A 231,054-nucleotide genomic window follows, 5' to 3' on the forward strand; every position below is an offset into this window, starting at 1 on the left:
AGTATGCCAGGAGTGATTGACCTCTGTGTGTCAGTTTGCAATAGACTAATGTCCTTAGGAGGTTATTCTAAATGAACAGCTAAGAAAGGCAGTTTCAGTTTTCTAGTTTCCTAGATAATGGTTGGAGATAGTTTTCAACCGAAACATCATAGTAAATTTAGAATGAAGGCATTGGAAGTTTAAAAATTAGAATTTATACTTTATAAAAACAATCAATAGAATCCATTACTATTTTCTACCAAAATGTTAGAGGCCTAAAAACAAAACTGAAAGACCTTTTCATGCCTGGTCAAGTTGAGTGGTATATTCTCATAATACGAACTGACACCTGGCTGGACCTCCCTATAAGTGATGCTTAGCTTCTAGGCTGTCATTATGCTATATATAGAATAGACAGGAATTCTACTACAAGTACTAAAAACCATGGAGGGGGAGTACTAATTTCTGTAAATAGCTCTTTTAAATCAACCCCTTTGGGACATAGTTCATCATCATAAATTCCACCAGTGATTTTCCAAGGAACTTAAGAATTTAATTTATCAAACCAACAGTGAGGCAGACTATACCCACTTTAGGAACCTGAGAAAACAATGTCATCAGTTATCAAAACATTGCTTAGAACATTTTACACATAAAGCTAAAAATCAGTAATCATTAATCATGTAATCAGTATTCCTAAAAACTTTTGGAATTTTGTACCCTCTAAATCTAATACTGGTACATGTTATGGATTTTGAAGATGATACAGCTGAACAGGGTTTTGATATAGCCAACTTGTTTGCAAAATTCGTTTCTTTAGTATATACTCCAAATAGGCATCCTAATCTCTATCCAATCCAGATTCTTATGTGAATGATTAATTAAGTATGCATGACAGCCTTAATGTAATAAACATAAGTGTCCAGAAAAGGCATTAAACTCTGTACATGGGAATAAGGTAAAAGGCCCTGATGGAGTCCCTAACAGAGTTACAGTTCTGCTCCCATACCCTTTATATATAATATTTAACAAGTCCTTACAATCTGGCTATGTTCCTGATATCTGGAAACTCTCATAGATCACACCCCATTCATAAAAATAGAGAGAGATACAATATCAGAAACTATAGGCTTATAAGTACTCAATCAGCAACTCCAACAGAATTTTGAGCAGTTTGTCATATTGGTTTTGCCAGCCTATTTTTAAGAAAAAATATTGCCTAAGTAACATAGTTTTACGCTTGGACATTCTCTTAATAGAACTTGTATCTTTTTACTAACTCTATCTTTGAAAAGGGTCATGAAAATCATGCAATATACACCATTTTGCCTTGCCAGATTGCCTTGTTGCTGGAAATCTTTCTTATTATGGTCTGCCTGATGTCCTACTGAGCTGGACAGCCTCCTATCTGACAGATGGCAACAAGTTAACACTGGCAATCATTTGTATAAGTCTTTCAATGTAACATCCAGGGTTTTCAATGTTTCAGTATATTGTAAAATTATCTAGATTAACAAATTAGGTGTGCTAATATCTTTTTCACCCTATAAATCAAAAAACTGTATTTTGATGACCAACTTTTGGTATTTAAACAAAAATGTTTTTTTTGTTACTTAATGGGAATTTTATTGTAGAAATTTATAGCAGAGGTTTGTCCCTCACTTAAAGTAGTACCATAATATGAGCAAGTGTAAGTTCCTTGAAGTAATTATTAATCTGAAATATAAATGGAAATTATTATCTGAATAAGTTAACAGATATATATAATATACAGATAATCATTATCAAATTCTAAGGATGTATTATGGACTCCTAAGCAAAATTTTTCAAATACTAAAAAAGGAGTGGAAAATGTCATGGTAACAATTGTGCATATGTTCTGTTTTACCTTTCTTTTAAGCAAAATAAGTATCTTCTTATCTTCTATAGAAATATACTCTTACTTACATGAGAGGTAAAAAAATATAATTTTTTAAAAATGTATATTATCAATACAAAATTATTATTTTGCATTCTTGTAATAAATTCGTATTATAATACACCAAGTATTATTTAACTTAAAAAAAATTGTTACATCACAAACCAAATATGTTTTTGACGAATTTTCTCTTAATAATCGCCAATAATCTTCTGTATGTAGTGACTAAAATCTGATTATTACTAATATTGTAATAAATAGAACCAAGTTTTACCCTCATTTTTTACCTTGAACTTAAATGATAAACATATATTTATGTCTAGTAAAAACACTTTGGGATAATTATTGTGATAAAGTTTTATTGTAAAAGTACTTATTATATTATTTGAATTACGATTATTGACCTATTTTCAGGCCAGTTTTTCAGTGGGATGGTGACTCAAAGGCTCCTGAAACCATAAGTAAGCTAATTTTTGCTGATTCACCCAAAGTCCTTCAGATTTGCCAAAATATCACGAAATCTGGTAAAACAATAGCAGAAATAAAAGATGAAGGAATTTTAATATGCAAATCTGGAGATAACTACTTAGTTTTATATAAGGGTGTTTCCAAAAATGCAGTTATTGGTGAAGTAAACATTGGAATAATGAGGTTACTTTTAAAAATTAATAAAATGTATGTTTCTTTTTAGATCGTTGATGTTTTAACACCTTGGATAAAAGCAGCTAAGGAAGTGCACTGTATAACCACTGCCCTCACATCAAGCTTTCAACCATCGGAATGTATAGACACCTCAACAGTTACATTTACAAAGTGTTTGACTAACTTAGAAAGTGTCCCATTTAATTTTTGCGACCGTTTACAAGCTCCAAACCTAGTAAATGGTTTTGGTGCCAACGTCTTATCTTACTGCGTACACAACGCTCTCAAAGCAAGTTTGTGGATAATATATTCAGATAACTTACCATTGGACTCTCTTAATGGAGCAGAACTTGTTCGATTGTTTAAAAGCTTAGGGTTTTTTGTTAATGCTGATTTTAAAGTTGATAGTTCATCTAGTAATTTGTACATGTAAACAAATATACGTATTTACGTTATTTTGTTTTTTATTTATTTAAAATTTTCAATTGAAAAAGTTTCCCTTAAGTAATTGATAAAATACTTTAAGAGATGCTTTAAGACATAATGGGAGGAAATCTAACTAGGTGTGAGCCACAATAGACCAGAGAATCACAGTCGAGGGCCATGAATCGATCATTCACCTTGTGTGCTCTAATTTCTAAAGTTCCATTGATTTGCATATAGGAATCTTTACGTCGAAAATAGAATTGCTTTTACAATATATTTTGCACATCAGGCTGGTGCTGTTTTCGAAATAGTACTCATTCAGCCATAGCACTAGATCATTTAGGAATGTAAAAAAGGGAGGACATAAGCGGATTTCTGCCGGGTTTTCCAAACTTTTCACTTCCAAAAAACCTACTAATAGAAAATTATATGAATTAATCAGTAAGTTTTTAAAAAAGAACGTTGCGAAAACAATATACAAATTTATAAAAAGAGCTTTTATAGTTATAAAATTTATTTAGATCCTCAATGACATTCATTTATTTTGCATTAATAGTAGGAACATACCTTACGGCCAGTCAGCAAGGTTATTTCGTATTCTCTGCCAATGTCAATTAAAAATTCAAGGCTCAAGTAGCTTTAAGAAAATTTCAAGATTTAATGATACCTATAAGCCATGCAGCGAAGAAACCTGTCAAATATCCCTAAAGCCCTAACAAGAATCGATTATGAAATCCCCGAACGGTATCGAAACGCATTTTATTTAGCAAACGCTGCTTTTTTCGACAGCAGTAATTGGTTCCTTCATAGAGCCTACGAAGTTTATTTTCCCGCTATTAAAAATTTGTTTAGGTAAGTAATAAGAAAATACCGTTATTTTCAAAGAGATTTAAAGGCAAAAACTTGAAAATTGTATCTAAATGTGTAAATGTTAATATTTTGGTGAGATCTTCCCTAGAAATTTGAATCTATTTCTAGACAAAACATTGACGAAAAGGGCATAAGTGATGCAAAACTGCACAGCAAAGTGGAAAATATTGTCGAAAGTCTGGACCAATGTAATTCCATTATCGACGTAAGGTTTCCAATAAGGCGAGAAAATGGAATGTTAAAAATAATCAGAGGATTTAGAGCTCATTATGGCGAATCTGTCCAACATGCGCCATGTATAGGAGGTAGACCCGAACCATCTATTTTTTGAAACCAATTGTTTTTTATCTAAACTAATAAAAGGCCTTAGGATACACGAAAACATTACCAGGGACCATATGAAAGCATTATCTTTACTTTTTGCAATGAAAAACTCCTGTTTGGGGATTGGTTTATCAGGAGCAATGGGTGGCATCAAAATAAATCCTAAAAATTATTCAGAGAATGAACTGAAAAACATTATTAGCCTTTATATAAATGAAATGCTTAAGAAAGGGTATTGTAAGTATTGCGTATATTCGAGAGTACATAGGTAAGATAACAATATAACGAATTAATTTTTTTAGGTAATCATGGAGATATTATACAACCAGACATTAATACTGGAGAAAAGGAAATGAAATGGATAAGTGACGCTTTCACTAAATATTCAGGTTTGTAGTTTTTTTACTTACATTATTACATATATGAATCATAACCCCAAAAAAGTATAAAATTATGGAGATAAATATCCTCTAATTTTAGGACAACATCATCTTAATTCCGCTTCCACAGGAAAACCTCTAGAATCGGGAGGAATCGATAATTATTATGACGCCGCTGCTATAGGAGCACTTAAAGCCCTGGAAACTTTTATTAATAATTCAGATATTACTACAAAGATCAATTGTACAAACACTGGTTTAGATGATAAACGTTTCATATTACAGGTTTAATATCACTATTTTAAATATACATAGACAGTGACAACGAATTTACCAACAAAGCGGTATCTTTTTAAAACTTCATATTTTTACAAACAAAATTCAGTTTTTAATATTATATAGCTTTACTGTTGAAGTTCTTAATTTAACAAAGTTATATGCAGGATAAGATAATAATGTGGGCCAAAAATTTGTGGCAATTCAATAAATGAAAAACCGTGTATACTTCAGCAATAGGGGTAGAGCAAATGGACCAAAAATTAAAATTTTCAAGAAAAACTTATTCTTCATAAAAATTTTTGTTTGAACCTTTATAACGTTCTCTGTTGCAGGTTATCAGTTTCACTATTGCCAAATAACTTTTTATAGTTCTTGATTTAATTTTTAATTTTCGTTTATGCAGTTAGGTTGGACACTTTTGTTCTACTTTTAAAATTATTTCATAAATCACTTTAACCCTTAAGATGCCGGAATAAATTGCGAAATTTAACTGCTTTCTGACATTTACCCATATAATAACACACAAAATAACAAACTACTTATTTTAGGGTATAGGAAAAGTAGGCAAATGCTTAGGTCTCTTACTTGAAAAGAGCGGCGCTATTTGCGTTGGTGTCAAAGATGTGGATGCATACCTCTATGATTCCAAAGGAATAGATTTTAAAGTAAGAATCATCTTAGCTTCTTTCAAATAAATAAATTATTATGTTTTATTTAATATTATTTTAGGATCTTCTTAAACATAAAGAGCAGCACGGTTCTATCAAAAATTTTGGACTCTCAAAATATGAATTTCCAGATTCAATTTTTACAGAAGATTGCGACATCCTCGTTCTGGCCGCTTGTCAAAAAAGTTTAGCCTGTTATGTTGCTAGGGATGTTAAAGCTAAAATAGTTTTGGAAGCTTCAGGTATACTATTTTGTTGGTTATATGTATTTTAAACAAATTTATAGCCGTAAATTAATAACAGATAATATATGTATGTATTCTTTCTACTGTTTTAACAAAGTATAAAGTATATTTGATAAAATGAAATAAATGCCTCGATCCTAAAGATTATGTATTTGTTCTCTTTACTATTTGCCTGAAATATCTGGGGATCTTAATTTGCTGTTTGTCTATTGATTATGGAAAAGCCAATCATCAATAAACTTACGATAAAATATAAGATGAAATATATAAAATTCCTTATGGTATCAGGACGTTTCATACAGTATCAATAAATTTTCTATATAAGTGACATTTTTAACTGGAATAAATTCAGTCTTAGATATATTTTAAATTTTTTTTCGTTGGAATTAGGCAGAGCACCATCCTGCTAAAGCTAGACTCAATCATAAAGATCTGCTTCTAAATTATTAATTTTCCAGTAGCTTTTGTGGCAATAGCATTTTATTAGGACGCATTTTACATAAATTCGCTAACTTTAGTATGGAGGTACTAACTGACGCACATCGCTTTTATTCTCTCTTGTAAGTTGCCCAAGTGAAGTAATTAAATTTCAATGATGCCTTTACCTTTTTCCCAAATTAACTTTACTCTACACTCAAGAGCGAAGGATACATTTCATAAAGATTTACTTTTCTACAGAAAAAATATATTTTTGAAATGTAATTACTCTTTTATTTAAATACGATTGATTTATTTTGTTAATAATTATGACCATGTATATATCCAATTAATCAACATTTAATTTTCTGTAGATGGCCCAGTAACTCCTACCGCTCACAGAATCCTAATATCAAAATCAAAATTAGTGGTACCAGATATTTATGCATCAGGTGGCTCCATGGTAGCTTCATACTTTGAATATCTAAGAAATTTACAACAAATTGGCCTTTCAGCAGATAATATTTTAAGGTAAGATCAAAATTTACTGATAACACAAACCTGACAAAAACGCAATTTCTATTCAAATTTGAGAAAGTCGTCTTAAATAAACCGCATGGATGACGAATATTCTAGTCCGGGAAAAGTGGCTGCAGGCAAACTGCATGGATGTTGAGCAACGCTTTTATTTAAATTGAATAAGTATATAGCGGGTTGGGAAGGGCGAGAAGATTTCTCTCCACAAATGAAAGTACCAATCTTTTTGTTAAGATTTATGCATTTCGATGAGTTTCATCAGGCTCTTACGCTATATAGCTACATGATGTTTGCATAACTCTTAGCAAAAAAAATGGTATTTTCATTTGTGGAGAAAAATCTTCCCGCCTTTCCCAACCCGCTATATTATAGCCACTCCACTTCAAGAGTGGACTTCTACTTACAAAAAAAATAAGTATAGCCTACATTAATGCAATTCGTGTGATGATACAAAACAACCTAATTCACACTTAAACGGAATCAATAAAAACTAAATAATTAATAAAAATGGTAATAGCGGGCATTGCGAACATAGACTAATACAAAATTAATAAAACATAAATTGAAACTTGTACTCAAAATTAAAATATATTTTTCTATTAGATATAGCAACGAACTTTACAAGACCATGTTTGCTAATATGAACCAAAATCAACAACAAAGACAAATGATGGGAGGAATATCTGGCGGCACACAGACTTCCAATATGTCACTTATTAGCAGTAATTTTATTGAAAACTCTTTGGATTGTGTCTATAGCGAAGTTGGACAGGTATAATTGCTTAATAAAAATTATTATCATTATTCTATATTTGATTATTCTTTTTAGGAAATACTAAAACACCTCGATTTGTACAAACTGGGAGTTGATGCTAAAACAGCTGCTTACACAGTGGCAATTCAAAATGTTTTCAAGTCAATTCTCAAGCAAAAAAGACTAATTTGACTGCATAAAATGAAGAACTTTTTTCATGAAATGTAATTCTAAATTACATAAATCATTTTTTTGTACTTTCTTAATAAAATTATGACTGGCACTGTTGAACGTAGAATTTTTGTAACAGTTGAAATTAAAGTTTTGGCAAAATGTTCTATAATTACTGATTACCAAATTTATTTAAAATACAATGCTTCTAACGAAGATAAAAATGTACCAAAAAATAGATCTAAGTCACAATAATGTTTTAAATTTGAATCAATAAATTGAATTGTAAGGCAGTGGACTGGCATAGGTCTCCTATTAAACACGTTGTGCCTCATCCAGAGACCAATAGCCTTGGAAGAACGAAGGAGGTACTCTGGATTGAAAGACTTAATGTTGCTGGGTAAATTAAGGCTGTTAAGAGCACATAAGTGCTTAGTACTCCCCGATAACGTAGTCTGCACATTCTACAACTTCCCAATACTACCGGCATTTCGAGTTGTCCGCAATACATGTTACTAGCCGGATTTCGCGTCAGTAGTTGAAGGACAGTAGTTGTTTGGTGAGGCAGGCAGAAGGCTCATTTATATGTTTCGAAGCAAGTTGTCAGTTACTTCCGTCTATCTTTGGAAGGCCCATTTCTCCAGCAGACTCTTCATTGATGCACCAGTTATACATTTTAGCTATACCAATTATATGTTTGGTTTACAGCAGAGGGTGAGTGGCCAAGCACCCAGGCAAGCTAAACTCTGCTACCCTACCTTCACCAGTTTTTCCAGGGTCTTTATGCGCTCCAGTACAAGCTTAGAACTCACCTTAATAGCATTAATGGCAGACCTGATGTCCTAGTTTATTGCTACGAACGCATTGGGATGTCCATTATTTAGAATTTTCTGACCGCATTTCAATGCAGCGAAGACTTCAGCCTGAAAGAAAGTAGCAAGTGTAAAACAATGTAGGTCGATTGGAGTCCTCCCTGCGATATTGACCACAAAAACTTTAACTATTACTAAAACTTATTATCACAGTGACCTATAGCACTTCTTTTACTTTTCAAGTGCCTTTAAAGAAAGTAATCTAAAGGACTTAAGTCAAAAGCCCTCGGCGGTGATTCAATAGGGACGCGTCTGCCGAACCACTCATTCGGGAAATCGGTGTTTAAAAGCGACAGGAACTTACATAATGCAGTGGTACCACATCTTGATGGAAATGAATGTAATTCATTATAATTTACGTCGTTTTCTATTATTTCGGTAATTAGTATATTTTCGGTAATTCCGGAAAATGCTAGTCTGCGCATTTATTTTGTCACGATATTGCGTGGATTCAAGTCACTCTAATATCGACAGTCATGTTTATTTACCGCACCTTATAAATAGAACGTGCACTCATCTGAGAAGCAAATATTAAATTTTCTCTATGAAATTCTTTCTGCGATTTTCTCGATGACTATTACGAAAAATATTAGACACAGATCCAGTTTCTTCAAATTTCCTTATTAACTTAGCCACATACTTATCGTTAATATTTTGGTCTGGATTATATGCATAAAAAACCGGGCATTAGCTTTTTGCAATGTTCCTATTTTGATAATACAATCTTAGTATTTCTACCCTTCCCTCAATTGAATAAATTAAATATCACAACTAGGTAGGTAACTTTGAAACAATTTGAAATCAAATACAAATTTTTTCAATGACGTTCAATTCAATTAATCAGTAATTGATGCTAAATGTTCTTCCTGGAATGTTCTTGCATCGTTATTATTTTTGCAATCGTTAGTCGAATTTGATTAAACCAAATATCTTTACAACGATCACAGATCAAAACAGAAGTTTCTAAAAACTTCACGGGGAATAAAAAAATTAAAAATGATTTGGCATTTTCTTTTAAAAATCTAAAGTGTATTGCAAAATTTTATTCTTGGACCACCCTGTATTATACGGCTATAGATGAAGTTAAGTTATGCGTGAATTTTTTTAGAAGTTTATCCGGAACTTCGTTTTCAATCCAAATCCGATCTTTTAAAAGTCAAACTTTAAAAGATCGGATTAACATCATTTTAATCTTAACAAACCTCATTTTTAAAACTTAAAAAAAACAACAACTTTTCTAAGCATTACAAAAGTATTTATTTCGTAATTTTTATGGTACAAATGGGTAACTATTGTAATTTAAATATACATTTTAAACTTTAAAGAATTAATTTTATTACTATTTAAGCGATATATTTAAGGTAGCAATGAAGTTATATTCTTAACCTATGATAAAACTATATTTAATTTGATATTTACAGCGCTACATTAATACCTTTAAGAACATATAGATTCAGAGTTAGAAATTAAGGAACAGTAATAGTATATGTTATAATTAAAAAAACACTTACTAAAGATATACCATTAGCTAATCTATACCATTAAAATTTTGTGATTTACCATTACAGCACTGGCACCTTTATCTATTTTAAAATATTCCTAAGCTGTGACTTGATATCAATATTTTCATATAATAAAAGTATTTTCTCAAACCATACCAGATCCAAAGCCAACAGTGAATTACCTTCTCAGCGGAGGTAGATATTCTCTTGTAGGTTGCCCAACACCTCCCTGTGTTCTCCCGGACGGCTTTTGACCGGCAGGATATCCTCCATCAGATTGTTCACTTCCAGAAAATCCATTAGTTGACCCACCAGGATATCCATTGGGTTGTGGACTTGCTGGAAAACCTGAACCGAGCTGCTTAGCACCTGAAGGTGTTTGAGATCCAGGATACCCTTGTCTTACTCCTGAGGAAGGATATCCACCTCCCGTTTGCGGACTTCCTGGGTAACTACCATCAGAAGGTTGTGATCCTCCCGAACGAGGTGGTAAATATCCAGGTCCTTGAGTCGGTTGCCCAGCGGGAGCACCTCCTAATGGTCTAAATGAACTTCCTGGACCACCAGTCGGTCCTTGGGGTCCACTACCCGAAAAAGAAGGACCTTGTGGTCGACCAGAGGATGGGTAGCCAGGCTGTCCAAAGGTTGGAGCTTGTGAAGTAGCAGATGGTCCTTGTGGCCCTTGAGGTCTTGAGGATGGTCTTCCTGAGGGGTATCCTTGGTTAAAAGTTGAACCTCCTAAAAATCATCAAAATATTTATATGGGTTAATTAGGTTTATTGTTTCGAACTTATATTAACCTTGCTCTGATGTTGTACTGCCAGATGGATAACCAGCTCCAGGACCACTTGATTGATAACCTGTTGCTGCTGTTCCGTCAGGCCTTTGTGGCTGTCCTGTAAATTGATTGGGCTGTGAAACGCCTGCACTTGGCCTGCCTGATGGATATCCTGTTGTTTTTATGATAAGTTATTAATATTACCTGATAACTATTTAATAAAAACTGTAATAATACCTGTTGCACCACCTTCGGAACCTATTCCACCAGATATTTGCGGTCCGTTACCTTGATATCCTCCTTGTTGATTTTCAGTGCCGAATTGTCCTTGTCCTTCAAATCCAGGGCCTGCAGGTATAGCTCCTGTCTGTTGCTGAGCTCCAGTTATTGAATAGTCATATATATTGGCGTTTATTCCAAAGAAAGACGGCGCCGAATTGCAGTCAAATTGATTCCACCAGACGCAAACCAGATATTCTTGATGGAAAATAGTGCCGTTTGGGCATAGAAAGTCGTAAGTTTTATTATTGGAGCAGATGTGGAATACTTGACATCTTAAAAAAAGTATCATTACTGTGAATATATATACAATATTGTTAGTGTTATTTTAAATTTGGTTATATTGTTAATAAATTATAGAGACTAACCTAGTTTCTACATCAGCATAATATCCAGGATATTGTTGCTGGTCACAGCTAAAAGACGTCTCTGGCACAGAAGATAAAATTGGATAATCAACATCTGGTTCACCGGGAATTGCAGAATAATCTCCTTCATCTTCTTGTGGTTGCCCAAAACCTCCTTCTCCCCCCTGCTGCTGATCTCCTAAACAAGAACGATAAATGATAAATGATATTATGATATTAAAAGAAATCATTACTTGACTTACCAGAAAATTGCTCAGGTGTAAGTCCGCCTTGTCCATTAAGTTGCTGTCCTTGAGGTAAACGTTGCCCATCGGAAAATCCTCCTGAACCTGTTTGTTGACCAGGGAAGCTTCCTTGGCTAGGATAACCTTGACTGCCTGGCCTTTGCGTACCAGGGTATCCTAAAAATTCTTCATGTAAAAAAACCTATTGATAAAATTAAGTGCTAGATATTAAATAAAAGCTACTCTGAAAGGAAGAATTATTAACTAGAAAACAGCAAACCTTTTTGTGGCCTTGAGCTAGGACCTGAAGGAAAACCACTTGATGGCTGTCCAGCTCCAAATCCTGGTCCAGTGGGCCTTCCTCTCTGTGGATATCCTTCTTGACCTGCTGTAGTTGATGAAAAACCTGGAGAGGAAGAAGGCTGACTTGCCTGGCCGGGCCTTGATGACTGAGGGAAACCTCCTTGATTCCCGGGAGTAGATGCAAATCCAGGCGCTTGTCCTGGCTGAAATCCGGAACCACTGGGTCGTCCTGCTTGAGGATACCCGCCAGTAGTACCTAAAAAAAAATTTTAGTAATATATTTTTTTTTAATATTTAAGCTTATTTTACTAACCTCCCTGTGGTCTCTGCTGTCCTTGAGATGAAAATCCACCTTGCTGCGATCCTGTGGAGGAAAACTGTGGTCCTGATGGCCTGCCAGCAGATGGATATCCAGTAGGTCCTTGAGCTGCAGATTGAGTATTGGATACACCTATATATTTAAGAATTTGAGTAATATCATAGTTTTATATCTTTTAAATAAAATACCTTGTCCAGGTTGTGATTCAGTTGTAAAGGGTGTTGAAGGAGGTCTTTGAAAACCTTCCAGTCTAGTAGCGGTAGGTCTTTGAGGGAATGCCGGACCACTTGGTCTACCAGCAGCAGGATACCCTGATAATTATAAAGTTTCCTTATAGATTAATTGCTGAATATTTATTTTAAAATATTTACCTGTAGATTCGACACTAGGAAAAGCTCCTTGCTGTCCGCCTCCTGTTGGTCGTTGGGAAAATCCGCCAGGACTTTGTTCGGGATATCCTCCACCGATTGGAGACGATGTAGTAGAAAAGCCTCCAGGCTTGGGAAAAGTTGGAGTTGTACCTACGTAGCCTCCTGGTGCTTGAAATCCGTCTGTGCTTGGTGAGGTACCTGTAGGGAAGTTTCCTTGGCCTGGTTGCTGTTGACCTCCACCGAAGGGTGTTTGGGGGGTGGGGTAGTTATATCCTTGTTGTGCCTAAGAGTTATTGGTAATGCTAGTTGGTATTACTTTTATATGGGTATAAAATAAAATATAGCTTTTTGTTTATAAATTTTGGAATATCTTGAAAATGGAAGAGATTTTGATACTAAGCCAAATTTTACTTACCAAACAGTTTCTAGCAATCAGCAAACAAACTGAAATAGAAAATACATAATATGTAATAATTATAAATAAATTTAAACTATGACTCTATCAAATATCAATGCATATTTTATGGCCTAATTTATTTATAATATACATTTATTTTACTTCTTGTATTAAGAAAAGAGTTTGCCTAACAAAAATTCTAAAAAAATAATATAATACTCCTGGGAGAAACCATTAAAGATCACGCTACAAAAATCCAAATGCCAAAATACGATTGCGATAATTGTATTGTTTGAAAATACTGAAAAGAAAAAATGTGGGTTGATGTTTGAATATAATTAAGTAATTCATTAATTACTATTTTAGTTAAGTGTATTCGTATTTTTACTTTCAGAAGATTTATGCACTTATCATGCAACATGACATGTACCAATTCGCACAATATACTATTATAGGTACGAGCAGATAGATATTAAACTATTAAGAATGGATTATTTGCAGAAAATGCAGTTAAGAATTTTTTGCAATATTTGCTTATTATATAGCTTAAGGGTGTTTCAAATTAAGAAATGATGATGAATGATGAATTTTCTATTTGATGTCATAAAGGTGGCCTAATAAGAAAATATGATTTTTTAATATAATTATGATGGCAGATAAACGTTTTTTTGACTAGCCGAAAAGTGTAAAAAGGATAACTAATTTTCTTAGAAAAAGCGGTAGAAGAAAAAATGAGCTGATGAACAAAGAAAAATGATATATAGAGAAAAAAAACTGAAAATGAGTCAACAACAATAAAAATCAATTAAATTTCTGGTACAGTACTATCACTGATTATCAATAAAAGTTTGGATATCCTGGTAGGGCTGTTTAACGCGATATGAAAATTATCTAAATTATACGAGATAAATTATTGATGTTGGCAATTATAATTGCCCGGGGTCATATTCATTAAAAATTAATACAATGCAAAATACAATTTACATTGATGTTAAATATTATTAACATCCTTAAAAGTTGCATACCTCACCCAGATTTTAATAGAGAAAATGAGGAAGTAATAGTAGAAATTGAAAAGTTGGTTTAAACATTTGGATAATCTATAAATCTATGTGTGGCCAGTAATGGATTGACCAATAAAATATTCTGTAAATTTATTGAAAGATATGAATAAAAATGATATTTGTTAGAGAAAAGAAAGTATACTGAAATGCAAGAGCTAATATTATAGCTGCTAATAGTGTTTGTACCTAAACCTTTCTTTTAACAGTTTTTCTATTTTATCCGAATGTTGTGGGTAGTTCTTGCAGTTGCACTGAATGATATGCAGTTCTAACTGAAAAACAGTGAAAAATAATAGTTAAGTCTACGCTCCTAAAAGTGAAACTCAGTTAGCCTGACGTACTGATGCAGCAAAAGCTAGAGTTTATCATAAAACAAGCCCTGACCGAAATATTACAGAGTCAAGCATATAGAAAGATCACTTGCATTATGTTTAGCATTTTCGGATTACATTTCAAAACGATTTAATTCAATAAATCTCAAACTGATTCGTAGTGGAAGTGCTACAACTAATAATTTAGTATTCAAAAAGTGACAAAAATTACGAATATGAAGAAGTTGCGAGAATATTATCAGATACTGGCGAACACCTTGAAACCAGCTGTAGCAAAAGTGACGCTGAAGCCCTTGCATCAGCAGAAGTTGAGCTATTGCTAAAAGAAATATTTGATATAACAATAAGTTTTATTGCAGAAATTAATTAGCATTTAGAATGTCTTATTGTTAGGATTCGCGTCTATGATATCGTTTGTAATCGATTTGGGTCTTTGAATTTATTAGTAATATTTAATAAGTGCATCTGAGTCCCAAATAAATATTGAAAGGTGAGTTAATATTGAGACGATTATTTCGAAATCAGCCTTGAGGTGAGACGATTCAGTGCATAATTCTGATTCTAGATGTTTTAGAAAAAAACCAAAAGATGTTTAAGTTTAAATGAAAATTGATGTTAACCAGATTCATCCTTGATTTCATCATTGTACTTTGAATTCACGTTGTAAGATTATTTTTCATTCGTTTAGTACGGCGGCAGTTTAATGAAAAATTAATTTAATTTCCTACGAATTTGCACTGTTAATTGAAATTGTCGTAGTTTTGTCTTCATATGAATATATTATCTGAAAATAAAGCTAAATGAACTATGCATTCAAACGGTCGTATATTATTTTTTGCTCCTCAGATAGAAAGACGAGTGGAACTTTTTAAAATGTATACTTCTACGGTTCTTGCTTTGACGGATACAAAGAAATGACGGAAAAGAAGAAAAATAATTGCTTTAAACTTATAATGAAAGGCAAAGTAGAGGATAAAAATCAAAACCTTCTTTATCGTGTAAGAAAATTAACGCAGATGATTATTTCTGTTCAATTACCACATATGGAGAAGATTATCAATTTTTTTAGTTCTTTAGAATAATTATGGAATCCCTTATATAAAATTTTTTAACCTCTCTAAGATTTATGAATTGATTACCTGGTTTGGGAGAAATTGTACTTGCTTTCTTTTAAATTTTAGGAAAAAAATAAACCAATTATTTATTATTTAGGCAAATGCTCTCTGGGACATAAATATTTTAACTCTAATAACTTTGATGGTATCTCTTGTAGTTATAATACATAGTTTATAAGAGTTTGCTCACACATAAAGGCTTAATCTTGATTATCGCAGGTTGTTTGCTTGGTTTCTGGAATATTACATATTTACCTTCCTTACTATATCCTAGGTCAAGTTTTCGTCATCTCATAACTAAAGAAATTTCATTATCAAACCTGTATCACAGATGTAAATAGCTGTGCTAAAAATGCTGCTGTAAATAACTCCGCAGTGCGGAGCTATTTACATCTGTGCCTGTACCTCTAGCCAATATGACTGCACATATTAAGGTAATTGGAATTCTAGGTGATGATTAATTGACGCTTTCCATCCGTTTGCAAAATATCCAAAAAAGCGTAATTAAAAAAAACTGGATACCTACATAATAAGAAATATATGGCATCATTATAAAAACGAAGAAAAATACAAAGCAAAAAGAGTCCAACTTAGATGCGAATAAAAAACATAAAAAATAAGAAAATAAGAAATAGATTGGATGGGTGTAAAAAACATTGCTGAGAAAATTAAGAATGCTATTATAAGTGCCAATCATCGCAAAATACTAAAAATTATTTTAATGTTTCTTTTTAAACAAGCGCGGCGTCTTAAATTAAAATAAATTTTACTTGGAAAAGAAATGAGGGAATCTCCTGTTAAATCTATACTGAAATAATCAAGCCACAAAATTATAAACTTTTGCAATTTCCTTGGAAGTCTCGATATTTAAAAGATTTTGAAATAATTAACAATTTAAATTTTGGAAATTTCAGTAAGTCACTCTATGTCTCAGATATTAAGAGAAATAATAATTGTCAATTTAGAACCGAAGTTTAGTTATGTTAAAATTAAATTATAAGGCTGATTTTTTATAAATATTTTCAAAAATTGCGATCAAGAGTTTTTAGCTCTAATAAGATCAAAGAGATATTTTTTTAAAGTTGTGATCTTAGACGTAACAAATTGGACGAAATTAAAAAATTCAACATTGAACACACAAATAATAAAATAATAACTTCTTAAATGAACAAAAAGCCACATAGCTTGCAGTTTTTATAAGTATTTTTAAAAAATAATTATTTTTCTTATAATGTTTATTATTATTTCTTAATAACAATTTTTAAGTAAATAAATAATTCCGCTTACCTAACCCTAGATTTAGCCAGTTCATGTTGGGTCCTACAAATAAAAAATTAGAACATTACTTTTAATTTCTTGTTATTTTAAAATAAAAAAATATTGTTAATAATTTTTATCTATCCAAGTATTATATTTATTACTTTAATTTAAAATAAAGGCTTTATTATGAATTATATAAATATTTTCGTTATGCAAGACCAAAAAAAATATTTGGTTAAATTTCACCTATAAGCAATTTCCTTTAATTTGTAATATATGCACTAAAAAGACACTTTCCTTTAATAATATACAGCACTAAAATCCAAACCTTTTGTCACTACTCTACAAATAGACCAGACTTTCAAAAGTCTTAAATTTCAAGTTTGATTCTAGACTAAACTCACTCCACCATGATGTATGTTTATATATCTGTTTATATATCGACTTACCCCATTTTCTGCCAACCATTTTTGTGCACCCACTATACGAAGATGCGACAGATTAGGTAATTTGGTAACATGGAAGGGGCGATCATCTTCTAAGATGTTACGCTATTATTCTTCTAGGGTACCATGTGAAGAAGATCTGTTTTACCTTAGGCGATGTGGTCGTACGATACTTACTAGGTCTCAAATCGTGGGTGTTTGTCATGATTATAAATTTTTTTAGTACATGATTTTGTTCTAGTAAAATCTTAAACTCTGGTTATCTGGCGTGACGTTTGAACAAATAATAATTTAAAAAATCCCAAAGTGAAAGAATTTAATAGACTGTTGAATGTTTAGGTGCATTATTCGGCATATATAACCTAAAAATATATTTTAAAAATAAGTTTTTTTCAAGTTTAGAAATACAATAACAAGTATACAGGGTGAGCCAATCAAAACGAGACAAGGCTGATATTTATAATATACAGCTGGGACCCATCGATTTTTATTTCGAGACAAAAAGATTTTGTGCATCAGCACTAAAATTTCAACCCGCTCGTTGAAAGCTCCTATCATAAAATTTTAACTAAGATAAGAGGTCAAATAATACCTTATTTTAAAGGTAATTGAATTCTCTTTCCATTGCTCCTTTTTTTTAATTATATTTATAAGAAAATACAGAAAAAAGGATAATTAAAAATAATTTCTCTTTAGTAAACAATTTATTGCTTTTTGAAAAAATGTTAAGATCCGTAAATTTTTTTTATCGAAGAAGTCTTTTGAGCTAACTTTACGCAGGTGTGAGTGAGTTGATCCCTTAAATGAAAATGGTGTTAAACTTCATGTGGTACTTCAATTTAATGGTCACCAAAGATAAGGAAAAAAAAGAAAAAAAAACACAAAATAAAATGGAAATTTTGTTTATAATTCATTGTAAATGACAAGAAGTGCTGAAAGTGTTGCCTCCTGCATCCATAAAATAAAAAAGATTTTGGTCAAAACTGCCCCGGACATAAATGCCCCACATTCATCAATGATGCGCTGGCGTAATTAATTTTTTGACTCTGCTGGCTAAGTTTTATATTTTTAAGTGACCTTATAAAAAAATCTAAGGGAGTCAAATCAGGTGATCTTGCGGGCCGCTCGATCCATTTACCAGGATTCGTCTGATTTAAGCATTCTCTAACAGCAAGGCTATAATGAGGAGGTGCACATCTGAAAAAATGTTTACGCTTCGGCAATATAATTATTATTATTTTCTAACGTTTCTGGCAATGCAGGATCGATCACGTCTGCTAATAATTGTAGATACAGTTCGCCATTAAGATTTTCTGGGGAAAAAAAAATAATAAAAACCGTCACCATTAATTTCAACCCAGACATTCAATTTCTCAGGATGTTGAGTGTGAACATAGAGCAGATGTGGATTTTCGTCAGAGCAGTATAGACAATTGTGACCAGTTCTGTTTAGAAAAAACAAACATTCATTGGAAGAAATAAATCTTAAATACTCAACTTGGATTATTTATTATTTGTTCGGTCATAATCTTGCAAAAATCCAAAAGTCTGTCAAAATCATCTTCGTTCAATTGTTGTACAAGATGAATTTTGTAGGGGTGACATTAATGTATTTTTAAAATTATGCGAATGCTCGTACGAGATATGCCACATACTAAAGTTAATTTCCTGGTGCTTAATGTAGGATGCCATATTGACGTGGCACAAAACAGAAATTTCTATAAGTTCGCTTCCAACTATCCATCGATTTGGAGCGATTGGTTTTCGGTTTGCAACAGATTCTGTCTTCCTAAACTTTGCCACCAGCTCAATTATGTATTTTCGTTAAATATGTTTATCTGGACTCGTTTGATTAAATATCTGAGCTGCATATTACATCTATCAATTTCGTAATCAGTGATACTCTTTCTGCAGTTGAATTTTAGAATTAAATTAAATTTAGTCACAAACGCTCCGAGATACTAAATAAACTAAATATAAATACTCAAAATTTCCAAGGAAGAAAAAAATAATACCAGTTTTGAGCGACAAATCTAGGAAAAAATCATTTCTATGTTAAGTGATGTTGGATATGTTGAAAAGAGAATTAAAACCATTAAATTGAGATATCAGATAAAGTTTAACCCCATTTTCATTTAAGGGATAAAGTCACCCCTGCGTGAGGTTAGTGACGAAGTTGGAAATAAAAATTGCTAAATCTATTAATTCAAGATATAATAACTTCTTCTGAACATTTTGAGATCATTTTTACATCTATTAGTTATTTCAAACTTATATTAACACATTTAATTTATGTTGTCACATCCCATCTTACAAGAACAAGATGTTAATTCCATTTCACTATTCCAGGATGCTTGGACCACCATTTATTCTTATATTTCTTGTTTTTAATAGTTTTGGAATATTTTTTAAATTTTATTTAATTTTCTAGGTATTTGAAAATATTTTGCATATTTAAAAAAAGAAAATTACTTATAGGCCTTTCGAATAACTTTTTTTGCCTTCCAAGTATTTTAAATAACTGTTCATGTCTTTCAACAGTTAGGAGTAATATTTCGTCTTTCCAGGCATTTGACAACTCTTTTATATACTCTGCAATTTGAAATACTTTTTGATGTTTTTCAGACTTTTGGAGCAATGTCAGGCAACTTTTCATTTTGTTTCAACAAATTGCAGTATTGCTTTTCTATCTCTTAGGAAGTGGAAATAATTTTTAAGGTTTTTCAGTTATTTGGAGTAATCTTTAATTTTGTTCCAGATATATGATGTAATTTGTCTTATTTTTCGAGGATTTTAATTTTTTTTCATGTTTTTCAGGTTTCCAAAGTAAATTTTAGCCCCTCTAGATATAACTTTTCTTTTAATAATTTGTTATAATATTTCAATTTGTTACAGACATTTGACGTAATTTTTTATATTCTGAAAAATAAGTTATTTATAATAATTTTAGATGATTATTAGACTTTTGGAGGAATTTCTGAATGTCTTCTAGAGATTTTAAATAGTTTCTCATGATTAACTTTTTATTTCATTCTAACTAATTTTTTCAGGATATTTTAAATAATGTTTTATCTTTATCAAGCCTTTGGAGTAATTTTGTATGTCTCCTATAAGAATTAAAAACAACTTTTCACACGTTTCAAGTATTTTGAGAAATTTTAGATTTTTTTTCCTGGATTTTAAAAATGCTTATGCTTTTCAAACATTCAGAGTAATTTTTTATGTATAAGCATTCAAAGTAGTAGTTTTGTATTTTATTCCAGGCATTTTGCATCTTCAAGGGATTTTTTGGAACAAGGGAAGCAATAACTTTTCATATCTTTTAAGCATTTTGAAGTAAATTTTAATTTTGTTCCAGGCAGTTTTTCGAGTTTCTGTGTAATTTTATTTATTTTGTGTATTTCCAGATTTCAAGGAATTTCATAAATTTTACAGATTTTTGCGCTAATTTTTGATTTTCTCTAACTATAAAAATCCATTTTAAAATTCTCCAAATGTCATTTTTGTTTAGGACTGTTAGATGATTTTCTATTATATCTTAGATACTAGAAATAAACATGTAGTTATTTTAAATGATTTTTTTTTTAATTTAATTTTATTCTAGGCATTTTATGTGGGTTTTGTGTTCAGGGATTTGATACAAGTAGATAAGTAATTTTTTATGGCTTTTAGATGTGTTTTTTGTAGTGTGTTTTAAGTAATTTTTTTATACCTAGAAGACACAATCTCTATTTTCCTTTACCTAAAGTTCTATTAATTTTCTATATCTTTCATGCATTTGGAGTATTTATTATTAATTTCATTTCGTGGAGCAAATTTGATGTCTTCAGGAAAACTTTTCAGGTTTTTCAGTCTAATTCAATTGATTCATTTTTTTTCAGGCATTTTTGTCGTAGTTTGTATCTCTTTAAGCGAATATAAGTTATTTATCATCTTTTTAAACTATTGAAAGAATTTTTGTGTCTTCTTAAAAGGATTTTAAATAATAGTTTTTATTTCTTGAAATTATCATTCGTGTTTTTAAGCTTATAAAGTAAACTTGTATGTCATCTAGCCATTGGAAATTTTTTAGGTCTTCGGTCATTTTCGAATTATTGCAGCAATTTGTCGACTTTTATATTATTTTTTATGTTTTTAAAACTTTTTTCTTCTTTACTTCGTATATGTAAACCGGTTTTTCTTCTTTACTTGGTACATATCGCGTTTTTCTAGAAAATTTAACAATCTAAGATCCTCTTCTCTCTAATCTTCCTCAAGAAATTTCCTCAACACGTTGCAATGAACCCAGAGAACCTACAGGTAATACAGAACCTATACGAATCCAAATACTATTAAGCAAAATTGAAATTTTTAAGTGAATAAACGTTTTTTCTAAGGGTCATAGTGTATAACTCTTAGGACTATTTCATTGGTAATAAACTCTTCGGGAGGTCCCAAATATTAAACAAACTTTAAAGATCAAGAGCTTTAAATTTACGTATTAAATTGTTATTAAAAACTTCTTCATATAGACTGACCTCTAGATAAAGTTTGTTCCTGCTCTTTCCTATGGTATCACCTAATATTTTCACCATTTGCTCTGAATGAAGATTAAATACCCTTTAAATCGATGAATTATTTGACTTACTATCTAATTTTTCATATTTTCATTCTAGAGGGTGAAAAGCGTCTCCATTAAAAATAAAATTCAAATTTTTGATAGTGAAAGGATTGGAAGTTTTTAAATGGTGTATAATATAATATCTCTTTTTCCTTCTGTAACCTCTCCAAAAAGAGTCTATACCCGCGGTTACACCAGTCACCACTTATCTCGCATACCAGGAAAATGATCATTATCTTATTTGACACACTATCCCTAATGTTTTCTGAAACTTAATCGCAGACATTATGTATTAAAATAATTATATTGTTGGTATACTGGCTCGTATTGGTACAAATTTGCTCTTGGTGTTTTACTGAAACGTCCTTGATTTTATTCACAAGGACTTACATAACTCTAGTGTACCAAAAAAATAAATCAAATACTTCGGAGGTAATGCAGTGGCAAAACAATGGGTTATATACTTTTAATTGCCACCGTAAAGTTCTTTACTTTTTTGGTTAGTTTAAGTAGCTATTTAAGTCAACAACAATTAAATGGGAATTTAAACGAAATGAGCATTTTGCAGTTTTAAACTTTTTTCCGACATTAATTATTCTGAGGCAATTAAACAATAACATTTCATTAGACATTTTATATTTCTTGTTGGAACACTTGTTTTTTAGTTACTAATTTGTTTTTCTTTTTATATATGGCAAATCTAAATATGTCAACATAAAAAGTTTAGAAAGGAAGACATTTAATTAACCAATCAATATTTTGAAAAAGTCACCTGACTTCAAAAAATTATCGAAAACATAGGAATTATTTATGAATCTATCAAGTCAATTTCTAACATTTATAATTAAAGCTACATGAAAACCATTTTTCATATGAACCCTAAATTAATAAGAGAAGGTAATAAATGAAGTACGGTGTAAAATATTTCAAATTAAAAGATGATTCGCAACTCCTATCGAAATGTATCATTTACATGTATTCTCACATACAATTCGACAGCAGTTGCAAATCATGTTTTAAATTTACATAATTTTTATGCTGCTGGATGCTGTTTACGTCTTTAATAAAATTCTTAAATATATTCTAAAATTATATTCTAAATTACTTTAATAAAACAAACCACTCTTAAAATAGTATCATCCACGATGACCAATTTACAATTAAAGATTGGAATCTGTTAAATAATCCTGTTATTTGTGATATATCTAAGGTACGGTTTAAAAAGAAGCCAGAAAGAGAAACATATTTTAGAAGTTGAGGAATTATAAGGAAAAGAATATTTAATGAATATTTAAGACCTCCAAATATCATACAACATTAGCTTTGGGGAGGTTATTACCAGGAGTTTTGGTAAAAGTTTGTAAATGGAGTAGTTCTACTGTAACTTCTATTCCTATTTGTCTTAGGTCTAGTCTGCTTTTTGTGTATATTCTACACAGAGTAGTACTAACACTATACAGAGTGTCCGAACTAAAACTAGCCAACTCAAATAACTGCCCCGTTCCAAAAAATGCTTGGACTATGTTTTGAGAGGGACAGATTTTGCGCCTATTTTCAGCCACTTCACCTCCTAAGTGGAGGTGAGATTCATTCACTAAATGAAAAGGGGTGTCGGCTAATATCCTTTGAAGATCTGTTAACCTTTAGTACAACTGCCAACTTTGAGGCCTCTATTGTCATTCCTGTTGAAATGACAGATTGTTAAATAGATTATCATTTTTTTAAATTTAATTAAACAACTACAAAAATTTGCCGCTTTAAATTTTGGAAATAATGGTGAGCGGTAGAAGATGTTTAAAATAGGCTGGTAGTGGAGTTAAAAAAAATCGCAAAATAAGTACGATTACAAGGTATCATTTTAAAAATTTGTTTTAATTTGAAAAGGGGAAATTGCGATAAATACAAGAATTTTTTTTGTAATTTTTTATTAATACTAAATCTGATTAATCATATTTTGTATTAAGAATAATTTATTTTATAAATTGTTTGAAACGTTTTAGTTAATAAGTATAAACTTATAGTATAAAGCGATATTTAGCAATAACCTGAACCTAAAATAAAAATCTTAAAACCAAAATAAATATATATACATACAAAACTTTAAATCCGGACTTGTACAGCTGAATAGCTGAAAATAAGTATCAAAAGGCTGTAATTCCGGTAAGGATTTTTACAAATCCATTATTATATTTGTTTAATGCCCTAGTTTTTTAAAATAAAGATTTTTGCTGTTAAACTATATATTTTAATAAATATAATGTATATTGATATTATAGTTAGATTTTTTCATCATAATTGTGTTTCATATGCTGTTACAGCCGCCTATCATGTCCATACATATAGGGATATTGCAGTAATTGCCTTATGCTTACGTGTATGCCATTATTTATAGTTAGACAAAAACAAGTGATATCACAACACTTAACAACTGACAATTTGACAGGTATGTAGGTGGTTTTTTAATACTAAGTACTCACATACCTGTTAAGTAATAACCTTCATGCACCCACGAAAAATATATTTTTTGAAGTTGGATTACATTATATGGACTTTTAATATTAAAAGTCATATAAGGGGTTGAATTGGGTAGAGTGAACTCTTTTGGGGTCCAAAAATGAAAAAAAGATTACTTTACCCTTATGACCCTTAGATATTCTAGTTCTATTAAAGAAAAATGTTATTGACCGGTTTTCTAGATAAGATATAAAGACATATATCTAAGGCACTCGCGTGACAACTTAATTTGTGTAAACTAAGACCAGTATTTAGCATTTAGATTGTGACGACACTAAGTAGAAACATATTTTAGAAGTTGAGAAATTATAAGGAAAAGAATATTTAATGAATATCTAAGACCTCCAAATATCATACAACATTAGCTTTGAGGAGGTTATTACCAGGAGTTTTGGTAAAAGTTTGTAAATGGAGTAGTTCTACTGTAACTTCTATTCCTATTTGTCTTAGGTCTAGTCTGCTTTTTGTGTATATTCTACACAGAGTAGTACTAACACTATACAGAGTGTCCGAACTAAAACTAGCCAACTCAAATAACTGCCCCGTTCCAAAAAATGCTTGGACTATGTTTTGAGAGGGACAGATTTTGCGCCTATTTTCAGCCACTTCACCTCCTAAGTGGAGGTGAGATTCATTCACTAAATGAAAAGGGGTGTCGGCTAATATCCTTTGAAGATCTGTTGACCTGTAGTACAACAGCCAACTTTGAGGCCTCTATTGTCATTCCTGTTGAAATGACAGATTGTTAAATAGATTAGCATTTTTTTTAATTTAATTAAACAACTACAAAAATTTGCCGCTTTAAATTTTGGAAATAATGGTGAGCGGTAGAAGATGTTTAAAATAGGCTGGTAGTGGAGTTAAAAAAAATCGCAAAATAAGTACGATTACAAGGTATCATTTTAAAAATTTGTTTTAATTTGAAAAGGGGAAATTGCGATAAATACAAGAATTTTTTTTGTAATTTTTTATTAATACTAAATCTGATTAATCATATTTTGTATTAGGAATAATTTATTTTATAAATTGTTTAAAACGTTTTAGTTAATAAGTATAAACTTATAGTATAAAGCGATATTTAGCAATAACCTGAACCTAAAATAAAAATCTTAAAACCAAAATAAATATATATACATACAAAACTTTAAATCCGGACTTGTACAGCTGAATAGCTGAAAATAAGTATCAAAAGGCTGTAATTTCGGTAAGGATTTTTACAAATCCATTATTATATTTGTTAAATGCCCTAGTTTTTTAAAATAAAGATTTTTGCTGTTAAACTATATATTTTAATAAATATAATGTATATTGATATTATAGTTGGATTTTTTCATCATAATTGTGTTTCATATGCTGTTACAGCCGCCTATCATGTCCATACATATAGGGATATTGCAGTAATTGCCTTATGCTTACGTGTATGCCATTATTTATAGTTAGACAAAAACAAGTGATATCACAACACTTAACAACTGACAATTTGACAGGTATGTAGGTGGTTTTTTAATACTAAGTACTCACATACCTGTTAAGTAATAACCTTCATGCACCCACGAAAAATATATTTTTTGAAGTTGGATTACATTATATGGACTTTTAATATTAAAAGTCATATAAGGGGTTGAATTGGGTAGAGTGAACTCTTTTGGGGTCCAAAAATGAAAAAAAGATTACTTTACCCTTATGACCCTTAGATATTCTAGTTCTATTAAAGAAAAATGTTATTGACCGGTTTTCTAGATAAGATATAAAGACATATATCTAAGGCACTCGCGTGACAACTTAATTTGTGTAAACTAAGACCAGTATTTAGCATTTAGATTGTGACGACACTAAGTACGTTTTGATTGAAACGTTTCTTCTGAAACCGATTAAGTGCATCAAATGCCGAAAAATCGGCGTCTCGCCTGAAGTTCAAAAAGGTGATGAGGTTCGTTCGGATCATTGCGTCATTGGTAACTTGTGAATTTAAATAAATCTAAGTATTTTCTAGTTTGTTAATTATATGCTTTAAATATGTTTTGAGAGATTAAATCTAATCAATCAAAAAAATAATATTGAGGTCTCATTATGTTTTATGTAATTACCGGGAGTGAGCACTTATATAAAATTAGGTTGCAACATTTAATCTGATGGTGTGAGAGAATGCTCGAGAGGTAATCAATAACTTAAGTTGTTTTTAAATTAATATGATTTTGTTAAAGTTAATACTTAGGCTGTAACTAATTGAAAGGTTCTTGGGCACCATGAGATATACGAAAAATTTAAATTGAAGTAAGTTATGAATTTTAACAAATTCCTAATACTCCCGAAAAAAGTCCCTTACTTCGCCTTTTCCCCTCGGTACAATAATCTTATTAAAATTTCAAATTGACGTTTTGTCCCCGAATTGATGATAATGCATCATCAATTTCAATTTTTTAAATGACCAAAAATTTTTATTAAACTCAAATAAGGTCCATCGATGATAGTCAATAATTAGTTTTTTTTTCGATCTATTAAATTTACGATTCAACATTATAATAAAAGTAATTTTTGTACTATTGTACTTAAACTATGAAGAAATACACTAGTACTCTGATCTTATTGTAAATATAATTCATTTTACTGCACTATTGCGTCTAAGCAGACTCTCAGCACTTCCAGCAAATGTAAACCTAAATTTTACATTAATACTTATAATGGTAGCGAGATTTGCTTGTTGAGTTTAACAGATATTTTTCCAGACTCGAGGCAAAATTTTCTGATTTTCTAATGTATCATTGACTAATTTCGACTTATGAAGGGAAAAATGTAATCGTTTCCAAATAAGTTTAATTCTGGTTCTGAACATTTTAGCTTCCAGCAAACTGTTTTGAAAAAAAGACAGTGCAAGTCTGACAATTAGTCGGTATTTATACTTTTCCATTACCTACAACTTTCGAAAATTCAATGATACAATTTAAATTTTTTTTTGAGTTGCTCTATAGCAGAGTTTATTCTAATGACATTGCTGCAGCAGGTTATCATAACACACCTATAATTTGACAGTTTGGATCATGGAGTACTGTTATAGAAATTAGAAAGATCTGACGTTACATATTCTGTCGTATATTGCTTTATAAATTCTACTTGGCAGATAGATTGTGTTCAGAGGGACAATTTTGAAGAATGAACTAGACATTTCCATATACGGGTTCCATTCCAGAAGCTGTTGGTGTTTCATTTGTATATTAATGCTTTGTCTCTAGTAATTATTAAAGAAAAGGTAGTTCTTAAAGATGAACTAAAAAACAATAAAAGAAATTTATAGACGTAAATCTATTTCGAATTAAGAATCATTGGGAGGTAAACTGTCTAACATTTATAATAATCTAAATATCTAAAATTCTAAATAATAAATCTCAAGTTATTAATTGAATACATTTTTGGACTTTAAGCTGGATTTTTCTTCTGGCTGTTTAGTAAAATCTATTTTTCGAACTCCCAATATCCATATTTTTAAAATTCATTTTGGTTGAAATTTAAAATTCATTTTTGACGTTATCTCTAATAGTAGCCAACATACAGGAGTATGCTATAACGTCAGCTCAATCCAAACCCAAGTTATTTCTTCGATATGTCGATGATTTATAATTTGGAGCAAAAGCGATACAGACCTAGAAAACTTTCTTGAGTACATTCATAACATTATGCCAAGCATCAAGGACACGATGGAGTTGGAAGCTGAGTCAGCAATCCGGAGAATTGTCATCTCAAAAAATTCAACATAAACAAAAAAATTCAACAAATGCCTTCACTCTGAAGATAACCATACGAGGTTTAGTATCGAAGAGCAAGTAAGAAGGCCTACTGGACATCCAGAACTGCGTATACCAAATCTGCTGTGAATGTGGAGAGTTCTACATAGCTAAGACAAAGCGATTACTGGTTCAAGTCAGGACAAGAGAACATTGAAAGAGGATCCGAACAGGAAAATTTTCAGATCAGGAACAGCAAAACACGTTTGATTCAATGGCCATTTTGGAATACAAGAAGTCTTTAGCCAGGCCAGTATTGATACTGCCAAATTCTAAGGACCCTAACTGTCAGGAAACTGCATCACTGTGTTTGTGTGTGTGTGTGTGTGATGTGTGTGTATTTTTAAAGTTGAATAATAGTAGAATAGTTGTTGTTCGTTTACACTTGATAACAGTTGGAGATACTTTGACAAGTGCGAGATTTGTTGTTAGGGCTCAATACTTCTTCAACTACATATTTAATTACAAAAACAATTTGAGCCCTTTGATGGTGGATGATGAACCTTATGTGGATGAACCATCTTCGAGTATAGTACTTAGTTATAGAAGAAATTTTTCAGTCAGAAAAAAATAATTATAAATTTTTTTAGTGGCATCCAGAATTCCTTGAAATTCTCAAAAGCATTCTAATGTGAACCAAAATAGCATTTCTCATCATTTTAGTGCGATTTAAAAAAATATTTATTAATTTAGTCTTAAATCAATTTTGGGACGAAATGGAATCAGTCAGAATAAAATGATATATTACGGTTCCATTATGTGATATACAATTAGGTTACATAATGTGGTTTGATGGTGTGAAAGAAGATGCTCGAGGTAATAATTATTTTATGTTGTACTTCTTTCTTACATCTCTATGATGTTATCAAAGCTTATATATAATTAGAGCCAATCGGTTTTACGGGGATTTAAAGTATAAACGTTTTAACGACTGGCCCCTAAGAAACACATTTTGTATATGTATAATATTAATTTGTTATTTATAATATTATTAGTGTGATTTTAAAACCACGTATTCTTAAAAGAAATATTTTTAGTCATAGATTCCTATATTATCTGATTTATATACCAACCATGTGATTTCATCTAAATTTACGGGTAACGTAAAAAGGTAAGTATTGCGGTGGAAGCCTATAGGAACATAAATCGTTGTAGTATGGAGAGCTTTGGGAAATGTTCGGGCTATGGAGTTTAATTGATGAGATTTAAATATAACTTAGTATTTCATCATAATATATCAACAATTTTCTACAAGAAACATTTTGGAAAACATAGTCAAAGTGTCAATGTATGTATGGTTTGAGCATTTAATTATTCCGTTCAATAAGATTCTTCTGGTAGCTACGGATGAATCTAGCTTGACTAACATTTTCTAACATGCTATATATAACTTATTAGGGAACTATATTATTTAGTTTTTCATCTTGGTAAAATCAGGCCGTATGTACAGGAATTTTCTAAGGGAATTACGTTATACAAATAGTCTTCAAAATCCGATCATAAAACCTGGTAATAAGAATTTCCGTTAAGAGTTACATTAATAAAATAAAGACCCAAAATTCGATTTTTTTAATAAATCCAACCTAACCCAAATATTTAGGCTGAAACTCACTTATGCCCGAATATACCAAAATTCTCGGAGATTATTGTGGCTCCAAATGCTTTAATTATTTCTGTTAAGAATGCCACAGTTTGTAGATAAGAAAAAGACTTTCATCGGTCGAATGTTGATGGTTTTGCATTTATTTTTTATAAATTTACAGATTTCATAGCTAATGTCAACGTCAATTTTCACTTATATTTTCCCATATATTTGTTAAGGCACCAAACATTTTGGGATGTATATTTGGATGATTTAGAACCAAATTCAATAAATTTTTTAAACTTTTAAGTTAAAATTGTTTAAAAGTATTTTTTAATACAAATTTTAAAGTTTAATTACTCTAGTCAAATTATGTAAATAAATTCCATCTTAATTTATGTATTAAATCTTAATAGTCATGCATTTATTCTTTTATAAAATTATTACATAAAGTTTTGAAAAAAAATCTTGTTCTCATGAAATGAAATAAACGTAAAGTTTCATTGACATATGAAATCACATATACACAATAAAACTATCAGCACAAATGGATAATCTATGAATGCATATTGCATCTTGAGAATTAAATCTATTGGCAGATCTTAGTGCACGAATTGCACCTATATTCATCAATTTATAACATTTCTGTACTGTATTGGGAACTTTCTTTTTATACTGTGGTTTTGGTATTTGCAGTCTGTGTACACATAACTAAATAATAGTGTTCCCAGGGTGGAACAAATATGACCTGATATACAGCACAAATTTATAGCACAAGATCGCTCACTAAAGAATCCGTGCTGATCACCGGAGATGACACCTTTAACATGGTTAAACAGAGATTGATACTAAATATTTTCAAATGTTTAAAAGAAAAATTATTTTGCCTGTAACCAGTATACCCGATCAGAATCCTGAACTTAAGTTTAGATAATATTCTAGCAATCTTCCAATTGTCCGAAACTATAAAAAATATGGAAAATTAAGTATTATCCTTAAAATTTAATTTCGTCGATTTGCTATTTTGACCCCCTTTCAAACAAATTACGATTAATATTCTGCGGATTTTATAATATCTGATCTTATAATTATATTGCCAAATAAATAATATTTTATGTAGCCCATGTGAAGTTTATACCAAAACAAGCAAATATACATAAATTCCTTGTTTCCTCACATTACAATTTTTAATCGCTTTATTTCAACTTTTCAGATAAAACAATAAATAATGGGCAAAAGGAAAAGTAACTTGTTGCAACCCAACCAATGTATATGGAAATTTGCGCAAAACAAGCTGAAGACAAATTATTGTAACCACACGTGATTCCGAGTTAAGATAGCATAACTCTTATTCCGTTTGAGATTTTTTACAAAAATTAATTGGAGATTACAGCTACCTAAGCAAATTATAGTTCGGTGTTTTTCGATTTAAGAAGGAAGGACCTCGCTTGTTTTTAAGGTAGGAAAGGTGTAAACTCACCTAAATCCTTGTGACCTGTTGTAGATGCGCATTCACTTGCACTCGCACGCAAAAATAGTAAAATACGATTATCCACTTGGGTTATTATGGTAACCTGTTGTTGCAAGAACATTACTCTGCAATAGGGACACAATGAGATATTAGCATTTACAAGAGATTCATGATCAGGGATACTTACATTTACTGTTAGTTTTTTAATATTAATAATGATTATTATCATCATTCATTTAGATCTTAGTATTCTACCTGTTTGAGGTCAAGGTGTAAGAGACATGCTTGACATTTTGGACAAATTGAATGGTAAGTGTACCAAATTTAAATTGTGTTTGCGGTAAGATTATCAATTTTTTACGGTGTTGTTCAAGTTACCTTTAAAGGTTTTCAGCGTAACATTTACAGAAATTCAAATATATAATTGCAGGCCAAAAAAGCACGAAAAAAAGCAATTTTACAATAACATGTCTACTTATACTTTTTTTCGGTCAAACAATTGTGAAATAAAAGGTTTAGATGAGTTCAGATAAATTGGCCCTGGCTTTGTTTGACATGACAAATAGTAATTTGGTAGATACAACTAACCCGCCCAAAATAAATTAAATATACACATGTAAAATTAGCTCTGAATGATTTCAGCTACTTCAATTGTACTGTATTTGGATGCACATTGTGCACTTTCATTAAAGACATCCTGTATGTTGCATCGGAAATCATTGTTTTCTTTGTGACGTGAAGGTACTAAGTTGCGACCTAAAATAAAAGATAAGAATTTATGTATGAGTACTACCATGTCAATAGAAAACTACAGTCTTAACTTATCTATGCAGACAGTAAAGTATGGATGCATAAAACGAAAGCTTTGAGGCAGTTTCTCTTGAATACTTATTGCAGATATTTGGCTGTACTAATTTTTGTATCCTATACCTTGTGTTCTATACCCAAAACAATCTTGGATCTACAAGTCAACCAAAGTATCTTGGCCTCTGAGATGCGCAGTTAAACGAGTAAAAGACTATAAAAATCTTCATATCAAAACGTGGTTCATGTAGTGCGTTTACATCCGGCTATTCTAACGGCCATCCCATCTAAAAATATGCCTAATAAACAAATTTAAACAGATGTAGTGTAAATGATTTTTGTTACATTGGGTCTTCCCAATTTTTTTTCTAGATCTACTACGCAGTAAATACTCACATCCGACTGTTCTAACAGCCATCCCGTCGACAAACATGCCTAAGGCTTCTAAATAGATGTAGTGTAAGTGATTAATATTACTTAATTATACTTCGCCCTCGCCAAATATTTCTCTGGAACTACTTAAACATACATTCATGCAAATAGGCTTTTTACAGAGGCCATTTCATTCCTTCCTAACGGAATCTCAAAGAAATGGGTGTCATTCGAGTCTTATCCTACGTACATATTTATTTACTCTTTATTAAAAACATCAATGATTCTCTCTCCTTCCAGTTCATACTCAGCTCGACAGAATTACTTAATTAACTGCTCAACTCATCTTCGTTCAGCGATTTTTCTTTTTTTATGTTTCTTATTACGATATTACTGTCTCTCCAACATAGCCAGCATCTTTTTCTATCAGTAGTATGTTTAAGAAAGCCTTTAGTGCTATGCCGTAGTCCTCATTCGTTTAGTAATCTAGAAAACCAAGTGAGGTATTATTTTTAATTAATATTAAATAAAACTCGACGATCTTTCGAAATGTCTTTTCGAGTCACCAGATAATTATTATTACTCTTAATGTTCGAAATTTTCCTGGTGGCCAATTATCTTTCCAGTTCACATGGAATCGATATATTGGATTTTGTCCATCTGAATATTGATTCTATCGATTTTATCTGAAGTGCTTCTTTTATCAATTTGCATAGCGCCTTCAGTTACATCAGCTTTATGACTTTCAGATATTATCCTATCCACTGACCTATTAACAGAGGCTTTACTTGCTTTTTTTAGCTTCTTTCAACCTTATTTTCCATTACCTCTATGTATTGTCGATGAAAAAGTATAACCATTTTATATATGATATACTAATTAGATATATGATATACTAACTAGGCTAAGAGCTACCTGACTTACTTTAGGAGATTGTTACTTCTTCTTGGTAATAAATGTATTTATTATTAGTACTTGCTATAAGAAATGTAAAGACAATAAGACCCTGATTTAACTCTTTAAGCGAAGGATGAGAAGCTATCAATAAAACTGATAAACCCTAAACACAACAACAAATATGACATTTAGTATACGAAAACATCCTAGCTGAGCTGTAGCCTATTGTATCAATCATAGATGTGGTTCAGATATTACATTTGTCTTTATGGATTGGGAAATGGTAATTATTGGCATTTCCTTTATGTAGCACTGCTTAGTTTCCAATGCTGATCAAAATATTCGCAGCATGCGTCTATGCAATTATGCAAGCCGTACCATTCTTCAGACCAGAATTAACCGATTTTAGTAAACTTATCTTAAAACAAAGTTGGTTAGTTGGGGGACTAGAGGCATTAAAATGATAATTTTAAAATAGTTTTTCTTAGTCCAAAAAGTGCTTGTGGCGTAACTTTATGGAGCAATAAAACTCATGTCATAATTATGGTTAATATCAGTCTATGGGCGTAAAACCTTGCCTTTTTAATAATTGCGTGTTACATTTCTTCACCAATAGAACAAATAGGGTTTTGGTACCAAATTCAGATCAATCAACTCTTTTTCTAAACTCAAACGAGTGTTATAGTTGGTAAGTAAGAGTTTTATCACAATACATAAGAATATTGTCAAATTCGTAAGGTTTAATATTCTTGCTAACGTTTAATCGTTTTATGTGCTTTTATTAAGTATTAGAAAACTTTAATTTGCGTAAATATACCGACATTGGTATTTGGGTATTACTCAGCAAATGGTCAAGAATGTGTCAGACTTCATACTCCGAAAGGTTTCCAAATCATATCGTATACCAAGCCAACGATGTTGCTGCTGTGGAAAGACGCTTGTGGAAACTCGACTAATTGACTCCTAAAGCCATTGATAATAGGAAACAACTTTTTGTAAGGGTTCCTAAAGTCAAAGTAGAGTTGCAGAAAAATTATCCATTTACAGAAATCAATAAGCAAGTAGCACATTTTTCTCTATTAATGGATCTAGGTTTATGAATAATATTATCGAAGTTAAAAACCACGTAATTGCCTACAATATTTCACTAAAACCTGTCTTTTCGCTGTGTGCTATAAAAGTGACGCATTGTCTATTAGTTTCAATGAAAATATATAAAAAAATTACTCCAAGATTACATTTTATAACGGTATAAACCTACTCGGTCATCAAGATACTATAGTAAATCTTATCGTAGGCGTCCCGAACCTATTTCCCAATTTAACGAAAACAAATTTTCCCATCGCATTGATGACTGAACACGATCTCGGCGCTCTACTCGTCGCGATTACGGTTTCCCGATAAACTATTGTTTAATGGTTTATTTTTTACATGCATCAGGTAGATTAAGCGACGAATCCACGTAATACGTGTAATAAACCATAATGGCAAGGTAATGAAGAGTATCCTCTTAAGATTTAGAGGTTACGTGACTTACATAATATGAATTGTTTTTGCTGCTGCAACTTTTATTCCGACTTACTTTAAGAGATACCTGATGCAGATAGATAAGTATATACCTTGGTAATATATAACCAACACGGAGCGAGAAAATGTTATTGGTTTTCAATCATTTTCTCACCCTTTTATGTTGGAAAGAGCTATCATATTGGATGTTTAGATTTTTCCCTTTCCACCAAAATAAACTCAACAAAAAATAAAAATATAAAATATATACATTTAGTCTCATTGTAATATGATATATTATATCCAAATCTACATTTACTCTAATTTCAATTTACTTGCTTAAATCGTATAGTAAAGAGAACTCTATAATACCGATTACCCAATCTGGCCTTAGATCACTACATAGCAATACAACCGCTCTAGCTAAAGTGACTGATGAAATTATGACCTCTTGTGACGAGATACTGTTACTATTTGATACTGTCAATCATGAATTAAAGCTTAAGTATTTTGGTTTTAGCGAGTTCTTTTACCCTTAACTTAGCCAATTTTCAGATTTTCAGGGCGTTGCTCAAGGAAGCATTGTTGGCTTTTTTCTGTTTTTCATACCAGAACGTTCATTAAGCTGAATGCCCTCATGTTACTCCTTAGTATACTCCTTAATCCTGTGAAAATACTTCTGATTTTTGAAAAATTTACTGCTGAGCTGGAACATTCTTGATCTAACGTTATTTATTGTTGGTAGTAGCAAAATTATGGCCAGTTAACAGCTTTAAAAAAATTAAATGATACTGCTAGATATCTTATTAATTTCGTTAATGAAATTTTAAAATTGTTTTAATATTTATTATGTATTGCTTTTCTAAACTATATAATTTTCTACGCTTTATAATTTCGCATTCTGAATGAGCTCTTACACTGCTTGCTCATACTACCAGCCAGATTCAAGTGAGAGATGCTATAAATATAAAAAAAAACGAAGCAGTTATGATGTCTATGGCATTAACATTCCATTAATCAAAAAAATTGAAAACCAGCTTATTTAACTCCTAACAAAATTATTAACTAGCAGAACTAGAAATAGTATCTTTCCATGGATATTAAAAAATTCTAAAGTTGTACCTATTTTAAAGAAAGGTTTTCTCAGTGACTCCTGCTATTATGGGCATATTCCAACGATATCTGCTATTGTAATGATTTGTGAATTCATTTTAAAAGACCAAATTTCTGAATATTTTGAAAAAATAATCTTTGGTTTTAAATTAAAGAGATCTTCTACTAGCACAGTCATGAGTGTGCTCGAGTACCTTGCGGAGGTGTTTGCGTGACCTCTCCAAAGCGTTCGATTGCGTATCTCATGACATTTTTATGCACAAGTTAAAGTACTATGGGATTGATCATCATGGCTTGCATCTATTATCCAGCTACTCGAAATATCGAACACAAAGAACCTTCTTCAATGGTCACCTGTCTGACGTTAAGGTTAAGTATGGCGTTTCTCAGGGTTCCAATCTGGCACTCTTACTATTCCCTTATCTATGTCAATGATCTTCATATAGTGGCTCAAGGTGCTAAAACTTGGCAATTTGCACACAACCATACCCAGAAAGGGGAGGAGTCATGAGAGTGTCGTTGTCTAACCTACATGGTGAAGGTTTGCTTCAAGAGTGGCTTATTTGAAATAGATTATCATTGAATGCACATAAGACTGTCAAGATTTTCTTTGGCCTCAGAGAGACTCCTGAGGAAAACCCAGAAGAGATCAAATTTTTGGGAGTGTATCTAGATTCAAAGCTGACTTTTGGGGGGCGTGTTCATAGACTGGCTTTAAGACCGTCTAGAAATTAAGAAACTTGTACTTCTTACGAAACTTCCTTCTTATGTATTAATATAATCCTATCATGCCATATTTCTATCAGAAGGCTGTTCGGATTATTGCTAGCAAAGTCTATAGGGAGGATGTTAGACTTATTTTCCAACACCTAAACCTCAGAACAGTTTCTCGAGGTATATTTATGAGTGTCTTATGTATGTAAATATTATATAAAAACCAGCAAGAATACATTATCAATAATGCTTATCATAATTAAGATACAAGGGACGGTGATGATATAAGAATTAATTTCTTAAGACTTCTGTAAGAAAAACACCCTAGCTCATCGCCTGCCCGAATTGTTGTTTGACGCCGTAAATTAATCAGTTCTTCTATAATTGCATCAAATTTTCGTTTCGATACATATCGTGAGTCCCTCGACTTAGATAAGATCGATCCATTCGAACTAGAGGAACTATCACTGCTCGTAGAAACATTACGTTTTCGTTTCCACACTTTTCCAGCACGACACGGCGAAACCAGGTAATCGGTTTTCTTTTTACTTTTTTTGCTTCCAACTTTTGCACTTAACTCACTAGACTTAGATTTCCTCATTTTGCTATCAAAATGGCCCGGCGCGCAAGAGTTTTAAATATCCCACCGCTGCTTTGTAAGAAAAACACCCAGTAGATTGATTAAAATTATATTTATTTAAATTGGTACAAAACAGAATCTTGGCTTTAAGTTACTTTCACGGTCTTTTCTTAACTGCCTAAAAAACTACCTGCCATGCCTATTTAAAGAGGCTCAACGGGATATCACTGTTATATGATATCTACAAACAAACAGACTCTTATTTATTGGGTCTTAGAATTAACCGGTCCACTTGTGAAGAGTGTTTTGCTTAGGCATGAACATATAAATTCAATAATTATAACACTTCAAAGAACCCGTTTTTCATTAAATTATTATGCCCTTTTATTTTATAACAAGTTTCCGCCCGAAGTTAAGACTTAAGATAAGCTAAAGTGGCTGAGTGCTTGCATATAAACCATTCTCTATATCCACCAAACAAAGAAATTATTCTCCTCTTCCTTTTTTTTTTAAACGAATATCGTCAAAATCACTATTTTAATTCACCTTTCCCAAACCATTTTAGGCTCATTAATGCATACAAACAAAAATAATATGTAATCATGATATGGCACCTCAATACCACCAAAGCAGTGAGCACTATCAATCGTGACATGTTCCACTTAAGCTTATAATTATCTGTACCATCGGGTCAAATTACGTTCCAATTTGTCGGTAATCATAGCAAGGACGCAAAGCCCATGATCGATCAAGTTATGATGACAACCTATTTTTTACTAATAAAAGATTAAGATATTCTTTCCCATCTTCAAAAACTTTTCGCAATATAGTCGTGAGAGACTCATATATGCAAAACGATGCACTTTATGTCTGTTTCGACACAGCGCTTTTTGTAATTATATAGTGTAAACAGTCCCTAATGACCGTTAGAGGACCGAATTGATGAACGTTTATGAGCAAAAGCTTTAATGGGCTTTAAACTTTAATTCATGTCAATTAGTAGAATTGTACTACAATGAAGATAAGAGAACATAATTTGGTAATAACATAAGTTGCTTATGTTACAAGATTTACAATTTCTGGAAAGGTATGGGTGGATTAAACAGCCTATAAAAAAGTTTCTAATTTTTTAACTGATCTAAATTCATTCATATACTGAGTTTTCACTTTAGTTCCGAGTTGTATATCTCATCAAATTAAACATTTAACAAATCTTTAACCAATTTGATTTCCAACATCCAATATATTAATTACTCATATGATACATGTTATCCTGATTGACCTGAAGAAGCTTGGTGACAGAGAAAGAATGTGAGTGTATCTGTATGTGTCTTGCTCTATGATAACTGGTAGCAAAAATAAATAGTGACAGAATAGGAATTGCTCTTGAAAACTTTTTGGACTGAGAGGATTTTCTTTTTGACTATCGATCGAAACTCATTTGAATCTATGAATACTACAACGCTTAACGTACATGATAGGGAAGCTGTATGTTTCTTGTAGATCATCCTGTATGTATCCTGAAGATCTTGTCAAGATAGTAGCAGCATAGAGAAATCGTCTGACTCAAAAGAATGTTGTATGAAAGTATACCATGTTACTGAATTTAAGACCAGTGCGATAATTATCTGATAGTAAATCTTCAATTAGATAAAAACATCAACTAGCTAATGTTATGAAAAAAGTATAGAATTATTAACATACCCTAACTTTAAAGGCCGATACTGCCGATTTATTAAAAAACATCGAGAAAGATTCTATTTAGGATTTTAAAGGTAGAATAAGAATCGTCAGCAAAGTATAGACTTTACTTTAGGCACTACTAATAATCTATGACTTCTTCTATTAGATATTTTATTTAACCAAGAAAACTTATCTTATATTCCCTATATCTTGGCCAAGAGTACCATTTCTGCATTCCAATCCCTGCTGCAATGAACGACTGCTTGCATTCGTTTGTGGGGCATGTTCTTTGATTTTTCGGTTTGATAATAGTATATGCAGACGACAGTTATCTTTATACGTTTTCGTATAATGGCTGACATCATTTAGGTGGACAATGAGACTCTTGTAAATTTGCCTTAAATCTTGACAACATGCCAAATCCACTATTTTATTGGGATGATTCTATTGGAAAGTATATTAAATATCTACTGATATTATGAACTCGTAGTTTTTTAAAAGTTATAGTTCAGTAATAAATTCGTAATCGGTGAGAGAAAATTTATTTCTTTACTTCATTTGGAATGAGTACCTATGGCGCCATCTAACAGTTTTGGTGTAAAACCGAAATTGGTAAGGTAACTGAAGCGGAAAAGGTAAACCATTCAAAAAAATCTGAATTTAAAAAAATTAAATAAAGCAAAACTGATTATTTTACACTTGCTATAAAATATACTATGTTATTGTCAACTTTAGTGCCATTTGTGTTGATCTTTCAAAAGGCTGTGCAATTTGCCCTATTACATACCAAATTTTCCCCTTTTTTAATTATATTTTAAATAGTTTTTATTTAAATGCCCTTTACCGTTTTTGCATGTGAACTTTCGACTTTTTTAACCTTACTTAAGTAAAAAAGCTTTTATAAAAAATCCCATTAAAAAAAACAATTTTGTTATTATCGTCATGAATATTACGCATAAAATAAGAAGAAATGTCCTTCACTGTAATATCCAAACATCATTAACGCACTATATGATGTTCGTTTTTAACCTATTATTATCCTAATTTTTTTTAAATCGCTTATATGCATGAAGCAACTTAAAAATTATAAACAATTTACTTACACGTTCGGTGAGATCATACGGCTAATCGATTTAAATGTTAATATTAATTATGGATTTAAAAATTACTGGGTCTTTGTGAAATTGAATTGCTCTTTGTGATTAATTAACCAATAGAGTAAGACAATTATAGTATTTATATAATGGATTTGTTTATTTGTCCTATTCTTTTATGAAAAAATTGGGTCATTGGAGTAAGTAGGGGAACACGGGGTACAATGAAACACAAATTTAATTTTAATTGTTTCTCTTTTTCGATATAAGTCTATTAGGTTTAAAGGTGTTTTAAAAAATGTCCTTTGGTACTAGGAGTACATGTATAGAAGTATCAAGAGCCTTATAACTACCTATTTTGTCCAACAAACTATTGAAATTTAGGAAAAAATGTTTCATTGTGCCCCACCACTGGGGCACAATGGAACAAATATAGGGGCACAATGCAACATACCTAGAGTACTATATAACAATGAAATCGCTTTAGAAGTATTCCCAATAAAAGACCTAAATATTTTTAGAATCTTATTTCAGTAAAAAAAAATGGAATATAAGTACAGCCAAAGAGCGAAATAATTAAAATATTGAATATAATCATTAGCCAATATTTATATTGGTAAAGTCGATTCCGAAAGAAATATATTGTTTTTGGCGTTGGGTTGATCCTGCAAAAACTGGGTTCCCTAAAACCATCTTAATGCTATTTTCAGCGACTAGTGATACGTCTGGAACTGATGGCTCTACAAATTTGTTATATCCTTTTTTTTCTAAAAAAAATTATTTCGTAATCTCCATTTGTATCTTTTCCTTTTGTAACAATTCCAACGTAGAACTTATTATTGTGTCGGTTTAATTTAAATTCCACCAGTACATAATCATTTGGCAGAGGTGACCTATCCAGATTTACGAAATGATCTTCAGTCACGATGAAAAGGCCTTCATCGTCGTCTAAGTCGTCATCAGTCTCAGTGTAGACTACATCTTCTTCTTCAGATGATGAGTGCTCCTCTTCGATTTTTTTAAATTTCTTTCTAGCATCTTTGTCAAAATCCGTTATTTTTCTTTTGGCAGTTTCTTTCTTTGATGCTGATACCGCAATTTTATTGCCAAGTGCGGTCATTTCCGGGGTACTGGTTGCAATCATACTTTTTCCTTTTGCTCGAGCCTTTCTGTTGTTTTTTCTATTGCCTGCCTTGGGAAATCCCCTAAAATCTTCAGGTCCACATAAAGTATCTCCGTTATTACTGTTGAAAGTAGAAGTACTGGGGTTTTCAAAGTCGTTATTGAAGCTTGAGGTATTATTGGCAGATGCTTCGATTTCCATTGCTGAGTTGTTTGTTTTTTTAGCAGGAGTATTACTTGGCGAAGAATAATGCTCTTTTTCTTGACTAGAAGTAGTTGGTAATTCGACCATTGGTCGGTCGGTAACATAATTACATAAATAATCGGCATCGGTAAAAACATGTCTATCGTATGGGTAAATTCCTGTTTTCTTAAAGGCCGCGGTGATATTTGATGCAGTCATTCCTCTCTCGTGAGCAATTTTTACAAAGCCAGCAACATTGTAGATAGTTGCTGTTTGGCCAGGATGCTGCATCATCCAAGTATCTATTGCAGCATTGTAATACGTTTTAAATGGCTTAAACACACCCACGTCTAACGGTTGCAATTTATTGGTGGAATGTGGGGGAAAAGTTAACATAGTCACTCCATTTTGTTTGCACAAATTAAGTGCCTCTAACGACAAATGACTCTCGTGATTGTCGCATAAAATTAGAGTGGGCGATTGCATGCTACTTTTTGTATGGTGTATAAAATGTTTTATAACTTCAGCAAATAATACTGAAGTCATCCAGCCGGACGGATTTGCCAAACCAAGAGTACCAGTAGGGGCTTCCTGCACCATGTGAGGCTTAAAGTATACGCGAGGAAATATCATAACGGGAGGAATAAAGTTTCCACTTGCTGAGATGAGACAACAGGTTGTGACGTTAGTATCCTTTTCAGCACTAGTGCACTTACTAACTTGCTTGTTTCATCCAGATTAAATACTCGTGTTCCATTTGCAAAGTGAGGATTTGCGTAAACCTTTAGCAAATTATCAAAAAATGCATCTACATTTGCTTTTGTGAAAGATGTAGCCCGGGACAAGCTACATCCCTCAGGCGTTCGTTGACTAAGCGATGGATTTCTTTTTAAAAACCCATAAAACCAATCTTGTCCTGCTGATTTGTTAACGTCCCATGATTTTGGATGTTTTATTTTATTTATCACAGCCATTTCATAAGCCACCTTCGTCCATATTGTTTATTTTATGCCAAAATAAAAAAATACAAAAGGATTAGAAAAAGGAAAATACATAAAAGTAAATAAAAAATATAAACGTTTCGAATTAAGCTACCCAACTAAGTAAAAAATTGCAATTACTTACCTTAAAATCAAAATATGCTTCTACGTAAAAATTTAGTTTTAGCACCAAGAAATACACTTCTCTCGACAGCGTCCGAACTACTACTGCGGTTTTAAGGAAATAAAGATGACGAGAGCTGGTAGCGATCGAAGCGCCACTGACAGTAACAGACTCTCTTTTAGCCGCGAAAATTTAAAATGAGAACAATGTTTCAAGGTGCCCCGTGTTTCAACGTGCCCCGTGTTCCCCTATTTTTTATCAATTTTTACTGCAATTTTATCATATAGAGAAAAACGATATTTGGTTAAATTAAATTCTTTTTAAATAGTTTTCTAAATAGTTTTTTTATTAAGTGAAAAACTTCTAATTATGTTAGCGGTCATTGAACTGCTTCAACAACATATAACAGCTGCTAGTTATTCTCTATATGTATATTTTTAGTTATCGACCGTATTATTTTGAGAAATACAAGGTTATCAGGTAGCGGCGGCCTGTGAGGAATAAAATTCATTTGTTTGTTCTTAATATTTCATCCTTTATTTTAGTGGTTTCTTCAGCAGAAACTACAAGAGATTAAAAAGCATGTTCATATATAAAAGATTTGATAATAATAAATCTATACATTGACAAATAAAGAATTAATAAATGCCAGTCAAATTGCAAATATAAGGACAATAGTACGTTAAATTTTTTGTCCTTAAAAAGAAGAAGAGCAAGAAAAATAACCTCACTTTTATATCACATATCACTAAAAAACATATTGTTGTGGAGTTAAATTCCCATAGGGCCCCGCCTGTTGTTTATAGTATTCACAAGCTTCAAATCGGTCAGAAATATGGCTTGCGACTTCAGAATTTCAGGATTACTTCAAACATTCTATTCTATTAAACTGAGATACAGTTTTATCTAAATAGTTTTGATTTTTGAGCCTTCTCAATGTGTATTTTTAGACTATTCCAACAATTTAAAATATAATTTCAAAACAAATATCAGGGATTATACAAAACGACAAAAAACAAACAACAATTTAGGATAATGAACATCTAATTCAGAAGCGGAATGGAAATAAAAAAAATGCGTCGTTAGTAAAAAACAGTTAGTATTAAATAAAACTCCAACAAATATAAACTTAACCTCTATATTTTGATATTATGTATGAAATTTAAACCAGAAATTAGGTACAAGAAAAATTTTTTAACACAAAAGTCATTATTCAAATGAAATATTCTTCATCATCCTTCTTATATATTATATTTGATATCATAGACTTTGTCATTTTTTGAGTAACATCAAAATTATAGCATTCACCATTCTAGCGCGCGGTGATGTTAAAAGTAGTGGATTTATAGTTTAAGTGCACAAACTATTACGCGTATCAGTTTTAATGAGATTTACCTTAGAAAAAATCCGTTCACAATCTGCATTGGAATGGGGTAAAATAAGGATATCCAAAACAAATACGCCTAAATCTGCATATAGTTTGGAGTCTAAAAGGTCTTTCTTTATAGATATTTTATACCAATTTTTGTCAATGTAATTTTCATTTTTAATATCCTCATCAAACTCGTTTAGGCACTGACAATATAGCCTCCACTGGTCATCAATTTTTTGTTTTTTGTCGGTATCTTGAGGATCTATAATTCTAGGTAGTAAGTTTATTACCCCTATAAGAGACTGAGGTCTTGGCTTACAATAAATCTTATCAAATATAGCTAAGTTAGATAAGATACTATCATTGAAATTAAACCTTTTTTTTTATCTCCATAGCAGATACTATTAAAAATTTACGACATCGGATGAGGAAGTCATCTTGTTGTTGCTGATAGTTTATTAATGTTTCGCACATTTTAGTATAAACTGGTGTTATAACTACTTATACGTTCGTTTTGAAAATAAGTGTTTAATTCGATAAATTTTGGAAGAATCCATTGAAGAAAATAAAAATAAAAGTTTAGTTTCACTGTCACCTAACCTATTGGCTATGGTTTCGGATGCTAGTAATCTATGTCCAATCCACTGCGGGGTAAAATATAGCTGTAATGGATCCCACTGCTCAATAATTCTGTTAACTACCATGAGCAGTAAAAGCCACCTAGTCTGCGAAGGCCGCAAAATTTTGTGAGGCTCAACTTGACAGAATTCTTGGAATTCTAAAAGCTGAGCTTGCCTTTTGCTACTGTGTTTAAAAAAACTAAAAATATTCCTAGCTAAGTCTTCACAGTGCCGTGAAAGAACTTTACATGCTTCACTGGCGCATAAATGGAGGGAATGGCATATACATTTTTAAATAACTATTCCAGGGAAGTTAAGTTCTAATCGAGTAACAACAGAATTTTTTGACCCAAACATTGTGTTGCAGCCGTCCGAACCAAAGCCTATGATATTTTCTAAGGGTAACCCGGATGATGTAAATACAGCAATAAGCTTGTTGTATATTACCTCAGCCGTAGCACCAGTATTTGCTTCATCAGCATTTTTGCCAGAAAAACATTCCACTAAACTAAAAAATCTAGTTACAACTTTTTGACATTTTGAAGAAAAGTACCGCACGCAAACACACATATTTTTTACGCTGCTTATATCTGTAGATTCGTCTATTAAGAAACTAAACCTTTTATGCCTTAGCTCTTCTACAAGCTCCTCAAAACAACATTTCCCCAAAACGTTCTTAATAATGCCGGTACATTTGGTTCTTCCCATTTGCATGTCTTTGGCAATTCTGGAGTCATATTTATATATATAAGGAAACATATTTTTCATAAGGGACACTAAATCATCTGACAGTTTCATAGATAAGTTATGCTCAGAAATAAAAGCGGCTACTTTGATCTCTGCTTGGAAAACTTGATCTTGAGCCTCATTCTTTTTAAAAAATGAAGAATCGATTTTAGGTTGATTTGATGACCAAAAAATTAGGGGTAATTTTTTGATTTATTTGGTGAACGTATATGTTTTTTGTAATGTTTTGTATCTGATGATGGCTGTTTACACAGCCGAAATGCATAATACATTTACCTAAGTGTCCTACATGCATTTTTCTTGGAGATAAAGACTTCCCCTATTTGTAATCTTTATATACGCATTCTCCTACAAAATATGGACTTCTATTCAACTAATGAGTAGATGCCTAGATGATATACATATACATTTTGCCAATAATATTTTAATATTTTAACATTTTGAATTATTTTCTAGTGAAATTATGTTACAATTCAATAATTATGTTACATCTGGCAGCACTGTTCAGAAGATCGACGTTGACTGGCTACACGAATTATCTGACATTTTGCTTGAAATAAATCCCAAAACAAATTTTTGTAAGAACATCAAACTTTTGATTTAAAGCCGGTCAGAAGTTATGTGCGAATGCATTTTACTCTATTGCGCATGTTTATTTGTCGAAAACTTCGTTCTTACTGCTGTGAGAATAAACCTGATATGGCCTTATTCCGCGATCTCAGCAAAGCCTTCAACTGTATCGACCACCAGGTCTTTCTAGAGGAGCTTCAGTTTTATAACTTTGGTAACAATAGTGTTAAATTTGTCATACTTAGCAAACAGGTACCAAAGGGTTCGGTACAAAGGTGTAGTGCCCACAGGGTAGGAAATAAGATTTGATATTCCCCAGGGTTGTTGGTCCAATATTATTTTTAATTTATAATAATGATTTGCCACTTGTGGACCCTAATGTAAATTATTACACACTTTTTGCTGATGACCCTCCGGTCTCGGTTACACCGGTTACAACACCTAAGGCTTCTCTATTGGTTTCGCTAGAAGTGGCATAAAGATGGTTTATTTCTAATAAGCTGATGTTGAGCAGAAGTAAGACTAGGAGAATGATTTATGCTGTGGAAGGTGATGATGATTTTGTATCCAAAATTAAATTTCTTGGTGTAAGGAAAACAAAAGACTTTTTGATGAAAAATGTATGGTAATCAAATGAGGAATAGTTTAAAGCATGTAAATATTTTAACTTGTTATCTAAATCGTATAATGCAGCATGCTTATAAATATTTATACAGGTTGGAGAATCTATTATTACGCATAGAGAGCTGTTTAAAGGCGAAATATGGCAGGCACGCGCACGAATGAATTTTGTGCGCTCTGCAACCCGCCTGCTATGTCATTGTTTGCGAGTAAGCCCCTGACTTTGATAGGAGTACCTATATATTACTTGCAATAATATTTCGCAAAATATTACGCAAAAGTTTAGGAATTTTTAAAATATTTTTACGTAACAGTTTATATAGCAGGACAGCCGTCTTATTGAAGATAGACCAATTCCAGTTGTAAATCAGGGAAAATTTGAATGGCAGATAGACCTTGGTTTTGCAGTTTTGATGTCGAAAATCTCAGTCAAGCAAGGGAGTCCTTTGTTTCTTGTTTCCAGCATTCTGAGTGACCAGGCACCCAGACAAGCCAAATCCTGCAGTCCAGAATCAATTCCTTCACGACCTTTATGCATTCCAGTACGAGCTTGAAGCTTATGCGTTTTCGGCCGTAATAGCCTTAATAACAGTCCTGCTTCCTAAGCATATTGATACGAGAGTATGGCAGTATCTGCAATTTAGGATTTCCTGTCCGCATTTCAATACAACGAAGACTTCCGCCTGGAAGACGGTAGCGTGATCCGGCAGTGAGTATGCCCTGCTGGTATATGGAGCTTCACCACATAGTTCTGCACCAGCTCTGTTGTTAATTCTGGAACCGTCTGGATACTAGATGGCTCTCTGTTTAGCAATGTAGCCTAAAAATATTTACAGAGAAGGGAATATAGTTTTTTTAATTAATATTGTACCTAATTCATTCAATCCGCCTATTAAAAAATCAATTCAATCTGTGAATTATATATAACTTAAAGTTGATCTATATTTTATTATATTTTTTATTTAAATAGTAAATAGCCATTTATATTAAATTACTTAACATAAAAAGTTACACCACGCAGGTAATTTGTACTTTTAAATATTAAATATTTATTTTTTCAGATTATCATGGAGTCTATCTTTTTGATGTACAAGGTATAAGTGAATGTTCTCATTTGATAAAATTCAAATGAAGCCAAAGAAATAATTAAATTATATCTGTGAATATATTACCCAAAAATGTACATTAATTAAATTGTGAGAATTAAAAAAAAAAGATAATGATAGGAAAAGCTGACAGAATGAAAATTTGATACTTTTTGGAAAAATGATCATATTTTTTCTTACAATCTGGTACAAAAAAAGGTTTTCTGTATAAAATAAAATAGTTATATGTATTTCACTTAAAACGTAAATTATTTTTATTTTTTTTAAGGTCAGGTAACTAACCACGAAAAATTATTTATATTTAAAAAATGATAAACTCAGTTGGATTATACAAATCCTCAGTTCCAAATAGAATCATTACATCCCAACAAGCGGCTTTTCTTATGAAGCTAAATTGGAAAGATGTACTACTTAGAGATCGAGCAATTTAAACCTGTAAGTCTAATGCGTGAAAAGAATGATAGAATTCTAAAAAACTACTTCAGGTATAACAGAGGAAGCACTTCACAAAAGCTAATAATATAGATTAATCTTTAGATGAGAAGATTGCTGGCTGCCGTCCTTGAAATTGACGATACCTTTAACAACATTTATAATATGAATAGTCAAAAGCCACGAGGATATTTAGATTGGAAAAAACGAAATTTAAGTGAGTTGACTGTATGTGGTCTAAAACCGCTATGTAATTTTTTGTAAAATGGCGACACTCGGTTTTGTTAAATACCTGAAAATAGCATCGGCATTAAAATGTTAACGCCATGCCATAGCGGCTATATTATTGTCCCCAAAAATTTCTTCTGTTTTTACTTTTTAAATAAATAATGAAAATTCAATTTTAATTAATATTTACGGTCTGGGGGCGATGAGGAAACACGTAATGGTAAACTAGAATTAAAGGTTTATAACCTGGCTTTCAACCCCATGAACCTAACTCACATTTCTATTAAACATGTTAAAGAAGATTCAATTATATGGTTAATGGAAATAGTAGTCGACCAAAGACAGCTACGAAAGATAGCTATATCAAAAAAATTTGCACTTTCAGTTCATTTTGTATTGTTGTTGTATTATAAATTTTTGAAATTCATGTTCCTTTGCTTAATGCCCTTAAGCTGCCATATATTCATTGTCATCATTTGATACTAACTTTTACCCTTCTTTTACAAAACCAGTACTTGCGCCTAGTTTTTCATAACTCAAGCTATCAAATCAAATAAAAACATCAAATAGCATTAGTTTCAGTCCTCACTTTTCAATCTCGATAGTATCACACCAAGTCTTTAAATATTCTTAAAATATTATAAATTTGGAGAGGTGCATTTTTGTTTGTTCCAAATAACATTTTCACATTCTTTACTATTTAATTAAGGGCATTGGCAGGAATTTGAATCGATTAGGAGGAGTGAACTTATTTTACCTATAATTTTTTTAATCATTTGTGTACACTCAATAAGAATAATCCTGTAAAAAGAAGTATGATACATATATGAATATAGTCGATTAATATTATTCATAATTCTTTTACCATATAGACGATAGTATACTATCGTTGATCGAAGCCAAGTCTTTATTCCTCTCAATGTACTGAATGTCCCTTCGATCGAACTTGTACAAGATAATGGGATGGCAATTCTGAAGATCTTTAGTTTTAGAAATGTTGTCTTTTCAACAATAATACCACAATTTAGCCTCTCTTGCGAAGCTTTTAAGACCGAAGAACATCATAAAATTTAAAAAAATTCTATGTAGTAGTCTTAATCTATAAAGTTTCAAATCTTTGTTTTCAACATGTTAACTGGAAGTAAGTGAAATAAATAATAGGCTGGCAAGTTCTCTTCAGAAAATCTTCTTTCTAGTGCTATAAATGAATCTAAATAAGGGTTCAGAATCAACCTTTTCTAAAATTGGACGTCATCAGATGAAGGATAATTCGCGCGATGTTTTTAACGATTGATAGTTGTGAGTCTTTTCAGATCCAATCATAACTTTTCTGCAATTAACTTGAAATTGGTCAAAAGTTCTTCAATTCCCATTTTTTCGACGATCTTTTGCCGATTTGTTTTATACAACCAAGAAGATCTAGGCTTAGAATATTGACAACCGGCTCAAGAAAGAAAAAATAATTCCGATATTAGAGAAAGATAGAAGATAAATGTTGTGTCAGTTAGGGCTAATTGCAGTAATTTTTATTGCACTTTCCCTTCTTTAGATAGTACTTTCAAATCCATCGACAATACTGACAATTACAGTACTCTTGTACTTTTCCGACCATCTTATTTGACAGAAAGCAGAAATGTAGGAGCATATTTCCTTCTTTCGAGATAGGTACTATAAAACTATGTATTGGAATATCATATTTATAGAAGGAACCAGAACTGAAGTGAATGTAAAAAAAGAACAACGTCTTAATAAAAATCAATTTTTTTCTTTCATATAATTAATTAATGTTATGTGACAATACAATACTAAACAAGATTTTAACGTCATGATACTAAAATATAATCCTGACACAAATGGTGGAACAATTACTACTGTCAGAGTCATCTGTAAAACAATTATTAAAGTAATCACCAAGCGAGTTGCCTATTTAAATTTCTCTGATGGGCGCCTAAGATTTGCTCGCTTATTCACGATCTTTAGCCGAAAGTTTGAAGGTAACTTGAAATAAGAATGAAAATAATAATACATTTAATGGTGCGTTAACTCTGTTCTTATTGGGTAGATGTCGCTGGCGATTTTGTTGTAAATAATTTAATGATAAATATATAGTTTTAATAGTATTTTGGCCTAAAGATAAATAAAAGTTTAAGCAAATTATAAGGTTTTTCCCATCCCCTGTCCTACTTTTACGTGTTCCAATAAATTTAAACCTAAAATGTAAAATGATAAAGAAATTACTACCAGTGTAATATTTATTGATTAACATGGGTTACCAACTCAAATGTTTTGCTCAGGTCCATGTCTAAGAGTACTAAACATTTATTATTTTGATGTAAATGGTTATAGAGTTCGCCCAAAACTTGCAACATAACCGACTCTTTTCCCGAAGAGTTTTATAAAATAAAGAGTTTTGTTTAGTAGTAAAACTGTTTTTTGATTTGATTATTACGCCAAAGGTTCCAACCATACGAATTTTGATAATTATGGCTGAAGAGTTTAGGTATGGGTAAGATCTTATCTTTCTTCTATGTCTCACGTTATTGAAATGAATGGTGTCCAATCTAATACAATGATTTTAGATCCTAGGTGCTTAGGGTTCCATAAAGATTCATCCTTGTACCTCTGTTATGTCTAATATTCGCCAATGATCTGTCATCTACCGTGAATCACATAGAAGATCTTACCATGTTTGCTAACGACACTTTTTGATTGTGTTATGAATCTTCAACTGCTGGTCTTTATGAGGAAACTGCAACATATATTAGATGCATTTCGTTCTTGAGTTAATCAGAATACGCTTTGTTTAAATAAGACCAAAACCGTTCAGTTTGTCTTTAAGAATTCCTATATGAATGAAAGCTTATTAAATTTCAGATAGTCGGATCATTGCACAGGTGAAGCGCACTAGGTTTCTGGGCTTAAACTTGGATAACACACTTAATTGGAGAGGTCGTGTTTACGAAATATGTGGCTGATTATCCTTTATATGCTATGCAATTTGTAGATTTCCTTGCATATCAAGTAAAAGCACGATACTGACTTATTATCATGCTCAGTTTTGCTCAAGAATTAGATATGGAATATTGTGTGAGCATCAACAGAATTTCCAAAGGGTAATCTAGGTCAAAATAGGGGTGAATTAAAGACAATCAAATCAAAAAAATCAACAAATCATTTATTAAAGTAAAGTTTTTATTGCTTGTTTCTGTAAAACCGAATTGGCAGATATTTGTTCCAAGAAAACAGTTTGTACAACAGTGGTGTCAGCACGACCGCATCCTTTTTTATGTATTGGAGGTATATTTGTTAGTGTCTAAGCCTTTGAGAACTTTTTTAAGATCTCTATGATAAAAGACTATCTCTGGCATTAAAAAAACTCTGTAGAATTTGATAAGAATATCTCACTCAGCAAGTCTGCCTTTTCCATTACGGTCATTGCAATGGTACCATCTTCCCTAGTCGATTTTTGATCTACATAAATTGACCAACTGCTGTTGCTACAGACCAGAACGATCTTGATCCATTTGGGTAATAAACAGTTTGTTACTCACTGTCTTATTAAATTTTCATTGCAGGTATCTATTATCAGTTTGTACGCATTTCTCAAGGCAACCAAGTTCACACGATTTGCAAAGCTGGGATCTTTGCACCATTCGCCATAAGCAGCATTTTTGTTGTGATATGCTGTGGTGCAACTTTTATCGAACCACGGTTTGCTGTCTAAAAAGCATTTTAAGATGTTCCGAATATTAGCTCCTATATACCTGCCAAAATCACGTCTGCAATCCTCCCTTCATCGTCATTCGTCCTCCGAAGTGGTACCTCAATCGAGTGTGGAGGGTGAATGTCCAGGATCCAGGACATAATATATGAACCCTGGTTGCTTCCGATTTTACTTTCATCTCTGTTAGAGCTAAAATGTGAGGTCTTTTTATTTGCAGATGTTGGTGCACGGCGTTTGTGTTCGTGTTCAGACCTCTTACACATATAACTGATGGATCCCCTAGATCAACCTCCACTCGGAGATTGATCGCGGAACGCAAGGCTATTTTAAAGCCGGAATATCTTGTTCTAGGAGGGCTATCATGCAATTTTTTTTTCTTTCTTACCCTGAAACCGGATACAATCGATGTACTACATCGTAGTATCTTGGCATGGCTTCATGCAAAGTTTACTGTTTTGTCTTCTTTTTCTCCTCATTCTTCGTTTTATTTTTCAATTTCTTTCCTCTTTCTCTTTGGAATGTAGTACGGTATTCTACTAATCTTATTCGTCTCTTATTCCAAGTTCTTTTTCATTTAAAGTTAACACCATAATTTTTGTTTATAGGTCAAATATTTGCCAATTATATTAATTCAGTGGTGAAACTGGCTTAACACTAGATTTTCTCATTTATAACCTTTTTAGTATAACTAGAACTTTTAAATATTTCCGCTTTATCTCCTTCTTCTTTTGTTTGTTTCTAACACTTATTAATTTTCGCAGTTAGATTAAGTTTTATTAATATACTAATAATTATCTGTTATTCATATTTATTAAACCAGTTCACATTGAATTTGGTTATAAAAACACCTAAAGCAATCACTGATACTAGTTTAATCTAAATCGATAATCGAATAGAATAACCCCATCGTATCTTAAAAAATAACAGACAAAAAGTAACATTATTGTCGTTTTATTATATAGTGCCCCGTGGCACTAAGGCAACTTTTCTCCCTAATAACTATTAATTTTGTATAAATCTTAAAGGAAAAGTTGCATTAATAAAAAAAAGTAGAAAACACATTTGATCAATTAATTTATTAGTTTTCTTTCAGGTATTTCATAATGATAATACTAAAGTATGGTCGAATTTTTTTATAAATAATATTTAACTTGTCACAAGGTAGTGAATTATAAGAAGTGACCCTGCATGTTGCAATAAAATTGGTTTTTTAATTTCGTCAAGGTCCGGTGCGTTTATTGTCTTTTAAATAGATATACAGGTATATTATAGCTGCCAGCGGGTGTGACATATTAAAAAAATATTCTACTTATTCATTCATTAATAAATTTTATTTAAGCCTTGCTCTAATTTTAGGTATATTTACAACTTAAAATATAAAGTCGTTATTTCATATTTTTAATGCCTTGCATAATATTCATGGGATATCCTTCTAAGATCCCATAAAGTTTGAATATCCTTATTTCTTATAACTTGTTCAACTTCAACATCAAACTTCAGATTACTTAATTTTGAGAATTTTTAAGTATTAACATATTTGAATAAAATATTAAGTGATGTTTAGTTAAATGTGTTAAAGAGGTCAGATGTTACAAAAACAAAATATCTCTTTATGCTCTAAGATTTTTTTTATGTTTTTTTTTTAAATTTGAATTCTAAATTAAGCTTTTAGAGTTTTTAAAATTTGGCAAAGATTGAAAGAGATGGATAAGGAAAAAACAAAATTCATTCATATGAAAAAATAACTTAATTTTAAAAATTATATAAAATAAAAATTACGGAATAACACTCATTGCGTGCCAGTTCTAATGATTTAAGTATATTAGACATTAATTGCTAATAATTGTTTTGATCTAACCATATTTTTTATTTATTAAAAAAAAGTTTGATAGTTACTGGTTTGTCTTCTTTTCTTATTATTTTTCCATCTTATTCTCCTTTCTTTTTGTAATCTGACAAAGCATCTTACCACTCTTCTTTGTGTCTTATTCCAAACTCATTTTCATTGTTAAAATGATAGTGTTTGTTAACAGGCTAATTTCTTGCCAATAATATTAATTTAGTTGTCCTGCGAGCTTGACATTAGATTTCTACATCCATGACCGTTTCAGCATAACTAAAAGCTTTGAATATTGTCGCTTTATCTACAACTTATTGTTGTTTTAAAGTTTGAAAACTATATTCTGACAATGCATTATTTAAAAATATTAAACAAAATATTCATTTATTTTGAATTTATTAATGTTTAGTTAAATGTGATAGTATTTTCGGTGATAAGCGTTCCTAAAATTTCACTTTTTTGGTTAAAAGCTTTAGATTATATTTTTAGTATGGTAAAATATCTAGTTTTAACTTCATGGACACCAACGTATTTTTTTAGTAAGCATTAATTGATGCATGACTACCTTAAATTAAATTTTCTTTCATATATTTACTACATCGTCAGATATACTTTAAAATGTCATTTCTAAAAATATTTAGATAGAGACTCTCTAAAATTTTTATCAGAATATTCCTGAAAAACTAAATATTCTAAGCATTATGTTTTGCACATGAGATATAAATTCATGAATAAGAGCTCAACAACCTTCTTTCCAGTACCATTTTCATTCCATTTAAATATGAAATTACCATACAGAATATATTTTAATTTATTAACAGCTGTACAAAAAAAGTAATAAACTTGGTGTTCAGAGTCGCATACTCGGTGAGATAAGATAGTTAATTAAGGCTGCAATATTGTATTAATAAATTTAATTATCAACTACTTTATACTTAAATGGATTGAAATTACTTTTTTTAGTTAAAGTTAATGGAATATGAAAAAAAATGATGTTGAAATTAAAAATCTTTCTGCTCAGAAATGTGTAGAATTAATCGCCAGTGCTCGTGGTTTGATTCTTAATTTACCTAAATAAAGATAAATCTTAAAACTTTAAAAAAAAATTGAAAAACTTAATTTTTTAGAGATAAAATGCTCATCTTAAGAATTCAAGAAACCGAGATATGTGAATATTATAACAACATTTCTCCTAACAAAATAATTGGACACCTAGGTGTGGGTTTTTTAAAATAATTTTGAAATAATAAGAAATCAGTTTTAGCAGAAAATTTTAAGGAACAAAGGGCTTTAATTCTTCATTTATAACTTTCACAAAAATGAACAGAACGCACGATCTTATCAATAAAACTATTAAATAGTGGGTTAATCTTACGTTTAATATAAAAAAATTTTACTGGTTTTGGTGGACTTCCTGTACATATCTAGCTGATACATATCTAGCTTATGTCAAAAAATTTTCAGGATGATAAAAATTCAAAGAAATATGAAGAACCATTGAAATCAGTGGATTGGAAGGAAGAAAACTTGGTTGAATAGACATCAAGATCCCCAGATGTTACTCCACCATACTTCTTTGTGTGTTGCTATTTAATCAATTAAACGTTGAACATAATGAGTCTTAATAAAGATTAAACTTAGAGGCGTAGTGCGTCAAGTAATAATCCTTGACCAGTAAGGAATGTGTTAAGTTTAATTGTGGAAAAGGAACTTATGATACTATTATCTCGAGACAACTTAGACCAAAGGTTTCCAAACGTTTTTTTTCTAGCATATCACTTTCAAAATTTCTTTGGTTTGCTGGAATTCCTGCTAATATATTTCTAGCATATTTCAAAAAAGTTTTAACATCAAATTTAAAAATAAAACGAAAAATAAAGAGCTATTAAAATGAGTGGATTAAACGGAGAGAAACCAGTTGAATGAAGACTAAAATTCCCAGATTTTACCCCACCAGACTTTTTTATATGTTGCTATTTAATCAATTGAATATGTAACCAATAATTGAGAATATTAGGAAGTGTTAAAAAAAACATACTTCTTTATGCTCTTTTAGGAAATGACAGATTAACTTTTTTCGGCATTGTATGATGAAAAAAAGCACAAAATTGGTTAAAAAATTCATATGTGACGTTATCTGTTAACACTGCATGAAAACGGTAGCTCTGTAACAAAAATACAGTTATTTAGATATCTAATAGTCTCTGTATTATATTTTAACTATATTTTGTAAATACCTAAGTTTGTATATCTCATTGGCTTAAAATTATTTCTAGCACCAATGAACTAATAAGCAACGAATCAATATTTATCTTTCGATTAATGGATTTTTTGACATAGAGCTATTCTAAATTGGGATTTTTTAAATTATTAAAATTTTTAAATAAGAAGCCCAGCAAAAATACAAATTCAATTCCTAGATGATTATGCCATATTATTTATTCTAAGAAAAATATAGAGTAATACCTGACTTAAAATTGACTTAAAAACCTTGAAAAGTAAATTAAGTGATTGAAAAACAGTTTAAGCATTTATAAATACAAAAAAGGAGAACCTTGGACATTCACAATGACTATGACCTACCTAACTAATGAAACTAATAACCCATTGGACTTACCTTGGAGTTTTAATCCACATTCTGCTTCAGTTTAGTATCAGGAGCATGGCAAATGCAGTAACAGGACTACTCACTGAGTACTATAAACTGAGAAAACACAATAGGAATATTCCATGAAGATCCTTTGTGTAGGCTTTATGAAAAGTACGATGAATAAATTAAATAATCTTCGAGTGGCCTGTACTTGATCGCTGGAGGAAACAAATTCTATTGGAGGACAACTTTATTCAGGAGGAAAACTCACAGAAAAACTAATAAAGAGTTTACTGCGCTTAGCAAAAATGAGTGACCTCTAATTAGGAAAACTGCAACGGAGGATACAATAAGCATTTGGCTGCACTGTTAGGGATTAAGACCTTGCGCTAGTGCAAATAATTAATCAATCAACCAATTATTGTATGTATATGTATATATATAGCCATCCGTCCCTAGACGTTGTGGTGCAATTCGAGGCAATGAGACCATACACAGACTATACAGGAATGTCGACTTCTTCTGATAAACGATGACTAATTTGCATTTGAGAGACTGGATTGCAAGGGTTTTGTGTTCTATATCGGAGGCAGACAGGAGTGGCAGGACTCCAATGGTCCTACATTGCTAAGCAGAGAGACAGACCATCTGCTATTCATTCATTATATCAGGTAGATGGCTCGAGAATGAACAATAGAGCTGGAGTAGGATTCTGTGGTGAGACCACCAGCAGGATATATTCCAGGAGAGCTATTAGCGGGGGAGCATTCTAATGTCTTTCAGGCTGAAGTCTTGAAGACGCTGTATTGAAATTACTCGGATAGCAGGGCTGCCATTAAGACTTTAATGGCTAAAAATGTGAGCTCCAAGCTCGTACTGGAGTTTATAAAAGTCCTGCAGAAACTGGTGAAAGTGGGCTGCAGGTGTCAGCTTGTCAAGGAGTCTGGCCACTCAGGCTATGCTAGAAGTGAGAAAGCGGACTTCCTTGCTAGACTAGGATCTGCGAAACGGCCGGTAGGCCCCGAATCTATAATAGGTATAGTAAAATGTACAGATGTTGCATGAAAGAGTCTGATGGACAAGTGGACCCTCCAGAACTAGACGGAAGCACCTAGCATGAGAGATGCTAAAATAGAAAAAGCTGTCTCACCAGACAACTACTGCACTTACAAAGAGTGAAATCCGACTAATGACAGCTCTTCGGACACCGATATTTAAGACGTCATCTCCACACCATAGGATGGTGTTGGAAGGAGGATAAAACTGCAGACTGCGTTATCGAAGTGCCCAGCCCTCTACGTGATAAGTTTAAATATATGGGTAACACCTACAGTTTACCCAGCGACATTCAGTCTTTCATACCAGATTGCCTCATTTATTTTTCCAAGGCTATTGCCCTCTGCTGACCCTCCGTGGGGGATGACAGGCCCGTTAGGATATCCATGTGTATAACAGATCACTGCCAAATATAATCTTTTAATATTTATCATACACAATGATGAATATAAAAAGAATCTTTCTCAGTTTTATCATTTAAAGAATCATTTGAGCATTTATTATGGATACTAAGTAGAATGATTAAGGCAAAACCTGATTCACCTTTTTCACATTTCAAATTTTGAGAAATATATATTTCTTTTGTATATATTACTCCAGCCCAATGATAATAATAAAACTGATATTAAAGAAGTCTTTAATCTCTGAAACCTTTATGTAACTCTATGTCACGATGAAACGTTACGAGTGCTGCTTGTCATCAACATACCTTATTGGAAGTCTTGGAAATTAGAATTATTGATGCAGTTTAAAGCAATTTTTTTCATTTGTGTTTGTACATAAAAGAAATATTCGTTTTTAGCAATTTATTATTATAGTGCCAATCTTTTAGTTATATGATTCCATAGAATCGTAAATAAGCAATTAAAATGCAAATTCTAAAGAATACTACTAGTTAATGAAGAACTTGAATAAAGTACATGATAACTACGTTTGAAAAATTAGGATCAGTAATTAACAACAAAAGTTTCAATAACAAATAACTAAAGAAGCGGTTGCATATTGCACATATTTTTTAGGTACTTAAGCTTAAGCATAATTTAAATCTTTCAGGAGTTGCGAGAGAACGAGTTAAAAAATTCAATGTTGCTAGAAAATCACAGAAATATTTCGTCACTTGTGTGTTTTAGTGCTAAATGCATAATTTTTTTAATACTCATCAAAAACCACTGGATACAATTCTGGCCTAACAAGGATTCTTATTATTTGAAAGAACATACACAATATCAAAAATTGTAGACAGTTTTGGATTACCCTTAATTATTATGCTTACTTGGAAATTGTGGACAACACCTTCTTATTAAAAAGAACTGGAGACTCGAAATCAAAACATAGTAATTGTTTAGGAATATAGAGAAGTCCTTTATATATTTTTGATATCGGGCAATTTCTTAATGGCATTTTCAAAGTCAGTTGAGAACATATAAACACAATGGCCGGCTAGGTTTTCTATTTTTTTCCTTTTGACTTGGGTCATATTTCAGCCAAACGCAATGGAGAGCAAGGGTGACACAAGGAGCCCCACTCACAACAAACCTAACCTAATTGAATTGTAGATCTTTGACATCAACTATTTTGTTTGTGTAAGTGATTGTAAGTGATTGTGTCTAAAGTTATAAAATTTAATCTTCACATTAAATTCCTATTCGGGGTTACTCTAAAAAATAAATATTGCATTCAATAGGTTTTGTTATTAGAACATTGGGAAAATTATTTTTTTTAATGTTAAAAGTAGTTTATTGATTTGCACAAAATACCTTCTTTTATTACGTTTTTGATTTGCATTTATAATGTGATTCAGATTTGGCATTATTATTATATATGTCTTAAATTAAGTATTAAATATGATTTATTGTAAATGCGGTAAAAGAGGGATTTTTTTCTGCAAAAAGGGTAAATATACTTATCCAAACGATATTCAATTCAGTTAGATCTTCTGCAAATTTCACTATGTATATTGCTTTTTAATTTTTAGGTAGGGATATTGATTGGTGAAAATAATGTAATATTGTTTCGTTTTTGTCCAAAAGAAGTGACACAGTATTTTTTTATAAATGACAACATGCAATCCTGTACTCGACCGATACAAAAGAGGTGGGGACCAAATAAGCTTAAACAATAAAATTGAAACCAAACCAAAGTAGTTTTGTACTGAGAACGGGCGCCCGTACGACAGGGGACTTAATTGTGATTATTATAACGTGATATTCCATGGTCGGAACACTTAGGAATTATTTTTATTGATTTTTTTTTGCAGGTAAGCTTGTACTTTATGTGATTTTTAGATAATGCTTTTTAAGTGATTTACAAAGTGCATTTTGAATATATTAATTTCGTAGGTGTTTGCTTGTAATTCAATATTTAAAATAGCAGATTTCTGTTATATGTGTAAAGCATCTGCATATTACTAGCCATTTTCTTATTATATTAATAAACTGTCATTTATAGACACAAATTACCAATTCATGCAGCTTGTTTTTATTCATATCTCAGAAGTATTTTTTTGATTGAAAAACATCAATGCTAACAATTTTTCAAAAATATTTAGCGAAATTTTGAAACGAAAGGAGTCAACAAAGAAAAAGTCAACAGTAATACAAAGCAAAGATTTAAACCTCATTAATATACTATAAATTTAAATTTAAATTTGTAGTATATATATTTATCATTTTAACGTAAAACAAAAATTGCTGCAATATTGATGGATTTAACTAGAACATTTAATAGATTTTCATAAAACACTATTCTTCATAAGATCTATATATATATTATTCTTAATTGAGTCTTCGATGCTCTTAAAAATTAGTAATCTCTCAAAAGTCTAAAAATTATGAATAAAAAGAATATTGAAGATCCATTTACTTGTATACGTATCTAGTGCAATAAGAGATCATAATCTTCAACATTATAACTGATTATGTGTCAAAGAAGTCCTGATTTTTAATTAAAGAATATCAGTTGATTACAAAGCTGTTCAATAGGATTAATATCTGGAGAATTTGCTGATCATTCCAATACCTCACTATTTTGCACATAAAGGAATGCAGTGACTATCCTCACAGCTTGGTATCGCGTAAGAAAATTGCAAAAACAACTATAGGCCTTACTCCTTCGTAACTAATATACCGGCCTGACCATCCAAGGTCTTGGGTGCGGTAATCAAAGTATTAACATAAAATAACAAATCAAAAGTTAAAAAGAACCGATCGCGTTTCTTTTACTCCCTGCTATTAAATGTAGAGATTTAATATCAGGGAGTTATTTAATAGAGATGAGTGGGCCGAGACGTACAGCATATTGCATTTTCCCTCTCAGCACAAGTTGCAAATCAGAGAAATGATGAAGCATTGTTATTCTCTCCTTAAATTAACACTTTGCCTATGAATTTCTGTTGCATGTTAATATATGGGTATTTTGGCACTCAAGAAAGAAATTTGCTTGAGGGTCGGGAATTGTGTATTTCCAATGCATGAATATTCATCATAATTTGCCAATTAAAATAAAACCAAATCGTACTAGGAGGCAAAAATGCTCATTAGTTTTCGATTAAATGACAAATACTTGGCACAACAACGAAAAGTATATAAAAAAAATTGGCAAAATTGTCTTTATTTTTTTCTATATTTATTTAACATTTTCTTTTTATTTATTTTCTATATTTATATAACACATTTTAAAATAGGCTTATTAAAGATACAGCTCTATACTTCTGATAATTTTTTTACCTTTCAGACCTCTAAAACCAACGATATTGTACACCGAGGTTCAATTCGAGTTTTAATATACAATTTACATATATATTTTTTCAATTTTTAGCAAAGAATAAGTAAATCGAAAACCTACTCCATTTTTTGCTATTCCTTTATAGCCGAAAATATAATTTAGAAAAAACTACAAAGCTACATAGAAAAAACTGGTAGTTTCACAATTTAAGTAATTTTTAATAAAATAATGTGTTACAGAGAAAGAGATATAAGTATATCAATACCAATGTGTAAAGCAGCCAAAAATATTTATGTAGTTTTGCTTCGCTAATAATAGTTATTCTTTTAGTTAATTTATTTAAAATTTCCTTATTTAATCTACCACGTACCTCTCTCTTAAGATATCGATGTTTTGCAAGACTCTGTATATTGCCATTGAAGACGTTGTGTATTCATCATCAGTATTTAAATAAAAATTTTGTGTACCATTGCAATATAATGTTTGTATAATTATGAATATGCCAACTACAAAATGTTATTTTTAGCTTAAAACAACTTTTTGCTTAAATAAAAAATATTGTGTGTAATACTTACGTGTTAATTCTCAAGTTATACGTTAAAAAAAATGTTTTTTGCACTTGTTGCACAAATATGATAAGAGAACATTTATTTCAATAATGAAAAATTTTAAGAAGTAATAGTATTATAATTTCTTTAAAATAAAAATAGATTTACAGGTTAATAAATTCTTGCTAAGGTTTATTCATAGAATAATTTGTGTACTGCAGTTCTATCTAAAACAACTGAAAATCTACTTGGAGCATGAAAATGGAAATTTTCTACTAAATTCAGAGATTATACGTATTTATTAATTTATATATAAACGCAACATTAAGCAGACGCTTTTTTTGCTTCAGAGTTGGTGAACTAGCCACAATTAATAGTTGTCATCTTTAACCTAAATGTAATAAGCCCTGAAGACTCTTTTAAATCACCTCTAGGTGGTCTTTCTGATATTTATAGTAAGTATTATTTATTAATAATACTCAGTTTAGTCATAACTTATTCAATATTGAGTATTTATTCAAGTTTAAAGTCAAGCCAAATTTCTTCAAAAAGTGTGCTCAAATTGTGCAACAATATTGAACTTTTAGTCATATGTGGAGAAATTTATCTTACTATTCACAAAACAATATATAACATCATAGGTCTACGTTAAATTTTCTATAAATCAAAACCTTATTTATTATTTGCCTTGTCAAATGCTTTGGAGGTTTATATTAATCTGATAATGACTCCCTACAGCATTCAAGGTTATTATATAAGAAACCATACATACACGATATTTCAAATGAACTTAGCATAATGGCTTATATTTTTGCTAGTATTGCTATGAATTAAACCTAAAAAATAAACTATTTAACTAACTTTATAGGTATAACAGCAAAAAGAATAATGAAAAGTATGCAATGATTTTTTCTTCAAATGGATTATAATAATTCTGCGATTTCAAGACATGGTATCAATATTCAGATTTAATAAATATCAATATTATATTAAAATATGTTTATTACCAAAATATAAAGAGCTTAATTGTATAAAAAAATACATTTTGGAGGAGAGGAATAGAGAATTTTGTACTTGGGCATTTTTCAAATACTTTCAGCCCTCTTGACTTTTCTATTCTACTGAGTGGAAAAACATTAAAAAGGAAAAACTGTTACCTTCTTTTTCTCTTAAGCGAATTCTACATTTGTCAAACCTAAAAATGAGAAATAAACTTGACCTACAATAACGAGGAATAAATGCTTTAAAGGCTATGACCTTGTATAAAAATTTATAAAATCAATTTGGGTGCTGCTAGCAACCTTTATTAATGAAGGTAAAACGGTAGTAATTGAAACCTTTTTTTTAACGTTTCTTTGTTACAATACATTAAGCCCTCATTAATTAAGGCAAAAAATTTCTTCGATTTTAGTATAATGGGAAGCAAACTCAGAAATATTTTTTTTTGCATTGTTAACATTTACCAACCATATCATCAAGCTGCTTCGACAAAATCAACTAAACTTTTGCACAAACTTGAAATCGTTATATTTGACGCAGGTACCTTGAATTCTTGGAAAATCTTTAAAATTAGTTTCTGCAGAATTTTTTTCATTTCTTCTTGGTCTGACTTAATGTCATATTTCTCCTTTCGTTCCTTTCTCATCAGCCATTCTACTCTAACATCCGTGTTTCTTCTCAGGTTGATCTCTCTTCTTATTTTATTTCTTCTAACTTTTGATAAAACTATCTATAAGACCTTTATGTTTGAATAGTTCTACTTAATAATCATACTCACTATATTCATTTTCTCCATCTTTCTATGTACCTTCACAAGTACTAACCATTCCTGGGAGATCTCCATAGTCTCTGCAAAAACTTCTTCTTCCATTCTTTGTCTCAATTTTTATTAATTTTTTCGAAGGGGAGGCACAAATGATGTGATCATGAACTGCAAGAACTTAAGATGTATAAGGAGTACTAAGATCCAATTTCATTGGATTCTTATATAGTATCTGAATCTGGTTAAACGATATACTGTTGATAACATAGATTAAATCTGTAGCTGCTATAATAATGCCATTTCCTAAATGGTTTCCCCATTACTGAAACATGTGACTCGTAAAAGAAAACTCCAAGCTTACACAATCTACTACTATAGAAAGTTTTGTAACCTTATTAGGTTATTAAACATTCGATACTTGTAACTTATAATCAAGCATAGAGCTGTGAATATTGGTATTTAATCATAGTCATTATTATTCAAAAAAGCATATGTACATATTCTCAAACTGTAAATATTAGCATTAAATATAGGGTCACCATATCAGAATGCCCAACAAAGACTTTTTTTGTTATCGAGGTTAACATAACTACAAAAAATTGTGTGTAGTATAAAGTATCGTTTTTAGAAAACTCAGAAAGAGTTTAATGGCTTTGTACAAAATAATTTAGATTGATCACGTCAATGATGACCTATCCAAAGCTTTCGATAGAGTCAAGTTTACTGTTGCGAGAGAATAATGTTTACAAATCTTATATTAAAAAGACAACAAGTTTGAAATTTTTGTGACAAGATATTAGGGTATAAATCTAATTGAAACGAAGAAATACAGACTGATATAAAAGTCCATTTAAGCAGTGAGTTCTATTGAGAAAGGGTTTCCTTGGAGCCAAACTGAGTGTACAAGTAGCTGAATATACAAACTACTTTATAATTTTTTAAATGATATTGCTTTTATAATTTACTAATACAAGAAGTTGGTAATTGGCATATAGATTCATCAATGATGATATTAAAAGACTAAGACCAATAAAGATTTTACTATGAGATGCTATAACATATTGCAGTGATATCTTTACAAATAAAATCACATAGTCACAGTGTAGAACATATTCCTATACATGGAGATCTAAAACAGCTAAGTAAGAAAGGATTCAGAATTTGTTAAACAGTATAATTTTGTATTTTAAATTTTGCTTGTGAATTAGCTATTCTTCAAATATCTATGCTCTCAAAATTCTTGAAAGTTGATAGGTCTTTTGGATATCTTAGTAAGTAATATAAATAAAACTTGTCTTATAAGTAGGACTCAAAATCAGTGTATAGTATAATTTAACTTCTACGCATGGCATGCATATAAGTAGAATGCTCAATCAACCTCTAAATAATTTCGTTTTATATTTAAATGTGTAAAATTATATTTACATTTAAATATATTTAACTACATAAGCCCAACTCTTCTCACAGTTTACATCAAATAACTGTATATTTTAAATAAAGCAAATTTATATACTTAAGAAACATATGTCAGCAACTTTCCTATAACTTAAATATAATTTCATAATGTTTATTATTCCATGCAGCCAATTAGTTTTTTTGTCTTAATATGAATAGATAAATATTTTCAGAATTCGCTCAAGCATGAAAACATCAAAAGTGCATTTCGTAATAAAATCATTAAAAGATTAAAGTGAAAGTATACAGTGCATTTATATCTATTATAATAGACAACAGTTGCATACAGTGCATACAATAAAATATTAATTAGATTCTGGCAAATTGATCATTAAGATTTAAGGAGTGGCTAGTACATGAACCACCATCGTGTGGGTATTATTAGTACCTCCTTAATGTTACGAAAATTCGTTATGTGATCATACAAAAAGCACAGTTTGTTTTATGGTTTTAAGGTGAATGAACTGAATAAATTTTGGCTTTTTTTATTTAAGAAATAAAGAAGAATGGGTTTATTAAACCGCTCTCGAGAACCAGATTTGGTAAACAGACGAATCGAAAACCGGTGAAGGCATGAGAGGTAGAATATTTAGAGAAAAACTATAGCAGGAGCTTTTGCAATTAAGATAAATAATGTTGCATTTATTGAGTCCGCAAGGGTCAGGAGAAAACAAATAATTTAATTATCATTATGTTGCAAAGGACATTTGCAAACCTAAAGCTGGTATGTTTAAATCATGTAACTAATAAACTGAGCTTGAATATCAACTGAGCCAAGATTCTATTTATATTTAGCAGGGATAAATTTATAATAATCAAAATAGGACAAATGACTATTAAAGAATATTAGAAGTTCAATGACGTACTCGATAATGGATTTCCTCATACTTTGACAATTAATCTCTTACTGCTAAACCGGAATTTTAGTATCTATTTATATATTAAACTGTTGGATAAAATAAATTAGTATAGCGGTATTAATGGTTTTTATAAACAATAATAATATGGTGTGAAATAACGATTAGTATAACACATAAGTTTTGCATAGGTCAACATTTATTTCGATTTAATTTATGAAAATTGGCGACATTATAAGCTGCTGTATATAATTTTCAATTGAATTTTTTTAAATTACTTTCAGCATGGCCGTGTAAAAATATGGGTCAGTAACTATATAAATTGCTTTATTTATTTTTTAATATTTTATTAATGAAAGTCCTCATTTAAAGATACTATACCAAAATGCCGTAATAAAAAAAGATAAGCATATCTTATCCTCTATATGTTTCAGTAATATATACTAAAGTAACTTTCTAGTAATATCCTGGCAAATCACACCTGACAAATCCCAAAAATAACTTGCTTTATTAATTTTTTTAATTTAATTGCCAGAACATTATCCAATCTTCTGGAAGGAGACGTGGTATATAGACCTTATACTAAATTTAATGCATCTACTTTTGCATTTTTTTGCCACAATCATTAAATAAATATGATCATATGATCGCACATAATCCTTAGCATTTTTAGCACGATTTATTCAAAATAGATTAAATATTTTCTTTAATTCACATTTCATCTTCACTTTTCAGTTGATTCCATGAATTTTCAATCGAATTACCTCAATGACTAAAGCAGAGCAGTCAGTTAAAAAATGTTATAAAAAGCTACTTTTTTAATAATTTTGTCTACTATGCATAGCTTCTTCACACATTAATCCTACGCTAATTAAAACATATAACATATGAATAGATGAGAAAGTCATAATACCCATTGATCTGTATGCTCGCCTAAAGTTCTTCCTGAGCCCAAAAAAGCATAGGCATAGGCCAAGTAGGAGTGAAAAACTGCAAAAAATCTGCACAAAGCACCTCTATAGATACACAAATTTTAAGATTTTTAAAACAAAAAAAATTATTGCACACATGGTCAATATGTATATCCCATTGAAGTTTTATGTCTAAGAAAACACCCAAAAACTTTATACCATCTCTCGGCTGGGTCAGTTTGCTTATATCACTTAGGGAAAATACAACGCGTCTAGTCCTGGTTTAGAACTAACCGATTTGCAAAAAATTGTAAGGACCCCATTCTTGATTGCCATTCTGGGCAATGGCAAAAGTCTACCTATAATGACTTGGTGAAGGCCTCTCCAAGGCTGCTCGCTGAGCAGGAGATTGTGGTGTCGTCAGCAACAAGTGTTTACTTTTCGTTGTCTTTATTGATGACAAAACGTTAATATATATTAAAAATAATATCGGCCTATTACTAATCTTTGGAGATTAGAAATAAAATATTGCTTAAATTCTATTTTATGAGTTCCTGCAGGAGGTTCTTATGGTCTACAAAATCGAAGACCTTACAAAGGCCATAAAATAGTAATGCGTCAAATTGGAAATCTAGGAAGCAGTTCTCGATCACCCTTTTAAAGATAGTAGATAAGTAACTGGCTAAAGAATTGAAATGTCAAATTTAGGTCAGCAGTTAAAATTATAAATGTGTGTTCATAAAAGGGAATGAGTTCATGACGCACAATTAATCGAGTTATTTGTATTGTCCTCTAATTTTTATTTCTAATTTGTATTGGCTAGGGCAATTTCTACTTACGAGGTGAATTTGAGTGTGTAGCTTAGTTGTATTTTAATTTGAAGAAGGCGATAAAGGAGGTATTTTTTTGATAACATAAAGTTTAATTTTTTTTAATATTTCTGAATTAGAAAAAATATTCTAGTTGATGCTCTGATTTATCCATCAATAGTGAGAGAAATTGTAATCAATTTTTTGTTGATTTTATCATTCCAATTGTAATTCCAAATACATCCCTGTTATTGTTGTTCTCAGCCATTCCAATTTTACGAAGTTTTTTTCAGGATAAATTTAATCTTGTTATGAATATATTGTAAATATTTACTGGAATATTCCTTGCTATACTAAATTTGACTTTTTCTAACCTCTCTTTCCAGGCATTCCCATAAATTCTAAATGAGATTGAGATATGGTTACTCACTATGGTGTAGGTTTAGGTTCACTTTCCTTAAAATATTAACAAATGTTTAGATTATTTTGCGAAAAATAGCAATCTTGAGCCAATCGAATTTTATTAACGCATTTTCAGAAAAAAATTATTTTGATGAAAAAATACTAAATAGGATTAATGGCATCAATAGTTGCTTATGGGTGACGATGCTTGGCATTTTTTTATTGCCAGAATTTTTCTTGGAAAAATGGTTTAAATAACTTTTTTACTCTAAATTTTACTTTTCAGGGGTGCCCATAAACACATCTCAATGAGATTGAGATGTGAAATGGTGGTTTTAGTCAATATGAAACATTATGCAATAGTTATTCTCTAAACCATAACTTCTACAGGAATTTTTAACTACTGTTAATTTTTATCTCCTCTAACCACGTTTTTTAAGTGTTCGCCAACGGTACTGAGTATATTTAATAATGTATTCCTAAAAACACTCAAAGAGACAGAGATCTGCTGACTGAGGAAGATATTTTACTTCACGAGAAAAATTAAGCAATATTAATTAAAGTATAGTAAACTACGTTTTATTATCTTCCTGAAAATATTAATCGTCATTCCAAATATAATTCCAATCCAAGAGCAAAAATTCTTTAGCCATACTATTCCAGACTAAGCTACTTCCACCTCCGTGTTTCACCAACGTTTCATATTTTCTTGTGATATCTCTTTAAAATTGGATTTATCATTTCCTACAAGGTGCATGTACAGAGAATATCACCATAAATCAAAACGCATTATAAAGTCTACTCTTAGGTTTTCTTTTTCCTTGAAAATTTTTTTTTATAACTTTCCTGGATTAATTCTTTGTCTAGTTCTAAATTCGAGTTCTGTTTGCATAGCTAAATAAAGAGAATTTTTAAGCTAAATCTCTAAATCTTAAATTCGCTCCTATTTAAACAACATATATCAACAGTGTACGTACACTTACTAAAAACAATCTGGTTTGTGTACTTTCATCCACTCCCTACTATCAACACAATGGATGACAAATTGTTTATTATTTACTAATGTCCTATAAACGTCAAAAAGACTAATATTATTCATAAATATCATATTTTTTGTTTGTTTTTAGTGTTATCATATTTTATTTGTTTTCCAGAATAAGGATGAGGTACCTTTTAATAGTTTTCCTTTTTACTGCATCCCTTGTCAGCGGATATAGGTTGCCGAAGAATGTGCTGCCTGAAAGTTACCGACTGGAAATCATAACACCTTTCGGCGAAGAGGGGAACTTTGAATACGAAGGAACGGTACTAATCGAGGTAAGTTTTTAAAAATGTAATACTAATTATTAACACCGTGAAAGAATTTCCTAAAATTTAAAGAATTTTCAAGTTGTAGCGAGAGTCAAATCTTAGAATAACTTCGACTGCTATATTATGATGCAATACTTAAGTTGCCATGAATTCACTTTAAGTAATTCTGGATTAAAGTATGGGTTCTGTAATTCTTTAACTTTGATTTAAACAACATGGTAATGATGATAGACTTGGACTTACTCAACATCGGCTAGACGCTCAGCACGATAATATTTTTTTGGTTAGGTTTGGTGATAAGAGCTCGATCGAAGACAACTCTTACTGACAATAATATAACTTCTTGTTTTTGTTCTTATAACAAATAAATTTTGAGTTAGATTGGGTTGACATCAGTCTTGATTGCATTGGTTCGGTTTAGTTAGGCTAGTAATTCATTCACTTGTGATACAAAACTCGTCTGTGATAAGTGTGATTAATCTAAGTAATTGGTTATATCCTTGCACATATCTAGAAGGTATAAAGCAACTAATTAATGCAATAGCAGAAACTAAGGCTTCTTTTAGGTTTTTTTTAAGGATGGCTAAGTTAACAGTTGCTTTAGAGTTTAGTTAAGTTGAGTTGGCAACTGGAGGGATAATAGGAAAAACTGTTTTTTACTCTGTATTTCTAATAAGTGTTACATATAAAAGTTAAATTATAATGATGCGGTTTAGTTGTTGTGTGTTTATTCCCCCTAATTTTTAAAAGACTGAAACTTGGATGAGATTTTAGAGAATTCGTGATTAAGTTAATTTCTGATATTTCCATAATTTGAGCATTTCATGTTGTAGGGTTTAGTTGTGTTAGGGTCGAAGCGATGTTCTTTCTCCTTATCGTGTAGATATTTTTAATAAAAGCAAAAAAAAAATTGAAAATAAACAATTGTGATCAGTAGTAAGGTTCAATAGAGGGCTTACTCTGTATTTTGCGAAGGTTCAAAAATAAAACAAAGACCAATAGATGTTAACTATGTCATAACTTTATAGTAACTGTGAGAAAACCTTTATTACTTATTACTGAGTATATATGAAAGCATCTTATTAATATCGTAAATATTTAATTAATGTATACATTGTTGATATAAAATAATTAAAGCACTTCCTCAAGTATCAGATAAATTATTTATATTATTCCAAAAGTAATAAAATTTACTTAAGTTTATCGGTTACAGTAAATTCAATTTGAATACTAAATTGAAATTAAAAAAAATTTATAGTGTCATTAGCCTGGAGACCTTAAAACAAGGCCGTGTAACATTGACCCATTTAAAGCATTTCCAATACCAAATAATTTTATTTCTGTTTTATATGATTTTATGGACATAAGGCGCCTTACGCAATTAGTTAAGCGTTCGCAGATTACTTATCCAATTTCCATTATTGTTGAATTAAATGTCGCACACTTGTTTGAACATATTGTAAAGTAGGCACTTTATCCGAACAAAATAATTAAGTAGGTTTATAAAAGTATTTTAGTACATAAAATCAGTGAGAGATGCAGAGTGGGTTTTTATTAATAATTAAAATATTTTTTGTAATAAAATTGAGTTTAAATTGGTTTTTGCATACACTTTATTTAATTAATTATTTTAGTCATAGCAGATATACATGTTTAAATAGAAATTATTGGTTAGAAATTCATTTTAATAGAGATCAACTACTTGTTATTAAAATATCAGTATAGTTAATGATCTCATTGATATGGACAATTACGATGCATTTAGTTCAGTCTTTTATCTCTGTATATATAATGATAATTAAATTTTATATTCATTTTACCTGCGTTTCATAATTACCTTTGAAGTAAAAACTAGAACCTGGGACTTGATAAGAGCAGCTGTTAAAAACGTCTTTACTTCTACTATTCGTACTTAAGATCAAGAATATTCCCTATTTCGTAGATTACCAGCTATTAAATACATCGCCAAAATAAGAATAGTAAAATGAGCTTTTAGAGGTTGAAACCTACTTACTGTCCTGTGTATAGATTTAGAATCTATACACAGGACAAAAAGATTACTTCCATTTTTAAGAGATTTTTTTTATATCTGAAAAATATACAGATTGGCAAATGGATCACTAAACATATAAGTTTCCAACATCGCCGCCGCGAGAGAACACTGGTGTTCGAGGTTCGAGCTCGATCATTTTAAATTTTATTTTATTAAGCGTCTTCTGTCAGTCATTTTCTTGCGGCAAAATTAAAAAAAAAATATTACGTGGCATTTTTATAATATTTTTCTAATGCATTTGTAATTTCGATTTTTTATGCTGTGCATTGCATATTGAAAATTAAAGCGTTATTCCTATTAAATTAAAATAAAAATAGAATGTAAGCATTATAAAAAAAAACAGAAAATAAAACTCTAAATAATAAACCAACCTAACAAATACTTTTTTGTGTTGTTAAACAAAAGGTTAGCATATCGTAAAAGCTGTTTCTTACTTCCAAAAGAGTTTGAGGTAAAATGGAACTGGCAATAAAATGGAATTGGATGCAACAATCTTGTTTTTCAACTCCTCTAAATTCGTTTGATTACTATTATTATGTTTATAAATCGTCTCCTTAAAATAAACCCTCAAATAAAAGTCATTTGGTAACAAATCGGGAGATCTTGGAGGCCATTTAATATTGCGAGTCCCACTAATAAGGCGATTAGGAGAAGTATTAGTAAAAAAAATTTTTTACTCTAACCACATTATGAGTAGGACAGCCATCTTGTTAAAAATAGACCAAGGTCTATATCAGGGACAAGTTGAACGGCAGGAAGAATTTGGTTTTGTAGCAACTCAAGGTATTTTTCGGCGTTCAAGATACCATCAATGACAAATGGCCCAATAATATGGTCGCCCAGAATACTAGCCCAAACATTCAACTTTTGAGGGTACGGAACTGCAAACTTCTGTGCTCGTTTTCCTCAAACCAGTAAGGAACAATGGACGGATTGTGTTTACCATGCAATAGAAAAGAGGACTCATCTGAAAACAAAATATTCTCTAAGAAATGTTCATTTTCATTTGCTTTTTCCATCATGGTTTCACAAAATGCTATTCTTCGCCACTGGTCTTCAGGAAACACCTCCTGAGCTTTGGAATATTTAAAACATTTGTATCCATGTTTTTTCCAAATACTCGTCACAGTTTTAGGGTGCATACCCACTTCCTTTCCAACACTTCTGCTCGATCGTGTTGAATCCAAAACTAGAGCACTACAAACCAGTTTTTTTCGGCGTTCTATCTCCTTGAGCTTTGATCTAGAACAATTTCTACATTCTTGGAGGCAAAAAGATGTCTCAAAATTTGACATGATATTTTAAATAGTTTTAGCACAAGGAATCGGCCTATTTTTAAAATCTACTGAGAATAAATCCCTGCATTGTACTGCCGCATTGCTTCCATACAACCATTTAATTAATTGAACTTTTTCGGAAAGTCTGGTGATTGTGCCGTGCCGCAAAAATAGCAAATCAGACGATCGGAATCCGCTGCGCCACTTGCCAACCAGAAAGTAAGCGAGAAGCGGTGTTGCCATTTATAATGCCTATGTGTAGTCTTCTATTCGCTAACCTGTATACATATGAGTATGCTTTAATATCGAACCAGATAACTGTAACGCAGAGTATTCTAGCAAAATAAATATTAAAGATTCGAAATATTTTTTCATCTCTATATTCTGTATTTTATTCTTTACAATGTAATATAGATTTGTCCAGTTTATGTACAATCAATTCGTGGGAGATTTCTACTTTTCAATCAACGATTCTAGTTTTTTTTCTTAGGCAGGATTTTTGACCCACAACCATGTTAAGATTTCTAATAATGCGATGTGACTTAACCTTTACTACATGAGTCTATAAGTCCGATGTGATAACCTTTACTACATGAGTCTATTCATTATCCTTGAAACGGATCTAATTATAGTAGAGGGTGAGCTTGCTATGGATGAGAAAAAAGTGCTGGACGAGTAGAAGATCCCTTAAGTGGTCGCTTTTTTTGGGAAGAGTACCTCCCACTGACTTCTTAATTTTTTCATCCAGGGCTCGTTTTAGTTTGGATTAACGTGGGCATTTATCATAAGTTTTCAAGAAAATGAATCGTGTAATGCGAATGTAAATGAAGAAAATCTATTATGTAATTCATAAGTATTTGTCAGTAAAGGTTTTAAGTTAATTAACGAGTCCTAGGTTTTGTAAATGTTTGTCTTAAAAATTCTGTACTACTAAGCTACTGTGGGAGCACCAAAAGGCACATTCTTGAAAACAATGTGCAATTTTTGGAGAAAAGCTCTTTTTTAAGAATTATGTTGGTGAGGTCGTACGCACTACCAATTTCTTGTATTTATAGTATTTTATAATATATTTTAAACCGACGGTGAATGATGTTTGACTTCTGAATCTGGAGTACTGGAGTATCGTAGTGAGGATCCATATCGCTGCAGTTCTAACATAAAAATTTATTTTTTTCATTTAAGTACGTTTATTTCCACAAAAAATGACTGTAAAGTAAAGAACTAGTTTTCAAAAAAGCGGATCCTAATGCGAGTTTAATGTAAAATAAATATTGGGGTATATTACTAATTTACTCTTATGAGAATAATAACCATAAAGAGCCCATTTACAGGCCATTAAAAAGACAATTCTACAATATGGTAGTATACTTGATAAATAAATGAGTCAAAATTAATATATTTACCAAATTTGCATTATGGACTGATATGTAATATTTCATAATTTTAATAATAAAAAATATATTGGATAGCGTTTATGTTAATTGAATATGTCGCAATAAACTGATGGGGGAGACGTATCACAGTATAAAATGAGGTGCTCTAGCTTTAATTAATTTATTTAATTTTGTTATTCAATATGAAACGTATCAGATAATTTATTTGCATTTGGTATTTACAGTAAATACAGAATACAGTGCAATAAACTGGTGGTATATTCGTATATTTTCGAATGTATGAGTAATCCCGATAACTCCTAAAGAGAACTTTTTATTCCGATTATGATATGGATCATTTAACACTAAAAAAATATAATAATAAATATTGTAAATTATTTTATTACTTTTTTTTCTCAATTGTAACTTCGCGAAACACAATAATTCGTCAAAGACCTATTTCAAATTGTAAAGTTTGAGAAGAAACAAAGCATGAAAAATCTACATTTTATCATGACTTTAGATTTCACTCTTGATTACTTTTATATACAATATTTACTCATTTTTAAAAATATCTATCAAAACTTTATTCCGTAGTAGCGTGCAAAAAACATACCGTCAACCAGACATACAACGACAAGTTGTGCAGATGTTCAAGTATTCTAGATCTTGAAGTAGATTCCTTCAAGGTTTAGATGGGATGTTCCTTTAAAATTTTTCTTAAATAGTTGATATTGATAATCCCTAGCTGCACTAGGAATGTTTTAGTTTTTTAAATAGATATTTATAATTATAATATACATTCAAAAAAAAACTTGTTTATTTATTGACTCCAGAAAGCACTACTGTACTTTTCTATATTTTTTAATCGATTTGCATATACTAATGATGGGTCTATAGCTGCAGCAGTACTTCGCGATCTGATAAAAGCTTTTGACTATATGTGACCATGGAAATACTGATACGAAAGCTTCACCCCTAATATGAATTTAGGGTTACGTAGTTCCATATCCAGGTCGCATTTTGATATTTCAATATAAGATTCGGCAATCCGATATATGTACCAATACTAAGATTTTGTTGACGAAGACCTCATGGTTTATCCTATCAAAGCCCTTAAAAAGAATTCGGTGAAGATGGTCAGTTTATGTGGATGAGTATATTCAATGTTCAGTTCTGCTTGAACCTAAACATCTCTTGAATAATTTCAGAACCCAAAATAGAAGTATTAATGAACTTTGTAACTAGATTCGAAAACAGTTTAGGGATGGTGTTCAAAAATTTTAACTTCTGAGATATTACCAAAATAAAATTGCACAATATTTGATTGATAACTTTATTACTTGAATTATATTTTCATTTTAGACTTCCTGTGTTCAAACGACTTCAAACATAACATTGCACTCTAAAGATCTAACAATAGACGAAAATGCAGTGTCGATCAGAGATGCAACAAGCAAAGTTAGTAAGGCTGTTAAAGGTCTTAAAATCACTTATGAAAAAGACCACGACTTTCTTATAATTCACTTAAACGAGCCTTTAATAGAAGATCATCGCTATGAAATTTATATACCGTTTAAAGGAATCCTTAATGATGGATTGGCAGGTATATTATCATAACTTTGTCAAGTTACCAAGGACAAAAAAGCACAAATCTTATAATTAATTTTTGAAGGATTCTATAGAAGTAGTTACATAGACTCAGTAACAAAAAAAGTCAAATGGTTAGGCGTAACTCAGTTTGAAGCTATAAGCGCCAGAAGAGCTTTCCCTTGTTTTGACGAGCCAGCTATGAAAGCTACTTTTGACATAAATATTGCTAGAAAAGATGGCTATACAAGCGTTAGTAACATGCCCTTAATACTAACAGAACCAATGTGAGTTTTTAAAATAATTTCAAAGTTTATTGTATTAAATATATTTTTTAGGGAAAATAAGCCAGGTTGGTCGTGGGATAGATTTGACATTTCAGTTCCAATGTCTACATATCTAGTAGCATGGCTAGTCTCTGATTTCGAAGCCAAAGAATCGAAACACGAATTCAATAATGTAACTTTCAAAATATGGAGTAGAAAAGATGCTCTTGATCAGGTATTTAATAATGGTTATGGACTAAATATTGTTAGGAATTGAAGATATAATCGGAATTAACCAATTGTCCTTTAGGTTGTTTTTGCGGGAGAAGTGGGTCCCAAAGCGCTTCATTTCTTCGAAAACTTCTTTAATATTGACTATCCATTGCCAAAGCAAGACATGGTTGCTATTCCAGACTTTGCGTCAGGAGCTATGGAAAACTGGGGTTTGATCACTTATAGAGAAGCATATTTACTCTATGATCCCAAAATATCTACAAAAACTAATCAGCATAGCGTGGCTTCAGTAATATCTCATGAATTAGCCCATCAATGGTTTGGTAAGTACTAAATAGACCGAAAAAGGCTTCTTTTCAAATTATAATGTTTTCAATGTTTTACAGGCAACTTGGTAACTATGGACTGGTGGACCGATTTATGGCTTAACGAAGGTTTTGCTACCTACATGGCCTCATTAGCGGTTCACAATTTGTTCCCCGAATGGAATTCTTTGGAAGAAGAAGGTGCCAACGCTATGTTAGCAGTGTTTTCCTTTGATTCACTCAAGTCATCACATCCGGTAAGTCTAAAATGCAGTAATAAAAATTAAATGGGGTATTTGACCTTAATTGTAATTTCTTCAATAAAAGGTTTCTGTCCCTATTGGAGACCCAAAAGAAATAGACGAAATATTCGATACGATTTCATACAAAAAAGGCAGTTCTATTCTCAGAATGATGAGTCTGTTTTTGGGAGAAGATACTTTAAGAACCGGAGTAAGCAACTATTTGAGGGAACACAGGTGAACTAGTTTTTTATTACCTCAAAACACTAATTCATTAAAATATCTTTATCTAAAATTTCCAGATACCATAATGCCGAGCAGGATGATCTCTGGAGCTCTTTAACAGAAGCTGCACATAAAAATCAAGTGCTACCAGAAAATTTAACTGTAAAACAGATAATGGACACTTGGACGCTTCAAACTGGTTTTCCGGTCATTCATGTAAAAAGGAACTATGATGATGGATCAGCAGAAATATCCCAGGTATGGATAGTATTGAAAATATGGATCATATAGGTTAACGATAATAATAGTGTTATCTAAATATTATTACATAAAAACGACTTTTGTTTTTAAATACTGTACCTTTAGAACCTGGTAAGGATTTTCCTAACTTTGATAACTGACATCTTTTCCCTTTGGAGGTGCGAGTTCATCGTTTGATCCCCTGTTCAAATGTTGTAAAATTAGGTGTAAAATCGTATCTTTTTTCCATTCAGAAATATAAGAAATGCGTACTTATTCTTTGGTTTATTTAAAAGCATTCTTATAATTAACATCTATAATGCTTGTAACATTGTATTGTAGCAACTTCGGTATCACAAACACTTTTCACAAGTCACGAGGCAAGCAAACGCTTTCCCCGTAATCCATAATCCAGTGTGCACATCTTAAGTTTGCTGTCTTTATGAATGTAAATTCTAGAAACTATTGATCAGTTCTAATGATGCCCTAAGAGGCGAAACACTTGCTACAAAGTACTCATTAATAGTAATATAAGTTCAACAATTCGACCTAACTTGTGGTTTTTTTGTATGATAGGTGGCAACCCCCTGCATTATTAATTGCGGATCTGTACAAATAATGGTTCAAATTCTTTTTATGCTAATCCAAAGTGTTCATTACTAGCTCGCTGTATTAAATTACTCTTGATCCAAAATGTATACCTGATCGGTAAACAAATTTAAATGATAAACTCTACTATTAATATTTTCTATCATCACGGTTTCCTGATTTGAAAAAGCAAATACTCTCTTAGTCACAAAATTCGATTATGTCGAACTCTAGAAAGTAACAAAAAGGCTATCTGACTTAGACTTGTTGCAAGTAAATAAATTGAGTTTTGCACCCAAGGTCTCAGTCTGCCAGACGTGTATACCGTTACTTATACTGCAGGAAGGTTTTGGTCTATGAAGTAAGAGCCCGAGTTTTTTCTTGCCAGGATATTGGCTTCTGCACTATCTTACACGCATGTGTGCGCGTACCGATATAAACGCAATGTTCTATGTAACGCGTCATTGTGTTTCCATAAGCAGTGGTGTATCTTTTACCTGAAGATAGTTTTTCTCGAGGATTAGTTAGCTATATCTTTTAATTGCGTTTTAATCCAACTACTTTGAGCATTTGGCGTTGGAATTTCTGCTCCACACATACAATAAGGTGGACACAGATATACCATCCATCATGTTTTCTACCCAACACCACCACTTAACAGTGTTGATGAGTGGCTGGATAGCGTTTCTCAAACTAATATTCCTTCGTTTTGTGGGGAGATATATCGGACAGGTCATTCTATCAACGAATGCCGAGGTATAAGATCAAATATGACTTCTAGTGCTGTTGTTGTATATATTGTCAAAGCTTTTGTGACAGACCCGCTCGCTAATCTTTGCAGTTTATCAAATGTTTGTCTTGTAGTGCTCAGCTTTGTAAGATCATTCCACACCACTACCCCATAAGTAATGATGGGTTTGCAACGGTTGTATATCATCATCGTATACATTAATCACAGTATTTTGGCGGTGCAGTTTTAGTTTTTAACTGTTAAGTGTCTGCAACCCATGATGGCAGTTATGGTTTTGTTGATTAGCTTCTAAATGACTTTTGCAGCTCTAAGTTTGCTGTCTAGTATTACCACCAGATATATCAGTTCATTTCAATGGTCCATGACCTGTTATTCTGTGAAGTGGTTCCTTAATTACTATACTCCACAACCATGATTGTGGTATGCTCGTCTCAGAAGTCTCAGTTGTTCGCGTGATACGCATTTTATAAATCCACACCATCAATGATGAGAAATGGGGTCATTTCTGACGCCAGTTGTTAGTTAATGATTTTAAGTAAAATCAGTGTTCAATGTCATTTTTAGGTTCACTTTTTAAATACATCAGATTCCTTTTTTGGATGCGGGTAATAAAGCAACATTCTGAAATCGTAATGTATGCATGGAAAGTATTCAAAATGTCATCTGAAAATGCCATTTTGAAAGTAGAATTTAGGCTCCCAAATATGCAATTTTGTTTTTGTTTCAGGAAAGATTCTTGAGAGACACGATTAAATTAAAAGATATACCTAATCCTTGCTGGTGGGTCCCTCTGACATATTCCACAAAGTCAGCGCAAAATTTTAATGTAACCACACCCAAATATTGGCTCAGTTGTACTACCAAGAGCAAAGTTATTGATAATATTGCTGATAAACACGATTGGGTGATTTTTAATAACAAAATGTCGGGTAAGTTTCAGTAATATGTTTCTTTTGTGATTTTTGTACTAAATCATATAAATTTTAGGTATCTACAAGGTCAATTACGATGAAGATAACTGGCATATGCTAGGCGGGGCCTTAAAAGAGGATTTTAAGCAAATCCCAACTATAAATAGAGCCCAACTGTTAACCGATGCTGCAGATCTTGCTTATATTGGTGATCTTCCATATGATGTAGTTTTCAACTTGTGGGGCTATTTGGAAAATGAAACCGAGTACCTGCCTATAAAAACCGCTCTGGAAAATTCTGATACTCTTAACACCCACTTGCAGTTTAATAGTGAATATGGATTGTTTGTGGTAAGATATGATTTTTATTAGACCACTATATAATATAAAGGTGATATAGCAATTCTTGTAAAAACCCAACCTTATCTTCCAAGGTCCAAGATTTTTATAGAGAAGTTCATAATAAAGGATTTGAGTAAAACCAGGTAGTCTGAGCTGAGAATTTGGACTGGCTTGGAAGTGAACACTTCTAGTAGTAGGAATCTGAGAATATTTTCATGAAATAACAATATCTCTAAATAGGTTTAGTGAAAAAAGAATCCTTACAGTTTCATGAGTTAGTCAATTTTGTCGCCAAATGAAGAGTATTGATTGAATTTGACCTTCATCAGAAATTTTATAAAACCGATATAGAATGCAGATGCAATTTGAGATGTCTGGATACATCTTTACAGACAATCCTAACAGCCTCTGTCAATAAATTGTTCCAGAAATATTCAAATTGCTGATACAGATCATTTCATCGAGATAATTTTTTCCGAGATTTCATAATATTAGTATGTCCATTTTTTTCTATGTAGGAGCAATGGCTTGTCGTGTGTGGTCGTTTGTTGCATTACTCGATTTTTCACTACATTCTTTCTATGGAAAGTTATCAAACCAAGCTTGTATCTAAAATTTCAGAATGATATAATATGGCACACATATAGTGAGGTATTGTAAATATGCATGATATATCTAACTTACCTACTAAAGTCATCAGAGGACTTTTTCTTGACTTTTTTTACCTAAAAATTCACAAGACTTTGTACCATGTAAGTTTGGTAGGTGTATAATATAATTTAGAGACATGGATGCTAAGTTATTGTTAAGCCAACTATTTTTCTAATGCTACTCATATCTTGTTTAATATATTAATATAATAATAGTTATAATAATATATTTATGTTAATATTAATGTAATACTGTTACAAGATCCGTATCAAACAAACCAGGAAAAAATTAAACATCAGAAGAAAATACCTCATTAATAAGGACAACATAGAGTCCACAGTTTTTACTCATTTGATTTTGACAAGTTTAGTTAAAAATTAGCAAATTTATTACCAAAAAAAATTAAGAGGGCAAATTAAAAATAGTTTAAGGTGAGTTTCAATTCACATAAGATAAAAGGAAGCTTTCGAAGTTATTAATGTAAAAATTGAAAATCTATTCTACCAAACTGATGCAACCCTAAAATTATTACAAACGAGTCTCCTTTATAAAATTATAATTTACCTCAGAGCTGCATGTACCTTTAGCAAGATTTTCTTGTTCTTTAGGGGTATATGAAAGCACTGTTGGCACCAATGTACAAAAGAATTGGTGGTCTAGAAATGAATCCCGATCAGGCAGAAAAACTGGATAAAGTTAAAATGCAGACCAGAATTGCCGGTAAAAGCTGTAGATATGGAGTTCAAGAATGTGTAGATGATGCCTTAACATTATTCAAAAAACTACAGGCGAATCCGGATGGACCGAATCCGTGAGTGGAGATTCCAGTTTTTAACTAAAAACATACAATAAGTTTATTGCAGTATTCAAAAGGATTTAACCAGTATCGTTTACTGTACCGCCCTAAGACATGGAGGTGAAAAAGAGTGGAACTTCTTATGGGAAAAATATTTGAAGTCCAACGTCGCTAGTGAAAAAAATCGAATTTTAGGAGTTCTTGGGTGTACTAAAGAAGCTTGGCTACTAAATAGGTAATTTTAGTTTTGTCGTTACATATAAAACCATTAAGAATCATTTTTTTGCAGATATTTAGAGTGGTCCTTGGAAGATTCAAAAATTCGAAGACAAGATTGTAGCACAGTGTTCACTTCAGTAGTAAGCAGTGATATAGGGTACTACGTTGGAAAAAAGTTCTTCTACAAAAATATTAATAAGCTGGATAAGTAGTAAGTTAAAATGCGGTAGATTCTGGATTATGTCTACCTTTATCAGGTATTTTAAAATTAACTTTAAACCCTAATCTATTTTTATAGCTTATCAGGAACTAAGAGACGTTTGGGTAGGTACCTGACTACATTGGCAAGCCGCATGCAGGACAATCAGGACTTGGAAGAGGTAATATCAATCTTTATATGTATCATAAGTTAGGTAACTATTTACATAATTGCAGCTAGAGAACTTTATTAAAGAACACGACAAGATCTTCTCTGAGGTAAAGAAGAGTGTAGAACAAACTCTGGAAACTGTAAAAATCCATACTCAGTGGCAGGCAAAACATGGACAAGAAATCCATAAAGTTTTAAATAAGTATCAAAAGAAATCCACGTAGTTAAATTACATTATTATATCAACATATATTTTGGGGTGTTCCGATGGTTAAAAGGGTAACATGCCTAAATTATGATTTCTCCAAAATTTTAATTGTACCATTGGATTTGTGATAATTATTGTAACCTTAAAATAAAATTGCTGCAAACGTATTCTAAAAATCCATTTATTTTTTAAAATCTTTAATATACACTTTACAGATTTATGTTTTACAGTATGTATAAATTAATACTAAGCGATTTAGCATGTTAGTTAAATATACAAATATGTACTTAACTTAAATGATCTTAGAAAACACGCAACTGTTCTTCTCTCATGATGAGATTCTTTTTTATTATCCTTAGTTTTTGTAACTGACTATGTGCAAAAAAGTATTATACTTTATAATAAATATACAAATAAGAAATGTCTACAAGTTGATTTATTCAGATCAGAATATTCGTAGTAAGGTGTAGAAAAATCCGTTAAAGGAAATCATTAATATTAGAGATTTTAATTTTGCGTTATACATAATGGTGGCTTACTTCTTGCATTATCCAATAAAATATAAGTAATACATTTTATGTTAATATCGTAATAAATATCAAGGGTATCCTTATGACAGAAAACAAAAGCTAATCAAGTTTTCAGACTCCTATTTATTCAATTTCTATGAAATTTACGGCAAGTTGAAAGTGAGTATCGCTAACTTGATTTTAGCAAGGGCGCATGATTTTAATGTTTTCTGTTAGAAAAATTTCGAAAACTGGCCGGGGAAAATGCCCAGAAGCCAAGATGCTGCAAATGTTGTCAAGAAAGAAACTAAAGAGCTAAAGATACATGAATTTCCATTGAACCACAAAACACCAAAATGACCTAAGTTTAATGGCATTCAGAGATTGCTACTCTATCATCAGATCAATGCTTTACAATTGTTGGGATTTTCATTACCGACCATACTAAAAAATGTCTTATATTGGTTTATACTAAAAAAACCAAAATATATAATCTATTTAAGGTTTAATGTAATATACTTTAGTAGAAAATCTCTAATTAGTTCATAAATTAGAGACAAATAACCTTAAATCCAAGTTCTTTGTCGAAACTCTGATTCTGTAGTTAGAGCGTAGGCTGATTTATTTATTAGTCAGCTAATAGATTCATCTCCTCTAGTATTGTATTTTCTTGAATCAGTAGAACTACTTCTGAATTTAACTAGAGCCATATTTAAGCGAGTAAGATGTTGCAAGATAAATGAAAGTATGATCAAATCATGACTGCAGGCTTTAAGCGTTCAAAAGCTCTTCAGAGGTCTGCAACATAAGTGAAAAGCGGTTAAAAAAACATTATGTATTTTGAATTTTCGTGCGTCTATGGTATTATATTTTAGTAGTATATTAAAGCATATGCTCTGAACCCGAAACGGAAGATGCTAGAGCAATTACAACTAGGATTATTTTCCCACATTTTTCACTCACTTTTGTGTACTTAAAACGTAAATAACGATACGTATAAATAATAATTTAGCAGGCACAAATGACAGAAGAAAAAGAACTACTGAACTTAAAACGTAAGACAATCGGATAATGCACTAGATCATTAGATTAAATTATTGACGAAATTGTCCGATGTACAAATATTTATCTATCTAGTATCCCTGAGAATTTTTCCCGTCCGAGGGATGCTGTGGATACAGATGCTGAAGAAATTAAAGCTGTTTTTGGTATCTCGTACATGGCAGGCATTTTAAAATCGAGACATACGAATCTGAATGACCTCTGGGCTACTGATGCAACAGCTCCTGAATTCCTTAAGCTGGTAATGTCCAAAAATCGCTTTTATTTATTACTTCGCTCGTTACGTTTTGATATTTCCACTAGAGCTGAAAGAAGAAAAATCGACAAACTTCCACCAATAAGAGATATATTTGAAAAGTTTTAAGAAAGATGCCAGGCTTGTTACACTCCAGGGGAAAACTGCACGATTGACGAAATGTTGGAGGGGTTCCGTGGACGTTGTAGCTTATATACCAAGCAAGCCCAACAAGTACGGAATTAAAATTTTTGCATTGGCAGATTATTTTACACAATAAAAATGGAAATTTATGCTGGCAAACAACCAGAGGGTCCATTTATGATTGACAACAGCCCAGCCAATGTAGTAAATCGTTTGTGTGAGCCCATAGCAAACTCGGGGCGCAATATAACATGTGATAACTGATTTACGTCAGTTCCTTTAGCTCTAGACCTCCTAAAAAATAAAAGATTAACTTTGGTTGGAACGATACGCAAAAACAAGCGTGAAATTCCGCAAATCTTTGTTGCAACTAAAGAGAGAAAGATATGTAGCAGTATGTTTGTTTTTGGAAGAGATTGTTTATTAGTGTCCGAAGGTAAATAAAAATGTTATTGGATGGTTAATGTGCCGAAGGTAAATAAAAATGTCTTGCTGTTATCTACATTTCATGAAAATGATACAATTGATCCTGAATCAGGTGATGCATTTAAACCAGAAGTTATAACTGAATATAACAGAAATAAATCAGGAGTTGATACAGTAGATCAGCTAAAAAGCATTTATTCTGTATCCAGAATCACTTGCAGGTGGCCTATGACAGTATTTTTTTCAGTCCTCAATATTGCAGGTATAAACGGGTTTGTCATATTTAGATCCAACAGTCTGGATACAAAAGACCCAAGGCGATTATATCTGAAATGTTTGGCAGAACAGCTTGTAAAACCTCACATGATGCGACGTATAACACAAACATTGCCATATCTTCTAAGCTTGCAAATTAAACAATATTTAAACCTACCATTGACAGAAAAACTAGATATAACAGAACCGGAGGTACCTCAATCCAGACCGAAATGTTCTTACTGTCCAAGAAAGAAAAACCGCAAGACCAGTTCGAAATGTGCTAAGTGCCTAAGAGCAATTTGTAAAGAACATACTATTACTTATTGTACGGAATGTGTAAAATTTGACTCTGACTAAAAATAAGTTTGCAGTATGTAAGATTTCCATTTATATTTTGTTTTTTTTTGTGTCAGTTTTTAAATTAGGTTAGTTCAGGTTAAATTAGCCTAAACACTTTCGCCCGAGCATTTCGACTTTGTGTTAATTTTTTGTTGCATTTTATGTACCAAAATTCTTTTAATTTTGAAAATAAAATATTTTGTTAGTAACCAAATTTTATTTATTTTGCCCAATGATATATTTTTTAGGCAAATATGGCGTGAAAAGTTTAAGTGAGCATAGTGCTCACCTGCGAGTAATGGTGCTATTTTGGGGACCCGCGGGTAATGCAGGGTTAAGACGAAGACGACATAGCAAGCAGATTTTTCTAAATCTTACTAAATAACTATTGGGATAATGCAAGAAATAATCATCCATAATCACAACTATGTATACTGTTTCCAATTTCAACTACGGTATAATAAACAAAATCATTACAATAGAAAAAGACTTGCTTAGAACTTAGGAAATCTTGTTCAAATTAAGTCTTAAATAACTTTTGAGCGTTTACAATTTCGATTTTTTGTTTGAAGTTGTAGAATATTTTATTGCTTTGTAATCTTTTATTGTTTATACATAAAAACCTGAAAATGAACAAATACTGAGGGGTCCAGATACGGTTTCCAAAATTTTTTATTCTTCGAAATATAATAGATGAATTAGTTTGAACTGAAAAGGCTGCAGTTTCTTTGTTTCGTATGAATATTACTCTACACCGAAGGTTGAGTTTTTTGTTTAATGGGAATTTTGTGGTGAAAGAATAATGAAATAGGGCGGAATTGTCTGAATAAATCTGGTTTCGCTACCAGGAGGCAACCTTATTGACAACAAGGTCTCAAAGAGATAAAGTTTGGAGTTACATGGATTCTTATGGGAGAAACATTTGCTCCAATACAAGACTTCGCAGAATAGTCAGAACGAGTTCATCTAAAAAACTAGTTTTTTTATATCTGATACAAGCAGCTATTGGTATAAGAAAATAACTGTTAAAAACCTTATGTTTAAAGACCTCGAACAAAAAAATACAAATTATTTTATCAGAAACTTTGTGAAAAAAAAACTGTTCAAAGGGATAATAATAAAGCTTTCAAAAGTTTACAAAAAAAAATATCGAAATTTATTAAAAATTTAAAAAGTAAATTAAGACTAGTTAAGAGGACTCTTATTAAACTGAACAAGAATTGGTAAGTTCAAGTACATTTTTCAAAATTATTATATTTTCTGCGTAATTAGTTTCATATTTTTAACATACAAAATGAAATAAATTATTCTTAACTACATGTCAAGCCGTCCATGCGAATAACGAATCCTAGTTAAACTATTCGAGACTTCAGCCCCTTATTAAGAATTCATCACTAAGAGTTTCTAGGATTGGGCGAAAGCATTGAAACAGCCTGACATAATGCTTTCATAGGCAACATATATGTTTCAATTTTTTTTTTACATAGCGCTCACAGGTAGTAGGCACATGCAATACAAAAAATGACAACACTAATGAAAAATACAACAAACTATTATAATTTCGGATCAGTACCCGACATCAACAACTCATTTAACGGACGAGACTTATAAACTATATTTTGTAGAACTAAAACTTTACATCTAATATCACGAATTTTAACAAGCCTAACCTACGTTTTTTATATATAATACTGGTCTGATTTTTTGTTAAATCACAAGATGGGGCAAAATTTAAAAGCCCTAGGCCTTAGGCGCTTGGAGTTTATAAATTCGGCCCGTTTTTTAGCGTATTAACTTTCTATTATAAAGAAAACATTTTGAAAAAAATAAACAATATGAAGTATTTTAGAGCATCGTAATGATTATGTACTTTAATGATAAAAGCAGTCTTTTTAACTAGACACGTTCGAAATTTAATATTAATAATATTGTTTGTGCTTAACATTCTTGAAAATAAGAATATATAAAATGTAAACGTTATGTAACTTCCCACACCAGTAATATCTTTATTGGCAAAGAAAAAAAACTACAAAATGCCATTTCCAAATGAATGAATGTCATAGTAAAGGAGAATAATGGTTTTAACATGTGTTGCTTTTGATATAATTAATGTTGTCAAGATTAAACAATATTTGATAGCAAGTTATATATTGTGCCTAGTTAATTAGAAGGCGACGATAAATCGATGATTTGTGGTTTACATTTAATAATATTTTTAAGATGCTCTACTATCATATCAATTTTCGTACAAAACTCTAGCAACCAAATATTTTTTTATGAAACTAGATTTTTGAAAGCTAAGGGCAAATATGGAAAAAATCCTTGTTAATAGTTTAAAGTAAAATTATCTGATTTATGCCCTTATAGTATTTAAATTATCATTTTTATAATAAATAAGGCTTTTTAAAATATTTACCCCCTATTTTGAAAAACCAAATATTTTTTGATTATAAATAGACTATTTAGTAAATGATTAAAGATTAACTAAATGGTATGACCAACAAAATATATATATTCTTAATATTTTTAATTTTGAAAAATATCAAAGCATTACGTATATATATATATATATATATATATTTTATAATATACATTTTTATAATAAATAAGGCTTTTTAAAATATTTACCCCCTACCTATATATATATATATATATATATATATATATATATATATATATATATATATATATATATATATATATATATATATACAATATATATATATATATATATCAAAGATTTTTTAATAACCATATGATTAATTTTTAATTCATTTATAATTTGTTTAAAAGCACATACATTCCTAAATGTATATACATTTACTTAGACAAAACGTTGGAACACTTTTAGTATTTTCGATATTTTGCGTACTTTTATTATCAAATCTTAGTGCTTAAATTTAAGTACTATCAGATCGTTAACAACTCTTCCTTCAAAAAACTGACCGATATAAAAATAGTTGTGTCTTCGATAAATCAATTTTTTAAATCTTCCTGAATTATTGGAAATAGCTGTTAATAAATCTATCGGAAAAGTTTAGATTTGATAATAAAGTATAGTTCAATCCTTACTTGATAACATTATAACAGTTTTAAACAAAACTTTTTTTTAACTTATTGGAAGAAGTATTTTCGAGGATCTAAGTGTAAAAATCCTTAATAAAACCGATATTTTAACAAAAACCAGCCAATGAGAGTTTCTATATTAAAACCATATTATACAAAATATACAACACTCCTCGGCTGAAAACGTTTACCAAATATTTGTTTGGTATGTAATAAATATTACAACAAATCAAAAAAATTCTTATTCAGATAGAATTAACAACAGTACAAAAATAAAAATTTATTAACATAAATATGAAAACTAATAAATAAATTATGGGCCACATTTAAAAGTAGGAGACAAATTTTTTCCAAAAATTTTTTTGTCTCGTGTACTCTGATTTTTTATACAAGTTTATAACAAAATCCAAATATACTTGTATAAAAAATGTCTTAACTGGAAAAGATTGTACATATTGAGGAAAAAAACCTAAATAGATGTATATCTTAATATAATTTAATTACTCAGCTCATGATCTCGGTAATTTTTTTGATTGTCTCAAAAAAAAAGTTAAGCAATAAGATTCCATTATTCCATTATTCAAATTATTCATAGTTATAGCTTTTCTGAGTTTAAAGACTTGTGATATCAATTAGGTTGCGTGGAGTATAAAAAATAAACTTTTACTGTTGCAAAATATTGTATTCTGCAATTTAATAGAAGGAAAAAGCCTTCCTAATTTTAACTACCATATTTGTACCAACAAAAATAATAACAGAAAAACCTATTTCAACCTTTTTTTTAATGGTGAGCTACTCTTAAACATAAGATACCCTTTACTTTAAATGAATTATAAATTGAAAATATATTTTAATATTTTACAAGTTGCTCTTTTACTTTTTGCCACTACTGTATATAGACGACAGCCGAATTGTACTGTAGATATTTTTAAATTTCAAACAGAGGTTGCCAATATCTATTTGAAAAAGTATGCACAACCCTGTGTTGGTGGAGGAAGACCGAAGTCATCTAAATCTTTAATTAAAAGGCTAAATGAAAAAATGCGAAAGATGCGATCATCCAATTAATAGTAAATTCTGGTATAATTTAATATTAAATCACTTTTTATTATGTACTCTCATGTGCTATTAAAAAAGTCCTGAGTTCTCAACCTTTTGAATAAATTACTATTATTTTACAAAAACATTTCAAATTGCACAAAATGGGTTGAACTGGTTGTGCGAAGCAGCGCCAAGTTTAAAAGAAATAAATCTTAGTACACTAAGTATACATAACTGATTTTCACTCGATTTGTCATCAAGGAAAAAATATTATTATATTAGAATCGACACGACGGTTTAGATAACCCTATTGAGGATATAAATGTTGAACTTGATGGTGTACAGACTCGAGAAGCAGAAGAATTAGATGACTATGCCCATATTTCAGAAATTTGGAAGAGTTTTACACCAAATGACTGCCAAACATTAATTGACCCTATTTCAAGACGTATCACTGCAGTAATCAGTAGAAAACGCGATATAAAGCAGTGGTAATTTGCTGCTATTTGGTTTGTAGATTTTTTTTAATTAGCAGTTTTTGATTTTTGTAAGATATTTTTTCTCTGTTACAAAACATGTCGTATTTTAGGCTATTATTAAATAAAAATATCGTATGTTATCACAAATACATTTTAGTTTTTAATACTTTTCGCCTATGACAAATTTCATAAAAAATCGTAGTTTTGATAGTTGAGCCAATTCACCGAGACAGGGCTCGTATTAAAAGCATTAACCCATTAGTGCGTAGAGTCCCTTAAAAGGGACGCCACTGGTTTCAAACACATGCGCACTTCTAATGTTTTCATAACCTCGGGCATTTGTCTAGACGTTCGCTATTTGTTGTAAAATCAGTTCATGTGCAGAAATCGGATATAGCGTTTTGATTTTGTATTTTTATGTGACCATGGATCCGGAGTTACTCGAAATGGAGGGTAAGTTTTAATTTTTTATATCAATAGGTTTCGAAACCAGGGTAAATAAATTCAGTAAATATGTTGTGTTTGAGGTTAAAATCATCATACAATTTTGTCTGCAAAACAAAAATGTGTTATTGTTTTCTTAGACATAAATATTTGTTCTATCCCTTATAAGGGACTCTATGCAAAATAGACAATCCTTAGTATAATTCGTAATTCGTATTTTGCAGATTATCTCTGCATGAATTGCAGACATTATTTGAAGAAAATGACGGTGAAGTTCAAAATCTTGATGTTTACATGTTTACCTGATGACCTAGGCGAAGACACAGAAGAAGACGGCGACAGCTCTGATGATGAGCATATCGGAGATGTAAAGCGCTTATGCCGTGGAATACTTCAGCAGAATTGTGAAGTAAGAGCCAGAAAACAAAATGATTTTGACGAAGAAGATCTAGTTCCTCTAGCCCAACTATTTCCAAAATCTAAGGGTTTATCTCGTCAAACCTATGAAGCCCCACCTAATGAACAGGATGATTTTGATGAAGAAGATCTAATACCTTTAGCAGATCTGCTTTATAAACCTGGATCAAGTATAAGTCAAGGCAATTTTTCAATCCCCAAACGTAGAAAGGTATACGAATGGAGCGCAGATCCCCTCATTTTTTCTATGAATACAAGCTGTGTGTCACGAGAGCCATCTCAAGAAGCAAAAGAAGGCCAAAATCCGTTAGATTTTTTAAAACTGTTTTTCGATGAAGATCTCACATCGAAAATTGTTGAGGAAACCAATAAATATGGCCAACAAAAAAATAAAGAGGTAAATTTCACAAAAGAAGAGTTATATGTACTACTTGGAGGAATGCTTCTTTCAGGTTATGCAAAATATCCGAACAAGAGGATGTTTTGGAATCCAACAGAAGATATACCAAACATTTAAAAAAATAGCATGCGACTAAATAGATCTGAAGTGTTACTTCGCTACATCCATTTCAACGATAATGCTAATATTGATCGCAGTGACCGGCTTTACAAAATTCGCTCTCTACTGAACTCACTGAATAAGAATTTCAAAAAACACGGAGGTTTGGATGAACATCTTTCAATTGATGAAAGCATGATACCCTACTATGGCAAACACTATGCCAAACAGTACATCAAGGGCAGGCCGATAAGATTCGGCTTCAAAAACTGGGCTCTATACAGTAGTAATGGGTACATGATTTCTTTTCAGATTTACACTGGCAAATCAGATGCAGAAAAAGTTTTTGGTCTTGGTGGAGACGTGGTTATGTCCTTACTACATAAATCGGAAGTGCCTTCTAACCAGGAATATAAATTTTTTTTTGATAATTATTTTACAAGCCTGAGTTTACTGAACAATCTCTCGGAAAATAAAATTTGTGCAACAGCAACAGTAAGAGAGATTCGAACGAAAAAGTGTCCATTTCCTGAAAGTACTTCATGGAAATCAAAACCAAGGGGAAGCCACAGTTTTGTTTCTTGTGATAACGTTACTTTTGTATAATGGAAGGACAATAAGGTTGTGACATTGGGGACCAACTTCAAAAGTAATGACATTGTTACCACATCTAGATGGTGTAAGGAAACTAAAACTAAAAAACAAATTCCACAACCCATAAACACATGGGAGGAGTTGATAAAATGCATGGGCTGATTGCTTTGTATAGGACAAGAATGCGACAGCGAAAATGCTATTGGCCAATAGTTTCATATTTATTAGATGCAAGCATCTCAAAGGGCTGGGTACTTATGAAAAAGCTAAGACCAAATGATGCAAATTGTGCCTCCTTACTAGAATTTCGGAGGTATATCGCCCTAATTTTTCGCCCTACAGTCGTATGGTAAAAAACCAAGTACAGGAAAAACTACGGTTCCAGTTCATAAAGCCTCTAGATTTGATAATATAGGACATTTAATTCGGTACAATGAATCTGATCGAAGTGCCAAGTATGCAAGAAGACAAGTAGCTTTATATGTGTAAAATGTGACTGTGGACTTCATCCAAAAAATTGTTTCGAAAATTACCATATAAACTAAATAATATTAATTTTATGTAATTTATGCATGGAGTCCGTTTTGAGGGACGGATCATAACACACTAATAAAAACTAATATTTGATTTTTGTATTTTGTTTTTATATCTTATTTAAGTCATTTATCTAATTCATAAAGAAAAAATACATAAAAAACAATTTTTATAAGTTCATGCACTAATGGGTTAAAAGGGGATATCCAATTTGAAAAGACAGTTTACGGACACAGATGTTTAGGAAGTTTTTGTTAATTAAGAAAAAGAGTTATTGTTAAATGGCAAAGGTAAAGATTCAGCATATAAGAAATTGAATTAAATTCCATTCAAGTATTTGAATATCCCTTATAATATTTATAAGACTGAATATAATAAGGAGTTTTTGTAAAATTTTGTACAACTTTATAAAATATCTTTATAACTATAGATATGAAGATTGCTTAAGTATACTGCTTGCATGATGTAAGTGAAATAATACAATATAATTATGACGATTACTTAGGCATAATCTGAAGAATAATATATTTTAATTGTTACCATAAAAATATTGACTTTCATTACTATAAGTATGTTTTGGTTGATTTTTATTACGTTAAATCATTTTGCTCTTTTCCCTGAGACTTTATTTCAGTTCCATTTCTTAAATAGTATCACTTTTAAGCTCCCTTATTATTCTAAAACCAATGTAGCACGCTTCTAAAAATATTTTAGACTTTATTATGACAATCTGGCCTCGAATGTGAATTCCCATTCACAAAATTTAATCTGATTTATTTCTTATCGAGATCACAACGCTGAGCAATAAAATTTACACATTAAATAAGCAATGAAAATAACACCCTGCATCGAAGCACCTCTAAGGCACAACTAAAAATATAATTCGTCGTATTTCCAAAAAATACAATTTTAATACAAGATATCCCATAAGTGAGAAGTGTTAAAAATGAGTAACTCACTGAACATAATTATAATTTAGATATGTTAGAATGATTAAGATTAAATGAGTTCAAAAGTTAAGATGATATGTGGAGAAGGCGAAATGTCTCATATAGCGTTGCGAGAAATCAGTTTTAAATAGGTAACAGATATGGAATATCTTGTAGTTCTTAGCTTATGGTCACATGCCAGACTGGTATTTTGAAAAATTATACATGTATCCTATGGTACTAAAAGAAAACAACTTCCATATTTCGCACCTCCTCAATAATTATTGTACCTGAAAATTTTTAAACTGAAGAAATTGAGAAACATTTTAAAAACTGTTTGCTTTGGCACGTCTTTCCCGAGATAATGTACAAGAAAATAGTTAGTAACTTTTATCAGTCATAATTGAAAGTAGTGCGAAACTAGAATTATTCTCGAAATAACCAATATACTACAAAAAAAAACGAAATTAAATAAAAACGGTATATGTGGGCTTACATTAATATTAATCTTATATTAATAGTTATACTTATCGAATATTATAACAACTTTGCGGGGAGGATTATTTGCTATATATATCAACAAGTAAAAAACTCTCATAAAAAAAATCTAACCAGACGAGGGTCGATTTTTTACTCTCCGTCAAACATGTTAATAAACAAACAAAAACAACATATTTATATACAAAACAACGCATAAGAAATGGAAAAATACCTTAAAGTTAAACTTACATTAGATTTTTGAGTAGAAAAGCAAATAGGGTGTGTTCGTATTGTCGTGCCTTCTGTTCAGCATATCGGTAAATTCTTTATTTGATAGATGTTTTACTTTCTCGTCGTCAAACTCAAGCCAATCCTCACAAGAGTTTAGTTCCAAGTTTAACTTGCATCGAATCCCGCAACACGACATACTTTGGCATAACTGCAAATACAAAAACCTTAAATTAAAAAATCTTTAATAACTGAGAATCTTTTTTCAGTCAACCCATATTCTCAATTTAGTCAAGAACTTTCTAAATTAAAATTCTTTTTTCGTTCGGAGTCCTCTCAAGTAATTATAAATATTTGTTTAAATTTTAGAAAAAGTAGCGACAGATCGCTGTAAAAAAATTAATTCTTTGGATCCTTCCTGAAGTCTCAGGCATCAAGCAATATACACCGTCGTGTCATAGTAATTAAAATAAAATAGTATAAGGACGCAGTGCAGAAGCGTTTTTAAGTTTTCATCTAAAAATCTTTTGAATTAAAAGCTATTTTAAAGGATTTTTAATGTAAAATATGATTTTCATAATGAAGTGAATTATCGAGGATGACACCTTTCATTAATCACTTTATTAAAAAACTGTCTGATGTGTTTTGTTTATTTCTAATTGGATTTGGTCAAATAAATTCACCTCAACTGATGGGCCAACACCAGTTTTTGTTGTTAAATATAAACGGATGCTGTTTAGAGACCACTGAAAAATATGCAAGCAACACTACGGTTGTTGGCATGAAAAGTAAATAGAAATTGAGTTTCATCGGAATATAATGCGAAAATAAATTAAAAACTAAAAATGTTTATTATTTATTCTTCACTTTGTTTTTGGTTCCTTTTCTGCCAAATCAAACCTTTTTTGAGTTTTTTCATTACACGACAGGTACATTGCAACAGAAGGTACGTGAAACTCAAGAAATAGAAGAAAACTTACGTACTACACTAGATAGACTACGTACTGCTCTATAACATCACCAAAAATGGATGGCTTTTTAAGTTTTTAACTTTTTTTTAACTTTAATTAACTAGGTGGTGAGTTAGGTCTCTTTTTCAAGAAAGGTGTGAAACAGGTGCCTTTACAATTTATTTATTATTATTTACAATTACATATTTCAGCACATGAAAACACAGGACCATAGAAGTTTTTTTGAATATATGAGAATATATCCTGCACAGTTTGACAATATTTGTCTAAGTTAAACCAAAATTGTTAAAACGCAGTCGAAGAGAATATCTCAGAATTACGTTTGTCAGTGACTATATATTTGACCCATGGACCAGCATATTTCCTGGAAGTTTGGAGTAGGACTCCACTGTTTCTAAAATCATTTTAGAAAAATGTGAAGCCATATGGGAAAAATTTCAGCTCATATATTTAAAAACACCAACTCAAAATTACTAGACTGCCATTGGTACTCATTTCTAGAACAGATGGAATACTCTGGGACCTATTGATGGACCATGTTAATATCCAATGTCCTATAAAAAGTGCTTCCCAATATTTAAATTACAAATATAATTTCAGTAAAGCATGGTTTATTGGCGTGTTGTGATGTAGATTATAAATTTACATGAACATCCATTATGTCATAAATTGTTCATTCGAAATGCAGCGTTTTTATTGGGTCTGGGAAGGCAACGAAAACGAGAAAGTTGAAATTTGATCAACTTTCCCGTTCCAGGGATTCTTCTGGAGATATCCACCTGGACAGACAAGGAACTTTTTCGTTATTTTCGTTTATTAATTTACTACGTTTTCATGAATAATTCAAATCGATTTGAATCCCGATTCCCCGATTTTCAAAACGGATGTTTAAATCCAGTTTCAAAGTAAATTGGGCTCGTTTAAGAATTGCCATAAAAACAGTTGCAAGACAAATTTGTTTAAGTTTCTTTATTTATTTTCAATTACTTTCTTGTCATATTCATCATTTGCATGAAGGATAATTATTGCTAAATTTGCAAATAATAAATATATAGATATATAATTGTTCAATATTATATACTGACTCAAAAACGTTGAACAAATGACATAGACAAATGTAACAAGATTCAAATAACAATAACCAGTTCAGGATATAAAAAATTAAACAAATATCGACTGACATTTGGCAACTTTGACATTCGCAGATACAATCTCCAGTTTAAAAATGATTTTTAAGTTGAGTTGGATCCCCATAATGAAAAAAAAAAGGATTTGGCTCAATCAATTTGAATTGATTGATTAAATTTATCCTGAAAACGTACTAATTATCAAAGATGGTACTAACGGCATTTTCCGTTTTATTATCTAAATATCTCCGGAAGTAACACTTTTATTTGGCGTCAAATTGCGGAAATTTGCAATTGTATGCTATGTAAGTAACATGTAATACTATGTAAGTAACCTCGGTAACAGTTAAGTTAGGCATAGATTCATACCAATCGTTATTGAAAGAATCTCACCTAAGTCTTTTTTAAAATGAATTAAAAAAATTTATTAGATGGCTGAAAGCAAGCACTGATCTCCTAAATTAATTTATAGTAAATAAGCACTTACTTCTAATGAAAAATTTAGTTAAACTATAACACTAATAGTCAAATAGCACCCCTTTCTTAATTAAGCCTATACACATACTTTTTTACTCTATTTATTATTACTATTATTTTAAATTAATATATACTTTTGTACGAACCTAATATTTCACCCAAAAAAAGAAATAAAATTAAAATCAATTGAAAATGATAAACTTATTCAGTGAGGCAGAACGTCCCACGTATTAACCATAAGCAAAAATCGGCCGTTCTGATTGAACCGCGGCGAAATGCGTTACGTTTTGTTCAACTAGAATGGTAACGTGGTACATCTTGTAGTCACTCTAGCGGCAGCAGAAACGTGGTCAAGATGGGGTCAAAATCATGTACGGATTGTCAGCAGATGAGTTTTTTTTTGCGCTACTGTAAGACTTTTATCGGATTTGATTAAAAAAACAGACAGATTACACATTAGCAATTCGTTGGACGTAATATTAAATTACTTTTTTCCGCATGTAACGGTGCCATAAAAGTTATATAAATTCAAATTATGGATATCAATAGATATTAATCATTTTAATAATAATAAGCACGCGTTAGTAATTATTTATTTTTATATTAAATCCCAAGAACCAAGCCCTTTGGAGTGGGGCATTCGTTGTTATTTACGTCACTGTTACTTGTTACTCCCGATTTTAAATTTTAATTGTAATAACAAATATAAACTTTTCTAAGAATCAAAAAAAATTATACTTGATGAACATTTTCTTAATAGGCAAAAATAAGCAAAAACATTTCCTTTTAAACCTTTGTACTCTTGGCATTTTCTAAAATAGGTCCTTTAACCTGAAATTTTCGGATGAGAATGAATACATAGTTTGAAAAACTAAGAAAAAAAAGAAATAAAGTACAAAATAATTTAAAATTATTACTCTAGCATAAACTAATCACATTTGCGAGAAAATTAAAAAAAAAAAAAAACACTAATAGTTCTCTAAGTTATTTTACTTTTTAATTACACAAATATTTTTATACCTTATTTTTCAATGATGTCTTTGTACGCCATTCAATCCAAACTAAAACATAATATCCATGTTGATATTATCTTCTAGTTTGTAGATAAATTCTTGCAACAATATATTTATACATATTTCTCCATATTAATATTCTCACAGTCCATAAAAACGCAAAAATTGTAACAATATCCTCAAAATCGTATGACCCCAAAATATCTACTAAAACGTCAAAAAGGGCTACAAACCGTACCACGTTAGGGCCCTAGTTGGACAAAACGTACCACGTTTCGCCACAGTCCAATCAGAACGGCCGATTTTTGCCGTGTGGCTAATTCGTAGTACGTTTTACCTAAATTCTGCCGAGATCCCAATGATTAGCCTCAAATTTGGGACAACCTGTATATTCACTTTCTCATATAAGACACACAATTATTTTTAGATTTGCCATAACTAATTAAAAACTAATGCAAACTAATTAAAATCACCAGTTTTAAATTAATATGTAAATACAAAACAACTTACCTGGGCATCATTTTTTTTAGAGTTAGTTCCAATACCATTTTGCGTTTCACTGAGGCTATTACCCAAAGCTTTGGTCTTAAAAAACTTTAAAAGAGTTACTTCTTTGTTGCTTGAACTAAGATAATTTTTGGGAATGTCTCTTGTGCACTCTACGTAGTCGTATGTTTCAACCTGTTAATAAATAATTTCATGTATATTTTGTTTAAAAAAACATCTTAAATAGAAAATATTAAATATTACTTACAGAAGCTCTAGAATAGGCAATATAATGCCCAGATGCCATGCTAGCACCCAAATGCATTATAACGCAACTAAGCCGATATCTGTGAGGGGTAATTTTTGTACTGTCCATTTTGCTGCATCCCTCGCAGAAACATCGAATCTCTAGAGGGGTAGGCACAAAAGTGTTGACTTTTTGAACGCCCGATAAGGACGTGGTAAACCTTTTCAGATGAAGGACCATAATATTTGGTAATTTTTCGTAAAGAACCTAAAAAAAATAAGTTGTTTATTTGTTATTTAATAACTGTTAAAAAGCCTTACTGTTCGTTGTGCTTCGTTATACCGATTACAATTTTCACAGAAATATTTATTTTGATCGGAAAGTTTCTCAGAAGTGCAACATATTGCTCCAAAAATGGAGCTATCCTTGATATATGTATCAAAATCTTCATCTCTATAGTTTACGGCCACCTAAAAGTAAGAAGTAAAAAATTGTACTATGCATTGAATCATATGGCATGTGTGACAACTTTCGCGTGAAAAATTCAGAGGCATGTTTCCATAAGCAAATTCGTAAATAAATCCGTTCCTAGCCGATGGCTACATATTCTCTAATTATTAAGGGTCGAATCACCTGAATAGATTCAATTTGAGAGGCTCTTCAAGTCTGAAACCTTATGAAAAAAATCCAGTGGCGGGCAAAACGTTGACGTATAACAGCACTTCAAAAAAAAAGTTTTTCAAATCTTTTATAAGAAATTTCTAGTTTATAGTGAAAACTTTTGAAATGTTAGTGAATCATCAAAAAGTATACCCAAATTTCTCTGAAATTGATGTGTATTATCTATTTGTGGAACAAATAGTTGCTTAATCCTATCAATCCGATATTTGGCATTAAAAATAGCATACAAGACTTAGACGGGTTGAGTTTTAAATTATGATCATCAGAGATTTTTTTAAAGTTATTCAAGTCTGTCAAATTTCTCAATGTTTTTATTCCTACTGTCAAATTTTACAGAATTATCAGAAAGTCCATAGTAATGAAGTTTGGCTAATAGCATATTATGACTGTTCTTTAGGATTCGTGTGTTTAGTTAACACTTAGTGTTTAGTTATTAGTTTAGCGCTTTTACGATTGCCTTTTTCCACGAAGATGTAAAATAACTTTCTAGAATACAAGAACTTATTACATTTATTAAGGGAGGAAGGCAGTATGGCAAGCAAAGTATATCCCCATACTGTTCATAATCTTTAACAGGGAATTCTCATCTATAAGGGTAAAATTTAGTTCGACATTAACATTAGGATAGATATATTTAGATAGGAAGATTTTGTCATCTGACACAAAGAAAAACAGTTATGATGTTCACCTTCTGGATCACATTGGAAATTTCAACTGTCTTATCTTTTCCTGTTTTAGAAAAAAATTGTTTCCCGTTCTTTTGTAGGGATACTTAAAGTTTATACGCGGCAAATAGAAACTGAAGAACTACTTCTTCTCATACAAAAATGTGATATTAATCAAAATATATTGAGATAAGTATACACTGATTTAATATTTATTTGCTGTAAAAAAAAAAGAAAAATACATTCTTAATCCCAAACTAAAAGCAAATAACTTAAAATGTAACAACAAAGCAAATATCTTAAAATGCTCAAAACGTATCCAAATTTCGAAAATGTAACCAGAACTGTATATTTCAAAATATATAACAATAATAATAATAACATACTTACTTGAATATCTAGGAAAGGCTCTTTCCGTTCACTAACCTCCTCGCACTCTAAACATTTGGTTCTATGCAACGATACTCCTTCAAAATCCTCTGTAATAAAGTTGTAGCCACACTTTTTTCTTAAATTCTCATCGTTGGCATCCCCAGTATTTTTGTCGCAGTCATTCGGAAGAATATCTAAATACAATGATTATTGTAAACAAACATTTCTTGTTTTCTGTTTTATTTGTTTTAATTAACCTACCATTTTCAATATCGCCGTTTTTCTTCGAAGACTTTTCCTTCTTCTTTAACGGTTTTTTCCACGACCGTCTCATTGACCATTTGCTATTATTATTTGGCACAGTAGGTGCTGACGTGGCTTCTGGAGATTTTATTAGCTCGGGATACTGTTCAATCTAAAGAAGTTAATGAAAAATTTAAATAAGGAAGATATTAAAAAGAAATACTAAAAATAAAGGTTTATTGGTATTTCAGTTATCAATTTAGGACAGTTGTATTGGAGCAAAAAGACAAGCTAGGAAAAAATATGTTAATGTCTTATTATACAGATATTATGATTTTACTAACCTGTTCATTTAATTTATCACAAGTAACTCTTAAACATCTTGATAATTCAACCAAAAACTCATGAGCGTCTTGTTGATGGTTCCCTATAAACATAGAATTGGCATCTCTAACGGCCTGCAACAATTCCTCCGGTTGGTAGGGTTCACTGGATGACTTTGTTTCTATATTATTCATAGTAACAAATACTGCATGTAATTTCTCTGTAACTATTTGTTCTTTGGATTTTGGAATTAGGTCATTGTTACCTAATAGATAAAAAAAATTGGGGTAAAAGTTAATTTAGCAAAACAATCGTAGTTATTAGAGATTGAACTTACCTATGGAAAGCAAATCTTTACTACTGGCACTCCTCCAGCTACTACCACTAACAGCACTACCATTTCTTCCTAAACTACTAGTTTTAGTTCTGCTTTCTTTTAACTTGCTATTCACCATGCTCAAATCTACTAGTAAATGGTGCAAATTATGCAAAACCGTTGGGGCGAATCTAAGTGTATACAGAACACTATTTAGGAAACACGTATTTCCCATATTACTCAGGGTTGCCACATTGCAGTCAGGTAGTGAATCACCATTAGTGACGTGGTGGTAGCCTTGCTCGTCTTGGTAGTCTGCCATATCTGTCTCTGAAGAAATAGATAAGATTATAAGTAAAATAAATCAAAGTAAAAAAAACATGTTTTTCTTTCTTTACCTTCAAATCCGTACCAGTACTCAAAGTCAGGTTTTTGTGTATATCCAAGAGCGCCAAACGGCTGTCTCTCGCTCGTTAAACTTTTCTGATTAAAGGTGTTTGAAGCAGGGCTTAAGGTGATTGGTTCTAAAATATAACATCCATGTAGAAAAAGCTTACACTACATTTACACCACATTCAAAGAGATGTAATTTAAATTTTAAAGCACAATTAGTCAATGTCACTGATGGTGTCTAAATTGATCCAAGATTAATTTTAAGAGGTTAAGTTATGAAGTTTTATCCTATCAATAAATTTTATTTAAGGAAAGAAAAAAAATTATTTGGATAGAAGGTTTTAACCTGGAACTACATCATAGCAAGTTCAGCTCCTAACCACTCTAACGATAGGTATTTGTTTGAAATTTTATTTTACTACTAATTGTCATTGTTAAGTGACTCTTGGGGGACCCAAGTAAATAAATATTAACAGCGGTTTGTTGCCTTTGGGACATTCGAGTAGTAATATAATGACAGCACAAATTCAAGTAGTGTAGCCTACAGGCAACAGATGGCTCACAAAAGTATGTACAATACACATTAAAGTATTCCTGTACAAAAGTCAAATTTTGATTTTTGCATCATGAATAGCTAGATTACATATTTATGGTTTGTACACCTCAAAAAACAAATACCCAATTTTGTTAGTTTGCCTCTGTGGTTCCTAATGCTAACTGACTGGTTATATAATAAAGTATTTGTTTTAAATAAAGTTGAAAGATTATTGCTTTTAATAAATTTTGAAAGTAATGTATAAACTTTATACAACCTATTATCATTATGTATTGTATGAGATTTGTGCCTTTGTTTTTTTAATTCAAAATAAAGAGTTTCTTTAGTAATTTGAAATCTATAGAAAAGCTTTATCTATAGCAATAACATAGCATATAACACGATTCAATTTTCTTTATGGTCACCACATACACATACTTTTTCTACAGGCTTTTTAAAATTCACTTTCAAAAAAAATTAACATAATATATAGTAACAGTTTTCCAACAGATTCTATAAATATCAATATATAAAATAAAAAAAGGAAGTAGAATGTCATTGAATATGCTCTACAAATAATATATTCTTTTATTTTGAACATACAATTTTGAAATGGCATGGCTTTAACATGAAATGTTTCATGTTAAAAGTATTTTAAGCATAGTAGTAATCCAGATAGAATCCATTTATAAAGCTCTTTTACACTTTCCTAACAATTTGTGATCAATCAAACGCAATCTTGCACTAATAAACACCTTAGAGAAGAAAATAATATAAAACTTAACAAACATGAAGTTACCTTTTGGCTGTATATTTTCCTTCAGTGTACTTCTCAAATTAACCTCTTCAACTTCTTCAAAATCTATTTCAAATTCTAAAGATCCACGACTTTGATTATCTTCTCGGGTTTGCTCAGATATGCTTTCTAAAATTATTAATATGTGTAGTAATATGAAATTCTAAACCATCAATATACTACCTTGTAGCAAGTTCTCTTTAAAAGAAATATATTCAGGATGCTCTAAAAGTGTGGATGAAAACACCTTGGATTTTTCTATAAAAAAAATGTTTATCTGGTTAAAATAAAAACTAACTAAAAATTAATTTGAAATACTTACTATTAGGATTTATTTCATCATCAAAAGGTATTCCATATAATAAGTTATCAAACTTTTGATCATCATATGATCTTTTCTTGGGTTTATGGGGGTAATATTTCTTGAAACATCTCATGATTTTTATCCGACAAATACCTGTTAATAAATTGGAGAGAAAAGATTTAGTAAAACAAGTTTTTATCACATTATCCAAAAAACAGTACAACAGAATAAACTGAGCAAAAATTTTATTAATATTCAAAATACAACAGATTAATTTTAACTAAATAAGTATGTTGTTCTGTTAATAATACTTTCTTGTAAAAATACATTCCTAAATATATATACTGAGTATTATAATATATACAGTGCTTTTATTTTAAAACAAACCACTCATAATAACTTTCTTTAAAAAAAAACATATGAATTTAGATTTACAGGAGGAATTTTAATTTTGCATTTAATAAAGTTCTGTCAATCACCACCAGCTAACATCACTTTGATGTGTCAAATGGGATCCTCCATCATTGTATGCAGTATACAATTGTTTATTCAACTAGACCAATAAAAATTAAATTGGTTGATTTATAAGTGGATAGTAAGATATGTAATAATAATTGATATTTTATCAACCTCCAACTTTATAATACATACATAAATCATTTTACAATCCATAACCAATTGCTGCTTGATAGTTGTATAAGTAATTAGGGTGTAAAAAGACATATTAATAACTAATAGTTCATTCAATTAAAAAAATTTATTCTACTAAATGCTCAAAATGTGCAATATTATGACAAAACAGGGTGGTTTATTTTGAAGTCAAAGCAGTGTATACAATGTCTAGCTAGAGTAGGTGATTCATACTTTCATTCACTGCTTTAATACCGGCAAAACCTTTAAACTCTACTGGCAATAGGGCTTCCGCTTGTTGTTTTAGTATTTTTCAATTAATTTTTAAGGCATTTCCTATTAAATTTTGGACATTTAATTTTTGAATATTGAATTTACAGTGCAAGGATAATTTTAGAGGAAAACACTAATAAAGGTTTTGTTGCATGTTGCATAATTAAAAAAAAACAATTTGATTGTTTTTTTTTTAAATTCACAGCATTTGTGTTTACAGCTAAAATAACTTTTGAGCCTATATAACAAAAGTGAAATTTTTTTTAATTTTTTTAAAATTAAATTAAACTTTTATTTGCATTTTGTTTAAATTATAATTGCTTGTAGTATGCTCTCAGATTTAAAATAATTAAAAAAAAAAATGTATTTTTTGTTACCTTAGATTCTCAAAATTGGGTGTTCTGTTAAAAACAATGTGTATATTGTATGGTAACAGCACCAATGTTTTACAGTGCACCAGAAATCATCATTTTAAGGTAGGTATTTGTACATTTAAAAATAGACAATTTATATTGTGTCACACAATGCAGGTTCCCATTTAAATTTATATCAACCAGAGGTATATAATACAAAAAGTCTTGAAACTACTGTGACTCATATGTCTATCAATACCAAGAACAGACAGAGACATTTTAGCACAAAAACTAAAAACATTCTTTAAAATCAGTGAAAAATTGGCTGCAGAACAATCAGTGTTGTGACCCTAAAAAAATAATAATTATTTTTTTATAAAAATCACTGGAACATTTTCGAAGAGTATTGATGACTGGTGTATCCAAAATTGCATTACTTCAGATATTCTAATAGTCAATTACTGGTGTTACCATACAAATTTTCGGTAGTGCTTTTCTTTTTGGAATTATCCAATAACAGCATAACAAATATAAGTAAATCATGTCTATTCCAGTTAAACATACAATAATAAGAAAATATATTCAGTAAGTGTTTTAATTGCGAGAACAGCTTCATTATATAATGGTAAGAAGATGCTACACTAAACAGTGTTGACCTATACTGTTGAATGAAGCATCTTAGTATATATAACTATCATTATATTAAGTTATAATGATAGTTAAACATTTTCGACACCTGCTAAAGAATAAATAGACTTATAAACCCTAATACAAAAAAATAAAGGAGGTAGACATGGGATGATGGGTGTAGGTCAAGTTAAATTACACATTAGCATAACTGCCAACACTGAAGTTGTTAACTGAGGCAGACAGCAGTTGGGATTTATTAATGAACTTATAGTATAATAAATAATATAGGATTAAAAAGCCTTACATACATGTGTAAACCTATTTATGTAACAATTTGTTGTTTTTGTATACACATATATACACTAACACCCAGGTAAGCCAAACTCCTGTTACTGACTGTTTTAAATTAAATATAGGAATATTATTATAACACCAATTTCCAAAGGGTATGTTTTTAAAATTCGTCCATTCTACGATTTTTATAGGCGCATACACTTCTCTTTCTAATTTTATTCACAATTCACAACCGAAAATTAAAAAAGTAAAAAATTAAACAGTTAAATACCAACAGACATGACAATAATGACATTTGACAATTAATGACAAGTAACTTACGCTTGGGAGCTACCCGGCATAAATGATCCCGGAGGTTAAAGAGAGCCGAGCGAATTTTTCTTAGACGAGGAAGAAGAGGTAACGCTGGATTATAGACGGTAAAAGAATTTGCGTAATAGAATTTTTCTTTCCATGTTATAGCTGTAAATGCCGCACTAACTTGTAATTTACGTTTATAACGCTTGCTGAGAACCATAGTGGCGAAAGTAAAAAAATGCACATTTTGAGATAATGGACTGCAAAATATTGATTATTATTTAAAAGAAAATTTTAAGCTCATAAAATGGGAATTTTTGAAAACTAAAATTTACTTTTACCTTGTTTTGTTGTGGTCTGATTATGGATATTAAATTGAAAAAATTTAAGTGTATAGGTCAAATTTTGATTTTGTTTTTTCGCCACTATGGCAAAAAAAATATATTTTTTTATTTTAAATTTTAGTTAAATAATGACTTATGAAAAGAAAAAAAGAAACTATTATAATTGTTAAATAAGAAAATTCAAAAAAACCTTTATACAACAATGATAGTTTATAAATAAAATACAATAACAAAATGAAAAAACTTTATTGTTCAAAAAACATCACTTTTTTTGTCACTTTCAACATTTTTTTCTTAATAATAGTAGGTACAACAGTAGTAGCTTAAGTGGTAAAAAAAGCAAGTAAACACATTTAAATTTTAAAATACCTAAAATAAACGCGTATTGACTAACAACTTTACAACTAAATTTAATAAGCAGTCTTATAGTTGCAGAGATCAATAACACATTTTGTTTTGTTTAACAAAAAAAGTACACTTCTGTTTCAGTACAGATTTAAATTTTCGTGGTGAAGGTTTTCAAAAAAGGGTGCATGTACTCGAGGAATGGATTTAATAAGAGACTGGAGATCGTCCATACAATATTAATGCTCACAAAGTGGTAATTAATCGGGTTCAAATGGATAATGTATTAATTGCATTGGGAGACATAAAAGATGGTAGAGCAGTTGGATTGAACTCTATAACCTTTTTTTTAAGGCTTTTCCAATTTTCTTTATTTTCCTTTGTTAACTTTGTTTAATTTAAGCCTTAAAACTAACATTTTTCCATCTTACTGGAAACGAGTCTCAATATGTCCAGTTTTAAAAAAAAGGGAAAAAATCGAATATACAAAATTATTGGCCAATTAAGATACTCTCTACCCCTGTCAAAGTGTTTGAGCTAATTTTATCAGAAATAATATATTATGAAGTGAAAAATAGCATTTCCGTTTTTCATTTAGCTTTCTTAAATCTAAGTCCAGTTTAAGTAGTTCAACGAATGCTATCCAAGAGATCTCTGATGCTTTGAGTCTTCGAGAACCAATAGATTTTACATACACGGACTTTGAAAAAGCTTTCAACAGGGTTTCTTCTGGAATACTATTAGATAAATTAAATTGGATTTATAAAAATTTAATGGATTTTTTTAGGGACATCTTTGTGAGGAGCATTCAGTAAATATCAAAGGATATAAATCTTAGCCATTTATTCCAATATTTTGTATACCTTAGGGTTCCAATTTGTTTTTTTAATTATTTGTAAATAGTATTATAAAAGTTAAAAAAAAATCAACAGGTTTATTGTTTGCGGATGACTTAAACATTTACAAGACAATAAAAAACTTTTCTGACTGTTCACAATTACAAAAAGATTTGGATAGAGTCATTCAATGGTCAATCGAGAATACAATTTAGTTTAATATAGATAAATGTGATTTCCTTCCATATCATAGGTAAGAAAACAGTAAGTATCATGTCCCCGTACAAATTAAATAATTTGTTGCCTTAATGCGTCAGTGAGGTTACTGACTTTTGATCAAAAATTAACATCTATACCTTATTATAAATATATTACAAATAAAACCTATCAAATGTATGGGTTCATACGAGTTAGATATACTAAAAAGTTCTATAATCCAGCATGTTTAAGGCAGCTGAACTATATAACTGCACATAAGAAGATTAGTAGCATACATACGCCTGCATAATTTGGAACCCTTACTACAAATGTTACAAATATAACTTACAGCGTACTCAAAACAAAATAGTGCGTTACATGTTTTATATAGTAAACAAATATTACAATAATAATGCCTCTTCAATTGAGTTATGTAATATTTACAATATGGAGTCAGACGTAGATTCAACATACTCTAGTGCATCTTCTTAAATTGCTAAATGGCCTTATTGATGATCCTCTATTCTTATGTATACTTTCTCTTAATGTGCTAGCTACCATACTATACCGAAATGCTCTTAGTTATTACCTCCCATACGTAACTAATAACAATAGACATCTAAATTCTCCTCTTTTCAGTATGTGTAACCTCTATAATAAAATACTATAATTAAAAAGAATTTTAATAAAAATTTAATTAGTTTATAGTTGAGCAAAATAATTTAGATTTAAGATTTTATTTGTAATATGATTAGTTACCCAGTGTAATACAATCTGTGAAATGCAAATAAATAAAATAAATAAAAGATTCAGTAATTAGTGTAACCTTATTCTGCTATAGTTAAGAATTAGGACATACTTTGAAACATTGCAACCAAAGGAAACAGACACATGCTACAAGTGAGAACGAGCCGAACACGGCCGCAGGGACAGTAGAAATCTATTTGATTGCAAAATATCAGGGATACATACTCCATAGATAGAGATAGATACAGACTCACGGCGATTCCCGAAAAGGGACAAATGTTGTCCAGCCTACAAACATCAAATGGAAATAATTTGACAAAACATAGATTACCGACAAACAGATAAAAAAACTACCCTTATCCATATATGATGAACCCGGAGGTAGAGAGAACAAAACACTAGACGAATGAATATTGAACTTTTCTGTGTATTCATTACAAAGTATCTCTTTGGGGAAATAAAAAAATGAAATATATATAATAAAATACCCGAGAAAACTCACTAGAAAAACCCTTATTTCAATAATAATACACTTAATTATTATTTAGAATATAATTTGGTATAAAATTAAAAAAAAATATATTTTCAAAAATAAACATGCTTATTTGGATAAGTGACCCATGATATATTGACAACTGTCATTATCAAAATCAACAAAAATCGTTTCCACGTTTTCGAGTCATTTTTCACGGAGATTTCAGGAAGGTTTTTCTATTTCTCAATGGAAACCAAAAGGGCAATAATCGAACAAGAATTAACTATTAATTTTCAACAATATAATCAACGTGAAGAGGTAAGTTTTTTAAATATTTTGTATTTGTTGTTTAGAAAGGTACCAATGTCATAATTTAACTTCTTAAATAAATTTTAATACATTCATATAAAAGGTTAACAACTTCTTGTAATAATAGCTGCTCATCCTTCTCTTAACACCAACGGCATTCCGGTATCCATTCACATATATCCATTCGCATATATATAGGCTATAACCGTGACTAGCTGGATTTCACGTATTTTAGGCCCAGTAATTGTCTGGGGAGAGAAGAGAGCCCAGTTAGGTATGTCCTTGTCGGAACCCTGCAGCCGTTCTTCACCAGTTCCTCTTTGGCCGTAATATTCTTACTGGCGGCTCTGCTGTATGAGCAGATTGCAATTATTATGATGCAGTAATGCTGGCCCAATTTAAAATTTCCTCTCCGCATTTTAATAGAGCAAATACTTCAGTTTGGAAGACCCTCAGCGAGTAAGCACGGGCTCTGCCGTTCATTCTGGAGCTGCTTGTATACCAGATTATTCGGTTGTTTCTAATGCTGGCCTATTAATTAGAGCCCTGCCACTCCTCTCTCCTCCTGTACGGTCTGCAACCAGATTTTAGTATGGCCGGTTTCACCGGCTCGTAGTACACCAAGGGCGCATATAGCCTGTACGCAGTCCTTATGTCCTCGAATTGTATCTCAAGATCCAGGGGCGGAAAGTTCAAAAGAATCTTTAACGATCTAGTTGGGACCGTTCGCATAGATTCTTTGATGTTTAAGCATGCGAGGCGAAATATATATTACCGAAACATCGATGAAAACGTAAAAGAAATTTATGTGTTTTAATGCTCCTTAGTTAGACACACACCGAAGTAGCAACAAAAGAGATGTTAATTTTCTAATTAAATTACATCACAAATCATTGTATATTTACTTTTAGGTTATAGAAGTCCCTGATTCACCCTCACCACCAAGTGCAGTTCAGTATGAAAAGAGCATTGATCTTGGTGACTCTGAGCAACCGATAGACTTATCCATTGCCAAATGTTTTGCCACAACTGTGCCCCTTTCTAATACGCCTAATAACTCTCAGGTAAGGGAACACGTCAGGCAAACTCAGATGTTGGGTGCGAAGCTCAATGTATTAACTCGGACTAACAAATGTCAGCCTAAGGTTAAAAAAAGAACGAATAGCGTTTCTCCTCTATTCGCTAAGAGGAATCGGTAAAGTTTTTTAATAACTGACTTTATTTTCTAAAATCATTTACAATATAACAGAGAAAAAAAAATCCTTACATTTGCAGAAAACTCCAAGGAGTAGTTTACCTGTGATGGTGCTCTTCCACTAAATCCTTGTCTTATGAAAAAATGATAAGGATATTTATATTTTTAACTACAACTAACTTACAAATTACTTTACTTAGTTAAATACAAATCTAAAATTACAATTTTATTTATTTTGTTTTTTTTTCTATTTTTATTTTACACTTAAGTCACACTAACATACCGTCCATAATAACAAATATCTAATTTCTTTCTTAAATCGAAAATACTTGAAGGCCTTGATATAATTTGGTAAAGGATTATACTTGTTACATAATTATATTATATTAAAAGTTTCTTAAAAAAAAACAGTTTTATGCATAGGAGGTGTTAAGATGTTAATAATACTGAGATGACAGCCATTTTCGTCATCTGCATCCTATTTACAAGTATTATAGCAAAAATAGAAAAAATTTGAACAATATTGCTCCAAGAAAAAAGAAGAACGGCAAGTCTGGCAGAGAACTTAAATGTATTAAGAATTAATCATTTTCCAGAATGTGGTCTCTACAATATTACAATTTGGTATATTTTAGGGAAGGATTTCAGGTCACGCCATCAAGATTACTGGCTTATTTTTTTTTAAATGATGACTTACAGTCAATACTAAATGATAATAATTTTTGTATCCATTGTTAGAAGTGCTTAATTATGATGACGTGCTTTTCTACCCTGTTTATTTTTTGAAAGAAACGTTTCTGGAATCAACGATTTTTCTTGATGCGAGAAATACAAGAAGAATTAAGTCTTTTTGACCAGGTGCTGAACCAAAAAGTTAATTTAACATTGTTAGTTAGGTTAAGTCAATATAGTATGTGAGAATATTTAAACCATTGATGTCAGAAAGTCTGAAAAGTGGCATAGAGCATTCCATTTGTAGCCGCAGGGTGCATATTTAAAATGATGTATTGTTTAAAACACAAATGTCTGAAATGAATATTTGAATCATTTTTATTGAGAAATCTTATATTTATTAATAGTTTAATATATTTTATAGCAGACCTTCAATAAGCTTAGAATGCATTCCATCTTATTAAGATTATTGTTAACCATTTTATCAATATTTATTTACAGGTTACACAGACGATTAAACAGAGTCAGCCCTTACGGATTTTAATACATCCAAAAAATGATACTAATAATCCGTCATTTACTAACAACTCGATATCCAAAGGGATGTTATACCAAGAACAACACTTATTGGTAAATGTATTTTTATCTTTTATTATTAAAAATTAATATTTATTTGTAAAATTAATAATAAAATCATCACAATTTTGCCAATAGTCCAAATTGAATTGGTAAAAAAAGATAATAAATTGTTAATTAGATCATAATATACAGTATATAATAGGGATAAAACTGCTAAATAAACTCGAGCTACCAATATTGAAAATACTGAAGATTTAGTTTTTCATAAGACAGATCCTTCAATTTGTAACATATACATTTATAAGAATACTTGCGAAAGTCTTTGGGATTGGGATGATATTATGAGTAAAAATCAAGCGTTTTATTAACTGATCAAGGTTGATTTGATTGACACCTAGCGAATATCAAGGTATTCGCCGCAACTTTTCAACTCCTTAATTTTTTCTTCCCCAATAATATCAATCAAAACTAATATCATCATTAGAGTTATCATTTTCTAGATTATTTTGAAGCTAAGTTAGACACTAATATTCTAATTTTTCTTTAAATATTTTTTAGCCATCGTCAACTCACACAGACCAAGCAAAATCTTGCAATTTGCCCGTCCAACATTGTATCCTGCCAGTTCAACATAAAATTGGCATACCTGCAAAGCGTCGTGGTATTAACAAACCGACAAACTTTAAGTTTGTCTCAAATGGGGACATTTTAAGTATGGCTAAATCCATATTTTTTAAACGTACATGCACACTGTATCAGTGGATGTATCCTAATGCATCTAGAGAGCAAGTTAGAATGTTTGTCGCAACTACTTGGGACAATATGACCGATCAAGAAAAGAATATTTATATTGCCCAGGTAAGTTCAGTCATTTATAATTCACACCCAATCACCAACTGAAATAATTCAAATTTTTTTAATCGACATAAAATTGCAAAACTAACTTTTACTTAAACCTATTTTTCTATTTAGGGAACAAACTAACTGATAATAAAGATTTTACATCTTTATTCTTCATATGAATTTTGAAGGACAATAATTTTTTAATTGTTTAACAAAAGGAAGCACGTTTATTTATGTTCCTTCCAGGTGATGGACAGATGTAATAAAATGAACACCAGTGGGAGCTTAATGGTAAATCCCCAACTTAGTCAAATAAAATACTTCCCAACTGCAATGCAAGCTCCTCGTTGTAATAGAAAGACTAACGAGTTGCAAAATGCAATTTCTAGTATATCTAATGAAACCTGTGATGATGCTCTTCAAATCACGGTAAGTTATTAAAACCTTTTATTGGATGGCTTTAGCTGTAATTGCATTTTATTTTATTTACGTACTGTGGACTTACTCTAACAGATTTTTGAATATATAGACGAGTAAAATAAATTGTATTTGCAGAAAAAAGCTTTGTGGAAAGAGCTTAGCAACTTCTTCAATTTTTAGTTCTGCGTTCGGTGCACTGCGTGCGTGTGTTTAATTTGTGTATTCTGATTTTCCAGTAAAAAACTTGTTCTGAAAAAGAAACTGGTTAGTGTGTCTAGCTACCATTTTTAGACACTGCTTTAGAGTACCTCTGTATTTTAACACCAACCTGATAAGCATTTTAGGTTGTTAAAAATATTTACAGCCATTTCACTTAGTATAGAGGCACGTTTCTTTCTTTAATATAGAAGATAAAGATAGATTCTAGTATCTTGATTAAGGCTGCTATAGTATTAAACTTCTTTGATCGAGGCGCCAATTCTTCATCAAAATTTGGTTTCATATTTCTTAGCACTTTTTTCATTATTTATTCCTTTGCTGTTCTACTTTTATCTCCTTTGCTCGATTTTTTTAATTTCCTTGGTATTTTTCATCAGTCTAGTCTGGCTACCGTTTAAAGACTTTCTGCAGAGAATTACGTTAGGATTACTCTGACACGCATGCTACTTAAAAGAAGGCACATACATACTTTCACAATATATTTTATAAAAACACTTCCTTGATGTTAGACATACTACTGAGTTTAGATTGTTCATGTTGGCGGCTTCTTTAGAAGATCGTCTAAATGATCCTAAAGGTCAGAAGCTGTTTGTTACTCAATTACTCAGTAGAGCTGTCTTCTATGGAAAGCTAAGGCGATCGAAGCATTAGTATGTGAGGTTAATTCTTGGTGTGAATTGCCCAATAGGATAGATATATAGAGTGTTATATCTCGATTAAGGTTGTAATAATGTAAAGTTTCTTTAATTTACTGTCTTCCATAGGTTCCATCTTTTCATCATTTGACTTCTCGCTACCCCTCTATTGGTCTAAGTAGATTGTTTTAATTTTTCTTAGTGTGATTAGAATGACGGATTCTTGAAGTTCTAAGTAGGTATTTATTTGTAGTCCTATTTTGTTGAAGCTCTACTTTAGGCTTTCGGGAATTAGGCCAGTCAATTTTGTCAATCAGCCACATCTGTTTAATTTTCAGCGCCAGGTGTGCATATAGCCATCTTCTCTTGGTACTTGCCTAACACGTTGTTATTGTTTGGCACTGCTACATCTTCCAGAAGGACTGAATTGACTTCCTTGTCGACAACAATCTGTCTATTGGTGACAATAAAACCGATCGTAGTATAATCTGAAGTTGTCATTCTCTCGTACTTTCTGGGATTGATATTTGTAGTACGGTATGTTGGTATTAACAGGTATATATTTGTGGGCTAACTTTTGGTGAATGATATTGCGGCCCTGATTGTGTCATAGCAGAAAAGCCGTATTAGCTAATACACTGCACGCGGATGTTATATGCTTCTGATCTTTAATGGTAGTTATTAGTGCCTTATCCTATATAGCCATCACAAGTAAAGCTCTTACTTTGATACTAAACTGACCAGTATTTTATGGTTAAAAATTTATACAGTTACTTCGCAGTCTTCTGACTTTCTTGCTTCTCTGTGGTAAAAAAAATATTTTCAACATTATTGGTTAAAGGGCTCAATATAATCTTGACGGAAAAGAGCTGTGTCATCTTAATGGTTTCCTTAGCGTATCATTTGAAACTGATTAGGATCTTTTTAGTATAGCGCTTTTATATGAAAACTTAAGATATGGTAGATTTGCGTATATTGGTTCTGGCCTATGTGCTGATGATTACAGATATATAGGCCTGGATAAAGTTAGTTTAAAAATTAGTTTAATTCACATATTTTACTTTTAGTTTAAAATATATTTTACCGTCGACTTGGTCAAGAAAAGTTTTGACGGTGTTTCGTAAGTTTTCTACTAACCATGTGTTCTTTGATAGGGAAATTTTATCTTCAAAAACCTTTTTTTGTATTAAACAAGTAAGTTTGAGATTACACTGGTATCTATCCAGGGCAAAAAATATTAGTCAAAAGTATCTGTCGGGTCTTGGAAACTATGGGGGCAGCTTTAGAAGAAGATTTAAACTCGATTTTCATGCCAATTGTAAATTTAACCCTAGTTAAAACCTAGTTTCTCATTTGCTAAAGATGGTTAATTTTTTTTTCATCTTATTTAGATACAGTTTTTATATAAACTATAAATAGAGTTGAAAAAATTAGCCACTTATTTAAATGCCCTATTTTAGTCCTCCCTACCTGATGAGAGCCTAACAGGACAACCTCCTCAAAAAAAACGCAGGCTGACCAAAAAAAAATTGGCTCAAAATTTATCCTCCGCCTCTCAAGAATTTCGCGATGACCCCGAACTCAGCGAAGAATTAGCACAATTTTCATTTATGTTTAAGCACCAGTTTTAGGATTGTACTCGATTAGCCTTTCTAGTTTATTTTTAATAGAGAAATAAAATATATTATGTTGTAAATTTATTTTTTAACAGAAACATATATACAGGTCTAGCCAAGTCAGGTGTTGGGTGCGTCAAGCAGTGTATTAAGTCACAATAATAAATGAACACAAATAGCACATGATATAATTTGCCGGAAACCAGTCAAACCATTTTTTAAAAAAAATTAATGTGTTTCACGACATATTTTGCTTATTACCTCGTTCACCAACATTAATATAATTATTTATTATAAAGAGCCATTTGACTATATTGATTATGTAATATTTATTTTCTAATGTACATGAGTAACATTAATTTACACCACATCTATCCTTAATATATGTCCATCGGCCCCACCAACAAAAACTTGTCCATTATCACCGCTCTGTATGGAAGTAATCACTAAGTCTACATTACACGTTGCCTCTTGGGTAGGCCCATTATTCTTTATACTCCACCATTTTAACATTTTATCCCAACCTCCACTAAACAAGTGCTGCTGATCATTCCAAACCGTTCCTGATAAGGCATTTATTATCATTTCTGATCCCTGCTACAAAACAAAAGTATTGATAAAAAATTAAATAAAAACAATTCTTTAAAGATGCTAAGAGTATTAAAGAGATCAAAAAGCTAATAATAGTTTGTTTTTGCACATTTTCATTCCAATTTCACGCAGATAGGCATATTATTGTTATATACTTACAGTCATTCTAGCAACTGGTTTAAAACCTGATTCAACACATATTTCATGTAACTGTATCTCTTTGCCTTCTCGAGTTATAAAAGCAAATAGCTTATCACCAATCAATGTTACTGGTGCTCGACCCATAAATGAGATTTTAGTTCCATATTTGATGTTCTTTCCTAAAATATGCACGTTAATGTTTTTTTGCATATGCTAATTAAAAATATTTTCTATACCTTCTAATTTTATTTCTGTAATGACTAAATCCAGGTCCTTAACGGTAAAGACAAGCGTGTCATGGATTACCATGTCTTTTATAGGTTCAGCAATATTCACCTGTCCGTATAATTGATTATCTTTATACACACTAATCTAAATAATAAAATTGATTGAAGAGTCAGCAATATGATTCTAAATTAGTTTGTGACTTACATTCCCTTTATCGTCTCCAGCAAATAGACAACCAGCTGAATAGCCAACTCGCCAGTATTCAACATCACTGCTTTGAACCAAAATGCCTTTTTCTTTCAAAGTATTTAAGTCCCACATCTTTATGGTACCATCATTGGAACACGAATAAAGAGTATCATCATTGGCTGCTAAGCAAAATACTGAACAAGGATGAGCTTCTGCTTCTGCTTCTTTTATGAGGTCTTTACTCCACAACTGAAATGAAATTATGAGTACATTTTTTAAACATGGCCGGAAGTATATAAGGAAACTGATCCACAGATTTACATCTAAGTTATTTATATTCGTGCTACTGAATACAGAGATAAGGAATTTTTTAAGTCGTAGAAAAGAACACTTTCTTATTCTCTGTTTTACAACAAATTATTCGGACATAACCCTTAAAACCCGTATTCCAGATAAGATATCTGAATAGTATGAAGAAATTAGGTTCCCAGAATCTCGTAGTAAAATTCGCATTCCAAATAAGATAATGAATACATTTATAAACATCAGGGGTTCCTAGATCTTGTAACACTCATACGAGTAATACTGTCGTTTCTTTTAACCAACCAGAGAAGTTACCTTACCACTCTCAGGAAAAACAGAAATTTCAATGTGAACAAATTTAAGAATTTATATGAGTTTATGCTAAAATACAACCAATACTTGGAAAGGATAAATATCCTCTTATCCACGATATCAGCTGACTTTCTGATCCTGATATCTCAACTATACACACCAGGATCCTCGAGGGGAGGTTAAGAGTTGTATACTCAACAAAGAAATATACCTAATAATACATCTGATCATGACAAATGATCTCAAAGCAATCTGATCTGAAAGAACGTCAACAGGTACCATTTGCTATCAAGCAGTTTGGTATAATTAAGATACATTAAATATTAAATGAACTTACAAACTATAAATATGCACTCTATGATGGTTCAGATTCTTCATTAAAGAGTCCAAAAGCACAACTCATAGATAACTCGAAATATTTAAATTGGAAGATTTGATTGCCTCACCTGATAGTAGTAGAAATAAATATTAAATATTAGTAAGAAAGTAGTTGGAAAACTCAGGGAAAAGCTGGACAGCATAATGTTAGCCTAGGTGCAATAATACGAGGCTAGACATGCTTTGCATGAGTTACATCTTTTGCTTTGAACTTAGTGCTTTTCCAAAGGTAATTTTCTTTTTTTTTAGAATTGGTGAGAGGTATTATGAGCACAATTAACAACAATATTATCTACTTAAGAAGTTTCTAAAAATCCTAATTAGACAAATATTATGAAAATTTGAATATTACAGAATACTATATTCAGATTTTCACAGTGCATTTAAATGTTCACTCACCTTGATTTTACCATCATCTGCTGCACTGTATAGTTTTCCTTTATGAAATAATAAGTGTGTAATATCCCATTCGTGTTTATCACTATCACTAGCCCTGCAAGACACCTTTAGTGACATTTTGCTCGCACAAGAAATTTTATTTATTAAATAATCTTAGTTAGTCCAAAATAACTGTATTTCGCTTTGACCGAGTTTTATATTTAAGATGATGCCCACAAATTTCCGGAAAATTCTGGAATCTTTTCAGGTCAATATGCTATCAATGTTCTAGAATTTTAAAAAATATAAAAATAATGCATTAAAAGCATTATAGTATAAGCTTAAACTCTTTTTTTAAAGAGTCTATATGTTGATATTAAAGTAATTTAACCTAATGTAACAATAGAATTAATGTTATGTGTATACACCAAGACCAACAACATAGACAGTTCAGTTAAAAATAAAAGTGGATGTTCGTAACTATTTTTAAACCCAACCGAGGATCAAAATATTTTTCATAACAGGTGCATCGAAAGTCTGGCTTTTATTATTTGCAATTAAAATATAGTTTATTTTTACGGAATTGAACAGAAATACAGATGGTAGGGCTAAATGTTACTTTCGCTAGGATAGAATAAAATGTCCAAAGGGTCACTTTTATTCTTTCTTTTATTTATGTTAAAGTATCGTTGGCGTCGTAAGGCGTTTATTGTTGAAGAGTGTATATAAAATACACTCAGTACGTTATAACATATAGGCTTGGTCGTGTATCAGAGCTACTTTATCTGTTCAAATTGGGTTTTAAAATTTGTTGTTCCTTAAAGGTATTATTCATCCTTGGAAAGGATTGATATTATAAATGTCCTATCGTCCTTACCGACTAATCTCAATAATACCAAACCATGCCCATTTTGGAAAATTTACAGAAGAAACTATTGGTATTAACTGTCTACAAGCCTTCAATATGAAATTAAATGTTAATAATTTAATCCCACTGTTATTCTCTAAGAAGTACTCTTCTGATATGTATTCATGGACACGATGGACAATATCGACAGGGAAATATTTTATTATATATTCACTCATCTTAATAATGTAAACCCGTCTATGGAGAATTTTGAGAGAGAAACATTAGCCTATAGAGTTTTCAATATGATATTGATTTGTTAAAGATACATTTGCAGCCTAGAAATCTGGAAGATATAACACTTAGTTAAATCTTGCTTTATTTGGATGTCTAACATCTTAGTAAATATGCCCTAATCAAGATGGAAGACAAAACTTTTTTGTGAGTAATATTTTGCATATAAATTATGATGACACCACTAAGATACTTTTCTTGAAACAGACGAATAATAAACAAGTTTTAAGAGCTAATAGATAATATTTCTAGGAAAAATAAATAGGCCAGATCGCACTCAAAACTTAGAAAGCAATTAATTAGTTAAAAAAAAAGTAATAAAATAACAAATGCACTAAAAGGAATGTTGTCTGGCAATCAGGACTCATAAAAAAAACCAAAACCAAAATACTCCTCTCTATACTCCAAAGATCTCCTAAATAAAAGAAGACAGCTGACCGAAAAATACAACTCCAGTTACGCAACACTAAAGGAATTAAATAAATACATCCACCTATCGATCCTAAGAGACATAAAAAAAACCAACTAAAGAGCAGTTCTGAGACGAAATATGAATAACACAGGCAGCAAAAACATGTACAGGGTAAAAAACAAAAAAAAAAACATTACTACAGATAGAATTCAAATCCTCGAGGTTGCTGAGTTCTTGAGGGATGATAAAAGCCAAGACCAATCTATATCCAAGATCATAAACCAAGGATCAGAGGAAATGCCAGAAATAATGACATTCGAAGTAAAACGGCTTTTCGGATTTGAAAAATAACAAATCCCCCGGTGAGGATAGAGTAGTTATTGACGCAATCAAGCTAGGTGGTAATAAAATTATCCATACTTTGGCGAAACTTTTTACTGAGTATATTTTAGTCAAGAAAATATTACTATCGCATTAGAACAATGCAATAATTGTTTTTTATTACACACGAAGGTCATAACTCCACTTCTAGTGTTCAGATCTGGTTGATTTTTATTTTAAAAGATTCTTGTGTGTTTTTTAAAGATTTTTATTTTAAAGTGTTCTTCAGCTTCCGTTGAAGAAATTATGAAAATCTATTTATCAGAAGCATTTTTATCCAAGTTTTAGAAAACCATGTCCCAGAGGCAAGACAGTCTCAGGTAACTTGGGTCATAACTTCATTTCTAGTGTTCAGATTGGGTTTATTTTTGTTTTAAAAGATTCCTTTAAGTTCTCTAGTTTTTATTAAGATAATTATGAAAATCCATTTATCAAAAGCATTTTTATCTTAATTTTAGAAAATCATGTCCTAGAGGGAAGACAGTCTCAGGTAACTTGGGTCATAACTCCACTTCTAGTGTTCAGATCTAGTTGATTTTTGCTTTAAAAGATTCTTCGAAGTGTTCTTTAACTTCCGATGAAAGAATCATTAAATTTTTCTCTTAGGCAATTATTTTCTGCAAAAAAAACCTTGCCGTGAAACCTGCGTGACAAAACACTCAGATTGACTTTATTGTTAATAATAATACCAGTAGTGAAAAAAACATAAAATAAATAATAACCTAAATGAATACTTCACAATGGATGTGTGTATGTCGTCCGCATAATATGCTTATATTTTACATTAGGTGCAATAATTACATCAATGGTATATATATGAAAACTTTATTTAACCGTTTTTGCCCAATATACAAACAAATGCATTAAAAGCTGAAAATATAAAGACACACTAGTCATCACAATCCTCATCTGACATCTCTTCCTCGCTTGTCACATCGGGATCATCTATCTCTCTCAAACATCTCAAACAATTACAAGTAATAAATAATTCTCTATTAAAGCTGTTTGACGTGAATGTCTTGATCTATTTAAAGAGCATTCGTTCAGGTAACTAAGTAGCACCTCCTCATTCGGCTCTATATCTCTTATAGCAAAAAGAGATAATCTTAAAAATAACATGACAATGTTAATAAAAAAAAGAGAAAACTGCAATTATTTAATTAATATACCGAAAATTATTGTGCAGAAATTTAATTTCAGCATTTGGTTCGCAACTGTGGTTGGCGCAATTTTGCTGAAGGTATAATAAACCGACCCCTTCGCTGTTTAAAAAGTCATCGGTATGGTCAAACATTTTGTTCGTACGTTTTATCTATGAAAGAATTAATTTTCTCTTTTTCTTCATGGTATAAGTTCGCTTTTTCAATGTTACTCGTCATTACGCTGAAAGGGCTAGAGCCCACCCCTTGGCTGTTTGTACCTGAGTAAAAAACTCTTCTGACGGTGGTCTGAAAATGCTAAGAAGTTTTTTTTAAAAAGCATTTTTGTCTCACCCAATTGTTTTCTGCAAAAAAAATCGTTTTTCAATAACCCTACCCTTATGCAGAGACATAACAGATCTGACAAACTGTCGCCATATCAGTTTAATGTCACACATATACAAGCTCGTCATAAAAATTGACTGGAGGCTAAGCTTGATCTTGCCCAGAAAACAAGCTGGATTCAGATCGGGGTATGGCACCAAAGACCATCTACTAATGTTAAAGAATTTAATAAAGAAAACTGAAAAGTATAACAAACTCTTGGCACTGATATTCGTGGTTTATGAAAAAGCCGTCGATGCCATTAATCAACAGAAAATTCTAACAGCATTGACTGAGTGTCCAATAAGCTTTCCCTACATCAACTTAATTAAACACATCTATCAAAACGCTGCGGCTAGCGTAAGACTATCCGAGCAACAAAACAATTTCTTTATAGAGCCACGAATACGGCAACGAGACACATGTTTCCAAACTATTTAGGACTCTTTTGCAAGAACATACTTGTAAGAGAGCAGACCTAAACGAACATGGTATCAACATAAATAGAGAGAGGCTCAGTTATGACGATGATGAATGGCAATGTTGGAAAAGCTCGAACGGAAAATCAACATGACTAAGACTAACCTGCCTCACAAGGAAAACATTTAATCAATGTATCTGCCTGTTCTTACTTATGGCGCGGAAATATTGATAATTACAAGAAAAGTTGTTGCAAAGCTCCGCGAGTAATTCAGAGGGTTATGGAATACCGGATGTTGGATATCTCTTACACCGGTAGAGAGAGATTTAACCGGTAGAGACCGAATCACAAATGAAGAACAGAACAGGGATAATGATGCTATGGAAAGAATTGTTACATTAAAATAGAATTGAGCAAGACGTATTGTCGAGTGGAGGCCAAAGCAAGAAGCTTTTGGTAATAGAGATCGCCCATCTACCAAGTGGACTGAAGCGTATTAGTAGTAATTGAACCCCTCTCCCTCTTTCTTTCTTAATTCACCCTTTTCTTTACTAATCCCCTTTGCAAGTAATCAATTTCCACCAAATGGATTCCCCGCTATACAATAGTACTCTATAGGCATTCAATAATAATTGTTTCGTCTTTATCGTTGTAGATTTGTGATTCAATATTCGAAACCTTAGTTTTAACTGTATTCACTGGATGTCGTAACTTTTTACAAATTTGTTAATGTTATGATCCTTGTCAACATTTGTTATATAAACATTGCAGCTATATACTGTGTGGTAGGGTTTTTAAAAAATAAATATATAATTTTGACTTTTTATTATACTTTTGTTAATTTTTGTTGTACTTTTTAATTTTGATGTATGCACTTTTTGTTATTTTACTTTAATGTATTTCTCTCATGAAAAAATAAATTTAGAGTCTTGAAAATTAGAGTCTGATGAAGAATGAGTGAACTTATCGAAATGCATTACTCTTAATTAAAAGATTCGAATTTTCATTTGTAGAGAAAAGTCTTGCCGCCCTTTCTAACCCGCTAGAATCGACTTCTACTTACAAAAAAAATAGGAACAGATGAAAATGGCTGCGGGAGACCTATGTCCAGCAGTAAACACTTATGATAATATGTATCTAATAAGAAATCAAAGTTATTTAAAAACATTTTTATTGCACACCACTGGTACAAAAAGACACAAGCATATATATACAAACTAAGAAAAAATTAACAAATATACTTAGTACATTTAAATTTTTATAAAATTTTATTTTGACCCTCAATAAGTAAAAATGTTACACTTAAGCAAGAATAAGCAACAATAACTTAGTAATACAATAGAGGGACTAACCTATGAACACACAAGAGAACTTTTCGAATCGTATGAAATACTCAAACTTTTTAAGAAGCTTGTACTCTAACAATATGACCGTCTGAACCAGCTGCGTAGACCTGGTTGTCATCACCAGCAGCGATCGAATTGATAACTAGATCTACTTCAACGCTTCCTTCATCAGAAAGTCCTTGATCGTTGATCACTTTCCATTTTTTGAGTACTTTGTCCCAACCGCCGCTGAAGAGGAATTTCTGCTCACCCCACTGTATACCGCACAGAGCGTTGATTATTCTGTCATCCGCGGAACCATGCTAAAAAAATTATAATAAGATATAGTCTCCTTCTTCAGTGATAAAAATGTGTTTGAATTTAAAAAGTAAGTATATATTTAACTACATAGGACTTATGGATCTAATGCTATGAAAACCGATCTAAAATCTTCAGCACAAATTATGACGTTGCCAGGATCGTTTAATGATGTAATAATACACAAAGAGACGTTAGTTTAATATGGTTTCAGATGATGTTGGGTCTCTTTTAGTTTATCTTTATTTTTTAGGTGTTATCGTCAACTACGTGACACTTAAAAGGGGGAAGACCCTCGTCTCGACATATGGCGTCACAATGGGGCAGATACGTGATACTCAAAATCAGAGAGAGGGTTTAATTCAATGTCTCACGATGTCGTAAGGAAGAGGCATAATAGAGGAGAGGTTCTGCTAAGTTGAAAGAAGTAATTTATATTATTTAGAGCCCTTACTAACAGTATAATTGAAGGAGAAACGAAAATGCCTCTCGCGGTCTCACAAGACTTGTTTGATAAGTCAGTGTTTTGTTTTCTTCTAATTTATCCAAAAAAAAAAACAATTATCAAACAAAATCACTACGACGGTTCTGCCATTTCGTTTTAAGGACAGTGGATCAGTACTGTAGTCGGTATTATACACAGCTGCGCGCGCTATTATTCGAAATATTATGTCTCATATGACAGGACCGTACATAAAACTACAAAGGGCTCTATTTCCATTCTATCAGGCTAAACAAAATAATAGTCATTTTTAGAAAAAAAAGTGAAAACCGAGTGTAGGAAGGAAACATATTGAAGATACAAGAAAATATGTACTTACAACAATCTTAGCAAGTTGTTTAAACTCAGCATGCTTGTTGGTGCTATGCAAAAGAATCTCTTTTCCATCCCTATCAATCAAAGCAAACAGTTTTGAACCGATTAAAGCTATCGGTCCTCTTCCAGGAATATTCGAGTCGGTGGCCCACTGAATACTTTCACCTAAAATAAATAAAATTTTTAAATATTTAGCGTTTGGAAAGGAAATGTAGTGCTTACCACCAAGTTTAAATTCTGTGATAACCAAATCTGAATCCTGTACTGTTAAGACATAAGGTTCCAGAACTTGCATGTCCTTTATTGGTTCAGCAACATTTACAAAACCATAAAACTGGTTGTTTTTGTATACAGAAACCTAAAAATTTATGGGAAAAATTAGTGCAAATATTAACAACGTTAAAAGCTTTTTTACATTTCCTTCGTTATCTCCTACATAAAGGTTTCCGTTTGTATATCGCACTCTCCAATATTCAACTTTTTCATTTTCTTTCAAAGCGGTTTTTTCCTTTAAAGTGTTTAAGTCGAAACATTTGACAGAGCCATCACTAGAACAACTGTACAAGGTATCTTCGCTAGCGGCCAAACTAAACACTGGTAAAATATGAGCTTGAATTTCTGCTTCTTTTACTAAATCCGCAGACCACACCTAAAAGTTTTTTTTTAAATTTAACATTTATATTTGTATTGGTAGAAATTTTTGGTATAATAACCAAAAAAAATACATGTTTTAAATTAGATCACAAAGAGTCCCAGCAGACATTACTTATTTTAGGACTACTTCTATATTAATAAAAACTATTTAGACGCTGTAACTTATATGATTTTATATTCCCTTTAGTATATTTTCTGCGTAATTACAATAGCCACATTCATCTAGCAAAATTGGGCTTATTGTAAACTTTTTTTTATAGATTCTGTAAGGCGTTGACATAGAATAGCTAGGTTTACAAATAAATATAACTTTTAATAAAATGTAACCAGGACCAAATTATTCAAATTTATATTGTGTTAATTTACTCAGTGATTAAATATAAATTAATGATTATCTGGACAGAAAAGTGATTCTGTCAATAAGTGAAGTAGAAGTGCTGAACCACGGTACTTGTTGACATGTATTTCTGATGATATGGCTTTAGGTGGAGACAACCAGGAAAAAATATAAAATATATATACAAGAATAGCGAATTTGCGTGATAATCTATAGTATCTATACAAGTAATTACCAAATCAATTTTTTCTCCTAATTCTCGTTTCTTTTGCTCTAAATAATAAACAAAAAATATTAAGGCATTTCTATTTTTTGTAATTTTACTAAGAAATAATTGGAAAATAAAATATCAAAACCAGAGGAGTTTCTGGGAAAGTCAAAAACTTCTTTTGACTTAAATAAGTAACTTCGAGTTTATATTAAGAACGTCACCTATCATTTACAAATACTTGTTTTGTCGTATTTAAGGTCAAGTAAAAATAACCAAAATTAGTTCATCTAATATTTTTGTTACCTTAATTTTACCATCATCTCCACCACTATATAATTTGCCCTTGTGGTACAAAAGTTCAGAAACATCTTTGTCATGCTTGTCAGCATCAGTAGCTCTGCAGGAAATGGTCAGAGTCATTTTTCTAAAACAAACAATACAAATTTATCTGAAATTGTATATTTTTATATTGAAAAACTTAAATCGATAGTTCATTTTGTAATAAGCTGTAGCTTTTAGTCGTCATTAAACATTATGAGTATTAAAAATGAGTGTGTATATAATAAGCGAAATAAAAACAATCATGAAAAGCTAGAAATTAAAATAGAGAGTGATTCACGACTCATTGTACATATTTATGTGATATATAGGGCATTTTTGGATTAAGATGAAATGGTACTTGAATAATTTTGCTATTAGCAAGATACCGGGAATTTTTGTAAAACCTTGTTAACTCTGTATATGCTTTTTTCTCATTGTGCAATTTTTTTTAAGACAAAAATACTCAATTTTGATGTACAAAGATCTAATTAAAAACCCAGACAGAAATCTTTTAATTCAATTCAAAATAAAAGGACCGTCATTTTTGTTTTGGCTGAATCCGGGCCTGAAATGAAATTTGTTACTTTTTGTACGTTAACGTGTCTACGACATAGGTATGTTATACAGGTGGTGTTTTTTGGTATATTATATTGAATAGGTATGTACACTTTGGTGTTACAAATTCGGGGGTAATCATTCAGTCATCTCGGAAATCGTAAAGGTTACAAGGTTGATGGAAAGTTACCTTTTTTTCCAATGTTTCTGGTGATATTAAAAAAAAACACGAGAACTCAAAAACTTTTTTAATATTTTTTTAAGTTGTACAACAAAATAAGTTACACTTTTTATTTGCCCTTTTTTTCATGCTACATGATGGTGATTTAAGATGGTTGACACGACTTTTCGTCTTTTACCGACCATCATCAACTTTTTCTTTCACAAGGAAACCATATCTTATTATGCAAGATTTTAGTAGTCTTTAGTAGCTTGATACATACGTATCAAGACATTTTAAAAACAAAATCTCATAAAACACTAATTATTGTTATATTTACTTTATTTTTATATATTATCTATTTATCTGCATACCACAAAATAATCTTTTTTAATGTATGTTTGCATTTTATTGCAGTTAATGTAATTTTTCATAATATATCTGTATTATATAGTATTTTTGTTTTTCATTTTAAGCCTATATGTTTTATATGCTTAAAAAATTAAATGCCTTTTAGATATTTATTTATTTAAGTAACTTATTTTTTGTTCACAAATTGGAAAAAAAACCTTGAAGTTATGAACGTTAAAATCCTAACGTGATAGAGCAATTTTGCAGCCAGATTTAGATATAGATAGCACCAAAAACCTTCGAAGAAATTACTCTAGTCTAAGATAGCTTACACAGGAAGTCACCACGGAACATAAATCACATATTTTAAGTGTGTTTTTCTGGCATGTATTAAAAAGTAAAAGTAAACAATACAAATTGAATATTGCATATTATTTGTTGTTAATAAATATACGCTTCGAATTATATAAGTTAAGAATAGGTCTCTGAATACCCATATAAATGTCAACTCAACAACTTCAGTTGGTTCTTTCATCGTTAAAAAGAAAAACTTAAATAGTTTATTTTCTCTTGAAATAACATTTACTTAAGCTGATTGAGAAAAATACTCGTCTGCTTAACAGATTCGAAAATATGTTTAAAAGCTTAATTTTTTTATGTTTACATTACCAATTTCAATTTAAGGCAAAATCGTTTTATATTGGATAATTAATGGGAAGTTTATTTTTAACTACAGTGGTTTGCTTTAGTAACAGGCTTTTATATTTTAGGTTTGTATACTTTTGTAAGAAACATAATTTTCTATTCACACTTTTTCTCGAAGTTTAAAAAAACGTTTTTTTTAAGATTCTTACATAATTTAAAGGATATTTTTTTAAATCAACTATATGCTTCAGATTTGTTCTTCTTAATGGTTTCCGCCATATGACTCTTACCTTCATTCGGTTTTATTACAGTTTATTAGTTACTAAAACTTTTATCGACATACTTTGCGTTTCTTTAAGTACAAATAATATAAATTCATCATAGAGGGTGATTTTGAAAATACTGAACGAAGACTGTCAAACAGTCATTAAAAATGTAATGCTTTTGAAATCTCTCTTTACATTTTCAAAAAAATGTTAATAAAGCACCCTGCACGAGGTTGCTTTATTAACATTTATAAAGCATTACATTTAAATTCCAAAAGTTTCGTAGAACATTAAACATTCCCCTTTTTAATTATGCATTAATTAACTATTAATCAATTCATTTTACTGTTTAATTAGGTTTTAGTTTTTTAAGGGCGTTCTAATTATTATTTTATTTTATGAAAAACTTCGACTACAAGAAAATTCTAATATTTTTATAAAAAAAACAAAACTATATTTTCGTGCCTGACATATGGTACTTACACACCAATATTGGGAATACGACAAAATAGGATTGCAAAAGCGTGAAGATTGGATTAGCGTATAATGACTAATAGGCAAGAAGGATTATTTCTTACAGCAAAAAAACGTGTACGTATTGCATTTTCTTACAACAGCAGTACTTATTTTATTAGAATTTCTTCTTTAGTTTTTTAGTGTATATTAATAATTAAAAAATAAAATATTTATATTACTACATTTTTAATTTACAATACCTATTTATACCCTAGTAAGTTCCAATCCTAAATGGATCCAATCCATTTAGCAGGTTATTCGTATGGTCTTATTCGTACGTTATCTATCATAATTAACATGCTAGCATCTAATATTTCTTATTTTTGAGCATCAAATAAGGCTATGAAAGTTTGTGTATCAGAATCTAAAATATTCTTGTAATATGACATATATTTGTATATTAAAAATCTTTAAATAATATTTATCAAATAATCATATTTTATTTAAATTGCATGGCCTAAATTATTTTAATTTATACTTTAAATTCTGTACCTATTATATCATCATTGTCACTGCTTTTTGGATTGGGATAGGTTAGGGTTTCGCCTGAAATATCCCGACTATACGAGTGCTTCATGGACTTGGCAATAGAACTTTTATTATTATTATTATTTTTATATTTTAAATATATAGACGAAAAAGTATACATTTATAGTTTTCAAAAGTTTTAGAAAAATAGAAATTTTTTTTTTTGGATTTATAAAAAAATATTTACTTTAAGTCTTGGAATTAATGGCTTAAAGCTTTCCAGGAAATTAAGTGTAAAAAAAGTAAATTAAAGTCACCAATATACAGCAACCGCTAAAAAGCAGTGTATTAAAAAATATTTAAAAGGAGAATGATGCTAAGATACTTTTTATTTCTACTTTATTTCTATCAAACCAGCAAGGTTTAGTAAAAGTTCAGGCAGTCTTATTTTAGGTCTTTTGTTCTATCAATGAATATTAAAGTAACATTAGGAAATACGAATAAATTTTAAGCTTTTTGTATTCACACTTTCAAATATATTAAATTATTTTAATATATATACAAACTATTTCGAAATTACGTCGCAAATAAAATTGTACTATCCACATCTGTACCTAGGAATACCACAAAAACAGTAATGCGGGTCGTTTTTCATTTACAGGGTGTTTTAAGGTACACAGGGATTTTTATTATACGTAATATATTATCAACTGATTTTATTGCAATTTATGTTAAAATTTATACTACTAAAATTTATAGGGTTGATTAAAATTAGTGATGAGCAAAAATAAAAATAATGAAATTTATTCCTGGACTGTTCATATTTTTGTTCTAACATTTTGAATTTTATTTATAATTTATAAGTAAAAGAAGAAGGTAAGTATAAACAAATAAGCATGATTTATATTTTTAAAGATTTACTTCTAAAATAGTTTTTGTTATCTAATTTGCCATAGCAATTATAAAATATATTTTTAATCTTTTAAAAACTATATTATCTGGATGTTTTAAGTTATAACCTGTATAGTATGCTTTTAAGTTATTTTTTATTATTTAAAAGGTCAATAATGTTACACTGAGAATATTAAGGTAGAACATTTCATTCAGTAGCGTCTTAAAATGTTTGCAGAATATTCAGTTTTCCGTTATCCTTTAATATTCATATATTTTAAAAAATCGATTTAGTCTTGAAAGACTTGAAATAAAATGGAAAAGCATTACAGAAAAATATATTTTTGCCATGTCGTTCAATTTTATATAAAAAAACTTAAAAATATTAAATAAAGTTACCTACCTGTATGAAGAAAAACTGTCTTCTCACAACTATAACAATTAACAATTTAAAGTAGTACTGCTCACTGTTCAGATCTCTGGAAATGAACTAGTCTCTTAGGCAAACACGTATATACTCACTTAAAAAACCCCCCTTCTAACTATTTATAGCTTCCTCTAAGATTGTTTCTTGGGTCAATATATGTGAGAAAAAAAAATAGGAATTTGCACGTAGGCAATGTTTGTTGCCAAGGAACAAAAAATACATGCTGCGGTAAATAAACTTTAGAAAAGCACTAAAAATATATATTATCACAATAAATAACATATATTTGATCCATTTTACATGGTTTTAAAAATCGCTCATATTCCTACGGAAGTATGCTTATACGTAATTAACCTTTTAAATTTGTTTATCCTTTTAATAGGGAATATAATAAACTTTTTCTGATTTAATGCTTATAAGGCATAAATGCACCTCACAATTAAAATAATCAGTATAGACACTTTTGCCATATGGTCACACAAAACGATTCATACACGCTATAAATACTAAGCAAAAAACTTATTAACCCCACCTATATTTTTACATTAAAAGATTATAGTATCTAGTGTATTGATTTTTTTCTTTAATTATCTTTTGTAAGTTTCTTCGTTTTGTATGTGCAAGATGTGAATTTGTTGTTAAACAACAGACAATTGTAACACAGATCTGTTAAAGAGAATTATTTGCATTATTTCCTTATGAAGATCTGATGCAGTATATAGAACAAAATGTTTTCACAAGCAAATACTAAAGTAACCTTAAAGTTGGTATCAAAATATCATGTAGAATATCGCACTAAAGACGGTAACTCAATAAAACTTATATCCGTTATGGGATACAGTTGAGTGCCAGAAAATCGGAAAAAAAATATGAACTTGGAAGAAGAGTATCGGTTACGTCCTGTTTTAAGAGTGTCAAAAAGGACTAAATTGAGAGGAATATATTCTTATTATTAGACTTAGATGTAATAGCTGGACTCGAAAAGAAAAGAAAACTGTGCCAAGCAAATGCCCTCTACAGACTGAATATTGAACAAATCCTCAAAAATTTAAAAAAAATCGTGACAATGCAGTATAAACATACTTGATCTACTTTTTTCATAATATATTCTTTTTATCGTTAAGTTAGGTAGTAACATCGATAAAATAAGGCAACAGTCAAGTTTTAAAAAAATTATTAGCACTGACGGAATATTTCATTAGGCGTAGTCAATTATCATTCATCTGGATTACAAATTGATCATGTGTATCATCTTATATAAAAATTCCACCTGATGTTTGCTCAAGATATTTACCTCATGAAATTCAGACAAGCAACCTAATTTTTACATGATGCAGAATTTTATTTTTAACAGCAAGTCGTAAAATGCACATCTAATAAATATTAGATTTAGATGTATTTGTCCACGAGAAATTTTTGACTTCAATACTAAGGTAATAAAAAACCCTAGAATTATAAAATTCCGCATGAAAAAATACAATGAAATCGAAGTAAGACCTTAAATCAGCAAAAATTATATCAAATTTGGACATAGTAGAGTGCCGGAAAATAAGAAAAATGGTAAACTTGCATTAACAGGATACCAAAAGACAATGTATATAGTGGAATTAAATCCTGATCATGAATATTTAGGACCAAAAAAACTGGATCCAGAAAAACTACAAATACTACAGATAAGCAAATAATTTGTGAACCAAAGTACTAATTTAGGTAGAGTAATTGATATATTAAAGTCGAAATACGTTTTTTCAGACTGACACTTATTTAGGATTATTAACACTCATTCAAAAAACTTCAGGATGATGCTTCAGGATAATTAATTATTGCTCAACAAAACTGTTATTCTTAAATGAATTTTCTTTTCCTTTGGAGTCCACTATATAAAAAGATTTTTATTCAAATTCTGAAATAACAAGAGGTCTGTTGTTATTTCAGAATTTGAATAAAAATCTATTAGTATGTTTAACCTCTTTAACAAGCAAATTTATAATGCCGAAAACATCATAATTATTAACTATTTTCATTTATATTTTATTCATCTGAGATGAAAATATTATACTTATTGCCCTAATTATTAATGTGAATTAAGATTATAATTTTTGAGTAAAGCCTTTAAAATTTTCCAGATGAACTTTCTCACAATCGTTAAGATGAACTACTGGTTGATTAAGTGGTTTGAAAATATGTTATTGCAAGGTAACTAAATCGTCCCCTGGTATTAGATTATTCTCTTTTAAGATATTTACAAGACGCCTAATATTAAATATGATATAATTCTAGCAGGAGCTGAAGCAGTAATTTGCTTAACATATTTTCCATGGCGTACGAGGCTCAGTTTAGTACATCATACTATGTAATAAACAATTTGACGTGTGACTTTGACAAGATAACCACTTGTATAAAATGCACATGCAATAAACAATACATTTAAATGTACTTGTCCCGGAGAATGGCAAGGGTTCTACTGGAGAAAAACAAAAATTTATCTTTTAATTAAGTAGAGGAGTGGATTGTGATTTTGTTTTTAGTCAACTATTTAGATACTCCGCTAGTAAATGGCAAGATTCATAATTTAATCATGTTTTTCTTCTTCTTTGTATTATTACCCAATGCTAAAACTTCAGGATTGCTATCATTAAAAGTTAAGTTATACCTATTACATAAATTTTATTAATGTTGATTTTCTTCACGAGAGCAATCTGATATGCCAGTGATTGATTATAAATTCCTATCTGTACCTTAGGATTTGTTTGTTTTTTTTCAGTGACCACTTTCCGTTTGTATTACACGATTTATTAGGCATTTCGATTACCTTGCCAAGTGTCTCCACAAACATTAAAAAAAACATATTGTGCTTATTTTTAGACGCTTATTTTGAAAGAGAAAAAAAATTACTTTTTTATAAAATTTAAATGAAAATTGTAGTAGTAGCATATAGTATATGTGTGTATATAATAAATAAAGATTTGTTTTTATATAATACACATTTTGAGGAGGATCATTAGTTTATATTCCGAAAAAAAAGGTTTTAAATTGACTAAATTATTGGATAAACATAACTTATTGGTAAATAGAGGTTGTAAATAAAAAAAATTAAAAAGAGTAATTCGTTTCTACTTCTTCTTTTTCATTCCGTAATTGTTTAATAAAAAAAATCAAAGTTTTTTTTTATATCTTGAGTTTTTTCTTCTTGTGGATATCTAATTATTTCGTCCAAAATAAATAAGCACATAAAATGGTTGATCGCTGATGTTCGTATGTTAAGTGCTTTTTTTTATCTTGTACTCACATGATCGAAAAGGTAATAAACAAAAACAATAAACTATATCTATTATTCTTACTTTATTCTGCTTAATATTCTAAAATCTTCTTTAGTCGCTTTGTATTCTTTTAAGGTCATTAGTATAAGGGGTACACCATTCTATATAAGAATTTTTGTATTGATAAATATCTCAGTAAGATAAGATTCTCACTCTCATAAACTAGTATACTGGCTAATATATCTATTATTTGTTTATGCTTTTATAAATAGGCGACTGGATGATGAAACTACCAAACGACTAAAACAGATTTAAAAATGAAGATTTATGTGTTTACTGTAGAAAATTCAGCAACCAGTAATTTTGCTTAACGAAAACAAAAATTTATAGGTTTCGCTAGTCATATGCGATGCTGGGGTATAATAATTGAGTTATAATAATCTAATCGATATTTGTATTCTGATGAAATTGACCAGTACACACTTCAATCAATAGTTTTAGCTTCCTTTTTGCTTTTTAGGTATTTAAACTAAATTTACAAAAATAAATTGAAAATGTGATCTTTTTAACTTTAAATTCCAAAAGCTGAACAACATTATCAAATAACTGGTATTCTGCTTAAGGTGCAACTTATCATTGTTTACTGTATTGATATACAATTAATAAATGGTGATTTCGAGAAATTCTTTAACACGGCTATTGCCTTGAAAGAAATTAATATTTATAAATCTACAATCATTAATGGAGATTTTAATGTTCACTTCTATAAGGGTGACGTCAAAACCCTAAAAATTTGGATGATTTCAGATAATATAATTTAAAAGAAACTGTCAAATGGACTATACATCTTAGAAAATACATAGATAAGATTTTTACAAAAATTGATCATTTTATCGCCAAAACTGACCATATAGGCATTTCATTTGCAAGTTAAGAAGTGTACTCGTTTAAGAATTCATCAAGTAGAATTAGGTTTGGAAATAATAACAGAAGACGGCCTCTCCAGATTACGATAATATGCTTGAATGTAACATTAGCTTTGTTCTCGAATAAAGCTATGGCAGCATAGTGCATTTAGCATTGTTGATGTTAGACACTGACCGAATATTAAAAGTGCCTATTGATACCATAATAAATGCCATAAATTTATCTTTTCCTGAATTAAATAAATTAAGAAATCAATAAAGTAAATTGATTTCACAATGTTCTATGAGAGACGCGTGACAAATTTCAATTCTTAATATCTTTAAATAACAGAAATTTTATTGCCAAGCCATAAAATATTATCACTGAATATAATAAAAGTTATTAGGGCAAACTTTAAAGCAAATTATGACTTTTTAAAATAATTATCTAATTCTCAATAAGCCATGGCTCTTGCCAATGATAATAAGGACAATAAAACTATAAACAATCAGGCTTTTAAACTACCACCTAACTATAGACTCTAGTCATCACTAGAAAATATTCCTATTTCTTAATTCAAATGTATTTTATAAAAAAATTTCTCAAAAATCAAAACTAGCAATAGCAAAGGTCTGGATAGTGTAAGCTTCAGGATTACTTATTTAAAGAATAAAAAACATAATAGTTCAGTCTCTAGCCATATTAATTAACCAATCTCTTCTATGCAACATATTTCCTTAAGTCTTTAAATTTAAGAAGGTGATACTTCTTTCTAAGAATAAAAGGTCTAATTAAGACTGCAATAATTATTGCCGTATATATTTATAGTTCATCCTATCTAAAGTTTTTGAAGGCATAATAAAAATCTACTTGATATTAGAGATCATTTTGACATTTTTGCTGAAAATCAGTTCGGATTTCGTAAAAACAAAACTGCTATCTTAGCCCTTGATCACTATACTAGCAACCTTTTAGAAGAGTTATCTTGACACAATTGCATTCTTTATAGACCTCACAGCATTCTGCAAATTGCAATAATAACATTTTCATAACAGTGCTGACGACATTTTCTACGGATATGGATGTCAAAACTGTCTTATTTGCTGATGACACAACATATTACATTAATTACCATACTTTATAAATCCAAAACCTTGATTACACGAGCTCCCAAAAAAAAAATGTTGTTATGTCAATGGTTTTCGCCAAATAGTTTTCTTTTAAATAATTAAAAATTTCAAAGCATAAGTTTTACTCTACGTAAAAGCATAGATGCTGTACAGCCATTGCTGCTCCAATTTAGTTTGGAAGCCAAGTTTCTTGGTATATAGTTAGTTGCGGGATTAAATGGTAGGCAACTCTTATTGACCTATCAAAAAACTATCCAAACACCTTTTTCTTTTTAGAAATCTTGCTCAGGTGAATTTTTCGGAAACACTTCCTACAGCATATCATTGCAACTTCCATTCCCACTTAACAACTTACGCCATTATTTCCTGGGGCCATTCTTGCTACATTGATAAGGCGTTGATTCTCTTTAAGTTGAGTGATATAAAAGACTGTAGGGGTTTCTACAGGACGCGAAAAATTCATCCGTTATCCCAAAGATGCTGGTCATACACTTCTATTCACTGCTTATTCACTTATATTTCTACTCACAAAATCTACAGCATCACAGAAACTGTTTCTGTGATGCGGTAGATTTTGTGTTTTTACCTTTTATAAAAGATCCTACAGGAGTTGAGTTATAGGGGTTAAAAAACTAAAAATTGTAAATTTACCCTTTAATGTAATTTTACATCCTGCAGTGTTTCTTGTACGTTAAGCAGTATCTTAATCTACAGATCGTGTTTTCGTTCGTTACTTATAGGAAACCGCATAGAGGTAAAATTTTGCAACGTCGCGCGTGTACGAGTGCCTGCGACAGAGCACCGCCCCGGCCGGCCCGAGGACGGGATTAGTAAACATCTCACTTTCGTGGGAGTTGCGTCGTTTGGCGACAAAATGTCGCGAAAATTCAGGCATTTTTAAAATATTTATACTAATGCGGGTTTTACAGACATGACAATGTGTAAAACCCGCATAGAATTGTAATCTTAAGATGTTTAATATGCTGTGTTCTGCATAATGAAAATTAAAGCGTTATTCTAATAAAAAATAAAATATCAACTCTGATAAAAACATAATAAAAAATCAGAAATAAAACTCTAATAAACAAACTTAACAACATATCATTTTTTAAATAAAAGACTCAAATAAACCGCCTTCTTTCGCTAAACAGGAACTAAACCTATCGTAAAAGCTATTTCGCACCTCCAAAAGAGTTTCAGGTAAAATGGAATTGGCACCTTCGACAATTTTATTTCGCAACTCCTCTAAATTTGTTGGACTACTAAATTCATGCTTGTAAATGGTCTGCTTAAGGTAACCCCACAGATAAAAGTCATTTGGAGACAAATCTGGAGATCTAGGAGGCCATTTAATATCGACAGTCCCACTAATAAGGCGGTTAGGAAAAGTATTTGTTAATAATTCTTTTACCCTAGCCGCGTTATGAGCAGGACAGTCATCTTGCTGAAATAATCCCAGATCTACATCGGGTAGGATTTGAATGGCAGGAAGAACTTGGTTTTGCAGTAACTCAAGGTAGTTTTGGGTGTTTAAAGTGCCATCAATAAAAAATGGCCCTATAACATTGTCGCCCAAAATACCTGCCCAAACATTCATATTCTGAGGATACTGGGTACGAAACTGAAAACTTCTGTGCTCGTTTTCCTGAGACCAATAACGAACAATGGAAGTATTGTGTTTGCCATGTAATGGAAAAGAAGATTTATCAGAAAACAAAATATTTTTTTAAAAATATTCGTTTTCATTTGCCTTTTCCATCATGGTTTCACAAAATTCCATTCTTCGCCACTAGTCTTCAGGAGATATTGAGTTTTTTTACTTAAAACATTTGTACCCATATTTTTTCCAGATAGGAGCAACAGTTTTATTGCTCATTCCCAGTTCCTCTCCAACACTTCTAGTGGACCATGTCGAATCAAGTTCTAGGGTACTGCAAACCATTTTTCCCGCCGTTCTATATCCTGGACCACTTCAACAGGTGGTTCTTGATGTTTTGTGTGGCATTTTTTACAATCTTGAAAACAAAAAGATGTCTCAAAATTTGTAACCACATTTAAAACCGTTTTTGCACAAGGAATCGGTCTATTCTCAAATGTTACTGAAAACAAATCTCTACATTGTACTGCCGAATTGCCTCCATAATTTAATTAGTTGAACTCTTTCGGAAGGGGTATAAACAGCCATAGTGAAAAAAACACGAAAATAACGCTCAAAAATTATTAATGCAACGTGCAGTAACACAATAGTGTTATAAGTGGGGTCTGCTGACTCCCGGTTCAAAAAATAAAAACTTTCCGCTGCCTGCAAGCCGCAACCAAGCGGTGTTGCCATTATTTTGGATAATACGTAGCTCACGATAACACGATCTGTATACAACTCCATAACGACTTTCAAAACTATCCTACTAGGATTATAATAATCTTGTACCTGAATTCTGTCGGCTTGAGAAATTTGAAAAGGATACAAATATTTGGGAGTGAAGTTCTAGACCCTAGCCAGAATAAGGGCTCTTAACTCGATAATTTTCTTTAAAAAAATTAAAGACTACCGCATCAAATATGCTTTTTTCATTTGAGGAGTAATTAATTATAGCCTTTCGTAGTCGAATAGTCTTTTCAAGATTATTTGTGAAATAGCATTATTGGTAAATCAGATATTTACCTCTTACGATTATTGAAAATACCATCTCAAAATAAAAAAAATCATGTGAAGTATGAAGATTAGTCTTTTTCTTCTTATCACCCAAGCAAACCCAATGAATAGAAATATCTGCTAAGGAGTATATTAAATAAAAATCAGTCTTTATTAAAAGATGCTTTTATTAATATATTTTGCTATAAGCAATAGAAATATTCCAATAGCTTCTTACATTTTAATATAAACCACTTATTATTTATTTTTTGCCCTTTTTCTTTTTCTTTTGAGCATCTGGCCACGGGAATCCTCTCCATCTTAGTAAATCTTGCACATTATGACATGTCACATAAGCATTTTCCATGGCGGCTTCTGTGAAAATATCCACGTTACATCTAGAAGAAAAAAATGCAGTTTTACATCCAAAATTTATTGAAAAATCGTGGTACATGAATGGTAATTTTTCCTAAAAATATTAGATATTTTTTCTTTAGTCCCACCCTGTGATAAAAACTTGTTGGACAAAACATAAAAAATATATCGTGTAAAACAGTGTCTTATAGCTCTTCTAATTACTTAGTTTATAAAGGAAGATAATGCAGAGAAAAACAGGATTATATGAACAAATTTATACAGTGCTTTCATTTCAAAACGATTCACCCTTAATAACTTTCGTAAAAAAAAATATTTGCTTACTAACTATTTGCTTACACATTTACCGATTTAATTTTTTTTGTACCGTTAAATAGAGAATTTTACGCTGCTTACTATGATGTATTACACGATGGGGGTTCCCATTTGACATATTAAAGTGAGGTTAGCTGGAGGTGAGGAGGTGATTGACAGAACTTCAGTAAATGCATAATTAAACATCCCCCTGTATATCTAATTTGACGTGTTTTCCTTTTTATTTTTTTTTTCTTTTTAAGAAAGTTATTAAGGGTGGATCGTTTTGAAATGAAAGCTCTGTATAGTGTAATCAACTTTAAATAATGTTCTTATTTAAGTATTAAAATGTGCAAACTAGCAAAAATGTAAACTTACCATTTGAAGTTGTAATGATAGTTAAAAGACAGAAAGTCATATTATAATTAAAAGTACTATGATACTGTTTGTAGATATAATCAATAAATACAGATTTTTGTGAAACCTTTTTTTAGTTTAATGGCATTAGTTTAATTACCAACTATAAAAATGGCATTTACATTTACCGAGATTCCAGTAGCAAATCAAATTTGTTAGATCCTGTACATGTTTTGTTTTTTATTGGTTCATATTTAACTTTTTCTAGTAACAAAAAGGAAAAAGATATGAAAAATGAATGTCCATTTTTACAAATTATAGATTATAAATTATTTTGCATAAAAGAGTGTCAACAGCCCAAATAACCAAGTTTATGAAGGAAAATAATAACAAATTAAATAGTTTTAAGATCCTTCCAAAAGGTTCAGTCTCAATATACCTTTTAAAATTTGGAACGTTTGTTTATTGATGTTCCAAATTTTACTAAAAATATATTTTTTTAACTTGTAACTAGAAAAAAGCTAACAATATCTTAAAAGACCTATACATTACCCAAACCTGCTATTAAAAAATATTTTTAAAATCAATACTCATTTTTTAAATATAATTATGACTTTAAGTTTTAGAAATTCTTTTATTTTTAGTAGAGGATCTGCTTATAAAGCTTTAATCTTGTTAATGTTATCTTTTATTTAAAAATTTCAGCATTTTTAGCATTTAACTTTGTAGGGTAAAGTAAGGATAACCATGGGCATAATGACATTATTCAACTCTTGTATATTTCTAAAAAAACATTGTGAAGAGTAAAAAAAATTAATTCCCTCTTTTTTTCCACATTTAATTTTAAGGAAAGTTTTAAAATTTCACCAAAAAAAAACTGAATAAATGTAAGCAAAATTGCTTTTTTTTTATATTATTTTTTTAAGAATTTTAAAAGATTTATCAATATAATGAATACGTGAAATTTTTAAAACTAAATGTTTTTTTTTAAAAAGAAGAACGTTAATAAAACATTAGTATGTAACATTATATAGATGCTTATATGTAGGTATGTATATGAATATATAGATCGGTTAACTATAAATCTGCAAAGAAAGAGAAAAATAAATGTCTTTTTAACCTTTTGTTTGTGATTTTGCCTATATATCTATATGTATTGTCATTAATTTCTAGTATATATTCGTATATGAGTAAACACAGGGATATAGAAAACATATCTTAAATGTGTACAGTAAATCTATATCTAACGAATATTACAAATATTAAACTAACCTTGCGCTTTTAGACCTGGATTTTTTACCAGTTCCCTTTTTCGGTTTTGATGCACCCTTTTTCTTGTTTTTGTCACCATTTTTACTATTTTTTCCTTTTTTCTTTTTGCCTTTTGGCATTGTCAACCAAAGCCTTATTCCACGACTAGGTTTTAAAATTCGCTCTGAAAAATTATTAGTATTTGGTCGATAATAGGTCCACCACTTATTTATAGTTTTGTTTAATCAATATTTACATTCGGCTATTATTTCTAGCCTGTTTAGTGAGCCCTGAGTCATAAAATCCCAAAACTTTTTTGTAGGAAAAACAATGTTTTGAAATAATTTTTTAAAAATAACTTGGTACGTCGGGCAAACGAATACGAATACGAAAGTAAATACAAGCTTTTGCCAAGTTAACACTGCGTGGAAAGTGTATATAGGCTTTGATGAAAATCAGTATAAACATGTCACATTATAATCTTATATCATCATTTTAAAATATTCAGCCGTAACTATGAATGTGATCCCATGTCAAAACTGTGAATTAAAAGAATTAAACATTTGAATTTCTTGCAGTGAAATTTATTGGGTTGGTAAAGCGATTTCAGCCTTCATTTAACAATTAGATATCATAACATCAAATAAATAAATCTTATTTGATGTATCTAAACAGTTTTATAAATCTGGGAAGCATGATCATATAATAATTCTGTATGTTGTTCTGCTTCTGTAATCATTTTGGTAATAGTTAATTGAAATCGTGTGTTTTTTTCTGTAACAAACATGAGTATTTTTTTTTTGATAATGTATCTTGGCTATCTTAGATGTAAACTGCAGTCATCTTCACTATAATGTTGTTAATGGCTTTTCTTAAAATTTCAATGAAAGAACCGTCAATATATACTGCCCGCAGTAATATTCCATAAGTCATCAGAGGTATAACCGCACCAAAACCAAATATCAATATGCATGCTTTATTTGCTGCTACACGGAATAGTTCATTGGACTTTGTTCTTCTTGTACTCTGACAACGCCTTCCCTGAAATTTTCTCTCCGTAATATCTTGCAGCAATTGGTATCTTAAATCTCTAATAATGTGTGCAAAATATTCGAGTTTCTTTTTCAAACTCTACCAGTTTATTTAGTTCAACTATTTTAAGTGTCCGTACATCATATATTAGAATGGAAAATACATTAACATCGAAGTCCATATATTCTTGTCCATAATTTTTAGCTTATGCCTTTGCAGCAAAGAAATTTTTTCAGTTTGATAAAAGATTTTTTAGCTATCTCAATTTTGGATTTTAGTACTTCTAACTGTTCAGTAGTTTTGTTTATTATTGTGCCTAAATATTTATAATAATTGGACTCTTTGAATTGGAATGTTATCAATTGTTAAGTTTACATCTATATTTTGTTGTTATGTGATAACCATATACCTTGTTTTCTTTAGATTCATATTGAGTCCATATCGCTTACAAGAGTCATTTATTCGTTGCAGCAGATTCTGTAGATGTTCAAATGGACATATCTACAATTGTTAAATTTTTAACCATTAATTTTTATTCTATTTTATAAACGTTGAATTCCATCCTGTATTTCTATATTTTTAGATAAACAGTCATTTAATCTAATCTTAACTTATTGCCCCAATACAGGTCTGCTATTAGTCTTATATCCCCATTATTAATATTTTTTATTTTTAATATTTCTATTAATTTTTCTCCGTTGAATGCTTTCTTAAAGTCTAAACAAATATATATATTTTAAGTCACATTCAGATATCTCTACAAAAGAACACTTAATCCAAACAGTGCTTTTCTAATTCTTGCTCGATACCATATTCTGTGATCTAATAAATTAAATTAGATTAAAAAAAAGTAATATATTGAACCTCTAATTAATACTGAATCAATAGGTTCAAATCATAATATCTCATACAGTTATAAGACGTTGATAAAGGCTGGTGGCTGCTCCAGGGCTAGTATATATATATCTAGAGCCTTATATTTGCCAAGATGTATGAAGCGATGTTCAGTGACATCTTCGCATACAGATAGATATTTGGGAGTTTCATCATCCTCTATGCAGACTCTGCATGTTCCTGATTGTTCTAATTTTGATTAGTGTAACAGAGCACTATCAAGAATCTTTCATTCATTCTTCATAGTTCCAAGGAAATCTTAAACTGTCTTATTTTTCGACTATTCGGGCTTAACCCACATTGCTTTTATCTTGCACTTCTTGCATGAGGAACGACCTTGCACTCCCGTGTGTCCAGGACCAGGAATTAAAGTCATATGGTTTTTCTTTCATATCTCATAAAGCTTCCATAAGTAGTCCCATACCATCTTGAAATATAATGACCTATGAGCTCACTGCTAATATGGCCACTTGACTGTCGGTGAAAATGGTTATGTTCTACCTGAGATAGTTTCTTTTGAGAAACGATCAGCTAAGCACATCATTAATTTGCATGTATTTCCCCTTGAAAGATACTGGGGAGTTTACCCAGCGACTCTGAGTATTTGGTGGGAGGCCCAAAAATCTTTGCCCCACTTCTTTTCCTGTCTTCGAACCATTTCATGCTACGTCCTTTGAATTCAATGCTTTTCGAGTCCTTCTTGTTATTTATTTTTGTTAAGAAAGATTTTCTCAAACTGATATTCATTTGTTATTTCATCTTTACCCAGATCAAGTAATGGGATACATCGCATCTGGGATATCCACCTCCTCTTATTCCTTATTCGTGATCCAAAGGGGAATACCTAGTCGCTGATATCATCAGAAATTAAATTAAAAACATGTTTTTTTCATTAAAAAATTCCATGCCAAGAAGTACCCAAATAGTTTAGCAACCTAAACCTTGACAATCGATTGTGAAGAATCCTTATTTATAATTTGAACGGTCTCTTCATATAATCGTTTTTCTGGATCCAACTAGATCGTTCGCCATAGATCGTTGTACTTATAGTTTCTGAGATATTGAAAATGTTGAGGCCTATTTTGGACTCGAAATAGTCGTTAAAAAGAGCCAATTAAAAAAAAAATTATCTGATGAGTTAAATCGGTGAAGTATAATCTAGCTGTAAGGGTCATTATTTTTTTTTGTGAAATATGCTGTTGTTTCCAAAATTCTACCCAGATCTGATAGTAACTTGGTAGTTTTGTAATTTATAGGGTGAGATCTACCCGAAAAATAAAAAAATCCAAAATTTGCTGGGAATTGCCGGAAAATTTCCTCTTTTTCTTTATAATTCCGATGTTTTTTTATATTATCGCCCTCCTAAAATCAATAAGACTATTCAAATAATTGTTGGCGTAATAGTTCTCCTGATCTCAAAAATTGCTCATAACAACCAGGTATTGTCCTCAAAATCTTAAGAACAAATATTTTTAAAATTTCGTTTTCAAATATGAATTTCTTTAAATCAACTAAACATTTAAAACTGTCATTACAACTAAACGTTTCTTAAATGTTTTTACTCAAAAATAAAATGTGGTACAACTCTATAATTAACTGACATGTACAAGTACAAAATTAAGAAGCAATCTAGGTGATCTGGAACATTACAGAATTTTAACTGCTAGGCGACTATTTTTGATCGTTATAAAAATAGCTTTAGTATAAGTAAAGATAGCATTGAATACGTTGACCCCTGTGTTGTGTCAAACATTAAAGTACTAAGTGTGTTGATTATTTTGTAGTAGGCAACAGAATATTTTAAAATAATGTCATGTCCATAAGACAGATTTCTATATAGATTTCTGACAAGTAAATGCATTTAATGTTACTTGATAGAAGTAAGGATTAGCCTATTCATTATGTATTTATTATTATATAATAGTATTATAGGTGTTTATGTTGTACAAACAAAAAAGTTTTTTATAAGTAACTCTAAACGTAACTCTCTTTTGTTGATTCTAATAAAACTTGTATGGCTTATTTAAATCATTAAAAAAATCTATAGAAGCAAGACATTAAAAACATCTTGTGGTAAAAAATGCTGTATTTTAGTTAGTTAATCTCAACATTAGTAAATATATACTCCAAAAATACTACAGGGTAATAGTTTTCTATAATAAACAACCTATTTTTATTCTGGATATTGGTTTAGTAGGTAGATAGTCAATATGATAAAAAATAAGTTTTTAGTGGAAAATTTCGGACTTAAAATAAATCGAAAATTAAAAAGTTTGACCTGGTTACATAGTGCATAAATGGTTATGCATCTAAGCTACTGATACGTATTGAATTCCCGCCTAAAATTATATGTTTAATTTTTCAGTTTATTATAATTCCAATTCTCTTCTAAAAATATAATGTGAGGGTTTTAAAGTGTTTCATAGTCATATTTCAATGTAAGATATTTTAATAATAGTATAGGAACATCATAATGATATAGAACGGCCAATTTAGTACATTAAGATAATAATATCCCACGTTAAATGGTATATGTTAAATAGTATATATGCGCAAATAATGCGTAAAAAAGAAACTAAATACACCGAACAATAACAAGACTTGTTATTGTTCGGTGCTAAATATTAGGAAACTACGCATCATCTATGTTGAATTTTATTTGTTATACTTGGCTTTAGCCAATAAAGGAATGCAATGATTTTTGGTGTATACATTCAGTTTTTATTATAAAGTTAATCGATTGTACTATATTTGCTACACTAGGTACTTTTAGGAAAATGTCACCTTTCCAATTAACATTTTCCGGTTCACATCTGTCTGTCTTATTTAAACCAAATATTACGCTTCTCGAAAATGTGTAAAAGTGCTTAAAAACTTTCACAATCATATTCATTATTATACTTTATTACGATGTTGCCAAGATTCCATTAAAATGTTTTAGGTCATTGTTATACTTTAAAAACCTCATCGAGAAAAATAAAGAGAAAGTGACATCAAACAAGGCAACACTTAAAAGTCAATTGTTCTTAATCGATATTTTTTATAAAAGAATTACATTTTAATCTTACAACGTAAATCATCCTTAGTTACCTATATAATTTGAACAAGAGCTTTTACCTTAAATCAGAAAGTTTAAAGTAAAAGCACTAGATCTTTGAATGGCATCACTGATAGAGTGAAACAAGGAATCTTATCTTGAAATCAGCAGATCTACTGTCAAAACAGTCGCGACGTATCAGATTCGTGGATGGGCCCATTTAACATGGGTAAATCCAGGGTTGTCATAAAACTCCCTAATGCTGATATAGTTATACATTCGCTTGGAATATTGACTCCTTACCTTTTAAGGGAAGAGCCGTTAAACGACCCTAGATTATCAGTAAAAACCTTTTCGGTCATATTTGCTCAAACGTTTATGTGACTCTGAACAAAAGTTCTCACAGGCGATCCCGAGCTATAGTTAGTATAAACCAAAGTTATTTGAGGATGAAGCGGCTTAGTTTCTAACTACATGAAGCAATAGAAATAGAATACTGGTAATACCACAATGGAAACCGTGCTAGTCATGTACTACAAGATACGTATCAAAACACATTCAGATAAGTAAATACTATAATAATATGAGTACCTATAGGTAGAGGCCACACATAAAAGGCGTCAAAACACACGCACACTATATACCCACATTTACAACAATCACACTTACACACTTGTATTTATATTAACTTTATACAAAATCTTTTGGAAATTAGTGTTTATGTAAGTGTTTCTTTCTCGATCTAATTTTTATGTTTACCTTACTCTCGAAAACACACATTTTCGCTGATAGGAGGGGGATACTTTTTGATGTCTAGGTAAGTATTAGTAATGATTTTGTGTAGAGAAGTTATGTGGGTGCATGCCAGCACACCATCGTACTCTATACATAAATAGCATGTTTTCCATTGCATTATTAGCAGCGTTCTATTGGTTCCTGCAGTTAGCTACTCACTTAAGTAAATAAATGTTTTCCCACCTTTGGATGCCTATTATAGCTCGCAAATTAACTCAAAAGGTCCTGCTCTTGAGAATTTTTGTTCAAAATCACCTAGATATACCTTTTTCCGAAGTTTTAGCGAATTTGATCGAAGAGATTCTTAAACTTAAAATGTGTGGGGTTCTTTCTGTTGATTCGTTTTCCCTGTTTCATCTTTAAAATTACTCTTTATATAGTTTTCCAACTTTTTCAACAAATGTTATTTTGAATGCGTCATGAAATCTTTAGAGCTCCTTTGAGTAGCTGCCACAATTCCCGTTAAGTGGATCTGTTGATGAACAAAAGTTAAAGAGTGAAGTTTTGACCGCAGTTGATGCGGAACCTAATGGTTCTGTGCAAAATAAATATTAAAACATTTACTTTACGAGTATATTAGGTTTTTAGCACTGAAAAATATAATTTTGCACTTTATTGTCGAGTTTCAAAGAGAATGCTAGCAATGCAAAATACTGGTTTTACCTGCATATCCTGGTGAAGGACCCGAAAATATTTCAGTAAGGTATTTTTTTAAAATTTGTTAATATTAAATATTTTTTGAGATTTGTTAATAATTTTGCACCCAAAATAAATAATCTGATTCCCCTTGAAATTAAAAATTGCCAAAACATGTGTTGTCGATCGTATATTTTTGAAAACAGAAAGTTTAAAAAAACTCTTTTAGATGTGAGTTTAAGTTTGCAAGTGTTAATTAAGTAGGTATACAAATTTAAAGCCTGGTGGTTTTAAAAATTATTTTTATATATCTTGGGTATATTATTAGAATTTGATTGAATTTTTATTGGAAATTGTGATATTTCTAATTATTTTATTTTATTTTTTGTTTATTGGATAACAGACACCGCACATGCAGGTGTTAAGTCATCTAGGTGAGTCGTTATTATTTATTAGTTTGGAATATTGTAAATTTGTCTGGGTATTAAATGTTTCATAGTAAATGTTTTGATTGGAATAAACACTTTTGGATATATTAGTTTAGTTAAGCTTTATTTTTTTTCTTTTGTGTGTATATTAGATACTTAGATAATAAATGGGGTAGATACAGGGTTTCTATACCTACCAAAATTATTATTATTATTATTTGTAAATAACAGGAAAGAATCATTCATTTCCTACAAGGTAAAAATAAAAATATTAGTGGACAATTTATTTACTGGCAGTATCTATATCTATAAAATATATAATACTATTACTAAGTTAAAAAATACTTTTTTTGTATAACTATTATGATATATATATTTGTTTTCGGATATAGTTTTTCGTTTTGCGCATCATTCAATACTCCGTGCGAGAATGAATATTTTCGCCTGAATTTTAGGATAAATACCTGTTGCGCCATCTAAAAGTCATGTTTCAAAATATGAATTAAGGTTAGTATATCTAGAAATGTTAACAATTCAAATGAATGATGTGTCCAGTTTTTTCTATTATGCTATCTAACGGTAATGATTTAAAGCAGGAAACAACAAGGTATTTGGAGCCTAGAAAGTAAACTATTCAAATAAATATGAATTAGAGAAAAGAAGCCAAACTAAGTAAATAGACATACAAGAAGTATAGTGTATATATAACATGTGCGTGCTTTAAAGTTTAATTCATATATGGCAAATTTAAATGAAAATTATGGTTGTATTTATCACATAAAGCCAGTGTAAGTTCGTTTATTTGCAGAAAAAAGTACAAACTTTTTATTGGCTTGGAGATTGCTAATAGATTATTAAATTATTATAATAAATTATAATTACTCTAAAAGGAGTAAAGTTATCATAATGATTTGTTAAAATAACTTATTTAGTAAATTTCAATTACATTTTACTAATAGTATTTTCTATTGTTAATTACGTGAAAGTAAGCTGTCCGACCGAAGGAAAATGGATATTTGCAAAGTGGAATGGATCTAGGAAAAGCAACCTGATAGGCTTAAAAAACTTACTGCTAACTAAAGAAAAAAATAAATAAAATAAAAGTTGCATTGGGAAGTTAATCAACTTCCTCTACTTTTGGGCCAGCCGTTCCCTGCTGCGCTCCGTTCTGATGCAGTTTCATCATGATGGGTTGACAATCTTTTTGCAACTCCTTCAGTTTATCCTCGTATTCATCTTTTTCAGCCAGTTGATTGCTATCGAGCCATTGAAGGGCAGTGGAACATTTATCTTCGACCAGTTTTTTATCATCTTCTGTTAGTTTGTCAGAAGATTCGACAGCCTATAAATGAAGAAAGCAATTTATTGTATTTTGTTATAGATAAATAAATATTTATTTCTTAATTTTAAGAAATTTCTTGTCCTAAGAAGCGAGGGTTTTGCTACGGGATTCAAATACATTTGGTTTAATAATTGAGCTTTTAATCAAATTTACTCATTTTCGCTGATGATCTCTCCGAAGAAATAACCGAGACATCAACTCTCTTCTTATAGCCTATCTTTTGTTTGAAATTAAAGATGTCAAATATAAATTAAGATGCAACGCTAGAAATTTTTTGAATTTATTAAAATGAATTTAGACATTGTGAATTTAATAAAAATTTCCTAAATTATCTTGAGTCTCTAGAAAACTAAGACACCAGAAAAGGAATTCAAGAGTATAAAAAAATGACCTAAGAGGATCTTACTTGCCCTTGAGAAGATGAATAAGGTAGTTACAAAGAAATTGAACATAACAAAAGAGAATAAGTTTCAGATCACATTTTATAGAAAACAAGATATGGAGAAGGTATGAGCAAGAAAAATAAAAAGATGTGCAAAGAACGTTTCTTTCCTTATTAAATAAAAACTAAAACTATAAGATGGTGATGAATCAGATTAGCTTTTATTTACTCTAAAGTAGAAAACCAAGTGATGCTCTCTACCTTCTGGGAAATTAAAAGTGTACATTTAATACTAAAATGAAAGAAACCTTTAAAATATCCAAGTGCTAAGAATCGATTAAGCGTAATTTTACCTGTTTAGCACTGAAAATATATCCCTCTAACTGGTTTCTTGCAGCAATCCTCTCTTTCTGCTTAGCATCCTCGGCAGCATATTTTTCTGCATCAGCCAGCATCTTGTCGATTTCAGCTTTAGAGAGGCGCCCTTTGTCATTGGTTATTGTAATTTTTTCCGATTTACCAGTACTAGCGTCTTTGGCAGAGACATTTAAAATACCTAAAGCAAAAAAAAATTAAATCAATGTTGATTTTGTTATTCGTTTACAAACCGTTGGCATCTAAGTCAAAAGTAACTTCAATTTTTGGTACCCCTCTAGGGGCAGGTGGTATTCCTGTAAGGTTGAATATTCCTAACAGATTGTTATCTTTGGTCATGGCCCTCTCACCCTCATAGACCTAAAATAAAGACAATGGAAAAGCAAATATAACAATAATAACATTTGGGCTTCACCAGACCAAAACCTACCTGTATCGTCACAGCATTCTGGTTATCAGCATATGTAGTGAAAGTCTGCGTTTGCTTGCAAGGTATTCTAGAGTTCCTTTCAACTAATTTAGTCATTACACCTCCAGCAGTTTCAATACCTAATGAAAGAGGAGTAACGTCTACCAAAAGAACATCTTGAATTTGAGAAGACGTATCGCCGCTTAAAATCGCTGCTTGGACAGCCGCACCATAAGCGACAGCTTCGTCAGGATTGATGCTCAGGTTAAGTGACTTTCCTCCGAAGAAGTCTTGCAACATCTTTTGAATTTTTGGAATCCTGATGGATCCACCTATTGATAAATTAAAAAGCGTTTTATTTCACTTGTTCATCAATCATATTTACATTTTTATAAATTAAAAATTATTCTACTATAAAAGAATTTTTTCGTTAGGCCTGACTACATACTGACCTACAAGAACTACATCATGAATTGCTGACTTATCCAGTTTAGCATCATTTAAAGCTTTTTCAACAGGTTGCAATGTAGATCTAAAAAGATCCATGCAAAGTTCTTCAAATCGAGCCCTGGTGATCTTAGAGTAGAAGTCAACTCCTTCATGAAGAGCGTCAATTTCAAGACTAGCTTCAGTAGAGGATGAAAGGGTTCTCTTTGCTCTGCCGAAAATTACATACGCCTGATAATTATGCCTATTTTTAAAAAAATATCAACAAACCTTTCACAAGCAGTTCTTAGTCGTCTAAGAGCTCTAGTGTTATTACTAAGGTCTTTCTTAAACTTTCTCTTAAATTCTTCAACAAAATGGTTTACCAAACGGTTGTCGAAATCTTCACCACCAAGATGGGTGTCGCCTGCAGTTGATTTTACTTGGAAAAGTGAACCTGAATTGTCAAGTAAATATTATTGGTGTAATAAATATAATTTATATAATTTTTTATACCTTCATCAATTGCTAAAATAGATACATCAAAAGTTCCACCACCAAGATCAAAAATTAGTACATTTTTATCCCCTTTAAGGTTCTTATCAAGCCCGTATGCCAAAGCAGCTGCAGTAGGCTCATTGATGATTCTCAGCACGTTAAGGCCAGCAATAACACCAGCATCTTTAGTCGCTTGTCTTTGAGAGTCGTTAAAATAGGCTGGAACGGTGATGACTGCATCAGAAACCTATAGAAAATAATATAGGAGTTAAGATTTTATAAATAGATAACATTTCTATGTACTTCATACCTTTCCTCCTAAGTAAGTTTCGGCAATTTCCTTCATTTTAGTTAAAACCATTGAACTTATTTCTTCTGGAGTAAATTTCTTGATTTCTCCTTTATACTCCACTTGAATTTTTGGTTTTCCTCCATCGTTAATTACGGTAAACGGCCAATGCTTCATATCATCTTGAATCTTTTCGTCATCAAATTTTCTACCAATAAGACGCTTGGCATCGAATACCGTGTTTTTAGGATTCATGGCAACCTAAAATTATTTGATCACACTCGGACATATATTAAAATAAAAATGAAACACAAAGCAGGAACAATAAGATTATCTTTAAAATATAATAATAAAGGAAGAGGAGAACAATTGTAGTCTCCTAAATAAATTGATATGAATAATATGTTCTTTGTAGAAAACTCTCCTTATGCCAGGATGGAAATTATGTCTAACCACATCTAGCAGCCTGTCTTTTTCTAGAAAGAAATTAGGAAAATGCTAGATATCTTTGAATACAAGTGATTGACATGGCGATTATATTCCTAGATCTTGATGTTATTTACAATAAACTTGCCCGTGTTGAAAGCAAATATCCAATTAGTCTCGGTCAATTATAGGATGTACCGCTCGGTTTCCAACTTAAATTTTACTTGCAATGAAAAACAAAGCCTATCACCATAAACCAGGGTCAGAATTGGCGAATGGAACATAAAGACCCAATCAACTGGAATTGGACCAAGATTATCTGCTACAATTAGATCACGAACACCCTTTCTTTACGTTCTCACCAATCACCCACCTGATTTTTCTTTATCAAAAGGTACCAAAACTAGACTGCACTGATAAAAATTAAAGTCTTGAGAGTTGTATTAACGGATCTAATATAGTCAGCAACAAAGCTAGAGTTAAGCTCCTATAGTTGAAACATAAGTGGGGATCGATAGAGATGTTTTATCGTATTATCCCAGTACTTTCTTGCCGTTTTTTAATTTATGACTAAGATTTGATTTCTGCACATAGGACCTGAATTGGCCAGACCTGTATAGTCAATTTTGAAGACGCTTACTAGTTTCTAAAGAATTTGATATTTAAGATATCTCAAAATAGGATGAACTTTATCATAATTACAAGTCACTTCTCCGGAAAACAAAAAAAGCAAAGTGAAAAAATATAAAAAAGAAACTAAAAGAAGAAAGATAAAACATATTATAACAAAAGAAGTTTTAAAATGAATAATAAAATTTAATAATAAAAAAGAAAATGAATAATATGGTCTTCTTAAATGACTTTTAGAGATTTTCATGTCTCCAAAATAGGTAATATTTTTCAACACACCCAGCAGTTGCAAAACCTAGAAGGGCATCACAAAAATGAAGACACTACTAGATTACTCCTCTAGATTCCACCTTTTATGTTACTCAGCTAGAAAAGCTACTTCTCTATATTCATTTCGCTCATAAAGCGTCATGCACCTGATGCAAAAATGGCTAATGGAACATAAAGAACCAATCAACTGAAATTGAACCAGGGTTAAGCAAATGCTGCAATCAGTTATCTGATCTCCATAATTTTGCTCTCCACGATTTTGCGATATGACTATTGACACTTGTTTAGACATTCAAGAGTCATATAAGCTTTTCGATTCCGAATGCTTTTAGTAGCTACAAAAGTTGCAACAATCTCTTGAAAATTAAATCTTTAAAAAATTGTATTGCCGGATTTCACATAGCCAGTGACAGACCTATGATTAAGCCCGGTTGATTATCTCCGATTATTCTTCGATTGTTATGTCACCACATAAATTTCACCTTTGAGTAAGTTACTTCTTCCAATGTCCTAGTTAAATCCCATTTAAGAGTCATATGGTTCACAAGTTTTTATTAGTAACTTAATTCTCTTGATGACAATATAATAATACTTAAAACGCCATAGTCATTCTCACTGCGTATTACAAGATTCCTTATTTAGTATCGTCTGGTATATTCACCATTTATTTTGCCTTTTTAGGATTCACATTTTGGTTTCTTGCTATTATAAGAAATAAAGAACACATGTTAAAAGTTACGTCTGTGATTATACTTGGATTTTATAGAACTAAAAAGGTTTTTTTGCATGTTTTTGAACCAGAATTCAAATTATTCATTAGTTGCGTAATAGGCAGGCAAATTAATTGTTTACTAAATAATCAATTTAATTGAGTGAATCAAATTGTTATATCTTATTAACTTACTTGGCTTTTTGCTGCATCCCCAATTAGTCTTTCAGTATCCGTAAATGCTACGTAACTGGGCGTGGTTCTGTTTCCTTGGTCATTAGCAATGATTTCCACTTTTCCATGCTGCCAGACTCCTACACAGGAGTAAGTTGTACCAAGGTCAATGCCAATTGCTGGTGTTTTCCCCATTGTAATTTATCCTAAAAAAAGTTAATTATATAACTTTAATAAAACCTAATACCATTTAGATGTTATTTTACCAAGAAATAATGCCTTAATGATGGCGAAATAAAGGCAAAGGCAACATTCTTGACTTCTTTAAAATGCTATTTACGTATGTTTCTTTCTGGTATATAGAGAAAGAACAGAAATTTCTCTTCCTTACTCATTTTCATCGGTTTGATAAGTTAAGTAGGTATATAAGTTACATTTAATAATTACTTGAAATTAAAACTTATTGATAAATTCATTTTCTTTTTAATCCAGTTGATCTAATATTAAGTAATTGAAATCTAGCTTGATTTAAATTAAAATATCCTAAACTTAAGGCGTTTTTTTAAGACTCTAGTGAATAGTATCCTGCCCAGAGAGATCAAATAGCTACCACAACTTTTAGCGTCCAAGAATACTATTTGCTGGTCACCATACTGATTTTAATACTGAAATTGCCAATTTAGATGTTCCAAGAGTTGATCTTCATTTCTTCCAGATTATCAAACATCGATATATCTGATTCATATCCAGGTTTTTAAGTACATTATGCTATAAGTCCTCCAGGAAATAATTTGCTATTATTAAGTTGGTACCTTCGTAGTGGATGAGAATTTTTGAGATAGATTAGCGCAAAGGTTCGAGAAATAGAAATCTACAAACATATGGATGATTTTAATATAAAATTTACCCCAATTATTTGCAAAAGGAATTCTAATATTATCCCAAAAGCGCTATCTGCCCCCAAAAAAATGTCATTCCAGGTTGCAAGACTAACTTCATCTACCCCATAAGCATTAGCTTAATCTGTGAGAGAGTCAAAAACAAGCCTTTCTTGCTAGTTAATCAATAGCTACTATTAGTTAGCGGGTAAGAAATGTAAGCTGACTTCTTCCTTAGATATAGGAGGATACAATTATCCAATTGTATCGATGGAGAGATTTTTTAATATTGACCAAAGGATCTAAATCATAAATATTCCCATTTACAAGCTCTAAAAAAAGGAATAGGGAACAGTTTGTCAGGTATAAATATGGGCTGTCTTTGCTCTATCTATGAATATTGTCCTTTTATACTCATTTTTCTTTTTAACATGTAACTTCAGTCATTTCTTAAAACTAATAATAAAGATTTTCATATTAATTTACTAAATTTAACCTATTATAGCAAAACAGGACTGAAGACATTTGATGAGAAGATAATTAAACTAAATGCCTAAGAACTTCTTATTATGAATTGAATTATAAATTTAATAATGTTTAGGAATAATTTTTTTGAAAAATGAGAGATAGAGAAAATTCTATGGCAAATTTCAACTATTCTCTATGACAACTACTATAGAGATCTAAAGAGCAAAAGTCGTCATTCCTATTTTCTATAGTAAATAATTTGCTTCAAGCCCACATCAAATATCAAAGATAATTTAACAAATTAATACCAATATATAACTGATTCATCTGGTATCTATTTATATATCAACGAATGTTATTATAACTGAGTATACGCAAAATTATAATTTATTACAGGCAAATCTTCTAGGTGTTGTAAATATATTATTTTATAAATTATGATATTATTCGCGTAAAATACAAACTAGATTCAATACATTCTTTATTGATTTTTTATTTTTTAATGACCTTAATATTTATTTATGTAATAAGTGTGTGATCCTTTTCTTATGAATGCGACAATTCTAATGAATAAAAAAAAACAAAATACGCAAATGCGTAAAAAAAATTTTATGATAAATTATCAGTTAAATAAAATAAACACCAAATTACTTTACATATAAAGTGAAAGTTTATAAATCCTGGAAAGTGTGTAAAGTGAAAAAATAATTTTTATAATGCTTAATATGAACCAGCTTATAAAATAGGACACATAATATCAAATTTGTCCAGGAGTAAATGATCAATAATAAAATAATGTGAATACAGCACAAACATATAAAAATTATTATATTTTATTTTATTTGTTTATATCTTATTTTTATTTATCGAAATTAAGTAGTTATTCAATAGCAAAAAAAATAAGTTAATTTTTCCGAATGAATAAATTTAATATATTTATTATAGTTAGATCTTTTTTCAATATTTAAATTTCCTCAATCTTGGCAGAATTTCAAAAGATTTTTGAAGAATTGCAATATTATTACTAAATGATATATTTCATGGTTTATTTTAAAACATTATTTAATCATAATGCTTTTTGTTAAATTTTTATATTATATCAATAATCTAAAATAAATTATATTATTTTTTATATGCAATATTCATTTCAATCTTTTGGAATTTACTGAACATCAAATTAAATTAACATTTTTAAATTATCCAGATAATAAATTAAAAAATTAAAATAAACTTAAACAGTTTAAACATTTAAAGTGCACATACCTTTAAGAACTAGAAAATATATTTTCACCGCCCAAATTAACTATTTGCACCAAAAATTTCGTTCAGTTTAAAGCACGATATAAGTTCAGAAGAAACAGAAATAGAATGGACGAGAAACGATACTCGCGTAAGTCGGTCTCGACTCCCACTTGCTTTTTTTCCATAATATTTTGCTTAAAAATCTATCTGGTATCTGTATCGTTACCTTTTTGGATAAAATATGCTGTATGATTAGTTTTGTTATTTTTAATTGGTGACGTTATGAGTTTATTGATCTTTTCTATTTATGGAAATACGCATTTTTCGTAATTTTACGATTTAAACCTACGGAATTATTGTTAGTTGGAAAAGTAGGTTTATTATTAATATATTGGATTTTTATCATTTTTTTCGTTAAAAACAACGACAGCTTTTTTTTTTTGTTTTAATTGATCCAATTATCTTTTAATTAGTGGGAAGCTTTCTAACAGTGATTTAAAACTGGCTTAATAACAGACTTACATAGAGACTTAGTATTTCAGAGGAGACATTTGTGCAAAACACATAAGTATTTTACTCACTACATGAATGCTTCCATGAAAAATGGAAAAATGGTAAAAGTAATTCTGTTACTGGAAAGACCAACTCTGGATTTGAGCCCCATTTATGCTAATTTATATTTACTTCACTAAATATTACAAAAGAGAAATAAACTAACGCATTTGCCGGATAATTTAAACTTACTTTTTACTCTCAACTTGGTAAGAATCCTACTACACTGCTCTCACATAATTTGGCTTTATACCAATAGGTTAGCTTTTCTCTATAAAGAAATATTTATTTATTTCAGTTACTTGCTTTCAGTTACTAAAGTAAAATAAATATTGATTAAGCTGAGGTGGTGTGGAGGGTTTGGTTGGGTTGGGCTCGTAAAGACATTGAATATACTGGGTTTCTAACAGTTTAAGCTATGAGTAGTAAAACTGTGTTTTACTACGGTTACTGTTCTCACTGAATGAGTTGAGTTGGTTGCATTAAATAGTAAAGTAAGCAGCACAACTGTTTAAAATATCATTACACACAATTAATAGAATTTGTAAATGCTTAGAAGCTTCTAAATAATTTTTGGTGCTGAATACCAATAATTTCAAGAAAACACTTGTTGACAGTCGAAACAACTAAAACTACTTAAATTACAAAATAAGAGCAAAGCAGCATATTAGAATAATTAACGTTTTATATCTTCATAAAACTACTCCCTTCTCAAGTTGATTGATTAAAGATGGAAACACCTGAGTCATGATAAAGTGATAGCCGGACAATGTGTACATTTTTTACTTGGACGTCTATGGATCCCGTAGACCACGTCATTGATTCTGGTGATCACATGAAATTGACTTTCCTTCTGACCTTCCAGTCTTTTCTTCAAGCTCCTCCTTTCAGTGCAATCCATCAAAGGGCAAGTCCACTGATGACTTGCCCTTTGGCCTCTGTAGATTCTGTAACCAGAATTAATGCCGGTAGAATTCGCCTTTATGTCATTACGTGATTTCATTTTACTACTTTCTGTGAAGTTTATCCCGTCAGTCTTGTCAGGTCCCCCAAAGATCACTTTTCCGGGGTTTTTCTAGTAGACTCGTGGATAGCAGAATGTTATGCCAATAGCAATGATTTTATACACTCTGTATCCCATTTGGTTTGCTTAGATTTTACCACAATTCTCAAATAGGTTCCAAAAGTGTGAATAAATCTTTAAACCAGTCCATCAGGTAGAGGGTGTAAGAGGGGTTGAGACAGGGATCTAATTGATTCCCGGCAACTGGTGTACTAGTTGGAATACTCGTAACTAAAAATTTCTTTCTTGGTCTGAATGTATCTCTATGAGGACACCCAGTTAGAATATCTTAACTAGGGAAACCCAATTAGAATCACTTTATTAATCAATAGCAACAAGAGCATAGCCAGGGCAAATTCGATTTCCAGAGCTGCTAGTAGGAAAAGGTCCTCTTACGCCTATGGCAATCCATTTAAAGGCATGGACAGAACAGACTACCGTAGAAACAAATTGAGATATTTTACTTTAGTCTATTTGCTATACCAGTTTGGCAAATTCTTTCTTGGGTACCAAAATATAACAGAATACAACATGTGTTAAAAACTACAGAAATTAATAAGTAAAATCTTAATAAAGGATAGAACCACAATACCTCGACTCGTCTTCTACATCGTTTTCCCTATTCGCACTTTCGCCACTTTGCACTGTTTACCATATAATAAACAGAAGTTTTTAATTGTAAATAAAGTAGACTCAAATAGATCGATTTGCAAAAAAACACAATTTTAAATACGGTTTCGAATTTTTAGATATTCTTTTGTCTTCAAAATTGTCATAAATCCTACACTAAAGGGCAAGTGTGTTAACAAAAAGGTCTAGAAGATATAAGCAAGAACGACTAGAAGATATAGTTCGTAGTGCCTTAGAAAAGGATTCAATACGGAAAAAACATGGGTACAAATGTTTCAAATCAACAGTTTATTTTTCTATAGAGCTTAAATTTTATCAGAGTTTACATTTTATTTTAATAGAATAACGCTTTAATTTTCATTGTGCAATACAGAGCATAATAAATAATTTGAAATTAGGATTCTATGTAACTTTTACACTGATGTAAGTAAAATCTGCATCAGACAAATCTTTTAGAAGTGCGTGAACTTTCGCGTGATTTTTGTGAAATTTGATTAAAGTAATACAATAATTACCCTCATCGAAGTCAGATGCTTAGTAAGGTCGTACTGAAAAATAACGACCTAACATGTGACTAGTAGAGTGCACAAAATGCATATGTGTGCATTGCTATTTTGCCTTTAAGAACCTTTCCATGCGTAATAATCGATTCCCCAACCTGTATATTATCATACATGGCGAAAAGTCAGTTGTAAGGTATGCGAATCTAAATTAGCAAACTCAGAGAAAAGTCGTTAGGTTGTGGTAGACTGGTTCACAGAAAACAGACCAAGGACAACAATTCCCTCTTTGGTTTCTGTGGACTGGTTAGAGATGTTGGTGAGAATAAGGTGGACGTAGATGTCAAACAAACAGAGTTTGGTTTTGTTTTGACTGAAAGCAACGGGGATGAAGTAAGGAATAAATGTTCGAAAGTTCGTGTGACCAGGGAAGGTTGGAATTTTCTATCTTTAAAGAGTCGGAGTTGTGCGTTTCTTCTTAGAGAAGAAGACAACTTGTGTTTTCCTAGAACTGGCTGATAACGTCAACTGGTCCATTGTTGTAGTACTGGATATGAGGTAATCCAGTTTTTCCTTGGGCGGTAGATTTAATGGCGGTGTTATTGTTATAATAAATCAGTGCTGAGAAATTTATATAGCCAGGTAGTTTTGCCGAAAATTTATAAGATTGGTAACTAAATTATGTCACACGTGAGGCATGTCGAAGTTTATTATGATAGATGATTTTTTCATATGAAGTTGATCGTTACGCCAATATGTAACATATCAAGTATTAAGTATATGGTAAATAAGGATGACGAGTTAAAAGTTGAGTTTTTAAAACTACAGTCGTATGTACCATCGTGCCCAAAAAAAAGTGGGACAATAAAATTTAGGTAGGGAATTGTCTCCTAGTCTATTATAGTAAATCGCATTCCTTGGGTATGGTATGCATATTTACGCATTATGAATTTTTGGAGTCTTAATAATTACATATTTAAATAATAATATTAATAGAAAACATTTTTATTTTTCGATATTTATTTTTATTTGGAACACATTTTATAAATAAAGCAAAACTAACTAATATCTTTTTTGATAATATGGAATAACAAAAAATTATTAATACTTAGTAAGCGCACCGTCGTTATCAATTATCGTTATCAATTAATAATAAAGCTTGCAAACGTCGTGGCATACTTAAAATTAAGTTTCTGGTATATTCTTCTGTTATTTGGTCCCATGCGTCATCTATCTTTAGGCGTAATTCATTCTGATTTCTAGGCCTAAAGTTATCCTAATACATACATTTTGCCATTTTACCCCAAACGTTTTCAATTGGGTTGATATCAGGGCTTTTTGAGGGCCACGGTAAAACTTAAATTCGTCTTTCGAACGACAAAATTTACACACGAATTAAAAAGTGCATTTTTGAACAGCATTCGAAATTTCATTCGAATACGAACCTCAAATGTAGTGGCAACGTAGCAAACTCGAGTGCTATAGTGCTATTGGAGGCCATGTCAGACGGGATGAAGACGATAAGGATTTTTAAATCTAACCTGAAATTTAAGTTTAAAAACATCAGGGAATTTTTAGGATTTTTTCATGGCGTTTCTTGGGTGTTGAATTGACTTTTTTTTTTAAGTTGGATTCAAAAAAATAAAAAAATATTGCGGTTTTGTGTATGGTAATGGTATATACCCATTCGAGACACCGCATGCGAAAAAGTTCGCATACGATGCGGACGAAAATACAAATATCGATTTTTCGTGCGAAATCCTCAAATTTCGTACCTATGCGAATCAAATTCGAATGGTTTCAAAGATACGGCTCCTGGTCCTCTAAAACTAATCCAGGCCCAAGCGTTTATACTAAAACGTCCACTTTGTGTATATCTTTCATCAAATCTGGTATTAGAAGGCCTCTAAACGCGGATTTTGCCATTATTACACGATTGAAAGGTTTTTTTATCCGAAAATAGTACCGTTTCCCATATGCTGTTTTGGTGTGCATATTGATGGGCAAATTGGGCAAAAAAATCTTCTCTGTTTGTTTGCTTCAGTCAATAATAGTTTATTTGTTGCACAGCAACTTTTAATTTCCGAATTTCTCATCCTACTACGAGCTGTATTAGCAGAACCAGGAAAATGCGTGTCTTCTTTCGCCTTTATTGCTGTTTCAAACGAATTGTTTCTTAAAAAGCCAACTAAATCTCTATTTTAAATATCGTTTGAAATTTTTGGTCCACCAGAACCTGAATTTCTTACAATAGCTCTATATTCTGCAATTTTTGCTTTAGCCAAGGAAATGGTCTTTTTACTAATGCCCAATTCTTCTGCGATTCTTCTTATAGGAACTCCACCCATCAGACGAGTGTATATTATCGCTTTTGGCTGAGGAGATAATGCGGGCATTTTGAAAGAACGATTTTGTTGACGCAGCTGTCACAAAATTAAATTACCTTTGACAACATCAAAATATATTATTCTAATAGACCAAGAGATTTGGGAGATTTTGCTGTCCCAGTTTTTTTTCGGCACGATAGTACGTTGTGAAGATGGACTTGGATTTGTGGGATGTATAATTTTAGTATTGTTGGCAATAATATGTAAGAATTCGCTGTTTATTGTAAATTCGCTTATTATTTTCTTAATAAGTTGAATAAATTGGAAATTATGTCATCTCCAGAATTTTGGGGAATAAAACATTGTTGTTATAATGTTTTGATATAATATAAGTTAAATTAAAAAATACAGTTTTATATACAGAGAATACTCAGTGTAAAGATAATACGGAAATATGGATCTAAATGTAGCAAAAAAGTAAAATTAATTAATAAAATTCTTTGTTTGACAGATGATACCTTAACATATATATTACAGTAATAACTGCTAATGATAATTATAAAGATGAGCAATTAACTATAATTTAAAATTGATAACCATTCTCCCTTATTACCTCACTTTAGTTGAACACTTATAGCTAATTATTAGGATATACACAGTATGACAATAATAAGTAAAAAAAGAAAATTGGCAAGCAACGTCAATGTAGATTTAGAAAGATTTGAATTTCTTTAATCCAAGTTGTATAATGAGTAATTCTTAGTTTTCTCAGATGGTGCTGCGAGGTAGTCTCAAGTTTTTTTTGCCGATATATGTAGTATATCGGCATAATATAATTTTCCACAAATAGATTACTATGTTGGTTTAAAAAAATATATTTTTTATGAGCATTTTCAATATGATTATAAAATAGTTATAAAACAATAATATTAAAATAAACATTATCGATATATTTTCTTAAATCTTAGTATCTCATCTCATTATCTGTCCTTTTATAAGACCTAAGACCTCTAAAAGTTTCTTTAGTCATTTGTGTTCACATTTTAAAGGCCTTTGACTAGGAATTTCTGTTTCATGTTAATGCGTGGACCTTGGCATTCGAGGAAAAAATATGTATGTATATAAATTCAATAACTAAAACATAAACGAGGTATTAAAAAATGTACAAATAAACTCACCAAAAGGTAGTGAACAATAAAAATTAAATACTTGGAAAAAAATGTTATCTTATTACAGCTTCACGAACAAGTAGGTACGTGATACAATTTTACATTGGAATAAAGCTTTACATTGGGAAGTTTATCGCTTTCTATTTCAGAATGAAGTCGAGCCCTAGCAAAGAAATAAAAAAACAGACTTTGACAAGAAAAATGTGATTTATTTTTCATTTAATTAAAAAAATATATTTATTTTTAGGATATGTATATCTATTTTATCAAGATCGCATTACTTACTATTATAATATTTATCGACAAATTAGGCAAGTTCAATATCTTTTTTATTAAAAAATAATTAAAACAATAGGTTAATCGGGATACTCGGCTAAAATTAAAAATGTATTTTCGCTTCCTTATAAAAAAGGATGTAACTTTTAAATTGTTTACTATCAATACCAGTTTTATACGCAATTAATGAACCGTTTTATGTCTGATAAATGATTCTGAATAATTAAAAATAATCTTTAACCCTATATAAAATATGTTAAACAAAAAGCATTACAATACTGATGACCTCATTAAAAAATTAAATGCTTTATGCGGAATCTAGCATACGTTAACCATCCTTAACGTTAAATTTTCTGATAAAAAACTTATATAATATTTTTATTTCTTTTTTATCAATGGAGTAAATTAGTGATTTAAAAAAAACTTATATATCTATATACATATATTATAATTTAATATGACCGTAATTAGTAAAGAACTTTTTGACTCAAAAATCGGCCCTGAATTTCATTGCGGACATCTTCATTTTTGGAATGAAAATTGTGTAAAAAGCAATTATTTATTATCCTTGAAAGTGTTCAAAGGCAGTTTAAAATTTTTCATCCCGATTTATTTGGTAAGTTGTTTTATAATTATTAGTATTTCTTTTTTAATTTTTTGTTCTTCTTTGTTACTCAAATAAGGCTTGTAATTCGATATGTTTAATTAGTATGTCTTTTTGGTTTACTACTTTTATCTCGTCATCAAATATTAATGAATTTATATTTGTTATTTAGCACCATATAAAAAAAGTTAAAAATAATTGGAAAATAAAAGTTAGAACGTTCCTTATTATATACACATTTCCACTTATTCTGATTAAGGATTAAGTATAATTTTCCAATGCATTAGCCTTATTATATATTCTTTTATGCATTTCTATCTACACCAATCTTACTTCTTTAGTTAGGTAGAGATATGAGATATTGTAAGTGGTGCCATTTCAACCTTGAGATATTGGGCATATTGGTAGATTTTATTAATGTTTGATGTTATTTCTTCTTTTTTTCTCTCAAGCAGATTTAACATCTAATTTGAAGAGCCTTATTTCTAGATTCCTATTTGTATGTCAAGATAAGCATGCTAAACATCTTCTTAGTATGCTTTTGATTGCGTCAATAGCTTAAAAATAGTTAATAATAAAAAATAAATATTTAAACTTAGTTCAGAACAGAAACTTAGTTTGGTCAAGCTGTAGCGGCGTTGTTTTTTGACTTGTTAAAGGCTTGCCATGATATTTATGAAGTTCTTATAAATATAGTCGCCGCCAGACATAATTTATTTTAGTTACCTGTTAAAAAACTTGCTTGAACTTATTGTAACGATATTGTAACACCAAGAAACCAACTGATTCTTCGTCATACCGCAACGACACAAGTCGCACATCGCACGACGTCTTCAAGGTCAGCGCATCTTCCGGAATAGTCAGCCGAATATATAAGGACCATAGAGAAATAAATATTAAACTTAACATACTTTTAATTACTCTATGATAAGGACCGCCTCGTCGCTAGGAGTCACCTGACAGTTCAGTGAAGTAAAGTTCGGAATATTGGCGCGAGATTTAAATCAGACATAAAAAGTTGTAAATATTTATACAGTGAAAATAAATATTTCTAGTAGTCGTGTGTGATCGTCTTCAGTAGTGTAAGTGTGCAAAGAAATTAGTTAATTATATTTGGCCTCGTCTTCAGTAAATAAGATCACTGGTAGTACTCCCTGTTCCTGCTCCGAACCACACATTTCCAAGCTAAGCAAAAAAAAAAATAAAAAATTTTGTTGCTCTCCGCTCCCGTCCCCGAATATCCCATAACCAAGTCTCATTCTTTGTTTGTGTGCCGAACCGTATAAACGTTAATCGTTGGTGATGAAAATTGCTTATTCTACGTTTTTTATTTTTGTTATTTTTAACTTCTAAGTATCTAATATGCCTAAGCATCATGAAGTGCATACGAGAGATTCGAGAACCTCTTTACGAGAGGAAGTGCGCGTAATGCGAAAACAATTACGAAAATTAGAAAAGTTAGCGGAATCCACCCAAGGTGTCAGTGATACCAGGAGCTTGGATTATCGCCGTGCGCGGGAATCACCGCGGTCATCGCGTTCTCGCAGGAGATCAAGAAGTCGAATTGTGCCGCGTCATCGGTATCGTAAGATAAGGCGGCTTTCGAGTTCCAGTGAGAGTGTTAGTGTTAGTTCAAATGAGGTCAAAAAATCCACAAGTGACCTCGAATCAAATGAGGAAAATGATACTACAGTTGGGAGCAGTAAGTAATAAACATTTATTTGGGCCGAATTTTATAGCGACTAGGACTTTATCTTGCTTCACATGGGTGACATTGAAATATTATTTTTTGATGATGTTTGCATTTGTTTATTTTAATTTCCTGACCGACTCGACTGTGAATAAGATTGTATTATGTCTTATGCAGCAATTAGTTCTTTTGTTTTTAAATACATTTGGCTGCTTAATAAAAACATGTTAAGTACATCATTGATGTTAGATATATACATACCGGAAACTAGAAAGGAAAGTTTGTTTATTTATTTTTGAGGTTTGGTGAAGACCTCTGGATTAAATAAATTGTTTGGTGAACACAGTAATAATAGGATTAAATAATAATGTATAGTTGGCAATATGACCTGTGGGTTGACGTCATTTTTTTTATGCACATGGGTATAATCAATTCTGCATGTTGGGTGAACACAGCGGATAAAATTATCAAACTGTTTGGTGAACACAGTTTCAATACACCCAAAATTGCAAAACGATTTAATTTAGGCAACTGGGTTAGCCCAGCACATGGTTAATCTGTTTGGTGAACACAGTTTTAACAAATCACACTGTTTGGTGAATACAGTATCTAACTGAAAGTTAGATGTACATGCTACGAGCTACATTTAATTTAGGCAACTGGGTTAGCACAGCACATGGTTAATCTGTTTGGTGAACACAGTTTTAACAAATCACACTGTTTGGTGAATACAGTGATCTAACTGAAAGTTAGATGTACATGCTACGAGCTACATTTAATTTAGGCAACTGGGTTAGCACAGCACATGGTTTATCTGTTTGGTGAACACAGTTTTAACAAAACACACTGTTTGGTGAATACAGTGATCTAACTGAAAGTTAGATGTACATGCTACGAGCTACATTTAATTTAGGCAACTGGGTTAGCACAGCACATGGTTAATCTGTTTGGTAAACACAGTTTTAACAAATCACACTGTTTGGTGAATACAGTGATCTAACTGAAAGTTAGATGTACATGCTACGAGCTACATTTAATTTAGGCAACTGGGTTAGCACAGCACATGGTTTATCTGTTTGGTGAATACAGTTTTAACAAATCACACTGTTTGGTGAATACAGTGATCTAACTGAAAGTTAGATGTACATGCTACGAGCTACATTTGTGCCTCAATCTTTTTTAATTTATATATTTATATAAATATAGAAAGTACACTTTTTTGGGCCTGTTTGTTTATAGGTAATATCTTTGCTGCAGTTGAACCGGAACAAATCACAGAATCAGTTTCTAGCAAGGTTTCGGGTCAATCCCTTTTTGGTTCTAATGTGCCGAATAATACAAACAAATTTTGGCCTCCATTACATAGGGAGATGGTAGAGACATGGTCAAGTATAATTGATAATGGAATTGAACAGGAAGAACGAAAAAGTTTAATTTCTAAATACCGGCTTCCGGAAAATATACCTCGTTTATTGGTACCCAAGTTAAATGAAGTTGTTTTAAAAGCATCTTCAGAGTCAGTCTTATGCCGAGACTCTCGATTAGTCGATCTGCAAACTCAGATAGCTGCGAGTATTTCAGCTGTTGGAGAAGTCATAACAAAGATGTTAGTTGAAAAGGAAGGGGAGGGAAGTAAGGAATATTTACAACCCTTTTGTGATGCAGATCGCTTATTAACGGATGTTTTGAATATGGAAACCAATTCTCGAAAACAACTAGTTTCTTACCAGTTTGACAAAAATATAAAGGATACGTTGATTTCCTCTCCATCAGATGAATGGTTTTTTGGTACGGAACTAGATAAACGAGTAGAGACATCCAGATAATTGGAAAAGTCAGCTAGAACTATCAAGATTACAGAAATTAACATTATCAAAAAGTGTGGAGCAAACACAAAATATTTAAACTCCAGGAGTCTGCCTCGAGAAGTGCGAGTACAAGGGAGAGGTCAAGGCAGACGACAGCAAAATCAAAGTCGGATTCCCAGTTTCTCGAGGAATGCACCTTTCAGGAATCAAATGAATCAGGACCGCAGTACAGAAGATCGGGCCCGTCACCAAGGTAGGACAGGGCGGTATACCATCGTTAGTGACAGAGGTTAGTAAGACGGCAGGCAGACTAAAACAATTTTATAGTAAATGGACTGAAATTACTGGTGACTGAATTTATTTTAGAATGTATTAAAGGGTTTAAGATACCATTTATGAAAATACCTAATCAAGTTATAGCTCCCCGAGCCCCCAAGTGGTCGAAAAGTGAAATTAAAGATCAGTTGATCAATTTCTGGAGATGGGTGCATTAAGCAGGGTAAATCCCTGCAAAGGCCAAAATTTTTATCAAATATCTTTTTAACCCAAAAATCAAACGGCTTTTTTAGGTTAATTTTAAATCTAAAATCTCTAAATAGATACGTTGGGGCCGAGCATTTTAAAATTGAAGACCATAATATACCGTAATAAGGCTTATCAGTGGAAATGATTTTTTGGTAACTTTAGATTCAAAGGATGCCTATACTCTTATACCTATCCATAATTCACATAAAAAATTTTTAAGATTTGAATTTGAGAATCAAGTCTATGAATATAACTGTTTTCCTTTTGGTTTAAACTGCGCTCCTTTTCCTTTTACAAAATTTATAAAACCTTAAAAAACCTTAGTTGGTAGGTACCTTAAGATATAGGGGTTGGTTATCAATAATATTTCTTGACGACATATTGCTGATAGAAAAAACACGCGCAGAATACCATGAAAATTTGCGAAAAACAGTTATATTTTTAGAATCGTTAAGTTTTATAATAAGACTAAAGTATTATGATTCCATCACAGACATGTAAATATTTGGGGTTTGTGTATGATTCTGTAAAAATGTCTGTCTCTCTTCCGGCAGAAAAGAGGGAAAAAATTATTGGACTTAAAAATTTGTCTTACGTAAATCGTGTAAAATAGGGGATTTTGCTCGATTTATAGGCACCTTAACATCTGCGTGTCCTGCAGTTTCTTATGGTTGGCTTTACACCAAATCCTTCGAACGTGAAAAATTTTTTAGCCCTTGAAAATTCAATGGGAAATTTTGGTGCAAAGATGTTACTTTCACCAAGATTAACTATAGATTTTCAATAGTGGCTCTCTAAGGTTAAAAAAGCAGAAAAGTCAATAAAACCTCTTAAGTATTGTATCGAAATTTTTTCAGATGCATTCCTGACCGGGTGGGGAATATCTTGTGGGGGTAAAAGATCCCATGGACTTTGGAACTTGCAAGAAAGAAAATTTCATATTAACTTCCTAGAACTTTTATCAGCTTTTTTCGGACTTAAATGCTTTGCAACCAACCTTAAGAACTGCAATATTTTATGCCGTATTGTTAATACTACCGCCATAGGATATATTAATCCAATGGGTAGTGTAAAGCATCCAAAGCTCAATGCCCGGGAAATTTGGCGTTGGTGCGAGGCCCGTAATATAATTGTTTTTGCTTCTTACATTAAATCTAAGGAGAATTATGAGGCGGACGAGGAGTCTAGAAAACTTGACATAGAAACTGAATGGGAAATAAATTATTTCGCCTTTGAAAAAACAAAAATGTTTTCCTAATTCTCGAGGTCGACTTATTTGCGTCAAGAAATAATAAGCAATGTAATAAATTTGTCTGGTGGAGAAGAGATCCAGGAGCGTGGGAAGTTGATGCCTTTACTTTGAACTGGGCAGATTTTTATTTTTATGCATTTCCGTCCTTTCCGTTAATTTTACGAGTTCTTCAAAAAATTATTGCCTGCAATCGTTCTAAATTTTATTAGAACTCTCTCAAACGACAGTATTGACTTAGAAGTTTTAACACAAAAGCTTGCCCTAGCGATGGGCCAGAGGGTTTGCACCCTTGGCGAATATTGAGATCGAAAATATTATTGAATCAAGTAATATGATTAATATTAAAATTCCTAAGCGGGTGAAAACTTCGGGTCCAAACAGAACCCAACCCCGTTTGAGTATTACAATTTTTTCCAGAGGATCCCAGAGTATGCGTAGCCTCAACTATTAAGTTTTATTTAGAACAAACTCATAACTTACGAAACTCTTCAATCAGAAATCTTTTTATGGCATTTAAAAAACCCTATCGAAATGCCACTACACAATTCATAAGTAGATGGATCAAGAGTATGCTCGACAAGAGTGGCTTAGATATCGGCAAGGTGGACAGAGAGGTCTAAAACGTTTGCTAATTTTTATAATTGACCATTAAGAGTAGAAAATAATTTCGCAACAACTATTTTAAGCAGTCAGTAGTTATTGTATTATCCATTTAAAATGGGTTAAGGTTCTATTTTACGTGGTTATTTTATGAGGTTAAGGTGTTATTTTGTATTATTAGGTACATCATATTATACGTATAATTTTATCTGCACCCGACAACGGTTAATTTCTTTTTTATTATTTTTTGTTAGAAATAAAAGGTTATAATTCTTTTAGTATTGTGGTGTATCAATTTATTGTTGCCGATTTCTTTAAACATCTACCAGTGATCTTATTTACTGAAGACGAGGCCAAATATAATTAAAAGATCAAACGAACTTACCTGGAAGTGAAGTTCGATCTTAATTATATGTAGGCCTCGTCGAAGTAAATAAGTCCCCCCCAGCCCAAGTATTCCCGAGTGCAACAATAAAGCTTTGAAGAAATGAGACTTGGTTATGGGATATTCGGGGACGGGAGCGGAGAGCAACAAAATTTTTTATTTTTTTTTTTGCTTAGCTTGGAAATGTGTGGTTCGGAGCAGGAACAGGGAGTACTACCAGTGATCTTATTTACTTCGACGAGGCCTACATATAATTAAGATCGAACTTCACTTCCAGGTAAGTTCGTTTGATCTTTTAATTATATTCGATTGTTTTAACTCACACCTAACGAACGGGTAAAAAACGCTGCATTGGTATCAGATGTAGGGCGTGAATTGGACGTCAGTTAACTAAACATTGGTGAAAAATAAATAGTAGTGAATTGAAATAAATCGACCTATAGTGTGCATAAATGCCAAACTTAGATTTTTTGTTGATGGGCTGAAAAGAGAGCTAGAGGAAAGGAACATGGAAACTAAATTTTTGAAAAATACTGCAAGACTGGAAGAAAGCTATGAAACACTAAGAGAGTGAAAATATGCAAGGTTCAAAGAAGAGATTTTTGGAAACAATGCCAATATGAAATAGGAATTAAAAGAAAAAATTCTAAAAAAATCATCTAAAAAATGTTTACTTAAAGAGATTCTTTTATTAACGGAGGGCAGAATCCAGGAAGTATTGCAATATTGGACGTCAACGCTTCCGATGAGTCGCCTTGTAGACCTTTGGCAATAGACCACAAGAACAAAGTTTGTGCCAATAATGAATCTGTTGGAATAATGCGTCCAAACCGCCTCAATTTGATGGTACTACATCCTAGAAAACTTATCAGCGTCAGTTTAAAGCGACCGTAAAAGCAAATGGTTAGTCATCCAGGGAGGAAGCCACTGCCCTTACATTGGCCTTGACGAGATGCTGCTGCTATCCTTGAAAAAATTTTCCCCAAAGAACAAGAAGTCTACGACCACTTAATGAGGCATTTCGAAATGCGGTATGGCCATAATCATACCTGAAACATGTCTACCATATGCAGTTGAAAAATCTATGCCAAAAGTCAGAGAAGTCCTTGCAAGGATCTGAAGCCGATATAGCACGTTTGGTTCGACTGGCATATTCAGATATGGCATGATAGGATCATAGAACGTTTGTTTGTCCAAGCATTCCTGGTTGGACTTTGCGATAGTGAAATGAGGCAAATCTTACTACTAGCATAACCACTCAAGCTAGTAGAGATACACACACAACACAGGCACTTAAAGCCGCCAAGCACACGAACCCTGCTCGTGTTCGGAAAATGATTCCAAAAGAACACGACTTCGCAGAGTCGGTTAAGCAAATCTTAAGGGATGTTTATGGAGGACATAGCCGCCAGGACCTGAAATGTTGGAAACATGACAAAAAGACCCTCCAGAACGCGCTAGTTCCACTCCCGACAAACTAAGAAAGGTGGATGCGAAGAAGCGATCGTCGACCTGTCTTCAGCAAGCCGTAGCAAGAAGATTCTGTCCGGAGGACTGTCAACAGGCAGAGGAGAAAGATGCTAAGTTATTAAGAACTACCATCGTCGATCAAACTTGGCCAAATGGGGATCTTATAAAAGACCAAGAGGAGAATCCCAATATCCAGAAAGTCCTAACCTGGTTAAAGGAAGGGAGGAAGTCAACTTAGGAGGAAGTTACTAACTAGTCTTTCGATGTGAAGTTATATTGGGCACAATGGAACTCCCTAATAATGTGAGGCAAGTAACGAACCGCAGAGAAAGCAGAAGGCTATGATGCATCAGTACAATATGGGAAGTCTCTTTAAAAGGATTACTATTGACATTACTGGTCCGTTTCACCTATCAGAGTATCGTGGTTGTGATGGACTACTTCAGCAAATGGATCGAGGCATATCCTCTACCAAACCAGGAAGCCTCCACTATCGCCGACGTCTTTATTAAAAAAATGTATCTGCCGATTTAGTGTACTTTTGGAGCTACATTCAGACTATAGACAAGGACGATATTTTGAATACAGGTTGTTCCAAAACTGTCTCCTTAATTTGGAAACTACGAAAATGCTGAGCTGCTGCAAATCCAACCAGAATAGCATTTGACATTCGATAAATTCATGGCCCATCATTCTAATGGCTGAAAGAGTTTGTACGGCGTGACCTGTGAAGTGCAGCAAGACTTGTTTACTGCTTCATATTATGTATGTTTTGGCACATTGTGTAGCTAAAGATTTACAATTGTCTGGAGGAATAGCTGAGGTTTTCTGTATAAAGTTCCGAAAAACTCAGGAGCTGCGTCGGTTTAACCTCAGAGTCGGGCAAGCACTCAAAATAACCGATGAAAGGACTAGTAGAGAGATCTTCTACCTGGTTACCAAAAAGGCGTCATACCAGAAGCCAATCTATTAAAGACTACTAAGTCAACGTTTGGGGCGCTTTATGTTCTCTAAAGGAGGAGTGGCTTGCCGAGGATCTGAGAAGAGTAGCAATTCACTCGCATGCGGACTTGATAACCTGGGCTGGAGGAGAAGCATAGGGAGAGGGCAGTGTAACGATATAGTAAACACCGAAGAACCAGCTGATTCTCCGTCATTCTGAAATGCCACAAGTCGCACACCGAATGACGTCGCGAAGGTCAGTGAATCTTCCGGAATCGTCAGCCGAGTATACAAGGAGCCGCGGCGCTACTAGAAATCCATTGGCATTGCAGTGTAGTAATGTTCGGGATACTGGTACAAGATTTAAACCAAACATAAGTAGTTGTAAATAATTAGAATGAAAATAAATATTTGTAGGAGTCATCGATCTATACGACGATCGTATGAACGAAATCGTAAGGATTTTCTTTAATAAGGGTGATTTAGCTCGTCATATTTTATCGCTGATTTTAAAGATAAAGGGTAAATTAATATTAACGAATAAAATTAGGCATGAAAGGTTAACTGACACATTTTAAATCTTCTGGTATTTTCATTTTCAGATATTAACTTAATTTATAGTAATTGACAAAGTTGATCAATCACATTCAGAAAAAGGGTATAGTCCGGGAATGTCTAAATTGCTAAATATAAATAAGAAAAATGTATAATTATTCTATAATTCTTTATATTAGATCTTTTGATTAACTAAACATGATTTAATCATTGATGAATATGAATGGAACATGAATAACAAAAAAAGCTTTGTTGTTGTTTCGGATATTGTTATCCTTAATTAAGGCAATCAGGTCGTTTAAATTAAACAAAAGTGAATAAACTCTTTCTTAGTCTATATTTTTTTTACCTAACTTAAAAAAGCCAAAAAACTAATTCAAAAAACGAAAAAAGATAATGACAAAGTAGTCAATGAATACAGAAATTAACGTTTGAAAATAAAATATACAACTAAATTTTGGAATAAATAGACAAATTGTTCATCAAAGTGTTTTAACTTTGATTACACAACAGTCATAATCGCAAGACGGGTATTTATAAAATCCGATTTTATAGTCTAAAAATAAAAAGTTTAGTTAAAAGTTATTTTTAGTAATATTTTTATTTTAGTTAGAAGTTTTTAAAAATAAAATAGGTATACTGTGTTTATTGTAATTTTATTTATTAAATTATTTTCTTGTTAAGTTGAAAATAAATGCTTTATATATTTTTATTTTTAGTTAAAAGCAATCGTAAATCATAAAAAACTAAAACATAAGGCATTTTTAAAGCAATTAGTAATTGAAGAGCTACGATCAGCATGTTATGGAGTTTTACTCGCAAATATATTTTTAGCAGCTAATTGCATTCTTTGGTAAGAAAATTATGTGATAACGAAAATTATATGATGTACTATATTTTTTATATGATTTAAAAATATTTTTTTTTCCAAATTTTCTTGCCATTTTAGTAAATTAACTGGAGGACTACATTATTACAACATTGGACTTATCTCAGGTTTCATATCGGGGTTATCAGTTTTGATTGAAACAAACGAAAATCATAGGTTGGATACTTTGATATTTTCTAATTGTGTAAGTAATATTTTCATTTTTTATTAAGCTCTTTTTACATTTTTCCTTATATTTAAGTTTAATATATTTTATAAATATGATATTCTTTTAATAGACGTTAAAAGGTATCATAGACATTTAAAAGGTATCAATACATATTCCAATAAAGTTTGTTATATTCTTGATTAACTTTAGTTTTAATATCTTCAAAATACTTTTACCTTTACCAAAATTTGCGCTTTATCAAGTAATAATGATTTTATTCTCTTACCAAGCCTTAATCACTATTAGTAATATTTTTTAAACTATAAAACTGGTTTTATTTTTAGTTAGTGGAAGCTATGTTTAAAAATATCGATGCTTATAATATACTAAAACTAACTAAAGCAAGAGAAACTTTACTGTTTATGGGAGTAAGCAGCTTGCTAATGCATTTGCTTCAAAATAAAATAAAAAGTAAAAACTACGGAACACTTTGGTAATTTCATAATATTACGTATTTTTTATAGAATTTTAATTGTACTTTTTAGGTTTTATTCTCCAAAACCTTTTACATATGAATCAGATGCAGAAAATACAAATGAAAAATGCGTGAAAGTTAAGTGTGATCACCAAGGTCAATGCTTGAACTTTGCTGTAATGGTAAGAGTTGCTTTAAATTGACCCTAAGCCTGCCATTATTAACAGCTTAGAATTTTCTTTAAAATTATTTGACTAAAACAATATTTTAGGGTGGCCGCAAGTATTTTGTATTAGGACTGCTTTTCAGTATTGTTAGAAAGTTTATACCAAAAATGTTAATTATTTTTAAGAAGCCAAGTGAGCTCTACAAAATTTTAGTAAACAAGGAGCATCTTAAGTTTGGAGCTTTTATTGGAAGCTATGTTGCAATATATCGAGTAAGTTAAGCTGCTAGATTTAAGAATATCTTTTTCCACATTTTTTATCTTATCTTCATTTACGATTTATCTGTTTAAATAAATAGCAGCTTAGAAGACCTCTTTTGGTATCTCGGGTATCATTATTGCTAATAGGCTAATAAAAGTGATGATTTTTGACAAATAATTAAAACATATATATGAGAGACCAGATTTTTTTCCTTTCTGGGGCTCCACCCGCTTTCAATCTAGAAAGTACCTCAGCCTGCGGTAGACTTCTTGTGCTCACCTTATCATATATCTATTCGGCACACCTCAATACTTTGTTTTCCTGTAAAGATGTTTTGCTCCTATGGTATTTAGATTTTCTGGGTCTAATGTATCCTTCCTAAATATCTATTGTTTTCTGCGGCATAGTGCCAAGCGCAGGCTATGTGCCAGACAGTTTTGGTTTCTTTTGTAGAGACGTTTCACCAGATCTCCGGCCTGGTGAAACATCAATTCTCTTAAGGTGTCGCTTAATGCTATTTATCTTATTTCAAGCCCTATAATTGCTTTCAGATTCAATGTAACTCTGAGGCTCGTAAGTACCTCCAGAGTTGTCCGACTGTCAGATATTATTAGGATAAGCTTACTATTGTAGGCTCTCCTATTATTTTGTCTTACACATTCGAGTATTTAAAGGATTTCTATTTGATAAGCCGATACAAAATTCCCTAATGAATGGAATTTCTCTCGTCATGGTTTTTCTCCAAAATTTCCAGCTCCCGCACCTTTGTAAGTAATTAATCCGTTTGTGTATAAAATTAGATCCCTGCATCGCACTCGTACCACTTTTTTGCTTCGATACGTAACTTCGATCTGTCATCACTTCAAAGTTTTAACATCTCAGATTATCCGGATTTTTTGATGTGTTTACTATTGTGAGGTCCTACCCTCTGTAGTACTAGTCTGGCTTCGCCTTGAACAATTAAAAGAACTATCGGTAGCTCCAGTAGAACCATGGATATTGTGGGCATAGATTTCATGGCACCTGTATCTTGACAAGCTAGTCTTTATTATATGTTTTCCAGCTTTTCTAATTTGCAATGTCATTAACCACCACTGCAGAGCTAGATACGTAATGTTTTCAGGGCACTACGATGGTTTAAATCTTGAAATCTTGAATTGTAAGCCCGATATCTGTCGATGCATTCATCTAACTATTATAGGAATTGTTTCTAAACGCTTGATTACCTTATATATATATATATATATATATATATATATATATTAATTCCAGCTTAATTTAGATTCGAGAGTTACCTCCAACTATTTATTTTTTCCAATAGCAGAATTTCTCTACCTTACTCTCTAAATAGCACTATTGGGGATTTAATTTAAGGCTAATGTATAACCATTACTTCTCTGTCCATTTTTACATTATAAGAGGTAAAATCACCTAGTCATAACTATATGTTCTACAGAAGAGAGAACAATACCCCTCTCTGAGGACATCTACTTCAAATGAGTGATGATGAAAAATATGTCTGAAATGATGTGTTGTCAAATGCGCCCTTTACCAGAGTCTATCTTGGACACAGGAATAGGTAGCGCTTTATCTTTAAAACTTTCTGTAGTATAAGCACATTACTCTTAAAGAGGAGGACCATTAATAACGTCGCCATCTCCATAATATCTTGGGTTCTTTCTGAAGAATGTTGTCAAGAGCGATAGTATTGTATATCTAATGATTGATGATGATACCACTAGATTCTATAAACAGGCTTTTTTTAGGTTTGTAAACTTAGAGATAAGAATCCAGCGCTCGCAGATAGCACCCCGGGGGGGAAGGACGATTATGGTAACATGTGATACTTTTTTCGGAGGAAGTATCCTGAGCATGTGGTGTTTTACAGAATATCTTCGTCGAAATGGAAAATGAATAAAATCGACTTTATAGTTATTATGATCATTCATATTCCTTATTATAAATACAGTCTTCCTCAAACTTGTATAGTTGTGACAAGCTTCTTGAGATATGGTATCGGCAGAAACTTCTCTATATAAAGGCGCAGCCTTCTTCGGTGATGAGATGGCTTTAGTGACCTTATTATTTTCTTTTTTAGCAAATATTTTTTCTTATGCTGAGCATACCTCTGTATTTCTTTTAGTTGATGAACTATATATGAGTGGAATATCTCTTCATAGGGTGCCCAGTATGATCTTGAGGTCTGAATGATTTATTTATTATTAACTTCGATGGTAAATATATGTATGAAGTAGTTTGAAAAATATGTCATTACTATCATGAAGATAGACTCTGTTTATATCAATTCGATTGTCTGGGATAAGATATATAATTAGATACAGACATTTTTACAACAAGTCAAATCAATAATTCGGGATGAAAACGGAAAAATTATGTCTTGTCTCTTTAGACATTAGCAGCATCTAGAAATCTGGAAAGTACAATATTTGCATCTCGAATCCAACTATTTTACCGCTATAAAAAAGGGGACTATTAGGATATCTATGAGTATTTACAATAACGACCAGGAGCTGATTCTAAAACTCAAAATATGGGTAAAAATTTACCACAAATTGGCTGTCATAGAAGATCTATAAGCAAGACCATCACAATGACAGATTAGTGCATACCACAGCTTGATGAGTCAATAAGTTTTTTCATGATTACATTCGATTTATTGTAAATATAAGACCAGCTGCTAGTTGATTGGCAAAATTAACATACAATCTAGCAATACAGTAATATTCATGAACACCACAAAAAGTGTTATTTAGTGGTATTGATATGCTTGAATTAATAAAAGACATTACATTTACCACATGTCCTATAAGTATGGTATCACAAATTGGCCGAACTGCGACCTTTAGCAGCAATAAGAGCAATGGAACATCAAAGGTAGGCCAGATAAGGAGAGGTAGCCATACTGAGTAGAAACATGGTTGGTCAAGTAGCCACACCAATCATTCAATTAGTCTGTTGGTATTCAGGGAAGAATACTAAAAAAAAGAATTTGTGAAAGCTAATACTAAGTGAGTATTGCTAAATATCTGAAGACCTCTTGTATCTTCTCTTCTTCACAGATGAAAATTTTTTCCTTGAAGTCATCCTTTGTGCTCATACCATAAACAAGTCATTGTTTTAAGAAAATATATATTTTTGTAAACTCATATTAATATTCTTAAGGTATATAATTTTTAGTATGTTACATGTTTCCTAATAAAGAAACACAATCATGTAAACCAAAAATACTTCGGTGCAGTTGCTGGATTATTTTCAGGACTCACATATGCTATTTCTCCTAATATCCAAGTAATGTCAGTGGGTGTAACTACAATTTTACAAGTAAGTACTATTGCTAATGAAATTTAAAAAAATTTGTTGGGTACAAAACACTCTAAGTCGTCCTCCATTTAAATTATTACCCTACTAGTTTTGCGCATATATACATATGTCCATCCTCAGATATCGATGGCATGTGTCTTGCCTATCGATTACAACCAACATGTAAAAATAATTAACAAGATATCGATTGATCCCATTAATTTTATTTAATTTTTGTTGTTTTAATATGTTTTGTCCCAAATAGTTTTTACTAACTCCAAGGATTATATATCTATTTCCGAAAGTAATAGACTAATTATTTTAGGAATTATTGGCACGTGAAAGACGATTTAGAGTATTTATACTTACTACTCCACTGCAAGATGTACTACAGTTAGAAATTTTTATTCATAAATTTGGTTATATGTATTTGCTAATTTTTTTCCAGATATTTTACAATAATATCTTATCCAAACTTAACATAAAAAATAAACTGGTACCTCAGCAAATAGTATATATGATGTCTCATGGATTACTGGCACATAACGCAATCATGTCCAAAGAAACTTGCCCAAGTTACTATGTAAACATGTTGGATACTTGTACTAGTAATGTGTAAGTTGTTTCTTAAATTGTTATTTATATTAAAATTTTAATAATTCTATTAATTAATTTATTAAGGCTAAATCCTCAGCAATTAGTTTCAACAGTAAAATATTTGTTCAGGCAGAAAGTTAAGTTAATAAGTACGTTCCCCTTAGGCATCCTTTTCTGTACAATATTAAATGCCGCTCTTCATCTCCAACACAGTAACACGTTATCCATCAAACGTTATCTCCTTTGGAAAAGGAAGGATTGAGGTCATAGTTTATTCACAATTCCTCTTTAAAGTTTGGGATTTTTACATTTATTAAATTTCGAATGTTTTCATGTTTCATGAAAAATATTTCGAATGTTTTCGTATTTATTGGGATATTGGTAGAATAGTCCTTGTCTAGGTAATAAATAATATTTATGTTTGGTTTTTCTCAAAAATATGCCAGGTTTTGGGAATATTCCTTACGATTTAATACTAATATGAAAAGAGAATATTCTAATGAAATTCCTAATATAAGTAAATTCTAATTAAAGAATAAATATAAATATTCTTTCTTGCCTAGAAAAGTTTTACTTTTATCAAAATACATATATTCCTTTTATAGAAATTATCATTCATATTTACAAGAAATCATATATCTTAAAAGAAAGCAAACATTGACAACATTCTAGGAACATGAATGTTTATGAAAAAAACCATTGATTACTCTTTCATCAAATTTTGTAGAAGTCGAATAATTGTCCTGTGGGAAAAATAAATTTTAGTTTTACAGTTTTTATGTTTTATCTTGTAAAATATTAAAAAAAAATTAAATTTGAAATCTTAGGAATATTTTTCAAATTATTCGATGATTTTTTTTAGATATAGAATATTATAAATAATTTTCTGTACCAAGACATGATATAGATTGAATATTTTAGAAGGCATGAAATATTCTATGAATAAAAGCATAGATATCCAAAACGTTTCCTAAAGCAACAGGTAAAGATAATGATTTGCAGACTGTCAAAGTGATAATTATTGCCCAGATAGGGAATATTCCGAGAATATCCGAATAAATACGAAAATATTCAACAAATTACAGAAACAACACAGATATTCGATCGAGTATGTTTAAAGAAATATTCCTGGACATAATATTTCACTTATTAGGAACCTATTTTAAATTTATATTGAATATTTTTTTGGGATAAAACATGGAATTTATAATTGTTTTACATAAAATTGTTCCTGAAATATTTCTTATTTATGATCCTTATTATTCTGTTTATGGAATATTACAAATAATTAATCATTTATTGCAATACCATAGGTCTTGAATTAATGAGATATCTTAAGTACAAACGTTAATCTTTACAATTTTGTGACTTTTACCGTATATGCACCACAACTCCTTGGCTAGAGAAAAAAAGTTTATCATTATTGTTTAAACTTTAGTAATTATCAGCCGTATATCCTATACATGTGATTTTTTTCTCTCATCTGAATTAACGTGCTACGAAGCAAACTGTCACCACATTAACAGTCACCAATTTATGTATTGTTTTAGGTATTAGGTTTTCATCTTATTTATGTTTTCTTGATACCCTTTCATAAACAATTCTTTCGACTTTGATTTAATTTCACCAAATCCTTGATATAATCTTGCTTATCTTAAAAGAAATAGTGCTAACCAAAGTCAGATTATTAATATTCACTAGACTATAAGTAGCTTCAAATGTTGCACCCTTCGAATGCAAATCCAAAAGACAAGTTGTTGCAATATCTAATTAAGTCTTTAATTTTTTATTGAGTTTTTATTAATATTATCAATGGTAATAGAAAATTCACTTTTAAATAATAGTTAATTAATATAACTTATAAACTTAATAAACACTTTTAATTAATATAAAGAAATTCACTTTTAGAGTACTCTATCATTTTTTAGAGGTTGTGTGCTTTTAACCATGCTGATTATATGGTTCTAGTCTGACAAGAAATAACCTGATTATACATATATTAAAATACAATATAATAATTGTATAATTTAGCATTAGTTAAGGCATACTGAAATATTGACAAGAAATAATTGTTTTGGTTAATCTTCTGATCAAAATACCTACAACATCTTCCACAAAACAACCACAATATATGCATAACTTAAATGGTTATTATACTCACTTTTTTCCTTTAAGTACAAAAAGCAAAAAAAGACTGATTTAATTATTTTAAATGCAGCTTATTGGTTTTAGGTCAAATGAATATAAATTATTTCAGCTAAAATGTATTCGTATTATTTCTGTTACAATAGGAATGCCATATACCAAAAATAATATTTTATTGACGAAGTTTATTTTGAAAGTGAAGTGAATGGTTAGTTAAATGTTATGTTTTTGATAGTTTTTAATGATCAAAACTACGTGTTAAGTCCGATAATAATGAATTATCTCATTATCTCATCAAAATGTATCAACTTTTCAGACAAGATCGGCATTTATTTTGTGGAGAAAAGACTTACCGTAAGAAAATATCATCTAAATTAATGTAATAATATTTATATCTTTTATACTTTTCTTTTGTGCTTACTTCTCTTACATCTATCGTACTTATTGATTTATGTATATATTTATACCATTTAAGTTCCAATTTTTAATCTAGAACCTCATATTTATATTAAAGAAATAAATTTTTTTGTTGTTCTATAACAACTTTACTAACTCTGTTAATAAAGCAATTTTCTATTTTAGGTTTTTGAAGATCTACCAAGAACTCGTTATAAAATATATTTTGTAAAAACGTGTTCTGGAACAGATGTCAGTGGAACAGACAACCAATTTTTATCAAAAAGACTTTTATTTTTAACAGGTTTTTTAAATAGGCACCTATTTAACTATACACATGTACTTAAAACTAAAACAAACTACGATTAATACTTTGTAAAAATAACTAAGAACTAACGATAAACATCAACAGTTAAGTGAAAAAAGAAATGGAAATGATAAAACTGTCTCAATCTAGATGAAAGTTACTTATATGTAATTTGATACTGGCACAATAATGAATTTAGGTTAAACAAATATTTTATTATCTAGAGAAGTTGTATAATTAATATTCTCGATTAACCAATTTTTGTTTTGTTTTCTTTTGGGAATAAATAAAAAAGATATTAAATTTAGTTCAATCCTTGTATGTGAAAGGAGAAAGTGCCACACATATATAGTAGTACGAGGAAAAAGATTTTAATAAAAATCCGCAATAAGCTACATAACATACTTTAGCCGATTATGTAACTTAAAGATCAGGCGTCTCCATTGGAATTACATCGTGTGTTGTGATTTATTTAACGATCGTCTTCAGATAGTAATGTACAGTAATTTGTTATAGGAAAATTACAATTATTATAGAGGCAGCTGCTTCTTTTTTTTAAAATAAAATCATTAATTTATGATGTAAATGATCGGTTTAAAATGAATGAATAAGTTAATTTGGTTTTTAATTTTTTGGTTTGCCTTTAAGTGGAATAGGAATTGCTCCTTGAGGTAGATTAGGGAAGTTCTGTTCTTCTCGTTGTCCTCTATTTTTTGGATTATTTTGTGGAATGTTCTGATCCTCATCCTCTTGTATTGGTGGAGGAAGTGTGCTAGGTATGTCACAGTCTTCAGTAGGAGGAACCACGCACCTACAATAGCACTTTTATTAATTTTGGCAATAAAACGTAAGTATACTGCATATTGCTTAAGCTAGTGATAAGTTTAATGAATATTTTAAGTCAATAAATATTGAACTTAAAATCAATATGACGAAAGGCACCAATTTTGTTTTCTTGTCAGAGATTTTGTCACGAATTAGCCGGCTTTCAAATTAACTCTGAGTTTAAAGACTTCCTCGAGGGGGTACGCCAAAACGTTGTAACCCATTAAATTTAAGCAGGGTAAATCAATATTGCAACAACAATTTTTAAGTCCTTGCCAGGAACGCACATACCAAGCATGTATCCTACAAAGGAAAACTAGCTGAAAGCCTCATGACTAGCAAGAGAGTAAAGGCATTCAGTAAAAATACCAACTATCTCTAGAAAAATCTTCTAGGCCACTGGATGGGATCTCTAACAATCTTACTTGCCGTTCCCATGAAAGACTATACATCTCTTTCCGTGAGGAAGAATCTACCACTAAAGAAATAATTTAGAAGGTCCCACGATCTAGTTAACAATTAGTGTTCATTAATTAATTAAAATAATAGATATTAAACTTTAATTTATTTTATTGAATTTGCGACTAACCTCAGTGACCTCCTATCAAACACCAACATGGCGGGACACCTCTGCAATCTCGGATATCCACCTTGACACTGCCAATATCTATTACAAGATTTTCCTAAAGGCACATTACCATTGGGGTCATCGTTACATAAAGCTGAAAAATTATTCATTTATTATAATTTTGAAAATATTAGAGGAATTTAAATAACTTACGATGTTTTTGACATCCATCTACATTCTCAGGCCAATCGCAAGAGTGGGTTCTCTCATTGTACAAGAGTCCACCAATGCACAGTTGTTCTGTTGCTGTACCATTCCAGCAAGTCCAATATCTGGTACAAGATGTTTCATGTCCAAAGATGCCGTACAACCAATCGCAATGGTCGGTACCAATTGGAGGATCTTTAAGTAAAATTATATAATTGACATATAAAGTTATTTTAGAATTAAGTGTTTAATTCGCAATAATCTTCATATAAAATGTGATTACAAAATGACTACTATAGGATAATTCTGACTATTTTTTTTAGCGTACTAGCTCTTTTTCATATTAAGTTTATAACATCTGAAAACCATGTGACAGAAACCAGGCATCATTGCTTTGTTCTAGGGTAAAAAGACTAGAGGTCTAGTTTTTCACTGACTATCGTTATTACAGACTACAGTCAGTACAGAATACAGAAGGACCACGTGGTTCAATCTCTTGCTGCTCAGAGACCCCCAGAGATCTTAGAGCCCAAACACTTTTCCAGTGCTTAGGAAGAAGTTCTTTACATTTGCTGATAATATTAAGATCTGCTGGAGGCATCACACATCCCCATATGACTTGGACAGTACCTCAATCAATCAAAATTTTTATATATGATCTTTACAACATCAGACTTTACGTAATACTATAGTTTTCCTGGTGCTAGAATCCACTGTACTGTATACATAAATATTTCAGCAAATTTTTATTAAATATCCTCAATTTTAAACATTACACTAGAACACAGAAAACTTTTTTTGAGATCTATCCCAGAATAAGAAAAACCTCCAAACAAAACTTAATATTACCTTATACTCAACTTCTTAGGCCCCTATACTAAACTTTTGATAAATAATCGTAGATATAATTAAGGGACTTAGTAGAGCAACACCTAAAAGACCTAAGATCGTAAAGGTGTGAGGTCTTTATTGTCTTCTAGACTGCGTCAATACAACAAGAGATTGTTTTAAAGGAAGATTGTGAGTTTTGATGGAAGATAAAGTAATGATGACATTTATTATACAAGGGTGAATCTCCAATATTAAAAAGTATAAGGCTTGCTATCATTTCTACTCTCGCACCTAGTGGAAGGGGTCCAGATAGGTGTGAGTCTTAGTAACAGTAGAGGTATAAACGACCAAAACACCTGGTATTAGAGGCAAGAAAATTGAGAAGGGATAGACGAACTATCAGTATAACTGGCATCATTCCTACTAATTCACCTAGTAGGGAAGGTGTGAGCTTTAGTAACGGTAGAGGTATAAACAACCGAAAGCCCTGGTATCAGAGATAAGAAAGTTGGGAGGGAACAGAAGGACTAATTCCTAGTACAATGCCTTATCATAAGTCAGAAAATGGTATAAATCTAAATGTGCCTGTGACCATTGAGTATATGGAGATCATTGCGAGTGAGATCAAATCTGTAAATATTTTATCCTTGGTAGCATATTATGTGGCTTTATGATAAACCTGAAATTATTTATTTAAAAGCTTAAATAAGATTTAAAAAATATGTTGAGATATTAACTGGTTAAAAATTAAAACGTATAAATATACTTACTTGCTTGTTGTTTTCCATCGCAGTAGTTTGATCTCCATGGATAATCACATCCTTCCGTGACTCCTCGGTTCTTTCCTGCATAAACTAAGCCATTTGGACAGTCGTAAAGCTCTGGTTGTCCATTTACGCATTCCCAATACCTAAAAATATTATATCCTACATAACTATCACTTTTCTCAAGAAATTCTCATATTTTTATTTATAAATTATGATACATATTGATTTAATTATTTAAAGAAATATTTACCTGTCACAATATGTTTCATCACCTACCACCCTAGCTTTAACCTGGCAAGGATCTTCCTGGTTACCTTTTAGTTGTTGGGAACTAACTAAACCTGTAAAAATAAAAAAAAATAATATCAAAACAATCATCCAAAATATTTGGAAAACATTGCATTAACACGGCCTTGGAAAAAGTTCAATCATATCTTTCAGCATTATGACCGGGAATAAAATAGTTTTTTAAGGCTTATTTGTATATTAATTATATATTACAATTATAGGAGTGTATTAAAAATGTTGCTACAAAATTCATATTAATAATATAATTTATTTATTTAAAATTTTTATAAAACTAAAACTTTCAAATAAAACCGCGCCTGAACACTATAAAGGCATAATACCGACCCAATATAGTTATACAGATTATACGTTCAGCACCTGATATAGTAGAAAGTAAACTGCAGGCTGCAGAGAAAGTAAATTTATTTTTTAAATGTCATTTTGTTTCTCGAGAATATCAGCATCGTAATGTAGTTAGTAATATCATACGTAATCCTTTGACAAATTTATGCTAATGTTTACATACTTGTAATAGTTTTACTACTCGTATATACGAATATGACACATTTATGAAAGTGATACGAGGGTAAATAAATTGATTACATGAGTTAGTTCTTTATTGATATAGAATAATGGCACGACCCTTAGTAAGTATTTACTTATAGGGTATCCTAGTCACTGTTTTAGAATTTACTAAATATAGTGGCAATATATGCAGTACAATAGTGTAACAAATCAAAAATGTATGCTGCTTGAATTGAATTTGGGGGACAATAGGAAGCCGACGGAGGTGTTGTGCATAAACCATTCTGATAGATCCGTCAGAATACAAGAGTTTTTGGCTAATGGTTCTTCCTGGTATTTATTTGACCATTGGACTGCCAAATTAAAACTAAGGATGAACTCGAGAGGGTCCAAATATTCGTCCTTCAACTTTAGACATCTTTAAATGTTTGCTAGAAGATCCGCTCTATGGTTTCCCAGAATACCTGGGGGACTTAAAATCCATGCAAATTTCAATTCTTGGTGGTTCTTTGTCAGGTTCCAGCAAATTTTCTTTATTTGGAGAGTAATATCCTTTTTTTATACTTTTGTATTAGCTAATCTATGTAAAGTAGTAAGAGAATCTGTTAGAATTACTGAAATTCCTATATTCAAGAAGCATTCCAGACTTTATATCTGATTACTTGACTAATGTCTGAGATAAACCTTTATTATTATGGTAAAAATCAACAGCTTCCAGCTGTAATTAGTAACAATACGATGCATAAAAGTCTAATTTGTTATATAAGCTTGGTAATAGATAAAGCAGAAATATTGACTCATGCATATCAGTTTGATGCGTATTGAACAAAAATGATAAAATAAACTGCATTTAATTGAAAACTAGATCCAGCAGCACGATTTGTAATTATGTATGTTTTTCTAACATAACTCGTGGAACATCAGATATATTCTTTTCTTGTAATAGAATTTAGCTTATTTAGCTTGGCATTTTAGGATTTCAGCTTATTTCCTTTATCATTAAAGCATGAGTTGATTGATTTTGAAAGCCAGTGCACTAAAAGCTTAGAAAATATATCTAGCCAGTTGATGAACATTTGTTATTGTGGGCTTCTGAACAACTTATTTAACAACTTCTCACTTTTATTATGGTCATCTAGATGAAAATCTATTTAATGGAAAAATTAGATATGTTATATCTAATCTGTCAATAATAGAATACATAAGGTAAAAATGTGTCTTTACATCTCGATTTGCTAATATGTTTCGTTATATACATAAACTACTGTGTTGCAATTTACATATTTAAACTTGTGTAAAATAAAGACAAGATTTCATTTTTCTAATAAGCAATTGTTTCGGTAAATACTTAAAGCAATAAAAAGGAAAGTGTGTGAAAATAAAAAGTTTTAGCACCTTCTTACACCCACCGTGTACCGAGAATTCAAGATGACGATTGTATAAGAGCCAATTTACATTTAAGAAAGAATGCGCGTTTACGCTCAGAAGGATGGGCAACTGATTATACAATGCATAAGGATGATTTATTATTTAAAATGCTAATTTGTCAATTGTTGAGACACTAAAATTAATTTAGCAATAGTATGATATGTTATAACTTCAGATGTTAAATATTAAAAGCTTTAGATAGCACCAAGTAAAAGAGTAACAAACGTAATTAATTGGTCCAATATCAATAAGAAATATTGGCCAACAGATATTAATTTAAAACGATTAAATTTCACCAATTAGCTTCGATTAATGTCTAGGTAACGATAGGGTGTAGCAAGATGTTTTAATAAGAATTAAATGACCTTAACCTTTCAATGTGGTCAGTTTATTAAAAAGGATCGAACACGGATCTTCGCTTAAGTCTTAACATACCAATGGGTCATTTATATAACCTTATACCTGCGGTATTATACCACAAATTAACTAAGCAGACAGGTGTTTACAAAAAAAAATAATTTCTTGAAAATGTTAACGGTCAAAAATTTTTTCATAATGAAAGAGGATTGTCAAATTGCGGATAAAGCTATTCAATTCTAATAAAAGCTGTTTTGTAAACGAGTCACAATTTTTTTTGTCGGAATATTATATGTATTTAAAATTCATGTCACAATTAGATATAACTGCACTGCTAACAGTTGATAATTAATGAAGCATGACTTAAAATGTTATGAAGAGCTTACTGTTGATTTTTTTGGTATGACTAAAATGATTGTAGGTACTGCCGAAAAGCTTTTTTCGAATATTACATACTAATAGTAGATCTGCAGTCATAACAGCAACTCATGATAAACAGGCTTTACTTCATGTGAGTCAAAAAATCATTTTAATACTTAATTAGCTTTTTTTCTTACTAAAGAGCGTATACATACACTAAAAACGATTTTCCTGGATAATTAAATGACAAAAAAAAAACATAATAAGTAAACTTGGTAAGAATTTAGGAAATTAAATGGCAGATACAAAGGTCAAGAAACCACCCAAGTAGATGCTAGATGCTGACAAGGATTCTCCTGGTCTTACTAAACGGGTCAGAAGGATAAAACTAAAAATACTATGAAATATCAAGAACAAACCACTGGAGACTTAACGATCACCTAAACGAAATATAGTGAAGATACTATATATTTTATATGATAAACATCACAAAAAACAAATTCAAAACTACAATTCTTGTATTTATCAAGGAGGTAGGACTACTGAACCACCTTTATTTTATCCTCATGCATAGCTCTTTCTTTGTTTAATTGATTAAATATTGGTTTAAGGTCCCTAATGCTCTTGGTACTGCAGCTAATATATTGAATCTAATTGAAGAAATTATGTTTTTGTATTAATTAGCATTCTATGTGTCATCTTCTTTTAGTAGCTATCGAGGTTCTTAGTTAAGTGCAAATCTGTGGTTCTGCAGATCCACATCTCGCTAGGAGACTTATATTTTACTGACTGACTATTATGGTTAGGTTAGGAAGATATATTAGGTAATACCTAGCATTTTCTTTACTAGTAAAAAGCAACATGGCTAGATATTCTGAAGAGATGTACTAAATACCATATTAGAGGATGGAACAGGAATATCAGCTAATTTGTGGTTCATGCATGGTGCTGCGCAATTTATAATATTGGTGACAATAATGACAATAACTACTTTAAACATAATGGTCAGTATTGGACCATCTATTCAGTATTTTCCTAAATAATCACAACGAAATTTAAGAGAAAAAATTAAAACATAACTCGTCAAGAATATTATTCTCTTTTGTCATTAATATTGTCAGTATCTTCTATAGTAAACAAGAGTTTGGTTGTAATACGTTAACGTTTTTAAAGATTATTACTAAATATTATTACTTATAAGCATTATATATAAATGGTCAATGCAATTCTTTTAAATCTTCTTTTAGGAGTAAACCTTAACAAAGCGCTTAAAGATATTTTAGGTTTATAATGAATAGATGAATACGCTTCGGCGAAATAAAAAAAAATACAAATCAATAGAATTATTAAAAACAAATATCTCATTTTCAAATCTTCATTGAATCAATAATTAGGTGCAATCTGTCCATGTTCTTTTGCACTTAAACAGTTTTTTTGCAGTAAGACATATAATATGTAAGCTGAATTCTGGATCTAGGGTATTGAAAACACGGCATTTTTTTTTAAAGATTTTAATAATAACAACATGAATCAGACGGTGCCATCTAATTAAAAAATAGATTTTCTAAATTCACTGACAAACAAATTCAATAAGTACTTTTATAAATCATATAATTCTTCAGCAAGTAAAGAACTAGCTAGTTTCAAAAATAGAGAAATGGAACGATAATAATTAAATTTATCATTTGTTCAGCTTAAAATGTAATAAGCAAGACAAAAATTAAGAAACATCCACCTTTTTAGACACTGTGCTCATATGTGATGAAAATGATTTTGGTATTGGTACAAAAACGCCAATAAGCCCAGAAAATTATAACTTTCTGTAGATTATATGGATAATGAAAAATATATGTCTCTTGGATTTTCCAAGATCTAGCTGTTTTGAAAGCCATTTTAAGAAAAAAGGTAATTTTGTGGATGTAAAATGCTCTAATTCCAACAGGTCGTTTCAAATCCAAACATGGTATCTCTATATATCGGGTAAAACTTTCATGCTAGTATGGTTAGGTGGAAAAACTATGGGATCTTTTTTTTATCAATTTAAAATAGTACTTATTTTATCTTCTCGTTTTTCTGAATGCAATGGGACCATCTTATAGGTTGTACTCTTGTTTCCGGCAATATTTGGAGGCTAATTTTGGAAGTAAAAAATAAGTAAAAAGTGCCAATTTTAGAATTTTAAAAAGTCCTAGATATCCTACAGAGCTTTTTGAATACAAATTTAAAACAAACTGAAGCAACAATAAATTTGTATTAAACTTTCAGAATAAGTATGTAATAATTTTTCTTATTATGTCTTTTAGAATTAAAAATATTGTCAATAGTTGATGTACCTACTAAAATTATTTTCTTCTCTTTAATATAATATTCTAATAATTTTATCAAAATAGATTATATCATAAATCAGTAATTGGAAGATGTTGGACAAAAAAAAGTGACAAATCAATATAAATAGTAAATGACGGCTAATGAGCTTCTTGATTAACTTTCCATCTTCCAGCATTTGTCAAAATTGTATTGCCAATCTAAGTCATAAAAAGAGGTTTGAGGTTTGAAGTTGAATCTCACCAAAACGAAATTTAACAATATTAATTAATAATAAAAATTAACTAAATAATAATTCTTTGAAATTAAATGAATACGGAAAACATGAATTTAAGGATATCTTACTATTTCCTTTTTTTATATATTTCAAATCAATTTTCCTTGAATCTATTTTTCAATAAAATTGTGGGTTTTAGAAAGTAACTGGTGCAGTAGCGTGATCGCTTGTAACCCTGAACTTTCTTAAGCTTGGATAAGTAACGTCCATAACAGTTTTTCACTCATTGATGTAGACCATTCATCCGTGATTCTAAGTCATGTTTCATGTTCTCACGTTTTTCTCATTGGCCACATAAAAAATAGATTATACGTCTTAAACCCTAAAGTAATTACTTTTAAAACTCACTTTTAAAATCTATTCTTTCTTAAATATGTTACGCTATATAAAATAACGAGTTTTAGTGGTTTCCGCTTTTTAATGAAAGTGAATTCGTGGTTCTATATTAAAGGAGAACGACAATAACGTCTGCGAGAGGCCAAAGTTGAAAAGGAAAGTACACGTAGTAAGAGTTGCGTAATTTAACTTTGGGTGAGACACAATCAGTTGCCTCTTAGAATAAATTCTTTTTAAGAATCACACCGTTAAAAATATTATTGTGTAATTTCATAATGTTTTGAGAAGTTGTAGAATTTACGGTAAATGCAGACCAGAAGCGAAGCAACTATCTTTAATAGGAAACTATTCAGTTAATAGTTACAGCGGTTAATGACAATCTTTTTTCTTTGATTTCAAGCCGCAGTAATCCGGACGTATATAATATTTTAATGTTATGTGTTGAATTGAATAAAGTGCAAATTTGAATACCAATATTTACCCTTAAATATAGGCGAACACACCTGTAGAATCAATTTTAAAAAAGATTTTTTTTTAAATCAAATTCAGCAAATCTATAGAATCGAGACATAGAAATCCATACATTGGCTTCGGACTATATAGTAATGAAATGAGACACTAATAAGTAATGAGACATTTCGAACAACTGTATTAATCATAGACCGCAATTTGTTTTACATCCTTTTTTAGCAGAATTACAGGATAGAAAGAAGAAATTTACGCGTGACAGTTCCCATCACATACTTAAAGTTTTCTCTTATTTATCTCTGTAGCATTGAAAGTCGTATTATTAGTCCGGGAGGAATTTTACAAGTGAACTAATATTTAATTATTAAAAGATTGGAAAGTTTCTTATTTTTTAATATAAAGATAATTGTTGTTTTTTAAAATTGGTTCTAAAGATTCGTTGATTCATACAAATTCTTAAACGTCTGCATTATGCCGGCAACAATAAAAGCTTCTGTATTTAGTTATAATTACATAAGTAGTTGAGGTATAAATTAAATAGAAATGTTATTACTTCGTGAATAATTTTTAATTCAACATATAAAGATTATTTAGGAATTAGCAGAGAAATTAGTAAATTTGGCATATTTGCGCTCTCTCTCCATCGTAAAAGTCCTCGAACACATATTAATAATTTAACCATTAAATTGTATCAGCACAGATGTAATATAAAATAGCTATGGATTCAGAGTAAGACAGAGATACGATTTGTATCACTCAAAGTGAAGTTAACGTTCTCATAAATAAACCGCTGTATAAGATTAAACAGAAATAAAATGGTGAACAAAAGATATTCTGCTTAAGTGACTTTTTTTGAAAAAGTGGCTTTATACGTTAATATTTATACTGGTATAAGTCATACTGACATCTTGCAAATCGTTTGTTATCGTTTCATTCTTAATGTAAGTTACCTCATTGCCAATAAATTAATTTAAAGAAATTATTCCTGGGTGTAACACTTCTTATATCAGTGAGTAGATAATTCAATAAAATAAGCATTTACCTTTAAAGAGTAGAGTTTTAAAAGAATATACGAGTACATAGAATTTTGAAAGAATGAACTGCTGTTATGGCATAAATAATTGAAAGTATATAAGATGCAAAATACAAAGAATGCATAACGAGCGTAAAATAGCCAATAGCCATTTGGCCAAATTAGCAATACTTTGCAAAAGGTCAAATAATATTTCTGTAAGTAAATTTATTCTCAATTTTCTTGATCATTTTATTGCGTGAATGTAGGAAAAAGTAGTAGTAGGTTTATTCAGCAATAGACCTTAACCTTTTGAACTAATTTCTATTGGAAGTTTTTTACAATTCACAGACTCAAAAAAACGAACATTTTTAAAAATATATCGGATACCAGTATAACGCGATTGCTTAAATAAGAATTACTGCGATAGAAATCTCAACTTAACACGTTCGCCGACATTCATTTCTTTCGCAAAAATCTCTCAAAACTTTATTTCTTGTCAGTTTCTCATCACTTCCTATCTTGGCATAACCGGTACCAAACAAATCGACACGGCACGGGTTTATGTAATCTGCTTTTCTATATCTCTCGCCATGGTACCCATATAAGCAACATATAGCAGTACCACTTTATCTGTAAAAGTCGCTAGTAATTGGGTTAATGCTACTTTTGTTTTTTTTTTGCATTGCCGGTACCGACAGGTTAAAAAAATCCTAGTCGTGCGAGATTATAAACATTGCACTTTATATAATTTTAATAGTCGTTAATTATTTAGCTGTTATATGATATTCAAATAACGATTAATGACAGGTAATAATAAGATTCAATTCTAAGCAACTTCAGTAGCGATGGTAAAGAAAAACCTTGGCAACGGAATTTATGAACGCTTCTAAGTTCGTTCATAGTAGATTCATTTTAAATATAAATTAAACGTTCTTGCTTTATACTATATTGCATGATTTGGAGCAAATTTTATATCTTGTTATTTATTGTAGGAATGGATAAATAGAAGGTTATTTTACCGTCGATCATTAGGAACCTTTAGTTAAATTACATAATTGATTTAAGATTTGTAGAAATCTCGTCCGGTTGCTCTTTAGCAGTCTGCTTACTGAATTAAAATTATTGCTGCTGTGCAACTGTAATAGAAAAGCTGGTTTTCTCTATTGAGAAGAACTAGATTTTCTCTCTAGGGAGGCCGAAGTAGGTTGCCTTCTAGGCTACAATCTAGAATTAGAATAATGTAATCACTTTTTGTTAATGTTTATTTCAGGATTAGGTGAATACTAGGTGTATACTACCAATATATACTAGCTTATTAATTGAATAAAATATCAAAATGACCATAATGATGACATTGGTTTATAAATTCCATTTACTGAACGTTCTGGAAGCAAAGATGCATTGCTGTTCAATGTGAAAAAGCGGATGCAGTGTTTGAAGCTTTTTTTCTTATGTGATCACCTAAATATTGTTTGGATTAGCTTTATTTAGCTTCATATTAATTCTAGGGTTAAAAACGTAATTTTTTTTTACTTTCTCTTTTTTGTTTCGGTCTTAATGACCCAATACTGTGTGAGGAAATTAGGGAATCCAGCAGATTAGATATTTCAAATAATCTTAAACTATCATATTAGAAATATATCTCGTCATATATTTTATATTCAGCACTTAGTGAAGTAAGATAAGAATAACAATAATTCGATTTTCAGAAAGTGGTAATTTTAATTTTTTAACTCTTCTTCTCAGAAAATTTAGATACACTCGGAATTTTTATGTATAATATATCAAATTTATGACTATTTGGAGCTCAAAGTAAAAATAATAGTTTTACTCATGTAAACTTTTGATGAATGGTGTATAACTATAATAGAAGATGAAAAGTTATTTTCTGTTCTAACATACTATGTCACATTCTACAAAATATTAAAGAGAGAGGGATTAAAAATAAGAGTTTACGAGTTATTTTAGGCAATATTTTCATACTTTCACTGCCTTTAGGGTCATAAATAGGTTCTTCAGTTAAAACTTTAAAAATCTTAGTAAGACGATACACTTTGTTTACCAAACTATCTCATCATATATTTGCGGTTGTATTATAGATTTCTTCAATTTCGAGGTCAGGCTCATTACGAACGTTCTCTCAATATAGACTCTTTTGCAATCAAATATCGTGATCTTTGTGAATTCCGAGATGAATTTATATGAACTAGGTGTGTGGCAAGTATTTCTACCAAAAAAATTGCCCTGAACTTGATTGTGAGTATCGCTCTGATTTTCAGAAATTTTCGCAAAAAGCTTCAGATTGAATTTATATAAATTATCAGCTGAAGTATTTATATAATATTTTAATTTATGCTTCATATAATTATTTGTGTAAGTCACAGAAGAGTTTTGTAGTATTGTTCTCTTTTTGTACAAAGTTTGACTAGAAAAAATAACGAATGTAATAAAACAGGAGGGAGAGAGTCTACCAAATGTCGTCGAGTATGATAAGGGCGAGCGATAAGCGACAATCTTTATAACGTCTCGTATAGAAAAACAACTAACTTACTAATAATTAATTTAAGATTTTTGTTAACTTAATGATTTCTCTAGGCACATTACCAAATTAAAATTATATCAAATTAATATTAATTTCTTATTATTGTTAATATTCTACGAACTTCTTATATGATATATCATTAAATTAGTAAGCAAACATGGTTTTATCATGGAATATAAAGTTTACAAGGTTATAAAATATATATAAAACTGCGTATTAAAAAACAAATTTTTAATAAACTGAAGACCTTTTGTTCAATATACCTATTCCTATCAGATCTAGGGCCAGAGAAATCCATTAAATATGGTTATCCATTGCCTGTATAATATATTCTATACCTATTTATTTTAAAAATTAAATAATTGTAACATATATAAAATTAAGGACATTGAGGATATATCTTTTAAAAACCATCAAAAATAACAATATTTTTTTTAATAATTCATTACAACAAATAAATTATCTATAAAAAGTGAAAAAAAAAAACTTACCGAAAATCGCAAGAAAAGCGACCCCACAAACTGAACTCTTCATTTTTTTTTAATCACCACCTATTGGTATACACTATCCGTTAATAAGCGCGACTAGTTTCAAACTGAAACAATATGAGATAAGATTCTTCTTTTTCTGAAACCACTATCCTCGATAGTTCCTTGCCTTCTTGGTATGAAAGTGCGAAGAGCTTCGTATGGTCTTCCACCACTACCATGATACCGGGTACATGTAAAAAGTTCGATTTATATTGTTTTGATGTTGGTCTTTTGTTAATGAGTGAATTTGCAATATATTGTAAAATTGTCAAAGAGTTTTTTTTTCTTCAATTTGTAGCTGATATTGAAAAATACGATTAAACTCGTACATTTTTAGTGTAAATTCAACGGGTTTATTGACATATTCATACATATAATTTTTTCGACTCTAAATACTAGATACAGTATACTTTTTAAAAACCTTAAATATCTTCAAATATTGAGGTACAGTGTTAGGATCCACGGCTCAATAATATTTTATTTAAAGTTAATGTAATTAAATTAATAATTTTTCAGAAAAAATATACAGATTGTTCCAAATACAATAATATGTGAGTTCATATTTTAATTTATATATATCATAGAATAGGTCTATATCTTATCAAAAAGTTAATAATATGGACGGTGAATAAATAACTCGCTATTCAATATACCTTTGCGATATATAATAAAAATGCCAAATAGTTATTATTGCAATCCGACGTTTATATTCAAAAATATAGTAGAGTTACCTGAACAAAAGAAGATTGAAATACATAATCGTAAATAGCGTTAGAACTCGTGCCCTCTTTACCCTTCGATTTCGCAGACTGTAGAAAGTAAATTAAAAGAACTTTTTTTGGAGTTTGCCAAAGTCAGACCGTACCAACGTTAGTAAAGTTGAACCACTTAATGTTCTATTGATACAAAACTCAAGGGAAATTTGTGCAAAAAAGGTGAAAATGTTGTGAATAAAATTATCTTTTCAAAGGTATACATTCACCCTTAACGGTCACACTTAACCGACAAAATTGCAGGTAGTAGACATATACAAGATGTCCCATATCGTTATGTTCAAATTTTGGGAGCATAAAGTACGTACATTTCTTTTCAAATAAAAAAAACTCAAAACTTGTATAACCTTTTTCATTTATTTTAAGTCTTGTGGATTTTATTTAAAGTTAATTCTAAAAATATAATTAATATAATTCCTAAAGTAAATATCAGCTGCTAATTTTGTTTTTGGGAGATCACAAATGCAAACGAAACTGTTTTATGATAAAGAAGACAGTTCTTCTCGGAATATATCTTGCGTGCGCGTCATTAGTAATAGTACATATTTATACAAATCAATAAGCCGTGAAAACAGCAACTAGGAATTATTGACATACGAGCAAGCAATTTGCAGTCCCAGCTGCTTAGTGAGTGACGTTTTCTTTATCAAAATGTCCAACTGCTTTTTTTCTCAAGAGTACGCAGACATGCATTTTGTGTACGGACTGTAACGGCCTGTAACGGCAGTGCTCATCAAGCAGATATCGAATATCGACATCGGTTTGCAAACAGACGACTTCATTAAATATTCCTACTTATATTTACCTATATTTCTACCTATACTTCTGGATAGACAGCAATACCGGTAATTTCGGGAATGCGGTCTGCGTGATTATCTTTTCGGTCGGGGAGTGAACTTGCCAGCAGACTTGGATCAACAAATACTAGATACTATTGTAAGGGATCTAACTATCAGTGTACGTCGAGTTTGTAAAGAAGTCGGAGTACCGCGAATGACTGCTTGGTGAATTTTAAAAAGTAAAGGCTTACATCCGTATCATCATCGTAAGGTACCAGATTTGCTTGAGGTAGATCACTATGCTCGTCTAGTTTATTTTACTTCAACATTAAGACAGTCCCGTCTTAATACTGATTTCTACATAACAGTCCTCTGGGCAGATGAAGCGATATTCACAAGGCGTGGTATTACAAATGCATAGGTGGGAATCAAAAAATCCAAAAGCTATACGTCCATGTAGTTTTTAACATAAATTTTCTGTTAACGTTTGGACTGCCCTAATGACGGCTTGATGATTGGTTCCGTTGTTCTTCCTGCAAGGTTGGATGCGAACAGTTACCTTCAATTTATTTTGGATAAACTGCAAAGACTTTTGACTAAATATTTGCCTACATATGTGGTTCCAAATGGATGGGGCTCCACCGCATTTCGGAATTGCTGTCCGAAATTAGGTTACCGACAACTATCCGAGATGGAAGGTGTTGCTGTTGTCTGGCTACCTAGATCATCCGATTACAATCCCCTTAAATTTTATTTGTAAGGGTACATAAGGATACATAAAGAATCTTTGGGCAAGTTTCAAATACAAGAAAAGGATTATTGGACTATTGGATTCAGCAGGCTGCTAAACAAATACGGATAACTATGTCATTGGTTGGCTTACGAGCACCAGCATGCATTCAACAAGGAGGTTTTTTGGAGGTTGTCTCATGGAGGAATTTTGAAAGTATTGTTCAGTTTGTCAAAAGTTTGTCAGTTGACCTTTTCCTTAAATAAAATAATTCTTTTTTAACTTAACGATTTTTTTAGCATTACGTTTAAATACCATACATGGAAGTGTACCTTGGAAATAATTAAAAACTGATATGCATTGCATAGTTTTGCATTTTTTTGAACTTGAAAAGAAGTGTACTTACTTTACGCTGCCAAAACTTGAACATAATGATACGGGATACATTATATTCCCGATATATATATGCTACTAGCTTTATTTCTAAATAATCAAGAACCAGTTTTCGTTAAGAAGGATATGGCGCCCTTTTACTATATAGCTCTAGTTTGTGCATTTTTGGATGCAAAACTCCATAATCAATGATTAGAACGGCGGGATATATAAAATGAATAAACCTTAATAATTACCTGTGGGTAAGGCATACATGGACAGCTCTACTAATTTGAAAATTCTGGAAAAAAAAAGAAGAAAAGAGCACTTTATACCACTAGAATTAGTTAGAAATGTTCATAAATCATTTGTTCGCTTTGGATATTGCCCTACTGTAATTGGAGTAAATTTTAAATTGAATATAATTTAGATGCTGTCAGATAATATCGTAAATAGACTTAAATAAGAACTTTGTAAAAAACGATCATAGAAAAATGCTGAAATGTGATCTGAAAAATTTTGACTTACCAAAAGAACGTTAACGTCTAACTAAGAAAATCCTAAGTTATTGGCCACTGAAAATGAAAAAAAAAAAAAAAATTATGGTTATTGATATAACCAATCAAATAGGCGACCACAGCTTAAAAGATTGTGATACAGTTTATCTAGCTGGGATGCATCATTATTAATAAGGGAAGTGGCGTACAAAAATCAAATTAAACGTCGACTAGCAATTGCTAGATTAATTTTTAACCAAAACTCATCCCGAGCCTCATATTTCCCGCTGTATCCTATGCCTCCGAAATTTGAACGGTAGCAATGCCCGTCAGACGAAAGATTGACTCGAAGCATTGAAAATTCGAACTCGCTTTTCATCTAAAATCATCGACTCATCTATGAAATACTTGGGCAATCTGTCATGAAGAAGCAAAAGCGCGTAGAAAACGATCAAAAAGAAGATCACCAAGATGGATAGACCAGATGAAACCCTTAGGTAAATTTAAAATACAAAGAGTTCTTGTAGGACGTTCAAGGTAGAGAAGCTTGGAAAGAAACAGTGTATGCCGCTACATCATAGTGCTACCATACCCTTTTGAAGGTTAAAGGACTAAAAGAGAGAAATGAAATAAGCATCTATTGAATACTGTCTTACTAAAAACTAACTGAAACATCTAATAATATTTTGTGTAAAGCTTTATATTAAAAATACTAGACAATAAAATATAACCTCAGCAATTGTCCTTTTCTTGTTTGTTATGAAAAGATTGGATGCTTTCAATGCTTCAAATGTGATACCAAACTTAAAAAATACAAAAAATTTTCCCCTTATTTTGATAAAGGTCAAGCGTTGTAACCTTTTTTTTATTTTTTTTTATTTTTTTCCCTATGTAATAAATATTAATTTTACGTCCATCTTATTGATAAAATCGTTTTTCGAGCAATATGGCCCATACATATTTTTTTCAAAAGCATGATAGGGTTTAATTTAACTTTTTTCTCAATGCATAACTTAAGTGGACGTTTTTTAATTAATTATTAATTGTCTTGGTATCGACTTCTGCAATGGCTCTTAATTATCATTTTGTTATATTTTTGGAATCTTTATTTACATAAAATGTGTTATATTTTTGTTTAAAAAATTGTTATGTGGTTTTAGCTTAATAGCTTTAAATATCTTATTTTACAAATTGAAAAACCTGGTGCTTGTTCCTGTCTCTTATAATTATTTTATGGATTTTAATAATTTTCTATAGAGATTTTCTGAATAGGTCAATTCACCAGCAATCTGCAGAGCCCTAATATTGATTTCATTAAAATAATCAAACTTCTTTGAATGCTTGATTGAAACTTTTTTTGTGTAACCCTAAACCAAGAAGCAAAAAACCAGGAGACTCAGAATAAAATAATAAAATAGGAGAACCAGGCAAGCCAGCTTCGGCAATGCCTTTCCTCAGATGGAAGACATTAAGAATCCTTCTTCCAATCAAATTACCGAACTCCTAAAAAGGGGTAGACCTGATTGGGGCAGCATAAACACTTAGGAGTGAGCCACAGTAGATCTAGCGTTGCAAAGGAGGTACACAAAGTGCTCCACTCATAATAAACCTAACCAAACACTATTAACCACATACAATTACTATAAATCTATTAAGTTAAAATCAATGAAACTTGGGTTTGAATAAATAGATTTAAAAAAATTTAGTAGCAATTTAAGTACCAATTTAAAAAAATAGATTAATTTAAATATATAAGCTATTTCAAACTATAAGCTACTTTTGGATCGTCTCCATATAAAACAATCACTTATACTTTAAACCAATGCATAATATTATTTGTTTACAATGTTCATTAAGAAAGATATTGCACAATAATTTAATTAACCTTTGTTTTTATGTGAAACTGGAGAGGAGCTTAGCAAAATGTTCTAGGAAAAGTTCTTTGCTTTTGATGTTAAGTAATAACGGAATGGGATGTCCAAAGTTATAAAATTCATGGCAATTAAAACATTACGCAATAAAATTTATGTCGCTTCTAATAATTAAAGTTGTTTAAAGTATGTCTAAAGAGGTAAAATGTATGATCTTTTATAGCTTTGTTCTAAGAGTGCTGCACTAGTAAAAATCAAGAATCTTTAATTATCATTTTAGAATTTAGTTTGCCTAATTTTTATCTTTTTTCGTGTCTATGGTTATATATATTTTTTTTTGGTTATATATTATATTTTCTTTCAAGTTCTATATTTTTCGTTATATAATTTTTTTATTAAATACAAAAACTAAACTAAAAAAATGCCAGAACAAAGTACATACATTATTCTATCAATTAATATTAATGTACAAAAAGTTTCTAACAATATCAATTATATAAAATCGACAACTCAAGTAATAGCTATTAACAATTAGGTTTATTGTTTGAAACCGGTCCAGCGAAGCATAAAGCACGAATAATAAAAAGAGAAAAAAAAGCAACCATTATGTATAATGAACCTCCTTGTACTTTCACATGAAAACGTTCATAAAATTATGATGCTTTAGCTACAATTAATTTTAATATTATTTAATTAATTAAAAAAGTGATTAAGTATTAGAAATAAATGGGTTTTCAATAGTCGCTAACTAATAAATCGAGTTTTTTTTTAATAAATATAGCCCTTATTAAATATTCAACATATACAATTTAATTTAAGATTAAGCGGGGTATGTCATATGCTAGTACAGACATGAACAAGCATGACGAAAAATATTGAAATCACTATTGACTCCAAAAACATTAAAGCAATACTCACATAAATATTACAAGCATGTAGGACATAGAAACTAACGTAGTTATACATTTTAACTAAAAATTTACGTTTTATTAGAAAAGTTTTAAATTGGGCTGCGTTGAAAAGAATCTCCATAATAGAGTAATAAATTTTTATAGCATTATAGATAAATAATCTTAGAACTTTTGCAGGAGTTTAATTTTTTTTTGTTACTGGGTCATATGGTTTTGTTAAAATGTTTACAACTGCAGAAAAATGCATCTTCAACCACTGAAGGAATTGTAAGTATATTACTTATATAAGTAGAAGACGTGGTCAAAATCTGAAGTATACATTAAGAAAAACAATGGCCCGAGAATAGACCTCTGCGGAAGGCCTGATTTAATATTTTAAAATTATAATGTATGAATTAAACTAGGTTTATCGATTTCTGTTCAAATCTGTTCAAATCAAACGCCTTGCAATAGTCCAGGAAAATTAGCATACTGTTATCTGTCCGATAATAGGCAGAAATTATATTACCCATGATATTAATTATAGCGACAGAGGTACTGTCGTACCCTTACGACTCCCTTACCCCTTTTTATATTTTTATTTAAATACATTTGATTTTTTCAATTAGTAATCTTCTCTGTAAGTGCACTGAGAATTGTTATTTCTAGCTGCTATAGACTAAAAGAAAATTTAATTGAATAAAGTTGAAAATTAAATAGAAACTGTTATTTTTCCAAATAATAAGCTGAGATTCTTGAATAGTAAATTCAAATTTCTTGGTAAAAAATAAAAAAAATTGTGAAAATATCTGTCGTAGAAAGCAGAAGTCCTCATGTATTAATTTCTTGGCAAACTTTTACCAATACATTTGCATTATACTAATTATTCGCATTGGATTTGGACAAGTCACTCAATATACTTATTATATGAAATTACATACACTTAGTTCAATGTAATTTAATTTAAGTTTAATTTAATTTAATTTAATTAAGTAATTTAATTTAAGTTGATATTTGTTATTTGGAACTATTGCTTTATTATCTAATAATATCCACTATCTGACAATAAAAATTAAAAAAAAATGCAAGGCCTCTTCAGAACCAGGCGACGAAAAAAAGGCTTAAAATAAATAACATTATTTTTATTCATTTATGTAAAAATACATTTAATTCAAATCAAAATCTAAATTCGAATCGTGAGAATGCGCCTTTACATCGCAACACTCCTCGTCCAACGTCTTCGAAAAGTTGCTTTAATAAGAGAGTGGGCTGCGGTTGCTACAGTTGATCCCATAGAACACCGAAAGACCTTTCAATGTTCTAAGGTTGATCCACTAAATTCGAATCGTGAGAATGCGCCTTTACGTCGCAACACTCCTCGTCGAACGTCTTCGAAAAGTTGCTTTAATAAGAGAGTGGGCTGCGGTTGCTACAGTCCCAGCGAATAAATAAATGCTCATTTGCGGCATTACGATGCGACGTTTCGCGCTTTTAACGAGTAATTGTATTTTTTATATGTTTTTTATTATTAACTATTGTCATTTAAAATGAATTCGATTGTATATGTGGATGCATGATGTAAGAAATTCTATTTTATGTTTTTCTTATGTAGTTTTTGATGAACATAAATCACTGGATATATTTAACAAAAATCATTATCTGCTTTGCAGATTCGCCCTATTTATAATGCAAAAGTCGTTACTCTTGTTAAGCTTGAAAGAATTTAAGCCTGTCGTCTCAACTTATTCTAAGTCTGTCTTTAATATATTTGAGACTTATTGAAAAATGATCTTTCACATGCCACTTGAATTCGGCAAACTCAAAATGTGTTATACTGTTGCTTAAACTTAATATGCCTTCTAATACAAGTTATATTTTAATATAGTAATATATCAATGTAATAGCAAGGTTTTGTTATATCATTCCGATATATGTGCGTATTATCGAAAATCAGGATTATTTATATTTATTTTCACTAGAGTTATGATTAGAAATATCTCTTTTACAAATATTTTCTGAAGGTACAGGTCTCAATTACCAGCAAAAGTTATAACACTATTTAACTCATTAAATCCAGAAAATACATTTATGATTAACTGGTCCTTTAAAAAATACTATCTTTTGAATCTACTGATTCCTCATTCGTATTATCTGTAAAATAATTTTTTCGTTCAGGTATTTCCACCAAAATTAAAAAATTTTGTAGTAATAAATCTCTTTGTTTTTAAATTTTTTAAATTCGTTACGGTTCCCTGTCATTTAAAGTAAATTTAATTTTAATTATATCGTTATCAGCTTATAAAATAAAAAAAATCATTTACTTAAGTTATATAGTTATTATTTGCAACATTAAAAAACACATTTTTGTTTAATAGTGAATATTTAAGGCGTATATTTGCTTAATTACCAACGACGTTAGCCAAAGGTTAATTTTACACATGGGTAGGAACAATAGCAAGCCTCGTTTTCATTCCCAGGGTGATTTTATGCGGCGAACAACATTTTAAAATTATGAGAATATCTATTTTGCAACTATTGTGTAAAAATCTAGATTCTATTAGATATGGTACTAAATATTTTTATTTATCAAAATTGAACTCTTGCCTTAAAACCATAAAATGCTATAATAAGTTTTATCAATAAAGTAGGAAAAAAGACGTTAATTTAAAAAAAAATTATTTTTCGAAAACTATAGCACAAGGTGCTTAAGATTAAGAGTGAGATCTCAGAAATAAAAGTAAATTTTTGTGATATACATTTATGAAAATGGTATTTAAAAAATGCTCTTAAAAAATCGATTATTTCTAGCGAAATCTGAAAAAAAAACGAAAATCAAAAAAAATCCTATTTATTTTTTTTCGAGCCATATTGAAACTTTATCGCTATTTTCTTCAACTGATACCCAATTATCATTTTTTTTTCTTACGAATACAATATTGCATTATACCAAATTTGGATAGCCTTTCCAATTACCTTTTTAACATTGTATTACACATATACAATAATGATTTTGCGTACTTCTTATAAGACCGTCATAAGAAAACAACATGATATATTTTTGATGATATATTTTTAGCCTCAAATAGTAGATCATCATCATGTAGGGTAGAAAAGGTGTAGTTTATTTTACTACACCTTTAAATAACGTTTTTTTGTAAATATTAACTGGTATTTTAACAAGCATCAAATTACGCAACTTAACCTTAACTCAATCCAACTTACATATTTGACGGTTTCCGAAGTTGTATCGACCACCTTCGAATTTGGAACACCCTATAGAACCTAAAATTCAAATAAAGGGCAAAGAACAATGCATTTTAAAATAAATTACATAAATTTATTGGTATTTTTTAACAAAATGTACAATATATATTCTTATATGCTCCACCTAATATTTAAATATAGTTTTAAAATTTTAGTTTAAATTTAGTATAATAAAAATAGTCAAATAGTAAAATTCTTCATAAAAAAACTCATATATTTTGACACGGATTAAATTCCAATTAACTACATACTGATTATGTCTGGTCTTAACTAAAATTATAGTTTAAATTATTATCAACGATTACTACTACTAAAGAACAAAGAAGAATTGGTATCATAGAATATAAATTTGTTCCACAAAAAAACTACTAGTGGTAAGTCGTACCTATAAGTTTATGTCATACCAATGACTGTCCACTGTAGCATGATTCTAATATGATATCTGATATCCAATACTCTTAACCAGTTTATTGCCAATTGCAATCATACCCAGATCTACAATAAAATTCAAAATTAATTATTGGAAGTGGTATTTTATGGGTGTATTGGTCAATTGTTAAAGAAAAGTATTTGTTTCTTGCCAACATTTCGAACTATATTCATTAAGATAAATTATTAATTCATCTTCAGTGCTCGAAGTCGTACTTCACTCTCATCAAATTAAAAAAATACTTATCACAGGGATATAAACGGAGATGACATTAAAGAGCGTAGAGGAGGAGTAGATTGTAGAGGAGGGATTACGTTTAAAATCTGATAAAATATATAAAATGGAACAAATCGGTAGACTAGAGAAATTTACTCGTAGGTGTAAAAACTACTTTATTTTTTATAATTATTGTAATCTCAAAAAGTTCATGAATAACTATGGGTTGGTTGTGTCGGCAAATAATGTATAAAATTCTGAGATAATGATTATGGTTAAGTTTGTATTAAAGATTAAGTTCCTTATCCATGTGTTACTCCAGGTATTAAAATTACTTTTATGTTAATTTCAGTGATTTTATTGGTTTACCGAAAAGTAGGATACATACCGTTATAACAAAAATAAGGGAAATATGACCAAGAAGTAAGGTGTTTTTTGATCTAACCAAAGAATATTTTCGCTTTGAGGAGGCTTGCAATAATTTTACTGAAGAGTGTTTAGAGAAGGAAGATTAATATATAATTAGAAAAAAAAGAGACTGGACAGCTATATTGAAGGCAATAGCTGATGAAAGTAGGGAAAAAGGTAGTTTAAATAATAAATGAATATGCCTAGTGATTTGTTTTTTTTAATGCTACGAAAAATTTTAAAGATTCTGGTATATTCTGGAGAGTTATATTTATATTACAGGGGAAAGATCTTATCTATATAGTGAAACTAAAATTTGAACAAATTTTAAATCAATCTTATACTGAAGTTAAACTTAAGAAGCTTAAACTTATCTCTTGAAAAACGCGTTAAATATTAGTATGATAAAATGTATTTTCTTCGAAGCCTATCCTCAGGTTCTAATACTATAAAAAAATAAATTTGGAAGAAAAGAAGCATGCAATAAAAACAGATTTACATAAAACCTTCTACTTTATTTTCAACTATAATTAACGCGAGACCAAGCAAATGATCTCTTGGAAAGATAAGTTCTTTTGTTAAAAAAAATTATAATTCTGCAGACGACAAGGTTATACTAAGAATGACATATCTTTTCGTTCTATAAATCTTACGTACATACATGGTAAAACCAAAATAATGTGGGTGCTAAAAAACTCTACACAATATTGTCTTCGTGATTACTATTTCTTGCATTGCATTTAGAGAAGATGCAAATTATTTACTGACGTGACTTATAAATTAAGTATTTAGCGTAATAATTAACGTGAATGCTAAATATTAAGCTAGTGATTTAGAAAAAAGGAATGAGTTGTCCCCAAATATGACATTGAATAAAAAACAGAGAGGAAAAAGGATAATATCAGTAAATGCACATACATATTTTAAATTTATTCTTTTTTTTTATTCTTCTTCGGCATTTTTAATTCATATAAAATAGTAAGAGTTTGACTTGAGGTTAAATTGTTTGTGATTTTGTTTGAGTCTATTTCTCACATTTTTAAGCACGTCTTGAATTATTTATCTACATTTCACCGTAATCAGCTCCTGAAGATCTTGAATAGATCTGGCAGCATACGAAGAACTTTTATTATCAATATCTTCACAACGATTAGAGGTAGGTATACACTTTATTAAACACAACTTGAATTGAATATTTTATAGCATATTCGGTTTCTTAATTTCTTTACCCGGCTTTTGCACAAAAAATTACAAACCAATTTTGTGCATTGCCGAATCGCTAAAATGTATTTTATTTTATTTAATATTAAATATAGTGTTTTTATATACATGAGTTTAAGAGAAGCTACTGAAATATTTATAAGGAAAGTAAAATTAATTTTTTGCTTTTTACTGCACTAAAATTAAGGCGCAAAAGCGGCAGTTAACTTATTACATGATTTTTTTATCGATTCTTTACACTTTTAGTCACTAATTTGAAAAATTAAATGCAGAACTGTGAAGCATTCTGTATTATATAAATTTCAATAATCGCATTTAAAAATCGCGAATCTATATACATATATACATTTATTGCTTATTTTATTATCAATAGGTATTCCCGGCGCCTTCTCCATTTTTACAACAAATATTATTTTGGTGGTGATTTTTCTTGTTCAGATTATTAACATTTTTATTGGTATATTTTGTTTCAATTATTATTCCCGATCCATTATTTAATTCAATCATTTGCTGATTTATTGTAGTTTTTTATTTGAGTTCAGAAAAATTTACTTAACTGTTCATTAACTCATTGAGGTTCGAGAGTCCTGATTTTATTAGTCAAATTATATATTACTTCAAAACCATGCTTGTAAAATAATATATAATATTTTTAATATAGCATTTATTTTATATAAATTCTTTTTATTTTTTTTAAATGTTTTAGTAAGTATTTCAACATGTTTTAAGTAATTTCTAACAACAATTAGCCATTTATTAGAAAAAAAACTCTTTTGTTGTAATACTACGAACACACAAAAATCGGTAGTTTGATAAAAAGATTGGCATTTTTTATATCGAATGGTGCCTCCACGTTGCTGATTAATTGCTTAAATTCTTCTGATTGGCATGTCTAAAATCAAGTGACGAATGTCTTAGGAATAAGGTCCATTCTTCTAAAAGAGCGCATTGCAATTTATTTATTGCAATTATTCATTCGTTAAAGGAGTATAAATACGACTCCATAGTTTTCCGCTCAAGCATGTTTTAACCATGTTCGATAGAATTTGCATTTGGATTTAGGATCGCTGGTCACTCCAACATAGAAACGTCTACATCGTGAGCAATTCTCGCGGTGTGGGCTCGTTATCAAGCATCAGAATAGAACTATTTTCAATAAAATCAATAGGCCTCGAGCAAACGATGACATCTAAAAAGCCCGGGATCTGTCGCAGATCTATGACATCAAGATTGATAAAGTGGATTTATAAATTCCTACAGCTGTACCATGGTGATCTCGTTGAGCGCCAGGTCGTTTAGTGTAACCTCCAGTTCCCATAAAAACGGGTATAAATACGATGCCAGTGCTATTTAATATGAAATGATAATGTTGTGCAAAATAACTTTCTTGTACTGCCTCTAACTTATCATTTCAATAAGTCAATTAATAGTGAAGTTTTCCCCAATGTTCTTAAAAGATCTGTTATTCTCCCTGTTTTTAAGACAATTGACAAAAGCCGAATTTAAAATTATAAAACAGTAATTATTTTAAATTCTTTCGCCAAAATCTTTCAATCAATATATTTAATCACTTTCGATCAAAATTTGCAGACATTTGCGAGAGCAGTATAGATTTTTATCAGATAGATCAACAACTAGCAATCTACTCTTGCTTGCGCAATCAGCAGCAAAAGCAACAAATAAGAAACAGCCGATTGATACAATCATGACTGACTGTACAAAGACATATCAAGAGTTTGATGCAAATATCTACCCAGCATGTCTGCCTTTTCCATTGCGCTCATTGCAATTGAACCATCTTCCCTAGTCAATTGTGGAATTTTTGACCTACTGAAACCTCGATCAACTGCTTTTGTTATAGACCAGAACGATCTTAATTCATTTCGGCAATTACGAAGTTTGTTCTTCACTCTCTCATTATATTTTCTTTGCAGGTATCGATGGTCTGCTTGCTCGCATTTCTCAAGCCAACAAAGCTGACAAGATTTGCAGAGATAGGGTCTTGACGCCATTTGCTATAAGCAGCGTGTTTTTTCACTGCCTCGGTGCAACTTTTATCGAACCATGGTTTGTTGTCTGAAGATCTTTTCAAGGTGTTTGAAATATATAAGCCTCCATACCTCACAAAATTACCTCTGAAATTACGCTCGCACATGCTGAAGCAACATTGGTCCTAAAACAGACATTATTCAAAGAAAATGACAAGAGGAACTGTTTTAAATGTCTCCAGTTGACTGACCTATAATGCCAAACTCTGCGCGGCGTGGGTGGTTACTGAGTTTTTATTTCTAGTTCACTTGTTGCGGTTATTAATTTGTGATCTGATGGTCCTAGTGATGGATGTACGCTCATATTGTACGAATCAGGATCCGTCGCGAGAAACAGATCCAGGAGGCTAGCAAGAGTACCGCAAGTCTCATATAAGTCCAGAGCAGATTTTGATGATATATTTATTTAACTTCTTACGTAATGATTGTTGTTTTTTATTATAAACACAAGCATGTTGTAAACAAAGCTTAATTACCCTGATTAATCATTAAAATCTTTAAAAACTGCATTTTTATAATACAATACACATAAAGAATTAAAATTAAAAAAACTAAACTTCTGTCAATGTATAATATATATAGAACTGATCAAACAATTTCTTTAATGTAAATACTATAAGAGACGATTATTGTTAGTAAATCACAAAATATTACTTGACAGGTTAGGTATGCTTGGATTTTGTAATTCAGTTTTTATGAAGTCTTACCTTACAGATGGGCAGCAAAGGGTTAAGTGAAACAATGTTTATTTTATGAAATATTTGTAGCATCTGGGATAAGATAATTATAATTTTAGGATATTTGAGTAGTATGATAATTTAAAGATATATCTTCTATAATATTGCTTATAAAGAACTTTTCCGAAAATCTAATTGCAAGGACCTAGGTGTTTATTTTGAGAGGGATCCTAAATTTAATGTTTATTATGAACACATTGTAAATAAAGCTAATCAGATATTTGGCTTTGTTATATGAACGACAAAGGTCATTAGGGAAATTAATTGGTATTATCAAATTGTATAATGCTCTTATAAGACCCCATCTTGAGTATGTTTCTGCTATATGGTCACCACTAGAAGAAGCCAACATAAATCTAAAAGAAAGCGTAAGTACAAAAATGAGCTTTTAAGCACATCAAAAAAACATAAAATTTAGCTATATATGATTTCATATAGAAGCATGCTTAAAGATGTTAATGTTCTATCTTTGGAAAGTCGGAAATCGTTACAAAGTATATTTTCTGTATGCTTAATTATCAGCAACTTAAAATACAAGGGTCTACAGTAAATTATCTTAAAGTATTAATTCCTAAAATAAATTTTCAAATACTGGACAACCAGGTATTTTACATTGATTTTACTGACTACTTTCCATTTAGAAAAATGATGGAGCAATGTAACTTTGTCGTGGAAGTAAGTAACATTGATCTGCTTGCTGGCAGTAATACCAAGGAAGTTAAAGACTTCTTACTTCTTATTTTACTTTCTTTCATATCCGTGATATTTCTGAATATGGGGGTTATATTATAGTATTTAGTCCTCAATCTTAATGTTAAGTTTGTTATGCATAGTATATTTGTCTTTATTTTTGGTTTTTGTTATTTTTAATTTCTGTTTTTATAAGGGCGTTTTACATACTTTTACGATTTAGAATTATGTTTATTCGAGAGAATAAATAAATAATGCTTTTTCCATCTTGAATTAACGCAACCATAGAAGGCGCTGTTTCAGGACTATTAAACGATTTGCTAAACATAGCAAAACTTTGACAAACATCTTTTAAATTTAATAAAAAAAATAAACACTCATGGCTAACTATGTAGTTCTGATCAAAATGATTGAAATTTTTAGTTTAATTAACTTTGTTTAAACCCGATTTTTGTGTATGTAAATTATTGGAACAATACAACATCATAAAAATTTGAGGAGAAATTATATATAAAATGTTAAGTGCTCAACGTTTTTCCTGCCAGTGAGTGTATTTTAGCAACAAAAACTTTCTGCATTTATTCAGATGTTAATATTTCAGAATGTGGGCAAGTTAAAAATTAGTAAATAATTTTTGAACACATTTGAGTGTTGGATTTATTTCTTTACGTTTTTTATTAATATTTAAATACATTTTATAATCTCTAAAACTATTCACGTTATAGTTGTTTTACGATATGATCTAAGTGTGTTCATTCTTTTAAACAGAAAACTGTCCTTTGGCAGAAGGAACATTGCTAAAATGGAAAGCATAATTTTTATAAAAATAACTGCTGTCCTGTCAAAATTCTAAAAAAAGGAATGTTAGAAGCAATTCCAAAAATATTATAATCGTATCTAATGCAATTTTTTTAAGAGTGCTTTTAATTAAAGATTAGCTTTTAATTTTTCTTAATAATAAACGTTATTATTAATTTAGTTATTATATGATTTATGATTATGATATTGATACAATATTTCTGAAAAATTAGGTTCTTCTGAAATTACTTTTACCGTTCTTAAAATACTAATAAATACTAAATATTTTAGCTCGGTCAACCATAGCAATACATTGCCCTTTATTAAATTTTAAGCATCCCCTTCTACCTCTTATACACGTTTCTTGAGTGAAATTTTCATTCTCTAATGCCCTTTTGGTCCGCACAGAAGCGCCTCCCATTTTAGCCCTTTGTGTTGGGGTTTTGTGCAACAATGTTGCCACGTCAGATGATTTGAAGTATGTTTACCGAAACTTCTATAAATGAAAATCTATAGAAGAAAAAATTATAATAACTTTTTAATAATAAACAGATGACGTATTAATATAATGAGTTTTAACTAATTTGCAAATTATTTGTTCAACAAACAGTAGATGCATCTTTATAGTGTGATAAAGTAATGTTTCCATAATTTTACTGAAAAAAATAAATATTCTTCAAAAAATTGAATAGCAACTTTGGAAAATAATTGCAACTCTTAATAGATACAATAGAGACACGAAACTGTAAAACATGCATAAGTAAATAAACAGCTTGACAAAATCGAACAAAATTTTGCGAAAACAATCGAATTTTTATTATATTATATTAGTAAAAGAATATCTAAATAACAAGAAAAAAAATCTATCGTGGAATAAATATCCTTAATTTGTTGTCTCTCCTTGTAACAAGCAATGGAATCACAAGTAAACCAAAAGGCACAAAGAATTTAGTAAATAAGAAAAGTCGAGAAAAAATACAAACGTTCGGAATCTACAGCCAGCTGGACTCATGGCATCAGCATTCAGCAATCGAGAGTTCTTTTCTAGGTTTTAAAGTCTCAATTTGATTCGTAACCTTAAGTCCTCACCTAAAATAAGTACTCTGAATTTAAACCAAGCTTGTTAGGCTCTCAAGTTCCAAAGAACCAAATGCACACCTACGACTAACATCTATTTATTGTTTAACCAGCAAATTTATATTTGCAACTATTTAGTTAAGTTATTTAGTTAGCTAAGACACTGTCTTAAAATAAGAAGAAGAAGAAGAAGTACGCATGATTTGATGCCTTAAAAAAACATTTAAAATGCCAGTGTCATATTTTTTATATATATTTATATTTTTAGTATTGATATATATTGAAGTATATTTAATTTTTTTTTAGAGTTTATATTTTGTTTTTTTCATTAATGTAATAGTTATATATTTTTTTATTTGTTGTTACTATATGTTAATTGTTTTTTGAGAGTTTTAGGTCTTATTTTATATATTAGTATTTTATTTTATAATATTAAATTTGCTTTCACTTAATATTTTTTCTATGTTTAACTCAGAAGGAAAAAATTTTAATATGACACTATTAGCTGTCCAATTGTAGTTATTATCATATTAACATGTAGGATATTATAATTGCACATTTAAATAGAATTTTGGATTTTTCATACATTGGATTTTTTATTCATAAACTAATTATATTTATTGCACTCTTTGGTATACAAACAGAACATGTCCAAAACTATTATTATGATATTAGAATCTGGATTGTATTATAAATTAACAGTGTTAAATATATATTGTATTAGAATACTTGAAATATTGTATTTTTATTTTTCAGATGATTAAATAATATATTTTTGTTCACATATTCACATATTCATGTGTGTGTTTTATTTTTATACCTGTAATTTAAATTGACATATGTGTTTCAATATTCTTGACGAAAAAGTGTAAAACTGTTTAATGGTACAAAGGTTTTTTAATTGTTTTGGTTCCAAAAGTCAAATTTACAAGTTAGATTCTACACATGTTTACCCAATTTAGGAAACTACATCAAATTGCACAGTCAACCGGTTTCTGCTTCGTTAAAATAGATTTGTATAAGAGAAATTTAAGGGAAACGTCTTAGAATTCGAATTTACCGCCCCTAAATGAATTTCAAATTTGGTGCTTGATTAGGCCACCCCCTCTTTCAAATCTGATTGGTTATGGCTTCCGAATGTCAAAATTAGTTCGAATTATTGCACCTTCAGTAGGGGGCCAAAATTTCTCTGCGGCAACAAGATTACCGATTATTTCAAACTCAAATATCTCGAAAACGCTATTGCTCCTACCGACTAATAGAGAACTTTTTTGCGTAAAAATAATTAAGAAATTAACTTCTTTGACCGAAGATATAATACAAGGTTGTACAAAAAATCATGAGCCTTTGAAAGTCATAAAAGACACATAGATAGCGTCCTCTATAAGTAAGAGGACAAATTCAAATTTTTCATGTCAAAAGACCCCCAGGTACCAAGTTTCAAAAAGTGTGCAGAAAAAAAATATAAATGAATCCTTGACACCCTGTATTTTGAAAAAGAAGTATTTCAGAACACACATGTATAGGAATTTTTAACTTTAAAAATATTTAAAAATCACTCTGTGAAATATCCGACACTTAATTATTAAGTAACACCTGTATAAAAGTTTGCTGCCGAAATGTCATACTATAGTTGCAAGGGGGGAAGTAATAACAACATCTGAGCAATATTGAAATGTTATATTAAGAAATCCAGACTTCATTGTTTAAAGAGTAGGTTCTAGTGAAATCAGTTTACGCCTCTTTGGTTCTCTAACTCATATACTTATTCATAGGCCAAGTGGTTTAAAGCTGTTTAAGACTTGCAGACATTACAGGGGTTTGATACTGTGAAACTTGGCAACTGTGGTATAAGTGCAATCGACCCGCGTATCTGACGTTCGGGAATGAATCCGGCGGACAGCATCAGTGCAAAAAAATCATCTCAGAAACAAAATTGTTCCAGCGATATAATTTTCATCGCTCAAGATCGATCTGATCTAAAAAATTATCGACGAACACGATCGCGCGATATCGCAGCTCGACAGTCCCGCCGCGAAAATCTAATCGGTTTTATTTACTGGCCCAATTTGTGTCGCTAAAAACAATATAATAATAATTTAAAGGTCGCGGGTATGTTTACATCATACTACCGTGCAGTGTGTTATATCAGACCGTAGTAGAGGTAAAAAAAGTATCGCGAGCGTGCCAACTTAAGTGCGTGTAATTTGTACCTAAAGGGTCGTGCGTAACCCTTAGTAGATAACTATTTGTTGCTTCTTGCATAAAGGTGGTTATTTTAAAGTTGCTAGGCACTATATACCAACTTTTTAAGGAAAATGTCATATTTGTTAAAACTTATTTATTAAGAACTGTCACTTTAAGACATCTCTAAAAAGGACTTACATATTAGAGCTTATCAGGTTTTTTTTTTTAAATTTGGTCTAAAGAGCTCTTAGTTTTTCATAGAAAGAGATATTTTAACTGATTTTAAACATGAATTATTTTTCTAAATATATATAAATCAAAAAATAAGTGTTTTTATTTTAATAATAAAAACCGGCTATTAAATATCAGTTATAGTTCTTTAAATAACACCTTTCTGCAATTTCAGGCGTATTAACGATTATTTAAATTTTGAAATCCAGCCTAGGTTAACGTTCTTAAAAAACTGTAATTTTTTCGCTGAATTGAACTATTTAATTTTTCTTTTGAACTTATACACAACAAAAGTGAATAATGACTGAAGTAGCTGCACACGAAGTAAAACTGGACGAGAAGCCCATTGCTGAAAGTGCAAGCGGGCAAACACAAAATCAAAGTACAGGTAATAATTATTCATTTATTTTATTATACTAATTTACTCGTATTTATGGGAATAAACGGTATTGGATATTTCTGGTTTATGTAGCAGTGCGCTATTAGTTTATAAATAATGCAATGACGTTATTGCAAATGATTGACAATAATATATGTATAGAGAATTAGTTTTTGAGAAAGGCAATGTTAAATTTTGAAACAAAAATTCAATTTTTTGGTCTAAAGCCTGCTTATTTGTAACATAAGATGTAATACACACATGTTTTAATATAAAATAATATGTATGTTTAATTAACTATATATTCATATAAAAATGTTGATAGAACATCGTTTTAACTTGTACCGGTTTTTTTACCGGACTTTTAGGCTCAATCGAAAATCCCGGTAAAACTAGTAATAGTTAAGTTTGTCAACCGGATCGGCTAAAGTCGAATCAATAAACAAAAACAATCATTAACACAACGTAATTATGCATAATCAACAAGTACTGTACGTTAAAGCAATGCGCAGTAAACATAAGACCCTTGCACCATAAATGACACGATTCCTTAATTTTCTGGAGGATACAAATAGGAAAGCTTGAATCGACCACCTTGATTACCTGAATTGACTTCTTCTTGGTTAATATTTATATTGGATATAAGTAAAAAAAAATAGTTAAGATTACCTATTTGTATATTTTGGTGAATGTCTTGAGCTATATGAGAGATTTAAAGGATTATAAAAGATCCACAAAAACATAAATTAAGTCAATAATTTGTAACATGCCAAAATCATACATTTTGGCATATTTACAAAAGTTAAATTTTCGTTCAGTTTTTCAGTCTAATTTAAGTACTTTATACAAATTTAATTTTTTTTTGAAGAATTCGTTTATTTAGTACGGTTTGAGTACTTAGCAGGTCATGATGCTTTATTAATGAAACATGTAACCTTCGTTACACATAAAAAGATGTTTAGAGACCGAGACTTAAAGTTTTTAATTTTTTCTCACAATTTCCAAACCTTCTTTTTAAATTCAAAAATCAAAAGGTTACAACAGATAATATGAGAAACACTTACATCCCGGGTGGTGCATCGCCAAGCTGGCCATAGAAAATCCCATAGATATTATGATATTTTCAAATATTGCCTCTCCTGTATATTTGACAGAAAAACTGTATTAGACTTTTTAAAGGAGCGAGTAAGATAAGCCACCGTACCAAATATTATTCCTGTTTATTAGGTGGTTTTATAAATAAATGCAACTACTTACAAACAACAAACAAAAAAAAAACAAACAAAAATGTATTAAAAATAAATACAAAATATTTTTTTAAAGTAAATATTATTTATTCTTAATCAAATGCTCAAACAATCCTCCACTTACTGTCAAACATTATCCTAATTGGTTGTAAAATTCGGTTCTTACATTACTAAGCTGATATGCAGTTATTTGATTACATGCCGTTAAAATTGCTAACTGCATCTCTTCTAAATTTTGATAAAGCACATCTTTACTAATAAAACTTTTTATGTGACCCCACAGGAAAAAGTCTTTGGTGAAAGGTCCGGCGATCTGGCTGGCCAATTAATAGTGTAATTTAGCCTGATTACGCGTCCGTCAAACAAACATTTCATAAAAAATCCATGTGCTTATTTGCCCTTTCCATAAATTCAAAACAGAAATCTACTCTTTGGATTTCATCCCCTTCCCTTAGTTCCTAATATTTTTGAGATTTAAAAAAAATTGTACTTGCTAATTCCTTTAGTTTCTACAATATGAAGTAACATTTCAAAGTCTGAATTATTTTCTCCAGCTCTGCCATCATTATTATTTTGTCCTGAGCATTTGCATTCACTTATTACTGTACCCTTAGTATCAAAGTTATTAACAATATTCTACGCTATTGTTTTACTTAGAAAATACCTATCAGGGAAGTTCACAAAGAACATGAAGGAGACTTTTTGAAAACTTTTCTCCATGAAGTAGCACTTAATCATAGTTATGTTCTGTTGATTAGTATGATAATTATTCATACTGACCACCAAATAAATAGATTACAACACTTTGATATAACATTTTGATAATTTGACTGGTGGTTTCATATTTTGGTTTTTAGTTTTTTTCATATAAATTCTAAATCGCTTATTAGAAAGTAATGACATTTGGTATGGTGGCCTATCTTACTCACAACTTTAAAAAAGTCTAATACAGTTTTTCTGTAAAATATTCAGGGGTAATAAGTACATAAGAAGTACAAAGGTTTATATATTTTTCGTAGTATAGAATTTCTAATTTTTTAATTATCGCTCTTGAGTGAATTGAACAATAGCTGTAAGACAATCGTCTTTCAAGCAATTAATCTTTTTATCAATTCTTTATAAAGGAAAAAAAGCAAACATTGATAAGTTGTATTTTGTCATAATTTGTTAGGATACATATACCTGAGGACTCACATAATGTAGGGTCTTATGCTATATACAAGACGTTCTTAGTTTTTTTATGTTGGTAATTAAGATGAAATAAGATTCTTAACGTCCTATTTTTAGTTTATGTTACTTGGGTGTTTGTTATTTTCAATCATTTCATTTGAGAGGCTCTTTTTACAATTGTGCTGGCTAGATAATTTTTTTTTAAAATCAAATGGATGTTAAAACTTCAGCAAGTTTTCAAAGAGCGGTTTTTTAATTACTGTTAATAAGTAAATGAGATTTTGTGCTTTTTTTATGCTGAAACATTTTAGTTTTTAAGTATCTCGGCGTTTGACCTATATAAACACGCAGAAAAAGAAATATGCTGGGAGGGCAGCAATGCTTAATTAATCTAATATGTTTTGGTTTTGCGCAAAACCAAATATCATATTTCTTTGGGCAAAAGCCCATTTATTTCCGTAAAGCAAATATTTCTTTTAAAACATCATTAAATCATAGTTATGGTTTTAACATCAGCTGTATCTCAAAAACTAATTAACTCTACGTATAAATATACGTACATATATTAGTAAAAGTTTCATAATAAACGCCATAAAGTATAAAAAACAAAATTGTAACATATTTACCTTGCAGGGCATCAAATTTACTTAAATACTATTATAGAATTATGTTCAAAATCTAATGTAGCAAGTCTAGGCGGTATTATATAATATTTAGAGCAATATAAACAAATCAGTGATGTAGAAAACTTTTTTATTTCTTATCAACAGTGATAAATCATATAAAAATTAGATAAGTCAACTAAACAAGTTTTCTAATGTTTGTCATAAATAAATATCTTTAATCTATGTTGATTTTATGGAGGATGGGTTAGTTAGATCTTTTGTCAAATGTTAATTAATTAATATCACATATATTGAAAAATTTAGATACTATATTATATTAGTGGATACATTATCATTTGTAGTATATATTTGTTTATTTTTGCTTCAAATCTAGTAGTATAGTATGTTTTCATAATATAATTGTTTTACTTGTTATGTAAAGATTGTATTTATCAAAGATGTTATTTACTAATAAATAAATTAATCCAAAAATAAAAGATGACATCAAATTTATGAATATATATCCCAGCCACTTGGTTATTATCTCACACACAATATCTTATTATTGATTTTTGTGTGAAAATGCCTTAGAAATAAACTGCTGAAAATTTACAGAAAAGCTGTTATATCCACAATAACGATATTTACCTAAAAAATCATTAATTAATTAAATTTTATTAAAAAAAATGCTAAGCTAGAAATAATTGAAGCAAAAGTTTCATATAGACACTAAAAATGTAATAAAATTAAGAATATACAGAGTTGCATTATATTTTTGCAAAATGAAAAATGTTTTCTTACTGTTAACCTTTACTGCTGAAACAGCAAAATAAATTATGATTAACGACAACTAAATAGCAGTTACGATATGTAAAATAAGGAAGAAAATATATAATATATTTTTCAGTTTTCCTTGAAGTACCTAAAATATAGGATTTTTAAAGTAGCCGAAATAACTGTTAACAAGGTTTACCTTTACTTTGCATACCTTGCTTGCTAAATATACTGAAAGTTCTCTCCTACAATCACTTCACTATTCGCTTGAGCCTCACTTTAAACCTTGGAATAAGGTTAGAAAACTCTATTCTTCTTCTACTTCTTGCAAATGATATTTACTACTATTATTATGTAATTACTACAAAATATAATCATCCCTACAAAATGTAGTATAAAAAACATTGACAATAAGTGTCTAGTAAACTGAGTTTTAAAGGGTCTTAATTTTGAAATATTTGAATGCCTTCCGAGTATTCTGTTAGTTTATATTCCTGAACTTCAGATTAAAACTTACCATCATTATCTGTTTAACAAAAATGTCATCATAATTGGCGTGTAACACAGTGTAAAGAAGTAGGATGTGTAATTTAGAAAAAGCTATATAATCTTACAAGTACACTCAAAAATAAAAAAGAAGCGAAGGTAATTAGAATAAATTCTAGAATTGTTGATCCATTAGGTCAGTCATTAGGTTTAAAGAATATATTATTATTAAAATCTAATGACTTCAAAATTATTACTTAAGTAGAAACATTTGAATTTAACTGAAGGTTGAAATTTCAGCATAAAGATTCTTAAGAAACCATTTTATAAACTGTTTTTTACTAACATTCTACCAACCTGTATTTCTGAAATTAAAACCCAATTTAAATGGTTTTAAAACCCAATATCCGAAGAATAATTGAAGAAATGAGGAAAGATATTTTTTAAAAAGAGGAAGTTTAAGTCTGCAGTCCATACCAGCGAAATCGTCTTAGGAGTGGATACATATTTTTGCTCAGAGTGTTCTTGAAGTGCAAGTAAGTTCATGGAAATTGGCCTCATTGAAGTAACAATATAACAATATAACTATTCCATTTGACTTAATTCGCTGGAACTTTGTTACGTTAGGCAGCTTGATGGTGGCTTTATAAGCAGAAATGAATAAAAATAATCTAAATCATAATTCTTTATAGACAATATGGAACCAATATTTCTGTTTGTTCCTTCATTGAGTCTATAAAAACCCCAATCAAAAGTTTATATATTATGCAGCTTAACGTCATTTACATATTAACTAAATGATTTTAGTATCTATTGGTTTTTTCCTTGAAAATATCAGTATTAGGTGATATCATCACTATTATGTTTTATTTTTAGAAATTTATTCATTTAAAGTCAAAATATCTTAAAAATATGTTTTTCTAGCATTATAACCTTAGACAGATTATGTGGGCGTTTCGTGGTCGATTTATTTAAATTTTCTTAAAATGCGTAAATAAGGTTTATTTTAAATTACAACTATATCAAAAATAATTTAAGTACTTTTTTTTTAAAGTATTAATATAATAACAGTCGTCTCATACCTCTTATAATATGCCTTATTACGCAATGAAGTAGTCAAATATTCCATTATTAACAAATATTTTTACACAATTAAGTTGTGTAAATTGTTTAAGAAAAACATACACTTAAACAAATAACCATTTTTCTTATAGTTTATATATAGTTAAATAGAATGAAAATTTAGTAAAAGCTTAACTAAACTCTTCCTGGCGTTCATTTTTAATTCATTTTATTGAGATGCTAATTGGTGAGCAAGCGGCATCGTGACATCATTGCAAACTGGTTACTCTCGTTAACTAACGTACTTTTATATGGCAATTAATATACATAAAATTACCTTTTTCTGTATATTAACCATTATAAATATTGTGATTATAAAAAACCAATTTTATAACCGTTTATAAAATATAATAAACCAAAATTAATTTGATTCTTATAATTGACTAAAAGTACTTTTCGGAGAAATTGGCATCGTTGGGATGCATTTAAAAATAAAACAAGTTGTGTGACTCAGCACAACGTGAATGCTTATGTGCAGTTTGTTACCTGCCAATTTTTTTTGTAAAGAATACTCTGAAATAGATTCATTAAAAATAATAATTATAAGTACAATGTAAGAAATCCTTAAAAAGTTGAGGCATTATTCTCAATCTATATCTTATACCACACAAAGAAATTTATATAGAGTTTTAAATTAAAAAAACTTGTAAAGTATTTTTCTAGTTATTGATGAATACATGCTATATTATTTGGTTTGAGTCTATTAATTTTGAAAAACTAATATTAAAAGATATTTCAAAATTGGCTTTACTGCAGGTGGTCTAGACGCAATCAAACCTCTAGGTAAGAAACTCAGTTTAGATGGGTTTTGGTACAAAATGTGAAATAGAAATAGTAATTCATTCTTTAATCTTTTAAATTTTTTAATGCATTTATTTAATCTATATTTAACTTTTGTTTTTGGTAACTATTTATATAACTTTTGATCAGTCGCTTAAAATAGCTTCAAATAATTTATCAAAAATAAAAAATCAAAAAGCCACTATTTCTAAGCACTTCCTTCTTCACTCTTAAGAAAGTGACCCTATTGTATCCACTGTAGGTACATGACAAAATACTTATTCTACGTTATTCTCAAAAAAATATTTTTTGGACATTGAGACGGTAAATAGTCAGTCTGATGATATCTTTGATGGGAGAAATGCTTCCCTGAGGAAGCCGTTCTGTGGAGTGACAAAGCAAGAGCTCTTAAGTAGAATTAGGGTAAGGTTTAAAGTAAGTAGGAATTTCCCTACCATGTCTTTTTTTCTGAAATATTGGATTGCACAGTGAAGAGTTTATTCTGTGGAGTGATTAGGTTTTAAATAAGTGGAAACTTCTCCACTATGTCCAACCTTATTGTATCTTCCTCTAGAGTTGCAGGTAGTCCCAAGAATTAAATTCCTGACTTCAGCATAAACTCAGAGAGTATCAGCTGTACCAACTAGTAATCTTTGAACCCACTTTCTCAATAACTTCGGATATGACTTGTTGATAAAAGTATCATTGTATTTTCTTTCTTTATCCATAATCTCCACTCAGCATTATCATTGGATTTCAAATGTGTGTCCAAATACTAATTTCGATTTTTCTTCAGTTTTTGATGCAGATTGCAAGTTTTAAGCTAAAGCCTAAAGCTGGTTCTGTGTATTAAGTTTTATGTATTTATTTCATTTATAAATTACATACAGTGGGGAACTTCAGAAAAGAATGGTGCTTCAATTGCTTCAATAGACTGCATAACCTATTATGCCATAAAGGGGCTGAAAAGTTGTCTTGGTATAGTTGTTACTGTTGATAAAACGAGACTAATCATCGCCCAAATCTGAATTGGGAGTAACATATAATATGATAACAACAATTCGTTTTTTCATCTAGATTTTGCCATCGTTTTTATTGCCGTAAACGTAGTAGGCTTAGTAGTCCTGCTACTTTAAAAGAAGTACACCACAGAATTCAATTTTCTACTTCAAGTTCAATTGTTTCATATTAAATTTATTCTCAAAAACTCTCATTCTTTCATAAATGACTTTGGAATGGTTAGTTTTAAAAGATCTTCCAATATTATCAGCAGCTTGCCATGTACCATCTCATGTCATTTTCAGTCATGCTATGTCATTGGATTCGTTCTTCATTGACACAGTTCTTGCAATTTATGCATGACGTTTATACATTATTTAGAAGTACAGAATTTTTTAATGGATGTTTTTTATGACTCTCATCAATATTTCCATTAATTTGGGCACCTAATGACGCAGCTCCTTAGGAATTTGGCAAAAAATTGAATTTTCTTATCTTTTTTGTGTAACTTGTTTTTGTACTCTTTTTTTCAATTGCTATCATCTTTGTGCTTTAATCATCTTTTTAATCTCTTTATAGTACCTTGCCCTATGTATTAAGCATTACATTTTTGTTGTTTGCATATGATATAAAAAATATGCTGATCTGTTGTTTCTACTTCTGATACTTTAGTCTTCAGTAAAGAGGAAAGGCTTATGTCAAAATACTTTCAAATGTTATTTACTAGATTTTTGATACTACTATTATTGACTGAACATTAAATAGTATATTCTTTCCATTGTGCATTGAAGTTAGAGATCTGGGAGGAACATTTCATACTAGAACTAGGTTGACCTTTGACCTTTCTTGTAATGGACTCTTATTCACATTGTATCATCTCATTGCTTCATTACTTCAACTTATCATTATTGACTTTTCTAATATTCTTAGCAACAGGCAGATTTTAATTTTTAAGAAAAATCTAAATTATAGCTTTACCCACTCTGCAAAAAATGCCATTTTCTATTTGACTTAAGTTGTTTAATTGGTGTTATTGACCAACATCAATTGATGTTAGTGAACATGTACTAGAACCTGTTTTAATATTTCATGAAGAAGTAGAGGCTGGAATAGTCCTAATATTTTGGAGAAATGGTACCTACCCATCACAACTCTTACGTCTGCATCTAGTTCGTACTATAACTTGACGTCAAACAAATCACAGAGGTGGATCCTATCCCAGGTAGACAGAAGCAAGAAAAGCTTGCCTTAATATGTAACATTAAGTTTAGATATTGAAACTATTAGATTTAGCACGTTAAAACTTTTGCCGGAAGCAGTAAAAACTCATAGTTTCTTGTTTTACGTAAAATTTGTTTGTCGATTTCTCTTAAGTCACTAGTCTCTTCTTACTGAATTTATAATTTTAACAAACGATACCAAATTATTACCGGTAGATTTTGATTAATAGTAAATTATTAAAAGTCACGGCGCCATATTTTTCATAATTTAATATCGAACGATTGAAGACGCACCTAGGTGTCATTATCAAATTTAGACTAAGTACTATACATCAAACCTACGATTGTTCTAAAGCTATCAAACATTAATTTTGCTCCACCCACTAACAGTCCGACAGGCACTTAACGTAAATTGCTTAGACCTATTTTTGGCGAATGTTTTAATACACTTCGTACCTTTTATTGCAGTTTTACGATAAACCACTTTTCATCCTAATCATCCAATGCATCTACCGTACTTGACAATTCGTTGATAGCATGTTTATTGTGAGTACGTTAAAAATAACAATATCTATTTGTTTTGTTGTTTGATCATGACGTTTTCGATTATCTTTCTTCGAATTAGCAATCACTTTAAACATTTTTGAGGTTCGGTTAGACAGGATTTTACTTGCATCTTATATAAAATTTTTAAAGAACTGTTATTAAAATGTTTCTAATTCATCTACGGTTTGTTTTTTAAAATTGGTTTACCAGTATACATTTTTTTAAGTTATTGTGATTAATATGACATGAATGATTCAGATTAATCAGATTTAAACCATTTAAAACAAGTAAAAAATTAAGAATTGAAATTTACATTTAATTAAGAAAAAAAAAAGAAATTTTATAGATAGGGATGATAAAATAAAAAAATATTAAAAGAATATTTTACAATACGAATCTTTATAGAGCTTAAATTTTAAATATTAGAGTTAGTCAAAATGTTTACATAAGACATTAAATAAGCAAATTTATTTCATACTTTTTGAGCTGTTTTAGTTACATTTTTAATCATTCTACTGTATTATAAAACGTTGAATCGTTTGTAGCAGAAACATATGACAGGCGGAGCCTGTAAATGCAAATTAGTTCTTCTATTAGCCCAAATTAGTATTTTCATGATGAAAAACAGGAAGATTAAAGTATATTATAATAGATGCAATTTTGCAAAAAAGTTAAAAAATAAACCTGTAAAAAGGGATATTATTTTCAAAATCTGCTTTGGTATTGAAAATTTTATTAATATATAAGGATTCTAGTATAAGTCGTTTATTTCTATTAGATTCTTTGTCAAGAACCAGACTGAGATTTTTATTAGGGTCTGATGTTATGTTGATTCTGATATACTCGTCCTTTAAGATTTTGAGGCTTATTCAATGAAGCATAAGAATAATTTTGGAGTGTTTATAGCTCTTAGTCGTCTCACTTAGTTCCAGTGGATTAGATGATGTTTCTTGTTGATGTTAAGAGTTTCAAAGGTTTCCAGTAAATTGAGAACGTATTAGGAATCATTAAAAGCTTAAACTCTTCACCTTTTTAATGATTCCTTTAATATCATCAAGATTTCAAACTGAATCTATTGCTTTAAGGTCAGTTGCTTAGTTATCTGCAGATTTTTTATGTACTTCTAAGAAGAAATAGCTAATTATAGCTCATTCTATTATATATGCCTGAACTAACCACCTCAAGAGTTAACAAATTCAAAACGAAGCTGAATACGTTAGCTGTAAGTTAAAACTATTTGACTTCTGTCCAGTGAATTAGGTATTGTTCTCTTAAAAGAATTCATTTAACTGCCAGCAATAATTTTTAGGTTTCGTATCCCTGGTCTAAGTTCCAGGGACGTAGATCTTCTTCTAATCTACCAGACCATGTGTGTTTTTAATAAAAAGTTAATCCAAATGTAGTATACATCTGTTAGTGAAATATAGATCCCAGGTCATGTAATTTCTTTCCGAAATTTAAGGGATTTTGGACCATTTGTAGAATGAACAGATATTAAAGGAATAATTATATGACTTTATATATTCCAGCGTGCTTTTTCAATCCAAAGCAGCTGAAGATTTCCGATATACTATGAGCATCGAATGTCTATTTCGATCAGTAACGCATCCAAGTATTGTTACCTTTTCCTAATTTTATCTGTCTCTGTGATAAAATACTTCAATATTATATAATCAGATCAACAAAAAATACCCAAAAAAGATAAACAGATAGTCCGACATAAATACTATAAACCTGTCATCTATATATGTAATTAATGTCCAAAGTTTGTTTGCAGATAATACTGAGGCAATAATATCTCTTTGGAAGTTGTTCGCTAATGGATTCTGGGATTACGTTACGGATATTTTAGTAGAAATATCTATTTAATGTTTGTATCAGATTAAAATTGACTAAAAATTTGTTTGGGTTCTATGTATAATACACTTCTCTTATCTAAGAAAGTCCGTGATAATCTTAACGTTAGAATCTGTATTTGCTATATGTAATTGGTTGAGGGTATTTAGAAAAACTATAGAGGTATTGGATCACCAAAGATACTCAGTCATCTGAATATACAATTGCAAATGTAAACTAATGAATCTGATTTTCTTTTGATTGCGCATTTCTATGATCAACTGCCAGTATTTGTATATTGGATACAAAAATAGTCTAACTTTTATATACAATCCATAAATGTGCCATCTCACTCATCACTTTTAATATTTTCTATACCGCATCCCAAGACTCACAAAGATCATAACACATAAATATAATAGTTTATCCAAATGTAATGAATCATAATTTGTCTAATCAATCTCCTAAACTACAAGCCTGGAAACATCTGAAGTACTTCTGACTTTGCTTTTTGTGAGATTGATTAAATGTTCCTGTGTGTATATCCTCGTGCATCTATTCTCCATATTAATAAATGACATTAAATGGACCGCATTTATAATTAATTTTTTTTTCCATTATTCTAAGTTAAAATCTGAGATATTTTGGTTTTAAATCATAATCCATTAATACTGCACTTCAATTCTAGAAACTGGAGTTAAAACTTGAAGATGATGCAAAGCTTCCCAATTATCCCAAAGATCCACTAATATTATATTATTCACTTTTGACGACTTTTGTGTCTTAGATTTTATAACACAATTTTGATTATTTTACCTCACGTTTAATATTTGGCAATGACTTAACGCAAATATTGCTTTACCTATGGGGCTATTCAGATACTGATTTAATTTTTAAGAAACGACCTTTAGAATTTTTCAAAAAAAGCACTATATGATTCCCTTAAGACCTTTTAGTGATAGCTATTATAATTAATACCTGCATAGCTGCTTAATATTTCACAAATTTACCAAAATAGTATTTGATTTATAAATGACAAAAAAATAGTATAGGACTGGAATTATAATAACAAAGTAAATATTTAAAAAAATATAATTTACAAGAATAACAAATTTTTATACCCTGGTACAAGATATGGTCTAAAACTATAAAATTAACATTGCGAATATAGGTCATATCACAAAATAAAATCAAAACCTCTGGAAATTTAGTCGTCTCAGTGTGGGATTGCGTGCTTCCCCGAAGTCAAAAGGCAAAATGCATGATTTATTGTTTTGCCATGAATAAACTTTAATCGAATGGCATTTGCCTGTCCTTAGAACATCAGCTCGTGTCATCCACAAAACCCTTTGGTACAAGCAAAGCCGCGTATCTTAACTTTTTTAAATTCTATGCGTGTGTGGCGATGACAATCTATAACGCGAGTTAAAAAAGATAAAATCCGTATCAGCGCGTAACGTGTGTGTTGTGACCTTAGTTCTAGTTATAGAAACAAACTGCACCAATAATGTTAGCTTTAATTAATAGTTTTCGATTTAAATGTACCATACCAGTCAGTTATCATATGTACGCTATCAAAGACCACACTAAACCTGCTAGCATTGCTTGGAACGAAACTATTCAAATTGGCAATCAAATATTTGCATTCAAGATCGATACTGGATCAGACGTGAACATCATATCTCAAGACGCTTTTAAGAAACTCAGGGCTAAATCTAAATTGACTCCAACTAAGACTAAATTGTCATCATTCTCAGGTCATGAGATCAATATTATTGGATCAAGCAATATAAAGTGCAGCAAAAACGGAAAGAGCCTGATCCTAAAATTCTTTATTACCAATGTAAATACCGAAAGCGTTTTGGGTCTGCAAGCCTGCATAGATCTTGGAATTGTGGCAAAAATTCCGCCAGCTCCAGTTGAAGTGATCCATCAGCCCACCGAAAAAATTATTAAAATTTACTCGGACGTTTTTGACCAGCCACATGTACTAAGATGCAATCCTTTTCATATTAACCTGCAGCCTTGTGTTAAACCGATCCAAGCAGTTTGTTGCAAGAAAACCGAGTCGCGTCTAAAAGTTAAACTTGAAGCCGAACTAAAAAGAATGACCGATGAAGGGTTCCTGGAACCAACTGAAGAAAAAACAGTCTGGAGCCATCCAATGATTGCATCAATGAAACAGAACGATGATGTCAGTATTTTTATGGATTGCCGTAATTTAAATAAATACTTAACAGCTGATTACTACCCTCTTCCATTTATTGAAGATGATTTTTCTAATATTAAAGGCTCTCAATATTTTTCATTATTCACTTCACCTCAAGCCTATATGCAAATACCTCTTGACGAAGAAAGCTCCAGCATCTGTACAATAGTCACACCTTGTGGAAGATTTAAGTTCAAGACTATTCCATATGGGTTTAAGCGAGCAACAGATATTTCGCATACAGTTTTCAGTCAAATTTTCCATGCTATCGATGGTGTATTTGTTTACGTCGATGATATTTTAGTTTACGGAAAATCGAAAGATGAGCACAATAGAAGATTAATTGAAGTATTGGATAGAGCAAGACAGTATAATTTAAAGTTTTCCAAAGCAAAGTTGCAAGTTGATAAAAGTGAGATTCGATTTATGGGATACGTATTATCAAAAGACGGTGCAAAATTTGATAAAACCAATATTGAAGCTATTAAAGCCACGCCACCACCTATAAACAAGCAAGAGCTACAAAGGTTTCTTAGTATGGTGGAGTTTTTAGAAAACTTAATTCCGAATTTGTCTCATCACTGCGATTCTTTAAAAAAACTCCTGGAAAAAACAGAAAAATTTTTATGGAAAAAGGAACATGATCTAAATTTCTCTTCAATAAAGAACATTCTTTGTGAGTTTACTTGCTCCAGACAGTATAACCCTTTAAAAGAAACATACATTTCCGTAGCAGCTAGCAGCTTTGGAATCGGAACAGTTGCCTTACAGGACTTACAACCATTAGGTTTCTATTCAACTAGTTTTAGCTTAGTGCAGCAAAAATATACCCAAATTGAGAAAAAACTACTAGCCGTTCTATGTGCTCTCGAAAGATTCAGCTACTTGACTTATGGAAAAGAAGTGATTGTGCAAAGTGATCATAGACCTTTACTTTCTATTATTAAAGAACCATTTGACGTTATGACTCCAAAATTGCAAAATATAATGCTTAAATTAATGAAATATGCATTTAAAATAGAATACAATGCAGGTAAAGATCTCGCTGTTGCTTGCGCTTTAAGTAGGAGCCCATTAAAGAAATCCAGCATGTGTTGCGTGGAAGAAACTAAAGTGATACCCGCTCATACTTTGCTCTGTGCCACTGAAGAAAGAATCAATGAGTTTAAAAAATCTTTAAAAGAGGATGATATTCTGCAGAATGTAATAACTTATATTAAAGATGGTTGGCCTAAATATCCATCATGGATCAAATCAGATGCTAGGAAATACTATAATATAAGAGAAGATCTCCGATTTGCAGGTGATTTATTATTTTGTGATACCAAACTTGTTGTTCCTTTGAAAGAGAAGCTCGAAGTCTTAAAACAACTACATGCAACTCATCAAGGTTTGAAGGCTTGCCAACAGAAGGCGAAGCTTTTGTACTTTTGGCCAACAATGCTAAAAGATATTGAAAACTATATTGCTGGTTGTCTAGTTTGTCAAGGGAGTCTAAAGCCCGATGGTGTTAACAAGCCTGTCGTTTCCCAGAATAGCCCTGAATTACCCTGGATAAAAATCGGAATCTTCTTTGTTCATGCTGAAAGAAGAGATTTTGCGGTAATAACGGATTACTTCTCAAAATTCCTTATAGTTAAACCTATAAATGTAAAAACAGTGAAAGCAGTGACGACTATCATTGAGGAAGTATGTGCAACACACGGACTACCATTGGAAATAGTAACTATCAACGCGCCGCCATTTAATACTCCAGAATGGAAACAGTTTCTGAAGGCATATGACATAAACTTTTCCAATCCCAGTGATGATTTATTAGAAAAGCACGGTGATATTGCCAAAGCATTAATTGAAAATAGCATAAGTGCTAATTCGGCACTATTTTTGGCAATTTTGGAGTATAATTCGACACCGAAATATGGACTTCAGTCTCCTTCAGAGCTGTTGATGGGTAGGCGGCTGAGAACTGGTTTATTAGTACCAAAAACTATGTTGATGCCGAATTTTGATATTAGTAAAGCAATTGCTGCTATGAAAAAGGGACTGGGGGTTCTGAATAAAGAAAAATGTGGGTGTCTAGTAAATAGTAATCATTTGTAAGAAAAGCTTATGAGTTAAGTAAATATTTTAGTGGACTATTCTCAGCATTAATTAGTTAAATATTTTAATAGTAATTTGCCTAAAACATATTGCAAGCAATGCAATTGTATAATATTAAATAAATGATGTTAACTTGACTTAACCTTTGGCGGTAATTTCTATACTTATATAATGCACAAACAGATATTTTGCTATATCTTTAGTTGATTCAAAATTAAAATGATATTTTTAATTTATTAAATAGAATAATAATTGAGTACAGAAGTTTTATTTGAATAACCGACTTATTATTAAAATCCTTTTTTCTTGTTGTTACTCATTACTTTTTATGAACTTTACTTAATTGACTACCAAGAGGTCAGACTTAAACAAACCAGCTTTTAATTGATCAACGCGCCGTAAAATTGAGTGAGCCAATGGCTGCAGCTGAGAGGGCATATACATTTATTTACCTCTAGCTTCTTGGATGCGGATGTAAGTTATTTAGAAATTAGCTGGTCCTTCTTAAAATGTAAACTATTTTGGATTAAACATGTAAGTTATAGGCTTTATCGTTTAGACTTCAAAGTCATTAAAACTTCTCAAATTATCTAAAAGAGCCATTTCCTCTCTTTGAAGCAATAATTCAATGAGAATGAATTAATGGGACTTATTTGGGTTTTTTTGTTATGACAGTTCTAGCTATAACTATTTGCTGTTCCATTTCTTAATTTATTAACACAAGGTAACATTTAGTATTTATTTTAAGTGAGGATATATATCTGTAGATATACAGTGAGCATATAAAAGCTATACACTTTCTAGACAAATTTCTGGTAACATAATTATTTGCTTAAAAATCAGACTAGCGCAAAATAAATGGTAAAATGGTTATTTTTTAAATTTGGTGGGAATTTGGATTAAAATGGTGATGTAAAACATCATATGGGACATCCTTCCCACAGTATTCTCTAGACTCCTTTTCATATATGCAGCACAGATGTTTAAAAACACATTTTCAATCTGTTGAAGAGGTGAAAATTTACATAAATGGATACTTAGGGTTCAAAAACAAACGCTTCTTTTGGTATGTTCTTGGTAAAAAAGATGGAAAAGGGTTATCTCTAACAATGGCCAATACTGGGACTACTAGAATAACCTGTCTGTAATAATAAATGCTTAAATCATACAAAAAATCGACATTATTAACCGAAACATCTATTACAGTTTAATTAAATCATAATATTGAGCCGACAGCTATATAATTGATCTGCCAATAATAAAATAACTGAAGATCAAATGACAAAATTCAATAAAATGGATAAAATTTTGTAATAAATATTTAAAGAAAAGTCATAATTTTAAACAAAATTTTTTTTTACCAAAGGGTAAGCCGTATGGCTATCACGAGTAGCGCCAGTACTATGAAGTTATCTGTGGATAATTTTTTTAAAGTTATGGAAGTTTGAATGGTCGGGAACTACGTGCTTTGGGAGTTGATTACACAGACTTCTCCATAAAAAGGAGTTTCGATATAACGACGTTCTAGGCGGCTGCAGCTGCATGCCTCTGTGGAGTCGCATCTGCCTCTCGAGTAAATCTTGCGTGTATGCTATCGATGGTATCAAAAAAAAACAGAGTAAGATCCGCCACTCTTTTCTATGCGCCATACTGTCCAAGGTTTTAGTTATCTCTGGATCTCCTATAATACGTATGGCGTATTTCCAGTGCCCAGGGAACAGACCTCTTCTGTATGAAAGAAAAAATAGTTTGCATAACGATGCATATTGTCAGCAGGACCGCACACTTTTTTAATATTATTAGCGGTATTCCATCAGGGCCGGTGGCCTTGTTAGTGTTCAAGTCCTTGAGAAATTTCTCAAGATCCCTGTGATGGAAGGCTATCTCTGACTTCGAAGAAGCCTTTTCTCTTAAGTCGGTGGTGTTTTGCCTTGTGAGTCTATGGTAGAGTTTGATGCAAACATCTGACTCAGCAAGTCTACCTTTTCCATTGCGGTTATTGTAATGGAACCATCTTCCCTTATCAAAGTTGGAATTTTTTATCTACAGAAACCTTGGTCAGAGTGATCTTGATCTATTTCGGCAATTGAGAAGTTTGTTCTTCACTCTCTTATTATATTTTTCTTTGCGGGTATCAATCGCCTGCTTGTACGCATTTCTTAAGGCAACAAAGTTGACACAATTTGCAGGACTTGGCGCCATTTGCAACAAGCAGCATTTTTGTTATTGACTGCTTTGGTGTAACTTTCATGGAATCGCGGTTTGCTGTCTGAAGGGCTTTTCAAGGTGTTCGGAATATAAGCTTTCATATTTGCCAAAATCACCTCTGAAATCTTTCTAGCACACGGTGGTCCTGAAACGACATCATTTCAAGGAAACGAAGAGAGGAACTGTTTTAAATGTCTCCAATTGGCTAATCTATAATGTCAAACTTTACGCTACATGGTACTGAGTTTTTATTTCTAGTGCACATATTGCGGGTCATAATATTGTACAAGTCAGGATCCATCGCGAGAATCAGATCCAGGAGGCTATAAAGGTCTCCCCATCTATCAGGAATTCTGGTTGGCTCCCGTATAAGCTGCATTAGGCTGTTCCTAATCGCTAAGTCTTCTGCTTCGCGCCCCTCATCATCAGTTCTGTTAGAATACGTCTACCAGTTAACCTTGTGGACCTTAAAATCTTCTAAAAAACAATTTCTGCACTTAGATGGGTTGCTAGAAGATCGTTGATTTTATCAGTGACGTCGGTTAAAAGCCTTCTGTAGTGTGACATATCATTGGGTGGTCTATAGAGGAGGCAGAAATACTTGTGGATCTTTCAGTTGTTATTTTGAACCACATAACATCGAAACCTGGGGGTTGCAAATCTTCTTTTCGCAGGCAAGATATATCGGTTTTAATGAAGACAGCGAGTCTAAAGTTGTACCTAAATCGGGTGTGAAGGTCGTATCCAGAATACAAAATAAAAACATTGTTCCGAACATTCGCCTCTGCTAGAAGTACACTAATATTACTTTTATATGAAACTATACTACTTTCATATAAGCTACTTCTATCTACTTGTACATATTTTTTTGAGCCTGACAAAGAACGTTATATAAATAAATGTAAAACTAAAAACTATTTAGACAAGCACTATCGCGGGAAACTCGATATGTTGGAATGCTTCCTTTGCAAATTTACAATAAAAAAACAACATTAACACTATTGTTGAAAATTTTAAT

At 30.8% G+C, this 231,054-nt stretch overlaps 11 protein-coding genes across 19 annotated transcripts in view; 5 read left to right on the plus strand and 6 right to left on the minus strand.

Moving 5' to 3' along the window:
• Positions 1-2,994, plus strand: part of LOC126741138 (uncharacterized) — a 4,568-nt gene extending 1,574 nt beyond the window's left edge. Inside the window, exons 2-3 of the mRNA XM_050447474.1 lie at positions 2,312-2,528; positions 2,589-2,994. Of these exons, the coding sequence (XP_050303431.1) occupies positions 2,312-2,528; positions 2,589-2,972 (601 nt within the window). The 3' untranslated portion in view covers positions 2,973-2,994. The remainder of the gene's footprint in view (positions 1-2,311; positions 2,529-2,588) is intronic.
• Positions 2,995-3,564: 570 nt separating this feature from the next.
• Positions 3,565-7,730, plus strand: LOC126741204 (glutamate dehydrogenase, mitochondrial-like). The gene is made up of 10 exons (XM_050447557.1): positions 3,565-3,817; positions 3,944-4,140; positions 4,199-4,396; positions 4,462-4,548; positions 4,640-4,824; positions 5,367-5,483; positions 5,548-5,728; positions 6,523-6,679; positions 7,289-7,457; positions 7,515-7,730. Exons 1-10 carry the CDS (start codon positions 3,642-3,644, stop codon positions 7,629-7,631), a joined length of 1,584 nt encoding a protein of 527 aa, XP_050303514.1. The 5' UTR covers positions 3,565-3,641; the 3' UTR covers positions 7,632-7,730.
• A 2,016-nt stretch (positions 7,731-9,746) lies between these two features.
• Positions 9,747-17,277, minus strand: LOC126741080 (spidroin-2-like). 2 transcript variants are annotated; one of them, XM_050447392.1, is made up of 12 exons: positions 17,244-17,277; positions 16,822-16,854; positions 13,042-13,070; positions 12,627-12,909; positions 12,444-12,566; positions 12,250-12,387; positions 11,914-12,192; positions 11,652-11,810; positions 11,410-11,587; positions 11,000-11,316; positions 10,785-10,934; positions 9,747-10,722 (listed from the first exon to the last, which is right to left on the minus strand). In XM_050447392.1, exons 1-12 carry the CDS (start codon positions 17,260-17,262, stop codon positions 10,163-10,165), a joined length of 2,268 nt encoding a protein of 755 aa, XP_050303349.1. In that variant the 5' UTR covers positions 17,263-17,277; the 3' UTR covers positions 9,747-10,162. The 2 variants fall into 2 exon arrangements, with proteins under 2 accessions (XP_050303349.1, XP_050303350.1); XM_050447393.1 differs by lacking the exon at positions 17,244-17,277 and adding an exon at positions 17,090-17,196 and having other exon boundaries at positions 16,822-16,852.
• A 42,094-nt stretch (positions 17,278-59,371) lies between these two features.
• On the plus strand, positions 59,372-82,018 carry LOC126741004 (aminopeptidase N-like). Its single transcript, XM_050447243.1, has 16 exons — positions 59,372-59,522; positions 68,887-69,049; positions 75,112-75,352; positions 75,422-75,623; positions 75,675-75,837; positions 75,913-76,159; positions 76,223-76,398; positions 76,469-76,620; positions 76,686-76,866; positions 78,915-79,116; positions 79,175-79,449; positions 80,700-80,902; positions 80,955-81,122; positions 81,177-81,317; positions 81,405-81,486; positions 81,542-82,018. Exons 2-16 carry the CDS (start codon positions 68,894-68,896, stop codon positions 81,698-81,700), a joined length of 2,748 nt encoding a protein of 915 aa, XP_050303200.1. The 5' UTR covers positions 59,372-59,522; positions 68,887-68,893; the 3' UTR covers positions 81,701-82,018.
• LOC126741005 (ubiquitin carboxyl-terminal hydrolase 1) lies at positions 80,149-104,774 on the minus strand. Of its 3 annotated transcripts, none has more exons than XM_050447246.1 (14): positions 104,513-104,774; positions 102,337-102,471; positions 102,198-102,272; positions 102,018-102,143; positions 100,689-100,814; positions 100,312-100,620; positions 99,995-100,239; positions 99,669-99,822; positions 99,426-99,601; positions 98,010-98,159; positions 97,711-97,956; positions 97,467-97,637; positions 93,390-93,579; positions 80,149-80,165 (listed from the first exon to the last, which is right to left on the minus strand). In XM_050447246.1, exons 2-13 carry the CDS (start codon positions 102,449-102,451, stop codon positions 93,391-93,393), a joined length of 2,082 nt encoding a protein of 693 aa, XP_050303203.1. In that variant the 5' UTR covers positions 102,452-102,471; positions 104,513-104,774; the 3' UTR covers positions 80,149-80,165; position 93,390. The 3 variants fall into 3 exon arrangements, with proteins under 3 accessions (XP_050303203.1, XP_050303202.1, XP_050303201.1); XM_050447245.1 differs by lacking the exon at positions 80,149-80,165 and adding an exon at positions 91,044-92,950; XM_050447244.1 differs by lacking the exon at positions 80,149-80,165 and having other exon boundaries at positions 91,044-93,579.
• Positions 104,775-107,890: 3,116 nt separating this feature from the next.
• LOC126741600 (transmembrane protein 135-like) lies at positions 107,891-179,794 on the plus strand. 5 transcript variants are annotated; one of them, XM_050448088.1, is made up of 13 exons: positions 107,891-108,058; positions 108,961-109,113; positions 110,418-110,546; positions 111,054-111,353; positions 111,585-111,767; positions 171,501-171,634; positions 171,731-171,854; positions 172,163-172,311; positions 172,364-172,475; positions 172,565-172,732; positions 175,920-176,063; positions 176,491-176,657; positions 179,367-179,794. In XM_050448088.1, exons 1-13 carry the CDS (start codon positions 107,987-107,989, stop codon positions 179,410-179,412), a joined length of 1,881 nt encoding a protein of 626 aa, XP_050304045.1. In that variant the 5' UTR covers positions 107,891-107,986; the 3' UTR covers positions 179,413-179,794. The 5 variants fall into 5 exon arrangements, with proteins under 5 accessions (XP_050304045.1, XP_050304049.1, XP_050304048.1 ...); XM_050448092.1 differs by lacking the exon at positions 107,891-108,058 and adding an exon at positions 108,075-108,152; XM_050448091.1 differs by lacking the exon at positions 107,891-108,058 and adding an exon at positions 108,160-108,323.
• LOC126741603 (myosin heavy chain kinase D-like) lies at positions 114,539-117,193 on the minus strand. Of its 2 annotated transcripts, none has more exons than XM_050448096.1 (5): positions 116,770-117,193; positions 115,393-115,626; positions 115,197-115,332; positions 114,979-115,139; positions 114,539-114,822 (listed from the first exon to the last, which is right to left on the minus strand). In XM_050448096.1, the coding sequence occupies exons 1-5, from the start codon at positions 116,884-116,886 to the stop codon at positions 114,589-114,591; spliced, it is 882 nt and encodes a 293-aa protein (XP_050304053.1). In that variant the 5' UTR covers positions 116,887-117,193; the 3' UTR covers positions 114,539-114,588. The 2 variants fall into 2 exon arrangements, with proteins under 2 accessions (XP_050304053.1, XP_050304052.1); XM_050448095.1 differs by having other exon boundaries at positions 114,539-114,825; positions 116,770-117,190.
• Positions 121,781-129,028, minus strand: LOC126741602 (uncharacterized). Its single transcript, XM_050448094.1, has 6 exons — positions 128,865-129,028; positions 124,592-124,712; positions 123,502-123,735; positions 123,309-123,444; positions 123,091-123,251; positions 121,781-122,274 (listed from the first exon to the last, which is right to left on the minus strand). Exons 2-6 carry the CDS (start codon positions 124,706-124,708, stop codon positions 122,029-122,031), a joined length of 894 nt encoding a protein of 297 aa, XP_050304051.1. The 5' UTR covers positions 124,709-124,712; positions 128,865-129,028; the 3' UTR covers positions 121,781-122,028.
• On the minus strand, positions 136,987-154,615 carry LOC126741601 (heat shock 70 kDa protein cognate 2-like). Its single transcript, XM_050448093.1, has 11 exons — positions 154,455-154,615; positions 151,867-152,051; positions 149,658-149,897; positions 149,366-149,594; positions 149,141-149,306; positions 148,876-149,081; positions 148,445-148,755; positions 148,248-148,374; positions 147,993-148,195; positions 146,986-147,257; positions 136,987-137,214 (listed from the first exon to the last, which is right to left on the minus strand). The coding sequence occupies exons 2-10, from the start codon at positions 152,038-152,040 to the stop codon at positions 147,033-147,035; spliced, it is 1,881 nt and encodes a 626-aa protein (XP_050304050.1). The 5' UTR covers positions 152,041-152,051; positions 154,455-154,615; the 3' UTR covers positions 136,987-137,214; positions 146,986-147,032.
• On the minus strand, positions 179,454-193,265 carry LOC126741604 (protein obstructor-E-like). The gene is made up of 6 exons (XM_050448097.1): positions 193,098-193,265; positions 182,936-183,026; positions 182,689-182,828; positions 181,094-181,282; positions 180,902-181,034; positions 179,454-180,298 (listed from the first exon to the last, which is right to left on the minus strand). The coding sequence occupies exons 1-6, from the start codon at positions 193,138-193,140 to the stop codon at positions 180,112-180,114; spliced, it is 783 nt and encodes a 260-aa protein (XP_050304054.1). The 5' UTR covers positions 193,141-193,265; the 3' UTR covers positions 179,454-180,111.
• A 31,818-nt stretch (positions 193,266-225,083) lies between these two features.
• LOC126741386 (uncharacterized protein K02A2.6-like) lies at positions 225,084-227,828 on the plus strand. Its single transcript, XM_050447780.1, has 2 exons — positions 225,084-226,263; positions 226,750-227,828. Exons 1-2 carry the CDS (start codon positions 225,084-225,086, stop codon positions 227,826-227,828), a joined length of 2,259 nt encoding a protein of 752 aa, XP_050303737.1.
• Positions 227,829-231,054: the final 3,226 nt, after the last annotated feature.

This window comes from Anthonomus grandis, chromosome 10, assembly GCF_022605725.1.
Source record: "Anthonomus grandis grandis chromosome 10, icAntGran1.3, whole genome shotgun sequence".
In the NCBI taxonomy this organism is placed as follows: Eukaryota; Metazoa; Arthropoda; class Insecta; order Coleoptera; family Curculionidae; genus Anthonomus; species Anthonomus grandis.

Bases quoted from the DNA above. Each gene is read 5' to 3' on its own strand.
- LOC126741204 (XM_050447557.1), top strand. From the start codon at position 3,642: ATGCAGCGAAGAAACCTGTCAAATATCCCTAAAGCCCTAACAAGAATC. The intron at 3,818-3,943 runs GTAAGTAATAAG...ATCTATTTCTAG, and splicing joins GCTATTAAAAATTTGTTTAG to ACAAAACATTGACGAAAAGG. The intron at 4,397-4,461 runs GTAAGTATTGCG...TAATTTTTTTAG, and splicing joins AATGCTTAAGAAAGGGTATT to GTAATCATGGAGATATTATA.
- LOC126741080 (XM_050447392.1), bottom strand. The intron at 13,071-16,821 runs GTAAGCGGAATT...TTTCTATTTCAG, and splicing joins CTGGCTAAATCTAGGGTTAG to TTTGTTTGCTGATTGCTAGA. The intron at 11,588-11,651 runs GTAAGTCAAGTA...GTTCTTGTTTAG, and splicing joins TACACCTGAGCAATTTTCTG to GAGATCAGCAGCAGGGGGGA.
- LOC126741004 (XM_050447243.1), top strand. From the start codon at position 68,894: ATGAGGTACCTTTTAATAGTTTTCCTTTTTACTGCATCCCTTGTCAGC. The intron at 76,160-76,222 runs GTAAGTACTAAA...AATGTTTTACAG, and splicing joins ATTAGCCCATCAATGGTTTG to GCAACTTGGTAACTATGGAC. The intron at 81,123-81,176 runs GTAATTTTAGTT...ATTTTTTTGCAG, and splicing joins GAAGCTTGGCTACTAAATAG to ATATTTAGAGTGGTCCTTGG.
- LOC126741005 (XM_050447246.1), bottom strand. From the start codon at position 102,451: ATGAGATGTTTCAAGAAATATTACCCCCATAAACCCAAGAAAAGATCA. The intron at 102,273-102,336 runs GTAAGTATTTCA...TTTTTTTTATAG, and splicing joins TGATGAAATAAATCCTAATA to AAAAATCCAAGGTGTTTTCA. The intron at 93,580-97,466 runs GTAAGTTGTTTT...TTGTATTTGCAG, and splicing joins CTAAAAAAAATGATGCCCAG to TTATGCCAAAGTATGTCGTG.
- LOC126741600 (XM_050448087.1), top strand. From the start codon at position 108,702: ATGTCCTCGAATTGTATCTCAAGATCCAGGGGCGGAAAGTTCAAAAGA. The intron at 111,768-171,500 runs GTAAGTTATTAA...TTTTATTTTTAG, and splicing joins ATGATGCTCTTCAAATCACG to TTAAAAGCAATCGTAAATCA. The intron at 172,733-175,919 runs GTAAGTTAAGCT...TATAATTTTTAG, and splicing joins GCTATGTTGCAATATATCGA to TATGTTACATGTTTCCTAAT.
- LOC126741603 (XM_050448095.1), bottom strand. From the start codon at position 116,886: ATGTCACTAAAGGTGTCTTGCAGGGCTAGTGATAGTGATAAACACGAA. The intron at 115,333-115,392 runs GTAAGTCACAAA...TTTATTATTTAG, and splicing joins CTGGAGACGATAAAGGGAAT to ATTAGTGTGTATAAAGATAA. The intron at 115,140-115,196 runs GTATAGAAAATA...TGCATATTTTAG, and splicing joins TACAGAAATAAAATTAGAAG to GAAAGAACATCAAATATGGA.
- LOC126741602 (XM_050448094.1), bottom strand. From the start codon at position 124,708: ATGACTCTGACCATTTCCTGCAGAGCTACTGATGCTGACAAGCATGAC. The intron at 123,445-123,501 runs GTAAAAAAGCTT...ATAAATTTTTAG, and splicing joins TAGGAGATAACGAAGGAAAT to GTTTCTGTATACAAAAACAA. The intron at 122,275-123,090 runs GTAAGTACATAT...TAATTTTTTTAG, and splicing joins AACAACTTGCTAAGATTGTT to CATGGTTCCGCGGATGACAG.
- LOC126741601 (XM_050448093.1), bottom strand. From the start codon at position 152,040: ATGGGGAAAACACCAGCAATTGGCATTGACCTTGGTACAACTTACTCC. The intron at 148,756-148,875 runs GTCAGTATGTAG...ATTTATCAATAG, and splicing joins TCATGATGTAGTTCTTGTAG to GTGGATCCATCAGGATTCCA. The intron at 147,258-147,992 runs GTAAAATTACGC...CTTCATTTATAG, and splicing joins ATATTTTCAGTGCTAAACAG to GCTGTCGAATCTTCTGACAA.
- LOC126741604 (XM_050448097.1), bottom strand. From the start codon at position 193,140: ATGAAGAGTTCAGTTTGTGGGGTCGCTTTTCTTGCGATTTTCG. The intron at 183,027-193,097 runs GTAAGTTTTTTT...TTATTTTTACAG, and splicing joins CGCTTTTCTTGCGATTTTCG to GTTTAGTTAGTTCCCAACAA. The intron at 181,283-182,688 runs GTAAGTATATTT...TTTTACTTAAAG, and splicing joins CGATGGAAAACAACAAGCAA to ATCCTCCAATTGGTACCGAC.
- LOC126741386 (XM_050447780.1), top strand. From the start codon at position 225,084: ATGTACGCTATCAAAGACCACACTAAACCTGCTAGCATTGCTTGGAAC. The intron at 226,264-226,749 runs GTATGGTGGAGT...CATTTAAAATAG, and splicing joins AGAGCTACAAAGGTTTCTTA to AATACAATGCAGGTAAAGAT.